The 257,435-nt window shown below is 43.3% G+C and overlaps 4 protein-coding genes and 2 long non-coding RNA genes across 11 annotated transcripts; 3 read left to right on the top strand and 3 right to left on the bottom strand.

The window, feature by feature from the left end:
* Nucleotides 1–403: 403 nt before the first annotated feature.
* Nucleotides 404–137,076, bottom strand: ITPK1 (inositol-tetrakisphosphate 1-kinase). 4 transcript variants are annotated; one of them, XM_084519945.1, is made up of 11 exons: nucleotides 136,972–137,076; nucleotides 136,499–136,662; nucleotides 105,729–105,753; nucleotides 69,697–69,822; nucleotides 58,089–58,206; nucleotides 19,258–19,356; nucleotides 17,329–17,369; nucleotides 12,494–12,659; nucleotides 10,576–10,643; nucleotides 8,939–9,101; nucleotides 404–3,254 (listed from the first exon to the last, which is right to left on the bottom strand). In XM_084519945.1, the coding sequence occupies exons 2-11, from the start codon at nucleotides 136,591–136,593 to the stop codon at nucleotides 2,932–2,934; spliced, it is 1,224 nt and encodes a 407-aa protein (XP_084376071.1). In that variant the 5' UTR covers nucleotides 136,594–136,662; nucleotides 136,972–137,076; the 3' UTR covers nucleotides 404–2,931. The 4 variants fall into 4 exon arrangements, with proteins under 4 accessions (XP_084376071.1, XP_084376073.1, XP_084376074.1 ...); XM_084519947.1 differs by having other exon boundaries at nucleotides 136,957–137,076; XM_084519948.1 differs by lacking the exons at nucleotides 136,499–136,662; nucleotides 136,972–137,076 and adding an exon at nucleotides 128,242–128,587.
* Nucleotides 129,231–134,913, top strand: LOC311437102. The gene is made up of 2 exons (XR_014693294.1): nucleotides 129,231–129,356; nucleotides 130,075–134,913. It is a non-coding gene; the product is annotated as an uncharacterized lncRNA (long non-coding RNA).
* A 16,078-nt stretch (nucleotides 137,077–153,154) lies between the features above and the next one.
* Nucleotides 153,155–157,295, top strand: LYSET (lysosomal enzyme trafficking factor). 2 transcript variants are annotated; one of them, XM_084519959.1, is made up of 3 exons: nucleotides 153,155–153,377; nucleotides 154,610–154,651; nucleotides 155,222–157,295. In XM_084519959.1, the coding sequence occupies exon 3, from the start codon at nucleotides 155,238–155,240 to the stop codon at nucleotides 155,631–155,633; it is 396 nt and encodes a 131-aa protein (XP_084376085.1). In that variant the 5' UTR covers nucleotides 153,155–153,377; nucleotides 154,610–154,651; nucleotides 155,222–155,237; the 3' UTR covers nucleotides 155,634–157,295. The 2 variants fall into 2 exon arrangements, with proteins under 2 accessions (XP_084376085.1, XP_084376084.1); XM_084519958.1 differs by lacking the exon at nucleotides 154,610–154,651 and having other exon boundaries at nucleotides 153,160–153,377.
* Nucleotides 157,296–160,835: 3,540 nt separating this feature from the next.
* Nucleotides 160,836–161,292, bottom strand: LOC311438141. The gene is made up of 2 exons (XR_014693943.1): nucleotides 161,153–161,292; nucleotides 160,836–161,057 (listed from the first exon to the last, which is right to left on the bottom strand). It is a non-coding gene; the product is annotated as an uncharacterized lncRNA (long non-coding RNA).
* Nucleotides 161,293–161,522: 230 nt separating this feature from the next.
* Nucleotides 161,523–172,364, top strand: UBR7 (ubiquitin protein ligase E3 component n-recognin 7). The gene is made up of 11 exons (XM_084522254.1): nucleotides 161,523–161,726; nucleotides 162,263–162,396; nucleotides 162,691–162,751; nucleotides 163,964–164,059; nucleotides 164,857–164,910; nucleotides 166,138–166,243; nucleotides 167,911–168,098; nucleotides 168,600–168,731; nucleotides 169,133–169,295; nucleotides 169,953–170,014; nucleotides 170,809–172,364. Exons 1-11 carry the CDS (start codon nucleotides 161,547–161,549, stop codon nucleotides 170,899–170,901), a joined length of 1,269 nt encoding a protein of 422 aa, XP_084378380.1. The 5' UTR covers nucleotides 161,523–161,546; the 3' UTR covers nucleotides 170,902–172,364.
* Nucleotides 172,365–173,641: 1,277 nt separating this feature from the next.
* On the bottom strand, nucleotides 173,642–229,996 carry BTBD7 (BTB domain containing 7). Of its 2 annotated transcripts, XM_084522255.1 has the most exons (12): nucleotides 229,877–229,996; nucleotides 210,487–210,672; nucleotides 203,624–204,703; nucleotides 191,194–191,402; nucleotides 189,620–189,695; nucleotides 187,865–188,025; nucleotides 187,370–187,513; nucleotides 187,022–187,135; nucleotides 185,369–185,558; nucleotides 182,252–182,430; nucleotides 180,181–180,609; nucleotides 173,642–178,502 (listed from the first exon to the last, which is right to left on the bottom strand). In XM_084522255.1, exons 2-12 carry the CDS (start codon nucleotides 210,566–210,568, stop codon nucleotides 177,687–177,689), a joined length of 3,480 nt encoding a protein of 1,159 aa, XP_084378381.1. In that variant the 5' UTR covers nucleotides 210,569–210,672; nucleotides 229,877–229,996; the 3' UTR covers nucleotides 173,642–177,686. The 2 variants fall into 2 exon arrangements, with proteins under 2 accessions (XP_084378381.1, XP_084378382.1); XM_084522256.1 differs by lacking the exon at nucleotides 187,022–187,135.
* Between the last annotated feature and the right edge of the window lie 27,439 nt (nucleotides 229,997–257,435).

Raw genomic sequence — 257,435 nt, forward strand, 5'->3', positions numbered from 1 at the left:
CGTCTGAACACCTGGTAATTTACAGTTTTGGCTTTTAAAAATTGGTCTCCCTATCTGCCCATGTGATTCAGCAACAATCTAGTATAGTCTTAGCCATAACAATAATTTCTGCAAGGAAATAGAGTAGTACAGCAATCGCATGGTAATTTATGAGACAACTCTATTGTAATGCCACATCACAACAGGTACCTGCATACTTGCACCTGGTAAATTAAAGTGATACCAATACATTTGATAAATAAAAAATAAATTACAGACTATGGGAAAAATGTCACTGATCACACCAATGACCTAAACTTGTTTTCTAATTACAGCCAAGGTCTGGAGTAATATTTAAATATAGCATTTCTGTAAGCCTTCAGAGAATTACAAAATAAACTTTTAACAATCATTTGTAAACAAGTTTAAAATGCACAATTATATTTCAGTAGTTTATTTTGGAGAAATAAAGCAGTGCAAAATAGGCCAACCAAAATTCAGAAGGCAGCCAGGAAAATAAAATTCTTATTTGATGTTCTAACTAGGAAACAGCATACAGACATTTCAATTGGATCCGACGCTCAGATTCATGTAAACATACTTGGTTTGAAAGGTCTTGAGTTACCAACCCAGTTTTAACATCATCGCTTCTTCCCCACCACCCAATTAAAAACACAAACAAAACAAATCAAAACAACAACAAAAAAAAGCCCAACCCCAAGCCATTGTAATAAAGGGAGCAAAAGGCAAGTCTACAAACACTCCACCAGCTGGTTACAAGAAAGTACCATACAAAAATAAGCACTGGCAAGTTCCTTCCTGAGGGTATCTTTTGTTACACGCGCAACATAAAAACACTTTTTATTTCAAACGAACAAAAACAAACCCCAAACTGTCGATGTCAATTTTATTTCAGTCATGGCTTTACGAAAGGTTTGGTCTACCAGGAATACTTGTACAAACCCTTGCCTATGTACATCTACCTGACCCACGCACACCAGCAGACCTGCAAGCTGCAGCCACCGCAGGGTTCGGCAGCCTTGAAGCACACCAGGGCTGTGAGGGGCGCCCGGCTCACAGCTGAGCTGCAGCACCCTGGGATCCGACAGGCACCACGCCGACCAGGTCCTCCCAGTCCTTACAGGAACATCTGAAAGTTCGTAACCCCTCTAGCGGTGGGATAATCTCTTGTGTAGATCACCCACAGATATCCAGTCCCGGTTACAGAAATTCCCCTAGAATGGCACTTGGGGAGCAAACCCAATCTCTCCCAGGGAAAATACGGTTTGCACAAAGTAATTGCTACACAACACTCGCCAAAATGTTATCCCCTCCAGGACTGGTCCCATCAGGTAGGGCGCTGACTTATTCACACAGTTTACTCCTCTCTCTGTGGTCTACCCAGGCTTCAAACTCTAGATCCTTTCCTTCTGAGCAGGCATCTAGTACATGACACTGAACAAAGTGGTATTAAATGCTGCAGTGATGGGTGCTTTTCACATACCTGCTATAGAAAGACGGAGATTACCATATCTGTAAGCTAGGAGCTGAACTAAGGACATTTTCTTAATACCACCCCCTTCAGAAGTATTTTAGGGCTTGTAGAGGGAAGGACAGGCCATTTCAGTCTACCAAAATAGTGTCTACGTTCTCAGCACTGACAGACTTGGATACTTCCAGTTTAGTGTTCAGAATTGGCAAAAGCTGCAGAAATTCTCAGCAGCAGAAGATGCTGCCTTGCTGGAAGGTGCAGCAGGGGGGAACACTGTAGGTTTACTGCACATCTCAAGAGATGCGATGAGGCTGTGCTATAGCTTCCACATCGCACCAAGCACTCCTGCAAATTACCACACAGCATCCCCTGGCAGCCAGCAACACAAGGACGTGGTCCCTCAGCTAGGACTGTCACGTCCTGCCATCTCATACAGGTACACGGTTCTGCTCACGTTTACCTTGCAAGAGGAAAATAAAAGGCAGTGACTGTGTTATCCCTTGGATCCACAGACCAGGGGTGCTGCTCCAAGGAAAGCGCCCGGCTCTGTTCTGCAGCCTGCTGGCAGAGCTGTCCCAGAGCCCTCCCAAGTGCACGAGGGAGAATTAAACGCCCTGCTAAGAGATGAGCTGCTCTTCTAGGATTTCACTGCTAGCAAACGATTGAAAGGATGATATTTGATCAACTAAATCACTCAACCTAACTATCTGCACCCTTTTTTTCAGACTCCGGCCTGCCTGGACACACTTCGCTGTTGGCAAGTGTAGCTGGAAGCTGCTAGTGACTGGAGCCGTGAGGCCTGGGGGGAAAGCTGCGGAGCTGGGACCAGGGCGACCGCATCAGTTGTGCACCCTGAGCACCCAACAGCCCGGCTGCTCGGTTCCACTCCGACTGCCGCGGCCCACGGCAAGCTACCTGGCAACACCCCGAATATGTTTCAGGAGATTTGGTTTAGGGACACTGAAGCTGTCTTAGCTTTCTTTTGCAATGGCCTACCTAGAAAAGGGGAATGGGGAGCATTTTAGGCAAAAATCTCTAGCACTGTTACATTCATACATTCCTTTCAACATTATTATCTTCTTGAAACCATGAGGTCCGATTTTAAAATGCTGGTCACCAGTGATTACAAAGAACAATAGAAACGAAAGAGCAACCCTCCCACAATGAAAGGTCTAGTGTTAAAACCCACGTGTGTGTAAACTCACTACAGATTTGCAACTGGAATCTGATGAAATGGATCTGAATCACTTTCCCACCCTCTCCCTCTCAGTCCATTTCATCAGCAAATCAGGTTAAATCAAATGGAAGTTGTTTGTTTTTTTGAATTATTTTGCCTTTTTTTTTTTTTTGTGTTGCGTTTTGTATTCCTTTTTTCACAATTGTACTGTTACAGCCTGATCTGGTTCTGGGACCACAATTTGTATCCCTGCGGCTTCTCCTCAGTCCATGGAACTGGCGAGTTATTGGGAGGAAGCTTTTGTCGCCAATGTAGCGACACAGTGCTGCTGGAAGCTGGGGGACACTGCCGAGTTGCAGCCTAGTCTCTGGTGTTGCAGTTTTACTGAGCTGTTGGTCTCGCTTTCCACAATCCAGGAGGAGTCTTTTCCCATGACGCTGAGGCAGCCCGTGCCCGCGCAGCATATCCGCTCGTCCATGATCCCACCGGTCTGCTCAGCCAGGAGCTTGCTGCGGTTTAGCTGGGTCACCTCGGGTGCCTGACCCTGCAGGACAGCAGCTATGTGGTTCAGGAGATCTGTGAAAAATTCCGAAACGCCCTCGTAACCTGAAAAGGGAGAAAACAAAGCAGAGAAAAAAAAAGGCAATTAAAGCATTTCCGTAAGTTCTCTGAAAGGCTTCTTCTACTAGTTTATTTCTTGGGCTTTCCTTGCCCTGCAGCTTATCATAAAATGACTTTTTTTCCATGATGTCCCTGTGACTGAAAGCAATCCAAGTCCAGGTTTTTCCCTAACTTACAAGCTCTGCGGTGTAACACTGATCTTCTGCATCCTGTTCCAGCATACACTGCAGAGACTGGCTCTAAAGCATTTTCCCTGAGGGTCTGGACCTTCTCTAAAATTTCCCAACAACATCCCCAGTTAGGGAAACCTCAGAGAACAGCTCAGCATGCTTTACACCCTACAGAAAAGGCAGTGGGAAAGAAGCAGTGTGATGCTTGTCTAATCTAACCTGCCTTGGCACTTAAAACATGTTCCCCACTAGAACAATATCTGAAAAAAAACACTCAGGGGACACTATGCATATGTCGATGATACAGTATTTGGTAGAAACACCAGGATTTGTTTTCAGCACTGAAACCATATTTCTGCATGGTTCTGTTACGAGATTTCAGACAATTTGCACTGCAATTTAACAACTATTTCCTGGTTTAAAAAGTTGGTCAAATACCTGAAGACACTACATTTTTCGTGATAAAAAGGGGGGTGGCAGGTGTACAGAGCTTCTGCTTCCATTTTAAACACTCTGGTATGGGAGCAGTTTTATCATTACATTCATGTTAAAACTGAATGAGACACACACTGTGTCCGTACAGTGTTTTGCAATAGATCATAACTATGACTGCATTAACGGAAATTGGCATCAATCTGATTTAGTATTTAGAGGTGACACGACATGCAGTGTATTTGATGGGCTAGGCTGATTGTTTTAACATGTCTATAGAAGTATTCTGCAAGTGACCCAATATTAGTACAGGGGACTGAAGCAATAAATAACAGTTTAAAAGCTCCATGTGAATAGCACACATTCAAACAGATAAACACATGAGCAGAACCAGAGACCACAAAGTAAATGTATATTTTAAAACACTTTTAGTGACGTGATCGCAGGGCAGAAGAGTCCCTCAGAGCCATAAATAATTCAGCTTTAATCTCCCTTCTCCTGTAAAAGCCAAATTCCTTTGGCAGTAATAAACCAACTTCCTGAAAAACACAAGGTAAGAGGATAATTTAACCTTGAGATAAATGTGGTGGTTTCATGGTGTATTTATATCTCATACATTAACCAATTAACTCTTATTTAGGCTGCTACATTGCTTTGGATTTTACTGCACCCGACTGTAATTCTCCTAGGTACTTTGTAACAGGTCTCATATGGTTTGTGTGACAACAGCTCCCCGTTTTCCTTTCTCAAAGACCCTTCAAGAAATTCCCCAAACAAATCAGCCATTAAAAAACTTCAAGTTTCCCAGTGCCCCCCCCATAACCCATCCATCAGGGACAACCGGGGCTCTCGTGGCCAGCCAGGGGAGCCAGAACAAGATCTCCACCTCTTTGACAGAGGTGCTTGTTACGCTTTCTTGCTTATGTAAAAGCCATGGGATTAGCCTTCAAATCTACTCAGAGTGCTTCCAGCTCCCTGGGAATAAGCCATCTCCATAGTAACAGCTTTAATATTCAGCGAGGAGACCCACAGTACCCTAGAGTGTTTCATGTCTGCTTGGTGAAAACAAGCCAGCCTTGTTTGAGGGCACACGGCAAACTCACAAAGAAGTTACATTAAATATTTACTGGGAATAAGGTGGCTAGTTATCCAGTCCCAAAAGCAGCAGATGCTACAGAGTAAGGACGCATATATACATTTGAGGCAAGCTTCCTCTGTGCTGGCCTGCTGCACACTGGGTGGAAAGACCCAAATAATTCTGCTTGGTCACTGAGAAGAAAGTTCACACCATTAAAAAAATATATACAAGGAAGGGAGGAAGAGAACCAGGGTGTCTCAACTCTTGAGTCACGATATGGGGAAGGCTGCAAATTCTGTCGGTATTGCCTCACTCTCTTCACGGGCTGCTGCTGCAGATCTTTCAAAAAGAAAGATCTTCAGGGCTGAATTTTGCTATGACAAAAAGTCTCCAGAGTCCTCTGGCAGGGCATGGATAGGAAGGAAGTCACCCAGCAAACACAAATGAAAACAGGTACCCTGCACCTCTGAGCTCTGCAGAGTCAAGAAATGCCTGTGGGCACTGTTACGCTAGTGCTGGAGATGCTGCACACCTGACTGGAACAGACCTTCCTTGGCCTGGCACCCACTCTGGTTTTCTGCACCTTGGGCAGAGAGAACTGGAGAGCCCGGGGCCTGCCCTGGCAGCAGCATGCCCACGCACACAGGGAGCACGTCCGGATCTGATGCTTCCAGCTGCCAAATATAAGCACAGAGCCAGAGGGTCACATGTCCTGGTGACAGGCAGCTGCTCGGGCTCAGTGAGATCCCCAAGGGATCCCCAGCCACTGCAACACAGCAGTGGGCCCCACGGAGCCTCTTCTGTCCGTTACCTGAGGTCACAACACAAAATCCATGCACTATGTGCCTAGGCCTGCAGTTCAATGTCTCAGCTGGTAACCACAGCTAAATATAGCCCAGGCGGTTTCCTACAGAACAGCAGACACAATAGGCCTTCTGGGCATTTATCTTTAAAATCTTTCTGAGGCGTAGCTGGTGCTAAATGAAGCAGATAACAAATAACACCCTCCTACGGGTACACCTTGCTGTGTGGCAGGCACCTAAGCACCACAGAGCCACTCGCTCGCTCCCTCCCTCCCCTCCGCAGTGGGATGGGGGAGAGAATCAGAAAAAAGCTAAAATTTGTGGGCAGAGACAAAGACAGTTTAATAGGACAGAAAAGGAAGGGAAAAAATATTAATGACAAACGAATATACAAAGCAAATGACACAATGTGCAACTGGGGTGCAGCAGCACCCCGGTTTTATTGCTCAGCACGTCCTCATGTGGCATGGGGCATCCCTTTGGCCAATTTGGGCCAGCTGTCCTGGCTGGGTCCTCTCCCAGCTCCTTGTGCACCCTCAGCCTGCTCACTGGCAGAGCAGTGTGAGAAGCTGAAAAGTCCTTGGCTTAATGTAAGCATTGCACTGCAACACCTAAAACATCAGTGTGTTATCAGCATTATTCCCATCCTAAGTCCAAAACACAGCACCATACCAGCTACTGGGAAGAAACTTAACTCTACCTCAGCCGAAACCAGGACACATCTGCTCTAAATTCTAACTTTACATAATCTCAAGATGACATCCATGGATTGGCAGGTTCAAATGAGCTTCAAACCTGATAGACACAAAAGACAGAAGAAAGGAAGCCAATCCCCTGGGAGCTGGACATGGCTTTGGTCAGGCCTGCCCCGTGCTGTAGCTTGAGCTCCATGAAAGAGGCTTTGAATGCTCCTGAAAGGGCACCTCTTCCTCTCCCTCCCCAAAATGCCGTGGTGCATTGTAATGTAACAGGTCCCCAGGGGGTCTAACTTGGCTCCAATTTGGCTCTTCTGCAATCCTTGCAGGACAGGATGACCTGAGCAGGAGGAATGAGGGAAAGGCCCTTCCTGAGACTGCAGTGAGCCAGGAACAGTGTGATCCCACTGCTGACACAGCCCATTGGGGACTCTTTTGAGCAGGGCTGCATTTCAGCTGCTCATTTACAAGGTGCTGACTTCATTGATGAAGTCAGTCCTTGAAGCTGCTCATCCTCAAATCAAACAGGCCCCTGGAGTGAAATGCATCTGCCTGGCCTGAATGTGCCTTTGAGCAGCAGGATATTCCATGTTGAGATATAAATTTTCTTCGCTGTTGTATTTTACCCTGTTACTTCTCTTCTGATGTCAGCAGCCCTTAAAAGCACCTCAGCTCTCAGTTCTGCTATCTTCTACAGATTTTAAGACCCCCAGCATTCTCTCTTCCACATGTCTTGTTCCTGCTGCTATCCTCTGGACTTTCTCCAACTGGTCTTTAACACTCTACTCCATGGTGATAAAACCAGTAGATACCTTCACTACCCACGTGTTCACCACCCCAAAACCAAAAAAAAATCCTGTGTGAGACCCAATGTAGAACTGTCCACAAGAACCTATCCTGTGCTTTCAGGTATCTTGAAAGGGCTCTGTTAAGATGACGTCTCTTCAAGGTCCAATTATTGTGCAGACTGAAATGCAGGATTTGGGTTGAGTATCAAAAACTACTGCCTTAGGGTAGAAGCACAGCAGAGCATGAGCATTACAAGGAGACATTACTCCTCTTTAAATAGTTAAGTTTGCCACTAGCTGCCCCCCAGTCTGGGCTTTTCACCATTTCAAGAAAAGGTGAAGTTCAGTCAGTGCAAAGTACCAAATCCAGAACAATACTCGCAAATAAAACATTACCCCATCAACAGACTGCAAAAAATGAATGCAAAATTCAGGATTGCAGGGGGATGTCTTACATTGCTGACTTCAATACCCAGTGTCTGAAATATACACCCATTCATAAAACAGATTTGGCTCCATCTGACACCTAATTTAGGTTGTTTCACTGCTCTTGACAGAAGAGTTTTCATAGATTTGCAGACTGCATCAACACCATATGGTAGAACCAAGCAGCAAAGTGACCTTAGAACAGCAGGGCTGGAGGAAAAAGGAAGCCAGTCACTGTAGAGACAGACAGGCAAGGCACAACAGGGCAGCACTGGGACTGAGGACTTGGACTGGTGGATCAGGGCAGAGTTTCTAGGGTAAAGATACCTCAGCCTCACTGAAAATTCAGTCTTCAGGGACAGCTTAAACTATGTGAGAGTCTGCCTGTATCTCTGGAAACAAACAAGACTATTCAGGTAACAATACAAGATTCTCAAAGAGAAAAAACTCATGCAAAACACCATTAGATGAGATAATCTTTTTTTTTGTGATAGACAAGAATCCAACACAAGTGACAGAGCATTATTGTTTCCTATTATACACACTTATAACTCCTTCTAACAATTCCAGTGGTCAAGGAGCTTGTTTAGCTGTTTCCAAGACATATATTGCACTAACAAAGAGGAGGACAAATTTACCCATTTTCACAAGGTATATTCTATTGTTTTACTCCAGGATTCACCTATGATAATATGCAAGGATATTTAAACCTTTATAGCAGCTTCTGTGAACCTGCAATTTTATCATCTTCCTCAGATTCCTGGTACTGCTTTTGTGCACAAAAAGTGTTTTCATGGGGAATCAATTTGCACAGGAATAAATTTTCTAGGGAACAGTTTGCTGCTTTCACCCCCTCAACACTTTTATTGGCTCAAAGTCTGGAGAAAAATAATCTCAGAGGCTCTCTTAAAATATCATGTATTATTCCTCTCTTCATCTTCAGAATGAGAGACAGGGCTAGAAAGGTCAGGTCCCTGCACACAGTCCATGCTCCAGTTCCTGGGCAACTCCAGGGAAGAACATGGAAGTCAAGTTACAGCCAGTAACTAAACGTTGACTGTATCTCCTAAAAGCTATTATTTCAGTAGCCTGTTCCACGTCTATATTAGGGTTGTGCCCTTGCTAGATTAAACAGTGTCTGATCTCAGGATAATTTTGCCTGCTGCTCTCCCTTTCCCCACCTGGAAAGCACTGATGTGAGACACCAGCAGCAAAACTTCACACTAAGCACACACTGCATGGCTTCGGCAAAGCATGAGTGGAAGGGCCTTTCTCACCTGGGAATGCATTTATATCAATGACTGCATGCTGCCCGGTCTGATTGTTAATGATGATATCAATGCCAAAGAGGGAAACTCCCAGAGCTTGTCGCAGTGCCTTCGAGATTTCCCGGATGACGTCGTCGTTTGGCCGCTCAAATACTCCTTCGATTTTATCCAGCTATAGTGGAAAAAGACACATTACTAAGGGACTCTGAAACAGTCTTCTCAGTGGAAAGATCAAATTTCATTTTTCAGGTGTACATCCACCAAATCTAATTGCAGAGAACTGGTGGCATGAAACAGAAAGAAACAAAGAGAAACTTATTTCGTAATTCGGAATCCTACGTGTACCAGAAGTTCACCATCTCTAGAGCACCTAGCTTGTTATTTCGTATCAGTGCAGTTCCTTGAACGACATGTCAGCGTAGGAATCAATGGAGAATCACTATTTTAAGTACTACATCTTAATCTTAAAAAACAAAACCAGCTGACCAGTTTAACCCTGTGCTGCAAATGCTCTGGATATCAATCTGTTATTTCAACGTAGATTAAGGCCTATGTCGAAGGACTGGTAAGACAGACTCCTACTAGTTTCATTTGAACCATACAGAACAACTCAGCTGGTATCTTCAAGGCAGCAGCTAATTCAGAGAGCAGCTAATTCAGCTAATCTTTCATGTGAGTTTTCATCTCTAAGTTATTCTACAGACATCTATTATTAAGAATAACTCAGGTTACTTATGACTGGAAGATGTCATTTTTTCATGTTTTAAACAAGACTTTATGCAGCAAAAGTATATGTACGCCTACAGAAGCATGTAGGGAATATGTATGTATAGGACCAGAGCGTATATTCTCCCTAAGTTTAAAAGTAGATTAACCTACAGAAGGATTTACGACTAGCACAATTACAGCTTTAAAATTTAACATGCCCATCAGTCATTTACACAACTTAAATTTAATCATTACTACTACCAAAAGTACTCCCAAATAGAGCTTGTGAAACAGAAAGGAATCTGGAAACTCAGAGATTTAAAGGACCCAGTCCTGCAAAGCGACTTTCACAGCAGTTGAGTACCTTAGGCCTTGTTTGGATTCATACATACAAAACTCATTACAAGGACTGGTAATGCAAGCATTAAGGCATAGCACCTGCTTGCACTGTGGGACTCAGAAGACCCCCAGAAATGGTCCTCTGGTTGCAGCTCAGCAAAGCTTGCACTGCAGCCATTTACTGTCTGTCCCTCTGTGGTCGTGCCCAATGCAATTTCTCTGCTTGAATTTTCACCATTTGTCTTTCCTCACAGAACTGAGTCCTAAAAGGCTGATTTATGCTTATGAAGCTCTCTGGACAGGGAAAGGGCAGACATTTATATTCAGAAGCTTCCTCTTCCCTTTGTCTAGATTAGATTTGGGGAGTTTAAGCCTGGTGAGCAGCAGACAGGCCTGTATCAGTGCTTCCTCACCAGAGCTCGGTAAGGAATACCAGAGGGACACACAGTCATGCTGGTTCGTTGTACCAAACAGACCTCAGCCTGCAACACAGAAGCAGACAACTTGTGAAGGAGAGTTGCTAGCTACTGATGCTTTGATAAGAAAGGACTAGATAGTTTTTCAGCCGTGACAGAACAAAAAAGATCCAGTGTACTTACTGCTGTTAAGACAGATGATGATTCTGGCTTTGAGACATTGTGGCTGTTGAAAAATATCGATTCTCTGTCTGGAATTAAAAGAAGGTTGTAAATAACTTTATAGTGGATTTTAGTATCCCAAGAATTAGTGCAAGGAACAGTAGGTGGCACTGCAGCCCAGGGAACCCAGACTTGATCAATACTGGGCAGTCCCCTGCACCATCCACCTGCAAGCCTGCTCATACAACTTGGCTGTGAGCACAGGCAGCAAACCACGGCCCTGGCCAACCATGGTTTCTGGACCTCAGCTTATAGATAAATAGAACTATAAGGAGTTAACACAAACCAGTTTTGATTCCTCCACCAAAGTCAATTCATAATGAAGTTAAATTTCTACTAATTTGATACATTCAATGTGGCACGGGAAGGCATGCAATAGAAAAGAAAAGCTGCTGTCACAGCAGGCATCAGACTGATAGCACCCAGTTTACAGTGAGAGCACTTTTGCTGTGGAGGAAGGCAGGAAATTTTATGGTCTGGACCTGGCCTCCTTTTGGAAGCACCTTAGGAATGCAGGAGACACCCTGAGGTGACCAAAGCCACTAATGTACCGTGGTGGTACCATGAGGAGAATTGCACCAACACCTTCCTTTCCACTCCGTCTGCCCTGGAGGTTTCTAATACCACCATGTGCTCTTCTTGCCTCTCCTCCTGTCTAGAAAGGCCCTATGCTTTCAGACAGTCAGCTCCTGGGAGTGCTTCACAGCCACCAAACCCACCTCATCGTTGGACCTGCTTCATCAGGTGCCTGTAGTGCAGCCCCCTTGGGACTCCCAGTGGTATGGGTAAGCCAGACACTTGTCCTAATCTGCCCACAAAACTTCTTTTTGTGTGGGCTTCCAGACAACTTTAAAGTCTGACACTAACTGATGAGACATTAGCAAAGCCATTTTTAGAAAGAAGCCTTAACATGTTCTCTTCCTGCAAAAGTACAGACCAACTGTCATGGTACTTGATGTGAGCACAGCTCCAGGCCTACTTCATTTGGTTAGGACACTCAGCATGCCTAAAATGCCACACACAGCTACAGACAAGGCCTTTGACCAGGATCCTACTGAACCTCACGTAAACTAAGTATGTGCTCATGTGTGGAACACAATAGTGAGCACACGCTGACACATTAAGATCAGCAGAAACAGAGAAAAGTGACAAGACACTGGCACTTGTTCATTTCCTTCAGCTTGCTACCTTCCCCTCCCTCCACCACCTGCTGGATTTGTACAGGACTCCATCCCCTGGGAGCTCCGAGGGGCACCAAGCACCTTCACAGCCTGCGTATGCTCAGGGACTGCTGTGAAGAGACATACAGGAGGGTCACTGTCCCTACTGACAAGTCCCTTCCTCCTGCCCTCCAACACAGCTGGTATCCACACACCAAAGGAAGCTTCCCATTAGGGTTTACAGCACTGGGCCTCACATGTACAGAGAGGCTCATTTAGGGAAAGCACAAGTGATCTTTAATTTAAACACACATAAATAATCAAGGTAAAAATAGGGAGAGGAAGTTCTGAAGCAATAGAATCCAGGAAATTCTCTCCAAAGCACATTTATAAACAAACTCCGGAACAAATGACATATGAACTTACTGTGAAATTAGAGAATTTCTCTGTCTCCCCCCTTCCACATGACATAAAACACTGTTTCTAACAGGTAAGACTCAGGTTACTGTTACATAAATATTTACTATATGAATGTCATTCATATATATTCCAGAGCCTGTGAGTTATCTCCCTTCCTAGTGAAATACTACAGAAGAGGTAATATGGTATATAACAACCAGATGCATTCATTTCAGCAGCTTTTTCAAAGGGTTTTTTTGGAGATGTTCATTGCCAAGGCTGTAAGAACTGACATTTCATTTCAGATTGGCCTGACGTACCTGAGATTCCAGCAGAGAAGTTTTTCAAAGATGGTCTCTTCACCACCGTGTAGGATTCCCCGACCACAAACACTTTATACAGCACAGCGTTGTGATTGATGAAGCTCTGAATGACACAAGGGGGGCGGACAGCCTTCAGGCCCTCCTGGTTGAAGATGATCGCCATCTGAAAACACACACACACACACAGTTGTGCACAAGCCTTTGAATAAATTCACATATTCCACCAAGCAGTGAAGGGGAACATCTACTGCTGGATATATATTGACCAAGGGTGAATCCCTTCTCAGCAGCTCGTACTATTTCATTACATTTCATGTCACTGACACGTAACTCTCCAGGCACAACTGGCCCTGTAGCTTTCACTTTCAATGACATTTTTTTCTCAGCTCTCTGAGATTTCATTTACCCACTTCTAGTTAGGATGCTACTGCACTTGCAGGTTTTTAGAAGAACAGAAATGGTAAAACATTTGACCTGTACTGCCAACAAAGCCTGCATTAGACACAAGCTTGTATCACCAGAACAACAGAAGTGCAAATGAGCAGGTCTGTATACTAACAATACAAGTTCTTCTCTGCAGCTGTATCCTGTGGTTTGGTGCAGTCCACTTGCAGTGTCCTAAGCAACAAGATTTTACCCACATCATCAGAGAATTTTTTCCAGCACCTAGCAGTTCTTACTAGTAGCAAATGCTGTGCCAATGATTTTCTTGGCTTGGTTTCACCTCATTATTCCAAATGTATAGTCACCATGAAGGGACTGGAAAAAATATGCCAAAAAGGAAGTCATTTATAGGGCCTTAATGATGAACACCAGCTGCCACAAACAACTGAAGTGATGCTGGTAGGTGCAGAGGAGTACAAGCCAGCATATCTTCAGCATGTTACACTGCTCTTTGCATTGATCCTTCCACCAGCATGCTTACATGCACGTTAAATTATCATGAACATGGTGCCCTATCCTTGAGCAAGGATAAACTTAGGTTTGTTCTCAATCCTCCAAACCCTAAAATAGCTATGCTCTAGTTATCTGCACATGGACCTCTCTTCATCATTCCAGTGACACTGGGCCTCATTATCCACAGAGGCAGAAGGGAGTTTTGACAGTCAGGTCAGTGTGAGTAAGGACTATCCAAGGTGAGACAATCTGACGTAACGTTTATCTTCCCTTCTTTTGAGCAAAACCGGCTCCCAGAGGTAGAGATGCTTGGTTAGAGCACCTTCCTCCACCGAGGAGCTGTCAAGACAACAGTTAACCTTCCATTTTTTGTTCCTGCACCAACCTCATTAAGTGCAGGATGCCCAACACTTGCCAGAAATACTCCTAAGCTCTGAAAATGAGTTTTTCATCTGTGTCAGTATTTTCTCACTGGCCTCCTTGAGCCTAGTATTTCATTTGGGATGTGAGACAGTCCAGAGAGGCTAAAAGAACTCCTGTCCCACAGTGACTCCATGGCAAGATACAGAATAAAACTGGAGCTTCCTGCCTCAGCACGGTACAGGTGAGTTATCTTTCCACATGCTTCCTGTCAGTTTTCGTGCCTTCTGAGATCAGCTGCATCTTAGTCAGAGTCACTGGAAGGATTTTACAAAGAAACTCTTCCACTTAGTGCTCTCTCACTCATACTTTATAACATGTAAGATCAGCTGCTCATTTGCTGTACAGCATACTGTCAGACTGAGTTCTTGTTAACACCTTTGCTCCTGTAATAAAAATAGTAAATATAACAGGTTTGTTGTTCAAAAATATAGCCATGGTAAGTGATGTAGTGACTACACATTTATAGTTAAAAGTCTAAGCACATTTTTATCTCTACCTGACTATTTATTATTCTGTTTTCCTCCTTATCTGGCAGACCACTTAGGATCACATAATTGTCTGCAAGCATGCACAATGACTCAGTAGATCAGCATTTTCTGAGTTCAAGTCAGTGTGTGCATTCAATGAGTACGTGCAGCTGATATTCTCACTCTGTCTCTGTTATACCTTGTGCTACCTGGTTGACACACAGACTGAATGTGTGAGTGCTAATAACCTGTGCAAGAAACCCACTCTAACCAGCAGAATTGTCCCACAAGATGATTCACAGCCATAACACTGTAACCCATTTGTTTCTCACTGGTAGCAAGAACCGCTGTGCTTTTCCTCCTTGTGCACAGACTGCTCATTTCATAATATCTACAATGTCACACTGGTATGAACTATATTGGTCCTAACCTTCAAGTACTCTCTGCAAATATTAGTTAATTAATTCCTGCAAGCCACTGCTTTGAAAGACAAGCAGGAACTTATCACCCTTTTTTTGTGGATGTGGAAACCCCAGATATTTATCTGCTCAGTACAGAACCAACCCAGTGGAAAACCACATGAAACCTTTCTTCTGCAGAGCTCTGTGCTGACAGCCCGATGGACTAGCACACAACCCATCCAATCCCCATGGTGCAGTGTTGTGCTGGTTCACTGTGATGTCTCATGACTTTTAGCATGCATGAATACAGCTCCAAGAATCTGCTTGCAGGGTGCACTTGCTCTTTGTCATCTAGCACAGACCTGCTGTCTCTGGCAGTAACATGGGAACAACACTTTATATCATAATTTCCAAATGGCATTCCTCATTTTAGATGCAGAGTTCTTTTGAAGGCAAAACAAAACATTTGGCACCAAGAAATATTACTGACAATGTCCTTAAGGAATTCAGTCTGAAAAAACAGAGTGATTCTCTGCCTTTTCATTCCTCCCTGCTCCACATTTAGAAGAAGAGCCATTCTGGACATGTTTCTTCAGGTTATGGGTCCCAGTGATTTCTCACAGCAGGTTTACCAAAGGGCAGTTGTATTCTGACCTACCAGCAAACGGGCAGGAGAACCTTTAGGAATCATCTTGGTTCAATTCTAACAGAAATGGTGTTGGCGAAGCAGGGCTTAAGCGCTGCTCTGGCTGATGCGACTCAGAGCGCAGAGGCCACGTGGAACTGCGGGACACCACCAGCAGCCCAGCTACCAGCACCTTGGCTTAGCTAGCTTGTGCCTTCACAGCGAGACACGACATCTGCCAGCCAAAGCTGGCACCAAGCCCAAACCGAAGCCTACACCTCCAGCTGTCCCTGGTAGCCAGTCCTGGATCTTTCTAACAGGCATCTTAGGAAGAAAAGCAAGTCTCTGGCCAGGCTGGGTTCTAGCGTCAGTGTCAGCTTTGCAGTGGGAATCTCTCTACAGAAAATTAAGCAATTTACTAGAAGTAAAGGGAGAAGCCATTATTAAAACAGGCAACAATTTCTTGCTCCCAGACCCATGGTCCATCTTTTAGACAGACTCTATTTAAGCAGACTATTTATTCTATGCTCCCCTTGTCATTACTGTCCATAAGACAGCATTTATACAACAGATCCTCTCTGATCATAAATACATTTATGGATCACACCTGAGAACACAGCAACTCCAAAAGTGATGACTACTACTACTAAATATGTAAAGTACCATGCAAGACTTCAGGCTTTTTTTCAGGGGACTCTCGTAAACTCTAGTTATACGTTCCTGTGATAAAGTGCAGCCTGCAACTATATTTTAGCCTACTTTTTGCTCAGAAAATGGAATTCTGGCAGAAGGCTGCGGTATGTCTGCACTGTATAAAGGAACAGCAAGGAAATATTCACCAGGAAAATGGAAGTCCCTGAAAGCTTCACACATTTCAGGGTGCAGACGCAGAGACAGAAAAACATCACAGAAATCTACACAGAAAAATCAGCAGAGAACCCAGGGTTTTAAATTCATTAACGATCCACTCCCAAGTGCTCTCAGCAAAAATTTATAGCAGCTGCTCCAGCAAACTAACAGGGCTGTCTGTCGTGCTTGTAAAATGATCCACGGTTAAGGCCTGAATGAAAAACCTAGCTGCATTTTTAAAAGTAAGTGCTGGTCATTCAAAATTTCAGCTGTAGGCATTCTGTTAATCTAGACTGACGTTTCACTTCAGGGCCTTCAGTTTTCAGAGATGCTGCAGCAGCATACTGCACATTTCAGGAGCAGCTGGGAAACCTGGAACGATCACCACGCTGCTAACGAAGAAAGCCAGGCATTCTTAGAGCCAGCAGGGAGGGCAGGATTCTCAACACCGAGCTGTGGTACGCAGGAAGGCAGGAAGCACAAATGGAAAAGAATTAAATCAGGACTCGGCTCGGCTAAATTTAGAGGAAGCTAAGCTCACGGAGAATGCACTCCTTCCAGGAATACAGAATGATTTTAACTGCAGTTGCCTTACGGGAATAAGGGAAAGCAGATAATTCTAGCAGCTCTGTCCTTCCCACAGCTCCAGCCACGTTATTACGACTGAACATGCCTGGAAACAGCCACTATTTGCTGTTCCCCTCCCCACAAGGAGAGGAACCAGCCTGCCTTCACTCACACCTGTGCTTCATCTGCAGCACAAAACCATTTCTTATCAGTACCACATACACACTGGAAGGAAACATCACAGGGTGAAAACGTGCACCCCTTAGTGTAACCTCCCACCAAAAGCAAGGCTGATGAAGGAGATGCCTTGCAGACAGCTTGATTGGAGACTAAAAGCTGCTAGAAGGAAGAAAACTAGACCATTGAAGCTTGAAACTGCTAGAAAGAACTTTTACGTCAAGAGGTTAAAGTCAGATTTAGCTACATTTCAGATAAATTTGAAAAAAATAATGGTGTTATTAAATCCAAGGGAGGGGCGGGGGAAGGAGAATGGTTTGGGCATAGCCTTCATTCTGCCTGCTACAGGTTCAGAGAGCACCAGACAAACCACCCTGAGGGAAGGGGAAGCAGGGGGAAAACACTGCGATGTTTTTTTTAACTCACCTCATGAGAGTTGGTTCCATGGGCCACTCTGGTTTTACAAACTGGATAAAGATAAAAGAAAAAAAAATACACCACTGAGACAGGGCACACAAAACCTTTACAAATCCATTCCCACCCACTCCTACAAACACTGGATTCACCAGCCCAAGGCACTGACTGTACCAGATAACACTGACAGCCTCTGCCTCAAACAGCATCCTCAGCCACTGCAAAGCTTGGCTTGCTCCAAGCCCTCCTCTCTCAACTCCTCTTGCAACCGACGTGCAAACAGAGGTCATTTGTGGGACTGGACAGATTTGCAAAGCATCAGCTCAGGAGTTAGTACCACTGCTGGTACTGCCATCCTGCCCACTCAGAGGGCTTTCTCACAAGTCTGGGGTTCTGCCTGAGGCTGGAGCTATTTACATGTAGCACAAAAACCCACTGTCTTGGAAACAAGGGAGCTGGGAGACAGTGGAAACCAACTGCTTTTCCTGCTTCCCTGTTCCTGGGGAAGGGTAGGAAAACAAACGGTCTGAACCCAACTAAGATACAATGTGTTTTTCACAGGCAACTATAAAGGGGGACAAAGAAGTAGAAAGAGTCCTGCAGTTCTGCTTTCTCCTGCATATTTCTTATCTGCTCTGCATATTCTGGTTCTCATCTCCTTACTAAAACTGGTAAGGGGGGAAGAGAGGGAAGAAAATCTACGGTCTTGCTGTTATGAAACCAGGAAAAAGCTGAAGGTCCCAGGAGCTGCAGGATGAGTAGGGCTGATGGTATTTATATGTTAAACAGAGGAGATAAAACTTGCATGTGGTAAAGGGGTGGATAAGACAAGACTTCTTTGGGGATTGCTGGAAGAATAAAACTGCCAGGCAAGAGGACAGGCAGCTATGAAAGGCAGATGACCTGCACTGGAGTCCAAAATAAGTCATAACTGGAAATTTTGGAAAGTGGTGCATGATGTCTCACAGACACATGCTCTGGAAAGCGGGAGAGTTTAGGGGGGGAAAGAAAAAAGAAAGAAAACCAACAAGAAGCAGGAAAAAGCACTCCCACATCACTCTTGTTATTTTATAATTTTATCATGACTTAGAGGGATTGATCCAGGCCTTCTGAGTACGTAGGCTATGCTGTTTGATACAACACTGAGAAGACAGTGCACGTGGGGTGAGGAGGGGGTGTCAAAGCCATTCAGGGAGCTCTACAATACTGCTTTGCAATCTAGCTTCAAGAGATCTGTCTGTCTCTTTTTGGAGAGCAATGGCAGCAAGGGCAAAACATGCTTTTTCCACACAACTTTACCTCTGAACCTTACAAATGAGGCAAACACCAAGGGAACAAACACCGACTAACCAATTCAGCTCACTTTATACTGCAAAGAATCAGATAAAGGAATGAATTTAAGCACAAGTTCTACAACAAAACCTGCTAAAAAGCACAAACAGATCACAGCAGCTGTTTGAGACTGTGGGCCTTTGGTGCCTGATAACTACATTTTACATTCTTTCTTCTACCTTCTAATATTGTATTTGCAGCCTGGACCAGGGAAAGGAAGGAGTGGTGAAAAAACGGGCAGCCAGCAAGGGAATGATTGTCACAAGAAAAACAATGAGCACAGCTGGCAGGAGAAACTTCTTGCACAAGTTCAGGGCAAGAGGCTAACTTTGTTAGAACTATTAGCAAATCCCAGGAACACATGTTTACTGTAGAGAGGTGTTTAAAGTAACGAACATCAATAAAAAGCTAAGTAAGAGCTGATAGGGAGGGATTTTGTTCCACATTCCAAGCAGACTGCTTCACAGCCATTTGCTTCAGGAAGGTTTTAACCTGTACACTTTGGCAGTGAACCACACACTTCTACAATGTTGGCCACAACGTTCCTGAGGGAGCATGTGCAATATTAAGAGCCTACCAGAAGCACCAATGAAAAACCCATTTACATACTGAAAGGGAATGCCAGTCCATTCTTCTCTATAAGCTGCATGGTATCTTCTCCACAGGCACTTGTCAGCTCCATGAAGGGTGGTGAACAGATCCTCTCATCTGCAAGACAAAAAGAGTCCACATGAAGATCAGGGGTTTACCTTCTCAGTCACATCATTACAAGCTATCTCCAGACGAACTGCTTCTTGAGAGTCTTGGCTATACTTTTACAGTCAATATTAAAGCATCAGAAAGATTATCAGTCAGTTATGAATTCTCAATTCTGAAAACATTTCAGAAGATGAAATGTCAATTTTCAGACACACTAAAATGGAAATACAAAGTTCACATCTTCACAGGTAGGCAGGCAAAAAACATCACCCACTTAGGAATATGTAGCTGCACAAGACGTAACCAAGAAAGTAAAAAGCAACTGGGATCTTAGTTCTTAATATTATAACTACAAGTTGCATTTCCAAAGGCATTTTACAAAAACCTGTATGGTCAGCAAGTATGGCTGGAGCAGGCAGCCTCCCAAAGCAATCGTTACTGTAGGGCCACTCAGGTGCCAGATTCCTGAGTGGGTTTCTTTCAGCAAAGGTGCCAGACATGCTTTACAACCTACTGTCCATTAAGACATCCCTGTCATGAAAGCAGTACCCATCTGGCCTGATAAAGCCAGAGTCAGAGTACCTCTTTCCACTGAGACACCTTGGCAAAACTGTTCATTGGTCTTTGATCAAAGAGAAAAAAAAAAGCAACAACAAAGGAACCATGGTAAAATTGAATAGAGCAGTTCTGGTCCGGGGTGTTTCTGCTGATGTGTTTCTTGTTCAAATGAGGTTGTGGCATGGCTGCATTCAAAACTCGGCCCTCTTAGTGATTCAGTAGGTTGAAATGCTCTAGGACTCACGTCCTGTTTGCTGTGGGAGAACTTTGATTCCTCTACACATGCAGCAGGAATGTGTGGAAAGCACTGTAGGACTCAAAGTGCTCAGCCATAAATCTCCACCTCTCAAGAGGGCTGGATTGTGATTTCAAGTGCAAAGAGAACTTTGGCTTCAGCCACAGCTCTGGGACAGGTTAGCGAGCCCAAAGACAAAAGCTTTGCACACACTGACAAATTTAAATCAAGGACATCGCCCGAGCAGGAGCAACCATTGAAGTTAACTTGTCAGTGAGCACAGTCTTAAAAATACTGTGTCCACAGGGTTTTAGCTATGGCCAGGTTGACTTTGGAGTGGCAAATTAGTTATAACTCAAGTTAGCTACACAGCATAGAGCCACAATTCAGAAAGGGTCTGCCAAAACTCACTTGTAAGTCTTATTTCAAGGGACGCAGTGTGACACCTTGCTCCAAGAAGCAACCGGAGACAAGCAAAAATGATGGGAACAACTACGCCTAGCAAACTTAAGTAATGGGTTTGTATCAACCAGCAACTTGTCTTGAAAATAAGCAAAACAGGACTTAGTACCATCCATATCTACCCCAGTGAGCACAGAGAATCCAAACAGGTGGAGGCCACGTTGTGCAGATGCTACAGAAAGTGAAAAGCACACGTAAACTGAAAGCCCAGCAAAACTAACTATATACTCTCAGAGTGCTGTGCATCCGGAAACCACTTTATAAGCATTGTTTAAATTAATGTTTGTCACTTCATTTTAAGAATATGCTTATGCATTTCCTCGCATACAGAAGGGGAAATTGCAACACTGAAAACAACAGAGAGGAAAACCTCTGTATTTTGGTATAAATATCTCAGTGCCTGCTTCAATGTTCTGAGAACATACAAGAACTCAGGACACTAGCAATGCTGTTGCTGCAAGAAGTTTTCTGTGAAAAGAGAAGTCTGTTTTCATACATCCTAAACGGAGCAGAAAGATTGATACTTTGAGGTCAACCTCTGAAAAGCTAAACAAAACATCCCAGACTTCAAAGTTTTCACTTCACTGGTATGAAAACAGAAAGCAGCATCCAAAAGTGACAGGTACTGTAATATTTACAAGCCTTTGCCAGAGCTAAAGTTCCTTAGCTGGATGAATTTAAGGAATCAGATTTAGTTTACAGATACTTGGGAACAACTTTGCCTTGGCAGCTCTCCTACCCATATGCTTAGGGCTCACAAATAACTTTGCCTTCAGAGTGGAAATGCAGAGGGATGTACGGTTCCATCTCACTTCCCAAGCAAACAGCAATCGGAGACAGGGAGGTTTCAGCGCTCCTGCCAATTACAGGACACTTGCATGGAGAGATGAAGGAAGGAGCAAACAGTAATCTCTTTGACTTTGTACTTAGAAAAGACCACCTGGATCAACAAAAATGAGTGGAGAAGACTCTTAGCATCTCAAAGTGCTGCTGCTGACTTTGCACAGCAATGGCATTTTCTCCACCAAGAAGGCAATTCTAGCCCACTAAAGCCTCTAAACCAGACTGTTAGTTCATGGCCAGACCCGAGGACAAACAAACCCTCACTCAACCCAAGGTTTCAGTACAGCCTCCAGCTAGGAAGTGCTGCTCTGAGTTTAATTGCACACACCACAATTCTGAAGGTAGCAGACAGTTTAAAAAAAGCCCTCCAGCTGTCAGTAGTGATCCCTTCTTCCTTCTCCAGGTGGCAAACACACTCTGAAGCTCTCTGGTCACCAGAGTCCCACTAACAGTGACTGCAGTTTCAGTACACCTCCTCTGTCTGCCCTGGGGTCCAGGACAGACCTAATTCCATCGCCACCGGCCCCGCCTGCACGCGGCCTCTGGAACCACAGACATCAGAAAGAAAAATCTCTTTGTATGTCAGAGGAGCGCTGTGATGAAAGAGCCTGTATATTTTTATAGGGCACATTTACAGAGTGGTATTTCTTTATTTTTCCAAGTGCATGGTAGTCTGTCAGAGACCTGCCCCTGGAAACAGACAGAGCTGCAGGTGGGCCATGTCAAATGCAGGGCTGGCAATGAGGAAAGGCTACTCAGACCAGAGAGGGTTCAGCTCCCGCTTCAGACAACTACCAAACGTACCTGTACCATTCTTGTTGTGAGGAACAACACATCATCATTAAAGTAAGGTCAAAATGTTGTCACTGTGTCCCCACAGCCATCTTTGTCCCTGTCTTTACTGCATGTCTTGGCACATACTTTGCAGTGTCTGCTTTCTGTATTTTCTTTAAATTCTTCCTTTTCTTCAAGCCTATCTGATCTCACAGGGTGCTTCCTCTCTCCTTTCTTTTTTACTTTCTGCATTTCCTCTAACCCCCACCCCCATTTCTTCTCTATGCTGATCTTTTTTAACCATCATTTCTGTTCTGTTCTTCCCAGATGGGCCTGCTCTGGCCTGAGCTTTGTCAGCGCAGCGCTCCGCTCCAACCGAGCACCCTGAGGGTGAAGGAGGATCACCCGACTGATGAAGGCTGTGTACAGCATGATTAGCACTGCTAAACAACAGGAGAGAGGTGAAAGAGTATTCATAGCTAGGTGTTGGTGCCATGGAGGGGATTATTATGGATGAGGTTTAATGATAGCAACAGAAGCAATGGGATGTGAAGATGTGGAAGATGCAGACTGAGAACTGGTTGCGGAAAAATAGGTTTTCTGGCAGTGCAAACTGGGGGACATCTTAATGCTTGAGACTTGCCCAAAGAAGAGATGTTGAGCAGTGGTCCCCTACCCAGGCCCTGTGCAACACTGGTGGCCAGCAGACGGACTGCAAAATGATTACAAAGTACCCAAACCCCCAAAGGAAGAAGGCACAAGAAACCCAGCACTGAACACACTCCCATGCAGCAGGTAGGCAAAACAGATAAAGGAAAACTAACAGCAATAGACGTCTGTTCCCAGTTTAAGCAAATTTTAAGTGATAATAAACAGAAACCACTGGGACAGTGCTGTACAAGTCTCTGGATGGTTTTCAGTAGGGGTAGTTAGTCCTTGCACTATAAAAAGTTGGGAAGTGCAGAGGACAGCTGTGGATCACTGTGGAAAAAAATAAACCATAAGAACAAATGAACAGAAACATATTTTCCTATTCAGATTTCTGTGCTCTTAACAACTTTGGAGAGATAAACCAACAAATAATAAATTGCAGCTCCAATGCTCTGCATTCATAAATCAAAAAACTGCACTTCTTCAGAAAAGGATTTTAAAAAAACACAGTTCGTGGTCACAGATTTTCTGTGAGGATAGCTTAGAACCTGTGGCTAGGAACAAAGCCACGAGGATGCCATTGCCTATTAAACTTCAGATTTATAGTCTCAACATGTGTCCCTACACAGTAATTCACCATCCTTCACTATCTAACCTAGGGATCAGGGAGCAGAGCAAACACACCGAGGAACAGATATTTATGCTCAGCACCATCAGTTCCTTGCCATGAGACCATGACCACCAAGCATGTCCCATCTCAGAGTTCCCATCTGCAAAGTAGGGAGAAGGCTTCACCTATCCTTGGTGAGGGGGTGCTCTGTGAAGCTAGATTAAGGAGACTTTCAGGGAAAAGACTTTCTGATGCTAGTATCCACCACCTAAACAAACTAACTGTTTGAAGCTTCGGTCTGAATATCAGCAACCAAAATCCTGAGAAAGTTACTGGAAAAACAAAAGGTGTTTACTCAGGATTATTTTGTCTTCTGGCCAGGCTCTGTACTGCCTCTTTAGTGGCAGCATCTTTGTTTAGCCCCAGAAGACATGAGGAGCACCAAATGAGGGGTACATCAATGAGGAAAAGAGACGGGTAAAAGGAGTTCCTCCAGTGAATTTCTGAAACAGGTGGAGGGAGAAAGCAGTTTGTTAAAAGAGCACAAGAGGAGGTCTGGAATCCCCTGGGAATGCAACAGACTTGTCCCAAAGCACCTGGAGGTGTGATCCCCTAATTCTGTGGAAGCACAATAGAGCACAGCTCTGCCTGAGCTGCTCTCTGTGGCTGGAAAGGCGGCCAGGATTACTTCTGAAGAAACAGGATGCATGGGCTCTTCACACAATGCTCCACGCAGAGAAGTGACAAAGCTCCTCCTGAATAGTGCTGGTCTCTGCTGTAAACACCCATTAAGATAAGTAGAAAACCAACCCTGTCAAAATCAGGACTGCCTCAGGTCAGTCACTATCAAACACTCACAGAGCAAATGTTAAGCCTTAAGCTAACTGAAAGATTTATAGCAGACCTTATCAAACTCTAAACTTCCTACTTTAGTGGGAAAAGCCACTCTTTAATAGAATAGTTGGCTCGGTGATTTGAAGACGCTTAAGCCTCTTTAAAAATAAATGGAGATTTTCAGTAAACTGTGCTTCACTGTAGCTGCCACCAGTTTGCACTACTGCACTCTGCTCCTCTGGGGATAGAGAGGATGCATGGCCGGTACAACATCTTTTTCTCCTAATACAATAAGGGGAGGAAATCTGAACTTCCAGCTCACCCTGCCTCCCCTCCTAAATTCATTTTCAACAACAAAAAAAAACCATCAACCAAACACACAGACAAGCTGGCAGGTTCTTTTTTTAGCATGCAGCTGAACTTTATTTTGGAAGTATCTTAATTTAAATCACTACATGATTTTTTCCCTTCAGAATCACTTTAATCTCTGTAAACTTTTCATAGCTTTGGACTTGTTACTTCTGCTATGGTCATGATGGCATGTCAAGGAGTTAGCCAAGCTAAGCCAACCCACCACTTGGAGAGACAGCAGCCTAGTCTTTATCATTTGCAAGAATCCTTTCCCTGCCACTTTCTCTGGTACTTCATTTTCAATCAAAGCTTCATTAAATCCACGGCTTTATAATGTTCTATTAGGCTTATTATTGTATTTCTGAACTGTATTAAAAATACTCTCAAGTTGTTTTCCCTTCAGAAATTTCGGTGTCTGTGGAATACCAGCAGAACAGATCTAGCTCAGATGTATGTTGACTCTTACCAATCAAACCAGATCTGAATATCCACGGGTTTGCATCTTATTTTTAAGTCTGTAGGGGGAAAAATCCAATTCTTATGACAAAGCAGCTGTATTTGGGGTGCATTTAGCAGCGTATTACAAAGACACAAGAGGGCAGAGCAGACTTAGCTTTGTGGGCATGATGCTAATCTTGCCATACCTTTAAATACGAGCAATTGTGTACTGCATATCTATGCTAAATAGTACATCTGCAGAAGCAAGAGTCTTGATGTCTAATAAACCGGTGATTTTGGAGCATCTGGTCAGTCGGTGAGGAAATCTCATAACTGAGTATAAATAAGAAACTACTCAAAAAAATCCCAAGAACATGCCATTTACTTGCAGTTTAGGAGTGCTGAACACAATGTATTCAGCTTATGTTGGGGAGCAATGATAGAAGTTGAAGAAGAAATAAAGAAAGCCAAAGTAAACCCAATCTAATGGAGGTTTCTGCCCCAGCTTCCCTTGCTGAACTCTTCTTCAGCAATAACCATTTCACAAAGCTATGGTCTGCGCAGTGCCCTCCCCTACCTTTTAGAGCCAGATTTTCATCTTATGCCCACTTTCCTCAGAAACAGGATGCTCCTGTCTGATTCCCACAAAAGGAATTCGCCTTTCTTGGGCAGTTAGGTGGAAAGAAGCAGGCTTTGCAAACAGGCGTTCAGCTTACTCACTGTGTTTGAGCCTCACGGGTACCTGGAAGCAGACCAGAGCAACTACAGACATGCCTTAAGTTAAAACAGGCCTGTGGTGAAACACATTCATTGACACGGCTGATAACATGAGCTCACGGAAACGCAACACATTAAAAGGTGAAAGATTATCTCATTCAGGAGACAGATCAGAAGAGAGACCGGGAGATGTGTGTTGATCATCAAATTGCCTAATTTTTCAGTGAGTAAGAGCGGTTGCCACCACCTTGCAAACACAAAGAACAGGAAGCTTTGCAGTTTAATTTAAGCAGACAAAAACAACTCTTCCACCCTTCCCTCCCCCCCCCCCCCCCCCCCACTTTTAAAGTACATGACTTCAGGTGCTTGAAAATGGGGTGTTTTGGCTATGTTTATACTTACTGTGCCCCCAAATTAAAGCCTGTTCTGTTTCCTGTAGTGTCAGAGGATCACCTGAGAGTGGGCTACCTACAGACCTCATCCCCCTCCACTGTTTTACAGGTTTCGTAGGAGCACCACAAGCAGAGGCTCTTTGGGAGGCACTCTGACATGCCTGGCAACAGAGGTGGGGGAAATGGAGCAGCTTTCCAGCAGAAGAATATAAAACTTCTGGCACTTCTTAGGCTCTGTGTAAAGAACTATCTCAGGCAAAACTCTCCAATAAATCATGACAAAGGGTGGAAAAAACTGCTAGAACTGCCTGTGTTGAAACTGTAAGATTTATTCTTTAGAGCAATGAAGCTGTACCAAAACTCAGGGAATCATTTTACAGACTGGATCGTTTCCAGCGTTACAGGAAGAATGAAAGCCATTTTCCTCATCAAGTTAAAAAATGAAAGGGATTACTTGGCAGGCTCAGGGAAGACTTTATCTGCATTTTTACCCCAGTAATGTTCCACTCAGAGCCCTGGCTTTGCAAGTATTAATATCCGTGAAGCCCCAAAGAGTCTTCCAGAAAAGAGAGAATGCAAAATCTGCTCCACAAGTACGCTCTGTGTTAATGCAGAATACCTGAACCCCAATTAAAGGCGGATCAAAGGTCTCTATCTAAACAGTAACCTCTACCGGGTGTGTTTCACATACTTACCTATATACCTGGGTGTAGTAACGATAGCTACAATTGCCATTCTGCAGCCACAAATGTCTCCAAGTTTAGCACTCTCACCAACCCGGCCTGCCTCAGTACACAGAATGAGAAATGAACGACAACTCTCTCCTCTGAAACACAACAGGCATCTAATGGTCCAGTGCTGCTAATTTCATGCTTCCTCTGCCCAAATACTGAGCCAAGAAACTACTTGAGACTGTTACAAAACAATTTCCAAGCTACATTCCCACCTGCAAGCTACACACCTCCAGGTCAGGACTGGTGGGATGCTGGTTTGCCTCCCTCTGGCCTAGAAGGTAGGGTGAGAGCAGCAGACGGTGGCCTGTGCTTCCCTGTACGAACACACACAGCTCAGATGTGGCCAGGGAGCACCAGATTCGGTGCAAAAATGCTGTTACATACTGTGGTGGAACTTGAAGGAAAGGTGTTAGCACCAGGGCCGTCATGTGCTTGAACAGATACGGTAGGATGAAGGAACCTCATAGCCAATTGAGGCACATGAGAGATTCAGATCACAGCACGGCAGCAGTTTGCTCCATGCAGTAGGATGCTAATCACACTGAGGAATCTAAGGTGAGCCTTGAAGGCCCAACACCAAAATCCCCACTGTTTTTGTTTACGTGCAACCCTACTGAGTTAATTGAGTTACTTCCTGTTGGCTACAGAATCTCTATCTCCGTGTCTTACACAAAGTACATTGTCTACCAGAAAAGAAAACCACCGGTGAGTGTATGTCAGGGGGGTGAGGAGATGATACCAGACACAACATAGGCAGCTTTTTCTTGTCCATGACAGAGTTCATTTGCAGACATTAGAGTACCCAGAAGAGCAGAGAGTCAACGGAAGCTCTTTATAGCTCTAATCTAACAGGGCTGATGGCCCTTAACCAGATCAGTTTAATGAGCTTTTGGAGGCTAAATCCTGGGAGAGACTACACGACGCGTGTCCCATGCTTCAGCAAATACCACTTCCAAGCTGTACATGCTGGGTCGGAGGCAAAGCAGCAGCCCCCAAGGACTGTGATACAGCTTCCCCAAGGCAGAGAGGCTTCTGAGGGCTGGCTGTGCAGGAGTGGGCTGACAGCACCAGCCCACAGCCAGACTAAGCCTCTGGAGCAGAGCAGAGCAGAGCAGAGCCAGGCAGAGCACCACTTCTGCAGCAGCTCTGCTCAAGCTTCATGCCGGGCAGGAACAGGGCTCCTGGCCTCTAGTGCAGAGCACACTGCTGGCCACGGGGGAAATGTGAATAACCACTTACCCATCACTGCCCCACCAACTCACGTGTGTGTGAGCATGCCATGAGGTGCGAGAGCTTACACGCAGACCTGTAACGCACAGTGAGATCTTGGGAGAGCACTCCTAGGAGAGGTGTATCGCTGTCACTGTGCCACTGAGCAGGGCTGACAGCAACCGAGCTGAGCATCTCCAGCCTGATATTTCGAGGGTCCAGCTTGAGCCTAGCACAATGCGGGGCCACCTTGGTGCTATGAAGTCAAAAGGACTTTCCAGAGACTTAGTGACTGTTGCTTTTATTTGCATTTCATTATGTAAAGCAGCTTCCCAGAACAAAACTACATGGTAGCAATGGATGTCTCACTGCATCACAACTGAAAACACAAGAACATGGTATTTCAGTAACAGCAGCGGAAATAGCTGTTTAGTCTAAAACAAACATGTCTTTAAACAAGGGTAGATAAACCCAAGCAGAGACTTAAGAATCAACTCAACAACATATGCAAATGACCACGAGCCCTGAGTTTACATCTAACGAAAAAGCAACATCCTGCCCTACTCTGTCTTTCCTCAGATTAGCAAACCTCTCTAGTATATGGGGGACATTTACCACCTACACTTCTCATAGCTTAGATCTTGCACTTTGTGGTGTAGAAGGAACAACCAAATGAACAGTGTGGGTTTTTTTCATTATGAAATGTTTTGTATTTTTAAGTTAATATCTTAAAGAAGATCTGTAGACAACTCTGAAACGCTTAGGAAAAATGTAGTTTTCCTAACAGGAGCACTGGTTCTGGCCTCAGAGGGTTCTGTTCTGCACTTGCCAGTAGCGGACACAACTGGAGCACACATCAGAAGGCTGCTGCCTCTGCGGGCTCTGCTGCAACTTGATGATTTTCCAAAGCAGAGTGGATAGGACCCACTTTGAAACCACCGAGAAAAATAACTTTAGACAAACAAGCTCTGGGCATTTCTATTTAACACCGGAAAGAAAGAAGCAAAGGCCTAGCTACGTGGGAAAGCTTTGTTGGTGTATGCTTTTCTGTTTTAATTACGTTAGTATAACTAGCAGAGGAATGCACACACACCACACTGTTTACATTGGGTTAATTTCTTCCTTTAAAGAGTCTTCAGATGGCCCGCACTTTTTTTTTTCCCAAATAACTGCAAAACAGTCTGGGTAGACATTGCAGCACTCCCACACAGGATCCTAGACAATCAAAACCCTGTGCTACGTATATGCAAAGGTGTCAGGGGGCAAGGACCAGCAGACCTTCCTGGGTACCCCAGAAGCTGTGTTGTTTTACTGAGCTGACACTATTTCCCCTCTGCTGCCAGACTGCAAGGAGGAAATACTGATCGCCAGGACTCTGGCCATCATGAAGAAGGAAAAGCAGTGGCTTGTAAAGTCCATGGTGCATGTGTCTGAGCTCTGTATATCTGCTTGTGTCATCTGCTAAGAGGGCAGCCCTCTATCAATATCCAGAAGAACGTGGTTTCTATTTCACAGGGATAGCACAGCCACATGGTGCTCCTTGGGAAACACCTACTGCCTCGCACCGTGAGGCGGTGGCTTGGGCACCAGCGTTGGTGCCATCAGTGCCTGAGCCACGGGTCTGAGGCTGGATGCATCAAGGAGCCTCCTGCTCCTTGAGGAAATCAGTAGGCAGATGGCTTTCTGACCGTGTCACATACAGAAACCCTTCTGTGGCCTCCTCCTGCAGGAAGTGCAAGCGCTAGCAGAAGTAACTGGAGACCCAGTCTTCACAGTTAGCGCTCAAATTTAGTACCACCTCTCCTGTGTTTGCTGTGCTAGCTGTTTGCATATATTTGCCTTCCAGCCCTAGGGAGCTGAATACAGCCATCTCCCTAGAAAGCAACGAGGTTCAGGACCCCTAGACAGGTTTAGATTTAAGCTGATTTAAGGACTCCATAAATACCCATCTGTTACAATAGGAGTGCCTGCCCGGTCACCCTGCTGTACCCACAATGGGGAGGCAAAGCTGCCCAGGGGCCCTGCAGCAGTGGTGGGGTTGGTTCAAAGATTCCCTCTGAGAAACACGTCTCTTGTGTCCCAAACAGCAGGAATTAAAGCACACTGAGATGGAAGACGTTTTGATTGTAAAATAAAGCCAAACCAATCCTCCCAAACAACTCACATGGAGTGACACACAAAAGCGCCAGAAATTTCACCCCTCTCCATGTGTTAGCATGCGCCAAACCCCATGTGAAAGCTTTCTCCAAACTGTGCGAGTAACTGTACAAAGGGATTCCTCTAGAACCTGATCTCTTTCACCAGCAAATAATCCCCTGGGTTTGCACTCTCTGCATCCATGTACTCTTTCAGACTATCTCCATTGATATGGCACTTTGGGTGACCTGATCTAGTGGAAGATCTCCCTACCCATGATAGTGGAGTCGGACCAGATGATTTTTGAAGGTCCCTTCCAACCCAAAGCACTATGATTCTGTAATACTCTGTGGCCATAGCACAAAAAATCCTACCTTTTACGCTGGAGTCTATTGCTGTGTGGAAGGAAGGATAACTCAGCTGGGACAAAGTCCTGCACCACCTTGCCAGCACTGGTAGCAGCAGCAGGAGCCAGGCGTGCAGTGACCACAACCTCCTGCTGACGGATGGCCATGGTGGAAGGGGACATGAGTCTCACCCACCTCATAAATCATAGAATATCCTGTGCTGGAAGGAACCCACAAGGATCATTGAATCCAACACCTTGTCCATACTAGCTGGCTGTGTACCAATGTAGCCAGAGAAAATGGGCACCCACCTTTGGCCATGCTTTACCTTTTATGCTCAATAGTTTAAGATTAATCACTCACGTATCTCTGCTCAGTGATTGCAGAGGAATGCAGACACCTAGTAGTAAGCACACAAGCAAATTTTAGCTAGATAACGTCAGGTACAATGACCTGCCCTTAGCTGCTCAACAATTACCATCATGTGAACAGTTGCTGTAGTCAGCCAAAAAGAATCTTCCTTGTTTTCCTGAAGTGTGTATTTCTGTCTTGCACTACACAATGCTGACCTGTAGATTCTGAATACACAAAGAAATACATACCTTTGTCTGGCCTGAGTTACTACATGAAGCCAGAATTCATGAACCTGCTACCAGGTCCTGTCAAAGAAGCGTGACAAGAGAGAAGATGTCTGTATGCAAAATGACCCTAAGTAAAGCCCAGGAATGACACAGAGCTTGTGGCTGGTTTGCTCAGTTTACATCTAGCAATGCTAGCCAAGACAAATAGTCTCCTGAACCATATTCTCCATGTTAGCAATGATAAACTCCCAAATAATCTTACTAATTTAAGAGAGAATGAAAATATTACCCTGTTCCATCTGACTGTAAGCATGTCTCTGTGGTTTCACCTTGGGCTCCTCATCACAGGCTTTCTGCTGCTTATTGAATCTTTTGCTTATAACATTAACCCTGGATTACATGTCCTGTTCTTGACTAGCTGGTTGGTATGGACTGAAGCAGTGGGAACAATCTTTTTCCTATGTATCTTTGTATGGCATTAAGCTGGAGGAGTTGTACCGGCTTCAGCAAGTAGTTCCCATCTGCTGATAAAAGGACCAGACGTACTGAGGCATACTTTTTTTTTTTTTTGTATTGGCTTATCCATTTAAGGTTTGATACAGGAGCTATCTCTGTGATGTCTAAAACCCAATTAGTCAGAATTGAAGGTGCACGGGAAGTGCTTTTCCTAAAGATTAAAATACTTTAAAAAACATTGCTGTGCCTTCTACATAAAACGCCTGTGTCTTCGTTATCATCCTTCTATTTTCCCTTGCTGATAGGAATGCTGGTGGGAAAGCATTCACTGTCTTGGCCCTCTCATCCTGGGGGCCCTTTAGTTGAAGGACTGTCCCCAGGCCTTCTCGCACATTGCTGGTGTGTCCCCTCAGGGGACCTTCAGCTCCTTCCCTCTTCCCCACAGCCACCAGCTGTGCTAACTGATGGCTCGGGCCTCTTGCCATTCCTCCCCTTCCCCTACCTGCCTACACTGCCACTTTTTCAAACACTTTCTGAACATAAACTTTTTTCTGTGACAGCTCTAAAACCAGGTCTTTCCTCAAGCCCCCTCTGCCGAAACTCAAGCTTATACAATCACTTTATTTCTCCTTTCCCTGGATTGTCAGATCTCTTTGACATTTCTCCTATTTAATAGCTTGAAAGCTGTACAGAAGTGTCTTAAGTACGTGAGTCTTCTCAGTGAAGTACATATGAAAAAGACCAACAATACCTCAAGAGGAAGAAGCCTCAATTATCAGAAAGGATCCAAAGAAAACTGAGCTACAATGCAGCCACAGGCTGGAGCGCTGAAACATTAAAGGGTGCTGAGTGAGCGTGGGGAGGTGTGTGAGGAAGCTTTTGAAGTCCTGGCTACCTATCTGTAATTCCTAGAAGCACTGCGCCTATACCGAGAAGCACAGGAACACAGCCTCCTGGAAGGTCAGCCTGTCCCATATAAATCCATTAGCTTATTCTTACAAAGAGGGCCGGGAGCCCTAGAAGTTTGTAACAAAACAGCCAAGTTTTCCCCTGTCACACCAGCCACTGCCAGGATCATGCCCGTGATGTACAGATGGGCCTGCAGGATGCCCTGAGCCACACAGGCAGGCCCACTTAGGAACACCACCACACCGCAGCTCAGACTATCTGATCAGCAATGTTCCCCTTCTGTTCAGTGTCAGTTCCAAGATTTCACCTTTTCTACAGGAAAAGAAACATCCTCTGTCTTCAGGAAATGTTTGTCTCTGAGAAAACTTCATTTACACCTGCTGACTGTCCTCCCACCTACACTTTGGTGGGCAGCAGCAAAGGCGTGTTGAAATCCCGTGCTCTGCTTAGGACACGTCCTGCACAAAGGAATTCACAAGTTACTAACATGATAAGTAATATCACAGGCCAAACTCAATTCTTAATTATGTGGAAACAAACGAGCATTAAGGACCATCCAGTCAGGAAAATACCGGATTTATACCACGCCGGTTGTAGAATCTGAGCTCTGCTGTGTAGGTGGATTAGAAGTTATGGAAAGAGCTAAATTCTTGGCTAATTTTCAAGCAGAGAAACATTGCTAAGCTCAACAAGCTAGACAGCTCTCAGCATGACCCATCATGGTTTGTATAAAACATCTTTGATTTCGTAGACATGCTATTTCCTTTTTGTCTGATGTAGTTAATGACCTTTTTCCAGGCTTCGGGAATCTGGGTACTCATTTTCTTTCTGACAGACTGAGAATGCTATAACAAAGTCTGTGCGACAGAAGACATTCAGAGAAACAGCATTGCCAAAAGGAGGAACTTGTCTGTAGCTCCGGGAAAGCTAAATACTCCAGGGCAATTAGTAGATTTCTGAGACATGCAGTCATGTCTTTCATTCAAAACGTTGCTAATCTGATTCCCGTTAAATGAACAGAATTAGCTTGTATTTGCAATGGTTTAAAAATAAAAAATAAAAACAAAGCCACAACCGTAAATACTAAGAATAAACATTTCAATTACCTAAAATGCTCGTGAAAGAATGCTCGCAGAAAACGCAGGCGTCTGTCACTGAGGTACACGTCACTTATGCTCATTTTTTCAAACACACAAAGCTTCACATACATTAAGGATTCTTTCCACGTCCCTGGGCTATCCAATGGGACTTTCATGGTACTCCCAGGGAAGCTGAAGTGGACCTTTAGCAAACTGAGCACAGCTACAGTGGGTGTCAGGAGCAGGGTAAGGACCAGAATATAGCAGCACTGCTGCCGAGCCCTCCCACAGCACTCCTCATCTGGAGATCGTGCCCTTTTACAAAGGCACCCCTCAGCACCACTCCATTTCACAGTCAGTGAAAATAAGAAACAAACCACTAAAAGGCTCTCTGCCCAACAGACAGCCTGCAGAGGGGCAGAAAACCTCATCTTCTGTGTGTGATTTCACCTGAACCGCGAACTTCCCAGCTCCTGGCCCTGAGTCACCAGCCTCAGTGCATCTGCTGAGCAACGCCTGGTGAGGCAGCTAGATGCAGAGAAAGGAAACAGGTACTGGAATTAGAGCAGTGCAGTGGAGATGTTTATAAAACTATGCCCAGCACATGGAGCATAAGCATATTGGATTATTCCAAGAACGCAGAATGTGATCTTAAATAATGTTAAGATTTGCAAAGACACCCAACGAAGACTCACTGCTGCGTGCTTTAGATGAGACTTTTTTCCTGTTTCTGGAAGCTCGAATCCATGCCCGTTTGTTTGGTTTTAACTTTGTATTCTTGTACTGTTGTGATTACTATTGTGGTTTTCTGCCCTTTGTGCCCACGGATGATTTCCCACACTGTAGCTATCCCCAGCATGGTGCAGGTACCCAAGCACGCCCAGTTCTGCGGAGCCCCCTCAAATCCAAGGGTCAGCACTGAGGGCACTCCAGCAGCAAGCCTGACACGTGCTGTGCAAACACATTGCTTCGCTGGGGCAGGGGAGCTTCTCTTCCAGACTCCAGCTCGTATTTGGAGAAGATGAGGTTATGCAAACACAAGACTTCTGAGACCACAGCTTTGCCCCAACATGAACATTTCAGCTTTTCTTCCTCTTCCCTGAGGCCAGCGCTGGCGCCATTCGCTAGCAGAAACCCCTGCACCACGTGGTGAGCAACAAAGCCAAGTACATACAGTTTTCATGGGTAATTTCCATCCCTTCCCATTACCAGAGAAAAGGGCACCAGAAGGCATGAGGCCACTGTTGCTGTAAACCCCAGCACTGCACTAAGCAGCAGCACCAAGGCACTTTCCAACTCGCAGGGAACATCCTTCCAAACCTGACATCACAGCTTCCCTGCAGGATTTAACGTGGGGAATGCTGCTGCTTTTCAGTGCTGCTAAATTCAGCTCTGCACGCGTGGAAAAGCACTGGAAAACGAACCCACGTATTGTAAACAAGGGCACACCAGTACCATACAGGGGCACAAACCCAGGCAATGCCAGCCTGTTCTGCTCCTGTGAGCCTGGCTATTGCTCACATTTACGCACAGAGAGCAGCAGCCAGCGCTGCAGTTGGACACCCGAGAGCTATACAGGCAATTGCAAAACTCATTCATGCCGTGCCAAAAGACAACACGCTGCCAGTTCGAGGGGGATTCTCCCTCTAAGAGCAGGGGGAATATTTTGTTTCCAGGATGTAATAGGAGTCAGAGGCGTTATAAAGCCTGGAAACTGGCAGGAGCGTACGAAGTCTCAGCCCGACACGGAGCTTGTCCTCGGGAAGCCCAGGGCTTTAGCACAACAACAGGAGAAAATGCACCGAGCCCTCCTCGGGGCATCTCTGCGGGAAGAGAAATTGATTGCTGAGAAAGCGGAAAAAAAGCAGTGTGCGGAACGAGAGGATCACAGCAGGTGCCGATATTTCCCAGTCTCCAGGCACGTAACATCAACATTTCAGGCTTCTCCGTCAAGTGTTTATTAATGGTCTCTTTAGGTTTCTGAGGAACTGTCTGCACAGCACACAGGAGAGCACAAAGGCAGGAATCTGTCAGGAGGTTTGGTGTTGTACTAAATGGGGAGCAGAGAATGTGCCAAGGTTTTTACAAACAGATGATGACTGCAGGCTCAGTAGTGCTGCACGGGACACGGCTGCGATCCTGACTGCGTGTTCGCTCTGCTGCTGCTCCTCGAAGTGCCATGGCCAAGGCGGCACTGAGCGAGGGTACGCAGCAGTGACCTGCCTCACTCACGCAGATCTGTCGCTACTGCAACTTTATTTCCTGCATTGATGGCATTTACTTTCACAGACCACTTTCAGAACATTATACAGCGAAGGCAGGGATCCTGCGTACACCATCCATCAGTGAGCATCAGCTCAGGTTCAGGCAGGAACAGGCGGTGACGAACAGAGCCGAGATGAAGTTTAACAGAGCTCCCACCAAGGGAGAAATCAAGGTGGAGCCCTTTAGTTCAGAGCACCTACTGCAGTCATTACTGGACACCTGGGGCAGCACCAACAAAATGCACTCCATATACCCAAACACTTCCATTTCCCTCTGTAATCCTACTTGGGGTACGAGGGCACAGGCTTTGCTCTCCAGCAGATTAAGGGAAGTATTAGCTCTGAGGCTCACCGATGAAGAAACCATCAAAACAGAGAGATCCCTTCGTTACCAACATGCCCTCCTCACTCAGCCACATTTTGATGGAGATGAATGAGGCTGGGAAAGAAGGCAAGCATCTACCAACGCTTCAGGAGAAGACAGGACAGCTGGGATATTCACACGTACTTTAACCATAAATTATCCACGACAGCACAGAAAAAGGCACGTGGAAGTTCTACTGGCACAACCAGCTGGGGAAACTCTGTCACTGGAAGAGGCAGGGACTTGGCCCTCCTGTGACTGACTTACTGCAAAGGGAGCAAACGTATGCTGCTTCCTAGAGGGATCCGAGCTCAGCTTTGCCCTAGAAGGCAAACTAAACGAGATCCTGAGAAGGATGACGCTGTCGCGGCTGCTGCTGGCTAAGGCAAAGATGAAGGCACATCTAAGCCAGACTGATAACAGCCAAGAGCCATGCCCAGGGCATGCAGAGGACAGTTCAGCATCTTCTGAAATCAAAACTCCTCTGCACCATGCGTTTTAGTCAGTTCCCAGTCTTCCCTCCTGAGGCCGAGCTAGATGCTTACTTGAATTTGCATTTAAATCTGCAGGATGACCCTGCTCTGCATGCTATGAAACAGCAATTATATTTCTCTTGGCAATAGGTAAGGCCTGGTATTGAATACCCCATCCTCAATGCCTGTTTCTTAAGCTTGAGTAACAGCATATTCTGTAAGTATTTCCCTGTCAGCCAGCCAACACACTCACATTATTTTCCATAAAATTGGTGCACTTTTATGGCTCTCCCCATACAAATGCTTTGCCAGTCTCTCACAGACAAGAAGAAATTCACTTTCCATGTGAAAGACATAGCGGGATAGATGTTCCTGCAGCAGACTAAAATATAAAGCATCCCAAAGACATCCCTGCCAATGGGCAAATCTCCTTTCTTCAGTTGCAGTAGTTTGAGAGTTCGGTATGAATGAAGCTACTACCCTTTGCTCTCCACTTTCTCTTTGTCCTGCTAAGCAGAAAATCCCAGAGAAGGCTCAGTGCCTACACTTAATAATGCATCTTTCTAAGAAGCAACTTAAGATTTTTAAAGGATTTTCATTTACTGTAGGTCATAATCACATACACAAGGCACCATACTCATTTTACTTCAGCTCCTCTCAAAAAAGACCCCCGGATTTTAATTTCATTTTCTTTTTAACCTCTGCATCCATTTTCAAGACCACTTGCATTCTGCAGCACGAGTCTAGTTGTTATGTTCTGCATTACATAAAGCTGCCAAAATCCAGGGTTAAGCTGCAGTCAGCCAAATTTCAGACCACTTCTTCAGGCAAAACAGCTCAGGATCAGTTCAAAAGCTGCTCCTCAGCTAAAAGTGGGGTCCTGCACACGGAAGCCTGGCAGGCAGCATCCCATCCCATCTCAGCCAGTAGGTACAACCTGGAGGCACCAGCACCTTTAAAAAAACTTTAAGCACATTTCTTTCCAGATACTCAACAGGAAAGACTTGAAACACCTCAGTTGGCTCCTTATTTCAATACCCATTTGATTACAGTATGATTACAGTTTGATTACAGGAGGAACAAAAGGGGGTTGCGACAACACAGCGAAACGTGCCACGGGAAGCAGTTGCGGGCTTCTAGTTTTCCTTATGCCCTCCGGTTTATGCTAGTGCAGGTTTCCAGAGGAAGGAAACTCAGCAGTACAATTTGTGGTGGTGGGGTACGTGTTCACACACTCCCATAGGAACTGTCCCCTAACATTTAATTTCTTTGCATTTTTCTTCGCCTTCAGCTTCCCCACTTCCCCTTCTCCTTGGGCTTTGTCAGGGACGTCTCCAGCATCCCTTGGCCAATTTTTTGCCTTTTTTTTCCCCAGCACCGGGATGATGCCTCATCAGAGTAGGACAAATCAGCAGAGACAAAGGCTAGAGGCAGATGTCTAGGGAAGAGCATAAAAGCACAGAAAGTTTACAATGACATTTTCTAAGTCATACCCCATTGCAGCTGCCATTTAGGGACTTCTTTAGGAAATTGCAGGGTTTATCTGTTCTCAGTGGATTTTTCTGCCATCAGTCTAATTGCTTTTTTGAACCAACACAAATCAGCATTCACAGCATCCTGTGGCACTGAATTTCCTTGTTTAGCTGTGCAGTAAGGGATAATGAAAATGTTTTTTTTACACTTACCACCTACTACTTTCATATTTACCATAAGAAACAACATACTGCTGTTCCCATTCATCATCAGCATGCTGCTCCTGATTCATACAGGCCCCCATTGTGCTCCCCTCTCAGCTGCTTCAAGAAGTTTAGAGTTCTCTGTTTCATTTTGATCAAATCCTTTGCCCAGTGAAGCGACTGTACTGGATGGAAAAGAAAAGCTCTGGCCACTATAGCGAAGCATTTAATTTATGTGGTGCGTGTTGTCTCAGAAAACCTTTGACTTTGCCTGACGAGATTTACGCTAAGTCTTTAGGAGAGACACAGAAACACAGGCAACCAGAATTAACTTGTGATTTTTTTTCCAGTCTTGTGAAATAAATACATTTCTCTAAGCTTGCTTTGGGACCTTAGGCAAGCTACTTCTGTTGTGTTTCAATGTACCAGGCTATTGGGTAGCCCTTGCAAGGCTAGAGCAGCCACTGTCTGAAAGAAAATGACAGATTTGCTTGGAAGTAGTTGTAAAAATGCAAGAGAATACTATGCTTCTTGCTGCAAGTCAGTTTTTGAACAGTCTCCTACACCAAGTCCCTATCTTTAATATGAAAGTATGCTAAAGCGACAAGCCTAGTTACTAAAAACCAAAAATTGCTCTAAAAATATCATGAAATAGTCTAAAGTTAGCACTCTGAGCTAACTGAAATTTCCTTCATTCAGAAAGAAATACATTTCAGCAATTATAATGAAGATGAGAAGCCGTGCTTACCCAGTAACAGCACATTAAACACACCACATTTCTTTCGTGCAATTTAGGAAACTAATCAGAGGCCATCATCACAAAGGTGCTCTGTAATACCTACGCACTTAACTCAGGCTGTAAATCCTCCCACCCTGTTCCAGAAGGAGGGAGAAGATTCATGCTCCACAAAACTGCTGCAGGCCCAGCTCAGTGTGATAGTGCTGGTCAGACTGACTTTCATCCACGACTCTATTTAGACATGAATCCTCAAGGACTTGTATGCAGGTAGGCAGGGAACAGCATTCAAGTGCAGTGCCTGCAGGGAGTCAGTTTGCTTAACCCATCCCACCCCCAAATACCCAGTACACACACACACATCACAAAACAAAACAAAAAAACACTTTCCTCTTGTAAAACAAAAAAAATGCTATCCCATACATATTCTGCTTCTCAATTCCAATTAAGAGTAATCAAAATAACATATAACCAGAAGTAAGATTTGATTTAAGGTTAACTTTAAGTCAAGATTCAGATTTTATATCCGAATTGTTTTGTTGTTTGTTAGCTGTTGGTTTTTGTTTTGTCCTGATTTTCTTCAGTATCTGCTTTGTAGCAGCAGATGTGTTTGGTTTGGGGCTCACTGGGGCTCAGCTCAAAGAGCTCTGACGGCTGCTCAGATGCTGGTTTTGAATCCTAGAGCAGCTCCACACAGTGCTCTTTCTCTCCCTCCCCTCTCAGTGGAGATGCTCTCAGCTGATTACACAGGCATCCCCAGCCCACTGCAGCATGAAACGAACCAGATCTGTCTAATTCACTTCCACAACTTATCTTCCTTCTCTTACCTTGAAAAGGAGCTGTAAATTCAGAGCCTGTAATGATACTGAGCTAACACGTGCCAGGCAATGAGTGTTATCTCATTACCAAGAAAAAGATATAGCCTGGAAGAAAGATACGTTTCTCCTGCAACGTGCAGTGCTCAGGGCTGGATTTAACCACGGCACAGAAGTAACCCTGCAATGTGACACACGGCACGCTCTGCATCCTGCGAACCCAGGGCTGCTGCTGCTTTAGGCTCTGCCGCATCTGAGTGTAATCCTTCAGGAAGGTGGAAGACTGGAAATCAAAGCAAACTGACTTCTCCAACCTCGTTAACATTGCAGGGTGATGCTGACAATGTTGTAGATGGACGTTTTCCCATTATGGAAAGCTTTCAGTAAGAGCATCGTTGTTCTGTACCCGAAAGGCCAGCACTGGCCAAAGACATTTCAGTAAGCCTTATGACAAATGGCAGGTCTGTCCCAATATTATCTTATCCAGCCATCAGCTAGAGAGGTCTCAAGGGGTAAATGCAATAGAAAACTGACAAATAAATCCCATTTTAGAAATAGAGGCTCTCTGGTCAACTCAGTCTACCTAAGTTTAGCTGCAATTCTTCACAGACATGTATTTTAAGCGTAATTAAAATATACATATTTAGTCTGGTTTATTTGGACTACATGTGGTGACACACTGCCAGCCCACAGACTTTTGCTCCCCTACATCAAACTTTGACTGTAACATATGAGTGCTTTATTTTATGCAAACATAGCTTTCCTGTAGGATAAAGATCATTACATTAACTTATCATTAATTTTAATTATCATGCTATCTAAACTTTGGATATCTTTCCCAGCCCTAAAGACATGTTTTGTTTCAAACTACAAAGCATTCTCTCTCTTTCTGGACTGTTTTTTGAAAAAACATTGCTTTTATTTAGCCCTAATGGCAATCATTATGAAGGAGAAAGCTAAATCACACCACTGAAACAGTAAACACCGAGTTCCCAGCAGCGTTAATCTTTCTCCAATCCCTCCCTTCAAGAGGCTGCTCCTTACAATCTGATCAAACTTGAAAGCCAACAAGTACTTGTGGAGATTAGCTGGTGGAGCAGAAGATAAGAGCGAGTCAGGGCGGAGAGCAAGGGTAAGAAAGAGGTTCACTGTGCAAACTTCTGCACACTCAATCCTCGGGGTTCTTTTTATTAGCCGTGTTTAATGTTGCTTGAATGGCAACCTGTGCTGAATTTCCATAACCCTCTGTCAACAGCCCACAAAGCCCAGCTTTGAGAAGAGCTCCTTCCAGCAGTGATGATACCTGTAGCCAAGGATAAACAACACAAACTGCCTCGTTTGCTTAGCATCCTCTTTCAGCATTTCAGTATTTGATGTAGACAGAGAAGTCAGATGAAACACCTTCATTTGTTATCTTTTCCCTTGGTCTGCTCTCCTACAAATCTAACTGCTTACGGTCATGTCCTGACAGACAAACCCTGCTATCTGAATACCTGCCCTCTCACTACATTGTAGTCACTGACACTAAGGCCTGTCGAATAATTTGTTGAACAATTAGGTTTCATACAGCTTCACACACACACAAAAAAAAAACAAGTGCTGGAATTGGAATTACTAGCTTCTTTTACTGTGTCCCTTTCAAAAGGCAATACTACGACTAGCAATCTCTTCTCATTATTAATGCAAACCCCATTACACATCTGAATTTCCTATTCCTCTGATCTGCCTTCTCTCATTCATTTCCCTACTTCCTTTTTGAGGGAAATGGATGAATATCCTTCTGAAATGGAGCATTGCTCAATCTCACTTTCATAGATCATGTACCCAGAACAAAAAAGGAAGGCAGAAAAATGTCATAAGAACAAAAGGTCAGAAAACCGAAATTCTTCTACAACAAAAGGCAACAAACTCTCAGAGCTGACCTACAAATGTTACTTAGGATCAAATCAGCTGGATGAGAATTGCTGAGGGTAAAACAGGATGCCCTGAATAACTCCATTCATCTTTCATTTGCGTTTTGTAAAACAGACAATCTACCTCTGCACCCAGACCGGGGACAGCCCAAAGCAGAGCTCCACACATTACCTTGTAGGTAATGCAGAAGTGAGACCTGGGACCCACAAAGGAAAAATGAACTCTGCAATTCTTCTGCTTCTGAAAATCAGTACCTGTTCCTTCTCATCCCAGTGCTCTAGTGTAATTGGGGCTGCACAGGGGTCCCAGCGAGCAGGCAGGCTGCCCTTTTGGGGAACAGAAGGGGCAAAAAGCACCAAATCCCACCACCATACATGGTAGATGGATCTCACTCCTGCAGAGCTGTACGAGCATTCCAGCCTTAATGTTACATGCACTGTAATTTTCTTCATTGTTGTAGTTTATTTTAAGGTTTGAATTAGGTTCTGTGAAGTTTGGCTGCTGGTATTAGCTCTAACAGACTGCAGAGACAAAATTCACAGCAGTTCCTGGTACAATGATTTTACAAACCCATTTTTCAACTTGAAGATGAATGTGCAGGAATAAACTTGGAAACATGAAGGCAGTAGGCTGGGCTGAGGGACTGGGCACCGATGATATTCATCACTTCCCAGAAGATCCTACAATGAAACTGGCACGCATGAAAGCAGGGATTGCTCATTGCTGAGAATTAAGCCAAACCGTTTGCTTCCTAATTAAATTAACCCTGAGATCCCTGTAAAACCTTTCTAGGATATGCTTGCTACTTGCACAACTTTTGTGTGGATTTATACTGTGAATTTGGTGGGGAGAGGGCACGCGAGAGCCCTTTTACCAGCAGCACTCTGAGCGCTCCGTGATGTCCCTAAAGAAGCTGCAGAGGCACCCGTCCACCCTGCCGGAGCTCAGCTGCGCCGCTCGCTCCCTTGTCCTGCTGCTCTCACTTCAGCTTGCTTAGTAGATGCTAGAACCTACATGGATTTCTGCCGCTGTGCTTTGCTGTATTGATACCCATATGGGATTTCCTATTCTAGCAATTACTGTTCATAATTGCCCCATGTCCAGAGAACATCCCCTCAGCATCACTTTTTTTTTTTTTTTTTAAGCTCAAATGCACTTGGACCTTTCTGTGACCTCAATATCCTTGTTGTTTTGCTTTAGTCAAGATACCTAGATCCAGGAGATTACCTACAGCACAGGTTCTGTCAGCCTAAACAATTCCACCTCATAAACAAACATTGCATCTACACTTTTTCCCCTCCCAGTTAAAAATGACACCTTTTCCCAGTAACTGCACATTAACCATGCCTGTGAAATCCAAACCGTGACGGATTAAAGCTTTCAACTCTACGCTTATGCAAACACAACAATAAAGTTCTTCGCTTAAACCACTTCAAGGCTTGCAACTGTAAAGGTGCACTACCCACCCTTAGCACGTCACAGCCGATTGAAGAATTAAGGAGGATTCTCCATAGCCCTCTCCAAGTGTGTGCGTATACTGGAGGAATGGCAAAATAAACTGAAATGATTGAAATGATGCTATAAAAGAGAGCAGGATATCAAAAATAGGTCTAGGAACTCTCATATTCTAAATCTGTGTTTTTCTACCCAGTTTTGGTTTGCTCTGAGCAAATCCCTTACGAATTGCATGTCAAGACATTTCTATAATGATCTGGAGAACAAGTATTATTTATGGCAAGATTTATATAACTACCTACACATGGGAAGCTCAGCATCGTGTATTTTTAGCATCAGATACTGCAGCCTTCAAAATAACGATGAAACCTCAATGTTTAAAGAAATTAGTCCAGAGCTCAGAATTCAGTTTTCACTAGGTGCTCTTTCAAGGTGCTTCCTCTGTATACAAGTCTAATTGAAAGCCACATGGACGCTGTGGAAGGCTTCCTGATTATTTGTATTGCAGTAGGAAAGCTAACGTTTCAAGCATTGTGCAAAACACATGATAAGAAGTAGCATCTGCCCCTGAGCAGCTTCAAAATAAACAAACAGGACTGAAGGACAGAGGTGTGAAACCAAAAAACAAAGGGCTGGAGAGATGAAAACCTACTCAGGCACTACTGAAAAGGCCTGGAACAGGCTCAAGCTTTCCAAGCCCCAACACAGCCAGGTTCTTCTATGGGTCTGTCCTTAACAACTTCAAATCTCCTTCCATACCTTCCTGCCTGACACGCTGCCCTTGCCCTGGTGGAGCTCATGACGGTGCCATTCCTAAATTCATGCTGTGTGCCCTACAGCCAACAAAAGCATGCATCAACACCTTGCTCTTCACAAGTTGCACTAGATTGTATACACAGTGGAAAAACCTCAGGACAGCAGAGCACAAAAATGATAAGAAAATGTTTTGAAAGTAACAGTTCTTTTTATTTAAGCCGTAAAAGAAGAGAAGAGAAAGTCTACTTACATTTCAGTTTCAGAGAAAACAAACTTCCCTAAGGGCCCAAACAATCAGTGCATGTGCTTTTACCTTTACAAAAGGAAAAATTAGTTTTCCTATAAAGGCTAACCAGGTATGGAAAGGTATTGAAAAGAAATTCTCTTGGACAAAATGAAATGAAAACCAAAGACTGCATGAGAGGGCAAAACCAAAATGGATCAATCCCAGCTGCATATGACTAGATCTGTTCAATTCAGTATAAAATGCAGCTGTTTCACTCTTCAGTTCCAGACAGGCTTTTACCTTCCCTCTAAATAAACAAACACTAAAGAGTTGATGCAATTTTCTAACTTGCATGGTTTAAAAATACACCTAGAAATAGGTATACCTACACTCATGAGATATATTTTGGTTTAGAATTTGTTGATATTCCTAATACAGAAGGAAACAATAAATGTGATTTTAGAATTAGACAGAGATAACCATGAACATTTTTTTTCCTAAAGATAAAATCCTTCTGGTAAATCAAAGGTTAAAAAGTGGAAATAAGGCAAATGCTACCAGATTCAGATGTGTGTGCTTGTCTAGATGTCGTTCTCAGCCAGTAAATGCCTGATAAGCTTTGAATCCCAGCTCTGTCTTTACTAGCTGGTTTTTGTTTGTGCCAAAGTTCAGGGCTCCAACAAAAGGCAAAATGGTCAATGCAGACAGAAATTGGTGCTGTTAAGTGACGGTGGTACTTGTATTTGTGGGCAAAATTGAATCAATTTGGACTTGAAATTAGAAGAGATCCGTAACTATTTTGTTATCCAGCTTGCAACTGAGATAAGGTGGAGAGAAGGGAGGGAAAAAAATCTGACTGTTCTTCCCACCAGCTCACCTTAATGTTTCTAAAATGGATTGCATGCCGAAGTGCCTACAACAGGCAGGACAGGACTTGATAACCCTGGATACTGAACTACCTCAGAACATCCAATTTCCTTGTAGGAAGAACAAAAAAAGGAAGGGCTCGGTGTGTATACTCCGTCTGTCTGTCTTGCTCTTTCTTCTTTGTGTTTTTCAGGGAGGGAAGCAGCCTCCTCAGCACATGTGTGCTACTTGTTTAAGCTCTTCCACTTACTTCCTTATTCTCTTTTCCCTCAGCTCCTCTGGTCTTTTTTCGACTTCTGCCCAGGCTGTGGTTTAACAACACCGTGCAGCTCAGCAGCAACTCTGCTTTTGTGTGCTCTTGTGCCCAATGCCCCCAGAACGCACACTCCTGCCTGCCTGTGTCTGCTGTCAAGCCCTGGCACGCTGCCCCTGAGTTGTACGGGAATAAACACATGCGCTGGACAACGCATCAGAGAACCAGCTCAAAATAAAAATAAAATAATGACTGGGAGATAGGGGCAGGTCTTAAAAAATGGATTAGTTGCCTGATCCAGTCCACGGCTTGGCCCATCAAATGTTTGCGCTGGGTAGTGCAAGCTGGTGGAGCATCACTGAGCAGGGACGTGCACAAATTGGGGGCAGCAAAAACTTTAGGTGGGTACTGCTGCTGCAGCTGCTGCACAAAGCCAGCCCCAAGCACACAAACCTTCACAAACCAACAAGTCCAGGTCCTCCACCCATACCTGCCTGTGAAGAGCAACACATGACTGTTTGGCACAGGCAGCACCATTGTGTCGGCTGCTTGGTTAGATAAACAATTCTAAAAGCTTCACCAAGCACTTACGCTGAAAACATGTAACCAGTGGCATTGTTTCACAAAGGATTTACCTAATTCTCAAGATCATCTCTGAAAATAATCAGCCTAAGAAGGCAAGAGGGAAGAGGCAAAGCACTGCATATCTTGGCTCAGGACAGGCGTGCACTTGCAGAGAGCTGCATCCACGGAGCGGTTGCTGCCAGAGGTGCAATTACCACCTGGAGCAGCTGCCCTGCACCAACACCTGCCCTGATGGAGCTGTACAGGCTGTAAGGGTGCTTCATCCTGGTACAGTTTATCCCTTTTCCCACGCAGGAAGTTGTGTAAGAGCATCCACACTAGAGCTATCATTCACTCGTAGAAAAGAAAAGCAACACACCTGATACTGCCAAGTCCTCAGACCATTTCAGAGGGGACTCTCATATAACTCTAGCCATGTAACTAGATTACAGCTACAGTAAGTCCTTAATGTTTAAGGGTTGGTTTGTTTGTTTGTTTTTCTTCTCAAAATACTGAAGAATAGAAGCAATCATGATCAGCTCTAGTACCTAAAAAAATTACTTTCCCATAGTGTAAGACCTTGAGGAAAAGCAAGTTTACAGCACTGCCTGTATTTCATAAATAGCTCCCAAACAGGAGTGCACTGCAGGAGGTGTTGGAAGACACAACACTCAGAGTAAGTGTAAAACTAGCAAGTGGAGAGATCTGTAGTGCCTAAAATACTTCTACTACATAGATAAACACATTTCAAAATTTTAGCAGTTTAATTAACTGGCAGCCTAACAATTGGTTAGAAAACTCATTGTCAAAATTCATGATCACGACAATAAAACACCGGTGTAGACTTTTTCCCCAAAGCCAAATCTGAGTACTGGTTGCAAAGGCAGCAGAAATCACCTGAACAAAAACCCATCTGCAGCCTGGCATACCTGCAAGACAACCTAGACCAGATCCATGCAATGCCAAGGAATTTATGGTAGGATTTGTTTCCCTGCAGCAAAATACAAGGCAATTTCATTTGAACTGATTAGCTTTCTTATTGCAAGTGCCCCTCCAGAACTGTATCTGCTTCCTGACAAAATTAAGCTGTTGTGTTTTTTGTTGTTGTTGTTTTGGTTTTTAGTTTTTATTTTTTGACATTTTCTTAAATAGGAACTAAAACACTGTCCCAAAGAGCTACAGTGGCATCAGCAAATTACACGGGAGAAGAACTCAGCTATCCAATACACTTCCCTCCTAGAAAACCAACACTAATTGCCCAATATTGAAGTAACTGCAGTTTATCTCCTAGCAAATTCTTGTGAGGATTCCCAAATCAGCAATTAGTATCTGTCCCATTGTGCCGCTCTGCCTAATATCTTATGCAAATTATACAATTTATAGCTCCAGATTTAACGTGCGGTTGCCTCCCCAGTGCCACAGGGCAGGAGGAGCCTGCTGGTTCAGGAATGCATCGCTCAACCGCCTCACCCTTGTGAACCAAGTGACAAACTCATTCCACAGATTTCTCTGCCGGGAAGGAAATATTTGCTCCTGCTGCACCACGTCCACATGAACAGGTGCAGACAGAGCACAGCTCCCCTCTCAGCATCCCAAATCGAGCAGAATGAGGCCAGCTTCAGTCCCCAAGTCCGCCAGCCATGGTAAGGTGGCTGTGCCCCACCAGAAGGTACGGCTGTTCATAAGGGAGCAGGGCCAAATGTACCCATGTCTGGCTGCACCTACCTACGGAGATTTCCCCCAGCATCAGCCCAAGACTGCTCGGGCTGCTTTGTGCTTATGCCCCTACAAGTGAGCATTTGTTACTCGTCTCCTGAGCTGGGCTGGCGCTGGACAAGTATCTGTCACCATTCCAGTGGGACACCATTAATCTCCCCGGCTCAAGCTGCCAGTAGCTGCTGCTTTTCATTCTGAAGCACGACAAACAAAATATCACTCTGGAAAGGACCTCACCAGATTACCTGCCCCAGGCACGCTGCATTCAGGCAAGATGAAATGCTCCTACCACCAACAGTGACAGGTGTTTGCCTAGTCTGTCCCTAAAACCTCCGACAAGGGAGGTTCCTAATGCCTCCATTAGTTTGTCCCGGAGCTACAGCAGCCTTGTGACCACAAACCTTATCATACTTACCTTCTCCTCCCCACCTTCAAGCAGGTGGAGAGGCTTCCCAAGTGCTGACTAACCCTCAGAAAGTTTCCTTGTGAGACAAGGAAGTCTGGCTGGAGTTTTGGAGATCAAGAGACTAAGTAGGGTTGTAGCCAAAGCCCCGAATCTCAACAACAGAGATCACGAATGCCTGGTTCTGGGCCCTTCAGGTCTACTCGTGGTGTTTCTTTGGAGCATCAGGTAGGGCAACTCTACCAGGACTATTCAAACAAGTAAAGTATCTCCACAGATTTGGCAGCAGCGAACCTGCATGCAGTAGCTTACAGTTCCCAAAATCTCTTCTATATTCTGGCAGGCTCAGAAGTTCCCTTAATATGTGCCTTGCCTATGATGCTGCGTGTAGACTGACATGAAGCCAACCGTTCCTGACTAAACACGAATGAGGATTAGCACAGGATGGGGCTTGGTGTCCCAACTACTGGATGGGTGTCTTGTCTATGCACCAGCACCTCAGGAAGCTGGTGTGACAGACTGGGCTCTGCGTGAGGAGAAGCTGAACTTCTTTAGTGAAGTTTGACCTTCACATGGGACCAAGATCTTTGTGGATCTTCGACTGCTAATAAAATACAGATCAGAAAGGAATTCCTGAATGTTAACATCTTCCATTGCCTTCTTAATATGTTTAGCATCCCTCGGTCAAGAGAAGGACTCTCCTCAAAATAAGCACGTGCCCTTCCTCAGAAAAGACAGGCGGTGGGTAGATGTCTGCACTGCTGACACTTGGCATCTCTGCAGGGCAGATTTCACTGCTGGCCGCTCACTGAGACCCAGTCTGAGACAGAGCAAACACCCCCCCAGCATCCTCAAGCTGGTAAAGAAGGAGCTGGAACGTGAGCACTCCCTCATGCAGGAATCCCGATGCCACACCTAAAGTTAACAGGCTCAGTAACAGCTGGGTTCTCACCTGTCTCCTCATCCCACGGGACATGAAAGAAGCTGGCAGCTGCGCTACCGCATGGGGAACAAGCAGCAGCTATTCTGATCCTGGGCCAGGCTCGTTAAGGCAACCAGGAGGGCGAGACCTGTGAAGTACTATTTGTTTGTTCATTTTCATATTTACACGGGAGATGCACTTTGCAGCTTGTCGATTTTCCTCATGATAGTGCCAGGCAGCAAGGGAGGAAATGAAACAAGAACATCTGAAAGTCACTGAAAGGTCCCAGTGTTGTAACGCCCTGTCCCAGACAATGCCCGAGCATGATCTGGAGGAAAGTCTTTGATCCTCTGGTAGAACAAGAGCTAATCATCAAAATCCTTCAAAGGTGTTCAGTAACGCTCAGTCCCTGGCATTATACTTCAAGTATCTGCTCAGCCGTGCCATGGTTCTGTCCCCACCCTGCCTCACCCCACAGAGCTTAGTCTGGGCTCTAACACAGCAAAAGAGAGCTATGGAATTAAAAATGGTCATAAATATATCATCAAGCTGTATCTCTGATAAAATAATAGTTTTAGCTTGTAAGGCTGTAGTTGAATTTCTTACTTAAGATGTAGATTGCTGCTAATAATTAATATAAAATCCCAAGACTTTATTCACAAGATGGCAACAGTGCCAAAATATTACTACTTGTACCAGGTTTAAAATGTATGCCAAACTAAGAAATGCTTTAAATCACCACCGTGGTTTCAGGCATTCCTGCTTCATGGGAGGTGAGAACCAGAAGATGGAAATTATCAAACCAAATGGGACCACAGGTCAGCTGAGACAGTGTGATCTCAACTTCTGTGACTCAGCAGTGGACTTCGGACCAGAGGAACGTGTGTACACATTGTCTCTGAAAATATCTCAAGTTATAGAGTTCAGAGTTCATAAACCAAGTTTCTTCCTAACACCCACCCGTCATTGCCATTCACCTCAAAGCACGACCATTTGTAAACTTTCAAAACCCAGCTGTGAACATTTCCTATCTTTGTCCGTCCAGCTATTCTCTTGGATGGTGTTTTATGGAAATTGCAGATATTCTGAGGAACCCTATTGGAACCCTGCTGTGCCCTGGTAGGAAAAAGGAGAACATTTGTGCTTTCCCATTTATTCATATTTTGTTTGCTCAGATTCTGTTCCATCTCTGACAGCCCCAGCTTTATCTCACTTTCCCCTTGCATGGTTGTCTCCTGGCCCTGACCACGTCTCTTTTCTCCAACACTTCTTTCATTTCTAACACGTTTTTTTTAAATTCAGGAAAGCAGAACTGAAAACAGTCTTCTGGGGAGAGAAAGCACATTATTTCCATAACTGTATGCTCAGTATCTTCTACGCTATTTTTGGCCACCATAATCTTTTTGTTTGGTTCTGTTGGCATGTTCTCTTTTGACTATTGAGGCAGAGGGGGCAGAAGTTTCCAGTGAGCTGTCCACTGTGACGCCGAGGTCTTTCCTGAGCAGTGAGTCAATTTAGAAGTTAACAATGCATGACTGTTCATATTATTTCTTTATGGGCCCAAGAGACTGCAATAAACTTGATCTATCATCATGCTGACTCTTAACTTACTTTGGTTAGACCCACCTGATATTCCTGTCTCCCATAGCTTGGAAAAAAATAAGCAATTTGGATTTATCTGGAAAAAAAATAATAAAAAATTGCCACCTCAAAAGGAGGTTCATTTGCCTTTTCCAGAGTGATTACTAAATGTCCTGGAACACCACTGGTATGGGATGTTTGGCTCACCACATCAAAAGCAGCTTGTTTCTTTCTCTCTCTGTCTTTGGTCTTTGTCTTGTACTTTGTGATGTTTCAGTTTACTTTGTCAGCTCTCAAAGGAGTCACTTTTTTTGGAAAGTTATTTCCATGTGTAGTATCCACCTATCCAAACTTCACTTGACAACTTTGAAGGGCTCTAAAGACCAGAAGGCCTGAAGGCAACCAGAGCAACAAGGCCAGAGAGCGCCATGTGGGACAGGCACAATTCCTACCACTCCAATTATTTTCCCCTGACTTAACAAGGAGTGGTTCACCCCCAGCATACAGAGTTTAACAAGTTGAACGAATTGGATATCTCACTACAAATCCCACTAGTTCTGAAACATGCTCTAAGTACCTCTTGCCCACCAAACAGGTCACAACAGGGTGCAGCATACACCTGTAACACCACCACACCTTCTTCTCAGTGTCCTACCTTTCCATTTTCATCGATCTAAGCTGTATCCTGCAGAATCAGTGGTTTGTTTCCTTTATATAGAAGCAGCACAGTGACCTGAACCATGATCAGGGACATTCCAGAAGAGCTGACAGTCTCCATACAGCCATGCCTGCCTATGGATGCATTTAAATATCTCCATTTCCACCTCATACACAGTGCTTACACATCAGGAGACCAAAAAAAATCAGCACTTTCCAACCATTTCCAACCTTTACTGTAAGAAGAGTATGCCAAAGAGGAATGATAAGAAGAATCCTCGCTCCTCCTTTCCTAATTCTAGAGAAAGCATAACCTTCAAGAATTGGTCGATGTTCTGTTCTTAAAACAGAAACTGAAGGTGTCTTAGAAAAGCCATGTGACAATGGTGTGCAGTGATTTTACCTCATAAAAGCCGATTCAGGCTTTCTTCTGGTTCGTCCAAACTCCAATCACAAATTTCATAAAGGTCTTGCTTAAATTGCTATAAACTTCTCCATGTTTTCAGTTTTATCGAGTACACACATGCTTTGAAATGATGCACATAGATGTAAAGCAAAAGTCACCAACACTAGCATGCAATAAATGGATAAAAGGGCCAGCTTTGTTTCTTTCTAGATGCTGATAAGCAAAGGAGACTGAAAGTGGGAAGCAGAATCCTCATATCTGGCCAGAAAAGGCACACAAGATTTAAAGAGTAAACCTAACGGCACCCAAAAATAACATCTGAACTTCACAGACAGGCTTATCTGGAAAGCTTAGTGACTGACCATCAAAACTACTGGGATAGAAGGCAACTGTTTGTTGGTTCAGGGAGTTCTGACATGCTATGAGCCAACACCATTAAAATGCTTTGTATTTTCTTCTCTGGGTTTTGTGTCTGTGTTGGACTGCAGGATCTCCTTGAACAATGTCAAGCTCATGTATCTTAGCAGGCCAGAAGTATCAAGCCAGGAGAATACCACTCCTGGTTGGAAGAACTGGGACCATGAGCAAGTTTTTTCATTTCCACATCGGCCCCTCCAGCTCTCTGGTTCCCCCCACCTTCTCCGACAGCTCAAAATGGTAAATTCTGGGAAAGGGGAAGAAGGGTATGAGGGGAAAGAAAAGTAATATTCCTATTTTCTGTTTATGAAATGGATACCTTTCAGCATTCTTACCTCACAAATCCTTTTGTAAATTACCTTGACAAGAGCAAGCAACAGTACAAGACAGGAGATTCCAGCTTCCCTTTGTGGCTTCCCTCTTTCTTTTCCTCCTACCTCTCTCAGGATAGGAGTAGTCCTTTGGAAGCAGATGTCTACTTTAAATTTCAAAGCCTGGCCTTTTTTATTGCAATACCAACTTGCTCTTGCCTCTGTAAACCTGATCCTAGGTGAATGAATGAGCTTTTATAAAAAAGATGCCAGGTGACACCTTTTTGGGTCAAAAGCCCCAGATTTTTCCCAGTTTGGCACAGTGGGGCTGAGATGTACAAAGGTGCTGACAGCCAGAGTACACAGCACTACCATGTTCAACACTGCTGTGTGCTGATGCTCTTTGTCAAGGTCCTTCCAGTTGCAGAGAATTTTAATTTCATTCCCATTACTTCCCTCCATGACTGTACACTAGTTTTCAGACAGAAATTAAAATGCAGAGAGGGAAGATGCACCACACTTGGAGCGAGGTAATAAGACATCTGTTTGTATGTGCTCTTGGAGGGAAGAGAACATATAATTAACAAAGAAGATTTCTGCATCCAAAACTTGGCCTGGCTATAGCAGTAACTAACATCCAGCCTTCTAACTCAGCTGTTTTAGTGACACATCCCTACATTGACAAGTGAGCTCAGGTGGATGATTTTAGGGCCTTTAAATTAAAAACAGATTTCTCTTTTCATTTTAATATGAGCTTCATATATAGATAGAGGTGCCTAAAGTTGACCGGTGTGAATATTCTTCTCCCTCTCCTCTGGCCAAACCTGCTAACTAAAGTAGGCCACACACATCAGTGACCACAGCTTCAAAAGGTGAACGTATAGCTATGTATATGAAGCTATTTTCAGGCACTTTAACTGGGTGGCCTCATTTTTGGAAGTTCTGAGTATGCCCCACTCCAGATATGTACATCCTCCATAACTTCCAAAAGACAAAGTCAAACTACTTTCTTTGCTGTTGAATTGTAAGAACCCAGGTTTCTACTCAACAATAGACCTCTGATTTCTGATAAAACACCGCCCACTCACATTGCTCGACATCAGAGGCAGTGTACGTATATTTGGAAAAGAGGTTCCTGCCTGGAAAAACGTGGCATCTATAGGGAAGAGACAGGCAGACAAGTGTCAGGAGAAGAAAGAGATGCACAAGGGTGGCGTGCTGTGCCTGAGGTCATGAAGCAAGTCAAAACCAGCACCAAGCAGAAAACCCAGTCACAAATCAAGTGCCTTACCCATTACATCATGCTGAGCCGCTCTCCCAGGCACAAAAGATACATGCAGTTGTTCAAGAGGTATTTCTAAGACAGAGACTCAGAATCTAATAAAAAGAAATTCAGGGAAAAGCGAACGGTGCAGTGCTCTGTTCCTTAGTATTGCCCAAAATCAGAAAGGAGTGCACACAGCAACAGCATCTCATGTAATAGTAAACAGTCAAACATAAATGAATTCAGTTCCACACTGAGATGAAAATATCACAGCTAAATGGTTTTGTATTGTTTCAACTGTCCTCAGGGAATAATTCCCCTATTTCAAAAAAGATCATTAGGAGAGAGAGGAATTCAGGAACCACAACTAGGTTCATATGAGAACTCTTAAAACCACTTTAAAAAAAACAAAACAAAAAAAAAAAAAAAAAAAAAAAAAAAAAACAGGTGAAAATATTTATAGAAATGAACTCCAGGGTCTGCAATATCTGAGGCTCAACCACTGAAGAAACTTTTAGTCAGAAAGTTTCAGGCGACAAAAAAGGGAGCTGAATTTTATATGTAAGCATTAACTAGACAGAGCACCTAGCGCGTAGCAAGTTGATCAGTTTTGATTTTAATTCCTTCAGTTTAGATTATTACTATTACATTTAAAAGCCTTTAATCTTTAAATAAAAAGGCTATATTCCCAAGCCTACTCACAGTGATTATCTGTAATGATCTTAACCATAATTTAAGAAGTCAGATCTTGAACTCCGAGGTTGTAAGATGACAGCTTTTCAAGACGGTTTCAGAGAATTTAGTTATTTTTCATGAGGCTGAAGCTTCAAAAGGCTGACCCAGCCCCAACCATACAATAATCTGCAAAAATGAATTTTGTTAAATAATGCTCCTAATCTTTCACTAAACATTACAGAAGCTGAACTAGAATACTTTTGTATCACAAGTCATTCTTCACTGATAAGTAAACAAAGCCATACAGCTGCCAAGAGAACTCAACTGCCACGCCAAAAAAAAATCTTTTCAGTGATTTATTTCAAGATAGACCTGCCAGCTATGTAGGACACAAGCAGTGAGTGCAAACTTTATTTTTGAAGTCTTTTTTCAAAAGACTTAGAAGTGAAGGTTTCAGAATGACTAGGTCTTTTCGAGCTTGCACTCAAAATAACAGAGAACAGGAAAAAGAGGAAGTCACAGCCCTGATTGGACTATTTCTGAAAAAAAAAAACATATCCATGAAAATCAATGCTAAAATAGCTTTTCATATACGTATACATATTTTTAGAAGAGAGTCCTACTTCCTTCCAAGGGAGATATCACTATCTGAACTGAAAAAAACAAAGGCACCCACTGTTAGCTATATCCTACCCTGTTACACGGTGGGGTCAAGGTGAATCCTGGAGCAGGTTGCCCGGAGTGGTCATTCAGCCTCCTTCCATGGAGATATAAAAGCCCAGCTGGACATGGTCCTGCTTGGAGCAGTGGGGGGACTAGATGATCGACAGAGACCCCTTCCAGCCTGAAGTTCTGTGAACCCTGTGTTTCCACAGGTGGCAGCGGAAAGAGTGGTTAGTGCCAGTCTAGGACCTGGAAAGTTCAGGTTCAGCTCCATGCTTGGCACTAAACTGCACGTACAACTCTTCCCTGCTTGTAGTTCTCACTGTTCATTTAAGGGCTACAGACTGCAATAGACAAAGCTTGCAAAAAAATAAAAAATAAAATAAATAGACAAAGCTTGCAAAAGGCAAAGCTTGGGCCACAAAACGTCTTTCCAGACCGTTCTTGTGAGGCTGGATCACAATGCTTATTATTAAGATATTTGACTCCATAAAGAGCATGGAAAGGACTTCCAGAAATCCTAACAATGTCCAGGTGCCCAGTTTTAGGCACTTCATATAGTGATTCTGTTTTTCAGGCCATATGGAGAATTCACAGTTGAAAGGCATTAACTTGGATATCTGAAAGATAATTTCATTCAAAGTCAAGCTGTTTGTATAACACTGTGCCCTACTGCTGCAGAACACGGTCACCTCAGCAACATCCGACGTTTCCAATGATGCAGGCAACACGGAGCAGGATTCAGCATTGTGCAAAATGGAGAGAGCAGAACACATGTCCATCCTCCCTTCAGCCCAACTGGCATGAATCTTTAATTATACAGTTCTGTTAAGGTGTACAGGCTTAAATGAAATGCAAACTGAAGATCATAAATGAAGACTACTTTGTTTACAGTTACTTTACAATGTAATTCAATTAGAGGTTAGGATTACCCGAATCCAAAACTGCCCTATAAATCAGATGATGAAATTTAAAGGTTTTCAAAAGCAGAACATTCCTCCTTACACATGTATCGAACCCTCCAGAGCTTATGGCATTCCTTTGGAAGAGGGAATCCCTTGCACTGAGCTTAGTGCACCACGTCACTTTTGTATCCTCTGATAAAATGGGTTCTTTTCCTTGCAGCTACATACTAGGATATTATTCTTGGTAGTGACTTCCTTCTGAAATTCCAGAACAAAAAAGATGCAACTCTTAAGACCTTATGCTATTTACAGATGTATTACTTCTTGTTTGAGCTCTCTAAGTGCTCATTGCCTTGGGATACGACATGACAGCTGCAGAGCAGAAAACACAGTTTAGCAGGTGAAAACAAGGAGGGGAAAAAAACACCACAAAGTCTAGAGGGATGCAGCTTTTTTTGGTCTCCTGAATTTCTCACCACAGATGATTACATGTGGGAATACAGAGGCTGGTCTACTTGGACCAGAGTGAGAAGTTAGCCAATTATTCAGCTTTCTTGAGATTTCCCCTAAGTACAAAGTTGGTTCAAGGTCTCTGCCGTAATATTTCTGATGATGAGAAAAAAATAAGCGGAGACGGAGCAGGGGCACTTGGGGTGGGTGTAGATATGGTCACCTAATATTAAAGCAGCCAGTGAAAATGGGTGATGCCTTTTTCTACTTCATTCCTAAATTTTATTAACAGCTTCTCTTTAACATGTCAGTTTTAACTGACACTTTAACTCTTCCTTAAGGAAGAAAAATTTACTCTTTTTTCTCACCAGTTTGACCAGAGAAGGCCATGATACGTGCAATTCAAAGTCCTTGGAAACACTGGATGCTCTCCTGAGTATAATGTTCCCAGAGATATAACACCACCAACAATATCGATAATAACTTAAGGAAAAACAAACAAACAAACAAACCCATCCTGAATCTCTCTGCTCCTAGAACAAAAACCAATCCCTTCCTCGGAGTACAGGTCTCCCTTAGAACCCTTTTCCTACTCACACACAGCAATAACTACTCCAGAAAAAAAGTCCTTTTAAACTAACTGCACGTTTTCTTGTAAAGAGATTCCAAAGCATATGGGAGAGTGCTGCAATTATCGGTCATACTTTTACATACTTGAGAGGGTCATAAAGTCACTACTTATGAGGCCAGGCAGGTCAGATGCAAACAATACATCTATAAAATCCACAATTATAAAAATACAAATTGATGAACTTCTTAGGTGCCCATGAAATAGTGCTAACACAATTGTAATGGCAATTGCAGTAACACCACATTAGAACATAGTTCAGAAATGCAATTTCCCTAAATTATAGTCATCTAATGTATGAAACAGTTGCTTCAAGAGCTGATCTAAAACTGAACAAAAAAGCCAAGAAATATTTCAAGAAAATGGCAAAAGAAGAAATAGAAAGGCAGTGAAAGACTCACTTAACCTAACAGTTAACATGGTAAGATGATAGCATTATTCAGGTTAAGAGGCATGACCTCCAAATATGGGATGGCAACTCTAATGATACCAATTAAAGGCAACAGTCTGTGTCAGGTAGCCAGCCAGCACCAGAGGAGCATTTATGTTTCTTCCAAGCAATTAACTTGAGCATGCTTCCAGCTTCCAGCCTTTCTCAAATATCTTAGCTCTACTTAGAATTTAATTTCTTTCAGTCTTTTCCAAAATATTTTTTTTTCTTCCATAAATCTCCCCAAAATTCAAGCCTTCTGGTGAAGCCTAAGGATTCTTATGATAAGCTGTTAAGCTTGTCGAGTTATTTCAATTTACTAGCATGCACAGAAAGAATGTTTTCCAGGAGCTTTCTGGGGTTGCTCACTGTAGTAAATACACTGTCCATTAAACCCATATCATGTTCTTAACCGGATGTAAACCTCCTTTGCATACTTTGAAGAAGAAGAGCACTGGAGTCCAGAATGCAATCCTGTGACACTGGAATGCTTCGGTGTTTGTGCTCCCATGGAGCTAAAGAATGTGAGAGGCCCAAAGCCACTATTTGACACCTCACAGCCAACCTCCAGAAGCCAGCTGCTTCCCTACGAGTCACAATAAAAGCCTCCTGGGAGAGCAGGCAATTGGCCTACCTTGCATGTACGCCTCTATTTGCCGAATGAGCTCGTAAGACTTGGATCGGTCCAGAAGCGTTCGAATAGCCGGAAGAGGGTCCAGGATGATGGTTTCTGGATGAGCATCAATATACTCCTGCAAAACAAATACAAAGGAAAAAAAAAGGTATTAGGTTGGCTGAAGACTGTGGAAAATACTGAGATGGAGAAGAGAATAAAGTTAAAAACCCCAGTCAATGTCCAGCTTCTCTGCTAGAGGAGGCAAAAGTAAATTGGCAATGCAGAAAGTGACCAGACAGTCTAGACACTGACATTTGAAACAAACACAAACATGACAGCTAACTCTTTCAGGATGGCAAATTCCTCCTGTAGACTCACCATCAGCAGTGAAACCTGCGCTGCAACCCCATCAACTCAGAAGGGAGCCAGTGGCAAAGTGCCACAATAACAGCTGTGAGCAGGGCAAAGAAGAGCAATTAGGAGAAGAAGGATGACATGCTGCTATCTTGGGGTCAGCCCTGTATTGAGTTACTCCACACGAACATCAAAACTGCCTGAGCTAAGCTCAGAACTACATCTGTGTTCTTTAATGTTGTTATTATTACTGTCCTCTAGCTGTGCTGAATGCTGTATTACAAGATGAATGATAAAGGCTAGATTTTTTTTTGGCTGAGCTGAGAAGATTGCTGTTTTACTGTGTCTTCATTAAGGTCTCAAAGCACCCATCTTGCCATTTTTCTAAGCTCTCTCCTCACCACAAAGCAAAGTAACGTTCCCATGGATGTCCTCCTTGCAAACTCAGCTCCCCATTCCCTGAAGTCATGACTGCTCTGCTGCATCTTGGCCATGAACGTATAGACAGCTGATGGTGCTGCCCTTGCAAACCCACCCATGGCTACAAAACCTTCTTCTGTTTCTCTGAAGAGAAGCCTAGTTCCACTTTTTCATCCTTGCCTGAACTTGACCCCATGAAGTCAATGGATAAACAAGAATCCATTTTATCCCATCCAAAATAGGACAAACATTTCTGAAGTTAGCATCTGGCTTTGTTTAACCCAGCATCTGAAAGCCATCTTTACATTTCCATTTGTTTAAATCTATTCATGTACGCGCATGGTAAATGCCCCTGCGAGTCCCACACTTTCATGAAAACCTACTTCCTTTTTTCAGTTGCTTCAGAGAAAAAAAAACATGCTCCAAAAGACACTAAGGTGTATGATGAGGTGGCCACAGGAGATGCACTTTGCTAGGCACCGAGATGGGAGAGAAAAGACTCATGTCCCTGGCAAATGATGTTCTTCCAGACACTAACTGGGGAAGCAGTTCTCCCCCGGCACCCAGCACTGGCAAACTCTCTTGCTGCTGACTGCACAGTCTGGGCTGATGGCTTGCTAAAAAGGGATTATTCTCTTGAGGCTAAGAGGATCCAGTGCTGTGGTTTAGTGAACCCACTGCATCAGCCACAACATAGAAGTAGTTTTCCTTCACAGGGCCACAAGGCACACTTCAGCTGCACTAGATGTCTGACAGAATAAATAACCCCTGCAGAACAAATAAAGTGAATTATATATTATTATATATCCCTAAAGGTATGCTCAGCTTTGCTGCTACCTGGGAAAGGTGAGGGACAGAGCCTTTCCCAGGGACTGTCACCACAAGCATCAGGCCCAGCTGCTGCCTCACCCTTGCAGCGCCCCTGGACAAAAAGCCCCCTCTGGCTCCCTGGAGCACAAGCTGGGTTTGTTTCAAGTCATCAGCACTGTGAACAGTTTTCATTAGTCTCCTGTCCCCAATACTTTCAGAGTTTCAAGCAAAGCAGTCAGCTTCCACATACAGAAGAAATTTGCTTTTTGGAGAGAGAAACTTGTTATTAATGCCTCTCAGAGCCCCGTGTGTGTCCGTGCGCGCAGGCACTTTCACACAGCCAGAAGACACCTTGTGAGGCTGGGATGATCCCGTGATTAGGGAATTAGTTTAAACTTGCTGATCATGAAACGTTACTTGGAGTATCTCAACACATCTACATGGCTCCTTCAGCCCCTCTATGCCTCATCTGAAGAGTTTGGAAGCTACCACACACTGGGCAGCTTTGTGAGCAGAGGGACAGGGTGGTACATGAAGGACGGCCAACATGGTGCTGGGGGGCCGTGTAAGCACACAGCAAACAGAGTGAGACCTACAGTTCCGCAACCTGATCCCGACACGGATCTAACAGCAAACATCCTGCAGTGTTTCTGACGGGTGTACTAGCTCTTCCTTTTGTACTGCAGTGACTGCCCCTCTGGTCCTGATTCCGCACTGAATTTAAGCTCCACTCTGCCCATCCTGGCCCACTCTGTACACACTAATCCTTCCCTTCACACATATATTTGTCCTCACTTCAGTTTCCATCCCCTTCACTCCCCTCCAAGGACAGAATGACTTTTCCCTCTCTTGGTTCCTTGTGCAGCTTCCCAAATCCTCCTGATGCTCACCTCGGCATTATTGACTATCCTCCCTGCCCTGTCTTCAGGTATATTCCACATTATTTTGGCTCACGTTACTCTATGTATTTCCAGAAGTACAAGTGTTTTTTAATGAGTTCTGTAGGAAACTTCATGGTGCTTTATTTATAACGATAATAGCTCTAAACCATATTATAAGATCATCCAAGCACTAAGCTTGACACAGCATAATGAAGTTTAAAAGCAATGAAGGCATAATCCTGAGGCGCTGCTACACCAGGCAAGGCTTCAACAGCAGCGAGCATCGTAGCTGGCTTTCCAGTGACTGATTTCTCATCCTGCTGCCTTAAGGAGACTCCAAAGAGCTCTGGAAGGCAAACACAAAATAACCAAAGAGCATGAAGGTGGGGGCTGTTTCTCAGAAGCCATTTAGAGCCTGGAGGACTTTAACAAGCCCTGCTCGTGTTGAAAAGAACTTCACAGTGAAAGACAACAGCCCCTTCAAACATACACAGGAGCCTGTACGCAAGCTGGTTTTTTATTAAAAAAATAAAATAAAATAAAATAAAATAAAATAAAATAAAATAAAATAAAATAAAATAAAATAAAATAAAATAAAATAAAATAAAATAAAATAAAATAAAATAAAATAAAATAAAATAAAATAAAATAAAATAAAATTTCTTGGCATCAAACATGTTTCAAAAACTATTCTTCAGATATTCTTCTTTTATAGGCTTAAGTAGTCAGCCACAGGGCACAGGAATGGCAAAGCTCAGAGACTGTCAGCAAAGGGCCATAAAAACCTGCATCAACTGAGTAAAGCAAAGGACTGGGACCAGAAGTGAGTGTCTCCTAGAGCTAATATGGGGGTTGGCTACACAGCTCTCATTTTAGCTAATCCAGAAATGGCCTGCTCTTTGAGGCACAGAAGTCTGTCAGCGCAGAACAAGGCTGATGTATTTGTATAGGGCATCTCTCCTTGGACACAGCTAGTGGTTAACTCCTGAAGAGCTGTTTCAGGGACAGAAGCATTTAAATGCGCTCAGGTCCTTATAACTCTGCATCTGTTCTCATGGCATTGTGTGTTGCTTGGATTTCCATCACAAAGCGTTAACCCTGCATTCAAAAGCAGAAGCATTGAGTTGCAGCAGGATCCCCAAAGCAAATGCCAGGCCTCCCCTTGGGCATGCATGCTGCCAGCACTTTGAGCACATGCAAAAGAAAGAGCTCCAGTATCTACGTGCAGGAAAGCACTTTAAAGGAAAATCAAGTCCAAACCTTAACACTTACATCCCACAACAGGAGAATACAATAGGAAAATTTTGTCAGCTTCACAGGAATAATTACGGTAGCATATATGAGACCTTCTGTACACTTCGATTCTTTACTAGGTACTGCTGCACACTCAGCAACCACATTTTTTTTAATGTATGGCTTTACAGACCAGAAAACTCTCAATTTAGCCTGAGCAGTAGCATTCTTCTCATGGCACAGAATAGCTCCACCACCAGAAATACAGATCTGTCGATGAACATGAAATGGTTGCATCTAAGAATTTTGATAGCAGCTGAGCTACTACAAATGTGAACTTGAAAATGAAGCAGTTGCAGAAAGAAAGAAGAAACACTGAAGCCAAGGGTCTGTATTCAGTAAATCACAACCTTTCAGCTTTTACTGTTCAGCTCTTCTCTGGTCATTCCAACAAAAGAACTGAACTTTATTGTGATGGATTTACCAAAGACTGGTATCCAACTGTAGGCTCCAACAACCCAGACAACAATCTGTTGGATATTTAGGCTTCCCTGCAGTATTTTGAAAGGGCTGTCCCTGGGCTGCAGTTCAGCTTGACCCAGACAATGTCTGTGTTTTCCTCTTCCTAATCTTTGACATAATAAAAGCAAACAAGAAAAAAAAAAAAAAAAAAAAAAAAAGGACTTTTAGCAGATCCTCCTTTGTTTGTACTCCAAGCTTGGCATTCAGTAATCCTCTGAACCAGCCCTGTTACTGGCAGAAGGCCAGCAAAGAAACCTGAAATCAAAAGAGCTTCAAATGAGAGAATCAAATGAGAGACCAAGCATCTGATGTTCCCTATTAAATACCTCTGGATATAGCCCAGAGATTAAAAAATAGCTTTTCTTGAGAAGCATATATATAGATGAGAAGAGAACTGATTGTCATTTTACCCAAAAAAGGTAGTTAATGATTTTTTTTTCCATTTTAATATTTTAACAGAAAGTTTATACAGTATCTACTGCAAATATTAGGTCATTAGATGATAAGAGATACTCACTGACTCATTGACTCGATTTTATTACTAAGTAATAAAACTTCTATAACCTTTTGTTTAATATTAAACAAAAGCTCCATATAAAAATGTTAGCAAATGAAACAGTAACAGTGTTTGGATTTGTGTTTTCCTGTGTACAGAAACACAGAGATGACTGCTTACAACAACAAACTGACGTTTTTCAAGGGAGAAAACATGTATAGACAGAAACAAAATTTATCTAAAGACTTTGCATCAGATTCAGACTTAAATTATAGAAGTTCCTGTTCAGTGTCTTGGGTGGTGATGCTCTCTTTTCATGGGCACTTCTTTCCAGGAGGAAAGGTACAGGTAAGGTGGATCCTGAATAAAAACTAATCTCAAAAATGTTTGTCTCTTTAAACCTAAACAGATTCCTACAGTGGTTGGGAGGGATGAGGGTGGTGGCACAGGGCAGTGGACAGAAACCTCCTCTGTTCCTTTTCTATTAATTTCACATCTGAAAGTAACTTTGAGTACTCAGCTTCCTTGATTTTCCTTCAGGAGTCCACCACAGCTTCATTTTGCAAATAGCTATCCCCAGGAAAGCCATCCTACAACAGTTAGCACTTGGAAGGGAGATTTTTAGTTAATTCTGCCTGCTTACAAGGCTCTTCCAACACCAATATAAGAGAATTATTTTTCAAATGGGAAAAACACAGGCGCTGCCCTGTGAATTCAAGTGTAAATAGACCATTTCAACTCTCTCTCTCTCTCTCTCTCTCTCCCTGGCCCCTCCAGTATGAAAAAAACTTCTAAGCTTTGAAAGTTTCCTTTGATTTTTCACTTCCCTTTTTTCAGCGGAGCACATGAAAAAAGAAAAGAATCACACAAGTATTTTCAGAGTACAAAGGTGGTAAGTAGAATAACAATGGGCTAGTATATTAAAAAGAAAGAAAGAAAGAAAAAAAAAAATGCACTGGCATCATCTCTCTCCACAAGTACATACCCAAATCATCTTTTTGAAGCTGATACTTCTGATGAAAGCAATCAGTGCAGCAAGAACAATGCACTCCCCCATCCAGAACAAGAGTAATGCCTAACTTCTCTCCTTCCAAAATATCTCCCTAATTTCCCTTCATCCCAGCCCTAAACCCTTCTAATAAATCAAGAACAGAAGAGCTCTTCCTGGACAACTTCACAGTAGGAAAGTCAACGGTAGGAAATATGGGGCAGGGCTTGGGGGGATGAATAGAGGGGTAGGAAATGTTTTCAGTTTTCATTAACTGCCAGCAGAGGTCTAGGAATAAAAATCGTTTGTGATCCATCTTTTCAAGAAGGCTAATGCAAAGAGAACCTGTTCAACAAAATGTCAGAAAGACAAATTAATAACCCTATTGATTTTCCATCACTTGGGCCATCAGTGTGAATGGAACAGACAAGTACGAAGCTGCAATGAATAGAGCTACCCAAGCCCCTGTGCAGCTATGACAGGCAGCTGTTCAGGGAGTATTTTGCTGTAATCACAACAAAGTTTCCCTAGTCAGCAGTGGCTTACACCAGCCAAAACAGACTCAGCTTTCAAAGTCATAAACTTTGTCTGGAGGGCAGGAGCTGGAGTTGTTTGATTCTCTTTCTTATCAAGGCGAAGGGAACCAAGCACCAGCAAGTGAAAGGGACCCTTGCGGACTCTTCCCACCTGACTTCTCCCCCACATTCCTCTGGTCAAGAAGGAACCACCAAGGACTTTAATGCTTTTGTTGTTGTTGTTTGCTTTTACTGGCTGGCAAATGATCTATGTTCAATCAGATGAGCCCAGTGTTGCTGTGGGTAGGAGGGGAGACTAATCATCTCTATGTTCTGCAGCGTTAAGGGCCTATGTGTCCTATGGAGCAAACTGGAAGTTTTCTCCACTCTGCACTTCATGAACTTCACCTGGTGCTGCACATGGTCTTCACTGCAGCTTTGGAGGAGATCACCAAGCACTCATCACTAATCTTAGGTGGAGTCTGATTTGCAGCTGCCAATACTCTCCAGAGGAACTGCTGTCCAGACCACACATCCAAGCAGTATGAAGACCTCGGAAAGCTCAATCCCAAAGTCTTCTTCAGCTAAATGCCCTTGGTCTGTAAATTAGGTGTAATTATAGCTACTACGAGTTTGTTTCAGAGCTCCAAATAGACAAAAAAAAAATCCTTATCACAGCCATTGTGAGTTGACATTAGAGAGCTCTTCATATTAATCTCAAAAAGGAGCTAATGCTATTTTATTTCATTTATGACTTGCAGAATAAAAACTTGGGGATGCAAATGGGATTGCCTAGATGACACGATGAAGGCATGAATTGAACCCACATCCCTGAACTCCTTTCTGATTCTTTAGGCATTATGTTCTACTTCATTGCAGGAAGATGGCATCCTCAAGAAATAGATAGATTAGATTATACATTGTTTACTGAACAACCAAGGATTAATGACAGGGAGAAAAGAAAGAATATCAAGTTCTTCTCTAACATACTTTTTTTTTTTTATTATTGTCATTTGCAGTTCAATTTAATATTCCTAAATATGAAGGCCTTGAAGGCACTAGGCAGCTGTACCCAAGCATTTATAAAAAGAATTAAGTTTCTTAGTGCAGCCCTACAGCAGCCGCTCTAGAAGATGCCTGGCCAAAGCCTGCTGTTGCAAGCACAGCAATGCCAAATTCCAATATGGAAAAATGCTCAAAAGAGACTAACCCCACCATTACCAGTGACGTGTAACGAAGATGAAAGATCAGAGGAGTCATTAACGCATGAGCAGAGTTCACCTGCACAGAAGACTGGTATAAGGCAATGCTTTGTACCCATTGGGTGTTTTTCACCCAGTTTTTTTTCCCATACAGTTCAACTGTTAGTTGAACAAATTTGTTTAACAAGATTGGTATTAACCAATCAAGTCGGGAGACAGGGAGCTATTTCTTCTGCATCTGACTTACTCAGACCTTATCCTCAATTCCATCCGTCTCTATTACTTGTGCTCTGGAAAAAATACAGAAAGCAGGTATTATGGTGGAGAGAGATTTTCTAATGATACAATTACTTTTTAATTAACAGATCTCAGAGAATTTAAGGGTGCTCTGACTTAGATGTTCCATATGCTCCAGGTGTGTGAGCAATACTTTGCTTCTTACAACATTTGACATATAATACAAATTTCCAGTATTACCAAAAGGAAAACTTCCAACTTCCCATCAGCATACGAGAAATTTTTACAGGAAAATCACAAAGTCCTTTATTAATAAATAGAGATCAGTTTATGAACAGGGGATGGTAAATTAAGGCATAGAAAGGCAGGTGTATTCTTAATAACAAAATAGTGGAGATGGTAACAGACTATAAAACTGAATTTCAGCCCTATTATCCGGTTCCTGGATTACAATTATTTCTGTTTTACTCTACTGTAACCCAACCCTGTTCCAGGCTAATTTGCTTTCCATTTAGTTCTCTGTTATTCTTAGAAGGCAGCAGACAGGTCTGCAAAAATAGGTAACAAAACAGAATGCTCTCGTGCCTTGCAGATATTTAAATCAATTCATCGCTATGCAAATCCTACAGAATGGATCTGCCTTCCTGTATCAAATACCTCTGCTGGTACTCTCCAGGACTCCCTGGTATACCTGAGACGACTGTTCTCACCGATACAGGAGTTAGCATGCCTCAGGAAGCACATCCCCAGCCCAAATCACTGACCTGGGAGGTCTCCTGTTCCTCTACACTGTGTGATAAGGACCATGCTACCGACAAAAAAAATAGGCACATGGAAACAGGGGCAGTGATGTTAACACAGCTGAAGTTGGCAGTATGGGAGAGAAAAGCCATGCTGTGTATGCCTACACAGGGAGCAGACAGATTTGTTAGCCCCAAATCTTAAGGTGTGGGGGGGTGGGATTGTTAATGGCTTCCTTCAGAGTCCACTGAAAAGAAAGATTTACGATATTCAAGATTAGCAAAGACAGCAAGAGCTGCAGCACAGCCCTAAGGAACAGCAAAGCACAGAAATGCTACTGCCCTGCTTCCTTTAGCATGTGGAACAGAAACGCTATCCACAGCCTGCAAGCCCTGGCCGCGGGAGATGCTGGCAGGTCAGCAGCCCCGGGACGATGAGAAGGGAAGAACTGCAGCTGATATCAGTGGGAGGGTCCCCATCCTGTGTGCCCTGCCACATGGGATTTCAGCACAGCTGCTTCTGATGCGTAACTCTCTAAGCTTCCACTGGGAGTGCGTAAGGAGGCTGTAAGCCTGCTGGGAGCATGCTTGGTTTTCTTCACAGCCTTGGCTGACCCTGCACAACAGTGAGACTCCTTCCCACCTGCCAAGCTCCCCCAGCATCTTGACTTTGATCAAAAAGTCAAGGTAGTGAAACTGATGCCGTCATGCACACCGACAGCAAACAAATTTGATTAGTCTGACAGAAATGTATGATTTCTGCAAGTTCTGCCAAGATTTTATGTATGGTCTCCTATTCCTGCCCCTGCCACGGCATACATTGTAAAGAAGTATGTAGAAATTTGAGATCTCTGCAGTAAGCAATTGCATACTGAAACTAAGTTATATTTTCTCAAAAAAAAAAATAATCAAGCTGCACTATATAAAATACCTTATTCCTGACAAAAGCTTTGAAGACAGAAATAATATTCAAAATATATATCTTATTTTTATGCTCCATTAACCACTATATGCAAATTAGACATTTACCATTTCTGAAAGTTAAAAACAATTTAATTTCTAATAGTCTGTAGTTAAAAATTACTACTATATTTGATATCAGCATCTGAAAAAATCAACTGCCAGAGGATCAGTGATAGACTTTTAACTTATGTGGCTCTGAAGCATTTGGGAATGTTAGAAGAGAATTCAGAAGGGGCAGTTAGGTTTCTGGTCTGTAGGTGCAGTTTTGTTTGTTTGGGTTTTAACATTTTCTGTTGTTTTAGGCCACTGCATCTCTATTCAGGTGATATAATTCTTTCGCAAGCACCATCAAAAACGATACAAAGAACAAGTCCCTAAACTAAAGGATAAATGTGTAAATGTACAAATACACCACTTATCTCTCAGCACTCAGAATCCATCCCACAGACTCATTAGATAAAAGTCACATTTTCACTGAGATTCTAATTTAAATAGGTTTAAAAACAAAGCTTCGATATTTAAGCTATTCAAAAATAATGGATTACGTTCTTTAAATGCTAGCAAAGGTACAGAGAGTAATGTCAAGGTATCATACTGTGATTACTTAAAAAAATTTACTGGGGCAAGGGACTTATCTCTAGCAGGTCACTTTCCCTCTAATAGCATTCCACTGGAGCAGCAGCTGTCACACTGACACAACAGCCCATTAAGTTCTCAGCCAAAGCCAGGGCTCTCCCTGCAAAGTGCTCTGCCCCATTTCATACTGAACTTCACCTTGGCAGTTAAGTGCAGCTTAAGGAAAATATGTCCTCTATACTTAGCACTGCTTCTTCCAGACCTCACCCAGATACTTGCAGAAGTAACAGCCTATGACCTTAGCAATTAAATGCAGTAAGTTGGCTAGCTGAAATTCTTACTAAAAATATTCAATAACCATTGAAGAGTTCTTGCTCAGGAATAAAAGAAATGTGTTTCAGATACTAACTATTGCCACACACTAACTGTTCACTAATGCTTACACAATTTCCCTATCAGCATGTTTTCCAGGGAAAAGTGGAGGTGCCACAGTATTACACAGAGGTGCAAATCTCTGTGCCTCACACTCAGGAATGCAACTGATGTAGGGAAGATTGGGAATCATGAATCTCATGAGTTTTACACAGCTGTGACCAACTCCATGTGTGTGCCCTTTCACATCTTTGGGCATCAGCTTTTACCAACAATACGTGCATTATGAAGCCAAATTAGTTGGCGTTTGAAACGGGCAAAGACTCTGAGCATTAGCAAAAGGTCCCTGAAGTCCATCTTTCCACATGCTGCTTTGGTCATTTGAAATTTCAAGCGCTGTGGGAACTGGGTGCCCATGCTCCTCATCTACTCTTCAGAGAACTGGTGCCAGAGGGCCAAACCCACAAGCCAAACTTTTCATCTCCTGGGTGAATTTGAATAATACACAGGCGGGAGGAAGTGGGGAAGCTTTGTAACTAGAGCAAAGAGAACATTTCCTCCATTAAGTACAATATTTTCTGCATTACTAGGAGTAGAACATTAAGCAGAGCAAACAGAACATGATTTCCCAAGACAGCAAACTTGTCAAAACTGCAGAATTTGTCTGAGCTGGTTTTGCACCTGACATAAGCATATTTCATAGTTTTCTCAAAATACCTTATTTAACTTTGCTTCTCTTTGAAAGAAAAGAATATACCTTTGATCAAAGCTATCCACCAGGAACACCACCTTTTAAAATGATAAACGCATCGTTATTCAGACTACTGAGAGGAATTCTTTGGGAAAACAGTTCTCTGTACCTTGAGGAAAAAAAGTTAATAGAACAGGATTGTATTAGAGGACAAAAATGCTGACACTCGCCTTGACTTATAGAAATCAGCATTCCGGGAAGCAGGACAACTGGACAGGACTGGGCCAAATTAATTCAGTATTTTCTATCATGCAGACAGGTATATGTAAAGGGCCCTACAAGTACCTGCTTTTCCTTGTAGACAACGCTAGCACGTCTGGAACAACATCAGGACAATGTTTTGTGGGAAACCAGTTATTATTAAGCTTACCAATGCAATGTCAAACCTATCCAGAGTCCATTGTTGACTGACAAAATTTCTGGTGGGCTCCCTAGGGCAGTGCAGCAGTGTTCCTGAAAGCTCTTTTCATCAAACATCACCAACTGCACAGAGAACAGGCTGGATGTGCTGCACCAAGATCACCCTCCAGCTTGAAGGGCAGAAGGGCTGTGAAAGAGCCGCTTACCTGGAACCTTTGCACCAACTCCAGAGACTGGCTGTCGTTCTGGTCTGCTTCAAGGATGACATCTGTCAGTTTATGTATGATCACGTCCAAAGGGCCCTGGTCTTCAAGGGGTTTGGTGAGGTCAAGCTGAAGAAACCAGAGAGAAACCTTTTGTTAAAATGTGGAGGATCTGAGGCTCTTGTCCCTCTCCAAGGCATTCCCATCACACAAGTGGCATTTATACACTGCCTTTATTTTGATACATCACCTAAATCCCTGAGAAGTGACATTTCATTGGCTGCCAAAAAACTTTACTCAGAAATTTACTTCTCAGCAGTACACATCTAACTTCATGTAAAAGCAGTGAAATCGTTGCCAAGCATCCTTCATCCAAAGGCCTATCTGTGCTGCTTCTCCACCCTGAGCAAGTATTTCCCACTTCAGCTCTCTTCCCCGTAGTTACACGTACGCACAAAAGGAATGAGCCAACAATAATTAGTGCCACTAATAAGAGGAATGCCTACCATGCCCTTCACCCTTCGGGACTGCGCAGAGCAGCACCCAGGGCAGTAGCACAGGTAACAAATACGCAGCTCAGGATCGCTGCAGGCTCATCTGCTGGAGGGAGAGCACCGAGCTGCAGGGAGGAGCGCTGCACCCAGAGCACAGCAAATATGCTTTGGCAGGGAGCTGGGTAGGGGAATACAGGTTTGGGATGGGCTCGGCAGAAATTCAGCTCCAGACAGCAGGGAAGGGCCCAACAAGGGAGGCGATGTGTCACAGGGCTTGGTCCCAGTACCACGGCAGGGTTCAAGGAGCAGAGTGGCTACATATACTGGAAGAGAGTGGAGGTGGGGATCTCCTGAGGAATCTTAGGCAAGGCTCCTGGACCTGATGGGATGCAGACACAAGCCCTTACAGAACTCTTTAATGTCATTGTGGAACCTCAGACTCATCCCATCAGGCCATATATCCAAAAAGTAAAGATTCCTGCTACACAAGCAAAAAACCCTGCACCACGAGGACCACCCGGCTGCAGCACAGAGACCCACAGAGGCCGGAGGATCTCCACCCTTTGATGTTTTCAGACCTGACTGGACAAGGCCTTAAATAACTTCATCTGAATTTAAAGCTGAATCTGCTTTGATCGAGGTGATGTACTAAAGACCTCCTCAGGTCCCCACCAAACACCCCAATCCCACGAAGCTTATCGGACCGCAACGTTTTCAGCGTAAATAACAGGCAGGCTGACATTCTCGACAACAAGCCGGCTGCCTGCAGCACGAAGGCCACCACAACATCAGCTGCTGCTCCTGTAGGAGCTGTGAGATGCACTGCAGCAGCGGCAACTTACACTTGCAAATAGCCGAGTGAAACATCTTCGAAATGTAGGACAGAGGCATGCTGCGGAAGCTGCAGATGGCATCTGCTCCTACAGGCACGGGCACGCGCCTTCCCACGGCTGCCTCTGCTCCTGGCATTGGCAGGGAGAGGCGGAATGGCCGGGAGATGCCCCATCTTCACCATCTCGTTAGCTTGGGTTTTGTCCTATGTAATTTCCCACCGTGTAGAAATGGCTCTGCTTTGAGTGAAGGAGTGCCTTAATACGCTCCTGCTAATGGCCACAGGTTGAGGCTCTAGTGCTATCTTTGAAGTACTCGTGCAGATCCTAATGAGACTGGAAAACATATTGCACATCTTCTGAGGAGACTCAGAGGCACCATTTACAGGCGGGCAGCAGACCCTCTGCATGGGAGGATGATGTAAAAGACAGACAAGACGGACCTGATGGGGACTGCCTTGCCATACCCCAGGAGGCCTGGCTGTGCTAGCACATTTTGGCTCCCATGAGCAGTGCAAATCTAAGTGTCTGCAGAACCAAGGCAAAATGATGTGACTCAAAGCTTAGCTAAGGACATGGAAGGAGACCATCTACTTTTGTAACCAAATTCCAAAATATTAGTTAATATCCTTAGAAGAAATCTCAGATGATCACACAGCTTCTCCTGACTTTTTTTTTCCTCTGTCTATCATATCTGGAGGGAAACTCCAAAACAAAGGGTCCATTCAACGGAGTCGGAAAGTTCCCAGTTGCCAAAGTATAAAAACGTGAATTAATCCTTTTCAGGGCTTCCACTTTGAAAAACAGTGAGAAGCAAGAAGTATCTGAGATTGGTTACCCCACCATGTTCTTGCTGCAGTTGCAGCTCAATCTGCACAGAAGCACTCAGAAACAAGAACACAGTCCTCCCTTTCAGCCCTGACCCAAGAATAGAAGAAGCCTTCAAGGCACATGCAGGCATTTTCAGCAGAGCGTTTTCCAGAAACGTAAGACATCTGGGCAGGGTAACTTCCTCACAACACTCGTGTCAGCTAAAACCAACAGGCGTATGCCGAGCACGTAAACAGAGTGCACCTACCAGGATTTGCACAGGCAAATCAGCAAGTGTCAAAAAGGGCCCCTGTAACAGTGCTCGGCCTCCTCCCTCGCAAATGAAGCAATCCTGGATGCAGCAGCACGTTCAGGCAGCTGCTCCACGGGCAGCTCAGCTTCAAGTGGCTCAGCGAGGGCAGCAGGTACATTTCGGCCACACAAACCTTCACAATTTGATCCGAGATTTCGTGGATTGGAGGATCAAACCGCTCGCAAGAATAAGCTCTCTGTGTTCCGGGCCACACTGTGGAAAGCAAATATTTCTGAGCCGTGTGGAATTTGGAAGTGTTCCACCTTCCTTTTATATACCAAGGCAAAAAAGTTGGGAGGAAAAAAAAAAAAAGGGTTGAGGGGGAAAAAAGGAGCCTTTTCAAGTGGAGTATCAGACCCAATCATAAGTCACTGAAAGTACAGTGCAAAATTTCTGATGGCCCTCTGCTGAGACAAACACTGATTCATTGTTTGTCATCAGCTGGAATTTGAGCCCTCCTACTTCCCTTCTCTTTCAGCATCTCTCTCTCCAAACGATCTTTGCATTCGACTCGATCACCCCAAGGTTTGTTTTTGAGCAGAACGAACGCCATAGCAACAGAAGGGAGAGAAAAGATTTATCAGCACCAGCTTGAAAAAACAGAAACCATAGCCATGGCATGCTTTCTTCTGCAAAGTAGGCTACAGTCTGTATTTCCTATTCTGCTTTCAGAAAAAGAAAAAAAAAGGCCAGCTGGGTATTGGTTTCATGTCATTGCTGCTTACCGCCAGAACCCAGCAGAGATCAGGTGAATGACGTGGAAGACAGCGTCAAAGCTGTACAAAATCTGTAGAAAACACCAGATACGAGGCATTTGCCTTCCCAAGTTTTACAAATCCATATACAGAAGAAAGCAACCACTAGATAAATGTCCTCATCACTACACTGCTCACCTTCCAGCAGGAAGGCTGGCTGGGAGTTGAAAAGCACTTCATGCTCAGAAACCTCTCAGCCCCTCCAGAGCAAGTTGTGTGTGTGCACGGCTCCATCGCCCTCCTCTTCCCTCCCTTCCTTCTGCTGTCCTCCAAGCACACAGCCAACACTTTATCCAAAATCGTTATACAGGAGGGCAGAAGAAGTTTGTTTCCACTAAGCGTAATTTGTTTAAAGTCTTGGGGTTGTTTTTCTCAGGAACACTGGCCATCCATGGACATTGTGGGGACGGGAGGGGACGGGCGCCTGGCGGCGTGCCACCGCTCCCCCATGGTCCCAGCCGCAGCCCCGCACGCAGGCAGCTCTGGGAGCAGAGTTCAGAAAGCCAGGTCCAAGGGAAGAGGTCTGGAACCATTCACTCAGGGAAAAACAAACAAACAAACAAAAAGCCCTGCAAATACTGGATTTAGAAGAAAATCATTTATCTAAATGACTAAAATTTTTTTTTAATTTTATCAACGTTTCCATCCATGCTATAATCAACTGCATTTCAGAACCCGGCTCAGCAGGATTGCTTTTTTTTCTTTAAAGCTCTTTTGCAGAAATAATTTTTGCATTATCATTCACATGAAATGAAGCCTGAATACCAACCTGTTCTGTTCTCTGAACTGAAGATGAGATCTGCCCCCTGCTACATCCCTGAGGAATGTACAACACATTTCTCCCTTTCCATTTATCCTCATTTTTCTCTTAATTTATTTCCATTAAAAAAAGAAATAAACCTCTTTTTCTTCAACAATTCTGCTCCCATTCTGCAAACAGCTAATGAGCTCCCCTCCCCAGACCGCTGCACCAAAGTTCTGGCTTTGTTTCGGTTTGTATTTGATCTGCTGCTTACAGTAGGAGTTTGTGCACCTCTGCAAGCAGCCCGCCTTGCTGCAGAGGAAATCGTGAAACTTTCACCCAAAAGGGGTGAGTGAAGGTAAGGAGAAACCATCAGAGCCGATACCTTTATTCTGAGCATTCAGACCAACATTATCTCGAGTGCTAGAAAGTTTAATTAAATGCCACACAAGGGGAAGTTCTGTCCAATTTTCCCTCCCTCCTGGTAGAAAGCCATCAATGCTCTGCACTTGCACAACTCAGAGCCCCAAAGTCCCTGTGTGGCAGCTCCAACATTTCCTGGCTCTGAATCCTGCTCCCCAGGAACCGGAGGCGTAGCAGCAGCCTGACCCGACCTCCCTGCCCCCTGACGCCCGGGGCTGAATACAGCATTTTCTACACACATCTACTGCATCCTGCTATTTGGGTATCCATTAAGGCTGCACTGACCCCAAAATGCATGGGGTTTATTGCCATCATAATTTGACTTCTTAACTCCACTGAATGTCAACCTTCGGGTTATAGTCACCACCTTTCTCTGCTGAGGTTATTTTCTACCCTGTATCTCATCACAAATTTGCACCAACCCGCTTGTAAAACAGAGCCCCTTCTTTCCCCAGCCACAGCCCCGGTGTTTAGCTCTGCTGCGCATCAGTGCTGCGCGAGTCACGCTGAAAAACAGGCACAGCTCTGGGGTGGAAAGCCGGGTCTTTGAGAAGCTGCAGACTGACAGCTGATGTATTGGTGTGTGCTGCTTTTTCCCCAGAAAGCTCAGAGATGAAAGGCTCCAAAAATATCTTAAGCATTCTGGAGAGGGAAGGGAAGAAGCAAAAAATCAATAGTGCCAAGTTCACCACTTTGCATTGTAGAAAGTAAAGGAAACAGAAATATGCGGGGAAGTCTGATTACAGAGGGAAAGTGCTTGTGTTTGAAAGGAAGTGGGGCAGAAAGCAGGAAAATGGTTGTGTGTGTCTACTGCTACCCCTGCACGTGAGACCCTCAGACACAGCCTGGAGCAGCAGCCTGGCTCGGAAGCCTGCTTGCTCTTGGGATAAATCCAGGGAAGCTCTCGGGACCAAAGCAGTGCAGCTCACTCCCCACTACCCAGCCAAAGCCTGCAGGAGCTGCCCCATCCTTCCCCTGTCACCAGGGCACCCCCACAGGCCCCAGGGCCAGGTCCACGCAGGTACGGAGCCAACATGCATGAGACTCCACGCCAGAGCCCACAGGAGGTGGCAAAGCTCATCCCCAGACAGTGGGCAGAAAGACACTGCTCTGGGGGATGAAGAGCAGGTAGCGTCACTGATCCACAGCCTTTCCACAGCTCCTCAAATATTTACATATTCAATCTAAATAAGCATTAAAACTTTTAAATATTTAAGGCTCGCTCCCGGTCTCTCCAGCCAAGCAAGCCAACGACCTCAGCTGTCCTCACAGCCGGCTCCGCTCAGCACTGCCGCTGGGGCCGGAGCACGCAGAGCAAACGCAGCCCTCCTTGTGGCAGAAACGCCAGTCCTGCCCCAATGCAGAGGGCAGACGTGACCCCGGTGATCAGAGGCTGCAAAGGAAGAGTAAAGAGTTCACCAGGAGGACCTATTTTCTCTCTCCACTCCTTCCCCAGCCACCCGAACGCTCAGCAATCTGAGCGAGGAAATCCGCTGGGGAGAGGAGACTTCCCCCGGCCCTCCCGCTCGCCCCTCAGCCCAAGGAGCACCACGGCCCCCACAGCCACCGCCAGGGCAGGGAGGAACTGTCCCCCAGGCAGGAAGGAAACGCAGCTTCACAACACCGCACCTTTCTGCTCGTCTTCTCAGAACTGAGGAAATTGAAGGGCTGCCGAGGAGCTCGCCTTCTGCCCCTGCAGGAAGGGAGCTCTGCGGGTTACCTTCTGCAGCCCTGCCCAGCTCGGCTGTCGGAGTGCCACCCAAGGGAAAGGAGAGCAGGTCCCACACTGGGACACGCTGTTCGTATTCCCAGATGCCAGCTACATCCCCAGGAGCCAGGTTTGCCTGAAGGTGAGGAGCAGCACAGCATAAGCTACGAAGCCCTGCTGGGCTCCCATTTTCTCAGATACCGAGATGTTAAGGCAGGAGGAGCAGATTCTGGGCTTAACAGATGGTTTCTTTGCATTTTCTGTCACTGATGGCAGAGCCGATTCCTTTGCATTCTGCTTGGCACCAGCTGCCAGCAGATATGTGGAAATGCTCTGCATGCTTGCAGGAGCTACACACTGCTGCTGCCCCAGGAGAGGCGATCTCCTAAAGGTCTGGGAAGGGAGAATCTGTATTCCAGAAAAATGAGGCAAAAGAAAGCTTAGAGGTTTTGGGTTTTTAATCTTATACAATGTGTACTGACATACACAGCCATCATCTGTGGCTGTTTGCTAACCTCCATGTAAAGAACAGCGCTCACACACCCAAGGCTTGTCCCCAGAGCGACAGTGAGCTCCTGGCTCCTCCTCAGCCTGCGGAGTACGGGGAGAGGTGCTCCCTTCTCCCTCCCCTGACCACTGAGCATCACCCAGCTTCTGCCCCTTCATGCCCTAACAGAGTCCCACATCCAGGTTATGGCTAAAGGTCTTCAACAGTACAGATTTCCTTTCCAGGAAAAAAAAGTGGGGATTTTATTTTCTTTTGTTTTAAATCCAAGAATAAAACCTTGGAACTACATTGTTTTTGTTTTAAAAAACAATAAAAAATCTAGGAAGGAAAATACATCTCTGCTTGGTTTATCTCCTGCTTTTATGTACAATATTTTGGCACTCGCAGCAAGTTCTGTCCAGAACTTGCAGAGATGCAGGAACAGCTGTGCCTGAGCACAAAACTGAACTGTGAGCTCTCGCCCCACTCAGGCTGGGTTGCAGCAAGCAGCCTGTGGTAGGCAAGTGGTTAAGCAGCTCAGCCTCGTTCAGGGACGGTCTGAAAGGCAACTGTTGATTTTCAGCACTGCAGGAAGAATAATCAATGTTACTCAAATCCAAAAAAGCCTCTTGCCAAGGGTTTCTTCTGAGGTCACAAATGCTCTTGTGGATTAGGAAGGGCAGCCGAACAAATCCAGAGATTAGCAGAGGAAAAAAGTTGAACAGAAAATGTGTGACACGGGAGGATTAGCGCTCCAGAGGAGGAAAGCGAGTGATAGAAAAACAAGATCCTGAGCAGAAATCGCAGTAGGCGGAACCTGCTGCTGAGACGGCCTTGCTTTATGTTCTGTACCTGTCAGAAAAATGCTGTTCTCATCTGTCAGATTAAAAGACTCTAAGTAATCCCAGAAAAGGAAGGTATGGGAAAATTACAGAGTGGCACAGAAAATTTCTGGTTCACTTCCCGAACTTAAAGCTTCTGAATTGGCAAGTCAGATCCAGAACGACCAGGAAGAATTTTAATGTTCCCTGGAGTGAACTGGGTCAGCTCCAGCCCAGTTACTGGCCTGACAGCTCTATTAATCAATCATGGGGGAGAGCAGGCACTCGAGGAGGAATGGAAGGGAGAAGCCATCCATGGCAAACGCTCGAAGCAATCCAGAGGCCAGCAATACTGCAGCCCTCCAGGCAGCACAGCCGGAGCAAGCACGGGGACAGGAGGGGGGTGCGCTTCTCTGAAGCTTTCAGAGCTTAATTATAGCACTGCATAAACATGCAGAATGTCAAGCTTGGACATCACTGCAAATATTTATTTATTTTTAGTAACTACTGGATACAGAGATAGTTAAGATGAAGGAAAAGCGTACTTCTGAGTGCTGCTCTTGGACCCACATAAACATGCTCTGTGTAGCTTCCCTCCCGTTGGCAGTGGGATTAGGAAGTAGGACAGCTCCTCCGCACAGAGATGTACACCAGTGAGCCTGGCTGCCACCCTGCATCCTAAGGGCTCAGATCTGGACTCCCAGCACACGGCTCAGGCTCAGCTTCAGGACACTTCGTCACTGGGACCTGCCAAGCAGCAGCAGGAGGTGCTCTGGGTGCAAGACTGCGCTCCCCAGGGAGCTCCAGTGTCCCTGCTGCAACTCTCCTTCCATCAAAGCTTCCAGGTTGAGGGCCAGGCCTCTGTCAGCCTCCCCTGTTCACAGCTGGCACCACAATATATGGATTTCTGGGTTCCTTCTCCGTTCTGAAGAGGCTCTGGATGACACAGAGCTGTGGGCATATGCAGGTAGCATCCAGGGCACATTTGATCCAGTCTGCTCATCGTTTTGCTGAATTTATGTGCTCTTTATATTGTGTTCATATACCTTGAAACACCAAAATACCAAATCCCCTGGAAACAAAAGCATTATAAAGTCCACCTTGTGCTGCAGAGGTCTGACAACCCCACAGCATTAGTTAGACACAGCCAGATATTAATGAGAAACAAAACAAGAGGAGCTGCATCGATAGGGGAGATTTGCTCCTAAGACTCAGGAGAGCAACCACTGGTACCAACGGGATGCTCCAGCTACTCCTGAGCAGGGATCGCTAACACAATCGGTAACAGAACTGCTAGATCGAGCTGAGTTAGCTTCAACTACAGGATAAAATGGTGGATAGCCAAGCTTTTTTTTTTTTTTTTTTTTTATCTCAGGATGATGAACAGATAAATTAAGGGAAATAATTAGCAAGGACAGCTGAGCTGTGAAAAGCTCAAGGATTTGAATGGAAAAGAGGCTTGGCATTTCATACAGATGCATTAAATAGCGAAATGTATTATTGAATTACATTAAAAAAGAAAATATGGGATCTTTGTGCAGCAAGTGAAGTTTAATATTCAAGACAATATAGGAATGGCCCAACGTTTTGCACAGATATTTTGCCTCATTTTTCAGCCTGAATAAGGTTGCTGACTGTGGGAGCAAGACAAGGTGGAAATAAAAAAAATAGTGTAGAGATATCAATAGGTACCAGAGTCAAAACTAGATCTCACAGACTGAGATTGACTTCATTCAATTTTAGAGTCAGTAGCTGCACTGTAAGTACAGGCTTTTCCATGTAGTCAGCAAAGAGGAATACAGAACTACCTTAGTGTTCTAAATTCTTCTAGCCTGCTTTAAATTCCTGTTCTAGGATATGAGGAATTGCACCTGAAGCATGCCTGACCAGAGGGAGCCTGGCTGGGGGGCATCAGGTGGCTCTGAAGAACTTAACGCACTGGAGCCTGGGGAAGCCACCTCTCTCCTTTAACTGGGTACTAATAATTAAAAAAAAAAAAAATCCAATTAACCAAAGCATGGCATGTGAAATCACAGGACGGAGACACAAGGGTTACAAATAACCGCATCCATCATGGAGCACTTCCCAAATATCAAAAAATAGCCATGTTATTTGGAAAAGAGCAGGAGAGGGAAAATTACACTTCTGGACCACTCAGCTGACCTAGTATTGTACAAGCATTTCAACACCTTTGGAGATGGTACAAAAATCAGATCCCCAGATAATAAATAAAAACGTGGTATGGATCTACAAAAGATGGATCAAGACACTCACTGTAGGACAACTGATGCTCTAGACACAGAAAATGCAGAGCTCTCAGACATCAGCAAAGCACGCAGTCAGGTAAAGCAGAGAATGGCAGGGACTAACAGAATAGGAAGGGGAGCTAAATAAAAAAGAAGATGACTATGGCTTGTATGCCAGAAGCAGTACTGGCAAACCAGAGCGTACATGCTAGTGGCGCTCCTCGGGCACTACTCTTGTGACTGTTTTATTTACTATTTCCATTAGTGTCTTAGGACAATAATTAGATTCCTGATAGCCCTTAATTACACAGAAGTGTGACTGACAACCACCACCCAGAGAAAAGTATCATGCAGAAAGGAGAAGCAGAAATGGGATATTGTGACTAAATACAACATGAAGGGCTGCACACAGGTGGCCTAACAATGAAAAAAACCTGCCCTATTCTCAGGGCAAGATGGTAGCTGAAATAGGACTGCGGCACAGATAAGCCGAATTTCAGGATCAGAAATGGGTTTTTACAGGAGGTTTGCAAGAGTCCAGTTAAAACATAAAGCTCTACCAGACTCCAAATGGAACAAATGTGCACAGATTAGGTTATTCATATCTGGAAATATAAACTGAAAATGAAACTAAGTGCTTAAGAATTTAACCAATCTTTGACTATATATATATAATATATATATAGATATATGTGTAGCTACCTCTGGGTCAGGGGAGTGCTCACCTCAAAAGCCTAGAAAATCCCTTTTACACTTTTTCCCCACGGTCATGGTTTTTAAAAACTATGAATAAGAGCACTTGGGCTAATGCAGATTCTTAGAGCGTTACTCACTTTCTGGTAAGAAAAGGCTTACCACAGTCATAAAACCCACTGATGCACTTCAGTGCTGATCTATTTTATGCTATAAATTTGTGTTCTGGGTAATCAGTGCAACAAAGAGATGTGCTACAGGAACCTGAATGGTCCAGGAGCTCCCTAAATACTCTTTTAGGAACAAAAAAAAGGAGGAGGTGCAGCAGTGGAAAAGCCATACATTTCAAATTATTCACTCAGCCTCATATTTTATTCCATTATAAATGGAGTTCTAAATGAGTAGCACATAGGCAATATGGGGGGAAAAAAAGACCATCAGAAACAGCATTCAAGGAGAAGCAGGCGAAGAGGCACTCTGTCATCTAGCTGTTAAAAAGAAGTCTGGCACACTCCATAATTCTGGGCTCTTTCCACACCCACCTGACTGATGAGTCTTCCTCACCAGATGGAGAAGGAAGCTGTGGTTCTTTCTTTGGCACCTCACCAGACTTCTATGAGGATACTGCAGGTATTTTTCCCCATTATGATGGTTGCGCTGACTTAAAGATAAAACTGTGGTGTGAAATTAGGTCAGAATTTGATTTTAATTAGTTAATAATAGTTTCGGGTGCCATCTCCCAGTTCTACGATCTGATTGTTGGGGCTTTAGAATGACATTTCCCATCTCACACTATTAATTTTCTTTTCCCTTTCACTGTTTGAAAGGCTCAAACGAACAGGAAAATGACTTCCTATTCAGGGAAGAGAGTGAATGCAGCAGTAATTAAACAGGCTAGAAAAAGAACAGCTGAAATTGTAGTTCTTTATCTTCATTCAACTGTTTTTACAGGAATCTCGGGAGTTCCTGTCACAGCAACAGGTAAAACATCCTGTTGGATGGAAAACGCGGTCTATAAATTGTTAGTGCACCTTCAGCAGACATCAAATCCAAGCCTCAGCTTTCATACTAATTTTTAACACGCGAAGATAGGAAGAGAAGAAACTAGCCAAAAATGCAATAACAGAGCTAGAGTGTCAAAAGCCTCTCTGCATAGACTTTATATCCTTTTTTCCCCCAGCTCCTGCTTTGCCATGCTACCTACGAAACCTTTGCATAAAAGTCACTTCTAAAACAGCCAAAATACCAGGTTTATGACGATAACCAAGACTGCCTTATGTCATCCCCTCACCTCCCATAACCTACCTGCCACCCCTTGCCTCACAGTAAGTTCTGTGGAGTAGGGATGCTTTTTCCCCTTGACACACATTTGTAAAGTGCCCACCACACTTGACCATCTGTCTGAGACAAAGGCTTTGAAACACTGGGGTTACACACTCAAATTCTCCTGCCATTACCCCAGCAGACTACTTGACTCCTTCTACTGGCTCAGGCACATACAGACAGTCAGGAGACCACGTCCATTAGTCTTGACAGCCCTGAGCTCCAGATGCACCAAGTATTTGTGCCATGCAGGCAACATAACCAAGCCAAGATTCCTCCATACATCTTAACTCCTGGCTAAATTCAAGTCTTGCATGTGCTTTCATGATCACTTCCATCCTTATACTTAGAATAAGGTTAATAAACCCCAGAGAAATACACACTGGTGCAACATCAAACCTAGATTAACAAGGCTATGCAGCTATCAGGTGGTCAGCAAGGACACATCAAACTACTGGCGGCAGAACAAGACTAACAGGGCCAGGTGAGCAGGGTGGCATCCCACCTGAGGTAGATATTTTGTTAGTAAGAAAGTTGTTCATAAAAAGAAGTATAACAGAACACAATACATATTTCTCATATATATATATATATATATATACTTTTTTTTTTTTTTTGTATACTCAAACACGTTTTCTTCTTCCCCTTCACTTTAGAACTAGTTAACCTTCACTTACAAGATGCCAAAGAAGAAATCTCCACACACTGCCACTCTAATCCACCTTCTGAGACTGAGAACTGAAGTCAGGCTTCCATGTATTTCCCCCAGCCTACCCTCACCAGCATAGTACCGAAGTGTCTAGAGGAAGCACCTACGTTTTGGGGAGGAGACGGAGGTTGAAATCATTATGATGCAGCTAATGGACAGAGTTTCATGCTCAGAGGAGCTCTCAGACACCAGCCTGCTGACCCACACCACAAGCACTGCCTCCGGCTTTGCCTGTCCTGTGCCCAAGAGCTGGGCACCTTGCCACAAGCACTCATCTCACGGCTGTCCGAGCTGGAGACACTGCAACCACATACCACTGCTGGCACACCTTTCACACCTAGATGTTTTCATGTACAATTGGAAAAGAGCCTGTTTGATGACAAACCCTTTCCATGTGCTTCCTGACTGGTCTCCACTGTTAGGCCAAGTATCTTCAGACCTTTCTGGCACAAGCACACCTGCAACTTCCAGGGGAAATTTAAATTTCCAAATAAACACTTTCCTTATTAAAATCAAAACACGTGAACAAGCTTTCTGTTTTAATTTATGGCAGGATTCACGTGAAAATATGCTTCATAAAACTTCAGGGAAAACTTATTTAATGAGGATTTTAACGGACAGTGCTGGGGGGGGGGGTGAAGCATACTTCACCCCCTTTGCGCTCCCTGATTTATCGTACCTGTTCAATTCACTAGCAAGGAAAAGCTGACTTAACAACCTCAGATGCCTCACAGAAAGAGTTCCCACAGACAACGTTTACCCTGAGCATCACAGCCGTGGAAAAAAAGCTCGCTGCTTCCCAGCAGGAGCCGGGAAGGCAGTTCGGAGAGGCTGCTTCCCCCGAGCCCCTCCAGCAGCGCAGCACGAGCACGCACGCTCTGTCAGGGATTTTTCCAGGAGGCCGGCTGCACAGAGCTGTCCAGCTCCTGATGCTCCTGTCACCACAGAGGGATTAATTCTGAGTTTCCTGACCACTGCTCCCCTCCCCGCTGCTTTGCATCTCCACAAGCACCCTTTATTTCCCTCCGTGGCAGATGAGGATTACTGCCCGAGCAGCATCTCCCTCCTCTTCCAGTTCACCCAGCAGGTTCCCGTCCCTCTCAGCTGGTTAGGCAGGAAACACCGAGGTGTGCGACCCAGCTGGCCCCTGTCACAGATAATGTTATCACAGCTCCAATTGTTCCTGTCTACATCTGCTGGTGGGAGGAAATAACCTACTTGTCTGAGCTGGAACAGGGGATGTTGGAGAACTATGAATCAGGAATCTGCTTGTGTCAGGAAACTTCAGCCATATGTTGCATTAATAAAGGATTTTTTTCCATGGCTGTGCTAATAAATAGCAAGTTATCATTTCTCTCTATTTCTTCCTCTTTGGATGGTAGCAAAAGGCAGGATGGGGAAGAGGTGGGGTGGAGGAAGGCTGAGCCCTATGTGGATAACCAGAGGTGAGCCTTCCCTGTGCCTCACACAGGCTCCTCGTACATAATTGCAGCCATAAGCTGAGCGCAGCGTGTACAAGGCCTCTGCAGTGACAATAACGCTGCTACAAAACAGGAAGCGCTGCAGGATCCACATGCATGTGCTGAATCGCTGAACCCCACGCCAAGCCCTCAGAAAAGCGCACACAAACAATGGGGGCACTCTCCAGACCGGCTTCCTATCGACCTACAAGAGGACATGCCGTGGCTGCAGGCACCGGGAGAGCCCTTCAGTACCGAGCTTCAGGGAGCTTTGCTCTACACAGCAGCATTTCAAAGGAAAAATATAGGTTTTAATCACTCAAGTTGCAACATTTTACCGAAGCATAATGAAATATGCTCCAAAACATCATACTCACCTTGAAAAGGCTTGTTTTGTGCCCTATTATTACCATCATTACCCCTATTAGTTTTAGCAAGCTGGCTTCCTTTAAGCCGCAGTACCCACATTAGTATGTTCTAGAAGCTCACCATTCGGCAAGCCGTTTAAGTCCTTCCCCATTTTGCCTCACCTTGCAGCTCTACTATTAACCTGTTTTACTTCATGTCCTATGACTGGATCAGGACGTGGGAGACAGGCTTAGGCAGCCCCACCAGCGTGAGCCTGACAAGAACACACAGCTGACACGCTCTGATCGGGCCTCTCCAAGATGTCCGAGGCCCCAGACGCGAGGCTCCCGCAGGTCACAGCAGCAGTAAGCTCAGCACCGCTTCTTTATGCCACTTTCACAGCAGGCCAGGAGCACAGGCTGTGACTGCAGCCCAACTGCACGACGATAACCCAAGCTAAGGCAGCCTCCTGCCCTTGATTAGAAACGCAGCCACCTCTCCACACTAGCTATTTGCCAGCTGCCATACTCAAGCAGCCTACACAGCATCCTCTTTCACTTATCAATAACTGTTTTTCCCCTAAGAGAAGCTAGCCATGGGACTACTAACTTACTCTAGAGGTGTAACTTTCAGGTTTTTTTTTCTTCCAGTCACCACACTGACTGCCTTCATAAGGATGCTGAGGGCATGGAGCTGCTCCCCTATGACAAAGCTCCCCCCAGTTAAGTACAGCTACTTAGGCAAAACAGTGGGAACCAATTTCTGGAAAAGCAGCCTGTTTAGGACTGGTTGGAGTGGGGTTGGCTGGGAGGTAGATAATTTTCTTCACAGCAGCCCACATGGCGCTGTTTTAGATGGGTGACCAAAGCTGTGTGGGTAACACCAATGTCTCAGCTGCTGCTGAGCCATGCACGTGCAGTGTTGAGGCCTTCTGACTGCCGCTGCCCCACAGTGAGCAGGTCTGGAGGGGACATGGTGGGGACAGCTGACTCGAACTGAGCAAAGGGATGGTCCATGCCATATAACGCCATGCTCAGCAATATAACTGTGGGAGCTTTTCCAAAAAAGTCACTGCTCAGGCACTGGCTGGGCCTTGGCCTACTGGTGGTACACAAGTGGTTTTGCATCCCCCCCCCTCCGCCCCCCACTCATTAAACTGTCTTTATCTCAACCAGTCTTAAGTTATCTTTTACCTCAGCTTTTTTCCTCACTTTTGCCCTTTTGATTCCTTCCCCTTTCCCACTGGTAGGAAGCAAGCAAGAAGCTGGGTAGGGGCTTAGGAGCTGGCTGTGGTCAACCCACCACAGGGGTGTACAGAGTATCTGCCAAATTTGAGCTCAAACCACTGCTAAAACACAGATTTAAGAACTGCTACAGGGTTAAAAATAAAAGAGAAAAACATGTTTTAAAACACGTGGCTAGTAGAGGCCAGTTATTCCTATTGTTTGGGTAACATCAAAGCTCTTTTTGAAAGCCCCCTTCCCATCTCTACACAGCCACAAGCAGACACTCTTCTGAGCTGGAAAGACATGGCAACTGCAAACTTACAGCCACGTTTTGCATATTTATGGCAATGTGACATTTTCAGTTGCGTGATTTAAACAGGAAACTCATTTCAATATCGATGTATCAAGTATTCACATTCCATTTTCTCCCTATTACATCTTTTTCTCCAGTTATTTCAGCTGTTCAAAGGTTTTCACATCCTTCCAGTAATATTTAAATACACTGACCGCAAGTACCCTCTCAAATACGGGCACAAAACCAATTTCCCTAATTTATGGCTATGAAGATGGCCAAGAGGCATTCCCATTTTCCTATGAAAATGAGCTGGCCATCTGATAACCATCCCTTAGCTAGGCCATGGCGTAACATATATACCATTTACTGTTGATCGGGGCCTGGCTGAAGAACACACAGGGGCACATGTGCCCGAAGTGCGACCCACTTGTGCAAACCCTTCACCCACACAGCTCTCACCACCACAGGCCCTTCAAGGAAGGAGGTGACAAGTGTGTGCATGGCACAGCATGCCTTCAGCAGGCAGGGCAGCCCTGTGAAGTCAGTCACTGTTCAGACCAGTGGCAGTGACCACAGCTAACATCTCATTTGCATCTTCAGTGGAATTAAACTCTGCAGACATGGGTTAAAAGGTGAACAGAAACAACAGAAGCAATTTGATTTTAATCATGTGTGTGTGCTCTGAAACAAACATCGAAAGATGAATATAATAGTCTGGCTGAGACTCTTTACTCTCGCTCTCCTAATTCTAAGTGAAATTTGTGTGCAACTATTTGCTCAAGGTCTGTAAAATTTCTCTCCCAATATTCATAGTTTAGCTAAAGACAAAAATCGTCTCAGAAATTTGTATGAAAGCCTAGGCATTCTTTTCATAATTATTGTGAAACCTCAAACACCGGGAAGGAAAAATAGCCCTATGTATATCGTTTTCAGGTTACTGCCCAGTACATTGGGCTGTCTCTCTTTAATAAGCCCACTTCTCCAATAACTGATCAATAGAGGGGAGGCAGGAGATTGGGAAGGCTCAGAATAGAAGTGTTATTCAAACACCACTAGATCCAAAATAAAGCACAACAATACTGACCAAGCACAGATACAGAAGACCTGGCAGGGCTCCAGAACACAATAACTGTTTGTCTTCTTTGCCAGAGGCAAGCAGCAGCTGGGGATGCCATTCTGGGGGGTAAAATAGCACTACAGCTGGAGGATTACTCCCAGGAGTAACGCAATACATAAGAATAAAAGATGACAAGTTTGATGAATGCCCTCTGAGAACCTTTTCAGAAAGGACCAAGTGTTCTTTACGAGAAGCAGGGAAATTACGGATGCAAACACTACCAGCAGAGTTTCCCTAAATCCACTCAAAACTGAAAATGAATCTACAAGCAAAAGGCTTCATCTGAATCAGCCCAAAGTCCTACAGGGAAACCCTGTAGGGCAGATCCCCAAACAAGGGAGATGCCCAAATGGCAGTTTATACAGAGTGTTTTCCTAAGATCGAATGGGCACCCTTTGAAACACTCCTCAGAGTTTGCAGGATGATTTCACACACACCAGTGAAAAATTTTGAAGTGACAAAAAATGTTCATTTAACAACATATCGGGAAAAAAAGAAAAACACAGTAAGTGTTTTTATTATTTTGTTCTACTACCTGATCTAAAATTAATTTTATTGTAACACCCGTAAAACTGCTCTGCAGCTAGATCAACCCTTTGGGGAAATGTATTGCAGCATGAGACTGGATCCAAATAGAGAACCCCTCTCAACACTGACGTTGCAAGACACCAATGCTCCATAAAGCCACAAGAGTTGCATTTTCTACCACTGTTCACTCATCAGGTGACTATTTCAGTAAGAATATACTCAGTGAAAGCAGAAGTGTATGTGCCTTAAAAATACACTTGCGGTAACGTAATCAAACTTGCAAGAAGGACCAGCAGTACAGGAAGCTTTCTGCTGTGGAGCATGGTAGCTGAACTGGAAAAGACTTCACAAAGTGCAACCAGGAGGAAAAAGATGAAAGGGAGAAGAACTTCTATCATGACATCAAGCTTATATAAAGTAAATTATAGCTCTTTAAGCACCACTAAGTCAATACATGATATCCCTGCTAACGACATGGAATGGAAACTATTTGTCTTCTGCACCTTTCAGTGCTGCCAGGAAAAAGATCACAACAATGCTGAAAGGCACATGGTGACCAGCAACAAAAAACAGGCTCAATTTCCATAAAAAAAGCTGAACCTAGCCTAGATACCCAAGGACATGCACAGATTCAAGTTCCCAGGTCACAACTAAGTTTTCTTAGGTACGTAGCTCTCCTGGACAGTTAGTTTGTTAGCTTACAACCATACCATCAAATTACTGTAAGATAAAGCCTGTGGATTTACAGCTCATGAACCGTATTGAAGCCAGCCAGCTGTGCAATAACCCTACATCACCCGTGGACAGCTTGCGGTATGGCAACATAGAGTCAAAAAGGTGCCTTGCCCTCCACAGACAAAATGCCCAAGATGAGAAGCATACAAGAGGGGTTAACTAGGACTTATATGATGAAGAGAAGAGAGGAAACGTATGGCCTGATTAGCAGGAAGACTTCCTGGCAGCAAAACATATTAGACCATGGAGTACTCTCCCATAGGAGCTGGGGAAAGCCCGATCTTTGGAACTTTTTTTTTTTAAATGCACACTGAACAATAGAACAGAATGCAGGAAGGACTCCCACACTTCGGGGAAACAGTGGTGGCTTTTCCACATCTGCAGAGCTCCCCTCCTCACTTCAACCAGCTAGAAAAGTTCTGTGCAGGTCTTTTCCCAACCAGGTCCCCTCCTGCATTTGCAAATAACTTACTCCGCTCCGCAGAGATTGCCATGTCCTCAAGGAGGCAGGCATGCAGGGTTAGTGTTCTGGGATATTAAGATATTGCTTACTACAGACGTGTCACTCAAGCTGCAGCTAGAGCATTCCCAGTAAATCTGCTCTGGGGTTTAAGCAGTGCTTACAGGGCTCAGCTCCATGCACGCAGAAGGCAGCGGCACATCTGAATGCAGTAATAATATGGGCAGACCTTCTGCAGCTGGAGTTCAGCCCATTTACTACCCCGTAGCAACGCACGGCTGAGTAACCACCACACTATTAGCTGTGACCTACAGCTATTTACGAAGGGACATACCAAAGGAAACAGTTGGGTGAAGGGCTGTGTGTCATAACGCACGCGGTGGTTCCAGGAGCTTCCTTGCACCCACTGCCACCAACGCCCAGGATTTTTAAGAGTTTGTTTCATGGAAGGGCAAGAGCTTCTCCCTTCAGCCCAGAAACGTAAAGAAGTGACTGTTTTAGTACCTGGCAAGTTCATAGTCCCTACAGCATGTGCACTTTGACACCAAACAGGCTGCCAGTGCAGCAGGGAACGCCCTGTGCAAACAGGACCCGTTTTGCTTGCAGCCTGATACGCGGGCACAGGGAGACCTGGCTGAGCAGCCGCGAGGCAGCAGAGGCTGAGGAAGCTGTGCTTGCACGGCACGTCCTGCCAGGGCGTCTCAACACCAGGGGCATCTGCCTCATAAAGATGCTGCAAGAGATGACGGGAGGTCGTGAAATGGATGCCCTGTCCTGTTTAACACCCCAATGAGTAACTGACAATTGCACCTCGAGGCACGTCAGCCTCTCTCACCGAAACCTGTAACCTTTCTCCCCCTTCCTTCCTCTATGCATCCCACAACCCAGGATGACCCCAGAAATTGCAGGCACCAGACCAGTCATCTCCAGACCTCACTGGTAACGTGTAGTGTGCCACAGGCAGGATCACCTTTGGCTTTCCTGCCAGCAGTGGCTATTACAGATGTATTATTGCCTGGAGACATAAGCAAAAAGTTGAGGAGGAGCTGAAATGTGCTGAGTATTGCTAAATTTATCAAGGCAATACACACTGCAAATTCTTTCTATGGTTAAACCCAATAAAACACATGTACGTGTGTAAGATACCTCAGTACCTATTCTACTTTAACGCAGCTGATCCCATAACATAGGAGGAAACAGGAACACAGGATTATTGATAAAATTTCAGAGTTACCTGTGCTTCTTTTGGACTCAGCTAATTCACACACACCACAGTTGGTGACACAGCAATCTACTTACAGGCAAGCAGAAAGGCAGAGCTACTTCAGAGCAAAACGCAGTCACTGCCCGCAGCACCCTCAGCAGCTCCTGTTCTGCTGGCGTGAACACCAACAGGGTGCACATGTGAGAAAATGCCCCAAGCAGCTGCAACTGCAAGAGCACGTTCTTAAATCACACTGATTTTGTGTGAAATCTCACAGAGCTAGTGCTGCAAAACTAACAGAGCTAAAGGAAAGAAAGGCAAAAAGCAGCTGCTGAACCACCCGGCCCTAATGTAAGGGACAATCAGAAAGGGCTGCCTGTGCTGGCAACAGCGGAGTCGAAGCACTGCAGCCCCATTGTACTGGATCATCCCAGTGAGCCTGCTGAGCCCAGAACAATTCTGGTCGTGGGCCAAAGTAAGGCCCAGAAAAATTACACGACTGATCCAAAAAGTCTCCCACATGGGAATGAAAACAGGTATTTTAACCGCTCGGAACACCCACCACAAACTGGCTCATAACATCTGTGGCTTGGTTTTTGTTTTGCTGCCATTAGCCAACTGAGTCCCCAGACAACACGAAGACCTGCAGATGAGCCAGCCAGCCAGATCCCTCCTGAAGAGTTTTGCATCTCTCCTCCGTGCCACAGGACCAGCTTTCCCAGACATTTGTTCCCTCTAGCAGCTTTTCACTTCTGTTCCAGCGGGATGCAAGTCGCTGCATGGGGCGACTCCACTCCAAATCGTTCATTTGCAGGCTGATAAATTAAAGGTTATAAAAGGCAGCTTGCCAAATCCATGACCTAACATCCTCCTGCTTGATTTGAACCATGATCACAGTGATATGTTTGAGATTGATGGGTAAGAAGTATAGAAAAGGAGGCTGCAGTACATTTTGCCTCCTCTTTCTGGTAAAGTTTGCAAGTCCCTGCTCTCCACAAGAAATACAGATGGAGCCTGTCAAGGTGCAAAAAATGGAGATTCACCCAGCAGACATTACAAACATGTACAGGAGAACTCAGTTGTTTTCTTCTCTGCCTAAAATAAACGTCTCAAATTAGCGCTTCAAGTAACTTTCAAGTATTAAAAATAGTTTATGAAAGATGGGTGCCTTTCAAGCTATCTCCTTCTAGGGAAACGTTCCCAGCCAGCATGATGGGAAACAACGGAGACCCTGCAGCTATTAACTCCCAACCCATCCAATAAATTGCATCTTATCATTTTGATTTACATCTCACACTGACATAAGACAGACACAAGCGAACAGCCCACTACACAAAGGTGACATCAGCACAGTAGCAATTTATTGGACTTATTCTGGGCTCTTTGATTTGCTTGGATTTTACTTCAGAAACCAACAGCAAGGGAATTATTTTTACCAGGGAATATAAAAGTTTCTCTTCTTCATCCCATGCCTGCAGGAGGGGTGACCTCGGTTTTCCTGGTAATAAAACTTTTCTTTCCCAGTCTTTCTTTATGTTAGACATACCAAGCTTGTGACCTTAGTCTGCTATTTCAGAAAGTTCTCAGAGTTTTGGAGAGTATGGGTGGTATCCTCAAAAGCACGGCTGGGACTGCTCCGTCTACAAGACATGGTGTTTTACAAGCAGTGGGAGATGAAGCTGTGGCACGGTCACACACATTAGCCTTAATCTTCCCAGGAAAACGAGCAGCAGCAAGAAGGACACGGTGCCATTGACGTAGGTCCAGATTATGAGCATAACTACATGTATATATCTCCAGATCAACCGGTCCACGTGCAAATGACACTGCTAACACCCACAGTAGCTAACGCTGAGACCCCACATCCCAGCCACCCCACAGCGGTGCTGCCCTAGCGGTGCAGGTGCCTGTCCCAGCTGCAGAGCTCCCCAGGCTACACACCGACCAGCACAGACCTTGGCGGTTCCAAGCCAGCCCTGTCTACGCTGGCAAAACCAAACTAGGCAACAGCCCACGTCAGCCCCGGGTAAGCTAAAAATGTTAAAACTCGACTTCGTAACGAGAACTGCCTTCAGATCCTCCCTATTAATTTTCTTAAGCCTTGGTGCAGGCTCACAAAACAAACATCCTGCTGAAACCCTGCTTGCAGAGACTGCTGATGCAAGAAGCACCTCTACACGATCAGAAAGAGCGAGCTCTCGCCCCCTCATCCCTTCTAAAACACAAAAGAAAAATAGCATGTTAAAGGGCTCTTTTACAGCGCGAGCTGCAATAAGCTGTCAGCCTGCTATTTTCTTTATACGGGCAGGCCTTCTGCAAGTCACTACGCTGCTTGGTTTCTATATTTGCATCTGCTAAATTTAACTAGTTCCCACAGAACTGAAGTCCCCCACTGAATATTTAGAGTATCTCAACTTGTAGATTTATTGAAATTTTTAAAAAGTTTTCAGCTGTATTTGTGTTACTTGCCTCCTCTTCTCCACCACATAGCTAGCATGCATATGCAGCACACATGTTCCTTGTGCATATGGTATCTCAGCAACTGCCAAGAAAAAAGGTGTTCAGTCCCTGAAGCATGAACAAAAAATCCTTGTTTTGTGACGGTACTAGGAAATAAATACAACTTCAGTAGGTAAAGTCTTTAATTTTTGCTTTCTTATGCTCTGCTGACATTAACAGTAGATTTACAAATGTAATATTTTCTATAGAGCCACGAGAAACACAAATACTAAAAATGCAGATTTTGTAAAGTATAATCAGATGATAATCTCATTGAGACTGCACTTCTGCTGATGACACACAGGCTGTTGCATGTGGGATTTAGGATATTTTGGTCTGAAGTTAAACAAGGAAAAGTCTCCCAGAAGTGGCAAAAAAAATAACACTGCAACTTCTCCAAATGTTCATACAGGGAAAGACACCAATGGATTGGCTTAAGCACAGAGCTCTCAGGGGTGATGTTTTCCTGTGCCCCAGAACTAGAAGTCTCCCATGCCTGTTTACATCATTAAATGATAAAAGACTAGAGCAACCCAAAGAGAAGCAGCGCAACTGCAAAGATGGTCAAAAAACCTGCAGGCATTTGGAGTTCATTCATTCACGATTTTCCAGCTACTAATTGGGTGGAGGGAATGACATGAATGATAGGACTGACTTACACAAGAAGACTGTGCAGAATGGGCACGTGCATTTCATATTTATGCCCAGAAGGAAGAGCAAGGGCCTTTGGCATTTTGCATGGACCTTAATAGCAGCTGCCTGCACCTTTGAAAAGCAGGCTCATTACTTTGCAATTTACCCCCCAGACCTTCGGATTAAAAAAAGGTCCAGTACCATCATCTGACGTGTCCTATGGCACAAGCCACAGAACTTCCCGTCACCAAGACCTCTGTTGTAACTGGTGGCCTGCCAAAACACTTAGCTTCTTGAAAATAATAAAATTCTGATTTTCAAAGAGCTTCAACTAAGTGGGGAGCTAATTTGAGGTCTAGTGGTATCTTCAAATGATTACTTCCCCCCTGATTAGGGCACCTCATTTCCATTGTAGTGTTTGCAAATTTTAAGTCCCCACCATCCTCACGACACGTAGGGCTGGCAGCACATTACACTATCATAGGATGCGGTAGCAAATGAGGTGCACGGCTCTCTTCTGCCTGCCTCAGCCAAGAAACGGTGCTGGAAAACACACCGGCACCAGCTGGAGCCCAGCTTGTAAGGAACAGGAGAGGACAGTCCCATCAGACAGACATCGTGCTGTAGGAGACTTCATGGTTCAAGTGTTTTCTCTACATGAAGTCATCCAAACACTACGCCCACAGGAATTAGCAGGTTCGGGGTAGGTGTGTGGTGACATGCAGGCACTGACACGTCCCGTGCAGCCAGCGCAGCTGTAAGCTGGCCCTCCCAGGGATGCTGCATGGCCTCACCGATGTGGCACGCAGCTCAGGAGACTAGCAAGTCCCACCGCGAAACAAAGCCTGTCCCCTGCCACGCCAGCACAGTTTTGCAACCTCAGAATGAAGGGCTGGCTTGCCTCCAGCCAGCTTCAAGAACAAGCACAGGACAGGCCCCAAAGACACGTCCTTCAGTACAGCCTGTTCTGAACACCCCAGCAGAGACGTTTGTGAAGGGGAACAAAGACGAACATGCAGCCAGTGCGAAGCCTGGTTTGAAGTTCGAAATCTGCTCTTCTGAAGCTCTGTCCTTCAGGCTTATCCTGCTCGTGTGAACTGCAGACACATTCAGCTCAAAAGGAAGTCCCACACGCAAAACTTAAACGAGCCCATAAAACCCTATAAAGACGACATGCAAACAACAAGGAAAAAAATAAAAATGGGAAGTTACATGCATTCTTGACATAAATGAGTGCTTTTCAGCATGGAGATTGAGGGGCTTGAACATTTTGGTGGACATGACATTGCTCAGTTTTGAGCATCTTATTCCCGAAGTACAACCCACAGAAAAGTGCCATCCAATGTTTTCAGCTCTAGCATTAGCAAAACACATACACAAATACTATTTTAATTGTCTTTAGTTTTAAAATTAGCTAGTACAGGGTCTATCCTTTTACCCATTTATTCTTGGTCAAGTACTCAGCGTTTGAAATATGTGAAAGGACAAACGCATGAGGCAACGGATGCTGAATAGACAGGTGTTCACTGTTTCACACAGAAGTCAGAGAGGAAAGTCTGCTACAGAGTTCCAAAAACCAGACTGAAATCATAGGAAACACAGCAAAAGTGCACTGAGGGCCCTTAATTTAGAGCTTTAATGCAACCAATTAATTCACGGCTTCTTGTTCCCATCACATGTAGGTTCTTCATACCATTTGCCACTGTAAGCATCAGCAGAAAGGACAGCACAACCTTAGATAATCCCTTTCTGCATTGCACAGAACGAGACAACCAAGACAGGTTTGTTTTGACCTCCCCTGCTAGGTTAAGTAAACTATGCGATAACCCTGCCCCAAACAGACTGCATGTGTAAAGGCATAACCTGCCCTAGCTCCTTATAGCTGGTTTATCTTAGATAAACCCATGACCTTGACAGAACTGTGAAGTACAATTTTCGACATCTGTAGTGCTATGAACAAAGCAAGTGTGCAGCCTTACAGCCTTCAAGTCAGTGAAGGGTGCTACGCACAGAGATTTCGGACCCCAAGTCTTAAAACACATTACAGACACAGCTTTGGTTTTGCAAACTGACAGAATTCGGACTGTTCTCTTGCTGAACTGATCCAAGGTTTATCTTATGCCAGGGTAAGATGGCAATTGGTGAAAGACAATTCCCTTCAGCAAGTCTACCTCCCTGTTTCGGCTTGAGAGTGTGCTGGGTTTGAACAGGGATGCTATCTTCACATCTTCCTTACTACCAGTCTGTATTTTATGATTTTTTTCCCAAGCAAAACAACAATATGCCCTGTTTTCTCTTCATTGAAAGAGGAGGAATTTTAAGGTCCCAGGAAGAATTTGGAAGTGACTGCAGGGATACAAGGATCAACAAACTGAATTCCACCCCAAATCCACTTTTCCATTACAACCTACATTCACACCCAAACTCGTTGAACTCAGGTAACACTAGACCTAAATGCAAATATTGCAGTCAGATTTCTTCTTTAAAAGGTCAAGAAATAGTAGAATTTCTTCAGCCCACATCCCCAAATGAGGAAGAATAGTTTATATATACATGTACACACACACAAACAAGAATGTCTTTGAACGCTCAGTGTTTTCCCCCCACCTACTCTGAGTCACTCAAACCAACAAGATCCATAAACACAATGTCAGCTATGTTCCTGTCAAGTTACTGTTGCCTGCCAAACACAGATGTGGGGCATTTGCTTTGTATTGTGTCCACATCTCAGACACCAGGGACAATCTCTAAAAAAGAGAATGTTTGCTGATTGCATTCAGCTTTCACCTCCAGTGCAAACTAGGTCATTGAAGTCAGGCAAGTTACTGGTATTAATATACAACAATAAATGGCCTGAAATATGTAATAAATGGCCTGAAGTACGCAGAAATTAAGATCTGAATTTACAATCCTTCTGGAGCCCAAAAAAAGAGCAAAACAACAAAAAAATACAAACAAGATAAAAATACCACTCTTGGGAAAAGGAATGCTGATTATTAGAAACAGCATAAGCACAGAGCTCTGAAGTTGAGATACCAGGTTATTCCCCAGACTCCTCTGGGGAACTTTTATTCCTTAGCTATTGCTTGGTGAAGGACTAATTAAGAAGATTTAGGAGATTAAAGTGCAGGTTGCTTTAATATCAAAGAGTTGCTTCTATTTTAAACGCTGAGGAGATGTTCCATTACACCAGCTGCAGACCTCACATGAGCATCTCTAGAAGCAGAGGCTATCGTGGCATCAGGACGACAGTCGTGTAAATAAAGACTGGAAAGCAAAGAATTTTACAAACAGTGCCCCATGGAAATACAAAGCTCTTCAGTGCCTGAACTGCTCTGTCTGGCTGTAAATTTGTATTTACTTGCTGTTTCTGGGTGTTTCCTTGCTGCTCTACGGTTCATCGTGCTAGCTTCAGCATGTCGCAGGCAACCTCACTGTGCCATAGGCTGTTGCTAAGTGATCCTCTGCAAACACACAGAGTTCTTCAGGCAATATCGTAAACAACCCTAACAGATTCAATAAATAAAGTTGCAGCACATCAATCTCAAGAAAATTTAGAAGAAATTCCAATTTGCAGTCACCACCAACTATACTTGGTATGCCTATCTATTGAAGCTCAAGTAAACTCTATTAGCTCTTCTTTTAAACATCAACTTGATGGTATTACTGAACCACAACTTGGCTTCAGACAGACATATCTGGGCAGGAACGAAGAATACCTTCAAGACAGCCTGTCCGTGGACAGGCTATTTCTCATACATGATTATGCAGTATTGACAATGCAGTTCCTTGCACAAAGCAAAAAAGGACATCATAGTATTATGACTTGCAACTTCTATATGCTGTAAACAGAGTTAAGCTGTACTCACTCCCTAGGAGTCTCTGACTACAGTTACAGAAAGCAAGCCTCAAAAACAGGGAATATTCTGCCCTACAGAAGAGGCAAAAGCAGTCCTTGATTTGAAAAGGACATGTCAAAAGATCCACAGAACAGAGAGCTACAAAAATACACGGCTGACCCTCTTCAGCTACCACAGCTCACACAACATGACCATGGCTTAGGTACTGCACAAGAGCAGCTCCCACATCCCAGGCGGCTCAAGGGCTGCAGGCTGGCCCCAGCTGCCTTCAGGGAGCATCCTCAGGGTGAGCTCAGCTCCTCTGCTGTGACCTGCGGTGCTTCCAGCAGGCTCCTGGGGCTTGGCCAGGCGCTCCCTCCTCTGTCCCCGTCTGGAGAGGCCCTCCCCACACACAGGAGCAACGGCGCAGGTCGGCTGGCAGAGCGGGGACTTGGTGACCGATGCCAGGAGCAGGATGAAAGCAGACCTGCCGAATCTTCAGACCTCACGGAATCATGAACAACTACGTCAGCACTTTGCCATCGGAAAATAAAAAAAAAAAAGTAAAAGAATAGGAAACAGACACGTCGGAAGTTGAAGAGCTAGGAAAATGTTTACTCTCCTCTCTAACTTTCCACAGCACAAACCCACTGACCACGGGATGTCTTGCTATCCATCCCTGTTCCTCCTCTGCACCTTTTACTGAAGTCAGACCAAATTTACAACAACACAGAAGGAAATACAAGCCCTTGAGCTGCTGCACAAAGGGCTGAGTGCCCCAAGTTAGTACATTACACTACACCAACCAGCCCTTAAAAGGCTTTGTAAGGCCTGGACCATACTGGACATCCCTGGAATGGGGATGGGGGGGAGGGAGGATCTGTCACCTGCAAGGAGCAAATTCTCTCTCTGCCCCCGTTTGCAGTCACTTAGCTCACTGACAAGCAGCCACTGAGGGCTTGAATGCCACACAACTTGTCGCAGCAGGCCTATGAACATCCAATCTGCTCTGGCTTCTTGTCAAACTGCTCTGTGCTTACAGTTTAAAAGCAGAAATTCTGCTTTCCCCCTCTATAGCTGCTGTTCTTTTTTCAGCCACTTAAGGATGTTACCATAAAGGAAAGGATATTACAAGATAAGCTCCTCTCGGTCACAAGAACAAACATTTTCCAAGCTAGCCTGAAGTACAAACGATCTCTCCGCCATCAACATAAATTCTCTATAGACAGCAATTAGCTTGTCCTCTAATCTTTTCTATCTGTTAGCCAATGGACAATTTTAACTCGGTAACTGTGCTGTTAAGGTTACAGGACAGCAGAGTTGTGCAATGAAGATCCTTGCACAAGAAAACATTTTCAGATGCACTTAGACCTCTGAGTAAAGGAAGCTCTTGGCTCCAATCAACAATTTACTACAAAAACAAAGCAAGCTAAAAAGCTTTTTTCTGTTTGCAAAGTCAGCCAGAAATTCCTCTGCAGCAGTTGTTTCCCTTACGTTTCAGTCTCTTGCTCAGTCTCAGAGTATTAGCTCAGTCCCAACGGCATCTTTTCCATCCCATCTTCAGATGACTGTCAAAACACTGTAAATAACTTGTTTGCGCTTTGGCAAGGTGCCGGGAAGACTTAGTTTAAGTCTTCAGTAACTACTGAGGTGAACACCCACCTTAGAACAAGCACTCAAACAGGGACACAACATACATGCAAGTTGACAGGTATAGCAACCTTAAATTGGGTATGAAACCCCTTTGATTTAGGGAATACCAGTTGGGAAACTAAATGAGGCAACGATAACTTACTGAAGCAACCTTAGGTTGAAAAAGTTGTGACAGTGAGATGCAGTGAGACACTGCATTACCCTGGACCCTAAAATAACAGCCAAAGAACAGTAGTACAAGGCAAATCCATTGTTTTATAATGACAGAAGCAGTCTATGGTTTGTATATAGGTCTGTGGTTTCTGCTTTCCTGCTTGTAACGACTGTTATACCATTTTTCAAAGACAAAGGAGCAACATCCACAACTTATTTTTTAATCATGACTGAAGTGCCTGATACATTAGTGACTGGTTATTTTGCAGCATTGCCTTAGGATCCTACAGGTCAACACCCAAACTTACAACAACTACAGAGGTCAAGTTCTCTTTATATGCTTTTATTCATTTGTAATAAGTGCAACAATTAATTCTTTTGTCTCCTTTACAAGAATAACATAAATATAAGAAAAGAACAATTAAAACATACTGAGGCATCACTCTTTCAGTGATGAATCTATGCTATAGACTGAATACGGGCTTGGACGTGTCTTGTTCTTAAAGCCCAGCAGGATCATGGTGAAAGCACCCAGAAACCAAGCCCCTGAGGGACAAAACCACGCAGCTTCATGACAGAGTCAGCGGGAGGGAAAGAAGTGGGGTGCAGTCTAAAACTACCGTAACACTGTGCTGTACTGCTACATGGACAAAGCTCATCAGCAGCTTTTGCAGTTCCTCTGTCTTTGGGATTTATACAGATCCAATATTTTGTTGGTAGCCACCATCTACAAGTACACTAACAGTTATGTCCCCAGCACAAATCTGAGCAAGAGAAATTCATGTGAACCTGCTGGAGGAGGCTTCTACCTCCAAGCTCCCTCCACGGTCTGTGCAAGGAAAGCAAACTCCTGCCCTGAATCTTCTCTTCCAAAAGAAGTGACCCTGTTTCCACCATTTACAAAGGGACCACTTTGGACAGATCATATCCATCTACTGGCTGTTTCAATCCATTCATTAACAATGGTTGGACCCTCCTTGGCATGGCCAACAGAGCACCACATTCATCTCATCTAGGAGGCTGCAGTAGCTGTCTCTTTTGACAAGTCATGCGAGAGAAGAAGGATGAAAACAAACAAACTAACAAACAAACCACAGCTCTCAACTTTTCCATAAATGTGACCTCACGTTAAGAAGAAACACATTTTGGATGCCCCACTGCTATCTCATTTTAGAGGAACTATGTTTACGATCATCTGAATTTTTCCTGGCTCCCTCCTTTCATCCTCAGATGACATCGAACAATTCCCACCCTAAGCTAAGTGCTTTTGGTCAGCAGTGCAAAGATACCTCTCAAAAAATAAGAAGACTGTAATTAAACTATTAAAAAGCCCATGAGTGTTTTCCATCAATGCTAACTCTTAGAAGATGAAAGATATTGCAAAATAACCAAAGTCATAGAAAACATCCACAGCATGTGCAGAAACCTTATATTTGTCTGATCTGCATACCCTTAGATATGCAGCAAAGAGAGGTCCACACTGGTGTCAAGAAAATAAGAGGGGAAAAAAGAACTTCAGTTGTTCTGACTGGAGGATTATGTTAAAGCCACTCTTCTGCCTCATCCTGCTACAATTGCATGAAGGCAGCTGAGTTCAGTAAACACTTCCAGGTCTCGCTGTGTTTGAAAGTGTCCTGTTTTAAACAGGGGCAACCTCTGTTTGGCTTTAAGAAATTCTCAGCACACGTTGGCCAAAGACCAAACACAGGAAGTTTAGAAACTTTATGGCTTAATGTCTGTGAGTACCATTACTGGCACATCATTCAATCCCGTGACACCAGTACGTTTACCTCATTTAACTGTAAAGCACCAGAGGAGCAAACAAACATACAATACAATAGGTTTCCAGCTGCAAGTATCTCAGGTCACAGCTAAGATCAAAGAAGTAATTTCTGCAGAAGCCGGAGAAAGGAAGTCAACAATGTATAGCAAAAGCCTTTCCCAAACACCAGGGGTCTTCCGGAGTCCACTGGAAGCTCAAAGCTACCAGCACCCTCACTGAAGGTGGGCATGCAGATAGCCTCCTTCACTGGTCTGATGATACCCTCTCTATAAAGCTTTTGCTTGAAGCAAGCAAGTCTTAGCTATGCTAGAAACCACAATCATCTCTCCCAAGGGAACATCATCACTGTTGCTCCAGAACAAAACCCCAGGACTGAGAGCAAAGTTTAAGCTACCATCACAGCATGAAGTCTGTAGCTCTACGAGTGCAGAAGAACCAAATGATTTCACCCCACAACTGACAAAGGATTGTCACTGAGCTGTGAGAGGACATCTCGGCATTAGGACCCTTGGACCTGTATCTAATCAATTCCTCATCCTTCCCACTCCAAGAAAAAAAGACGTCTGAAGAAAAAGATTAAAGAGCTACACACACATTTGTACTTCAACATACACTTTGCAGTTGCAGCGAGCCGCAAATGAGGCAGATTGGTTTTAAAATAGGCATTTCCTGAGTTACACACTCCACCTGCCCTGGTTTGATACTATATCATAACACCTGCATCCAGTGAGACAAATAATCCTATTGTTTAAAGCAGCCTAAAATTAAACCTTATTCCTAGCTGGCCCATGGGCACCACTGTGGTAACCCTGATTAACAAAAGCAATATCTAACTGCCCTTCTGTGCCAGGACTGGCCTGCATGCTGCAAGGTATTTGTAGTCAAAAGGAGGCAAATACAGGATTTCATTTAATACAGCATTTCCTTCAGGGTCTTATTTTTATCCTGTTACTTGAGAATGGATTTATGAATCTTTACAGTTCACTGAAGTATCTGGGAATACACCTTGTGATGGCTGAGAACGTGCTATGCACCGCAATCTTCAGAAATCAGTGTCCATTAATTCTCCAGTTCTCCTTTACACACCCACCTTATTCTATGTCTTTCCCTCTAAGATATCTGAAAGCAACTTAAATGGCATCCCAGTACATGGCATTCCATCTTCATTAGAAAAGGGAGGCAGAGTTTCTAAGGGAGTTGCCCGAAGTGCCTGCAGTAAGTGACAACACGAGGCACCTCCCCACTGCAATCTTAGCCCCTTTATACTCAGCAAAACCTTTGGCAGAGCTCCCAAAGTGACTGGATTTCCACCCAAGACATCCCAACCCCCAGCCTTTAGCTTTGTTAGGCATCACTACCTCATCATGACATACTGAGGAGACAGGAGAAGACAAAAGGGCTGGGCAGAGCTGGCTCCATGGGCCAAAGCAGTACAAGCTCAAACCTGAAAGGCATTCATTGCGGATTTCTAAATCTTAGTAATGTTTTCACTCACCAAGAAATTGCTGCAAGTGACTTCAGAGCCCACACCTCGCTCAGAGCCAGTGGGATGCAGAGTCAAAAGCAAGCAATCAAACCAGTCAGTAAGAGGCTGCACACCTCTGAGCCACAAAAATTTCCTCACAGATCTGTCATTCACTCCCCGGGAATAAAATCAAGCTCTAACTGCATTTTGATGGATTGGCTTACTTGGTCTAATTTTTAAGAATAAGCGCTCATTTATTTAATCTGCTTAATCCGCATGCTGGAAGCATTCTGCTGTTTTCTCTTCCATCCCTGCCCCAGCAGATGTGTATTTATTCTTCCCCACTGGACCAGAAAGGAGCATGCTGTACCTCACTGACCAGCCTGCTGATGCAATGCGGAGCGGTGTGCCAAAAACATCCCTCCCTGCACTGGAACCCGCGTTTTGCTCCTGCTGGGCAGGGCTGCTCCTTCAGTGCCAGGAGGGTCTCCTGTAGAAGACCCTACTGCAGAAGATCCCTACTGGGAAGGATCAGAGACGGGATTCAGCTGGAGATGTGGCTTTCCACGGTCCTGCTGTTTCCAAGGGATGAAGCTGAAATTTTTGTTCATCACTACATTTTTGGAAGACCCTATTCTGAGACATCCAAATGCACGCCGTAGCACAGAAGCTAAGCAGCATCACTCTCTTCTCAAGACCTTGACCAGCAGTCCCCTGCCTACAAGCCAAAGTGCCTACACTATCTAGATTGGGGAGGGCTGGAGGGCTCTTGTAGCATCACTTCCAAAACTGCATTTAAGGCAAAGCTGACTGCCATATTGAGAACAAGCACTGGAGTAATGGCCTGGCATGCATGTAAAAACAAACTTTCTTCTGCCTGTACCAACTCTCCAACATCAAGAAACATGCTTGCTTTGGAAGCTCTCCAGTCACATCTTTCTGTCCGTGCTGTTGGATATATGTTTTATAAGCTCCCTTCTCCCAGCTAGAACGCCGCTGTTCCAGGCTTATTCCATTAATACTGCGTATGAAAATAAACCTCCCGCATTTCTAGAAAACAACCGTTCCCTGGCAACAATTAGTGGAAACTGTTGTCTTTGGTATTCCACTTTGACTGAAGATTTAAGAAAGGGGGAAAGGACCCTTAATTCTCCTTCGCTGTCTTCAGTAAAACCCAGAGCTCAAGGGACAGTTTTCTTCTTAGAAGTAAAAGGTTTCAAATATCTCAATTCCCAGAGACCTGAGGGGAAAAAAAAAAGGAAACCAAAAAAGCAGCCTAGACCATTGTAACTACTACAATCAGCTGTTCCACACTGAAAAACATGTTGTCCTCCATATCCCATTGCTATTAAAAAATGTGCAGCTTGAAATACAATGACTAATCCCACTTTTATAGCCAACTGACTAGAAAGAACATCTCTCTAAGATAAAAGAGAGCATTAGTGCTCGTTAGAACCAAAAATATCCATGGAAAATAGGAAATCTTAACTATTTTAATATTAAAAAAGAAGTGTGCTAGAGCTCTAGGAAAATTTGGGTGTGGAAATGCCTGAAAGGCCTTTGAAGTCGCGAGAAGTACGAAGGCTCCAAACTTTGTCACACAAAGACTGAACTGGCAATTTGTCAGAAGCCAAAGGGCTGCAGCTAATTATCCTGGATTTGCATAGCTTGTGAAACAAAAATAAATGCATGTCCCCATCAGAGGTACTTGTGATGATTTCCACTTCACTGCACATGTTTTCAATCTTAACCTCTCTAGACTAAGCCAAACAGATTTTTTTTTTCCTGAAAAACAAGGTATATGGAGATGTTCTTTCTTTTCCTCACCAGTGGACAAAGTCATAAGAAACAGGACGCTTTACTGGCTGAAGAAGAACTGACAATTTGCAATTCTGAATTTGCCCCCACGTTAATTTGGAGGGCTGAAACTGAACAAAACCAAGCTTTTTTAACAAGAGTTCAAAACCAGCTTTATGGTTTAGAAATGATGCAAATCCTATCTTTGCTAAATTCTGTCAATAGAAAATAGAATTTATTTATTTCTCTTAATGCCTCATTAGACAATCACTGCATAACTTTAGAAGTAGCCTCTCCCTTGAAATGGTGAGGGTAGAAACTATGAAGAAATGTTTCTGTTGAAGCACTTACTGACCCACTGCCTGTGCGGTGGCCACAGCAGATGTGCTTGGGGCACAAGTCACTGTGCAGCACATCCCCACCCTGGGCCACCAGCTCAAGTCACTCCAGCTGAGCAGGCGGCTGCAAGGGGCTGGAGGAGTCAGCAAGAAAACCGAGGGGATGACAGGGAACATCTGAGGTTCTGAGAGCCCCCACACCTCCCCAGGGAGCTGTGGCTGTTCCCTGTGCTGTGCAGCTGTGCCAGCACGGTGCCCAGAACACTACTGGGGCTGGTACGGCAACAGCTCTGCTGCAGAGCCTGGACGCATCCCAGTACATCGTGCTACCTGGAAGCCAGTAACTTAACCTTAGTTCTCAACTCACTACTTCTAACTGGAAAGCATGCCTGCAGCCAGAAAAAAAAAGTTGAATTTATGTGAAGAGGAAAACAGAAAAACAGTCTGTGTACTTCTGTTTTGAGTTGCTTGTCTTTTGCTGGGCATAAGAGCTGGCTTCCCTCAAGACAGCTCACAACAGAGTAAGTTCCTTAAAGGAGAAGGGGAAACAAATGAAAAACTCTACTGCTCAACACAGGTAAACAACTTTCCCTCTATTAAGTAAACTTTGTCCAGCAGATTGACACCAAGACATCCCCAATCAGAAGCAGGGCTAGCGGAATGGATGCACGAGGTGACACAAGCAAAGCTTTCTAGTAACGCTGGATGGGAAAAGAGCACACTTCTGAGACATCCCTCGCTCACTACAAGTACGCGCATCAGGACATATTAAGCAACGCATGTGCTGGGCAAGTCATGATTGCACGTGGCCATTCACCCTGTTCCAGCAGAGCAGCAGGCATCAGTGTTCCAGGTGTGCCTCTGGGGCACAAATTCCCAGTACAGGTTAGTCTGGCATCTCAGCTATGCTGGGAAATTTGAAACCATGAAGCATTTCTACACAAGTCCTGTCTAGTTCTGTCCACGTGTTTTGCAAAACGCTCTTCCAATAAAGAAATAACTAGCCACTAAGCTACACAAACATCAGCAAAAAAAAGCATTCGTGCATCCTACATACATTGATATAGCGAAGACTAACTGAAGCAACATGTTGAAGGACTGCAACTTCAGCCCAATAGATAAAATGGAATTTGTTCTCTGCTCAGCTAATCAGAGTATCATTGAATTCATCTCATACAGCCACCTTGCTGCTTATGTGTATGCAGCAGGCACTAGGCACGTAAAACAAATGCAGATAGTGGATTGGAAAGCACTGGACTACTATCAAAGTAATAGTGTGTCACAGAATGACAGAAATATAGGCTACCTTCCTCCCCATGCTGCTTGTGAAGCTGTGCTTTACACATGCTGGTTGTATTTATCAGCCTGGGGAGGCTGTATCAGAACTGATAAAAGAAGCTGCTCCTTAGCTCTGAGCAATAGGAGGTACAAGTAAGGAAGATGATGCTGTAGCAGCAAAAGGCTGCTGGAAATATGGTTAAATCCAGCCAGTAAAGTATGTGCCTTCCTTCCTTGTAATACCACGCAGCTCTCAAATGACCACACACCGAGTAAGCACCAGGAAGAGTGAAATCTATGATATGCTGCTCTTCTAAAGCAGACAAAATAGGCCAGAAGGAAAGAGCATTTCTCCCCCTTTGATCTTCCAGGGCTACAGTTCTCTGAGGTATTATTCACAGCAACACAGCTGTCAAGGTAACATAACTCCTTTTACAAGTTGGCATCATCACTTAAGTGCCATCTCATGTGAATACAGCCATTCAGAACTGGGAAACACAAAACAGCCAACACCTGAACTTCACAGTAGATGGGCTAAAGCCCCACAGCAGTCCAGTGCCACTTCTCTGTGCCCTGGGTTGCAAGAACTTGCCTTCTGCCACTGTTTTTTTTTCAAAGAACAGCTCCTACTCCTGACAGGCCTGACCATCCTCAAGAGCAGTAAGCACAGACTAACATCACCTCATCAACCACCACATCTTACTCATGAACAAACGTGGGAAAAAACAACTTCATCTCCGCTTTGGATACCTGTTTGCTTACGACTAGCTAAGATCAACACATGCCACAAAAGGGGATCCACTGTTTCCAAAAACAGTATTTATAGCAGAGAAGTGAATGGAAAAATAACCGAATATAGTTTTTACTCACCTGTACTACTTCTACTCCTCTTTTCCTGAAAAAGAAAAGAAAAAAAGGAATGGTTATTATTGGAAACATGAGAAATATGTAAAACAAACACTAATGGAAAAGCATTACTTCACACTAGAAAACAAACAATAAAAATCTGCACGTTGGTACCCAATTCAGATTCAGGCAAGCACTTCCCTGGTTCCGTTCCCTGCCTAGGAAGCACCTCGGCAGCTTCTGAGCCGTGGCCTTGGAGAGATGCAGGAGACATGCTAAGCTGCTGCCCTGCTGGGAACGCTGCAGCTGCCCTGAGAGCAGAGGTGGGCACACCTCGATTTTGGTCATACATCGAAACGCTGAGGGCTGCAATTGGTAGAGCCAGCCCAGGCAGATCTGTAGATGTGGCTCATCTCTCTGCCAGCATAAGAACTGAGATTCAGGTGCACGCAGCACAACAGTGCTCAGTCACTGCATTTGACACGTTATCAAGGAAAACAAGCCACTTCTGCTTCAGTCTGAAGAGTAGAACTGAATCCCTGGCACAGAGCCCAGCCGTTCCTACACCAGACCACTTTCTCACTATATGCAGGCTATTTAAATATATTATAACCTTCTTCTCACTTTGAAGATGTAGGGAATTTAATTTAAGAATGAAAAGCCTCAGCGAGGACATGACTGGAATCTCTTCCTCGTTCCCACTAATCCCATATGTGAAAGTCAAAGACCCTTTTGGGGCAGGCCACAGAGCAGTGCTGCCCGCCTCTGTCTGCAGCACCCGTCTATCTAAGGGCGCCTGTGTTGTCGTCCCCAGTCACAAGTGCTGCACACTGCTGAATACACAATGGTTCCTCCAGTTTTCTGTCCAATACAGTAAGTCTTTCTTTTGGAAAGCCATTACAAAGCTGCCCAAAGGGACAGGCAATCCATCAGCATCCACGACACAAACTGCTCCCTTCTTACACTTCACAAGCCTGGAGTTTCTCTGGCCGAGATGCAGCATGCGTGCACTGCACAACCACAACAGAGCTCATCCTTCCTCAGCAAGGAAATTAAAAAGAAAATGAAACCAAGCACCTCTTACAGAGTATTTCAAAGCCCTCTTACAGATAATGGCAGCCCACAAACGGTGGCCGATTGATACGTTGCCATTACAGCGTGGGAAGCGCTGCTGCAGAACGTCACCTGAGGCTAGCCAGATGCATTCCAACTGTGCTTTGGGAAGAAAAAAAGACGACTCTTGCAGAGAAAGAGTTAATAGCCAAATTGTTGAAACAATGACTTTCACACAGCTAAGCAAGATAAACAAGAAATATGAGGTAGGAAGTGCTTTTTTGTAGATCAGTGCAACAGCCCACTCAGAAGCATTCCAAGTAGTAGAAGCTAAGAGTTAAAATAACAAAACGAGCTACATTTTTGCTGTGTCTGCCCTGGAGTAAACAGAATAACTCCAAACTCCCATTAAAATACAGAAGACTTCAGAAAGGGCTGCTCCAGAGCTCCTTGAAGGATAGAGGTTGATGGGAAAGGCTGCATTTTTTGCCATGCATGCATACACACTGAGTAAGCTTTATCCTACTTTGAAGAAAAATACTTGCAAGCTGGCTGCCAGAGCCACTTCAGAAAGAATTGGTCTAAAGGTTTTCAACAATGCCCTCAAAATGGACTTCAAAAATTTACTGGGATTTACTGGAGAGGCACTGGGTGCTGGGTATGCCAACACACACACTTAAACAGGTACGGGAAGGAGACGGCGATTAGCGAGGTTGGCTCACAGCGGCGGGTCTTCCTCTTTCTCACGAGTGGGATTTCCCCTTTGATTATCTGAAACATTAGAACTTTTAATACTTAAACCCAGGAGACAAGAAACCATAGAAGCATACATATTTTGAGGATTAGTTAATTTGGGAAAAGTCCTCTACCAAAATAGCGTTTGTTTTTTTTTTTTTTTGTATTACACAACACGTGCTGAGCACACAGCACCACATAACTGCACCAACTGCCCCACATCCCAGGCAAAAAGGATTGGGGCCTGGCACGGAAAGCAAGCTGGTCCAGCACACACACTCCAGGACCCCCTAAAATTAACAGGCAGAAGGAAGCAGGCTGCAGGCCACAGGTGACAGACAGGCCTATGAGGGGCCATCCATGAGGGACATGCGGTGGTGGTGCTGAGGAGACTGCCGAGCTAACTGCTGGGGGAGGCTGCAGCGAGGGGCGCAGGAATGTGCCCAAGGCAGGAACAAGGCCTGACCCAAAGGTGCTGTCCCCTGGCACCATGACCACTGCTAGTCCCTGCTCTGTCCATGAGCCTTCCTTCCCTCCCTCCACGTAGCCTGACACCCAGGTGGTGGCAACCCACAGCAGGCCCGTTTTTCTGAGGGGCTTCAGAAAGACAGATCCTTGCTTGCCATATTTCCCTCCTCCCTCCAAAGAGGCAGCAAAACTGTGTCAAAGTGAGACCGTCTGCCTGCGTTCCTTGAGCAGATGTTTGAAAACTGGTCAGTTCTCCACAAGGCTCCCAGAGGTCACTGTTTTGAAGAGGCACTGCATTGCAAAGAACATCTAGACAGGAATCCTACACTGCAGTCATCAGCCCAAGGAGAAGAAAAATATTTAAGCAAATGTCAGAGAACCTCTGGGGAAAAAGAGAAGGGAAAAAGTGGTTGAAAGTGGTAAAACCAAACACTTAATTTACAGCAAAACTTTGATGCCTTCAACTGGCACAGTAAGTACACCTAAGCCTATGGAGACCTACCCAGGGCAGCACAAATTTCTGACTAGTGCTTCCAGCATACACTTAACTTCAGGGCAAAGCTCTCATTTAATCATACACTACAGCATTTAAAGATAAAACAGACATATAAGTTGCCTACAACACTGAATAAAACCCAGAAGCTTGTTACGATTGATTAGTTGTATACCTGAAGCCAATGCACAGCTCTATGGGATAACGCGAGCCTCACCACATACAACAATGATTAAAATCAATACCACACCAGTTGAAATCACGTTTAAGCTCAGATGACCTATGGATTTAGGAAAGTGTTCGATATCAAGTTACTATGAGCCAATGAACTGTGTTTTATCACAGTCTCAAACTATGCAGAATAGCTTTGGATGTTAAAGCAAGCAAACAACCAAAGTAAACAGCTTGCACTAATTCCCCGTGGCATGCAGGACCTGAACGTTATAGAGAATGACAGTTACAAAGGGAAAACGATGCTCAGGTCATACATTACAGCCGTGGTTCAATTAAGTAGCATATTTTTGCTGTCTGGTCTGAGTGATGGATTGAAAAATACCAAACAATTTACAATTTGAAAAGTAAAAAGCAATCATGATATCTGTTTTAATAGCCTAAGAAGTTATTAATGCATGCAGAGAAGTTCATTTTCTCATATGTGAGAATGTTTCACCTCCAGATGCACACATTTAAAAAAAATAGCAAATAATAATAATATATTACTCTGACATAAAACATAAAAAGCATTTTTCCAGAAAAGCCATATATTGGCTTCTAAGGGAGCTGCATAAATATTAATGAATCAGAGAAAAAACCTGCAGCCGCCACGGCTTTCCACCACACTGAAATTATCAGACACGGGAAGACACAATGCAAACAATACCAAAGTAAAGTGTGAAAACCAGCAAACGCTGACCATCCACAGCCTCACAGACATCCTGTTCCTCTTCCAGGCACAAAGGCGAGCTCAGATAATCTGCACCAGGTTCTCCACCAGCAGAGTACCCTGCACTTCCCTCAGGGGACATCTGCCAGGATCCTTGCTTTTATCATTTCTCAGAACTGCCCATGAGAGATGCAAGCAACCAGCAGCCCCAGCTCACACTGTTAACTGAAGTTAACTGAAGGCACCTGAAATACTAGTAGACACAGCTGTAACAGGGGCAATTTTTATTTATTTTTTGTTCTCAATCTATTAAGCAGGGAATTAATCAGAGGTAGTTTTGCCAACTTAAATCCAACTATTTGTACCTTTCAGTAAGCATTTTCTCTTCTTTGGTCAGTATTTTTGAAAGATTTATGACTGAAATGGGTGAGAAGCTGGCATTTGGAGTGGGATGTGTGTGTGTGGGGGGAAATCCTCAGCTTTCTCCCTCTCTCTGTAAAGCATCACAGATCCAAAGGAGAAGGCAGTAAAGTACAGTCAGGTAGCAACAGACAATGCAGTATAGGAGAGAAGAGGTATCACTTAGAGCTTTAAGTGCTCTTTAAATGGGCTGAAGAAATTAGACTTCTGGCTGTCACAGAGGACCTTTTAAGCACAAAAATCACAGGGGGTAGCCACATTTGTGTATTTCATTTCATCCTTGTTTTTATAAATAGGGAACAGTTCTTGCAATAGAAGCCCCTGTAGATCAGAGACTACGGCACTGTAAGTGATTTTTACACTGCCATCCCCTTCACACATGACATTTGGTAGAACCATCTGATCTTCTCTACATCTTGAGAGCATTATATTATCCCATTTACAGCTACAAAAGTGCTCCTTTGAGAGCTGCAACAGAACACAGGGCCAGCAAATGGACCAGAAAATCAAAGAGCGTTTTGGTAGGGCAGGCAGCAGCATCACTCTCATGTTTACTTGAGGCACCACAATGCTTCCACACACCTCAGCTTCCCACCACGACACAGGCAGACATTCAGCGGCACCTCAGAGCAAAGAGCCAGCTAGAAGCCCACTAACCCGTTATGCTGCCAGACCAAAGACAAACCGAAGCATCCAACATCAAGACTTCAGAGGTTTAAGCTGCAGGGAGGAGGAAGCCACAAAAGAAACCAGACACTTCAAACGGTAAGCAGAGGAAATAGTATTCAGTGACTATGGGCAATTTAAGACTAAGCTTCAGTAACGGGTTAAGGAAACAGAACAGGGTTACTACTTTCAGCATTAAAGAACAGGCATTGCAGAAATAAAATCTCTAAGTACCAAAGTCATAAAAGCCATCAAGTCATTAACTACAAACTTGAAAGGTTCTGTTTTCTTCTGTTTAAACTGGACATTCGAGACACATCAGTGGTGCTGACCTCTGCAGGACATTCTTCCTGAAACTAGTGACCCCAAGGTCTGGGAGCCCATGCACACTGTTTTCCCAGCAGGGACACAAAACCACTGTCTTTTAAGAAAAAAATTGAGGAGCCATCGTGGGAAGAAGGAATGATTAACAGCTGCACAGAAAATGATTAAAGACAACGAGCTATTCATCCTAGCAGACATTCAAAGACATATTTAGTACCTGATGGCAATTATGAGCAATTATGCAGGGGTTAGCCTTCAACCACAGGCACACAACACCAGGGGGACCTTCAGACGTTAGCAGACCCAGTTTCCAGCTATGGCAGCCAGCCACACCACGTGCTGTCTTTATAAACTTCTTAAAAATCATCTTCAAACCAAGCTGCCTTGGCACTGCATCTTCCATTACAGGACATAATTCCTAAGGGTCAGAGTCCTTCAGATTTGCATGCTAAATTGTTCCAGCCCCATCCTTTGGCTTCGATAAACCGCTTGCCTCTTTAGCCTCTTTAAGCACTGCAGAGAGCATACACGTCCTCCCTCTGCCAAGCTCCCTTTGTCTCCCCGTGACCCCAATCACCCTACTGTTAATATGACCCTGTGCAAAAAGCAAACACATGACCCATCCCTTTCAAAAGCCTTCCTAAGGTCACAAGGCACAGGTGATGGCTGAAAGACACCTGAGAAGGGGCAGCACACTCACAAGGCAGAAGAGTGTTGCTGCTGGGGACAGATACAGTTCATCTTTCACATATTTTTAACTTTTACTTTAGAAGCTATCACAGGCTTCTAGAAACATACAGACACATCGCACTTTTCATTTGTAAAATGTAAATAACCTCACACAAAAGGGTTTATAATATGAAAAACATTGCACAATTGAACATATTGTGGCACTGGAGAGCAAATAAATGTTACACTGAGGCAGAAGTTTTCTGCATGCATTGATAAAACTTGGTACTATAACCATAAAAGTATTAAAGAGTAGATTTTATTCTCTGAATCCAAACTTCTAAAAATTTACATTCTGTATTGTTCTTAGCAAACCTCCTCTGAACTTAGTTTAAGCCAGCAGTCACAAATTACTAGGTTCTTGTTCTCTTGTATCACAGAGTAAGTCATTAGCTATCAAGAAGATCCTAAAAAGTTCATTCTCCATTGTCACTGGAGCCCTGCAAATCAAGTATGCAGGTGTTCTTCGTCAAGGGAATCGTCACACAATTTGGGAAAGAAGGGCAGTCTTCTCGTTGATGAGGTGCATTAGTTAGCCGATGGGTAATTTGTTTACCTCTGGATTTCCAGATGTTGCCGAAATACAGGAAAACCTATTTCCAATTTCTTAACAGCTATTATACTGAAATGGGAAGGCAAACATTACTGTCTCTTTGTTCTGCTAGTACTGAGTTGGAATGCAAGGAAACTGAAGCCATACTGAAAGGTTTGCCACGAAAGGGCTCCCAGACTGAAGCTGAACAGAAAACTCACGTTGACTTGAAGTTTTCACCAGCATTGTGGCTGGTAATGGCAGAACTGCTCGAGGCTGAAAGCTAGCGGTAAGGGGTCCTGCCACTTCTTGCCTGTACCAGCTGAGTTTTAATAAGCAGATGAGTTTTCAGTTTTCCAGATGACAACTTAAGTGGAATCCTAAGAGGAAATCATCTTCAGCAGTTAATTTCACGAGCCCATGCCAGCACTCAAAGCAATGGCCCTCCATCCCAAACAGCACAGAGCATTAAACTGCGCTCTCACTGGCTGCTCGGAGAAGCCCGTTTCATCACCTTGTTCATTGCAAGTAAAAGCGCACACGACGTGCTCAGAAAGCACAACGTAACGGGAAGCCGCTGTGCAAAGCGGGATTGAAAAGGATTGACAGAACAATGCTGTTCCAAAAAGTGAACAAGTTGGGATGGTCACACACTGTATGGACACGAACTGTAACATGGAACAAAGAGCAGTAAATTTAAAGAAACACTCAGCAACCCTGCTGGCAGCTAATTGGAGACGTTTGCTCTTAGGAAATATCCTGAAGCTCCTGTGCCTACAGCTAACACGTTTCTCATGCTGAAGCTCCCAAAAGCCAGTCATAACTTTATGCTCAGACATCTCTCAAGCAAAACTAGCAAAAAGCATTAGTGAAACGCCTGCTCTGTGGCTGAGATACCATCAAATCTGAAGTCAGCTGAAGCACAACTCCTCCAAACTCCACCATAATTATGTTGGCCCCGCATTGCTTCCAAGCAGTACCACTCTTGAGCAAAACAGCTTTACCAGTAAACCCTTGATCAGCAGAGGAGCTGATCGAGCCTTCTGCCTGCCTCCTTTCACAGGCCACATCTTTTGCAACAGGAACTAAGAATTGACTAGAGCTGGTGCAACGTGCAGGGAGTTGAACCAAGGCCCTCCAGCCTACCTAGCTATAAAACTGTCCAGAGACCAGAGCCTCGCCTGCCTTTAAACACCACAGCTGAGGTGCTAGGAGCCGGCTTTCTGCAGCAGCACGCAGCTCAGTGCGGACTGCAGCTCTCGCCTGAGGATGCGGCCAGCTTCTGCCTCCTGCAGCCCGCACTGCTGCTCACTGCCAAAGCCTCCCGAGCTGGCCAGTTAGAGGCTGCCTCAGGGGGATCTTGTACTAGAGAAAAAAACTAGACTGAGGTGTAGGTCCGTTCCGACTGGCAAAGAAAAACAGGATGAGAAGGGCAGAGAAGAACACGTTTTTATCCCAGCAGAGTAAGGCTGTCAAAGTGAGGGGGGATAAAGCCCCACCCCACCTTTGTGGAAGCCCTTTTTCTAGGCTACCAAAATCATGGTGCTCATACAGACTTCTATCTAGACAGAGCGCAGCTCTCAGAAATAAAACATGTAGGGCAGATGCAAGCAAGTCTTCATTTATTCTGGAGCTTCCTTTAGGCTCCTGCCTCTCCGTTCACTATGGCCCAACATAAAATTACTTACTTTTCAATATAGTTTTTAATTTTTAACTCGTGTACACCATGGCTTGTAAAACCTGCATGCATATTTCATAAGCAGCTTTCTCTCAGAACTGTAACAACTGCCAGCGTCTCCTTATTAAAGCAGCTGCCGCTCGTGTCTGGGCTAACAAATACACTCAGGGCCTCTGGGGCTCTTACAAGGTGAGAGGAGGTTTACAGAGACAGCACGCATTTCTCCTTTCATGGGGACAACACAGAATCATGACATGTATTAGGACAGCCAGAAAGTTGTTTCGTTAGTGCATTTAAACTTCAGAGCATGGATATCTGCATTTACCTGTAAACCTAACTGTCCGTATATCTCACCATTTTGAGAGAGAGAGCCTTTCAGATTAAATATTGACGTCATGCCCTACATATAAACCTTCCCAATGCCTCCCTGTTCTGTTTGAACAGGGAATTCACGCTGAAGAAATGCAACACATCTGGTAAGCTAACCTAAAATGGGCATAGCTCTGCGGACGGCAGCTGTCTTTTTTTGGAAGGGGAAAGAGAACAGAAGAGAAAGGCAGGCAAAAGGTGAGCTGGGCTGCTCTCTCAAGGTCACACAACAATTCTGATTGCCCCATCTGTCTTAGCCTACAGTAAGCAGACTTTCTGAAAGCATTTGGCAATTGCCCCCTAAGAACCTGTCCCTTTCAGGGCTTTTCTCAGCTTTAGGCACCTGTGGCAGTCATCTTTAACAATCTTCTTGCTGGAGCCTGCACACAGCTACCCGCAAAAGCACCCAGGAAAGCAAACTATTAGGAGCACTCATTTACGAGAGCTGTTATCCACATTTTGTCCTTCCTAGACCAGAATCCCTCTGAGCAGTGCATCTGTAAAGCACCCACCAAGCCTTCATTTGGAAGTGGCTTTTATTCCACCACCCTGAAACCAAATGCTCACCTTCCTCTGCAGCTTCCCAAGCCGCTGGCAAGCGGCCTTGAACAAACCTCTTAGGAGTTTTACATAGGCCAGACACCCACTGAGACGTTCATGAGAAATGTGTAATACACTTTTTTTTTCCTACTTCTTGGATCTCTGGAAGAGACTGGGCATTTTTTGGCAGAAATCAGACACTTCTTTATGCTCAGCACCTTGCCGTGCAAAAAGGAGTTTATTCATTTCCAGCCAGGCTTCAAGTAAGATATATGTGTGTCTGGGGCTTTTTCCTCCATGCAAAGCTTCGTTATACAAACAAGAGAAACTTAAGACAGTGAACATGTCTGCTCGCTACAGAAACTCGATTGCTTCTTTTTTTTTTTTTTTTTTTTTGCATAAAGGATGGCCCTAGCGTTTCAGCACAGAGCAAGTCAGACACCAAGTCTCCCTCAAGCGTCATCAGCTCTGAGAGAATTTGTGATTTCTTGTCTCCGGCGCTCACCAAGTGACCACTGTTTGCATACACACGAACAGATTTCCCTCTTCATGCATGGAACCAGAGTAAGTAATTTACTCAGACGTAACCAACAACAAGAGCCCGTGCGGACAGCTCACTGTGGGCAGCTACACGCAGCCCCAGGGCTACCAGTCTGGTGTTTCATCAGGTTAAAAGGACACCCACGGAAAGGGTTTGCAGGAAACAATTAATGCAGGAGAGGTTCCTAGAAATCTTTCCTCTCCAAACTCTGCACCAGCTCAGGCTCACATAGCTCATCCAGCCAGTTCCTGTTTTGTTTGCTCCCTTTGAGCAGCATTTCATGCTTCAGCCTTTACTTTGGGGCCTTTCTGAATGCAGCCACTATTTTAAAGAGGGCTGTTTCTTTAGGCCGAAATTAATGGCTGGCTATAAAGCATTTCCATCAGCCCAGTTTCATCTGAAAGTGGGTTTCATGCTTATTTCACTATTCATCATCCCACCCTGTCCTATCCCCCCCAAACTCTGTATGAACCACATCAGCAGCAGACAGAAAAGCAACTGCATGTGAGAAGTGCCACTCTGCTGCCTCATCTCCTCTTTGAGGAGAAAAAGGCATCCATCAGGAAATTTGTGGTACAAATTCAAAGTGAATTGGATTGTTTCTCTGCGTTTGAACTGATTCAGATGACAGTTACAATAACGGGAAATTCCTTCCCCTGCAACCTACTCCTCTGCTTGAGTTTACACCAACACAGATCAAAAAATGATTTTACTTTATTTGGAAGCCTCATTAGAGAGGCTTGCAATAAAATGAAGGCTTGGCTTCCAACAAGCCATGACCGTACTGTTTCAAAACATCCTGCTTGTTGACATGCAGCCAACTTCCCCGAGAAGAACCAGGACAGCATTTGACAGAGCCACAGTGAATCATCTGGTGATCTACATGAATTACACATGATCCTGGAAATCAAATAAAACGCGAGCTACATGAACTTAGCATTGAGAAAGGATCTAAACTGAGAGGCAACAAGTTAAGGGATTATTTTTATTATATGGCATGCAGAATAATACTAATAGCTGATGTGACCATTAGAGGGAGGAAAGAAAAAGCCTTACCAAAAAGTTCAGATAAGAGAATAGAGCTTTCTGCCAGTCTCACTAGACAGGGCTGCAGTTTGAGGAGTTGGAAATGCAGCACATGTACAACATACTGCTGCCAACCCTGTAATATCAAGTCAGTGTAGGTCAAGAGGATTCATAGGAACACACCAGAAGCTTTTGGCAGTGAGGGATGTAGGATCCCTATCTGTAGGATCAGCCAAAAGAGAGCTGGAGCAGAGATGAGGCAGCAAAACAAAGCCTCCATCACTCAGGATAGTTTCTGTACCTGTTAAGGGCAGAACAGCATCTCCAAGAAATCTCTACCCTGGCTGGAGAAAATTCCTTGCCTGGGTTGTTATCTGTAAATTCATGCCTGTTGTGCCCACTTCATAAGCCACAGGGCACAGCTACTACCTGGTTTTGATCCAAGCTGTTACTCAAACACACATCCCTCCGTAACACAAAAACAAGTGACAGAGCCAGGAAGTTCTTCAACACAAACCCTGATGGCTTACAGGAAGTTTAGAGCATCCCATCTTGTTGAACCAAGCAATTTTTCCCAGTCAGCTTCAACCTTCTGCCAGCACCACTTTGCCCAACCTTCAGTGCCCTTCCTCGGGCTCAGACACCCAGCACGTGCCACACTGTCCCCACACCTCTGACCTCCCACAGCACTTCTTGCTGCTAATCTCTCTCAGGCAGACACACCCGCACAGTGCCCTAATTAATCCTGCCCTTGCTTTTTCGTAACTTATCCTAGACAGCAGCTGTCACACCCATCGTTTCCACCAGTGACCGAGCTGAGGTGTTCTAAGACTGCAGCTTTCCCAGATTCGGCATGGGGCACACGGGAGCTGCTGCACAACCCCAGAACACCATCACCTTTCCTAGCCAGGACTCATCACAGCCCAGATTTGGCTCTGCTGGGAGCTCTGCCACACTGCATAGCCAGGAACGAGGCAATGTCACGGGCCTCTCTAGATCTTCCAGAAGCTGCCTGGACAAGCAGAACCATGCAGGAGCTCTGTTACTCATACTCTCATTCTCCCTCTCAGAGAAAGAGCCCGAGGCCAGCACCTCACCTGCATCTTCCACACATTTCCCTTTATGGAGCTCCCTGGTACCTGCCTCTCCCCATTGCAACACCAGTGCCATCAGCACACCGATGAGTTCAAGATAAAAAAAACTATTTTTTTGGCTTGAAGAGTTTTTGTTTTGTTTTGTTTTGTTTTTTTTTTTAACAATTCTATTTCTATTCTAGCCCACTAAATTACCGCTGTCCTTACCACTGCTAAGGAGGCGGACACCATCAGCTGATGCAGCCTTTGGGCAGGAGCTGCAGAGGCAGACACAAAGGCGCAGCGAGAGCTCACTGCTTTCCTCTGGTTATTTTTGTCCAGCTCCGCCCCAAAACTCACTCTTCAATCCCAATAATTGGCAGCAACTAATTAGAAGGAAAAATGCAAGTCACTGATTAAGTGTTTGATTAAGTGTTGATTACATGTTTGATTAAACAGGATCACAGAACAAGTTTCCCTTGGACAAGCGTACTCATTCCCCGTTGCTCACTTCTTTTGTTTGCAGACACCAGAGATAAGAGACTCCAGAGATGCTATGCCACACACTGGGATTTTAAGCTTATAGGTGACCGCATAGCGCAGGGCAAGGAGAAAGCGACGATTCCTCCACTGTTGCAGATTGTTTCATCATTGGGTGCATGTGGTTAACTGCCCGTGTTCTCTTTTTTGGGCTTGGACATTTGACTGGGGTGTCATACGCAGGATCCAGCTCAGATATTGCCAGAATTATTTCACGGGTTAACTGGAGATACAATCAGCATAAAATAAAGTGGCTTGTAGGAAGGTTACAGCTTTCAAATTGCTGCAATTCCAAAATACATACAAGGACTTGAAGAATTATACATGGGGGGAAAGTCCACATTACGGATTACCTTCAACAGCTGTTGAAAACTCTGGATGTCTTAGATTGGTCCTCAAAAAACAACAACCACTGAGGAAAGCGATTTTCATTCATCCCCTTTGCTGTCGCTTAGACAAAATCTATCAAGTAGCAGTTAATGAGAATGACCGAACCACATCATAAGATTAGGATTTTCTACACAGAAAAATGCATGCATGTACCTCTTAGTACATAAATACACTATTTGCTCAGGTTTGCAGGAATTATTGTTCATGAAGGCAAAAGAAAATACTTGCTTGAGCATCTGCTTTTACACCCCACCAGCACGTACATCTACCCACAGCAGCAGGATTTCTTACTGCAAGAAGCCACCTTCCCAGGCAGATCATTTGCACAGCTCTTTGCATGTCAGATCCTTGCAGCCAGCCATGTTTTGTGAAGAAGAACGAAGCTGCTCCACACCCAGCATGATGTAAGGACCTTGCACACAGCCGCACACCCTGCTGACTGCACCCGGGCTCTGGGCAGATGTTATCTGCTCTGCACTTGGACCTGCAGGGTTTCCTGCTTGGTCAGCACGCGGCCAAGATGTCACAGTAAGCTGCAAAACGCACAGGCATCACCTGAAGCGCAGAAACTATTCCATTTTAACAAAAGCGTTCCTCTTCTAAACATTCCCAACCCTCAGAAATGGAAAAAAGTTGCGGCTGGTAAAAGAAGATAATCAAAACCTTGGGAAAGTTGCACTCGCTCAAAGAGGCCATAAGCAGGCGTTATCTTATGTGGAATGCACCTCTAATTATCTAGAAACTAATTAGAGAAAGTAAGAGTTCAAAAAAATTTGACAGTATAAAAGTATGGTGTGGGTTTTTTCCCCCAAGAATAATTTGACTACCTACATTTTCTTTCCCACTGAATTCTAGCATCATCGCCCACCACGTGTAAGGGAAGTCTTCCTCCCCCCGGCCTCCACGCTCCTCCAGATGTGGATCCTTGCCCCAAGGGGGGCACCAGAGGAGCCCAGCACCACTGTGGACATCCAAGCATCCCACAGCCCCCAAGGCACAGCTCACTGGCAGTGTCAGCCTGACAGCACCAAGGCTGAGCCTCAATTTTGCAGCAGAACCCCCTTTGGAAGCCTGACACGGACCCAACAAAATCTTTGCTCATGTGCTGAAGGTCTGAAGCCTGAAGCCAAGTTTGAAAGCACTGGCCAGTGTTTTGGTCAGGCACAACGCCTACCACTCGGGTTACCAATTTCAAGGTGGAGTTCACACCAGCAGCTTCATGCCCCAGAGCACTTTTAAACCACAGACCCTGCTTGTAGAGATGCAGTACAGCTTTGTTTATATCCCCTTCTTACTTGTGGGTGTTCAGTCAGGAGCAGTGCTGGAAAGATAACACAGACCATTTCTTTAGGATTTTCTTCCGCTGTTTTCACACTGTGGTGTTCTTCAAAAAATGCTAGCAAGGTCGTGACTAGAATTTTTCAGGAAGGCTTTTTCCGGTGAAGAATAACTTCTCTACTCACATCTCAAAGAAAAAAGTCTACAGACAAACAATTAGGAAATGAAAGAAAAATCTAAAACTGCATTTTTGGCCATTTAAGGCTATGAACTGAGAAAGAATGAACAAGCCCTTACGTCAAAAAACAAAACAAAGTTTTAATATTGTTAAAAGCAGAAAGTTTTCTTTCTTTCAAGCATTTGTCTGTAAAATATTTCACTGTAACTAACTCCTTAAGCCAGTCTTGCATCCTACCCCAACAACAAACTAATTGCAGATGCTTCTAAGGACAACCTGCACGCTGAACTTGCCATTAAGCTCTGCCTCCCACAAGAGAGGGAGAACTACACGGACAATACAATAAAGATCAAACTTCTTCCCACTTTTTTCTACTTCCCCGATACTAGAATATCTCAAAATGCATTGGCTAATGTCTTTATCCCCCTACAGCAATACATTTCTTGCACTGTCACTTAGCGGCACCCAGCCAAGCATCAGGGCTCTTGCACGTCTCTAGTAGTGTCAGTAGGTACAGCAGGCTTCTGCTGCCAACTATCAGGCACCTCCACTGATGATGGACGTGCCAGGACTGTATGGGCAGCAGAAGCATTGGGTGATGCCTGCCATTGCAGACACTTCACGCAGAGCTACCATTTCTCACCTTTCCTCTGGGTTTTGCAGAGGAGCTGTGAGCTCTTCCTTAAGGTGCTGCCCACAGAGATGTAAGGCCGAGAGCTGCTGCTGTACCAGGCAGCTTTAGGATCAACACAGCAGGTTTCTATCCTGAATAAGATCCCCCTGGAAGCAAACAACTTTCACTCAAACCACTCCCACAAGGCAGAACTAAATGCTCAGTCCTCTGATTTTTGCCACCTCTCACAACAGGGCCTTATCAAAGCGGCCTTTCAAGGCGCTACAGGCCATGCTGCTTCAGTGGGGATAACAGCATTGGTGATTGATTTAATGTGGGTTAACTCCATTGTTGATTCCATGACACTAAAAGCAAGATCACTGTAAATCACTGGACACCAGTACTGAGGGATTAACCGGATTTGTCTGGAAGTGAGCCTACTGGGAAAGCGCTCCTCCCACACGCACACCTCAGGATCGCAGTAGTGGTGGTATTACAGCTACCAACTCCTCCACTTGCCACATACCGTTTTACACAAGCATGCAACAGATGACATCTACTTCTCAGTAATTATGCCACACAGAAGTTTTCTAAGATGTTTTTGAATAAGTAGCTTAACAGATTTCCCAAGCACTGACTCCGTTCCTCGCAATGCCTGAATGCTGCTCTGAATCCCCTCTTGCAAGGCTTCTCTCCACGCTACAGCTGACAGCCAAAAGGAAAAGACCACATTGAAGTCTCTTCCCATTGCATGCACACACACAGAACAAAACAAACACACCTCGGAGAGAGGAGACAGAAAGGACAAAGGCAACGTCTACCACGTCAAGAACATTTATTCCTGAGGGAAACTGCGCGACACCGTCAGTCCTAGCCTGTTTGAAAAGCAACCTGGAGAGGAGGTACAGGGCCTTGCAGCACAGTCCTAAAAAGCCGTCAGTCTCTCTGGGGCTCTTCTCTCCTATGACTGAGGCCACTTCTTTAAACTTTCAGTAACACAGGGAGGTCACCTGAACGCACCGTGTTCTGCAACAGTCCTGTAGATGAGACAGTCCACATAAGCAGAACCCCCTTTAAAAATACTAAGCTTCACTTACAGCAAATTCACAGCCTTCCTCATTTTCACTTGAGATTTTAGATGAGACTCCTCCACCATCCACCCAGTGCAGATTATTGCCTCACCTGCAGGAAGCCCTGAGCACTGCTCATTCCAGGAGGTGCCACCACACTGCTCAAGCATCACTTTAGAAGATGCACCAAATAATCCTATTTCTCAGAAAAGATACAGTCTTAAAATCTCCTAGGAGATTCTGGGCCTCATTTAGAGGGGAAAAAATAGTTTCTTGGTACAATGGTGAGCAGTAGCTTCCTTTAGAATAAAGGCTGCCGAGTACCTGATCTTTTCATTTTTAAATAAGCGTGACAAAGCCCGGCTGCTACCCACGTCTGATACGAGCCTCAGCCACCAATCAGTCAAGTCTTTCAGATGTTTATTACAAGTAAAATTGTGTATAATAAACACAAAGGAGTAAAGACTTCCTGAAGAGCCAGTCACAGTAAACAACTCTGAAGATGTGAAGGAAAATGAATTGCTTCTGAAAAGCATTTTTTTTTTTTTTTTTTTTTTTTTTTTAAGTCACAGCTAAATGAGTAAGTTACACAGCACCTTTTAGATAAGGTGCTATTAAAAACCCATGTATTATGAGAGGTTTTTTTCCTCGCAAAGTTCCTGTGTTTGGTAAACTGTTGTATCATGAAAAATAACTCACATTAGCCGTAGCAGGCTTAGGGTCGGGCTCACATTTATTTGCAGCTTTCCAAGTTTCCACGTTTCCTGTGTTCCGTCAGGTTCTGGGCGTACTTGGAGAAGAGCAGCCACAGCTGTGTCTGCAGGGCTGTGGGGCCTTCTCTGAACTCAGGTACCCCCAGAAGAAGCAGAGAGAAACGTGATCAAGAAAGCAACCCTCAGCACTGCCTGTGGTGGAGGGGATTGCTACACAGCCTCCTGGCTCCTTCCCTCTTTGCTCTTTGAAGCAAAGCTCCACCGTCAGCATGTATTGAAGTGACTGGGTTAAGAAAGTCAATGCAGGAAGATGAGATCTTAGCTTGGCAAAAGCCGAGTGGTCACTTAATCTGTATACGATGAACTGAAAACGTTTACCAGTTAAATAGACAATTGTCTGAGACAATCAAGAGGGCTAAAACTTTTTAAAACAGGTTGCAGTCCCCAACAACTGTGTTGAAGGTTACTTCAGAGAACTATTCTGGTTGGAAAAGACCCCTAAGGTCACCTAGCCCAGCCTTGAACTGTCAAGTCCACCACTAAACCATCCATGAGGAACTGTGGAATTTCAATGCCTTGAATTTTTAATTTTGAAATGTGCCTCAGAACAGATGTGAATGAAGAGCTGCTGATAATATCAAGATAAAGTAACAAACACTCTGTCTCCTTTGAAATCCAATAGTCCCTTAACGATTTGCTACCAGCTCAGCCATACGACAGCACTGTGATGTGTTTTTATTACTCCTGCATTTGACAGGTGGAAGAAGTAAGATACTGGGAAATTCACTGACTTGCTTAAGTTACAATAAAGCCTACGACAGAGCCCAAACCCTATTGTGATTGCCAGGCCAATGCTCAATTCAAGAGGCTTTTCTCTATTCTCCCTCGGATCAGAGAACATTCCTCGATTCAAAAACTTCCTTAACGCCCCCCCACGCCCCAATTGTAGGTACTGATGAATACGTGGAAGAGATCAAGTATTTAAACACATTTCAATTGTTTGCAGCTCATCTGTGTATACTTAGGGCTTTATTCATATTTCAAAGCTGTCTGGGCAGCGTGTTTAAAAATACCCTGACAGTCAAACCACACGTTTATAGCAGAGCAGAAAAGAGCCACCTCGCAGGTTTTGGGGATTTGCCTCGCAGGAATGTCTCCGAGTTCCCAAGCCAATGTGGGCGTCCAACACCGACATCAGACATTTTGAATAAACAATTTAATTTCCTGACGTTGTTAGAGGGGAGGAAAAAAGCCAGGGAAAGAATTTTCACATTCAGACAAAGACGTATAGAAGATGGGGGGAGTTAACTCTTTAATAGAGTTTGTTTCATCAAAAGGAGATCGAGCCTTACCAAAAGGGAGCCCTCATCCCTGCTGTTAGAGAAGGCTCCGATAATTATCTCTTTGAAGCCAAACTGGCTGCTGAAAACAGCCCAACGCAGACATTACTGCTTCAAAGATGGAACAATATTTACCAAAACCACTCTGCAGCACAAGCCTTCCTTCACTGTAAGGTTCATAGCACCACCAGTCTGCTCCATCTTGCCTGTATCAGCCCCCCGAAATTGGGGATCTTCTTTGATTTAAAGGGGGATGAGATGGAACAGGGAGATTTGACGTGGACTACGTGCATTTTCCACAAATAAACATTTTGTATTTCAACTTTTACTACCAGCAGCAGCAAGCGTGTTGAAATCTATTCTTGTTGGGAGTTTTCACACCCACAGCGCAGTTAACACAAGGCAAGGTGGCAGCAGCACTAACAAGGAACAGGAAGCTCAGCTACTCTACTTGGTGCTACAGAGGCATTTCAGATCACCCTAACAGATACTTCCCTGGGTCAAGCAGGCATTCAATGCCATCACTGTAGCATGCTTTAATTACTACCTACCACACTTCTGATTCTTGGTCATCAGTCGTTGCTACCCAGCCACTCATCACACCCTTTGAGTGCCCACTCTCGTTATTTCTGGTGCGACAAGGGAAGAGCACACAGCAGCAGAGGTCCATGTGTCGTTGCCCACAGGTGTACCATTGAATTCGTGCCACTGTGAGCAAATTCAATTTCAGTCCCTGACTCTCCAATTTTCCATTATAAAAATAAAAATGAATGAGGTCTACCTAGTTCCCAAGGAATTCAACTAATTTCCAACAGCCTCAGAGGGAGCTGGATCAGGCCCAGGTCTGCAGTGTCCTCAGCTCTCAGTGGGATCAGGGGAACTCAGCACCTCCACAAGCAGCAGCTTTTGAATATATTGGCCTAATTCACATGTGAGGATTCCTATTTTAGGAATAAGCACTAGGACCAAGAGTTTGACTGCTGTCCAACTGAACTACAGAACAACAGGTATAGAGATGCTGATCACATCTCTATAGATGTTGATCACATCAGGAAACAGCTTTGCCCAAGACGAAATCTGTGGTAGAGCTGCCTGAGAATAACTAACTTTGTTTCCAAATTCTTTGCTGAGCTACGAACCAGGCATTTTAATTAAGGTCTGTTAACTGCAGTTAGTGTAATTTGGGGTAGGGGGCAGGGAGGAAGTACACTTTTCCACAGTCCACTGGTACCAAAGCTGACAGACAAAGAAAGGAAAATCGTTTTAAAAGTACATGTTAGATAGAGTAAGTGTTCTACACGTGATTTGTGGTTTCAGAAGCAATTTTTTTTTGTTAGAAGAAAGCTGTGCTGTCTGGTTCTATGACCTTTTTCACAGAAACTCTAGGAACAAGGGAGAGTCAGGGAAGCTCCCTATCAGAGCAGCCACAGCAAGTCTGACAGCACAACACACCCTGCCTACAGTGTGGCCACAGCTTCTCTGTTTTATAGCCAAAAACACAGAAGAAACAACCCTGAACATTGTTTTTCGTCAGTGATCTCTTGCAACTAGAGCTATGCTGTTTTATTATCTCTGTAACAACAGTGGAGGAAAACCTGCCAAAAAGGAGTAGGATTAAGCATTACATTTTAACAGATTACTCGAGACAAAGGAGAGATCAAATCACAGCACAAATACATTGTGCCAACCCTCTCAAAACAATACCTATTGTGAGCTAAGATGCTGTACTATGCTGATCAGGAAGCTCTTTGACACAGTAGCACAACAGCACAAAAATGAGAAAAAAAGGGTTTCACTATGGTCTGCGCCGTCCCCATGGAAGCGACAGCCTGCTGCACCCATGGGTCTGTACGATGCCCCCACAGTTATTTTAGTCAGGGAGAAAGGACAAAACGCCCCGAGAGGCCCTAGGTCTTTCTTATTCAAGGACTTCTGGCTCCTTCCAGCATCACCAAAAGGCAGACTCCAATTTGGCTCACATCCATCCCACCAGTGTCTGAGGAACTTTTACAATTAAAACACAGCAGCTGACAAGCATCAGTCACGTAAAGCCCTCTCCACTCTCCAGAGCCTGCTCAGGAAGGGCTGAGCTTATACATTAGAGATCCATTTGGTCCGATTAAAATACCCAGAAACAGAGAGAGCCTGGCTTTACTTTAAGGAAAAGATAGACAAAAGAATCTTTAAATTACATTTAGGCCAGACAATAGTAAGACTGAGTGTTATTAATGAAAAAAAAAAAGTCCTAATCCTCAAGAATATTCTACCTTGAGGTGAATTGCTACTTGCAAACAAGCAATCCTTCACTAGCAAGCAACAAAGTGATGAAGATCAGAAGATCAAGGCCTTACAGCATACCCTAAGAACAAAGCTATGATCATGGTGCATTAGGGAAGGAATCAGGTGAACTAGCTAGACAGTTCTTGAAACAAAGTTATTGCCATGCAAAAGCAATTTAAACTTGGTAATAAGTCGCCGGCCAAAGATTTTCACTCTACTCATTTGTGAGTGAAACAAAATTCAAAGCACAAGTTCTTTTGTGAGAACTGAGAGCCTAAAATAGCATCAGAAAAAGAAAGAAAAAGAAAGAGGAGCGTCCACACCCTGTCTAGCAACAAGCCTGTACTTCTATCCCTCAAAGCATGCTAAAATTTCAGTTCTATAAAGGATAAGAAAAACATCAAGAAAACGCACCCTCTTCAAAATTCACTCCAACATAGACTTTGATCTCTTCCTTGGGACAGAAGGAGATGTAACTCCAAAATGACAAGCCCTAAAGTCAAACCTGCAAGCAAGCCTCTTCTCCTCCTGTAGGCCCAGCTCCTACCTGGGGTCAGTGCAGCTGGGCAGAGCTAAAGGCACAGCACAGAACACATTATCTCCATGGATTAAACCACCGTTGAGAGGCAGCAAAGTTTGGAAGAAAACATCTCCCAGGTGACAAAGGCCACTCGCTGCTCTGCTCGATTGCCACGTGCTCTTTGCGCAGCACGTGCTGCTCTGGCCCAGAGCGCTGGCAATAACAGCGCTCCCCGTCTGTGCCTTCCCCTCTCCTGCCAGGTCCAGGGTGCAGGTCAGCAACTGCAAGTGCTATTTTTTATTTGCCCATCAGCCTTCCATCAGAACAGAAGGCTTTCTTAGTTTCTGTTTTGCTCCCCTCCATTCAAGTCTGTTTTTAAAGCAAACTTATTTTAGACAACTGCGTGAAAGAATGCTGAGCTGAAACAACTCTTAAAATACATACCTGAAGCTACAGAAAGGCAGCATTAACTGAAAACCAACAGGAAAAACAGAAAAAAAAATACATGCTTTCAATATTGGACAGAAAACAGTTTTTATTTGCAAATTAATTCTACATGTGGCATAAAGGCTAGAGAGACGGCGCTCGTGTCACTTCTCAGCCCTAATATTGCACTTCACTTTCAGAGAGTGCCCCTCTGCTACATGACCACGTAAGCTGGTCAGGCACTTTTCTCTCTGCATGCAAAGGGGTTTTAGGTTCCCCAAAACTCTCCACTGTTAGCTGTGAGTCACAGATAGTGAGCACTGGATGAAGTCAGAAGGTAGCCCCTAAGCTGGACCCGGCTGCTAGTTCCTCCTCTCCCTCTTTTGCAAGTTTTCGTATTTTTAGCCGGGAAGTCCCTCCTCTTTGGGGAAGAACTTCTGAATGTCTTATGTCTTTCTGACTGAAATGATTTTTTTTATTGATCAAGAGTCAGGGTGTGTTAGGAAAATAAACACAGATAGTAGCTATTACTTATTTTAAGCCTCCTTTACAGGTTAAAAAAAAAAAAAAAAACAGAAGCAACTTTGTATTTGCTCATGTTTGAGTCACAACAAAACTACAGAGTAGCCAACATACACTGATACCTTCTCTGCAGTCCTGTGATATCAGAAATGAAAGCAAGTTCAGAGAACACATTGGTAGGTTTCTGCAGAGCAGGGCCATCTGTGGCTATTGAACACAGCATCACAGGTACAGCTGCTGCCAGCAGAGCCTCCAGCCACCAGCGGCTGATAGAAGGCAGGAGGCTCTGCCAGGGGGAAGGTGAGATGTTTGTGCTGTGCCTCGTTCCTTCTCCAAGCACCTCCAGCTCTGGCTGGCTGGCCTGGACGCCAGGCCACCCCACAGCAGAGCTGTGATCCCCTAGGACCATAGGACCCCCTGTGATCCCCCACCACCCTGTCTCCCCTCAGAGGCCAGTGGGGAGAGTGCCCATGCTGGCTGCTCTACCACCAGGCACCGTGCCAGACCCTCTCCACTGATACGGGCCTCCTGCAGCAGCAGGGAACGGCTCCAACGAAGCACCAACAGGCAGCTGTACGAGGAGCATAGCTGGCTGGGTTCGGGTGGCCATTACCAGGCTCATTAGAGCTCGGTGTATTGCTACGTGAGGCGAGTGTTCACAACCCAGCTGTACAAGTGATGACACTTTCCGCCCTGGTAACGAAACCAGGCTGAGGAGATAGAGAACAAGCAGAGTCATCACGGCAGCTCGTGGAACCACCGAAGCAATTCAGGAGGGCCAGGGAGCAAGGAGGGCCGCGCTCTGCCAGCGCAGATGGCGAAGGAGTGGCACAAGTGGACCTGTGTGATATCGTTTCCTTCCAGCGCCATTAATCACCCCAGACATCGTTTGTTCTATCAACTGCTAAGCAGTTACCCCAGCACGCAGATAACTTTATCACGGCCGGGCAGTGACAGGCATTGCCAAGCACCACACCAGGCAGGACACCTCGCGGCCACTGAGCCCTCTGGGCTATCTCCTGCTGCGAGGAGAGGCGCTACACCAGCACCGTCCCACCCAACAGCAGGGGGAAGTAGAAAAAAGTCACCAGCACTTTAAAACACAGGATTTCAAAAGAGGACAGCGATGTTGCTTACAGCCACAACGCCCAGGCCAGGTCTCTGGAGGCAGCAGGGTTTCAGTCTGTTCATGTCCTGCAAGGAGCAGAAGCTCCCTCAAAGCGCAGGCATGTCTGTAGTATGGTCTGACAGGGCTAACACGGGGCTTCAGAAACACTGCCAGCAGCAGCCCAGCTTCAAAGTTCAAGATTTATCACTTTGTCTTTTGCTACAGACACATCTCAAGTATTTTCTCCTTCAGGAAGAATCCTGTTTCACAAGGCAACGCCTGGGGACCCAGACCAAATACACAGACCTGACGCTTACAGAGGGAAAGGGCAGAAGACGGCTTGTTGACAGGCAGAAAGAAAAGCCTGCGAGGAGTGTGATGAAGAGAAAAAACAATCTGTTTTTTTGAGGAGGAAGGACAGACCTCAAATTCTTCCAAGCAAGCATGACTCAGCAGTGTGTGACAAGACATAAAATGAGATGCGCTTATAAGCCTTCACCAACTGGTATCCGAGGGGACAGGATTAAACAGCTCGACGTGAACTGAACTTGTTTCCAAGTCCCCAGCCTGGCTCTGCCAGCTGCTTTCCTAAAAGCGCAGTTAGACCTAGAAATATGAATTCCTCCACTGCACACAGCAGGTCCCCAGGAGCCCCACAAGACCTCAACACACTCACAGCCACCCCACTGCTCACACAGCAGCCCGAGACAGGCTTCCATTTTGCCTCCCAAGCCACAGGAATCCTTCTGCCATCAGCAGCGATCACAAGACAACCCAAACACTGCAGTTAGGAGGAAGGAGAATGAAAACTACAAAAGTTTTAAGCCCTCTACCCCCAAAATGAAACTCAGTCATTTTGAAAGCCATTGGTTGAGTACACGGTTGTCCTCCAGCGGCGATTTCTCTCTGCAGAGGGACAGAACACTAGCTGGTATTTGTGCCTTGTTTGGACAGTGGGGAAACATCAGCAGCTTCCTCCCTGATCACATAGAGGGCATGACTCCTTCCGAAGGGAGCTGAATTCCATCAGTACAAAACAAAGCACTGTTTCAAGGACTGAACGCTGAACTCAAAAATGAGAAAAAGATAACATACAGAAGAGTGTTTGTTTCACAGCCCTACAGCGTGGATGAACCCAGCACAGGTGCTTATTTTATCTATTACCATGCTTATTTTAGTCTTTTACAATGCTTTGCTTCCCTGTTTCCTTGGAACATGTTCAAGAATGTCACCTCACCAAAAGGTGTCAAATTCGAGATAAATAGCACATAATCTGACCAACATCATGAGATATGCTGTCAATCAATGCTTTGCAAGTGCAATACATTAAAACAGAGCAAACACTTTCAGCAGGCAGCTCTGAAACCCCTCTCAGGTTGAGCCTATATACTTTAAGAAGCTGAAAGCATTTAGACCTCACCTCTAGGTTTCCCAAGTCATGACTGCTGAAGTAGTAAAGGGATTTCAGACTACTTAAGGTACACAAAGAACTGTTTCTTGGATACCTTCAGACACTTGGACACCTATTACAGATCGGACAAAGCCGTGACATCAGGAGAGGTCAGCATCTCTGCCCTGAAACAGGACCACAGGCTTGTGTCATCCCCAGCATGTCTGTCCAAACCTTTCTTAGAAGTTCTGAGCAACAAACTTCGCTGCCTACCTAGACAGCCGCAGTACTTTTTCCAAATCCTAGCATCCCTCCTTCTTGGTGCAGTTGAAGCTCACTATTTTTTTGCTTTACCCACAGTGGAATGAGGGAGTACACCATGTTTTTTTTTTCCCTACAACAGCTTTTTAAAATGTCCAAAGATAGTTCTTCATGCTGAATACCACAGTACAATTCACTGTATTTCCAACAGCTCCAATCCTTCTCTGTGCTCTCCCGTGGATGCTTAGAGCTGACCTGCCTTCTCCCTGAAATGCAGAGCCCCACACCAAAGGCAGGGTAAGTAGCAGCCTTATCAGCGCCATGCAGGGTGGACACGCCATGTGCCTGGCAGGCCATGTCCCAGCTCACGCACCCCATTAAGACATTTGCTTTTTGGCAACACTGTCAATTCATATTCAGCTTGTGATCTGCAGAAGAATCCAGATCTTTCTCTGCCACCTGACGAGGTTATTGTTGTTCCTTGCTGCGTATCACCTCACACAGGCTGTGGTAAGGGGATGTACCGCAGGGAGGACACAGACTTCCTGAATCCAAGGTAAATGATTGCTAGATCATGACACCGAGTCGCCATGAAAGCTGTGATTGTTACAGCCACCTCTGTTGCCACGCAGCTGGGTGCTGTGTTCCCATGAAACAGCTCTGCAGGCCTAACACAGAAAGCTTTTTGCGAGAGGGATGCCTGTCAGTCAGGGCTCTCTGAGGGAGAAAATGCACATATACCCAGTTATTCTGGGATGCCACGTTTCCTCCTCTGCAGGCTAATGGAAGAAGGAACAGGAACCCAAAAACACACTGACCTTTTCCTCTAAGAAACATGCATTTTTTACTACTACCCTCAACATGTTTTCGTGGCTTATTATAAATTTTATCATTTAGCTAGTTGGAAGGTTTTGTTAGAGCTGATGTCAAAAACCAAACAAAACAAAAAAATATACCCACCCATCCTGCCTCTGGCTGCTTCTCATGATATCCATTGGGGGTTGGAGCTAGATGGTCTTTAAGGTCCCTCCCAACCCGAGCCATTCTATGACAGTATTTCAGCCTAACACAAGCAACAATGGGAGCTATTGATCAATGCACATACATTTTATTTTATGGCCTTTAAGAATGTAAAAGTTAACTGATGCAAGCCATGAATTTTTAAAAACCTGTATTTAGGGCTTTACAGTGAATTGGGGTTAAAGAACATGCCTTCCCCCACCAAGTTCTTCTTGGAAATATATATATGCAATATACCTCACAGCCTGCAATATAAAGAAACGGATTAATTTAATGCCCTCAGACCAGCACTATTCTTAAGTCTATCTCAAAGCTCATATTTAGGTTCTTATGCACAGGTTGTGCTTCAAAAAGGGCCACGTATAAAGTCTAGAAAAGAAAAAGAGCTGTACAAACCTATAGCACTGACAGCAGTGTTTATGCTTTTTAGCATTGATTTACTAAACAGAATAGCTTCTGATACATGCTAAAAAGACAGCTTAACTATTTACCAAAGATACAAAATGGGAAGAAGCAGGCTGAAGAACCAACTTAGCTTGAAGAGAGAGGAAAAAAAAAAAGGCATGAGAAAGAGTAAGATCAAGTCAGACAAAAAAATTTAAATAAGACATACTACTATTTTGCCAGATAAAAAAAAAATCATTGGATGCTGTGTTCAGCAGATTGATCTAGTAGCAGCATCAGAATAGCTTCAACATAACAACAAACTGAATTAAAAGCAAAAAAAAAAAGTGATCTGTCATACTATCAAATGGTCTTCAGTACGAAAAGCTCTAACCAGAATTGCACACCAAAAGAAAAGTGCATCCCCTTGCAAAAAAACAAAACCAAGAAGCACTGAACTGATGCAGGTAGTTATCCAAGAATACAGGCTGAAGTCTCAGAACATCCCTCAGCAGCAGGTAGCACCTAGGAATCCAAAGCAGATCAAGAAGCCTTGCTTTCACGTGTCAACGAATGCAGTCAGTTTGTCATGGATGATTTCTCAAGGTGGGCTGGCAATTCAGCTTGCTCTCTATAGATCAAGGTGACAAGGCTTTACCAGAAGGTATTCTTTATTAGTTCACTTACATTTTCTTCCTTTATGGTCAGAATTCAATTTTCTCAGAATTTCTAGAATTTCTTGAGAAATCGTTCCTTCCAGGCCCTAACTCTTTGGTGAAAAAACACTGCACAATAAAATCTGACCATAAATAATCTGGACATTAAGATGAACAAGCACAGCCCTGCTGTCTGTCAAACTGCAGGATTTATCATGACACAAATTACATCTTCAGGCAACTCTTCAACTCCTTTGCTATTCATTTTCTACACACTATAAAGAGGATAAACTGACTCAGTACCTACACAGTTACACAGGAAAGCTACCACACTACTATGGGAACTTAAGAGTTGCACATGTGAATGCTTTTTCCCCAAATAACTGACAAGTAGCTTCTCATTCCTAATGGGGTGACTTTAAATTATCTCCTCTTGGGTATGTCACTTCCCCTTATAGCACTATAACTTACTCACATAGCCATAACCTTACTGCCTCACATCTTCGTGGCCCCAAAGAGGCGATATTAACTGATGACACACAGAACAGCCACCAAGGAAGTGAAGGCTTTTATAGAGGCAACAGCCCCTTGTAAACGGCCACACCTCACTAATCTGAACTGGTGCCAAACATGTACAACTCATTTTTCAAACAGATAGGCACATTTTTCTGTACTACTACTGCTGCCCCTCCTCATATGACATGAATGCACGAGTCTATTTACTCACAACATGCAAGGAGGCCTGGCAGTACATCTGTGCATATTTTACAGATGTAAAACAGTGGTGTACGAGAGCCTTTACCACAAACTGCAGCTCACCCCGCAGTCCTGTCACCTCGGTAATGGAGCAGGGCATCTCCATTTCCCTGAGCTTGCCCTAGTGCTCACGCACCTGCAGGGAGACCATAATTTCAACGTCAACAGGAGGAGCAGGGAACAGGCTGGACTGAAAGTTTTTGCCAACTGCATAACCACTAAAACCAGCTTGAGACAGTGGATGAGGCCAAACAGCTGGAAGAAGGGGGAACTGTTCCTTTCAGCAGCAGGACACATGACAACACCAGAACTACATTTTCACACCACACGCTCCTAACTTCTCACTTAGGAGCCCCTTAGAAACCTCGCCTGACTTTTTAGTGGGCCACAGATACTCTGCATTTTACCACGAGCCAGCTACCTAAAGCTTTGAAACGGTGCCATGCCTTGGTGGAGCTGAATGCCGCACCAAGGAAAGCAGGCGGGAGACGCAGAGGCCAGGGATCTCCACACCACAGCCGCGGGGGGCCTGGCCGCGCAGGTGCGGCACATATGGCAGCACGCAGGGGGTACCCAACTCGACACAAAGCACGGCGACCTAGCAGCTTTCACTCAAAAGCAGGGGCCAGCTTGGCAGCAGTAGCTTCTTTGATCGCCTCCTGACTAACAAATCGAGCGAGGCAGCAAGAGGCCTCAGCCCCGCATCACAGCTCGCACAGCTCGCAGGGGAGCGTCATGGTACCGGCGAGGGCACGCCGAGGAACGCAGAAGCCTCGCTGTGTGGACAGCTTAGGCAGAAAGCAGTCGCTGGGCGGAACTGAAAACTGGTGTGGGAAGCAGAGGCCAGACACAAGCAGGGTGACTGTCCCGTGGTGTGGTGGCAGGTCCAGACGGAGGACGGGAGAGAGCCCGGCCCCTGCCCCAGGTTCAGCCTCCCTCAGGAGTTAATGGCTGCAGGCTCAAACCCAGCTTCCCCAGGCAAGCTCTCTGTCCTCCAGGTCAGCAGCTCTCCAAGCACAGCCCCGGGGCTGTGGAAGCATTAAGGGTTGCACTGGGACACAACTCAAATTGGGAACCACTGCCTGGGCTATAAACGCAGATGTAGGTACCACCACGGCCACTGCTTTTATCTCCTCAGGCTATGTCTGGGAGGCACAGACAAGGCTGTATGCTCCAAGAAGAATAAAGCCCTGGCAGGACATCGCTGGTGTGCCGCAGTGAGGACCACAAGCACAGGTGAGCTTGACGGCCCTTAATACAAGGCCTGTTACCTTGTGAATACAAAGTTTAGGCAAACGTCCCAGACACTGCGGTCAGGCAGGACAGGGCTGTTCCAGACCTACGCACCTGAGGAGATTTGTATCACGAAGCAAAAATTAAAAACAAACAAACAAAACAGAAAGCAGGCGCCTACAATTTTTCCTTTTTTTTTTTTTTTTTCTCTTCACAAAACCACTTGGAAGGATTCAGATGCCAAAATTTAACAGGGAACCTAACCAAACCCCAGCCTAGGTTGGGCATCAAAGCTGGATGCAAACACCAGGACAACATTAAGGGACCTGCCCCGTCTCTGCAGAGCATGGACCTGAAGACAGGGCTGCCTGTGCCCCAGAGCAGCACCTTCACTGCTGGTGCACTCCCGCTGCTCACTCACATTTTGTTTCAGCTAGCGTCTTTCACAATGTTTCAGTTCTGGAGTGCTGCTGGAGACAAAACCTGAAACCACTCCTAGGAAAGCTGTTCAGTACTTAGACCGTCTCCCAGAGGATGGCTCAAGCTGGTTTTGAAGTGTCTGTCCCTAATCCCTCTGTGGCACTGGTGCCTCACGCTAGAGCTGGCTGCGCTGGCAGACTGCAAAAAAATTGAAGACTTTTCTTATCCCAACAATACTCCGGGTCTAAAAACAGCACACTTGAGGAGTTCATTAGGCGTCTTCTGTTACTTTCCTGGGTTATATAACTGCTTCATTGCAAACTCGTACAAACAAAACTGAACTTTGTAGTCATCCAGAAAGTATATCCCTAGGCAACAGGCAAATAAAATCCCAGTAACAGTCACCATAAAATACATAGAGTAGACAGACAGACACATAGTCCACTCTAATGCATGAATCACTGTACAGGAATGAGTACACTTGCCTTGTTTCCTACTATGCACAATATTTCTGGTAAGATGTATGTTGAGCTTGGCACTACTTTTTCTGCCGCAATAAAAGCATATAAATACGCAAGTAATCAAGTAGATATTACTCATAAAATACACAAAATCTTTGCCTAAATGAATGGGGCCTCCCACTGGTATCATTGGATGTTACCAGGATAGGCAACAGAGCAACTTGCTCCAACAACTGCATTGATCTTTAAACCCAACACTTAACTCCACTTCTACAAACAGACTAATACTAAATGCCTTTTAAAAGAAAATAATTGAAGCATGATTAAATGGACATATCTATCCAACATCTGCAAATGGTATTCAAAGCAACCTCAGCTTGTACAGAGTGCGGTAGCCTAATTTGCATCACAAAATTGGGAAAGTGTAGCAAGAGAGACACTTTGGGGTCAATTTTCATAGCACTGCCAGGACTTAAAACTATTAATAAATTTGTACAATACACAAAGAAATTGTGTATCTGTTATGAAACATAAGCATAAAGAATTTCTGAAGTAGAGAAAGTAAAGCAAAGCACATAGTCAAAGAGAGAAACAAGAACAGCGGAGGGCAGAAAGTCACCTTAGGAGATTCCTAAACATAAAGTACTGCGTATGGTAACAGGAATAAAAAGCGATTAACTATGAGAAACCAGTTATGTACTTTCTAAGATTCCCCTTAGTTTCTGCTTATGAAACCCAACCCATACCAAACATTAAGGCCATAACAACAGCATTTCTCTAACACTTATTAGAGGTTAATGCGTATTTTCAAGCATCACAAAAAAAGAAAAAAAAATCGCTTAGGCAGGCTCAAAACTTGGCATCACTCTTTCGGAAGTATTTTGTTTGGAGAACCACATGAAACTTAAAAAGACATTAAACCAGAACTTGCGGTCCTTTCTATATTTTAAGAAAATCTGGTAAGTTTTGCTGAGGTTTGACAGAGCAGAGACCAAATGCCAAGAACACAAGCTGATGCAAAAGCTTCTGCTGCTTTCTCAAAATAGTTTCCTGCTTCTTGTGCCTCCTTCATCTTTGCAGAGAAGAACCAGTGCTGCCAGCAGGAATTCAGAATGCGGGCGCTGCTGGTTTTAGCATGACATGCTTTAATAAAGCCTACCTGAAGTCTTAGAAAATGTGTTCTACAAAGTCCGAGCAGACTTTGCAGAAATTATGAAAATGGTGACTTAGGACATTTTCAATGACCAAAGTTTATGTTGTACCCTTGATATAAATTTAGTAATGGAATTAAATAAGAAAAAAAAGCTGTTCTTCAGAGGCTATAATGCAAGTGTCACGAGACCTTGGACCCATATGAAGTTCACGCTTCCACTCCAGCAATAAAATCGGTTGTGCAACGCACCGTGCGTGCGATCCTCGCAGCTCCCCTGGCAAAGCCCCGCTGCAGCTCCCCAAAGCCCCTCGCAGCCCGGGGACCCCGCTGCAGCCGCCCCCTCCCCGTCCCAGCTCCAGCCGGGCTCCCGAGGGGCCGGGACACAGGGCACGAAGTTGCCCCCGCCGCTCGGGCTCGCCCCGGGGCCGGCCGGGCTGCGGGAGCCGCCGAGCCCCGAGCGGGGCCGGGCAGGGCTCCGGGGCGGCCCCGAAGCGCCCCGCAGCCGGCCAGGAGGGCGCAGGCCCCGTCCCCGGCGCCGTGCCGCCCGCTTACCGGCAGAGCTCGGCGAAGGCCTGGAAATTGAGCTTCCTGATCTTCTTCTCGCTCAGCCAGTAGCCCACCCGCTTCCCCTTCAGGAAGGTCTGCATGGTGCCGGGCGCCCCGGCTGCTGCTGCTGCCGCTGCTACTGCTCGCACTCGGCGTCCGCGGAGCGACGGCTTTAAATTTAAAATAAAAAATAAAAGAGAGAGAGAAAGGGAGAGCGATCAGACGGCTCTGCCGAGGGAGGACCCGGCGCCGCGCCGCCGCAGCGAGCCGGCCGCGGCAGGCCCTGCCCCGCACGGCGGGCAGCGAGCCCGGCCCGGACACGGCGAGACCCTGCCGCCAGCACAGCACAGCCCAGCCCAGCACAGCACAGCACGGTAAAGCCCAGCACAGCCGGCACGAAGCCGCTGTCCCCCAGCCGAGCCGTGCTGAGCCGTGCCGAGCCCGGGCCGCCCCCCTGCACAGACCCCGCCTGCACGGACCCCGCTGCCGGCTCGGCTCGGCTCCGCTGCTGCTGCTGGTGCTGCTGCTGCGCGGTGCTGCTGCAGCCGCTCAGCTCCCCATTTGCCCGCTATTCGCAGCCGCCTCCACTTCCTCCTCCTCCTCCTCCTCCTCGTCCCTCCTTCCCTCCGCCCCGGCCCCGGCGCCGGCCCCGCCCCGTGCAGCCCGGCCGGGCCCGCCCCGCAGCCCCCGGTGCGGTGCCGGGGCCGGGGCCGAGGTGCCAGCTGCTGCCGCGGGGCTGCGTCCTTCACGGCAAAAATAACGAAAATGAGTAAAGATGTGAGTTCTTGCCGCGCAGCCCAGGGCCTGCCTTCTGCCAGCACTTGGCAAGCGTCTGGAAGGGCTTACACACAACTTTCAATAACAGCTACTTGTCCTTTAACTTCATTTTTTTCAGGAGGCGAGGGTCGAGCGCCAGCATGAGCTGGCATTCACCCCTCCTCCTTTTTTTTTTTTTTCTTTTTTTTTTTTTTTTTTGAGAAGTGCATTCCTAAATGCCCTGGCAGCTGCTCTCCTCTGATTCCAGATGAAGAATACCTCAGTCTGAGTTACTGTGGCACCTCACAGCCCCAGCATTATTTCCCCACCCTTCTTTCTCCCCTCAATCCAACACGAATATCACCCACCCCAAATGCTCATGGGCTGACTCGTGTTTTGGTTTTGGTCCTCTCTTTTCGGGGGGTAGAAGAATGATTCCTTCTCAGGGGCTTGGCAGCACCTGAGACGTGGACGATGCTCTTGGGCTGTGCAGCTGTGGCTGTGCTGACTCACAGTGCGGCCTCGCAGCCTCAGCAGGGCATCGGAAACTGGTGGGAGCACCCGTCCGAGGGAAGGAAGGGGTAAAGCCAGGGAAGACTTAAGAAATATGAAAGGGGTCGTTGGCCTAGGGAGTAGGTAGAGACCGTTTTACATTCCTTTCGTTATTTACATTAACAGTGAAGTCATCCTGAGCCAGGGGTATATTGGAAAGTATGCGGGGAGTGGAGTCGCCTACAAACAGCTCACGCTGAAGTTGTTGGAAAACCTATAAAGTAGTACTCCTTGTCCACTTGCAGGGGCTTTGTATAATAAATGTTTATTTTTCTACTCCAGCTAATCAAATTATTTGCCGCTAATACAGCATAACCTTTATTTTTTGGAGCACGCAATCTGAATAACATTCACATATTTTTGCACAGTTCACAAATGCAATTGGAACCAGTAGATGGATGTCGGTAGCACAGTTTCTGCTGCAAAACGTTTCACTGACGTTTATACACTTCAAGAAAGCATGGTAACTTCAGGAAAATGTGTAACTCAAAACAAGGCTTAATCAGACATCATCAAAATAAAGATTCCTGAAACAGTCTGTTTTCTCTTTTCAAATCAATGCTTTATTTCAGCTATCACTTCACTGGCTTTATTTTTAGATTTCATTATGATTTGTGTTAGCATATTAAGCTCAAGATTCATATTTATATCATAATGGAATAGGGATGCATTGAAACATGACATAATTGAAGCCATCTTCCTAAATGATTTCTTTCTGAATGTTTTTTCTTTAAGAAATGTCAGTTTCAGACCAATTTAAAGCACAGTCTGCAGACAGAAAGATTTATGAACTTCTTTCCAGCTATGGGAGAGCAGGTTTTCAGAGGTGTTAAGCATTCCTGGCTCTTACAGAAATGAAACAGGAGCTACAAAGTAGGAATTTGTTTTGCTCCAGTTTAGGCAAAATTGAATGACATATATCAGAGATGAGATTCAATCCTAGGAAAGAGAGAGCAGTAAATCCCTTTCAAACTGTTTTTTTTTTTTTTTTTTTTTAATTTTCTTTTTTTTTTTTTTTTAATCTTAACCTTTGAACAATTTCAGATGTGAGAAATGTATTTCAAATGGTGAGCCACTGCACTGTGCTTTGCTGCATAATGTTGCTAACTGCTCCTCTGTTTACATTGCAGAGCCAGTTCAGGCAATGCCAAACCTGTGACCACACGAAGCCCCAGGGTAATGTTTACCCAATTCCTGATCAGGAGCAGGCTGATTATTCCCGCGATTTTCTACGGCCTGATGCTGTAAGCTGCAACTCATGAGCTGCTTCATGCTAATTAAAGGGGTGAGGGCTGATTAAGATCTCGAGCCCTCCAGCAGTCAGCACTATCTTCCTCTTCATCTTAGCTTCAGCTGCAGGTCAAAGCAGGTTTCCTTGCTTTAGGTGGAACCTCTCACACCTTATCTTCTACCCCTTTCAACACATGCAGGGGCTCAGATGAGGTTGGACACTTGCCACGTGGTACAAGTCAGTGAAATTCCATGGGAGTTCACTTTGGAATAAGATGAGGCATCTCCATTCATTTCGCTCGTTATTGAAGTATATTTTCTCAATGAATGATTAAGAACAATTGTCTCATCACCTGGCGAAAGTCACGGCTGGATGTTTCGCAGTGAGTGGAAAAAAGAAGGTGATGTTATTTTCACTGCCTGGAGTTTAGCTTTTTCTATTTTATTTTAATGCCCTTTCTGTCTGCAGGGCAGATGTTACTCTGCAGCAGATAGTCAGGAGGAAGGGCTGAGCCTTCCATGCCAGGAGAGGCCTTTGCTTTCTCCAGCCAGTCCCACCACTGTGTTGGGTGACGTGCTGACATGGTACTGCTGGAACGTGGCTCTAGGCTGGAGGGAGCACAACAAAACCCTGCGTACACCGCACTGCAGCTTCTCCTTGGCTTTGACAAGCATGAAGGAGAGCCCTGGTGTTGCACAGCACTGGGGCTGGTCCTCACCAGTGAGGCAGCTGGAGAGACGTGAACGAGAAGCACGGTGGGCTACCATTTGCTCAACTCTCTGCCACATCCATGACAGATTTGTTACTGCAAGACTGGTAAAAAGGCCAGATGTGACCTATTTTGCAGCGGTTAGTAGAGGACATGTGAGGGAAGCTGAGCTTTTCCAGTTTATGGTTGGTTTGTGCCCAAATTCTGGCAAAACTCTGCTGTTGTTTGGAAATGCCCAAATGCACTCCAGACCAGCAGCTTTTAAAATACAAGCCAGTGAAAGTCAGCACTCAGGGATGAAAGCTCGTTGCAGATTTTTGTATTAAAAATCACCGTGCCTAGTTCTAGTAGAGACACAAACTTCAGCCAGCCCCTGCAGCGCTCCTGTACAGCTGGTCACGGGAGGGAGGCCCCTCTAGTGGCTGATTCAGCCCAGCTCCATCTCCCTGAATGGCCTATTGTCCGTGCAGACAGCACAGGGGTTTTAGCCTTGCTAGCTGGAAATCAAATTGTCATTTTACAGTCAACTAAGCCAGGCGTTACTGTTGAGAGCAGCAGTCTCTCCAGAAACAGCCACTTGTTCTAGCTTCCTGCCATGTCCCCTTCATGGGAAACAGGAGCAGGGAGCTGGAAACTGTTTAGGCTAAAACAAACTCAAGGGAGACAAAAATATTTTAGTCTTAATCAAAAGCAAATCAATTCCCCATCTGCATCACCATACCTGTTTGTAGTGGCACAAGGACAGTCATAGTGGCAGAAGGCAGTGAAGGGGCTGGAAGAAGGAGGCTGGGAAGGGAAAGCACAGAGCTGCCTTGCTTGGTGGCAATCCCATTTTAACAGCAGCAGAAGAGGATGGTGAAAGCATGGTACTCAGCTATATGACTACTCTCTTAGTCCCCAAGCAACCTATGCAGCTCTGTACAACAACAGTCTATGCTGCAAAAACCGCAGCATTTTGATTTCATAAAGCAAAGAAGAATTGGTGAGCATTGGTTGAGACCCAGCAGTATTTCTGGGATCTTGCAGAAAGAGCAGAAGAGGGAATTCAGCTCAAAGGGCTCAAAAACATTCCAAAAGAGCATACTAATAAGCCTGGAAGATGACAGCATCTGTGTGGGCCAATGCAGTGCCATTCAGGAATCCCTGAGCTAACTCTCACCAGCCCCAGCAGAGCGCTGCTCACTTGGATTGCTGGCTTACACCAGCAAGCTCTTATGCACCAGTACTGGAAATAGAGTAAATATGGTGGGTTTTTTTGTTGTTTGTTTTTGTTTTTGAAACTGCAATGAAACCACCATTATAAGCAGTATCTCTTACTGTATGTGCATCACAGGAGTTTGGCTATTTTGGGCTCTGGTGAATGTACAAGCTGTGGGAAACTAAGAAAGGGTCCAGCTGCCAAGTTTGGTCACTTTGCTTGTAGCTCTTTGCGTGCAGGCTTCGTTTTGACCTCATAAGCTAAGGAAAGCATATCATCAGTAAACAAAGAATCAGAAACCACAAAAAACAAACAAACAAACATACAGACAAGATGCAAAAGATGACGAAAGCCTGTAACAGAACAATTATGCCAGTTTGAGTAGATTTTTTGAACTGAATTATGTTTGTTAGTCAAATCCCAAGTGTGGCTCCAGACTGCACTGATGTACATTGCTGTAGCTCTTTTGCCTTCTGATATGGGCATAAGTTACACAGAAATGATGTTTATGTGAGCTCTTTCATGCTGGTACAATTAGAGATACATGGGGAGATTTACTCAACTGATCAAATCATTGAAATATTTCAAACCACATGAGTAAGTGAGTCCACAGACTGTTCTCTGAAGAATCTGGGTAACCTGACAGTGCATCAGATTCAGATTGAGGCTTTGATAAGGATTAGGCTGGACTGAAGCTTTCTCTACCTACAGTTTTCATATTAACAGAGCTACTTGAGTTATATGTCTTCTTATATTTTTAACCAGGTAGCTTTAAGTCCATATGACCATTCCAGGGAGCATGCTTGTAGCAAAATGAGCCATTTTTCCATCAAAAAAAACAAACCAAACCAAAACAAAACAAACGAATTGTGTGTTGCTAGAATGTTTTACTCTTTAAAACAATACAACAAGTTTTAAAATGATGCATGTAAAAAAGACTGGAATGGATACAGAACTTATATGTATAAAGGGACCTGGACATACATGTATCTTTCCATTACTATCCTGTATGCATTTGTCTTTGTCTCTTGGTTTAAGTCCACGTTGTTCCAGAGGATCTACAGCACATATCATCACTCCAGTGGTCCTCTACTACCATGAGCTGTTTGTGGCTACAGCTGGATATTTCAAACTGCTAAAATGGAGAAAACAGGAAAGATAAAATCTGATTTGGCCTGCACTGCCACACCACCACTTGCACTTTCTTTTCATGCTTAGGCCTTCAAAGATTCAGGACCCTCTTCCTGTTTTTTTTTTTTTGTTTGTTTGTTTGTTTTTTAAATGCTTCCTTACAGTTCACTAAAAGTTCACACGCCACAGGTCTCACAAAACCATTGTTTTCTGATTCAGCATGCTCACATTAGGAAACATGGGCTTTTCAGCTGTCTAGAAGAGTGGCAATTTTCATGTTCTCAGAAGCTACCAGAATGCGTAGGCTTACAAATGTAAAAAGAATAGATAAAGAAAAAACAATTCCAAAGCTCATGCCAATGTCAGTCCAAAGTCAATTACCTGAAGTATATTAAAAAAAAAAAAAAAAAAATCAATCCATTTGATGGTATCTCCAGCATACAAATATATTGTGGAAGGACAGGCCTCATTTTTGCCTGCAAAGCCCTCACAGAGCAAACTCAGCCTTTGTCAGCAAGATACAGAAATGCTTTTGGAAACAACACCAATCTTAACCAAAAGTGGCTTCCTCTAGACACTCACGAGTTCTTTAGGTCATACCACAGCTATCCTGCAGTTAACTAAAGATGCTACAAGCAGATAATCTGCAGACGCAGCTGGGGAAGCCCTGCTGTGAATTAGGTGCTGTTCATTTTTGCACTTACAGGCATCTCATCCTTAGGAATCAGCAGCACGCAGACTCCCTTTCTACTTACTCCTGCACTGGAGGCAGGAGCTTAATGCCTGTCTTGTTCTGCCAGTTATCCCCTTCTTTGGCTTTTTCTTCACAAGGAGCGTATTCTGAAATGTTCTTCCATGTCAATACTCAATGACCAAAAGAAGCTTTTTTTAATCCTTCTCCCTAAAATACCAACCTCATATCCAAAGATTAAACTGTGTATGTACATCTCTTCGCTACATTATCAACATTCTCTGTCCTGTATCATATTGTTTCAAACTCCTCCTACATGCAGCCCTTCTGAAGGAAGAGGAAGGTCGTATAGAGAAGACGTGGAAATTCAGGAGACAAGCAAGTTACAGAAAGCAGGAGATGAGCAGCTGTACCACAAAAAGAAAACAAACAAAACCAAAACAAAATGCAGGAATAGTCAATTGAGACTGCAATTTGGTTATAGCTGTGAGCTTCTACTAAATATCCAGGCTTGTTAACTGAGACATACGGCTTATTTCAGATAAACTTCCAGATATTTTAAATTGCCTAGACCCTGTAAGACACGGTTGCATGGATGATCAATTCTGTTGATATTTACTTGTCGCAACACCATACTGTTAACCTTATCACACATCCTCAGTGCCGATCAGCTTGTAAGTAAAACATAGGTAAAGAGAGCACCCGAATGTGGGATGTTATAACCCCATACTGTCATTAGGGGACTGCCCAGACAGGCAGAGCTTCCCAACTACTCCTCCAATAGCACAAGGGTCACATCCCCAGCCAGAGTCATGGCAAAAGCTCTGAGTGGTTCGGTGCCTCTCTGTGCCTCATACAAGAGCAGCCTTGAACAGCCTTGAATTATGAAGCTGCCCTTTGGTATCTTCCCTTCCCTCAGAGCTTGCTTGCCCTGTGCATCAGTTTTCTGGTGTGACTTCTGAAGTAAGCTTTTTGCATGGATGCAGAGTTTGTTATAACCCGGGCCTATAAAGGTTCACACTATTTAATAAGGGGTGAGCTCATGTTGCACCTTTTCTCTCCATGGAGATGCAATCTCCCCAACATATATATACAAGTTCAATGTCTCAGAGGTCTATCCTCTGAACTATATTTTTTTAATGGTTCAACAAATCCAGGTGTACCTGGATAAATAACACACATTATTTATTTATGTATCCCTTTATTTATTTGGAAAAACTCTCTGAAGAAATCAGATGAGGGGGTTAGAAGAATGTCCTTCCCTAACCCTAAGCACTCTGTGTAAGGGTTCTTCCTGTGCAGAGCCTGTGAAGTGGATACTTACTCAAAGTGGCAACCTGACAGGAGAAAACAGAGAGGGAGAAAAACATGCTAAAGCAGTGGAAATAAGTCATGCCACCATTTAGAGAGAGGAGGACTCAGGACATGTCAAGGAGCTGTCATGAAGTGTTTCAACCACTAGGCTAAAAGGCCTTTTGGCAAAAGGCACCAGACATGGTGCCGAGGCAGACAAATTCTCTAAAGAACACAGCTGCTTTGTGCTCACATGCAATGCTCCAGCTAAAGCCTGCCTTGTACTGTCTTTCAGCACTGTCACATCAATAATGGTTTTGTATTCCTTGACAGATGTACTTTTGAAGAGAAATTCAGTTGGGCACAATTCTCCCTAATAGCATAATAATCATAATAATGTAAATTCATAAATGCATATGCCTTTTATGTCATGGGGCTTATTTAAATTACCATTATTCACTGAGTAACATAGCTCCCTGCACCACAAACCTGCTCTGCAACCCTGGATCCCTGGTGAACAGGAAATTTTAGCAGAGGCAGGCATCGTGTTCTGTTGAAAAAGTCCAAATTACTTAAAAGTCTTTCCTGTTCATTCCTCAGCCTTCACTAAAATGCTTTTCCATATTTTCACCTACATAATTCAAAGTACAGCAACATTTCTAATGCACAGTATAGCTTCCTCATAAACCTCCATCCTTTTTCTGATACTTCCACCATTTTCTAATCTCACAAACACATATGCTGGAGTTATTTTATAGCGACTTGAACTGAAGAGTTCTCTCTAGAAAGTGCTTTCATAAGCCAGAGAAACAGAAGTTAGACCAAATCGCTTCAAGGTAAAATTGATAGTGGTTTTGGGTGAACATTTGGCTACTCTGCAATAAAGTTTATGAAGCTGCCAGGCAAATTGATCATGATTTGTATAACCATGACCTCTTCTGTAATGATGAAGTCTGCATTAGGGTGGAGTAGGGGGATAATGAAATATAATAGGCATGTGGATCCTGTCAAAAGATCCCACATGCTCCGTTTTACAAGAATTCAAAGCTGGACTCTTTAAATAATCTCTACTTCAATGACAATAGTCTCAAAGGATTATTTTATGATCACTCCACACAGCTGGAGAATGGAGAGCTGCCAAGTATCAGACTTTTCTACAGTGATAAAGCTTTTATATTTTTGGCTAATGTTGGTGCTTTGGGGTCACATTTTTGCAGATTTCCAGAGAAGCGGCAGCTACACCTTACCTTCTGCTCTCCTTTCTGTCCCTGGTTAGCGTGGTTATTCTCACCCATTAGCCTAGTGCTTGCTGATTAAGTTTCTAAGCATTTTTACTGTGCAAAGCCACCCAAATATCAGCTTGCTTGATTTTACTCTCATCCTCCCCCTCTGTGTGGCATCATGGTGGTTATCAGACTAAAGACTTTCTGCTGTTTGTGAGTCTGTTTTGTGAGAGCTGTTATCAGGAGCACTCTGAAAATGTGTATGAAAGCAAAACAGCCCGAAAATAATACTGACTGGCTAGTGAAAAAGAGACAAGGGAAAGAACTGAAAGTGAAAAAACTCCAGATTGTAACTTCCCTGCTTCTATACCAAAATTAGGATAGGTTTTAGGTTGTATCACAATCCACTGAAACAGTATCAGTGCTGCTCGGCATTGCATTACTGCAGTTTGCTGGTGAAACACCTCGGCTGGTGACAGTTACCCAGCACAGTGTGAGCATAATGCAAATGAGCTCTGCACAATGTTGAGGCACCGTTTGCAAGGAAGGTACTGTACATCCTATTACACAAACCAGTGCAGAAACACACACTCAGCAAGACATTGAGGCTAAACACGTTTTTGTGGGGAGCAAGCGTTGCTTTGGATGCACTTGAATTTGTTATCTCCTACAAGCATATTTCTTTACCTTGTAAATACCCCCATATTGTCATGGTTATGTTTACATTCTGTTGGTATAAGGCAAACAGAACACAGATATGTGTGGAAAAGCAGATACATCACCTCTGTGTCGACAAATGCAGCAATATGTGTGCTAAGATGGAGACATTTAAATACTCACCTGGAGCTTTATGATAACGATAGAGCTGATGTAGACATCACAGCCTGAAATTTCATTTCATATAAGAGTAGCAGCTTACAAACTCTGCACAGTAAGGAAAAAACAAAACAAAACAACAACAAAACCAACCACAATACCTTTTGTTTGAAAAATTTGCTTAATGTGTTTTTGTTAAATGAAATGCAAATGTTCACTAACTAATAAATGAACAAAATTCTCCCTTTGAGAGTAACCACCAGCTGTTACTAACATCTCCATTCAAATGGCTCCATTCTGGGTCTGACCCTGTGACAATTTCTGGTACAGGCCTCTAGCACGCGCTTCAGAAAAAGACAAATTCAGTTAAACAACGAGGTGAAGGTGTCTTACATAATAAACCACCTCTCAACTACAGTGAACTGAGCTTGCTTTTATCTTCCACTAAAGTCCATAACAACAGGAGCCCTTCAGTTACTCCCAGATGATGAAATTTATATGAAAGCCATTCTGGATGCTGGCAGTTGGCCTGGCCTTTCACTTGAGCTGACAGCTCTGAGTGCCCTTGAAAGCATAACAAGGTGCTCTCCAGGTCTAAGGCTAGGAACCGCCATCAGGTACTTTTGTCATTCAGCCTGACTCTGACACTGAGGCTTTCTGTTGCCTTGGACAAGTCTGTTACTCATCCAGGTTTAGATTTTCTTTCTGTGAGGACCATGAAGGAATACTGAAGAGACCGAGTCACCAGGGATCTGGAAGAGACACCCACTGTATCAGGCAGGCAGCTCCACAAGCAACTAGAACATGGAACCTATTACCGGAAGAGTAAGAGCTGTCAGTTTCGGTTAGACTAAATAAAGAGAATTAATAAACAGGACTCAGACTTTTTGAGGCACCAGTTACCCTCAAGTGCCCAACACAACCCTTTCCATTACTTATACCCCCCAAAAAAAAACTAAACTGTGGGTTTAAAGTATAAAGTATAAACAAAGAATATAGGTAGAACAGTTTTGAAAATAAACCACAAATAGTACTGTTGAGAGACAAAACAGTGAGCCGAATCTTCTGTTAATAAAACATTATGAAGTGGCTAAATACTAGGTGATTTGATTATCCTAGAAAATGAGAAATAATAAAGCTTTTAAGAACCAAATAAAATGAGGTTGGAAAAAAAAAAAAAAAAAAGGAAGATATTGATACTTCTGCAGGGAAGTGGGAGTTCTGTTTTTTTTTTTTTTTTTTTTTTTTTTTTTTTTTTTATATTGTATGCAAACATTTCTGTGACTAAGAAGGTATCAACCCTCAGATCATGTGGATGGATGTCTTATATGTATGTCTCTTGCAGTGCATTTTAGGAGTTGATAAATATGTGCTAATTCCTAAGCTGTAACAGGACACAGAGAAGAAGTTCCTAAGAGAAGACAGACAAACACGTAAAACACATTTTTATTTTTTTCTAAACACAGTTTTTTTCTAGAATGAAAGCTTAGATTCATCGAATCTCAAAGAATATTCTACCTACCACCCCCCCACCCCAACTTCTATTCTGATCTATGCAAAAAAGCTGGGATCCTTGTGAACAAAATTTGAATGTGGGAAAAAGACTGATCTGAACTGTGCTCTTTCACTGTTTGTCTAGTAACAGAAAGTTATGCTTTAGGAGAATCTAAATATAGATACTCCCTGCTGCACATAGTTCTCAGTCTAAGAAAGACAGGCACAGCCTGGGAACAGGGCGGCTTGGGAGAGACAATAACTATATCTCTTCAAACTCATTCTATGGTATTATTGACATCCTGCACAAAAGCATCACAGAAGAAAAGATTATTACTGGGAATTTGAAAAAAAAAAAAAAAAGTAACAGAGAAGACAAAAAAAACACACAGAAACACAAAAAAACAAAGCAAACCACCAAGGGTATCATCCCAACCTCTTCTAATGAGGACAGAGCTGTCACCCCGTCAGGTGGTCAGATGTTTCTCTTGGAATGTGTATACAGAAGGAAGAAAGAAGGACAGTGCATACGCTTTAAAGAGTGACCTTCACAGAAAAAGATTTTTGTTTTTTACTTTTCTTTTTCCCCTGTTGGTAGTTGAGAAGTAACTCTTTTAGGCCAAATGGCAGAGGCCGGCATTTAGGTCTGCCAGACCCCTGGTTTCAAATCTGTTTTTCTTCCTAACATGGGTGACTTTTCAGTTAACTTGTTTATATGAACAAACCTGTTGGCAGCAGCAAACTCAGCATGGAAATTCAATAACTGTTCTTTTCTGGCAGCACGAGTAGACCTTAGCTGAAATCCCAGAAGAGTAGATTCTGATTTCTCAGCAGTTTAATGGCAGTCTTGGAAGTAAATTTTTGTTGAATATTATTTGTGTAGATTTAATTAACATCAATAAACTGTAATGAATAATGGTTTTGCTGAAATGCAGTTTCTAGCTGAAAACTGTTCTGGCAGAAATTCTGCAGGCTTGCTCTCTTTCTTTCTAGATCAGTACAAGGTTGGGTCATACTGATGGAGTTGTGAAACCAATACCTGCATTGCTTCTGCATAAATTATATTTGTCCTCTGCTTAAATACTCAGTCACCAACTATCTCTGATGGTATTCTTTAGGTATGTTTTGTCAGTTCTTGTTAAACTTTTGAGACACTTTGAAATTGGCTGAAAACATAAGGAAAAAGCAAACAGTTCATCTCTTTCTTGCTGCAATTATTTTTACCACAGAAGATGGAAAGGTAAAGCTTATATTCAGTGGTAACTAATGAGCAAGGAGTATCACTGTAATGAAACCTAAAAGTTCAATCTAAAAGGCAACGGCCAAAAGGCCAAGGCCCCTCTTCATAAAAGACTCAGTTCTTTAAAGACACTCTGACAAAGAGTAGCATTCTGTAATTCTACCTTTGGCTGATGGTTGTTGTGGATGTTTAGGAGAATGACATAGGTATTTTACTTGTAAGTATCAAAAAGGCAGAGTTTGTTGGAAAGATGGTAAATACTTCTGGAATAATTTTAGACAAACAGAACAAAGTATGTCTGGTATTCCAGAGAACCTGGATAATAGGATTGCCACAAGCTTTACTTAGATGTGTCTGCTGTAAAGAAACAAATGCTAGAGCAGAATTTCAGGATGAGACAATCAAGGTAACAGAAGGTCCCCGCATTTCAATGCATAAAAAGCAAGTCAAAGCAGGAAAAGATCGCCATGGATTATACACAGTTCACTGAGGATCTCTGCTTCGTGTGATCAACATAGCCAAAACAAGCAAACATAATATTTGAATTCAGAATGAGAAGAAATAAAATATAAAAATGCCAGTTTATTTAAAAGGGCCTTACATGCTTCCAAAATACTGATGTAGTACCCCCATAAGAAAATAGATGCTTCCAACAGAGAAATTCAAAGAAAGATAACAGTAAAGACGAAACAACCACTCAAGGAAAAAAAGGAATCAAAAGACTGTCTGACTTTCAGAAGAAACAAAAGATATAAAATACAAAATAAGGGTTCATAAAATGTGAAATATAGTGTATGAAACTGAGAGAAAACGATGTTTCTGTCTCCCAACAGATGATAGTATAAGTAGCCGATCAAAACAAGTTACTGCACCACAACAGGATACTCTAAAATTCAAAGCAACTACATGTAATAGACAACAAAAACTCCACGAGCTGCAAAAACACTGGGCTTTCATTCACTCGCTGATAAAAATTCACATGACCAGTATAAATATTGTTCTGGGAAAAAAAAAAAAAAAAAAGAAAAGAAAAAAAAAAAGAAAAAAGAAAAACTAGAACCATTCTCCTTTTATAAACATGCACCCTTAGTTTTTTGTGTGTTACACAAGCTTCACGGAAAAACCTTTTTATTCTGTATTTCTTTATGAACACAGTACTAATGTGTTCTTGAGAAAAATGCCTTCTGTATGTTTCTGTAATTAGTTTCTCACTTCTTAGTTACCTGTCAATAATGTAAACCCTACCTACAACTATGTCAAATCTTTATCCACACAAATTATGCAGGGTGCATTTTTCCTTTCAGTTTCTACCTGCCATTTGGAAGCCCAACTACTTTTGGTTTGGGAATGATCTCTTCTACATTTGCTCTTCTACTTTGGCCCAAATCTAAGCCTGGTTAAAACCTTAATTTAACACTGTGCATGAAAACTTTGTTTTGATGCAAAGATTACAACCAACTCTTTTGTTTTCCTTCTGTCAGCCCTCACTTGTCCTAAGTACTTTGGCAGGGTCCCAAGTACACTAACAGGCCTTAATAAGCCCAAAAGCCTCACCTGCCCCCTGCCTGTGGGCTCAGGAGCCCCATTTAAGCCGAGCCCTGGGCCTTCAGACTGTATTAGAGCTATAAGAGCCTCTAGCTTAGTGCTGGCTATGCTTAACCATAGGTCATGTTCATCTGGATCTTTGCCTTCAGATCAACTTCCTAGCTTGCCTTCAGTGTTTTCTTATCAGTATGGACCTACTTGGTAGTCAGTAGCTTATGCCTGTTGCTAGTACAATTTTCTCCTCTTGTTTGCAGCCTGAGTATTAATCATTTGAGTCTCACTCTATAAATGTTGATATTTCAATATGGAACGAATGAGTTGTTCTCCCTTCATTGTTACTAGCCCTGGTGACTTTAAACCCCTCTGAAGCTGAGAACAGACTCTACTTGTTCCATTAGTTCTGATTTCCTCCCCCCCTCCCCCCAACAGCAGTCTGGGGAAAAACAAAACAATCAAAAAATATCAGCAGCTATTTGCTGTGTCCCTTCTCATACTGTGTTAAGGGTTAAGCATAATGCTGAGTTCACACAAATTGAAGTCTAGCCCAAAGATAGTACAAATCACTCTCTCTGATGCTACACCTCTACTTTCAAAAGCAGCTTGCTTTTGCTGTGGCAGATTCCCAAATTCTTTAAATCTTTCTCTTCAAAGCCATAATTTCAGGCCTATGATTAATACAGAAGAAAAGACCAATAAATGAAGCACATTAAATCCTAAGTCATCTTCCCTTTCCAATTCTAACCATTCAGAAGACAGACTTTTTAAGTATGAATAAACCATAGATTTCAATCCTTTTTCATCAGAATCTTAAGTGCAACTGTGGGCTTTATGCTCAGCATTGCCAAGCCAATCACACAGTCACATATTTGTTCTCACTGAAACCTTCCTTTTTAACAACTAGGTCAGCATTTTTAAGGAAATGGGCTCTATGCAGCAGCTATTCAATTTCCCATCACTACCCATCACTCTAACACCAATATAAGATGATGCAAGAAAGCCGTGCTTGATTAGAAGGCCAGTCAGGTATAAAGCAACCAGCAGGAAAACTCTATTTACTTCTGGATCACCTGAGATTTTCGTACCTGCAGGCAGGTAAGAAAGAAATAAATACAAGTAAGAAGGGCATTTAATGTTGAACAACATCCCAACTCTGTGTGGTTACTCGTATCTAAAACACCATTCATTAGAACTACACTAACAGTTCATTTAAACTTCACGAAAGATAATTCAACTGAGGTTAAGCACAAAATCTTTCCTGAATCGGGAGTCGGGCTGGTGACTCCTGGCCAGTGCAAGGTTGGCTTTGTCTTTGGTATTGAGCACCATCTAGTGGTCCTCAAAGTGACCGAGGAGATGGACTTTGAGCCTTTAGTTGTGGGTACTTCTCCACAGCGTCATTTTTTTCCAATGACAACTGCAGCACCATACACTTAGTCCTCAGATATCTGGGATATAATCCAAAACACTACTTTCTAACATATTTTTCATTGGAACATCGAGCATAATAGCACAAGCCATCCTAAAACTGATTTTGCAGAAGCTTTATATACTGTCTTAAAAAAAAAACAAAAAACAAAAAAAAAACAAAACCTACTACATCCCCCAAGAAAAATGGCAGAAAATACTAGGTATATATATTTACCCCCTCTCCCCCCCCCATAAGTCATTGCTTTAATATCTTGCATTCGATGCCCCTTTTAAAATTTTCTGTTATTCTTCTTTTTAATTATAGCTGGGTGTGTGTGAATTGTGGCCATGCTGTTTCTCTATAACATCACTTTTATCTTCTCATCTTTCCATATTTCCTTTTTAATGATTTGGATCACCAACTAGAGAGCAGAATTTGATGCTGATTGCCAACGAGCCAGACACTTCCAACACAAACTGAGCATTAGTCAAGGCGCTGACAAACGAAATGGATTTGAAACTATTTCACTCACAGTAAATTCAATGTATGGAGCAGTTCAGAAAGAAGAGTAAGTTGCATAAAAAGAAGCATAAGTAGTATTAGGAAGCATTCAGAAAGGAGCATAAGTAGAATTAGGAAACAGCAGTTTATTTATGACTCTGGTATGCTAACAATTTAAGAAAAAAGCTTACATTTTACATGCAATGCCATGCAATTCCTGAATTGTTCTAACTAGCACAGGAAACCTGTTAACCAGGACTGAATTCAGACAGATGTTGAAACACATCCTGCACACTTTCTAAGCAAGACTGGGATGCAAATTGGTGAACCACATGGAGGTGACAACACACATTTTTTGGTCAATTTAATCACGGAATCACAGAATTGTAGGGGTTGGAAGGGACCTCGAGGGATCACCGGGTCCAACCCCCCTGCCAAAGCAGGTTCCTTAGAGCAGGCTGTCCAGGTAGGCGTCCAGGTGGGCCTTTAATATCTCCAGAGAAGGTATTTATAAGCCTTTCTGGCTTATGTTTTTTTTTTTTTTCCTGTGGATTTTTTTTTCCCTAATGATTTCATTCAGTAGCAACGTGCAAGCAGTAGGCATTTATGTATAAACACCTGCTGCTGCACACTACGTTGTCACCGGAGGGGCTGTTCCACAACACAGTGCCCCCCACCACCATTTTCCGCTACTTTCTGCCGCTGGGGCTCTCCCCCCGCCGAGCGGCCCCCTCCCGGCGCGGTACCGGCGGCCCGGCCGCCATTTTGGGCGAGGCCCCCACCGGCGCGGCGGGGCGCGGGCCCGAGCGAAGATGGCGGCCGGCCAACGCGCCGCCCGGCCAGCGCCCGCCCCGCCGCGCCGCGCCGCGCCTCTCCTCGCCTCGCCCCGCCTCGGATGCGGCCGGGCGCGCCCCGGCAGTGGTTGTCCCGATGCCGGAAGCGGCGGGGTTCCGGGCCGGCCGGGCGGCGATGGCAGCGGGCCGGCAGCGGCGGCGCGGCTGGGCGGGAGCCTCCGCCCCCCGGTGCGGCGGCGCGGGCTGAGGGGAGCGGGCCGCCCGCCGCCGCCCTCCCGCTCCCTGCTTCTCCGCTGGAGGAAGGTGAGGGCACGGGGGGAGCCCCCCGGGGGGCTCGGGGAGCTGAAGTAGGAGCCGGCCCCGGAGGGAGGTGGGGAGCGGGCAGAGCGGGCCCGTCCCGCGCGGGGTGCCCCGGGGCCAGCGCTGCCCCCCCGGTACCGGCAGGAATCCCCTCACGTTCCGCTGCTTCACTTTGTTGCGATTTTAACGGTGTGTGGGCTTTGACTCGGTGCAATCCCTGGGAAGCTTTTTTTTTTTTTTTTTTTTTTTTTTTTTTTCCTTTTAGTGTGAAGTGCTGGCAGCCTTCTCAAATACGTCTAACTTCTGGGAAAAAACGCCTCATGGCTTAGCTGTGGGGTAAATGTGGACTCTGGAGCTTAAGAGTCCGCTGGGGAAAAACTTACCCAAACAGCTATGTCATCTAACTAAACGTATAAACTCAGCGTATTACAAAGCTGACATACTGTTAACTTATATAGAAGTACAAGCTAAACAAATATGCCTCAAAGCTAACAGATTTCTGTGGCGTTTCCCTGCACGTTTGACTGTGTCAGCCACCTGAAGCATGGCAGCGCGAGGGCCGGAGCAGCTTCCCCAGTGCTGCCTGGTCAGATCCTGCCGGGTCAGGGCTGAGAACGTCCTTCAGATGTGGAAAGTCAGAAAGTCTTTGGGGAATGGTGCCCAGAAAGATTAATTTGGCCTTGGGAAGGGGGATCCAAAAAGATGCAATGGCTTTGGTGTCAGTGGCGCTAAACTCTAGCGTAATTCTGTTAATAGTTACAGTTCTGTGTGCACACTGTCTAGTGTATTTAGAACTACTAACTAGCTCGTGATATATTTTGTTTAGAACAGTTCTCCAAAAATTGACTTTAATCCTCTCCAAAATTCTTAGGAAAGGCTCTGATGGTCTATGGCTGCATAACTGTGCCTGGTAGAGCTCTGAGCAGCTGCAGTGGAGCGGTGGCTCGCTCTGCCCTGCCCAGGGATCATCTTGAGGGAAAGCAACAATTTTGCAATTAGTGAAGGTGCTTTGGCTAGTGTGTTTGTGGCTTGTTTCAAGAAGGCTTCAAGTCACTTAGACCCATACAGCCAGCGATCTTAAAGCAGCTAAAGGTTGAGCGCAGCGGTGTGTGTGTGTAGCTTCAATTACTGTGCTTTTGTGTGTGTGTGTGTGGGGGGGGTGTCAGTTGATGGGTGTCTGGTTTGTTCTGCAAGGAGTCTGTTACTAATACCCAGGTTCTCCTCCTTTCCTCCAGAAGGCGTAGTGCAACTGTTTCCACAGGTAGAGCAGAAATACATTAAGTTACATGTAACATCCTGTAGCGCATATCCTCATGTGTGCAAATGGGTACAAGTACACAGCTTTAGTATGTATCTTCTCATGTGTAAATTTAAAACATCTTTTTTTATAGGGTTCCTTGATGGGCACTCAGCTAAAGTTTAATTAAACTGGATGCTGGTGCACTGCAAACGAGTAATGACACTCGTGTTACTAACTGGCTGGCAGCATGTTTGTTTTGGACACAAAAGAGCTGTACAGAAATTCTGAATTTATGGAAAGTCTCGTATAGTCTCACTCAGTGTCTAGAATCACTGGTAGCAGGTTGGATGAATAACTTAGCCGATTCACAACTTCTGTTCTGTTAACTCAGTACTTGACTTTAGCCTGGCAGAACTTATTACCTAGCAGGCGCTAAACTCAGCTATTTAGAAATGTGTGCACATTTTTTTTGTTGTTGTTGTTTTTTTTTTTTTTTTTTCCACTGGTGTGTTGGGAAAGTTATAAAAGTTACCGTATGAAAATCAAGCATCACCTATGTCCCCCTTCTCCACACTGTACTGAAAATGTACTTCTCGTTTTGCTACAGGTGCAGAGCATGGAGAATGATGAACTTCCGCCAGAGGATGGGATGGATTGGTGTGGGGTTGTACTTGCTAGCAAGTGCTGCAGCTTTTTATTATGTCTTTGAAATCAATGAGACTTACAACAAACTAGCACTGGAGCACATTCAGCAACATCCCAAGGAACCACAGGAAGGAACCACATGGACGCACTCCTTAAAAGTACGACTGCTATCCTTGCCTTTTTGGCTGTGGACTATAATCTTTTTAATACCATATTTACAGATGTTCTTGTTCCTCTATTCCTGTACGAGAGCTGACCCCAAAACTGTTGGCTATTGCATCATTCCTATCTGCTTGGCTGTTATTTGCAATCGTCATCAAACATTTGTGAAGGCCTCTAATCAGATCAGTAGATTACAGCTGATTGACACTTAATTTCTAGTTTCCGTAGCCGTTTTGAAGCAATTGCATACGCCTGATCTAATCACGAGACTGAAGTTCTGAGTGAAGGCTGCAAAGAGCCTTTTCTTTCAAACTGTTAAGCAATGAACAGTGACTGTTTTCTATTTAAAAAAATAATTACACAAGTTTTTTAAAGTATGGGTATATCCAAGTGACTTGAGTGGGAGAGCCCTGTGTGACACTTGATGGAAATATTCCTCATTTTGCCTTAATGATGCAAAATTGCTACACTCCATCTGAAATGTTCTGTGGGGAAATAAGTTTCTGGTCCATAACTTTACTCCTGTGCAAAAAAAAAAAATAATGACTTCTTTTGTTTTCCCTTGGAGTAAAATCAATGAACAGATGCTTCTTTTGTGATAAATGTAAAAGGACAAAAAATCAAACTTGATTATAAAAGTTGCACTTAGCACAATTCTTTGCTTTTTCTTTTAAGTAATCCATATCTACATCAGTGCTGGTTTTTAAGGAATTTTTAAAAAATGAATTTAGGAAATACAGGAAGCAAAGAATAAAGTATGTGCAAATCTTTAAAGAGAAAAGGGTACTTTTTGTCTGTGGCATCATACTTTTTTTTTTTTTTTTTTCCCCCAGTGACCAGAATACCATGCTGTAGCAGGCAGGCAGTGAGGAGTGGCACAGGCCTGGAGGCTGGTGCTTTACGCTTTTTCCCTATGATGTCAAAAGCAGCTTGTGCTGGCATTGGGCTGTAGCATGCACAAAATGTGGTTCTTAAGCGTTGCCTTCTCCTACCTATAGGAATCTGCTTTGATAAAAAGCGATTGGAGTTTACTGTCATTCAAATTTCCACTCCAGACATGTAAAAACATGCTCTGTGAGTGCTGATGAATTAACAAAACTTAGTGCTGATGAATTAACAAAACTTCAAATTTGGAAAAGTGAACTGGTAATGGGTTGGGGGATGCTCTAAGCCTGTTGTAAGACAGATACCATGTTTCTTCCAGAAATTTGAGTAAGATACATTCTCCTTCCTGCAGTGAATACAGTTTTTCCTCAGTCATTCTGAAATTCCGCTGACATTTCTTATCCTGGTTTCAGCCCGTTTTCCAGTGCTATTTTGGTATATCATTTAATCCTAACTACCGGATCATGTATTTTGAATAATGTCAAATTTGTTCTTTCTTTTCTCCTTTTTTGTTTCATAGTATAACTAAGTTTTTGAGCCAATGTGGGAGTAACCTGAATGTGAAAATAGTGCAAAATGCGGACTTGGAAAGTAGCAGGCCCTAAACATTATGAGCTAAACTTCTCAGTTACCGTTTTGATTGTACGTGATTGTCAGTACCGAATCATCCGCTTCTGACTACTGTAAGGGAATCCTGGAGCCTATCGGCTTTCTCCAGCTGTGGAAAGAACACTATTTTCAGTGTTGTTACGTTCAAGCATGGTAGTTACAACACCTTAAACTTTCTGTTTGCATTTGGAGATATTTCCAGGCTGTGGTTTCAAATGCCAGCATTGGTGCTAGGACCCGAAAACACAATGTAGCCTTTACAAGAAGGTTTTAAGTTCTAAGTGCAATATGAAAAGGAGGAAGCTGCCATCCTAATATGCTGGAGTAAGAATAAAGTATAAACTCTGACTTCTAGTATCTTTTGGAGTCAGAGCTTTTAAGTTGTGTTGTTTCTTAACTCTAAAAATCATCATCTTATTTATCTATAAAATAAAAACTTTTCAATGTTTATAAACAGAAGTCTGTCAATGCAGATATATATGAACGGCATTTTCTTGTGTACGTTTGCTGTTAGAAAGCAGTGCTGGCAGTCAGCTGCCATAGCTTATTGTTCTCCTGTCCTTCCCTCCGTGCGTGTTTGATCACTTTCGTTGTCTTTTTATTCTCCACGTCCCAATTGCTTGGCTGTAGCCTGAATTTTTGTGGATAGATAGATGAAACTGAATCCCTTCACCATTTCTCTACCTCAGTGTAACAGGGAGATGCCTGTCTAGACTTTTTTTTTTTTAACTTGCTGTAGTTTTTTAACTGAGAAGTTGCTATGATGTGTCTATTAAAAGAAGAACATCGTAAGAGGAAGCACTGAAAATAGAAAGCGATAGGGAGAACTGTCTGAGCTAGTGTTGTGCAACCATATGGCGTTTAGCAAATTCATCAGCACATCTGATGCGATGAGCCAAGGCGGGATGTGGAGCACGTGCTGGGCGCAGCGGTGGCTTGCGGAACGGTGGCTCATGTTTGCAGACTTCTCCATCAGAAACCTGGCTTTAGATTAAAGCTGTCTAAAAGCGTGAGCTTTACACCTAACTACAGAGAGATGCACGAACTAGTTCAGGCCAATGCTGTGTGTGTAAGGATTTGAGCCTGAGGTGGGAAGCAGCAATGGAAAGAAATAAACTATTTAAGCAGCATGTGGGAATACTGCACGACAGGACTAGAAGAGAAAAGCATTTTTGCCAGCATTTTTGGCACCAGTGGAACATAATAAACAGGTGAAGCATCACCAAGAGAGTAAACAAAGAAAAAATAACTATTGCTTTTTACTTGTACAACAGGTAGTGAAATTACTTTGATTACTGTGAAGATTTTTAGGTAGTGTCAAAGCTAATTCTCAGTTGTGGATCATTGCTTGCAACACAAGTTGACGTAATGTAAAAGCTTTTGGGCTAATTGAGCTCAGTTTTACAACCTTTTTTAGAAGACTGCAGTACTTTTCAATTAGTTCTTGATTGCAAATGACAATAACATCCATTTCTACAGCGATGGAATTACTGAAAGATGTGAGACGAGCTCACACCAGAACTTGCTCATACCAATCTTTTCTCCAAGTAGACAGAGAAGATGAATTGCTACAACTGCCGCTTAGAGGTGGAAAAGCTATTTTTACTCATACTCTTTTAACTTAAAATGATTTACCTCAGACTGAAACAGCTTTCTAAAGCAGAAGCTGTCAAAATAGAGGCAGTGATGAAGTTCTGAGAAAAAGAATTAACCTTTACTAGCTTAGCAGTCATTTGGAGCTTTTTCTTTTTTCCCTGCCAAGAAAGTGAGTAGCTGTAACAAGGTTTATTAACATTTATCTCTGTGTCGCTTACCCTGTGGCTTTTTTTTTTTTTTTTTTTGGCTGTGTCACAAGATCAAGCTTTGTCAGGCTGCTGGAGTGTTACTTTTGGGCAGTCTGGAGCATCAGTTTCATTAACTGCTGTACCTTCGCCTGGTGGTACCTGCCCACCTCAGGAGAATCTCTGCCACGTTTTGTAAGTACTGCCGAGCCAGTTCTTCCCTTCCTGTGGGAGAGCAGGTCCAATGAAGAGCCGAAGTGAAGGCTGCAGCCCTTCGAATTTGGCCATCAGTAAGCTGCAATAAAATGTGATTCTTATGAAGCATGTTTCTTCTGGCAGCAAAGTACAGCTGCAAGCTTTTTGGTTTAGCTAAAAATATGAGGATTAAGTTACCCTTGGAACCAAACTCCAGCTTGTGCAGCGTATGTGCTATTAACTGCCCTTTAATTTTCTCTTGCCTTGTCCATTGTTGTCTTAAAAGAATGCTCTCTGGTGGTTTAGTGGTTCAGCTTGTTTATTATTCTAGTAGTTAAAAAAATATATTTTATGTACCAGTCCTGGATGATAAGCTTGTTTGAACACGACTTAATGAACGAAAGCAGTCCAGTAACCATCAGTTAATTTGTAAGAGCCAACTCATCTCTGGCTCTCCTTCAAGCTAGCCCTGCAGTATCGGCCTGTTCTGGAAAGAAAGAGCATGCTGCAGCCACAGAAAGGCTCTTTATTGCTCGGCTCTTCATGCTGCTAGCACAGTTAGCACACATCAAGATGCACGATCAGTGTGTGCTCACCACCGGATCACTCTGTTTCAGAAAGAATCTGATTTCTGGAGCAGCGTGCGTGTAAGGTAACTTTTAAGGCAGAAGGAGTGGGAATTACCTGGGATGCGCTGGGGGATAACGTTCCGTTCGAGTCCTTGTACTGAAAGCAACGGGAGGGAATGTCTGCTGGGAACTGGGGAAGCCTTGCACCTGGCATGGTTGCCAGGCATGATGGCACTACTTCCAGTCGGTGCCTAGTAAGTATCACACTTAAAGGTTTTAAGCTTTTTTTTTTTTTTTTTGTAAAAACACGGTACTTGTTCTGTAGGCTGAACTGAGGTTAACATCAAGCCTCAGTTGTTTGAACCAGCAAATTCAGTTTTCCAAAGCTGTAACAGACTGTCATACACTGAGATCCTGGTCTGTGTGCAGTAGGCTTGCTTTTGACAAGTAAAATGTCCCACCTAAGCTCTCCATGCTGTTACCTTGTTACCTTGGAGCAGCTCAGAAAAGTCAGTTCCCTGCTCCAGGTTTATGGCACTTACCAGAGGTAAGCCTCTAGCTTAGAATTACCTAAATTCCAGCAAAGCTTCAGTACCCCTTTTGTTCTTTAAGAGTTTTGTGGCCACAATAAGGACTAGAAATGATTTTTTGAAGGCTATTCTTGACCCAGTGCTCATCAATCTCTTCTGGAGCCCAGGTGCAGCATTTTATTACCTGTTCATGCTGGTGGCTAAAAACAGTTACCTTGTTACTGGTGCGTCAGCTACATTTGTTTCTACCCTAGGAGAGTTAGGGTTTGCTGCTTCACACCAGGGGTTTTCAACCCATGATTTGCCAGTGGACTATTCATACAGAGAGTACCAGTTTAAGTCTGACGTGTTGCTTTACAGTGACTCCACAGCCCTCACCGCTGGTGGAGCAGTTTGGACTGTGGCCTGGAGGAGAAGCGCTGCTCTCGGTTCTGTAACAGGCTTCACAGCTGCAGCAGCTTCACGATGCCACGAGCACTGCTCACACGAAGCAGCCCTTCTGACACGTTTATCAGTCCGGCTGTTCGTACAGAGCCGTTTGATAAAGCACTTCCTTCGGTGCTAGTATGTTTGCTGGGCTTCTTTATCAACTTCTTGCACTGCTTCAGATAAATGCAGGCAAGCTTGTGCTTGTAGAAAGAATCACTTACTTTCAAAGAGCCATCAGGGCCGGTTGAGCCCTCCGAGACCGCCCGGTCCGGCTGCCCCCAGCCCCCCGTGTCCCGGCCGGGCGGGGCGGGGTGAGGTGAGGCAGGACCGGGGGGGCTGCCTGTGGGACGCGCCCCCCCGGGACCCAGCCGCAGCCCGCTGCCCCGCCGGGCTTTCACAAAGCACCTCACAAACCCTTTTTTTTTTTTTAAATTTTTCTCCTTTTATTGTCATTTCGAGGCGCCGCCGAGCTCCGCAGGGGCGGAGCCCCCACCGGCCGCCTCACTCAACTCAGGGCCGCTGCACCCTCGTCCTCTTCGGCGGGGGGTCCTCGGGCACGCCGCTCCCCTCCGCGCCGTCCTGCTGCTGCTCTTCATCCTCCTCCTCCTCCTCCTCCTCCTCGTCCTCCTCGGCGCCGCCTGCCGGGAGCCGCGCACAGGCCGCGTGAGGGCCCTGCGGGTGCCGGTGCCGCCGCTCCCCCCCCCCCTTCCCCCTCCCCCCCCCCGCGCCTCACCGCCGGTTCCCGCCTCCGGGCGCTCGAGCGGCGCCAGCAGCTGCGCGAGGCGCTCCTGCAGCTCGCCCAGCCCCAGGCGCAGCGCGCGCAGCCGCCCGCCCGGCCCCTCCTCCGCCGCCGGGCACCGCACGCGCACGGAGCGCGCCTCCCCGCCGCGCCGCAGCTCGGCCACCAGCTCCATCGCGCCGCCGAGCCGCCGACGGGCGGCCCCGCCGGCCAATCCGCGCCGCCGCCGCGCCCCGAGCCCCGCCCGCCCGCGCCGCCCGCGCTCGCCGCCGCTTTCCCGCCGCTCCGCCCTGCCGCGCGCGGGTCACGTGGTCCCGCGCCCCGCCCCGCCCCGCCTCGCCCCGCCCCTCCGCGCGCGCGCTTCCCGCCTCGGGCTCGCGGCCCCGCGATGGCGGCGGCGGCGGAGGGCGCGGGGAGCGGGGCGGGCGGCGGGGCCGGGGCCGGGGCGGCGGCGGCGGAGGAGCCCGTGGTGTCCCTGGCGGAGGTGCTGGCCGAGAACGAGGAGCTGGAGAAGGAGGCGCGGGCCGTGCTGGGCGGCAGCGACCACGAGCGGTGCAGCTACGCCCAGGTGGGGCCGGCCCCGCGCACCCCATGGCACCCCCATAACGGCACCCCCATAACGGCACCCCCATAACGCCCCCTCATAGCGTCCCCTCATGGCACCCCGACCCCTCACAACGCCCCAAACCCCCCATAACGCCCCATCCTCCCTAACACCCAGACCCAGCCATAGCACCCCGTAACACCACACCCACCGGCAGTACCCCCAACACCTCCGTAACCCCCTAACAAGCACCCGACCCCCCCCATAACCCCCTAGCAACCCCCCATAACGCCCCGACCCCCCTCCGCATCACCTCAGCGCCCCCCGTGACGCCCCCCGTGAAGCTGCGTGTGCCCCGTCCATCCCCGAGCTGTGCAGGACCGGGCTGGAGGGGGCCCTGAGCAGCCCGACCCGGTGGGAGGTGTCCCTGCCCCTGGCGGGGGCTCAGAACTGGGTGCTCTGTGAGGTCCCTGCAAATTCTGTGATTCATAACACCCCGTAACGCCCCGAGCCCACGCCCCATAGCCCCCAGCCCCTCCAACCCCGGTCTCTCCCCGCAGGGCGCGGTGAAGCGACAAGCTCTGTACGCCTGCAGCACCTGCACGCCACCCGGGGCAGAGCCGGCCGGCATCTGCCTGGCGTGCAGCTACGAGTGCCATGGCTCGCACCGCCTCTTCGAGCTCTACACCAAGAGGTACGGGGCAGGGGGGCCCCTGACGCCCCTCAGCACCTGGCCCCAGGGAATGGGTGCTCAGGGGTGGCCCAGGGAGGAGGAGGAGGTGAGGGGCTTGTCTTGGCCGGCCTGGCCTTTGGGTGTGCTGCTGGGGGGGTGGCGAGGCTGTGCAGATATTCAGCTGGCCCTGCTGCCTGGGCGGGCTGCAAGAGTGCTCTTATGGCTGCTAAACAGCTGCTGGGGGTTGTTGTGTGCACAAAAGATAAGGTGTTGTCGCCGAATCCGACCTCTGAAATGCTCTGTTCTCCTTCCCAGGAACTTCCGCTGTGACTGTGGAAACAGCAAGTTCAAGAATTTGCAGTGCAAGTTGCTCCCGGTGAGTCGAGGCCTTGGCTTCCTGCATGCAGAATTAAAGTAACTCGGAAGAGTCTCAGGAGGCTGGTGGCTTGCTGCAGCAAGTGCCAGCTCACGTGGTGCTGCTGTTTTTCCCAGCGAGTTAAATGAGGTGGGAATATTGCGGCAAGAGGTGAAACAGTTGAGGGACCAAAGGGCTGAACCCTGCTGTGTGAGCAGAGGAGTGGGGCTGTTGGGGCCTCATCGTCCGTGACTGTAGCAGCTCGTTGTCCGTGGCCAGTGTAGTGCCAGAAGCGTGTGGTGCCGGTGGTAATGAGTCCCAACAGCTTTAAGCTGGCTTCAAAGGACTTTCAGGGTGCAGTTTTTGCAGTTGTTTTATGGAATCTTAACACCGTGCTGCCATCAAAAGGATGGTTCCTTTCCCTTCAGCTTCTTTGTAGCATAAATTCTATGGGTTGTCACCCAACGGGCAGTTTTTTCACTCGGTTAGGCCCTTGTGCTCTCATCCTGGCTGGGCAGTTTGTGCTCATTAAGCAGCTGATGGTCTGTTTGCAAAGCAGCGAGAGAAAGATGCATACCCTTCTGCACGTGGCCTCAGGCTGCAACTACGGACAGTTCTGAAGTCCCCTGGCTGCAGCTGTGTTAGCTGCTTTTAGGAAGGGGATTACCTGCAGTTGGGGTTCAGTTGCTTGTTTTGTAATTTGGATCGTCCTTTGGCATAGAGGGAGGCTTGTGTGACAAGAAATCAGTGTAAACTCAGTGGTAGGATTAAACAAAGTTGGGTTTGGATTATAGTGTGGATATTAAAAAAAAAACTTGGAGGGGAAAGGTGCATGGGAAATCTACAGATACTGCTGCAGTGGCAGCAGGCACACACGATTGGTGATCAAAACTCTTAAAATAACAGTTTTAGATGAGTAGTAGCACAAGAACACCACAGATTTTAACACATTTGTTACAAATACGGAATGTGTGTTCTTCCTCTTCCCTTTGGAACTTCAGTATTCCTTCTGTGCCCTACTGGTTACTGTATGGCATAGGTGTCTGGGTAATATCGTTGTGTTTAGATTTCTGGGCTGATGTGCATAATGATTGCTTTGGGGAAGTAAAGCAGAACAGGATTTCTTTATTTTTCTTTTTTTTTTTTTTTTTCTTTTTTCCAGATTTCCATTTTTTCTGTCTTTTGTTTTTTCACTGCATTGTATATTGAAACAATTTTTTCCTTTCCTCCTAGGAAAAAGGCAAGGTGAATTCAGGAAATAAGTACAATGACAACTTTTATGGCTTGTACTGTACTTGCAAAAGACCTTATCCTGATCCTGATGATGAGGTAAGAAATGCAAAATCTAGTTGTAACAATATGTGGATGGTATTTTTGCAGAACATGCAAAGGGTGGTCCTTGAGCTGCATTTCGGGAAGATCTCACTTTAAGAACCTTCTGTTCCATGTCAATTTTCAATGTGCTGTGCTGTTTAGAATAATTAATTTCTCATGTTTGTAAATAGTAGCACTTTTTTATGCCTTAAAGACAGACAAGACAAACCATCGCTAGGACAAAATGCTGCCACAGTCATCTCTGTTCTTTGTCAAATTACACAATTGCCTTAGAAGATGTGTTTCTCGTTATCTTGAGAAGTGTTATGAGTGGCTATAAATGCTGTAACTGATTTGTAACAAATCAGTTTTTACTGTACTGTCTTACAAACAGTTCAGGCAGGCTTCTGGCGTGCCCTATATAAACCCGGTGATGTTGTGCATTTCACTATCTTTCTTTTGCTTAGCTGTTTTGCATTTCTGTTCACAGGAAAAAAGATACCGATACTGTGGTAACTTCTGTTAGCTCTTTGGTGTGAGAATGTCTTGCTCTACTGGGAAAACTAGTTCTGTAATAATAACTGGGAATTTCCATAGTCTTGATAGCATGACGAATTACATGTGCTGTTGAACTTGAGGGAAGCAAACAGACTTCAGGAAAGCAGTAACTGCTTATTATTGGCAGCTCACTGTGGGTGGGCAAGGAGGGAAATGCAGTTCACTTGAGCAGGCTTCGCATAACACTATAGTTTGAGGCTTGTGAAGGATTCTGAAGGTTGATACCAATGCTAATAACGTGACCATTCATCTAGATTCCAGATGAAATGATCCAGTGCATAGTTTGTGAAGACTGGTTCCATGGAAGGGTAAGGAAACTATAAGTAGCAGAATTGCCATTTGCATAGAAATAAAATAGCATCAGGTAAGTTTGTATGGTAATCTTTACTTGGGGAGTTGTGCTGTAGTTCTCAAAAGATGATAATGTATGTTCTGGGGTATTTTTTTTCATTTAATGCAGGGGAGTATTAAATCTTTAATCTTGAACTGCTGCTCACTCCAGTCAAAAAAAAAAAATAATAATTAGGAAGAGTTCCACCTATTTCAAGGCTCCTTCTGTAGAACAAGGAGACTCTTGTTAGAGAAGTTATTATTTTAATTGGAAAATTCTAATCATTCAAATCAGTGAGAAAAAGATTCTTGCTGAGACACATCATTATCCACTGTCTGAATAGTTCTTCATTCAGAAGAATGCTTTTTAAACTGTAGCTACTTTAAATAGCAAGGAACAAACTACGCTGTTGGTTCCTGATTACAAACTTCAGGGAAATCTTTTAAAAGCAGCTAAAGTACTTTGGTGAGTGTCCTACTTAATGCACGAGCACTAAGGGTTCAGCCTCTTGTGCCTTCAAGGGCATGAGTGAAATTCCATTGTGAATTGTTAGAAAGTGAAGTGTTTGAAGTTGCAGGATCAAAGAAGGAAAAAGGATGATTGGCTTCAATTATAGGTTCTGTAGATACACTACGGGATTCTTTTTTATAAATGTATATGTTAAGAATATTATGCTGCGTACTGTGAACTTTGTAAGAAAGTTTTCTCAAAATAAAGTAGGTAAGTGCTTTTAATTGCCTAAATGTTTCTCACTGGTTTGTAGAGAGGTTTGGGACCCAATTCTTCTCGATCCCAGTATGTGAATGATATGAAGGCTTACGATCTTTTACATATGAGGAAGTTATTTAGGTGTCTAAAGTGTGTGGTAGTATCTTAATAGGCTACGTTTAGGACCATGTTTAGAAGAGTAATGTTTCAGAATGAGATAAAGATAGAACTGGGGTTTCTGGATGTATACAAGGAATAAAAGTCTTAAACAAAGGTGTGTAAGTGAAGACAGATTTTTTTTGTTGTTGTTTCCCGTGGCATTTGGTCAACTCTTTCTGGTCTGTTACGCTGATATTTGTTGCAGAAAGGTAGCAGGACTACATGCTTGCGTTGAAAATACGGTGGCCGATGATGTTTTACTTCGTCTAAAGCTGGAATTGAATCTGTTAATTTGCAGTGAACGTTCAACTGCTGCATCCTTGTTTCCTTTTGACAGCATCTTGGTGCAATTCCCCCTGAGAGTGGAGACTTCCATGAAATGGTATGCCAGGCCTGCATGAATCACTGCCATTTCCTATGGGCCTATGCTCCGCAATTAGCAGGTAAGAAAATTAACTCAGCAGAGACCCTGTTTCATTAGTTTGTTTCTCATAGTTGGTTGATTAACAACATTATACTCTTTAAGTGGTTGGAGAAATGCTGCTCGTTATATTGGGCAATCACCTACAGCAGTGGAACAGGCAGGGCTGCAGTAACTGTTCTGTTTTAAAAAAAAAAAAAAAATGGCATTTCTGATTCCTAAATCTTAATTCCCTAGTGCATACTGATTTATTTAATCAAAGATGTGCTAGCACCTAGACTGATAAGGATTTAATACTTGTCTCAAGGAACTTAATCTCTAAGTTGAATCAAAGACCTGAAGAGGTATCTTAAAGGAAACAGTAAGGAAAACAGCTGAGTCTAAGAGGCTCTGAGCAGTAAAGAGCAAGTGATAAAGTGCCCTGAAAGGGATGTGTGAAACCTTGGTCTGTGTGGGGCTAGGGCTCTGCTCGGGATGTGTGCTGTTTGCGGTCACACCAGGTGTCTCTGGTGTGTGCTCTTTGCGGGATCAGACAGGCAGATGACTTGATTCCAGTGCAAAAAGCTGGCTTCGTATGATCTTGTTTTCCTCAAGGTTGCTTGTAGCAACTGGTCATCTCTCACGTGACAGGAATTTCAATGGAAATTTTAAAGACTGCAAGCTGGCTTACCTGGGTTTCTGTTTGTTCTGAGAGAAATACAGTGGAGAGTGTTGGTTTGTTGTTGTTTTCTGGCATGTTTGTTGTGTTTTCCTTCTTTGTAACTAGCTATGTCACAGCAAACACATGTGACTTGACATTACAACATAGACTTGTTTTACGTAAGGAAGTGGTTAGTATAGTTCTGTCACCGAGTTGGTTTTACTGAGATGCGTCACTTGCCTGTTGAGTCACCCTAGGCTACTGGGAGATAAAAACACTTGTGTGTGCCTAGGACTAATAGACGTGACTACTGCTAGTTTTACTTGGTAGGATTTATTTCATATTTAAGTTATTTTGACTAAAATGAGTATCATCAGCAAAAAGATTTTGTGGGTAAAAGCAGTGCTGCTGAAGAAGGATTCAGCTGAAATTACATAATTGTAAATTCTGCTTATTAAGAGCATATGCAGCAGAGGGTCTGAACACTTCAGAAAGTGATGTGCTTGGTACGCTGCATTGTTACTAATGCACAGTTCTTTAGATAAAGAGCTTTTTTTTTCTCGTGCAAAACCATATATAAAGCTTGAAGATGTCTGTAAATATTTAGAAAAGTGGAGCTTCTTTGTTTCGCTCTTTTTTTTTTTAAACTTGTGTCTGGAGAAAAGGAAGGACTCCGACACAGTCAGCAAAAAGTGCATGCCAGCTACTGAACCTATTAGATGGGGAACAAGGAGTGTCAAGAGGGATAAGCTTATTAGTACAGAACTATCTGAAATTGTGATGCCGTTTTCCCTCTCCTAGGCTTTAGATTTTGTGAAGCAAGAGTGGTTTAGAATGAGTATGAGAGGCGAAGAAGAGTGTGGTGAAAAAGGAAGTGGTTCTTTTCATACATAGGTCTGTGTGTTTGGACAGCTGTAGAATATATCCAGGATCCTGCAGTGTGTGAGGTAATCCAGGTGTTCTTAATGCTGTAATGTACAGCACAAGGAATGTTTGTGGTACCCTGTACTTTCTGGCACGGTATTTTCACTTGTGTGTGCATCTTCTAGTTCCTGCGTTGACCAAAGCGACCTCTCTTGAAGATGAAGGGATTGTCCTGAATGTTGAGGAAAGTGAAGAACAGAAGAAAGAAATAAAAAAAGAAAGTGGAGCAGAACACCAAGAAGTAAAGGAGGAGGAAAAGCAAACGGAACAGTTCAACGAACCATCCACTAGCTCTGGGTCTGCTTGTCCGGAGGTAAAATCCTGCCTTTTCTGTCCTGTACATCTTTGTACTAGTGGCAAAACCCACCTCCAGAGGTTCAGTGAGGAGGTAAATGCTTTCTGTCTGTGTTCCTCCTCAGCTGTGGACACTTGAAACGTGGTCTCAGTGGAGCACAGCCCAGGCTATGGGACGTGCCTGGAGCAGTAGGTGGGACAAGGGTGCAATGGCTGCTTGCAGCTGGGGTACCTGCACCCCGTCCTACCAGCCGCTGGGCCTTTACACAGAGGTGACAGTTTGTTCTAATACTGTGGTGTTAGGCACTGTAACTGCGTTTCTAAAGGAATAGTTTATTATACATCCAGTGGAAACTGCTAAACCACATCAGAATCCTTCTGTGAATGGAACAGTAATACAGGTTGCTTAATGAAATTGTATCTGAGACAAAAAAAAAATCTTGTGTAAGGACGTGACGTGCTGGAAAGGAGTGTGGCTATTTGAAGCTGTAGAGCACTGAACACTCTCCTTTTAATTCAGATAGTTACCAAGAGTGAAGAACCAGCCTGCAAGCTGAAAGAACTCCAGAGCAAGCAATTTTTAAAAAAAGATACTGCCACCTTTTGGCCATCAAACTGGAGAAGCAAATTATGCACTTGTGCAGATTGTTTGGTATGTATTTTCTCTTCATTGTAAACACTGAAACGGGGGAGGCAGGGAGGAGCTCCCAAAGAACCTTGGAAGAAAAGCCTGTAGATAAAAAATATGTGAAAATGTTCTTACTTTGCACATAAACACCTAAAAAAATCCCTCCACCTGACATAAAGAAACACACTGGATTGTTTGGAATTAATGCAGCGTGAAGGAGCTTCTAAACATTCAAATTTTCTTTGCTGTTTAAAGCCAGTCTTGTTTTGGAAGACATCATGGGGGAATGGCTGAAATGCTTGAGACAAAACTTAATTATTTTTATTGTTGTTATTTGTGATACTGAATGCAAAGAAGGAATGGGAGAGAGCATCTGTATCTGAGAAGTTTTGTAATTTAAAAGTAAATTTTGCATTGTTTTCTAGAAAATGTATTCAGAGCTTGAAGTCCCGTTCCTGACAGATGAATATGACACTGTCTTGGCTTATGAAAACAAAGGTACCAGTGACCAAGAAACAGACAGGAGAGATCCTTTAATGGACACCCTGAACAGCATGAACAGAGTTCAGCAAGTAGAGCTCATCTGTGGTAAATATAAAAAATACTGATTTTCAGGATCTGCCTTAGTGTTTTAAGTGAACAGCTAACGAGGTCTTGCAGTTTACTTCAAAAATAGTTTGAAATCAGTGTGTAAAAGACTGACAGGTTGCAAACCTCAGTCAGTATTACTACAGAGAAGTTTGTCCTCTCTGGACTTTACCTAGATGGTGCTGGAACTTTTCTCCTGTTTAACATTGTAGGTATGGTATTAATGGTAATTTCTTCTGACTTAAATATTTAAAGATTAACTTAAGCTGTCTTAAATTTCATACCTTTTCCTGTTGCTGTGGCCGTCTCCTGTTTTCTGGGGGAGTGCTGGTCGATGTGAAGCTGGGGGTGAAGGCTGTTTCTTGACACCTGTCCCGCAGAGCACGCTGAACTTCAGTATGTTTCTCTGAAGGTTAGCTGGACAAATGCTCAGACCACACAGGCTGGTCTGATAAATTACTAGGCATCTCTTGTTTACCCAAACTTCTTTTGCTTTTTGCTTTATTTTTTTTATAATCCAGTTCAAATCTAGATTTCTCTGAAGTAAATCTAAATAATGACAAGAGGAAGTGCAGCAGGTTGTCTTCTTGAGCCAATGTTAAACTAAAGCTCTGTATTTTTTTCTGTGCTTACCCTTGCCTTTGCTTCCCCATTCAGAATACAACGACTTAAAGACAGAACTGACCGACTATCTCAGGAGATTTGCAGATGAGGGAACGGTAAGCAGAAACTTGCAGAATTTGTACAACTTGCCAGAAAGTGTTCTAAAATACTGTTGAGGGGTATTGGGTATTACAATACTGTTGTATTTTTTCTGTCTCTTGGAATTGTTGTAGAAATGAGACATTCCTGATTCAATGGGAATTTAAAAATTGTATTTCTTTAATGGCAGTGCTGAGAAAAAACAGGAACCTTACAGAAATCTGTCTGTAAAGTGCTGGGAGCTGTTTTCAAATTTCAATGAAACTTTTGTTGTTCTAGGAAAAGCATTTGGGGAAAAAGCTCTTAATCTTTGTTCTTAGATTAAATTCAGGCTTTAAAGACTGACGGAATATTGGCAGTGTTGTATTTTGTTTTCCTTGAGGAGTTGCTTGCTATTATTAATCAACACAAGCATTTTATTTGCTCAGTATTAAGCCCCAGCTTTACTGAACAGCCATTCTAAGTTGCATGTGTTGTGTCTGAAGCGAGTGTCAAATCTTGCTTTGTGTTAATTGTTCTGATCATAAAAGCAAGTAGCTAGACCTATTAAAAACACAAGGAGCTTTGCTCTCTGTGCTTAGCATTGGGTAGCTTGTTTCATTCTCTGTATTTTCCTATAATGGAATTTGGGCATTAATCATTTCCTTTGGGTAAGGCAGGAAAGCTGGTTTGCTAGCCGTATCACACAGACTTCAGAATACTTTTAAATGCTTGGTGCATTACATATGGAACGCATTTAAGAAAAAAAAAAAAAAAAGCTGCTTAATTGGGTTATTGTACCACAACTTGAGTTTCCCATTGTTTGCAATAGGTTGTTAAAAGAGAAGACATTCAGCACTTCTTTGAAGAATTTCAGTCACGGAAAAGACGACGGACTAACAGGATGCAGTACTACTGTAGTTAGAGGGAGAAGTTCTGAGGCTGAAAGGACAACTGGGGACACAATATTCATTGACAAACAGAAGAGGCATTTTTAGTACTTGGCTTCTCAAAATCCAACTATTCAAGAAACCGCCTCCACCTTCTTCATTTTGTCTCATTTCCTTTATTTGTAGCGCATAGAATGTGTTCTGAACAGGTACATTGCTTTTATATGGATTTCAGTAGCGGTTTTTGCTTGTATTTCTTTGAAAGTTGGCCTCACCTCAAGGGGGAGGAGGACTGCTTGTTGACAGACCTTTGTGCCACTGTTTGTTCCCTTTCTCCTTTGACCTGTTTTACTTTTAGTGCCTATAGCTCTCCTCTGTCCTAAAGCACAGGTGTGGGGCACACTCTGCATTCTGCAGGGCCGGAGCGTGTTGCTTTCCTGCTCTGAAGGGCTGTGTCATCGTTTCTGGTTGGGGTGACCGGCAGTTGCTCCCTGCACAAAGTAAGTTTGTTTATTTCTGCAGGGAGGCATGGGTCCTTAAAATGTAAAGCAGGCATGAGGTAATGATGATGGCTGTTGGTTGTAATCATGGTGGGTGAAACTGCATTCTAGAAGTCAGTTGGTATCATGTGAACTCAATAGCATGATCGAAGTTCTGCACAGCAGCTCTGCTGGGAAGTACATCCTGAGCAGGTGGAAAGTGAGAAATCAGATGTTGGACTTAATGCAAAATGTTGTATCCATTTTTATAACTTCAAAAACTTTGTTTCTAATTGTGTACAGTGATGTTTTACATGCAAAAAATTGTCACATGAACTTTATCTGCTGGTTAGAATGCAAACAGTATCTAGGAAGAGGTACTAAATTACAAATTAAGCAGCAGGGGGGTTTATAAGAGGACTTACAATGTGCTTTTATTTTAAAAACTAGCCTACTTCAAATTGTTCTACTTCATAAATGTTCCTGCAAACACTGCAGCAGCCTGGTGTTTTGTACAGTACAAAATGGATGATCTTTTTATAATCACTGTGATAATCAAGGAACAGGAGGTTTCACTGACTTTTAAGAAGCTACAGTTAACTGCAATTAAATCTTGATTTTCCGTAAGTTATTTTGAGCCTAATGTATTTTTTTTGTTTTGTTTTTACTTACAAACCCCAAACCCTGCTTTAAGAAAGCTATAATTTTTAACTCTTGCTTTCTGTAACTGGAGGACATGTTTGCCATGGGGTACTATTTTGCTTATTCATTAACTATTTATGTTAATGAGACTTTTTAGAAGAAAATCACACATTTAGTATTCCCCCTTTTGTTTTTAGTTACTTCATTTACAGAAGCTTTTTCTAGCATAAAGGCTCAGCTAATTGGTTTGTTCCATGCAAAATGACTAGTTGCTTTTAAATTTAACTCTGGGTATTGTATGTGCTTTTTTGTAGCAGTTGTTACAGGACTTGTAACTGCATATCTAACTGAAAAATAAAGAACTGTTCAGTCGTTCACTCTGCATGGTCTGGTCTCTGAAATGCTGCTTTGCCATTCTATTTTTATCCACAATCCAGCCCAGCAGAACTAGGGCGATGACTACACGGTCGCCATCTGGCCGAGATACCTGTGGGAGGCTGAGACAGGGGCTGGGCCAACCCAAACCCGCTATTCTGAGAGCTTTGCTTCCAGCTCTCCCCCACTTCGTTGTGCAGGGCTGGCATCTTGTGTGCGGGTACACATTTGAGCAGGAGAAAAAGCAGAAGGTATTGGGGCTCCTGGGTGGCAGCTCTTGACATTTAATTCATTAAACTGGTGGGGGCAGAAGGTAGCCAGAGGCTTCACTTCCAGCTCTACGCTCAAATCACCCTGAACTGAAGCCCTGGGTTTTCACTGTTTTGCTGTTCTCTCCCTAGCATATATGAGAACACCACCACACACAGAACAGCTACCAGTGTAGCACAACTACCTACAGCAACACCCACTTACACCATAGTCACTGTACCCAAGGAATTAAAGCAGTGGTGCATAGAGGGAGTAAAAAAGCCCCCAGCAACAGCATTCTAGTTTAGGAAGCTGCTCTTAAACCCCATCTTCCTGGCCCTGCAGGGATGCCCATTAGCATTTATGCTCATACAGCACTCCTGCTTCTTACCTTCCTCCCCTTTCTGCCAGGACATCACCCAAAAGATTTTGCTGTTGCACATCAAAGTGAGAGCGTAGCCAAAATCTGCTGCTGCTGGATGACACTTCTAAACTTCTGTCATCTCTCTGCAGTAGTGAAACAGTTGTTCCTGTGAAACAGAGTTAATGAAGATTCAGCTGACACAGGATACCTGCAAGTCAAGGAGAGGATGCTGAGTATTTAATTATTAATTAGTCTTTGGCTCTGAGGAAAACAAGCATTTTCTACAGCACAGCTAATGCTTGCTGCCTTGTCTATGAACGCTGTTACAGACTAGTTATAGCCAGTTAGGCTCTAGCCAGAACTCACTGAGTTATTTTAGTGAAGCGCTTTACTTTTTAATGATTCTTTTTTTCCAGAATCACAGAATTATCTAGGTTGGAAGAGACCTCCAAGATCACCCAGTCCAACCTCTGAGAAGGAATGACAAAACTTCCATTTTTTCCTAAGAGCCTGTGTTGTTACAGAGCACCTGACAGGCCGTGTCTCATCACTCCTTCCCCCCAGCCCGGCAGAAGTTACCACCACCACCACCACGCACCTTTCTGCTGCTCAGGCACAGCGCTGGCAGGCTGCCGGGAGCAGGTAACTGAAGCAGCCACAGGCGGGTTCTATACAAGCCATTTATTTGAAATGCCAACTATACGTAGGATAAAGTCAGTGTTACATGCTTCTCAGCAACAGTAGAAAAATAGAACCAGTGAAAACCTTTGTACAACTGTAATGGTACTCAAAAGAGAAATGTATTGTTTTACAATGTATCACACAAGACTAGAATTCAAGTTTGGAGGTACCTAAATAAAAATACTATTTTTTTAAAAACACTATGTACAATTGAAGCGTAAACAAGTTTTACAAAGTACTGGTTATGCAGGTCGTAGAAAAAACACTTGCATAGGACATGAAGTCAGTTTAAGAAAGTTTTTCTGAGCCTTTAGCATTGAAGGCACTTGACTTTATACCAGTAACAACACAAGGACAAGAAACAAAACCGTGACATTGCAGAAGGCAGAGCTACCTTCTGGAAGTACAGATAATTACAGAAACCCCAAATATGGTTTTACAGTTTTATCTCTCAACCGTTCCCTGTATTGAGCAGAGCTCAGCACCACCTCTACCATAAGCATACAATTACTAGAAGAACTAACATTGCCTCAAACAGCATGTGTATTCTCTCAAAAAAACCCAAACCAAGGAAATCTATGAAGACAAACATTTGGGACGTTCAAAGACCAAAACCCAAGGCTTACAAGTAAGGGTGGCCACAGCCTTAGCTTTCAGAAATGAAAAGCATGACAAGAAACTGCCAAACAACACAGCAGTTATTAACACACAACTACAGTAACTCCGTGGAACAGTAAAACACTTCAAAGGAAGAATCTGTTTCAGGAATTCAGTTATTCAACGATATATTAAGGAAAAGAGGAAGGGCTCAGGGAAAGGGGAGTAAGAAGTTTTTGCATGTTGCTCACTAAATGAAAATCTGAGCTCTTAAACAGAAGAAGGAGCATAACTCTTCCTCAGCCAAGAAAACGTGATGTCCACACCTCTATCCTAAAGAAAAATACAGTCACTGATCCATTGTCTCCATCAAATTTGTAGGAGGAAAGGATGTTAATTTCCAGCCTAATTGGAAAGTGCTTCATGTAAACAAGGAGTTTTTGCACCAGTTTCAGTAGAAAGAGAACAAAAAGCAGCAGGTAGCACAGGTACGTGCGTGCTGCACAAGAAGCATATGAACACTGGCTTCTGATTAATGCTTCCATGAAGAAGAATAAAGATGGTCTCGCTCCACTCCCTCCCTGTCCAACTAGGTAGGAAATCCTACTCTGGACTACAAAAATACGATTCCAGTAATTTGACAAATCCTTTTCCGCTCAAAGTCAGCTGCCATTAGCTGCTATCATCTTCCTAACTCAAAATATACAAGTGAAAACAGATTGTCTGAATGGCCTGATTGTCTGCGTGGCCTCAAAAGGACTTGCCTTTTAGTTTGAACCTACTTTTAAACACTTTATTCTTTTTAATACTGTTCTGCTTCTGAGACTTCAGAAGCAATTTTGTATCCTAAAAATGCAGGCATGTCCCCCCCAACCCCAGAAAGACATTTCTCACCAGCTTATTCCAAAGACAAACCATTTCATCATTTCCCTCAAGCCGTAACCTCAAAACTTTTCAGCCACGTCCCCACAAATTTTAAGCTTAAATCTGTAGACTTCAGCCCCATCTCAGTCCAGGCACACAGTGCCGCATCAAACTATGAGTAAAAATAGTTTCCTTTGAAAGTACATTTATAAATTCCAGGTAAAAATAAGTTACTCAGAACAGTAAGTCTTCTGAGGACAGCTACGACTTCTTAGCAGCTAACCTACCAATATATATATATGATGCAAATGCAGTGAGTTTTTTTTCTTTCTTTTGTGTGTGATGCTAACTAATGCTTCTAGTGCTCACGGGCAAGAGACCAAAGTGTCTGGTTAGAGCTACACAGTAAGACAGCACTGTGCTCGGATCTTCAGAATAAATCCATTGAACCTCAGTCCCTGACCCACAGGAACCTGCTCCCCTCCCCACACCTTCCTGCATTTAACACTATTTTACACTGCAGTCCCACACCAGTTACACTCAGTGGTGATGAGACCAGGGCTCATTCTGACCACGGTCAAAAAGCAGTTTAAAAGAGGGTAATGGAGGAAAACACACATCTCCCCTCACCCACAAAACACTTACATGACCTGTGCAGCTTAGTTGTGTTTCTCCTCCAATCCTACACCGTGCCTTTTTGGCTGCACCTCGAGAGGAGTGCCTGCAGAGCTTTCCTAGAAGCGGGAGGCGTATGTATGTAAGCATGTAGGAGACATCATGATTTATTGGTCCACAAACCCACATCTTCATTTATCTACAAGCTATTTGGTAGTTCTGAAATGCAGTATTCAGTATAGTTCAGTAAAATGGTATTGTTGTCAGGCCTTGCATGCTTTAATGGAACAAGGTGGGTAAGAAAAACTGCCATCAGCTACACGTAAACTTGCAGAAGATTTCTCTTAAAGTAGTATTTAGGCATTCTGAACTGCAGGGAACAACCTAACTTCGATATAGTTCTTAGGTCACACTTAGGATTAGTTTTCAACTACAGGGAAATCCTTTGTTATAGAAACTGCATTAAAAAACCACAAACAAACGTGTGTTCACCAGTAATCACTACACTGCAGTGGCATCGGATCCCTATCCTAAATGCAACGAAGCTGCTGTAAGAACTGCACACTGGGTATTAAGAAGGATGCATTTAACTACAACCGTCACAGTCGTGTTGTTTCATCTCAACCCAGCAGTAGGGAGCCAGCCCCAAATCTTCACATTCCCTCTGCATATCATGTTAATAGATGAATCTCATTCCTGTGCTTTAAAAAAAAGCAAGATCAGGGAAGAGAAGCATAATTTAAGAGTGCTAAAGCTTCACACATTTGACAGTGCTAGAGCAGTTACTCTTCATTTGGATTTTGTTCACAGAACAGTGGCAACTACGAAGTCAGAAACACTTCAGATCAGATAAGGAACACTGAACGACATCGCTAAGAGTGAAGCCCTTTTTAAATCATAGGCAGGAGAAAGCAAGGCAATGAGCAGTCACCTCAGCACCTCGGTCGGAGAGGGAACCTCTCAGCTGGAGAGCTATCAGCCAGGCAACAGCCTAGGATACTATGCCTTGTCTTCCTGACACGCCAGGATTTAGCATGAATCCTCAGCTCTAGTCTTCACTTACCCCCATGCAGGGGTAGCTGGAAGAACAAGTTATTACTACCCTTTTTACAGTATTTCTAGATTTACCTCTGCATGGTCAAATGAACAACTCAAGTCTGGCTAACTAACAAGTGCTCTTGGGTGATCATGAAATTCTCCATGGTCACAGGCGAACCACAAAGCAAACAGAATCAGAAAGTCAGATCCTGGTGAATTTCACTGGAATTTGGACTCCTAAATATCCCCTGGACACTTAAAATCCCAAGTGTAATTCTTGGAATGGGCTTGCTATATAAGGGTAAGACCAGCTGCCAGAACTTCTCAAACAGAACAGACTGGATTCTTGCCATAGTCATAAAAATCAGGAAGATTTCAGATCTAAACAAAAAAAATTTAAACTAAAAATGTAGTATTTTGATGTGCTGTTCTTTGGAATTCCTATAATTAAAAAATAAACACATTGTTACTATCTCGTAAGAAAATACATTTCATTATGTGCAACCCAATGCACATAGGGAATTGGCAGGTGAAGGGGAAAATGCAAAAAGTATGAAAATACAGTCCTTTAAATGTGACAATAAAGTTCAACAGATTAGTACAAAACTAATACACTAAAATAGATGTACAGGTGCAAAATGCTACCAGGTTGTAGAAAAAAGGTACCAGCTTTTTTTTTTTTTAAAGGCTTAATTAAATCTGATCGAAAAAAGTTTCCCACAAAATAAAACCAGAAGCAGCATTAAAAAACCGATAGCATGCCGTCTCTAACAAAGCAATGTATGTATGTACAAAAGAAGTGAATGAAGCTGAATTTATCTGCTGGCATGAATGAATTTGTCTGACAGAAGTCAGGCCAGAAGTTGCAAAGAATGGGATACAACTCTTAGGCACAGAGAAATAGTGGAGGTTGCTTTCATAGAGCAGATTTTTTATACAGGAAGTCTGGTTTGTTTGGAGACCTCCTTCCTCTGCTTGCTGCATCTTCCCTTTCCAAATCTGCATTTCTCTGTGTGCCATGTTCCAATGGCTCATCATCTGCCAGTCTCCTGCTGGGTCTCTCTTCTTGAGCTTCAGAGGTGTACGCAGAGAGCGAAGGTCTGTTGGAGGTTAGCCCGTAGGTTAAATCAGTTTCCATTTTTGTTCTTCCCCTGATGTGAACTGGGCCGTTACCAGCATTCTCCTGGGTAGCCAACGCCAAGTCCAGCCGCTGGGGAGGTTGTTCTAAGACATCGAGGTGTATTGGCTCATTCTTTTGTCTGTGTTGATGCCCGTCTTGGGAGAGCAGGTATTCCCTCCTAGAATCCTCTTGCTTTTTAGGAGATATCTGGGAAGGTAGATAAGCTGACTTTAAGCCACTTGGTGATGCCTTATTGTGGCTGTACAAATCTGGGCCAAAGTAAATGCCTTGCGAAGGCGAAGGGCTGTGCCTGTTTGGTGCTGGAGTGGAAGGTCTGCAAGCAGCATTAGAGAAATCATAGAAGTCAGGATATTCCTGCTGATTTTCTCGAGCATCTATTTTTTGCTCTATTGCATGTTTCTTTCGAGAAGTAGGCATGTGTCTGCTCTGAATACATGAAATGTGCTGGGGTGGACCGGGCCCTACCTCTGTAACCGTCTGGCTTAGTTCTGTGTCGACAGTGAGCTCGGGTAACCTTCTGTCTTTTAAAGACATTGCTGACACACCCATTGCAATATCTGGCATCAGTTCGTTCAGCAAGGGCTGAGTACACTGGAAAAGAAAAGAAATAGGTCCATGGGGAAAAAAGCAAAAGCTAAACACAAACTGTATTTAGCACAGTTCCTGCAATTCACGACATTTTCTTAACCTACCTTCACCTAGATTGACCTTAGCCAGCAAGTTTTCTATACTGTTTAAAGAACACGTGTTTCCCAACCTCCACCCTCCTGCTAGCTTAAGACCTTTTCTTCATGAAGAAGTGGCTGTGCTACAACAGGAGTACCTTCTTAGACATGTTATATTGTGTTATATTTAGTAAGAGCTCAGTGCAGGACCTAACACAAATGGTTTGCTATGGCAGAGAGTTTCAGTGCAGGGAAGACAATGAAACATTTCTTTCCTTACTATAGCTATAATCCCTCAGCTTGCATTTTAAAACAAGTTAATCAGATGTATGTGTATGCGCACTAGCCTCAGGGCTGGGGAGCACCAGTTACAAGGCTGACAAGATCCATGAAGTGCATGGATCTCGTAGCATGTACATGTACTTCTTCCCTATGCCTGCAATGGGACAAGCAGATTCAGTCTTCCAGATAGAAAAGTTAACTTCCACTTGTATTTAATGTTTCTAAAGAAAGCAATTTTAGTAAGCATTAACTACTAGTAACTCACTAACTGCAGAAAAATTAAGGAACAAAACTATTATCTATACTACATTTATTTCTCCTTCTATTTTTAATATATTTCAGGTGAAATATTCCCACTGTGAAGCAGGGAGCTGTGCCCTCCTGCCCAAGCTATAGATGAACAAGCTCAAATTTATATCAACTATCACAGAAACATCTCCATAACATTACCTTTCTGAAGTCTGCACTGACGAAGAAAGAGAGACACTTCTACTACAAATTAAATCCTTCAACTCAGACTTATTTTTTTCCATTGTTTGCTCAAGTTAAATATTTTAACCTGAAATGCAGTAGTGCAATATATTTAGGGCAACTGCTAAAGGAAAAAAATAAATCATGTTTCCATTCAGAACTCCAGATCAAGTCTGCACCTAGACAGCAGGCTTTCAGTATGACAGAACAGTACGCTGAAAGTTTTCTCACTGAATAAATGATTACCAAGTTCTTTATTTAGCTTTTCCTGTACTTCAGAGCTATCACTTGGTTCATCATCTGTTACAGTTCACTGTTCACAGTTCATTGCATCATACTGTAGTTCAGTAACTAAGATGTTTTTCTTTAAATGCCGTAACAAATTATCATATCTGCAATTACCAATTTCTGCTTGCCTATCCATTTTAAAATCTTTTTCACGGATGTGAAGCCTTTCCATTCTCCACAGGCTCCCTTCACACACAACTGATTAGTTCAGGGCTACTTACCTGCAAATAGCCAAGATATCATAAATATTTCTACTGTTATAGCATACAGTCCACTACTGAAGTTTACTTGTGCTTTGTTTTAATGTGGAACAAACTATGCTATTTCAGAAGCTTTGCAAGACCTATTTGCCCCTTCAAAACTACTCCTGCCCCTGGAGCATTCGTCTCCCAGGGATGAGACCCTGCCTTTCAGATGCAGAAGGCTGATGACTGGTTTTAACGGAAGAATCTCCTGTCCAGCACGCTGTTTCAACTAAGCTGTTACCTCATCACAAGAATTCTCTCCAGCTCCTCTCAAGCTACTACAACCTGCCAGAGGTGGGGAGAAGTCGCAATACTTACTACTTGCTTCTCAGCTGCCATCACTGCCGCTGCTGCAGCCACCGTTTGCCTCCCCAGACCTGTAGTGTTAGTGCAATCCGGAGGTGCTGCTTTCACGCTGGGCAAGTAGACGGGTGGCGCAGCCTTGGGAGCTGTTCGGGAGTGGAACAGTGAGTGATTACAAGGGTAAGAAAAAGAACGCGAGGGATGTTGACTTGGCACCCTTTGTTTCCAGCCCACTTTGAACTGGTTGTGAATAGGAGTTGCTGGTGGGTGGTATGGAGGTGGAGGAGGGGGCAATGGAGGATGAAAGGCCACAAAAGAGTCCAGTTCTGTAAACATGGTTTCTGCAGTGGGAGTGCTGTTAACGCGGCATCGTCCAGACTGCCTCATTGTCAGGAGCGGGCTTTCATCCCCAAATCGCTCATCAGGAAAGAATTTGTGAGGATTCTGCAAAGGAAAAAAAAAAAAACCAAAGTAAGAAAAAGTAGGAAGTCATCCAAAAAGTCTCCTAAACTGACACTTCGGAACTTTAAATCTGCTAGCTCTGTAACAAGCTAGTTGTGCCACTGAACACCTAACCAAAGCTCAAAGCCATTACAGCTACCATGGAGTGATTTTATTTTTTAAACACAAGAAGCATCAGGCTCACTATGTAAAAAAGCTGCCCAACAAATGCAATTTGCTGCACAGCAACATAAAAACAGAAGAGGTTATTCCAGTTTCCCAGAACTGATACCTCCTATGCAGATCTACTGAGTCACAGGAGAAAAAGGTCTATGTGATTCAAGAATAAGTAATCTAGTTTCCTAGTTATGCCTTGACTGTTTTATGAACTACCTCCTTAACAAGAAATATAAGCTGTTCATGTTCACGTTCACTCCCACATTGAGTACTGTGTTCAGCTCTGCTCTGGAGCCCCCAGCACAAGAAGGACATCTGTATATTAGAATTAGTACAGAAGAAGGCCACAAAGATGATCAGAGGCTGGAGCACCTCTCCTGTGAGAACAAGTTGAGGGAGGTGGGATTGTGTAGCCTGGAGAAGAGAAGGCTCCGGGGAGACCTTACAGTGTCCTTCCAGTACCTAAAGGGGGCTACAGCAGAGCTGGGAAGGGACTCGTCAGGGTGTGTAGTGATAGGACAAGGGGGAATGGCTTTAAACTAAAAGAGGGGAGACTTAGATTAGATATAAGGAAGGAATTTACTCAAAGGGTGGTGAGGAACAGGAGCAGGCTGTCCAGAGCAGCTGTGGCTGCCCCAGCCCTGGAGGTGTTCAAGGCCAGACTGGATGGCCAAAAGGTTGGAGGTGTCTCTGCCAGTGGCAGGGAGTTGGAACCTAGGGGATCTTTATGGTGCCTTCCAACCCGAACCATTCTGTGGTTCTGCTGTGCACTCCAATTGCACACCATTTACAGTCAGTTAAATCACACCATTCTTTTTACAGACTTATTTCTTTATATCTTAATGATTCAAGCGTTAAGAAAAAAAATCAAAAGAGAGGTAACATTTGGAATTCGCATCTGAATGCCCTCATTTGTATGCTACAGATATTGTACAAAAACTATTTGCCAAATATTCGACTAAATCAGAGTAACCATGATTTTGTAATGTTTCAAAACCTAGTTTCAACAGGGGGAAAGACTGACATTCTGTCTCCTAGAAAAACAGCTTTTAACGGCCTTCAGTTAAAAACAAATCTACTACTTCTGGTGCTTCCTTGAAGGATCAGACAGCATATTTTAAAAACTGTTCTATCCTACTTAAAAAACAACCCTTTAATCTCAATCTACTTTAAATCCAAGATTCAACCTTCTTCCCAAATATCTGTGGCAGTCAGAACACCATTCATGGCAACAACTTCTGAGAAAAGTATTTATACATTGCACCTACACGTTTATAAAATCACATCAATCAAATGCAGCAGTCTCACTGGACAGTTCTGAAGTTTGAAGGCATTTCAAAGCATCAGTGTTTGTTCCACACCCGTGTGCATGAAGCAGCTCTTTTACTGCAGATCACACATCCAAGTCAGTTCACAATCAGAACCTGAATCAAAGCATTTGTGACCTTACTACAGCAACTTGTCCTACCTGCAGAAGTTCAGCAGCAGCATCAGAAAGTCCAAATTCCCGCAGCACACGAATCTGAATCTCGTAGCTGACTGTGGCACCTTCTCCACAATTGAGAGCATACGCTCTTTGCACCTGCTCAGTGTGACGAAGCTCCTGCAGCCTTTTGATCATCTCTTTTACGACAAGGAGGTTGGGAACTGGAGGGACAGCAGAGCACGGAATTGAGGACAACAGATTACTTTTCAAGCTATGAGACACCAAGTCCAAATGCAATAGTTACATTTAATTCTGAAGGAACATCTAACATCAGGCTGACTAAGCTTTTTCTTTTTCTTTTCTTTTTTTTTTTTTTTTAAAAAAAGGAACATTCTTCCAAGAAGTTTGACTTGCACATGTTCCTTGGAGCATCGTTATGGGGTAAGACACATGGGATAAGGCACACATCATACTAATGGTAGAGACACACACCATTTTTCCAGCTTCTGCTAGAGTAAACCACAAATACAGCCTTCTTTTCAAACCCCTTATAATGCAGGAATTTTATGATTTGAGATAGGGGTAGGATATCTTAAATAACAACTGACTGCTCCCTCATGAATACTACAGGCCAAGAATTCATTGATTTTTCTTGGCATCCACTTCATACTTTTAGTGGAATTCTGTAATCACAAAACCATAATACCAGTATGTAAATTCTAAAAAAAAATTATACAAACTAAGCCAAACTAAACCTGCTAAATTATGTTGTTTTATGCAGCCATGTTGAAATCATTAAACAAAGCCTTTCCAAAAGGAAATAATATATAATTTGGGGGTATTTATGCTATTGCAAAACTTTCTGATGCCACTCTTTGCTGCTGTTTGATGATGAATAATATTTCTCTGTGGTCTTTCTGTCCTCAGGAACATATACATATCAAGAGAGAAGACAAACCCAAATCTCTGAATACGTAAGTCCTGGCATCTGATCCATTACCAGCTTTACAAGGGTTATATATTACCATGACCAGATGTCCATAATGAAAGCTCATAAAAATTAAGTGGATCAGACAGCAAGAACAGTGTGAAAAGACATTTGCATTACACAGAAGGAGAAAACCCAACACTGTACAACTACAACTGTTCCCAATTTCCCAAAGTTTACATTGGTACAAGAAATGTATCTAAGTAACAGAAGATATATATATATTTCCAAATTGAGTTCCTGTACTAGGAAAAACTACAGATCAATTCTACCCTGTCTTCAAGGCTTGGAAACAAGTCTTCTACCTTATGTTCCATACACTTCAATTGTTCTTAGAAATCCCAGTTTAGCAATCACATGTTTTGCTATACCCAGCATTTTCCTAACACTGAAAAAAAAAAAAAAAAAAAAAAAAAGATTTGAGAAGTTTAAGTCAGTTCTCCAAATTATTGGTTATAAAAGTTATTTAAATTTAATCATGAAAACGTGCTATCTTCTCAAACCCTTTTTTGTTTTTACACACTATTGTTCATGTGAAGCATACAGAAGAGTTGTTATTTTTTATATATATATATATAAAATGAAAAATACAATTAATTTGTAGGATTTCCAATTCAAACTGGAACTGGAAAGCACCAAAGGAAACCCAATTACTTGCAGAACCTAGCCTCAAAGCAGAGTACAGACTTCAGTAGAGGTTTAACTCATCTCAGAGTAGCGTTGCAACAGTAGCATCAGGACAAGCTGCCAACAGCCTTCACGCAAATCAAGTCTATGGGCAGTGAGTACAAGGAAGATGCAAGCGACAGATGGAGAGTACCTAAGCTGCAGAGAACCTCCTGTTCCAAGAGCCCAGCCCAAGGGGCAAGGAGATGGTGTTGCCTGACTTTACCTTCAACAGCTCCTGTGAACCATCTGTGCTTCAAGGATGGATTTCTGTGCAAGTTAAGGGTTTTGTACATGACTTCATCTCCTCAAATTAATTGGTTCCCATCTACCCTTCTTGCCTCAAGCAATTGACAAAATAATCAGTTCTTTTGCATAATTACAGAATGAAGCAAAGCAGGCAGTTACCAGACAATACCTGTGCTCCAGCTACTGTCCAGGCTCACAGCTACTGGCAATAATTCCTACATACTACATTGTGCAGCAGAGTTTCAAATTGGTCAAGATGCCTCACTGCCCCCAGAGACAGTTTTTTTTCTGACTATGAGAACTTCTGTAAAATATTAGAGACCTTTGAGAACTTACTTCCTTTATCAGCTTCTCCAGAAAATAAGATCTGGTAAAATGTTATCAAAGTCACATGTAATGATGAAATATTTCAGATTCAATTGGTGGTGAGTGTTCAGTATGTTTATGCTTTTCTGTAGAGGGAGGAAAACCATCTGAATACTTCAATGCCACAGTTACAGGTCTCTGAAAGGCCACAGTTAGAGGTCTCTGCACATTTTTATTTATTTTTTTAAATCAAGCTACAGAATTCTTTTGACATTTCCTTTAGGCTTTATCAAGTCACTTCCTCAATCACAAAAAACAATCAAGTAGAACAAAACCATTCCAGGAATCTTTCTAGAAAATTTACTGCAGTGCTTAACCAAACAGCTTCCTAATACTTCAACTTAAATACTCTTGTTGTAATTTAAGCCTACTATTTTGCCCTGCCTCTAGCCAACCATAAGAATAGTTCATCTACTTCCTTCCACATAGCTGACTGCAGGGAGACACCACAGATATACAAAGAGCTTATGAACTGGTGAGTGGGGAAGTGCATGGCAGGGAGATGAAGCAGACCATTTTTCTGATGGCATGTCATGTTTTCTGCTTTTCTACAAACTCCTAAACTGATCCACGTCTACTTAGGCGTGATGCTCTGATCTAAAAATGGACGCCTTGCAAATCACTCGGCAAAGCAGGTTAAAGTAAAAGCCCTTCCAGGCGCTTACTTTTTACCTATTAATTATATACGGATGGCATGATAAATATCTTCAGAATAAAACAAAGCAAAAAGAACTACTGCAGGGTACAAAGAAGCACAATCTATGAAGCATCCCTTTCTGAGGAGGCTGATCATAGTTTTCAATCATTCACATCCACTCCCCCATCCCAGAGCCCCCAACCACTCACTCCCATGAGAGCGAGCACCATTACTAATGACCCAGCAGCCTCACCTGGGATTTCGTTGGCTATGACTGAAGGAGGACTGGACTGGTTAGCAGTAACTTGCTGGTGGGTGATCATATGACAGCACTGCGGCACCGCGTTGTTTACCATGTAGAGGGTGTCTGGCACGTTGGACATTCGGACCATCCGCAAGCGAACGAGGTCTGTCTGTTCCACCATCATTTCATCCAGGACCGACTGCAACGACAGCCATCGGAGCCCTCATGAAGGCACTGCGCACTCACACCCACCAGGAGCTGCCTCAAACACAGCCCCAAGGCCACAAGCCTAACACCGGTCTAAACTGGGTCCCACATTGTATTTGGCTTTTCCACGGCATTTTCTATTCCATTTTCCAATCACTACTAGAGTTGGCTTTCAGAGCTAAAAGCAGTCAGGGGAATAAAAGTCGGAAAGACTGCTTTGTATGTTTTGTACCTTCTCAAGGCAAGACCCTCTGGACTCTCAGACAATTATTACCTATAATTGTCAATTCTGTGACAGTGAGTAGAAGACACTGCCTTCAAAATGAAGTGTGTTTCCCTCAGATGTCTTCATAGAAAGAATTACGCTATGCACATCTTCAGTTAAGGTTCTAATTTAGCATTTTTTTTTTCAAAAATAATGAGAGGCTAACAGAGAGTAATAACTTACAAGTCACTTATGTGCAATTTTTTCATTTTCCTATAAACAAACTGAATAGGAGTAGTCACCAGTCAGATAATGAGAATAATTCCTCTAAGGTAAACTGCTAATGATACTTCTTAAAAAAAAAAAATTAACAGCAAAATAAAACAAGATTCCTAGAGGAAAAAAAAAGTGTAGAATGCACTTATTTTTAAGATGCTAAAGCATTCCAATACTATATACCTGAAAACTAAGAGTCAGTGTTTTTATTACATGTTCTTTAACACATTGTTAGTTTTAATAACCCAAGGTACAAAGATACATTTTTAACTGTCTAGCCTTCCTTCGCTGCTTTAGTGCCACCTGGCACTCTTATCTGTGCCCAAAGTAAAAAATAGCTTTCCTTTTCCCCTCCCCTCAATGAGTTATGTCAACAACAACTCACGCTTAGAAAGTGTTTTCTTCCTTAAGCAGAGGCCAAAAGCTCTGACTTCAAGACCGCAGTGTTCAGTGTTTGCAGGTGGTGTGGATGCACAGAGCTCCACCTAATCACCTTGTCCTGCCATCACCTGCACTGCTGGGACTCAAGCTCCTGACATAAGTCAGAGCTGCCTTGGGGTGGGGGGGGGTGGGGGGTGACAATGGCTAACCATTTATAAGGGTCCCGTTCTGTCAAATACAATATGGCATGTTTCTGTTCTGCACAAAAGCCCTGTCACCGAACGTCACCGTCATCAGAGGTGATGAGTGACCTTCATTTCACAGTCCTCATGCAAGATATTTAATAAGAAAACTACTGTATGAATGGGACACGAGGGGCTTCAGTCAAGTTGGACACTGAATATTTATTCCACTTTGCATAGGATCGAAAGAATTTTTCTTCTGCTCTAATTCAAAGAAAAAAGTGAAGTATCAGAGTCCTCTGCCCAGTGGAACAGAAATTCTCCACCCAGCTCTAGAGGGAGCTGGGGAGCCTGAAAGACCTGGCACCGAGGTTGCTGACTAGCTGCAGACTGGGACTCTCAGGCTCTCACCTTGCCATCCGCCTGCCAGGTGGGCTGCCGAGGAGCTGGGCCGGCAAACTGGCTGGAAACCAGGGAGGTTTCCCTCAGAACGCTGCTTTGTTTCCGGTGGAATTTCATCAAGATCTGTCTCGCAAACATTTCAATTTCGACAAAAAAAAATTTTGTTGAAATTTTTCTGACCAGTTCTAGAGACTTGAGCCTGATGATCAAACTTGTAAGTCTTGTTAAATTGAAAATGTTAGTATTTTAGGGCAGTACATGCAAAGAGAGACAAAACATACCGACATTTTTCCCTGTTTACAGAACCCCCTGATGACACGAGTTTAACAACAGCCAGATACCATTAATTATTATTACCTTAGCCTCCTCCACATATGGTGAGAACAGTCTTGGCCGCACATATATCCCAGCATTTTTTTGTCGCAGCCAGGCATTTGACTTTCCACCTTCTGACGTTGGTAGCATGTCTGAAGGAGGAGTACTAATCAGGCCTCTCTTCATCTTTAAGAATGAAGAAAAAGTTTCACGTTTTACTAAATAAAAAGTGTATGGGGAAAAACTTACAAGAAATGCACTTCATACACTGAATCTGTACACCACTGTGGGGTTTAGCTTTTCTTTAAAAAGTTTCCTGATAGATTTAAAATATAAAAAACTTTAACCTGAGTAGTTACTTATATCTCACTTTCAGTAATAACATTTTAGTAATCCTTAAAAAAAAACACCACCCCCCTCACCCCTCCTCCTCAAAAAAGGACTTTTCCTCCACAGAAAGTCACACAACCTAAACACACGTAGAATCTGAAATGCAAAGAACCCACAGAGAGTACTTGTATGAGACAACTGACTTACTGCATCACTCAGTACTTCACTACTCATGGGTAAGATGTGCTCAATGCGGACAAAAGGTAAGAGTGGAGACAGGATCTCTCTCAGCTCCTCGATGTCAAGATCTCTTCTCTTTACACCTCTCTTGTTTACACTGTGAGCAGTACCACTCAATAAGTTAGGCTCTGTGAGAAAGAACAAGAAATAGTAATTTTACACCAAAGTTTAAATAAGAAAGCAGAAGCTACATGGCTTACAGGAAATTACAGAAGAGGAAAGAAGAGTCTAAATTAGACTCAACAGCGCTTATCAGCACTGTTCCACAAAACTAGTGTATGCTCTAAAATCTGATATGAAACATCGGAGGAGTCAGATTCAGCTTCTATGAGCATGGGTGATTTGTACAGCTGTCACTTTCAAAGCTTAAGACAGGAAGAAAACACTGAAGTAGTGTCTGAGATAAATGACCATAAAACTCAGGTAGAGTTGCTGTATGAAAACACTTGTGTTTTCCCCAGTGACTCCCTCCTGCAGCTCCTCTTTTCTTCTCCAGCACTTTTCAGAAACTTAATTATTTTCTACAAACTAAGGGCTGAAAATGCCACTGGGACGAGTTATTCTAGCCTCACAGGATAAATCACCCTAGTAACAGCTATATCACAACCTTGCTTTCATGCTCACACACTATTTATTTATGCCAGCAGTGGGTATGTACCTGAAGACTGCTAGATGACACTAGATGACATTCCAAAGGCATTCTCTCTCAGAGGTAACTACCTTCACCTGTATTTTAAGTATTGTGCCCAACCTGAATGTGACTAACTTCACTCCTTGAGGACACCTGCCAATTATCCTCCATTCAGGACAGGCCAACCAAGTTCTGGCGTAGCTCTTATTTCTGCTTTTGTACACCACATTATCCAATGATCCCAGGAAACAGAATGAGCCATTTACTTAATGAACGCTACTGATCACAAAGCTGCACAATTACTCTAAACGGGCAGCTTCTCTACCAGTCCAGATCTGTGACAATTTAACCAGCTCCATTATGTTGCTAAAATCAAACATGTAAGATCTAGTTCTGAAGACAAAAAGCTAGTATTTACCCAGATCACTAAAAAGCACATCTTTTAATTGAGATTTTGTTGCATCTCATCCAACATATCCATGAAAAACTGTTATATCACAAGTAATAACAATGGATTTCAAAAACACGGCAAGCCACAGCCATCCTACTCCTCACAGCTCCCCAAGCAGGGTAGAGCAGATTGCCCCCAGCCATATCCAGTCAGGTTTTGACCATCTCCATGGATGGTGACTTGATAACTTCCCTGGGCAGCCTGTTACATTGTCTAACCACCCTAACAGTAAAAAAAAAAAAAAAAAAAAAAAAAAAAAAAAAAAAAAAAGTTGTGTTTAAATTGCATTTCAATTAATGCCTCATTGCCTCTCATCCTGTCACTGGGTGCCAAGAGAAGAATGTGGCTATGTTTTCTTTACTTACTGCCATAAAGTATTTATAAACATTGTTAAAATCCCCCTTAAGCATTTCCTCCTCAATACTAAATAATCCCAGCTCCTTCAGAATGACTATTTTCATTTTTTCTAGAGAAAGAGTGTTTTTCTTTTTTCCTCTTCAAAATATTCTAGTGCTTCTGCTTAGTTTTGACCACACAGAAGTAGATTAAGTTTTCTTAAATTACAGATTACCAGCAAGAAAGGGCCTTCCATACATTCTGGTTTATTGATTTGGTGGTATGTGGTTAAAAGGATCCTCACCTCGGTCTGCTATTCTCTTCATCAACTGGTGTTCACCCCATTTAATTAGATATTTTAGAATATCTTGTTCACTTGCCTGGTAGAAAGAGAAAGTCAACAATTTGTATATGATTAGTTTAAGTCACAGACACCTCTTTCACAGCTAAGAAGAAACAACTGTACCAAAATACTTGCTCAAAATATTATACAGTAGTATTACTGCTGTATTGCCACCAAGATTCCTAGATTTGTCCCTTATTAAATCCCCAGGAATTAAAACAAAAATTATTTCCATGGAAAGAAAACTTGAGGCCAGTATGCAAACTTACATGACTTAAATCTGAATTAGAGTTAATTGAAAGGACAGTTCCAACACTGACTGTTGTTTGAATCTTTTCTATATTTAACAATACATTATTTGCATAGACTCATAAATTATAGTAACAACCATGATAATCTCAGTGAAGAGACATACTTACACTATGAACAAAGCACACTTGCTTGGTTTATACCTACATATACACTAACCAAACATTTTTAGAGGAAAAAATCAGACTGAAAAGTTTTTACTTTCGTAACAGCTACATTTAAATAATCTCTAACACTTTGTAGTTCACAAAGCAAGACTGGGACAGATATAATTTTAAAAATCCTGTCTTTACACTATATGGCTGGTCATCATTAAAGGTATCTTTCTTGAACAGATATAGCAGCAAAAAAAAAAAAACCACACACAAAAAAACCACAAGTTTTCTATTATTCAGTGTGGTGTCCTCTCCCTAAAACCACCGAAGTAAAGACAACAAAAAAAATCTGCAATACTTGTCAGAAAAGTTATTTTTATGTCTCCCCAAAATAAAATAAATTAAGCCTTCTGAGCGATTAATTTATTAGCTCACTGCCCCCAACCAAGATACACATTGTTACAGCGTTAAGTATTACCACATCATTTTTTATAAAGCACTTCAACATGCAAAGCAAATGTTAAGTTCAGAAATGCTTAATTTAAAATAATTTCCAGCTGTTTCTGAGCTATTGTTAGGCTTCTAAGTAACAGCATATACCACCAGCTTGTGTTGTGTTATAAGCCAAGAACAAAACAGTTTTCAATAACTACTTCAATTTCATTTTTTACATATTAAAAGTAAGTGCTTAGCATGCATACAAAGCTGTGGGAAAGGAATTTGCAGGTGGCTTTGTGCTGTTTCACACGTCCCTGAATTAAAGATAATAAGGAAACAAAAGGTAGAAAGAAAAACTTGAGCAAGGTTGAGATAAAGTAACTTGGCTATAGTGTTAAGGATGAGGTTTGGGCAGTGGCCAGTTTCTGGCTCTCTCGAAGTGCGTGTCTGAGGGTCTCTAACCAAGTGTATGACAGATTTGGGTGTGTGGACAGCACGTAGGCCAAGGGGAAAGTATACGTAGTAGTGAAAAAAGGCAATAAACATCTGTTCAAGAGCCATCAGGAGTCTTGCATCCCTTCACAAAGCCACCTCCTGACTACAATTTAAGATGGGCTACTCACAAATGCTTCTAGTAATGGTATCACCTATCCTGCTCCAAGCAGGCTAGCTGTATTCTGAACAGCAGATTACCTGTAAATAGTCAGACTGAATCGCTGTTAGCAGGTGGTCCTTGCTTAGTTCATAGAAGACATCTGAAGTCATGACCTGGGTAAACTCCTCACAGAGGAAATGCAGCGCCTGACGATGCACCCACTTGGAACCGTATGGCTGAGAACTCCACTTCAGAATGGCAATTAAGGTGTCTAGTGAAATGCTCTCAGCAATAATATCTTCACAGCCTAGGAAACAAAAGCAACAAAAAAAATAAATCAATAAAGTTGTTACAAAGGCACTTTGATCCTGAAGAAATAACACAAGAGTCAAAAATACGTAACAAAGGATTATATGATTCCCATCAGAGCTACAGTGAGAGTAAAACCAGAAGTGCTCTACAGGTCAAGATTTGCAAACAGGGTTAAATTCTAATGTATTTTTAATTGTGGTCTAGGGATTCCAACTACAGTCATTTACCCTCTAAAGCCACATGAAACTCTTTCTGCTGGTACACCAAGATGAATGACTGGAAAGCTAGTTCAGCTGTATCAGCCCTTTGATTAACACATTACCTGGGTGTTTAACTCACTTTAAAGTCACAAGTCTGAATTTGAGTCATTAAAGCAGATTTAAAGGCATATATAAACTGCAACACCGGTGAGATTTTTGCCAGTATCACTTTGCATTTGGACCCTCCTGAGACAGACCATGCAGTGGATCAGAAACAAGAGCTGTGATATGTTGTTGATACTCCGCTGTTCAGCACAGCACGAGGGCAGCAAAGCATAATTTTCTGACTAGCAGCAAAGGCAGAAAGCAGAGAGCAGTTGCTCTAGGCCACCACACCAAACACATAACAGAGGGGTGCCAGGGCAGAGAGCACCTCTTTAGATAGGGAGCCACAGAGCAAAGTCTGCAAGAGGCAGGGGCTCTGACTTGTGCTGAGTCTGCTACACCTTCTCTGCACCCACTGCTGTGTTAGGATTTACTCCTTCACAGAGTACGTGTCTTCCAAATACCAGACAGAGGATATCTTCCCATCCTGAAAGGAGATGGAGCAGACATGGAAGAAATCAGGCGAGACACACTGCAGGAGGGCTGAAAAACACTGTTAGTCAGGCTTACTGCACTAAGACAGACTGCGCCACAAGGCGAATATTCTGAGTCCCCAGCAGCACTGTGCTGATTTCACTTGTACATCTGGCTTAGATATTCACAGAATATGATTTCTATTTGCACTACAAAGATAGTAATTTGAAGAAAAAAATCCTGTGCTAGAATTATACATTCCAGTCTCACTCCACTATCCATTACAGCCACAAAATTATAGCTGTACTCATGCCTGTTAGAGGTTCCTGGATGGCTGCGAGCAGCATGCTTACAGTGCAGTTCTTTTACTTCTTACACATTACCATTTATACTCTGTTTCAGCAACATGAAAAAATTAAGATCTTTGACTGTTGTTTGGAGAAACGAATCTCCTTACTGCACTCTTGGGTGAAGGAAGTGTTTAGCTTGGTAATCCTAACATTTGTCAAGACAAAAAACAAAAAGACACATGGTGCTATGTACTTCAAACTGATTGCATACATGCAAAACCAAAACAACCCACCAGAAAATAGTAGAACAAAGAAAATCTTACTTTTCTATATAGGCCAGCATATAGTAAGCATTGACTCATTCACACTATTAATTGCAACAGAAATGAAGAAGTCATTATGGAATAACAAGTAAACGTGCTATTGCAAAGACGTAGAACACTATCTGCTAAAGTACTATTTAGGAGCAAAATCACTGAAATGGGAAACTTAAGCAGTAGAGAAGGTACTAGGAAGCAAAAGGTTAAACAAAACACAAAGGAGGCCACAAATTTGCCTGTCCTATCACATATGTGCATTTCTACTTAATAGTATAAAAACAGCATGTTAAATTATGAGAATAATATTCCAACATTTATTTTTTTATGAACTTATAAGTACAAAAAAAAAATACAGCGAATGATATTTACAGTCAGTGCTCAGCAAGAACATTTGCAGCAAATTCCAGGAATGTGTCTGAATGTATATGTAGTTTTTGAAGCAGTTTTTATTTATCTTCCAAGGTAATTTAGGAGAATAATGTCTGCATCCCCCAGTATTAATATAAATTAGCCAAGCTTATAATTGAAATAAACTTTCTTCAACAAGCACTTGGGATAATTTGTATTTCTACATTTCTACCTGATTTGCTTCAGAAAAGACCACATCAGTGGAGCCACTGCCAAAATGTTTAACAAATGCATATACATTTCTGGAAGACGTATTAAAGGTCACATTCTGCTATTTATCCCATGTTACTCCCCACTTGTTTTTGTCAAGGCAAACGCATGAGTCATGTTCCACTGCACCTGTTTAATCCTTGACCATTACTGAAGTAATACGGCACTTCTCAAACTACCTCTGACCATTACATTACACATCGTTACTACTAAAAATAAGGACAGATGACTTACTACAGATGTTGACCTCTAAACTGCAGAGTAAGAACCAGCCTAAGTGAGCAGTGAACATGCAGCACAGCTTGTTGATAGGAAATCGAAGCATCTGCTGTCATTTGTACCAGTGATGATCAGGCAGAGGATCAGAACCACTCTCTGAAATTCTCTACTTGGCTTTTGGTAAGTGATAGAGGAACTGCCCTCCTGCGATGTGGGAACTCCCCAAGAAGGCCAGCAGATAAACCTTATTGTGTATTCTTCTAAAATTCCATTCACGAATCCAAAAACCAGTGTTTAGGAAAAAGCTACTTTAAAAAAATTTAAAAAAAAAAGATCAAAATACTTCATCATACATCAGAAGTGTGAGTAAACGAAGTCTGGAAGCTTTCCACTTCACAGTCCATTTCTACTTACAATTCTACTTACATTTTTACTTGTGTTGTTAATGGCTGACAGAGCATTGAACTGTCTCTATCTCCCAAACTTGCCCTCCCTTACCATTTTATCTTTCCTTTTGGGTCTCAAAAAGAAAACCCTAAGTTAGCAACAAACTTGGCAACGCCAACAAAAGCTAACCAGTCCCTGGAATGACTAGGTACAGTACACCTAAAAGAGGAGCGAGCTTCCCTAAATACGGAACATGCTGTTTGAAACAATTCTTAAAGGCCACCTGTTGTGTTGCACCAAGTCTCACCCTGCTAAATCCTATCACATTTTTTTTGCACATTTTATTCAATTTGCATGCAAGCTGATTTCAGCAGATGATTACATCCCCTCAAGTCTAAAGAATACACGCAGGGAGCATTCTATTTCAAAGGCCGTTCGTAGGCCCATTCACCGAAATCAGCCACGACAAGACTCAAGCTGTAAGCACGACGAGACTTAACCCACAGTGAATGCCTCTCACAGCATTTCCCCATCCAGCATTTATTTTTGAAACAATAGAAATGCTGTCCCTGTTGCAAAGATGGAAGACTACGCATCCACAAGAAATGCAGTTCTGAAGCTCCGAGCACCACTGATTTACAAAAGCAGAGCATCAGCTCAGCCTCGTTTCTGGGAAGCCTTTTTGCACAGCTACCAGCAGTATGACAGGAGATGAAAGGCTCATTTAGGATGCCTAAATGATGAAACAGTCCTTTTCCCAAGTACTTTTATCAATGTGTCAGAACAGTGGGCATATTAAAAGTACTTCTTCTGAAGCAAGCATGAGGTAATAATTAAAGTGTTTTCTGAACATCTAAATAAATTAGGGCAACCCAATTCTAGCTATGGAAGGAATCCAATCCTTTTCCTTGGCAGAAGGTTTTCTTGCTTTAACAATCAGCCACTTGGCAAAAAAAGCCATCATCTAATAGCCACAATATTGTTCTGCACAGTGGAACAGAGCATTTTTTTCCTATGAGTGCTGTTTTATAATATTCAGGCAGCAACAGCCTTTCCAAGATCTATTTGCAATGTCCCCGAGTGCTCTACCCCAATCTTCTGCGACCATTAGCATCTTCCAAAGATCTTTCACTTCTTCAGACTCCAAGATGAATGACTTCATCCATTCTGGAAAACTGGGGCTTTCATGCTCTCTTTGTACTGGATGCCAATAGCCATAGGTCCTGCCTACAGACAAGTCCTTTCTGCTTCCCCAGTTCTCTCTCAAACACAATTCCACAGCCCTTCCAAGCAGAACAGCTTGAGCCCATGCTCAGCATACTAACAGCCTGGAATCTTATCAAGACAGTTGACAGATCTACCAAAAACAAATTACATGCCCTCAACAGTTAGCAGGAATGGGATTATGTCAGGTTTTTTCCTACAAAGTCATTAGCTTTATTTAACTCATTTTGTGGTGGAGATCTCTCCCCTTAAACTTATGCATGCCAGAGGAGTCAGGAAAACCAGAAGTAAAAAGAATTCATCTTGACAACAAAATGGCATCTAGAGGCCATTAAATGGTTTCTAAAGTTTGTCACATTAGAAGAGACCATGCTGGTAACTGGGACACACACTTTTGAATCTGCTGGCACACAGAAAATAGCTCAAAGGCATGAGTTACAGATAGTGTGGACTACAATATATCTGGAAGCTCCAGAGACACGTCATCCATGAGCATTCTTGCTGTTCTAACCATTTTTGATTGGAAGAAAAAAAAGGAGGAAGACATTTACTCAGTCTCCCTCCCATGTCTTACAAAGGATGCAAACGCATCCTGTACTTGTTAAAAGTTCGTTAGAAGGCAGCCCACACGCACAGGCTGGTCAAGCAGTCACAAAAGCAAACCTCCCTGTACACTGGAATTCATAGAATCATAGAATATCCTGAGTTGGAAGGGACCCTTAAGGATCATCAAGTCCAACTCTTTGACACCGCACAGGTCTACCCAAAAGTTCAGACCATGTGCCTAAGTTCACAGTCCAATCTCTTCTTAAATTCAGACAGGCCTCCCCCTTACACTCCACACCTCTCTTGCGTCTCAGTGGGACTTGTGTGGCCATGCAGTGCACCAGTCAGCTCACTTCTGTCAGATATGCTTCCACATCAGATCCCTGGCTGCACAAACCACGTGGGAGGCAGGGCAGCAGTACCACTTCTGGCAGCCAAAACAATCTGTGTCAGGTTCAAGTGACCTCATAGAACTCAAGACAATTCATAGCAATATGAATTTAGGTTATCCACAGCAGTAGGCAAAACATCACCTATGAAAACAGTAAGAGCGAGTAAGAAGAGTTAGATGGGCTATTAGTTTTTGTCTGTACTGTTATCTCATAAGCAGCAATACAACAACCCATACTTTCCCATAACTGCATTTGGCAAAGGGGATCTTCTCTTCAGCATCTATTTCTGTCATATTTTGGCTAACCCAATAATTACAAAACAAGATAATTTTAATAGCTTGACTTTGCCAGTTGATTAATTATTAGCTTCATCTCATTTAAATTTTTTTTTAAACCATTTGAAAAAAATAGAAAACAGCTAAAACTTCAAGCTGCTAGAAACCTCTAGCATTCCTTTAGGACAGAGAATATGGCACTGCAGGGAAGAAACATAAACTGATGCCAAGCCAGCAACTTGCAGGTGCATTTCCCCCACACACATACTTTAGGATTCTGAGGCAAACAAGTTTTAGTTACTTAAAGGTAAAAAAAAAAAAAAAACAAAACAAAAAACGACATGAGTGTTGTGCAGGAGAGAAAACAGGACCTAAGCAGCACTGAAGATCAAGGAGCCTATGGACCTTGGCAGTCAAACACTTCTGAAATCCATTGTGAAGTTCAGTACCTCTTTCGAGCTACTTTTAATCCCTCCATTGATTTTTCTCAACACAAAAGAATTAAGAACATTCATGTACTCTTATCCTTGATAAACTGAATTCAAAGCAACACCTGCTATGGACCTGGTAATGCATATGGTAGTATTTCCTAATTCAAATACTGAGCTAGCTTGACTTTATAGCACTTCAGACTGTTAAAACAAATACAAAACACAAACTGAAGGTTAGGACAGGCATTTTGTGTTATGCTAACCAACTTTCCACTGTGAAAACTCAATAAATTACATCGACTCCAACACAGCGTATCATCCAGCCATTTGATATACTAAATTATGGAGTAGATGAAAACCATGCAACTTGTGCAATTTAAAAATACTTGGATGTTGCTGTCAAACTGTAAGGCTGTTAAGCCTTCTAAGATTTTTGTAGTTATAAGTTTAGCCAGAAATTTAAGAATTTTTACATGTTTAAGGCATTCACATTTGTGGCAAGACACTTTTTAAAATTTTCTCTGCCAAATAAAGAAAACAAACTCACTCTCCTGCTCCTACCCTAAGCACAGGGCATGAATTTAGGAAGCCTGAAATCTGCTTTTGCATCTTTGGCTTCTTGCAGTCATCAGTTGGTAACAGCCCTCAACTGGGCTGCAACATTCCTTAAAAAGCATATTCAGCAGCAGGCAGCTTAGCTGATCCAGCTTACACAGAAAACAATCACATGTCAGAAACAAAAGGCTGGCAACTCAACCATAACAAAACAGAGGGAAGAACTTAACACAGGAACAATGAAGGGCTGAGGGAGGCTGAGCTGATGTTCCAAGGGACTACTGACCAGTGATGGCTCGTAGCATTACTAGCAGTACGCTTCCTAGAAAACAGGTGACAAAGCCTGAAAGCAGTGTCCAAATCTGTTTCTCTGCAAAAATTTGTTTGCATCATCACAATTGCACGTGCAATTGGGCATGTAATTGGCCAAGTCTGCGAAATTCTTTATCCTTACATACAGCCCTAACAGTACTGTACGAAAGATTTTCTGCTTTCTGAACTTTCCCCTTTCATCTCCTTAATGTAAAACATCAGTAATAATTCCAGGCTTGGGTACAAGTGAGTCATGTTAAGGAGATAAAAGGTCAGATTTATGGTAACATTTACTTCTTCATATTCCATTTATTTTGTAGTTATATGAGCTAGACTAGCTCCTTTGAGCACTTATACTACACTAATATAACTAACATACTTGCTCTAATCTTCCCACAATACATTTGTGTGTATTTAATGCAGCTACTGTGGGCTTCCTGGTGCTTCACGACTTCAGTACTGCTGAGATCAAGGGTACTTTTGATGTCAGATGATATCTGCCTCCAGATCAAAGGATGTGCTCCTGAATATGACTATTAAAATAAAGTTTCTTCTTATTCTTGTCAAATGTAAAGTCAACACCTAAAAATAAAAGGAAAGAAATGCATAGATAAAAGTCTCAAATTATTTTTCAACCTAGAAAGCTTTTTGGAGTCTTTTTTCTACCTCTTGATTCCCAGGCAAGACCACTACATAGGGTCCCCATAGGGTCCCAGCACCTGAGAACCTGCAACAAAGATGTGTTGTGCCACCACCTCAACGGGACTGCTTGTGGTAGTCACCACTAGGGCCACGATGCACGTATTCAACGCAGATAACTTACAACTAAGATACTCAGGTCAAACTTCCCTGAAAGAGCAGTGCATGTGGCAGCGTGGTAAAGCTGGAAAGGGGATTGTTCTAACCATGCACAGGGAATAGGATTAGGGAAGTGAACTGGTTTTAATAATGGTGCTATCGAGGAGGACGGGCTAAGTGATTTTACACCCAGTTTTGTGAGCCAGTGTGCTAAAACAATCACCAGTGGAGTTGTTGGAGAGCAGCAAGACGACAAAAGCAGGAACAGGAGTACAACAGGCAGAACACAGCCACATTCCCCTGAGGGCTCTGCTTGAGCATCGCAGAGAAGGCTCTAATCCACACAGCCTCTGCAAAAGCAGTTAAGAGCTTCACTTCCTCATAGTTACCAAATACTGCAGCATGCCTAATAACAGTTTCTGGGTTATTAGGTACAAATGGGTTTTGGTATGATGAGACCTATAGATGAAATGATTGCTGATTAGTTCATTTATTCATATTACTTCACTGAAAGACCCAATTCAATTTCTTTTGGAATATAAATGATTTACACTGATCATTAAGTCAAGCTGAAGCCAAGTAAATTCTAAGTGGGCTTGCTTTACTTGGAGAGTAAAGATTCTTAGCACGTACCCAAACCATCACTGACTTCATCACAGGGAAGCAATCTATTAAATACAGTTAGAAAAGGGAGCACGGCTGCGTTAGGAACAGGCCAATTTCCATAGAAAGAGTCAAAGCTGAATCATTGCTGAAACTGATGAAAAACGACATCTGGATACTTAGAAAGGACCCCAAAGACAAATCAGGCTAAAATCAGCTGGAAACAAAAAAAAAAAAAAAAAGATCAGAAGCTTTAAAATCCATCAATTTCACTCAACACTCAGCTACAAACATCCAGCCAGAATTGGGTAAAGTGAGCAAAATGAGTTGGAAAGAGGATCCAGACCTGCACATAATGAACCCAAAATATTTTGCAGGAAACCAGGGAGACAAGCTTTAGCATATTTGGAATTGGCCAGAATGAGCGAGCCAAATCAAGAACTTGAGCTGGGGTGTGTGTGTGGAAGCTGAGAGAAGAAACTTGAGACATCAGCTACCGCAAACGCCAGGCGATGAGATGGGACAGAGAACCTGGGTGAAACTGCTGCCCAGCGGAGGAGAAGAGCACTGTCAGAGGACCGAGCTAGGAGGTTTCACAAGAACTGCCAGCGCAGCGGGCTCCAACCACTACACACAGTGCTGCCTCTTCCAGCACCGCTCTGCACAACGCCTGCAAGTCAGATGTCCGAGTGACAGCTCCCAGCACAGAAGTGTGCGAGCAGTGACTCAGGGAACAGGAGGGACACCACTCACCTGGAGACTCAGCTCTCTCACGTGAAGTATTGCACCTGCTAGGGGAGGACAAGGTACTGTGGTACGTACTGAAGTAAGGTGCAATTGCTACTAAAGCACATATTTTAAGTGATCTGCTAGTCAAGTGCAGGCGTTTGGTTTTTTCCTGATCTAATAAGCTTCCTTTTAATTTTGATTATAGGATTAAACCACAGCAATTCTTTAGTGCCAGCACAGTATAGTTTGACCTAAGCACGAACTCAGCATGCTAATTCAGTATGAAACTGCTGGATACTGATTTCACTGGCATGTGCAGATTTTCTACAAACTGCTTACTGCTTTCTCCTGCATCTAGGTAGCACAGCATCCAGCCATAAAATCATAATTAAGTTATCAACTGGAATTTAAAAGTCTGAAGGGGTGGCTGGGGGGGGGGAGAACATCCAGAATTTGTTTGCTACTGTTGCATAATAGAGCAAATTTCAATCCTTCCCTGATTTTATTGCATTTCTCCCCTAAGGACAGCAGCCTCCTACCCCGACACTACCTCACCGTTACACAGCTCACCGTTTTCGTTGTCAGGCAAAGATTTACCAGACAAAGAAGAGACCTGATGGCCAGTGCATCCCTACACCTATTGTCAGTCACCATCCCCAAAAAGCCCACAGCTGGGGCCAGGCTCAGACGGTTCCAGCCACCACTGGGTGGTGCTGCTGCAGCTGCGGGAGCTTCTCCTTGCCCTCCCTCAGGGTGGGCAAAAACCCCCGCAATTAAGAACATTTAAGACCTCTTCCCACTGACTCATACAACATATTTTAAGGCAAGTACTGACCCACAGCACGTTACTGAAGAGCGCTGATTTACAACACACTGATCTGATTTTGAGAGAAGTTACGCTGCTCCTTCAGAGCACCTTCAAATTCCTCAGTTGTTCCAGTTTGGATTTCCAATCTGAGGGAAAGAATCACACCCTGTTCATTTATGAAACAGTGACTAATTATTCAGTGTCTTAGTGAGGGTTTCATTCACAGTTTAATTCCCTCATTAGCATTCCCTGCGCACGCTAAATCCTTTTAGCACTTGTATAAGTGCATGCACCAAAATAATCAGACACTGAGAAACTGTGCACTTGCAGCACCTTCCTCATTTCAACTAATTTTCCTTTCCTGCTTTCAGCTGATCTATGAATTATCCTGCTTTCAAGTAGTATGAGCTTGGATATATTGTATAGGAATGAATCCAACACTGCTTCAACCATAGTAAAACTTTATGCCTCTTCTGCATTCTGTTTAATGTTCAGTTTCAAGGTGTACTTAGAGGGGAACAACAACACAATCAAGTCCAAGGACACCTCATTCTCATTCTGTGAGATATCTCAGAAAAGAACTCTCCCCCGTTTCCTGGCAGTTTATTTCAGCAGAATTATTTCAGCTTCTAGCATCATCTGAAAATCAGTTTCCTAATAGCAGCTTCTAGGGAAGATTCAATAGTTACTGATTAGTTCCCCATATCTTTTGTTGAAGTTAGATGCAGCTCCTTGAAGGACCTATTGATGGTTTGAAGAAACTGGGTATGATCTCCTCATGTAGTGCTTATAGCTGCTCTTATCTGTCAGTCCTCAAGTCCTTAAGTTTCCTAATTCTAAGAAGGTCGGTTTGATAGTTTGTAATACAAAGATTTCAATCTTGATGAGTATAATTTGACAGCTAGAAGTTACAGATGTACAGATCTACTGTAGAAAGTTATTTTCTTTGAATTAAACTAGCTTAAGTAAATCACATCACTGATCTCAGGGAACTCCATTCTCAGTTTCTCACCTCAAAAGTAAAACTATCACCATCACATCACTACCACATCAGCAACTGCAGTATCTCATTATGTACGGCATAGCCACTGAACCCCAACAGGTAAAACAGCAAGCCAGGCTCAGGCCACCACAGGAGATATCAGTTCAGCCATCATGCTCTGCAATCTCAGCCTCCAACAACCCTGGCCAGCCCTCATGTGCAGGAAGAAAGCTATCCAGAGTTGCGTGATCTTCAAGAACAATGGACAGAAGTGAAACCTTTTAGGGCTGAAAACACTAACTGCCCCCAATTCAGTTCTGCTTATTAACACATAAATACTGAAGTCCTGCAGCACTTGCGCAATTAAACCTTTTGTGTTTATGTTCAAACAGCATGATTGTAAGCTTGGTGTGCCTGCTTTGACATAAGCCACAGAAATAATTTATTGCTAATATATAAGATTACTTCATAGTAACGCTAGCTATTTCCTTCTCTCAACAAGAATCCCTTGTATCCTCCACCCCATACCTCATTTAGGCCCAAAAAAGGGATTGTAAATGAAAGTAGATAAAGATCAGAAATAAAGACCTGTTACACATATTTGAAATAAACAGCATGCTTCAATAATGATGCTCATTGCGGCTAAAAGCCCTCATATGGCATTTCTTCTCTCCCTAGAAAACACAGATGCATTATCCCCAACTTACAGATAGGAAATAAATTCTTTTTCTTCAAGTACATTGCCAGCCACTGATAGAAAGACTCATTATGCATACGCACACTGTAAAAGAGAATGCAGACAAACTAATGGTTTTCAAAAAGAAAGCTGGCAATTCTAGACTTCATACCATGAATGCAGTAAAGGGCCTTATTTTCAGAAAGGAATACGCACTCTACAAAAGAGGAATAAAAACTGCAGTTGAAGTAGTTAGCACTTTTCAAAACCTCAGCTTGAACTGAGAAGACTTGAACATAGCAGCTTCTCAGTTCTTCACACAGACAGACATCCCGACTTACAGCTTCTGCTGACCAGGGTACAGGGCGAGCTGCCCTAGGAATAGTGTTTGAACAGTTCCGTGAGAACAGACACTGCTAGTTCTGCTCATTCAGATGCTCAAAGAAATCCAACTTTCACCACCCCCAGCAACAGCACCCTTTCCACACACAATACAGGTGGCTGATATGTAGGATTCCAGCACCAAAGTGACAAATTAACAGATGTGCATTCACACTCAGGTCAAAAAAAAAAAAAAAAAAAGATCCCACAGACTGCTCCTATTTATACTTCCTTATTTAAATGTAAGTGTACAATAGCTGTAGTCTTCTTCAATTAACATTTTGAAAAAAGATGCACTTGAAATATGAGTGAATAGAACTCCCAATTTTTTTGCAGAAGGCTATTTTAATCGGACTATGAGCACAGTGCAGAAACTCGAGCAAGTGTTCCTTACTCTTCCCCTTCTGAAAGCAGAAGGCATGCAAGCATAATACCCACGGCACACTCTGCTCCTACTGCAGAGGGAGGATGAGAATTACTGAAAGGCACCATGAAGAGAAAGCAACAGCTGGACAGGAGACAAAGCTTCACTGACAGTTTACTGGCTTCTCCACAGGTAAGACTGTGAAGAAAGTTGATTTCCTCAAATGGAACAAAGTGAAGAAACCTCTTCCCCTCCTTTCTTTTTAAGGAACTGTTTGGACTACTGCAGAAATGTGCATTTTTCTTTTCCTACTGACATTTAGCATTAATGTTTTCTTAAGCAAGTCTGACATTTAAGCTATTCACAATTAACTAGTCTTGTGGAAGGTGTCCCTGCCCATGGCAGGGGGGTTAGAACTACATGATCTTGAAGGCACTTTCCAACGCAAACAATTCTCATTCTCAAGATAAAAAAAATAAATGTTCAAATAAGGTCATTTATTCTGTAGAGAGGACAGGATTACATACCTTGTGCAAGCATGTTAAACTCCAAGAACAGTGCTATGTGGTAAAGCTCCATAGCTTCTTCAGCCCTAGTCATGTTCAGTTTTCCTGCTACAAGAGCCTGAACTTCACTTAAACTGCCCACTGAAGGGCTGGAGTGCAAAACTGAGAGGTCCACCACATCTGTATACATACAGTTCAAGATGACCTTAGCGTACTTTTTTGGTATGATAGATTCATCCAATATAATTCTAGTTGGAGTTCGTAGAGTTCGGTCTGTGATTTCTTCACCGGTTCGTATCCTCCTCTGCAGCAAGTGGCGAAAAAACGGAGATCGTGACGAAATAATAGCTTTGTGAGCTCTGAGCTCTTCATCTAGACAGTTCTGACTTCCACCAAAAGTTTCAACTAAATCAGAGTTGGATGAAAAGCTCAGAACCACATCATAATAGCACATATAATCAAACAGTGCACGCATGTCAACATCTAAGGAATTTGGTGTTCCAAATTCTTCACTAAGCTGCACGAGGATATCAACATTTTGGAACCTTGAATCCTCCATTCCAAACTCTCCCGTATAAAGGTAGTGTAACAAAGCAGAAAACATAGGCATATCAATGCCAGCTGTGTTGATGTCCATTATTATTTCTGCCCCATACTCTGGTGAGGAAGAAAGCAGCGTCTTAAAAAATGGACATCTTGCCGCTAGTATCGCACGATGCACAGGGAAACAAGTTTCTTGAAATATTAAGTCTACATCAGTACAATATTTGTACTGATAAAGTTCAGCCATGTCTTTTTGTAGCGTCCTGGCTTCTGGTCTTGCTAAATTAGCTTGTAGATAAAGTTCTTTTAAGGCTGACGTCCCTTCATATTCTTCTACTAATGCGTTAACATCTCTGACATCCCAGCCTGAGAGAAGTTCTCGCATCTGCTTGGCATGATCAGCAGATCGGCTAGATTTCCGACGCTTAATGAATTTCTTTTTGAGGGTGGCAAGGCCAGAGGTTTTCTTTTTCTTGTCTTGAGGTTTCTCATGGCCATGGTCAAGGCTATACAGCTTTGATTCACAGCCATAACCTTGATGAGAGTAGGATGATGTCCCTGAAGGCAAAACAAAAGGAAGAAAATTAAACACATTTATTCTTTAAGAGAAAGGTCTGCAATATTCAAACAGTCCATCAGTGTCTCTAAGTTAACTGTTTTTCCTTCTCCACACATTAGATAATTCAACAAGTTGAAAACCTGACTGAATCCTTTTCTGGCTATTAAGAACAAAAAGCCTTTTTCTTCATCTAATAAGCTTGTATTTATTATGAAGTCTATACTTTAATAATAAGTTATTGAATTATTAAAATTTATAGCTTCATTTTCTCAATTCTAAGAGCCAGGCAGTGCCAGTTGATATAGCTGTTGCACATGGCACACTTATCAAAGCAGGGAGAGAGAACTGTGGTCATAACATTACAGGCTTCATTGCACTAGCTCTAAGAGATGCAAAAACAGCCTTTTTAAAAAAAAACTTGTAGGAACTTAATGAAACAGTAGTCTCACAGTAGCTGTGAGCTCCCCTCATCTTCCAAAGTAATTTTCAAATTCTGTTCTTGTAGCACTAAGTGTTGTTTCAACAAGAAAAGCATATTCTACATCAGACACCTAACAGAGTCACAAGGAAAAAGGGTGAAAAAACAAAAATAAAAATACAGTACCAAAACCGTCAAGAAAATTAAAGACAATGAATCTAATTTCAATGCAAATTTCAACAAGAAAATAGAAATCTTGCTTGTGATAATTAAGTAATGCTGAAAATCAAACACAAAATGGGATCCGTTCCACAAAGCAGATGCCAATTTGTATGTACACCCCATTAAAAACAATACGGAATATGCAAACTTTACTATATTAAAGATTCCCTTTGAAAGTAGCATTATGCAACTAAAGAATGCATGTTATTTTTCAAAGATCATTTACATGTAAATTACATTGTGATTTGAGCCTGCCATGAAATATAGATTTTCCCCCAACGTTATTTGCATTGCATTCCTGACCTGTTCTCCTAAATGAGTATTTGCTGATGGCCATTTTGATGTTAGCTACATATACAATAACACAGATAGTAAGAAAAGAAATTAGGATTCACATTTTTAGAAGCAATGGAAAATTGAATTAAAGTTTTAATAAAAAAATAAAGCTATAGTTTAAACAGAACTATGACTCACTGGGTAAAGGGCTATTTTCTAACTTAATTTACAGAGTTTTCATTCTGAGACAGATGGTGGAAAATGCAGACTTGACAGGAAAAAAAGTACACCAAACCAACCTCTTCCAGACAATATATGAAAATAAGATGCTTCCAAATGGCATAAAGATTGATAACAATAACAGGCTTTGTTAACCTGAAATATATTTGTAAATACTTAGATTGGGAACATTTCATAATTTTCTATTACTACACTTGTGTAACTTCACTACCTGTTGTGGATTTTTAGGTTCAAAGCACGTCGAACCACCACACAGTTTGTGTGGCCTTCTGTAACTTGTTTCAGTCACCTGTCTGTCTCTGTTCGATTTGTTCCAGGCAGATTTGATGTGATGCTATTTTGACGTTATGGGCCAGTCTGTCCAAGTACAGTTTTAGTTACCACATTATTTCAGATAGGTATTTTTTGAAGTTTGAAAAAGACAGGAGCAATTCAAAGTTGTATCTGAGAACATGGCAAATCTAGCAATTTAATATAACCATAAATTGTTTCGTTATTTAAGCCTCACTAACTTTAAGTAACCCTATACACTGGCTTTTATGCCAAGCTAATAAAAACTTCCCAAATCATGCAGTGTAATGGTTTTATAATTCACCTACTAGTGAAAGTTTTGTGAAGGAACTTTACTTTCTTTGAGGAAAGACTATTTTAGCCATGCTACATTAAATTTTGCTCAATCAGGCAACATATTGTAAGTTATATTGAAATTTCACGACATTAAAGTCAATTTAAATGAAAATACTAGTAACTCACAACTACTTCAAAGAGATCACGCTGTAAAATCTGCCATATTCCTTCTACATGATATAATAGATATTACAACAGAAAAGTGGAGATTTAGCCTCCTGCTGATAGAGATGAGCCTACAATTTCACTATACTTTCAAAAAGAGTATAGATTACATTTCACAATAAAAGTAACTGCACTTTGGACATTCTGTAACGATGCTGCTCTGAGGGAACAAGCCAGCTCATTATTATTTCAAGTATCTTGGATTCTAATGGCAAATTTGAGTACATTCAATATTCCCTTATATTCTGCTAAACAAAAACTAGGACACCAGAAGTCTCAATTTCTCTCTTCCCTGAAGGCTGCCATCAGGTATTACTTGCACATGAATCACCACAAGACACTAAAATACCATTCAAACCTATGCACATCCTGCGCTACACAGAGGATTTAATTTCAGAAGCACTGCTAACAGCACTAGTAAGTCTTACAATTAGATAAAGCACCGCTATTAATAGAGCTGTGGCAACTGCTTTTCTCCAGACGCAGAAGAAGAGGTGCACTAGCACAGCCTCTCTGGATTCCCAATAGCTGGTGGCTCAGCATCCCTGAAAGTTTTGACAAGCCTCTTTTGGGTCCACCTATATTCCTTCAGCAGGCAGAGGCATTAGAAGTCAGAAATAAGAATTTACTCCCGTCTTCTACAATAAAAGGTGGAAGTCTAGTACTGCTGAAAGGGACCTGGGGGTGCTCACTGACAGCCAGCATGAACATGAGCCAGCAGTGTGCTCAGGTGGCCAAGAAGGCCAGCAGCATTCTGCTTGTATCAGGAATAGCGTTGCCAGCAGGACCAGGGAAATGATCGTCCCCCTGTACTCAGCTCTGGTGAGGTCACACCTCGAGTGCTGCATTCAGTTTTGGGTCCCTTACTACAAGAAGGACATCAAGGGGCTGGAGTGTTCAGAGCAAGGCTACGAAGCTGGTGAAGGGTCTGGGACACAAGTGCTACTTGTATGAGGAGTGGCTGTGGGAGCTGGGTTTGTTTAATCTGGAGAAGAGAAGGCTCAGGGGAGACCTTACCGCTCTCTGCAACTAACTTAAGTGAGGTTGTAGCAAGGTGGGGAGTCAGTCTCTTCTCCCAAGCACCAAGAAATAGAACAAGAGGAAATGGCCTCAAGTTGCACCAGGGGAGGTTCAGGTTGGATATTAGGAGACATTTCTTCACTGAGAGGGTTGTGAGGCGTTGGAACAGGCTGCCCAGAGAAGTGGCTGAGTCACCACCCCTGGAGGTATTCAGAAGACGAGGTGCTTGGGGAGAGGGTTTAGTGGTAGACTTGGCAGTGCTAGGTTAGTGGCTGACTTGATGATCTTGGAGGTCTTCTCCAACCTAAATGATTCTATGATTAAACGTTGTTAAAAAGCAATAGCTACTTCATGCCCCTAGACCATGTCTAGGTTTGAACAGATAAATATTTATAACAAACAGATGACTGCCAAGAGAAACTACCAGGGCACTTGACAATGAATAATGGGATTTGTCAAGTCCTCTGCATGCCTACACATGTTAAAAACTAATTATAGAGCTGTATTTAAAAAACAAACATCTTGAACAGATGTACCACCCTAGAAAATGGTGTGAAATCCTCCTTCTGAATGCTGTAGACAAAACAGCAAGAGAATGACTAGTTAAGCCTTGGCTAAAACAAGTATTTTTACAGTGAGCACTTCATTTTTATTGATTTAGCTCCTCTTTGAAATCTGCAAGCAAATTTAGCATTGATTTCACTAACACGGGAAGTCACACTATGAAAATGCTGTGCTCTGTTAGATCAATTCTCTGCTTTCAGTGTTCATCCTACACTTAAACTGTAGCATGGTGCAACTTTAATGGCAAAGCAGCATGTCTAAACAAACCCACAGGTCTGAATCCAATTTCCAGAAAGAAGGCAATTAATACGCATCATGCTCTTACACCACCAGTCTTCATGCTGCCCAAAAGCATAACTGCAAATATGTACACCTCATGTCTTCTACACAATGGAACTGTAAAAGTTCATGTATAACAAAAACATGATTACTCTGACAAGTGATTAAAATCTCATCTTTCAATTTTAGGACTTCTATTTTCTACTGAGACAGCTACAAAAGCCATCCATCCAACCAGAGTCAAGAAACAGCCAACCAACACAAGGCAGAAAGGAGGAATATATGCCAGTGTCACAGGTAGCACAGTTACACTACTCGTGTACATGCCAACATAATATCAGAAGATTTCAGTCTTTTTATTTTTTTTTAAATATAAGAACACTCATTTTCTTTGCTCAAGATGATACAATGACATGCTTATAGACCTTCCTCAAAAAAAGCCTCAACTCCAATTTTCAGTAGATAATGGGGATCCAAAAGTTCACAGCTCACTAAATAACAGGTTTTTATTTGGGTTTTAATATCAAAGAGCATCATGAAAACCTTCCACACACAAAGGACAAAGTTCCCAGGGAATCTGATGAAGCCTTCGGAACCTTCTCTGCCTCTTATGAGCTCTCCAAGTGCTGTTTGGGCACGCAGATCTGCTAGGATTTCTCTTCATTCAATATAAAGGCCAATTAAAAACCCACCAAGATGTGCACCGAAAAAGTTTTAGCAGTGATTTTAGGAAGTACATAGATATAAATTAAGATATCTTTTACTACTCTTAATGTATTTTCAGTGTATCATAACTAAGCCTTTAGGAGGACTTTACAGCATGGGTATAAAAGACGTTAGTACTAAAGTTATCTTGACTTGCTACTAGCATACCCAATTTTAATCCAGAGAAGAAACTTTCACATATAAGAACTTGTGTGCTGTCCTCTCCTCAGATCTCCATAAGTTAGGAATGTCACAAAAGCTGAGATAAAGAATAATTATAAAGCAAGCCTATTTTTCCTCTAAGAATTCCACTGCGCTTTCAGTGGTGATTAAAAATAGAAGTAACACTGCATATCATTAGCTACTTATTCACTGTTGCAAGCCAAGGCATAAAGAAGAAATGTGTTTATAAAGTATTTATGTTATTTACTGCTAAGATCATTCTTCAGGCTGTCAGGGTGTTGTTTTTTCTAAACTAGATTATCTTCTGAAGTAGTGTCTTCTTTTAGATTCATCACATAATTATTATTTATAGTGTGACAGTACTTAGATCTCCACTGAGGTCTTTTTCTGCTAGACTGAAAAGAATGTAAAGTTGCTACCTGCCCCAGTTATGGCTGGGATGAGAAGGTAGTTTAAGAGCACATCTACTCAAGTTTCTACTTAAACGAGGTACTTTATTGTCCTAACAGTATTCTAAACCAGAAGTAACTCCCCTCTCCTCACCCCAATTTGCAGAAACAGGAAAACGGCATAAGGAGAAGTTATCTTCCAGACTGCTTGTTACTTGAACAGGTTTATTAGTAGAGATAACCTTTCTGGCAATGAGGAAGTAATTCACTCTCCTACAGACACAGTGCCAATACTACAAGGAGTACTGATGATCAGGAGTGTTCTGCGCTCTAACACTGTTTCACTGAAAACCCGAGGAAGATTGCAAAATGGTAAATACTATTTTCAGATAGCAGCTGCTCCTCAAACAGTGAGAGCTAGTGTATATGGCTGAATTATCAAAAAACACTTTTTATTTTCATAAATAACCTGGCATCTGTTTACTAGCAACTGGCAGATCAACTCATTGCATATGTATGCCAAGCAGATATTGGACAGTACCAAATTTTATGCACTATTGAGCTTGAACAGACTCAAACTGATGACCTAGAAAATAGAAACTAGGCATAATATTACTGCAAAGAATTCAAATCCAGCGTATATACAATCCAGCGAGCCATCTACATAAGCAACAAGATAACCGAAGAGACTTACCTATGAACGTCTGTTGTGCCTGTGAATTTCCCCCTACCCTTGGGGAACATGAGTGAGGGTAGTTAGATGCATTAGCACCCATTTTCTTCAGTCACTCAGGCATTCCGCCTGCTGGCTCTTCAATGTATAATCCCATAATCCTTTATAAATCTTCAATCCCAGACCCAGCATTCTGTTCCTCCATTTCTGGAAAGCAAGAACACCAGTAAGTTACTTTAACATTTGTTTTTCATATGTATTACATGATTTAGAACAAACTCAATCTCCAGCACGCGGTGCTTCTAGAACATGTTTGAGGTCTTCTTTTTAAAAGGCAACTTTCTGCTTGAAGGATTAAACCAAGATCAAAAAACATTGTTCCTGAAATCTGTAACGTCCAAGGCATGCACAATTCAGTATGATAAACTGCAACAAGGAACAGGATGGTTAGCAAGCTCAGAAGTCTTCAAGCAGGGATGGTCTAGACTAGGCTAGATCTGCTCCTTTAGGTATGCCAAGAAAGACTTTACATGCACACTGATGCATTCACACATTGTTATAAACATCCCTAATTCAATTACAATGACTGGGAAAGCAGAATAAGCCAATTTGTGGAAGGTTGTACCATCATAACTGCTTTCAGCTGCATTCTGATTTCACACCAGCTGTGTACTGCTCATTCAGTTCTACTTTTCAAGTTGAGGCTAGTGCTTAGAAGTAGGTCTTTAATAGTCAAAATAAGGCATATATTCATTACCTAAATGAACATTTATAACAAACCCAAAATTTAATCTACTCTTTATTAGGCATTTGAAAACATTTTAGAAGTCAGTTCTGAAGAAACCTGATCAAGGACCTTCATCATACATACATCCATACAAACAAGCATTTTCTAATTTATTTTTATTTTAACAGTGTTAAAATATTAATCCTGCATAGTGTGCATAGTGAGAGTTAACACAGTAAAAGCTCCTTTTTAGTCAACTGAGCATGTGCACCCCCATCAAGAACACAAACAGATGGACAGGTCAGAAAGAACATCACAAAAGTAAAGTCTATCCTCAGAATTTTTTAGACTCAATTCGGTTCAGATTTAATATTGTGAACATGTAACTAAATTCCACCAGGCTGGTCCAGGTGTAATTACACTTACTGTATTCTACCAACCTTATCCCCTTTCTCAGGGCAACTCTGGCATGCCAGATCGAACAACTGAGTACCACACAAGAGTATGTGTTTCAAGGAAGTTGCAGCACCTGGTCTCTTTTCCCTGCTTTAATAATCTGTATTTCTGGCATGAGTTTAGAAGTGTGAGTTATCATGATGCTGCAGAGGCGAGATATGATCCTAGCTAGACACACACACACCTGGCTTCTTAGTCACAAACTCAGCATGCAAAACGGATCCATCTCGGGGAGCAGAAAGTGAGAGGCTGCAGATTACTGTAGGCATAGGGATGGGGGGGGGGGGGGACACACACACAAAAACAAAAAACAAGTGTCGCAACATACAAGGGCTGCTTACACGAGGAAGAAGAGCAGAGCCAGGTTTGGAAACCTGGCTTAGAGATGTAGCAACGTGAAGAGGTGAGACACTGGCACGGCACTGAAGCATTACGAAGAGGGTGTGTGCTTTTCAGCTGTCTGATGCCACAGAACAAGGTCCCTCAAAGCAGGCCATCTGGTATTTCTGTGCCCATTGGGTGCTTGCAGAAAGGAACCACAACACCTCGCAGTAGACATTTCATACGGGCAGAATCCCTACCATGAAGGGCTTACAGCCCAGGTCTGCCTCACAAAACTGCAGGCTGTTATACCTAGCCAACTTCTGCAAAGGCAGAAGACCACCACAACAACACAGCAGCTTTACTGGCATTGCGTATGCCAAGTGCAGCCCGTCTGCAGGCACAAGGACACAGAAAGGGGGAGCTGCCGTGCCTGCCCTCTCCAGCTAGGTGCCAGTCTCCTTGAGTGCTTGTAAGCTGGTGCTTTTCTCAACCTTGTCTCTATGCAGATTCACCACAGGTCAGGAAATGGAAAAATAAAAAAATTTTGCTTGCGTGGTGAGATAAGCCTGCTCAGTATGAAACACGAACCAGAGTGTGCACAGAACGGGCAGCATCACACCTGCTAACGCCAGCAAATCTCCGCAAACACAAGCTGTTGGATTAGTTCAGTCTTATGCAATGTTCTCCCCCCCCACCACCCATACATAAAAATAAGCTAGTTATTCTAGGATAACCATACCCATATAGATGCAGACCTCTTCTTCATACAAGAAAATCTCCACGGACTTAAGGAAAACCACAGTAAAAAAAACTTTCATCAGAAGTGACGCTTCTATTGATCTGTGTACCTACAGGCTGTGGTGCATAGATTTTACATCCTTTTCTATACGGAATTAGTTGCATTTAGTACAAGCAATAAGAATCGGAATTCAAACTGAAAGGCAACTGTATCACAAATAATAGCCAGCATCCTGGGTAGATATCCCAACAACTTCCCTTTTCTCTGGGAAAATTGGACTTAGTTCATTTGGACTGAGTCCTGGAAAAACGTCATTGCTATTCTACTTTCTGCTTCTGTGTTCAGTTGCAATGCGTTAACTCATCCATTAGATGCCAACTAATACTTCACAATTCTTCCTGGCATGGGAAAAAGAGTAGCCTGAGACTCAGGTTTGAAGTTAATACCTCACATCTTCTTCTGTTTGGCAAGAACTGTGCCCCAGAAGATGGGTAAGGAACATGATCAAGGAGTCTATGCAATAATCCAATGCATTAGATATTCACTGTCTGAATTTACAAAACACAAAAGATTGTGAAAATTTTAAAAAGCTCATGAAATGTCTGATATATAATTTAATTAAAAGGCACAAAAGCATTGTTACACATTAAACCCAAGTGAATACCGTGCAGAATGAATTCACTCACTAAACATAAAATACGTAACAAGTAATTTTGCAAAACATAGGCCAATGTAAAAAAAAAAAAAAAAAAAGTGTCATTAAAGCTATATATATATATATATATAAATAAATGTATATAAACTATATGCCATTTCAGTGAAGTTCAATGCATTTAAGCAGAACAGGCTCTATGGTCAGCCACTCTGTCCATTCACGTATGTCACAATTTGTGTGTCCTTTCTAATTTAACCATGCACCGAGTGGTCAAGTGGATGGTAACAGACATTCTGAGGGTATTTTGCATCTCAAATTCAAACATTCCAGTTAGTTACAGGGTACATTGTGCCCCATGGCTCAAACCTGATCATAGTTGATACCACTACTCTCCTTAATGTTGTGTATCACTTGAAAATGTAGTCTTTGAACTTGTATTACATTTCTAGATGTTACAAGGTAACACTGTATAACCCACAACCCAAACAACTTAAGCCGGCAACAATGAGGACTGTCCTGGAGGAAGCCCTGCCTTCTGGCCTTCATCCTCAAATCCACTTTCTCTCCCTTATTTGTTCTGGCTCAGATATTCAGTGAGCAAGAAAACTGATCCATGCATTAAAAGCAACCTTGACAAAAAGTTCTGTTTTTAAACAGTCTCAGTTACCAGTTGGCTCCTTATGGCATCACACAAGCACCTGCACCAGGACAGGTAGAAAAAGAAAGAGCTTCAGGGAACTCAGTGACTAGAGCCAGGGCTGCACCTTTTCTGCCAGCAAGGCATACTTCTTGTACCACTTGTGCGTACAGGAGAGTTTCTTTCCCTCCCCCGGCACGCACTTCAGCCTCCACACTAAACCCGGCCTACCTGCATAGAAATCACTCTCGCATGTACCTGCTGAGCCCCGTGTGAACATACAGATTGCATGCTGAGCTATGTGCCAAATCAAGAATGCTTCTTCCCCATAGTTAAAGAGCACTGCAGAAGAAAATTAATGAAAAACAAAGACACAATGCCAAATAATTAGATACTTAGCTGCCAAAGGAAAGATTTCATCTTTCCTTGCAGATGTTATCTTGAATACCAAAAGCTTCCTATTTCAGCTTAACCAAACAATTAAATCTAATTTTAGTCTCAGAATACAGTCCTGATTTATTTTTTAAGAACTACTTTCGTGTGAACTTCTTGCGTGGTCCAGTTCACATCCATGTGAACGCACACATTACCAAGGCTAAACTCAAGATCTGCTGACCTACTGAAACAGGATCTCTTGTTGAGAACAGTGACACACAAACAGATGTGCATTGTTTTTCTGTATACGTGTACACAGAAAAAAGTTAAACTATGTTGAAGTTCTCGTTCAAAAAAAAAACAAAACAAAAAAAACACAGCCTGCAATGCAGTAAATAGTAGATGAACTGTGTTATATGAAGCCAGAAAGCTTTAGGAGCCAGAATTACTTCAAATGCTACTGAAAACACAGATGTGACTTCCAGATTAAACCGATACTTAGAGAAAAACAAAAAAAAACCAAACAACACACACACACACAAACAAACAAACCATAAATCTAATTAAGTCTTAGTACCTGAATTAAGTTCTTCACTCTTCACAAAACTTGCAAACTGAACTTAAGATTTTAAGAACCTAAAAGGATTTGCATCTGAGGTACCTGGGCTGACAGCCAAAAATTCCTGGATTGGGAATTTTGGTTTAACAAAAATCTACGTACAAAATGGACTTTGGCTAACAGTGACACGTTGCTTATAGTTATCACTCAATACAAAGCTTTCATAAATGTTTCTGTATATTAATTAGATCCCATTGGACTAAAGGGCAAGGTGGGGAGCATTACAACACATTCTACACCCAAAATATCCTCCCACACCACCAAAAAAAACCTTAAAGACCTTTTTGTATTTCTTCTGCAGTTGTTGCCACAGGATTGTGAAACAGCGTAATACTAGGGAAAAAATTAAGAAATCGTATCAAGCATACGTACATACTTGTACCATCATTATTTTTCAGGTTTTATACTGTGCTTCACACATTTGAGATTTACTGTCAGTAATGGACAATACAAACATACCTTATTCATATTTATTTACATCTTCATTTAGCCAAAGACTGCTTTGCTCTTTTGCCCCAACAGTTCCCTTCTAGCAGCAAGGAAGCAGAAAGGACATTAGAGGAGATGACAACATCCAGCAGCAAACAGGTTTGTTTTTGCACAAAATGCAACTAACCAACCCAAGCACACACCAACTAAAATGGCAAATCCCATTAAGAACGAACTTCAATTAAATTTTAGCAATAATAAACTTTTAGTTACTTATTTAATGTTATAAAAATAAGCAGAAACACCTGTGGGGACAGTGGCAAGGGCCTGCGTTCACCAGCGTGCCTGAACCTGCCTCCAGACGCAGCACAGCAGGCTGGCAATGGGCACTGAGCACCGAGTCACGCTCAGGAGCACCACGACAACCCCATATCCAGCAGCACGGTTCTACTGCTCCCATCCACCTGGGGAGGCTCCAAACACAGCCTTGGCCACAACGGTTATTACATTGCATCACTACTGGAATTACCAGCCAGCAACTGGGACCAGCACTTCAGCATGAAGAAGAAGTTGCTTGTTTCTGTTTGGAGTTGTAGCTAATACATCTGGAAGTTTCTAGTTTGGATTAGGACTGTACAAAAGTGAGGAATTAATAATGTTCTACATGATTTCAATCTAAAAAAAAAAAAAAGCTTATTTCATTATTTACTGCATGGGAAAAAAAAAAAAAAAAAAAAAACACAACAAAACACAACTATAAGCAAAACACCAGACCTTAAGCCCTGTCAGCAGTTCCAAGCACAAAAGGGCAAGATACAACGAGACCATGAAAGTGACTGCATTGGTTGGTTCTTTGCTTCAGATCACGTGTTCCAGCTACCACAAAGAACCCTTTTCTGAAGTTAAGCGTGAATTTCAAAACATTCTCTTTTTCATAAAGTACTATACTTGCCCATTAAAAAAGATATTTTAAAGTGAAGGAGGCAAAAAACCCACAGTAATCCTGGCCTTTTATTTCTAGGCCTATTGAGACCCACAGGGCTCAGCATTGGAAAAAATAATATAACCTGTACTACTTTTCAACACATCCTCTGGGGAATCAAAGTGAAAGTTAAAAGAACTATATTCAAATCAGGTATGGAGGCATGTAGCCTTGAACATATGCATACCTTAGAAAAAAATGAAAACACTGAGAAGTATTCAGGCAGTTGAAAAGATAGAAAGTACAGAAAACGCCATCTCTTCAGTACTGTCTTGCAAACAATGTTCAAAGTAGGCTTGTTATGATCAGCAAAGCAATTCAGAGCAGTGTGAACGTGTCACATCCCAGAAGCAACTAAGTAATGTCACCTGTGGGTAGTGACTGGCTGAACCACTAACCGTGATGAAGAGGTGCCGGACTTAAACATCTTTATATTCCCCTAAATATACCTATCTTTATATACCACTTAGAGATAAAATGCAGTAATTGAATTACAACAGTACAATGCCACAAGGAACAAGAAATTCCTCCCAAGCAACTTAAATATTTTTATGTACTGAAATATGAACCTTGATCTCTACGTATCACTGATCCTTCCAGCTGGGTGCAAGCACCTACTAGTTTACCACAAGTCTGATTGATGATACTCACATGACAGACGTAACTAATGCTCCCAAAGTTTAATTCAAAAGACCACTTTTAGCAAAATCAGCAAGAAGTTGCTTACTGCCTCTTGATATGAAGTAACTGTTTGTATTCTTCAATGATTTTCCACTTTTAGAAGTTCACTTGAAATGAACATGAATGTGATTCAGACACAAAGCATCATTAGAACTACCTTGCAAGAATATCAGAGAAATCCTATCCACTAAATCTTTATCAATATCACTGAACAGAATAATTAGGTATGAACATGCCTATTTACAGGGAAAAAATGAGAGTAACTCATTTTAGCCCATCTAGAATAACTGCATGTTACATTGACATAATATTGCATTTTATTTTGAGGAGTGCAAACGTTTTTCAGAAGATTTATTCTAAGGAAATAGAAACGTTTGCTTTTTGTTGTTTTTGTTTTAAAAGAAAAGGAAGTCCTGTTTGGTGTAATAAACATGTTGTGAACACATTCAGTAGTTTAAGACAGAAAGAGGAACCTCCAAATTACTTGCAAAGTATCTCAAAGAATGGATCAGACATTTTAAATAAAAAAAATATATAGCAAGCTTTAATTGTATTGAAGTTCTGGACAAGATTCAGTTACCTTGCCAGGCAGCAACTTAACTTTCAGCTAAATCCAGCTTCAGAGACTGGGACTGAACCTGCCTTGGAAGACCGCTTCCCACTCCCTGTGGGCCTGCCTGTCCTGTAGTGCAGCAGTACACATGAAAGGTGCCCTCAGTCATGCGCTCAGGCAGCGTCTTTTCTTCCTCTAAAGAAAGAGTAGCAGTGGAGCAAAAGTAAGAACCTTTATGCAGTGCATTTCAAAGTCTTTTTATTCAAGTAGCCTGTCTGTCAACAGGGTTGGTATTTTTGTGAGGAATGGAAGCCTGTGTGGTTTCCACAATTCACATGGTTCTATTCTATGTTTTGAGACATCCCCGTAAAGATCCTTGTTTCATCCAGAGAGGGAACTCCTCCTCTTGCTCGAGCTGTGACCCAGCTACAACACAAGATGCTGTTTTAAATTAGCAAGTCTACTAAGACAGGGAAATCTTGGCTCAAACCCCAACCATATGGAAGATTTGTCTCTGGATTTTAGCACCGCTGCTTTCTCACATCAGGTACCATCTCAGTGGGATATACCCTACGGTCTCCTCATTCCAGAGATGTTTTCCCTTTTCTCCAGGCCCAATTATTTCACAGAGAGCCATTTACTCTGAATTAGGATCTCAGAGCTTCCTGTACACAATAGTGCTTTTAAATCCAGCACAGAGTTTACATTCACTACATTTCCTCTAAGAACATACTTCCTCTGAGAGTACATTAAAAGTTAGTAGTAAGGCAATCTGAAATACCATGCTCTGCACCTACCTGCTTTGATATAACAAGAAGCATCATCCATCATCTCTTAAAATTTGTCATTTTCATTTCACCTTCAAGAACAGCATCATTTTGATGCTCAGCTTCCTTATTAACTACCACAGTCTTAACAGGAAAGGTAGAAGTCTGGTGATGACACTACTTGGGGTTTTTCCAAACACTAACCCCAGCATCACAGTGTTGAAGCACACTAAAAATCTTGGACCACATACTGATTGGCCTTCCTACATGGATGTACTCTGTTCACTGATCTCTACAGTCTCCGGCTGCAATTGACACATCATCCTGCCAGTCAGCCACTGCATCAGGAACAACTTCATCTTGCGGTATTTCTGTTGCTCATAGCCATTACCAACATCATTCCTCATTACCTCAGTGTCTCTGCATAATCCTCCTCCTTTCTGCACATGGCCCTATGAGATGCTTGGTGACAGGACAACATGGAACTCAATTACTTCCACTGAAAACCTCCTCCTGTGGCCAGAAAAGCCATTACCAGTATTGCCATATATTCAAAACATTTTTCTCTACATCCTTCTTAATACACCACCATTCATTCAGTTCTGAAAAGCATCCTCCCCGTGCATCCTTTTCTCCTCACACAACAACATACTTGACCTGTGCAGCCTCTGCTCTTTGATACAAGAAAAGTTTGAAGTACCACTTGCTAGCATAATCTTATGCCTTCAGGGCAAATGGATCTACCTATTTACAATACAAAAGCTGGAACACAGAAAAAAAACGGTAAAGAACTCAAAAGGTAATCTAGTCCAGTCCACTTCATGAGACACAGCAGGTATTTTATATAAAAAAAATCCTTTCCTGAACAAGTGAAAACAACAAAAATTGAAAAAAAAAAAAAATCAAATCAAACTGACATTGAAGCTACAGTTTACAATGAATTTCTACAATAATAGTCACAACCTACGATGAGTCTTAGATGCAACCAAAATAGTTCCAATCTTGATTCAAAACATACAATTTGGTATATGTAAAAAACCAAAAAGCTGTCTCACTGGCACTGTGGTTCCACATGTTTCCTCATTGGCGCTCACCTCAGCTCCTATTGCCCTCTTCATGAAGCTCCTCCATTTTGTCACCAACGAAGCCAGGGAAACCTCTTCTGCAGGAGCTCTCTCCGCTGCAGCTGGTTCCCCCACCAGTTTGGTGACCAACCAAGGGAATGTCAGAGGGGGAAGAACAGCAAGAAGTAGCCAAAAGGCTGCTCACTCCCCACAGCCAAACATGACGTATGGTTTGACTAACAGTCAGTTGGCCTGGCCTTCACAAATAAACATTCCCAGTCCCATGCACTCATTCCTACGGCAGAGCTGCCCCCCTTACACTGCAGCAAACACTCGTGAAGCCCCAGAACAACCCCATTATCAGGGACCGACAGGACCTTGTGTGTTTTTACCTGATCCTCTGGTGCGGCTGCAAGCAGCTCTGCCTTTAAAGGGTAGCACTGCCTTGTCCCCATTCAGTCATCTGTCACTGAATTTAAACATCTTAACGAGAGTGGTTACAAAAACCCTCTTACGATGCAGTAGTTTTTCTATAGAGCTCGTAAGAAATTAGAAGTAGGAAAAAGATTCCCTGCAAGTTGTCCTCAAACAAAGGGCAGTCCTAGCAGAAACAGGCGATGTATGTAGTGCCAGCTACCACAAGGACTTCACTTGTGAGCTGTCACAATACCCAGTGAGCTGACCCACAGCTTCTCTTTCGGCCTGTACTACTTTTGTTCTGTGCTTGTACAGTTTGCTCCTCGCCTCAGCTAGGCCTTTGTTAGCAGCCCCTCAGACAGCAGGCACTGCGAGTGAAGATGTTCACACTGAGGGGTACAGGGGTTGCTTTTTGAAGGCCTGGAAGATTTTAAGTTTGTTGTCACAGAATACACACACCTCAGTATTAGTCATGTGGAGAAAGAGAAAAAAAGACAAGCCTGTGTGTTCTCCTCCAACCGGCAAGCTGCTGACAGGGAGAAGCTAGCTGTATAGGCAAGGCTCCCCGCCCGTCGGCTCTTGACAGATACATCTGGACAATCCAACACCACCGCTGAAGTCAAACTAACAAGGAGCTGTACCGTCCCCTCACTCCTCTGCTCCAGCCAAGTGGTTTCCCCACTTCCCTCACCCAGAGATGAGGTGATCACCCCACAGCTCGTTTCAGATGGCTGATCCGCCACACAACGGCTGGAGGGGGCGGCAGGCAACGGAGGAAAAAGGGAGTTGGGCCGGTTGGGCCGACAGTCCGCTGCCACTGGAAGGGGAACACGTAGCTGTGGATGTGGAGAGCAGACGTGCTATTGCCCTGCCTCACAGCTTCACAGAACTAGATCCTCGCAGTCACCAATTTAATTCCCTCTCACCTCGGGCTCAGCCTCAACTAGTCTCTCTAGCCTGGCCCCACCACACAAATGAATCCTCCCTCCTTGGGCAATTCTGAAGCTCAGGTTTTGCTGCTAGTATATCCCCTACTCCTTCACAGCCCACCTCAGATTCTTTCAGTTCTAGGCTACACATTGAAGCAGGCAGCAATACAAAACTGAACTGGAGGTCAGTGTACACAGTATTTATATAATTGGCTCATTTGAGAGCTTGTCAACTGGTTATGGACCATCACTGCCCAGAGGGAGTCTGATATGATTCTGTGATATTCCAGGTCAAACACACAAGATACCCCCTCCCCCCCCAAGTATTTTTTTTTAATTACTTTTAATTTTGAAGTATAAAAACACCGCTTGTGGTGATCTTATGTATGTTTTCCACATCAGTTATTGCTGTACATAAGATTTTAAATACTTATTTAGAAGATTTCTCCTTTGGTTGGGGTTTTCTGTGAGAGGAAAGCTTTAAAAGCCACACTGGCTTCAACAGCTAGCATTTATATCATAACGTCTGATGCCAAGAAATCTTCCTATGCAGCACACTTCAAAGATTTCAGCTGTTTGTAGACAGACATTTTAAGAGCATGCACAGTAACAAAAGACAGTATTGCAGTGCCTCTCCTCACAAGCAATTTCATAGTCTTCCACAAACTACCAAATTCCTCAGAATTTACACCAAACCTTTTAGTGCCTACACTTAGATTCCATGACAGCCACCATAGCCAGAACTAAATGCCCACAGAATTTGATGTGTTTTTCCCCCAAAATATAGAAACCTATTTCAAATGGAACAGTAAATACTTTCTCTACGATAAAAGCAATCAATTAAAGGAAAGGCTTAGTCAGAAAACCAGTCTAGTAGTTAGCCTGCAATTAAGCCGGATCTTTGTTTACATTTTCCCCTTGGCAAGAAGAGGAAGTTATGTCTTCCAGATTTCCTATGAGCTCTCTGCATTTCTAAAGCATTAATTTTTTGTCCTGTAACGTGAACATGCAGGTTTTACAGAAGAGTCAAAGGAGCCACACATGCGTTGATGTAAGTTCCTAAAAATGGATCCACCAATCATTCACACATTTAATAAGTTGAGCAATATCCACACACACCTCATATATACAGACATCAAGATAGCAGTTTTGAGACCTTGCTGGGTGTTTTCTGTTTAACTATTTGCTAAAGCAAATCTGCCCTTTGAGCAGACTGCTGATAAGCCTTAACTCTTCTCTCTCCTTTCACAAGGCTTTAAAAATTTTTCAGCTGATCAAGAACATCTGAAAACATTTTCATAAGAAATCAAAGAAATGTTTTAGAATGAAGGCAAAATTTTTAGATTGTATTAAATATTGTACTTTTAGATTGTATCTCCTAGAGTAGAGGAGGCTTTTCATTAAAACAACCTGTTAATCTCATTTTATACCCAAGTTTGCTCATCTACCCCTATCCACAACTTTCCTTCACATTCCAAGTGAAAAATACAGGAAGAGGAGCCTTTGCCAGTGCATGCTACACTTACCAAACCTCCTTCCATTCTTCCAATATTTGAGGATTTCATCAGTATATGAAAAAAAGTCAATATTGCCAGAAAAAAAAGCACTCTCACTTCCCTCTGTACCCAGATGACCATTCTCATCAACTGTCTACTTCCCCCTTGCACACTCACATTCAGTGAGCTGATTTCACCCAGCTCAGTTTCAAACCTAACAAAAATAAAAGGTTAATTCTAATTTGAATGAAAGAAGTTAATCATGCATACAGAAAAAAAGCAAGTTCTGTTTCCTTCCAAATTTAAAACCAGGATGAAACTCAAATTCACAAGATGCTTAAATAAGCACTAGAGACTGCTGAGAACCACCAAGGGCTTAATACAGTTCAGCCTTGATGAAGGTAAGACCAAGACACTAAAGGTGCCATTTTCTAAAATAGTTCTCCAGAAAAATAAGCTGGTAGCTAAAGATCAGCATGAGGGGAACAGGGAAAAAGAGAAAGGGAAATTCCTAAGGTTCCATTTCCAAGGGGACCAATGGGGAAATATCTAGATCAGCATAAGCCAGTTACACCAAACTGGCAAATTTTGAGCCAATAACAAAATGAGTAACTACACAATAATGGAATTATATTATATATTCTCAAGGAAACTCAAGGGCCTTGAGAAACATACGACAAGGCAAAGCTAACTGTATTTTCCGTAAAATGGAAAAGCCCCAAGTGGCATGGGAAGATCCTTTAGGAAGTTTCATTTAGGACTGTATTTCTTAGCATCACTATTCTCAGAAGTCTTGTAGTTTAAGCCCTAAAAATGACTTAAAATAGTAAGAGTCCAGGTTACAGCAAAGAACTTGTTTAAATTCAATTACTTAAAGAAACAGGTGCAGAAATACATGAGTCACTTTACTAAGAGTCACCAAGTCTTCAATTTTATGTCTAGAATGACAAAGCACTAATACAGAGGGGATAATCTTATATTGTATGACAGCTTTACAATGCTAAAAAGGTATTTTGGTATTTCAAGTCCAAATGCATGTTTCCAGCAGTGTTTAATAGAGGACTAAAACCTACAGAGATTTTAATGATCAAGTAAGAAACAGTAGGTACTTTCTGATCCAAATCATGTTTCTTTTTAAAAAAAGAATGAGAATTGTTCCCTTAAGTTTTATTTAAAAAAACAGTCGGCCAAGTTTGGAATTAGATAATCTAAGGCAGTAAACACATTCTTAACCAATACTTAGATAAATTAAATCCCCAAGTCATTCATGAAAATAAGTTACAAAGAGATAGAGAGACCTAGTACACTGGGGGCAGACTTACAAAGACATTGACCAGCAGCTCCTCATCCTCTTATATCCTATACATTCCTTTGTAGACACTACGGTGCTTACCTATATCCAGTTCACCATTAACGAGTGTAGCCTCACAGGATGTGAGGAGTACTGACATGGCTTAGAGATTCTTCCTTCTTCAGCATCAAGGCCATCACTACGCTGAATAACAAAAACTTCCTGTCTTGAGTGTGCATTTTGTCAACTTAGCAATTTTCTGCCATGCTAGTGTCTGAAGTACAATAAACAACCCATCTCAAAAACATCCTACAAGTACCTCATTACAAGCTGACAGAAGTAGCTTCGACTTAAAATGCAAGCATAAGCAATTTGGTTGTATTTCTCTCAGTCACATTCATTACTAGAATGACTTTAAAGAAATCGATGAGCCTATTAGCTTGATGATCACCTCCGCCCACATTCTAGAGGTTTTACAGTTATTGCATTTCTCTTCTTCAGAAAACTGAAGCTGAGATGCCCATTACAGGATAGACTGAGGTGTAAGGCATCAACCTTTAATGCATTCCCATACTTGATTAGGTGGTTGTTTTTTTTAATACAAGAATAGAAATTTTCACTATGTATATGTCTATACCTCCCTCTTCTCTAAGGGAGATGCTATGGTCATTCAGTTAAAATGAATGAACAGCTTTAGAAGTAGTTAGCCTTCCATGTATATTAAGAAAGCAAACCTCTGGGTAGATGCATTGAATCCCCTAAATGCCTCCAGTTGTATGAAGGACTTCAGCACAGCCCACCACTAAACACCACAGAATCTACACAGATGAGCACTACGATCACAGCAGCAGAAAGTCAAGGATCATGAAATGCACAGCAACCCCAGTTCCTCCTTTCCAGCAATCAAGGGACAACTTTTTTCTCTTCTTCACATCAAGAGCCATCATGAGAACAAAATAATGTAGGAGAGAGTCAAAGAAGTATAAAGAAAAAGGCAGCACAAGCCCAGAAAATATCATCTCATTAGTTTCTGATTAGATTTGTTATTTTAAAGGGCTTTTTCTTCAGCTCTCAAGTAGCATTTCCAATTTTGGGGTCAAGAAAAAGGTATGAAAAGGAACTTCAGTCATTTATACCAATTATTTATAAAGCAATTAGAATAAGCTACCCATCACTGAAGTGTTTTACATACTTCAGTGCAGCACTGATGCTTTGGGTAGCAGATGATAAGCAAAGCAGCATTCCATTTTCATACTAATGCAAAGTGGTCTACCCAGTCACTCAAAAAAACTTTTATTTGCATATAAATGAGCGTAACTTCATTAGGATATGCTTTCATATAAGACATTAGGATTCTTGCTTCCTGTATTCCAAACTTTGACTCGAGACTCAGCACTGGACAGAGAGAAAGCTGTCTTCTTTGATCCAAACTAAATTCTAAAGATAGATGTTAGAAACGCAACAAGCACCACCAAAAAGACAACACCGGTGCACATCAACATTTTGCAGCTCCACTGATCACAGAGCGTCTGCAAGTACAGTGTCACAAAATAAAATGCATAACTAAGAGATAAGCAACAGTTACTTATTAAATCGCTGGTTCAAGCAAATCCTTTGAGTCTACCCATTGTTACTATCAGTAGAAGTGTAAATTGGCTTTAGAATTATCCTGTAACAGTTTTAACAGATCTTGGACAGGGCTTCCAAACCAGAGAGATCTCATGTGCCATTAACTAGCTTGATCTAGCTCTTCCCAGTGGAAAACACTGATCATTTCAAGTGATGCAGAGTGGCAGGAAGAGGATATGTCTTAAAAGCCCCAAGTTAGTACACTGAAATAATCCCATATCAAAGAGGTCAGCAGAAATAGAAAGGTTCTTTAAGAAGATAGGGAGTGGCACTAATAGCAGCACTAGGAAAAGATTCTTGAAGGGAGATTTAAAAAGAATAATTATGTTCTACCCTTTATATTGCAGTGAACTGGCAACAGGCTATGATAGGTAAGAAAAGTAAAGAATAAAAAAAAAATAAAAATCAATCTTTCAAATACAGGAACAACTTCACTGGAACAGCAAAGTTCCAGTGTCACAAAGAACACACGGTGAGAATTCAGACAAGATTTGAGCACAAAGATCACACAGGACTTACGAAACAATCAGACAGAAGAGCCAGTGTTAGAATGTCATGTTTGAAAAATAAAGCAAGACCTGCAGACTTAGAAACTGATTGAGGAAGGTGTTACCCTCAAACGTTACCCACTCCACCTCCCCCTCACACATGCCTTCCTGAGAATTGTTTCTGAATCAGTTTTGACCGCTGTTAAAAGATTTTGGGGTTTTTAACGCTCTGGTAAAACATGGTAATTCCTATTTTCCATTTACAGAAATAACTTAAACCCACAGACAAACCTCAGAAAATCCCCAACAAGCTGAAGTCGCCGGAAGCCCCACAAGTTCTTTAAGTTGTTAAAGTCCACAACCAGTCGTTTGATACAGCTTCATGCAACACTTGCACTCAATGGAGTAATCAAAACAGATTTAAATTTAACTAAGTATATAGTTACATGTGTACCTCAACACACTGTAGGCAACACAGTCCCACCCCCGGATCCCTTTCACCTACCTGGCCTTGCCTCTATTCCATGCCGGCAAGCAAGCTTTCCATAGTAATGCAATGACCCAGATCTCAGACCTTATCTGAAGCCTTTTTGTGTTTCAGCGGTTTATTTTTCAGACAGATCACTTTCTTGCAATGGTTAGAATGAAGCAATATAAACAACTTTACCAACACAGCTGAGGAGACTCCGTGGGAAGCAGGAAAAAGCAGCTGTGGACAACAAGCTTTTGAGCTAATTCTGCCAATAAACACCTGTCCAGAACCTCACAAACATCCTGATAGAGCACAAAGGTGTTCCACCCTAGTCCCTAGGGCAGGTAGATGAGAGAATTCAGATCCCCTTAGCTCCTGTAAACTCTTTGCATCAACACTACAAACAAAAACAACAACAACAAAAAAAAGACAGCAAATAACATGATGAAAACAAGGTGCTAAAGCTGTACGGAATTTCAGGCAGCAAGGCACAAAAAAAAGCGTGGTATGCACCACCACTGCTACTCAACTCCTTCCCACCATTTCTTGCCCATTTTGATTCTCCCCAACACAAAGTTCTGCCATTCTCTACATAAAGCACACAAAGATTTCAGGTCTCCTCCTAGCAGCCATTCATTATGCTGAAGGCATCATTACAACTGGCATCCTGCTTAGGAGATGTGCAGGACAGACTGGATAGGCACAAAAAGCAAGACCAGCATCAAACTTTGCATCTACAGTCCCTTCATATAATAGCTCAGGCATAGAGGTAAGCCAACAAAGGAAATAATATTCTAAAAATCCATAGTAAATTCTACCCAAAGATTTAAAGATACACTGACAAGCCTCATTCTTGAAAGAAGCTAGGTAATGAAACTGAGATATGGCAATTATATGACTCACGGGAAGCTCATCTAACACTCAGATCTCAGCTAGGATTCCCACTCTCCACCACACGCACTAAAAAAGTTTGTATATCTGGTTTTCCAGACCTGTTATTTCAGAAGGTGGTACAAACCATTGATCTTGTAACAGATACTAAAATTCATGCAAATGCGTTCAGAAATACAAAAAAAACCTGAAACTAGAAACTTTCAGTTGAGATTTGCCACAAGAGGAGTCAGATTCTTAGTAACAGTATTAAGAGCACTTTTATTTCTTATTAAGCAGAATTTCTCATTTTATCTTTATACAGCTTTCATTAGATTAATGTGAACTACACGGAGTCCATGCAGAGTGTCTATAGGATGTTTTGATGCATCTAACTTTTTGACTCTGGAGGGCAGCCAGAACCCCCTCAGCCATCACTGTGTGGCCAAGGCATCAGAAGACGGTCCCCTTTCCTGGCACACAGTCCGGTACATCGAGACCAGACCAATGTGGCAGGAGGACTAGGCCTGGTGTTACATGTCCTCCTACAATCACATGTAGGACCACAAGCTACCACAGCACCAAAGCAGCCTGCAAAGCAGGACAGAGGAAGATGTTGTCCAAGCCTCTAGGTTAATTACCAGTGACAGGTGTAAACCTGACATCGCGTATGCAGCAACTTGAAAAACCTCTTTCAAAACAAAGACTCAATATTTTGTTAGTCTACTCATCAAGCTCTGACAGCCCCACTGAATTACATTCCAACAGCTGGCTGCAAAGACAGCATTTTATACTGTATTTTAAGAATGAGCAACATGCCTTCACAATACAAAGTCTTGAACTTGTCTGAGAAGCTCAAAAAAAAAACAGAAGAAAAATCACAATGACAAGTCCATGCAAGTCTTCCAGGAGCGCTTATAAAAATAATTCTGTTCTTTCATGTATGACTCTCTGCAAATCAGTCAATGCCAGCTATAAGCATTACAACACTACTGTATCTATGACTCAGCAAGGAAATCTGGAAATACGAAGAAAGCTCATGTTATTAGGAGACAAGGATTTTAAGAAGCCAGCAATTATGATAATGCCACAAAACAATGATCCAAGATGACTCGTGTTGGTGCTCCTTCTATGTTTAAACATACAAAATTAGATTAGAGAGTCAAACCCATTTATATACTGGCTAAAGTTTGAAAGCAAGTAAAACAATGCTTCAAAACACGAAGGATTTGGTACCTCCAACACCCCTCCCCCCCCTACCCCCCGCAATTCCGATGAACAGGAACAAACACTGACTGTACATTGTGTGAAATATTTACCTCTATTTCTCAGACTACCTGTATGTGGTTCAGCTATACAAGTCTCACTAATCTGAATAAAGACAGACAGCAATTGGCAGCTTAACGTCAGGACTGAACACACAAGCCTTGTTCATTAAGACCATCACCAGACATTTACATATAAGCACGAGCTGGTGCCGATGTTCATACAACATTATTTGGTGCAGCACAGTAGCAAGTTCTTAAATGGATTAGCTACACTGTTGTCCATCAACTGAGAGGAGTAAGAATTAAATTACTCCATGAATGGGGAGAACAGCACAAGCCATAGCTTCACCACACATTATCTTCACTCAATAATTTTACCGAACACACGCTCTGACCTTGCCTTGTAAATCACGCAGTCCACAGAGTCTGTGCACTGCTAAATAAAAGACACTTGTTCCACATACTCAAAAATAAATCCCTACAGAATTAATTTCGATATGTTGGCACTGGACTCTTAGTCAACAAGGGGTGGAGGGGAGAACGGAGAAGATTTATATTGCTTTCTTAATCACAAGGTTGAAATAGAAAGTAATATAGAGGCGCTGGATCTGAAAAGGAATTCCCTTCCCCGCACAAAGCACACTAACGCAGAGACAGCGGTCCAAGGGTTACGTTTGAAACATGAGGAGAATCTCAGAAGAATAATCCTCTTCCCTAATATCTTTCAGACAAAAACACTAAAGCTTTAAGTCATCAGGCTTCGCAGTGCCTCAGAAAAGTTATGAGCACTACGAGTTTGATATCCAAGTTTCTATTTTTATTTTCTCCCTTCTAAATGAAAGCAGAGCACGCGATATGTCGTAAAACCTGAGGTGACCGCATCTCGCGGCATATCTGCCAAGCACTCCAGCTTCGCGTGTTACCTTACTCTGGTCTGGAGCAAAACCCCAAGCGATGCTGTGTCCCCTGGGCTAAGTTCTCACACAGATAAAGCGGGCGCTCGTCTCACGCTCACCGAGCATTTTATCGCCTTACTGTCGCGTTTCATGCTGGCGGCTCACTCGCGTGCCATCCTCTCCCCACGGCCTCAGCGGAGGCGGCAGGGGCGAGCGAGCGGAGCCGCGACAGCGCCCCGGGGGCAGCGGGAACCTTCCAGAGGCTCCCCACGGGCACCCCCCGAGGACACCCGGGAGCACCTCGGGGACAGCCGCCGGGCCGGGGGCGAGCCCGCACCCCGCACCCCGAGCTGCGGCCGGCTCCGGGGGCCAGCAGCGGGCACGGGCTCGCTGCGAGGTGCCCGGGGCGAAGCCGGCGGGGGCCGGGAGGTTCCGGCCGGAGCCTGCGGGCCGGGGCCGGCCGCGGGCAGCCCCACACCGGAGGCTCCGCGGGGCGCCCCCCGCCCCGGGGCACCGCCAGCGCCCGGTCCCCGCAGCCCCACCGCGGGGGCGGCAGCAGCGGCGGCGTCGCCCCCTCCCGTTTCCCACCGCGTATCGCGCTCGGCCTGCCCCCTCCGCTCCCGGCCCGGCTCCCCGCGGCGCCTCACCTCCGGCAGCCGCCCGCCGCCGCCGCCAGGCCCGCCGCCGCCATGCCGCCCGCTCAGCGCCGCCCGCTCCCTCCCGGCCCCGCTCCGGCCGCCGCCATTTTGCGCCGGAGCCCCAGCCTGGGCCGGGCAGGGGCAGCGGGCACGGCGCATGCGCGGCGGCGATGCGGAGCCTAGGCCACGTGGTGCGCGGGGAGGGGGCGGACAGCGCCTGAGGGGCGCCCGGCATGGTGGCGGGCGGCGGGGCCGGGCAGGGGGAGGTGGTCGGTGTCCTCCCCATCACGGCCGGGGCTGGGGAGGGCCGTGGTGCTTCGTGGCACTCGTTGCCGACGGGGAGATCACATTTAAGGGGTAGAGGCCCACGGAAGCCCCTCAGAAGGCGTTTTTCTGGGATTTGTTGCGGGTTCCAGTCAGCCCGGGTTGGGGGGGCTCGTCCTCCTGTCAGCAAAATGGAGGGTGGGCAGCGCGGCCCGGCACTGCTGGGGGTCCCCCCCCCCCCGGCAGCTCGTCCCCTCCTGAGCCTCAAATGTTGCTTGTTTCGTGCGACAGGGCTCGTTCACTCGTTGTACCAGGTGCACAAGTGTCTGCCATGGGGGTGGTCTGTCAGCACACGCTCTTTGTCCTCGAGACTTCCTTAAGCTGCTTATAGCAAGAATAAGCTTAGCTCCTTGTTTTTCCAACCCCCTTTGAGCTTGTTACAGGCAGGCAACAATCAGATTCCAGCTTTATTTTTCAAAATAAAATGTACAATGTTCACCTGGAAATAAACCCGCAGCACCTTCCCCCTTCCATTTACCTCTGTGTTTGTTAATTAATATTTCACACATCAGGGTGAAAGTAGGTGTCAGTAGTAAAAAGGTTTGTAGCTTTTTCCATTACTGCTGGTACCATTCCTGCTATATTTTCTTTGAAGAAAGGTGTGTCTAGAAAAAAATGTATTGAGGATTAAAAAAATAATCAGCCACTATACCTGTAAAATCACTGTTTTCTAAATCAGAGAAAGTGACCAAAATGTCTCTAAGATTTCTGAGAACAATAAACTATTTAAGTAATCAAAATTACTTGTGCTCTCTAAAAGCACCAAGCACCATACATCTATATATGAGAAGGTCTGAGAGAACAGCTTCATACACAGGCAAAAAATCTGATTAATTATCATGGCAGAAAATATTCAGTGGGCTGAAAGCCACATCCGCGATCATTCTTGGTTGATAAGGGCGAGCTCTGACCAATTATGTGCCCTCCTGGCTCTGCTGACACTCCATTTCTGGAGGGAAACCTTCCTCCCGCTTGGCATCACCCTGTCCTCCAACCATCTCTGTAATTAGCTTTCCCAAATGCTGCAGACCTCCCTAACTACCACTTGGCATAACATTCCAGACTGCTGAGCAACTTACCAAGAAGCTAAGAAAAAAACTTCTGATACATTTGGCCATGCTGCAGACTGTTCTTTAACTGGTTTCAGCCTAAAAACTGGTGGAGAAACAGTTGGGCCGATGAACCATATCTTATTCTCCTTGGTTGTTTAACCATCTCAGTTACTTATATGGTCTCCAATATTGTAGTATCTGAGAGAATCAAAGCTTTTGACTTCCATATCCTCACAGTACCAGAGGGAGATAAGGGAGTTTTTATAATCTCAGTTTGATAGTGTTCACACTCTCAAGGTTATGCTTGTATCTGTTCAAAGGAGACTGTATTCTGTAAATATTATGTCTGTGTGAGCTGCTGTCGTTTTCCAGAGAGCTAATCTAACTGAGTAGCAGGCATAGCTCAGTCTCTTCAACTGTTGTCTGATAGAGCCTTCTCATCTTCTATTTCTGACTCTTCTCGAGCCTGCCCTAAACCACTTTCCCGTTCCCTGCCACTATATACCACATTCATTGAATTTCACGTAAATTAGTGTTTAGCTTAGTTCGATTTTGCACTGCTTTTCTATAGAAATGTGGCACGTGATCATATTGCTTGTCTGTGCACATATGGTTTTAGGTCTATTAGCCCTGCACTGAAATTTTCTGTACTCATTGATCTGTTTCTCATTTCTCCTTATAAATGCTGCAAGTATTGAAAAGGCTTCATTTGTTTTAGCCATCAAAGTCAAACAACCAAGACACAGACACCTACAGAAAACTAAACTGCAAATAGCTTGAGTGCTCATGGAATTGCTAACTTAAATATATCTGTTAGGAGAAATGGTCGCAGCCAAGGTACTTAAATATCAGCCATGTGTGATAACACATGCTTCTGTATATCATCCACAAGTTATTATATCATTGTTACAATTTTCAGTGCTTCACTGAGATCAGCATAGAAGTAAGAATTAGTTGAAGTTAAGTAAGATGCAGGTCACAGAGCTTTAGGACTGAGGGGAAGTAGCATGCCAGCTTGGTTTCCAGGTGACGTGAACTAGTTAGGGATTTGTTGCCCAAGTTCTGCAGACAGATAAAAAATCCATTCTTCCCCTAGCAAGTCTGGCTTGTAATCTTACAAGCAGTAAAAATGTGAAGAAATGAAGGAAAAGAAGTCTTGCAGGCTGAATGTTTGCTTTGTTAGCATTTTTTAATATTCTAATATCATAAAACAGAGTGCAGTGAAAATGGCGGGTTAGATTAAAGTGCCAAGATCTTCTTCTGCAATAATCACCCTTCTGGTAGCTAAACTAAACCTTCTCGCTCATGTCTCGGAGACAAATGGTGTGTTGGTTGACAAGTTGGGGAGACATCTGTCAGGCTGGAAGTGAGGGAGGCCACCGTGTGATTTTGCTTCAGACGTTTCAAAGCACAGCGGTCACCCCTTGCCTGCACTGCAGTCTTGTTGTCTTAGGACTGTGTGGTCTTATGTAGTAGGCAATTATGAAGCCAGCCAAGAGTAAGCTGACCAGCTCGCTCTGACACATCAAATCTTGGTGCAGGAGACAGGCTGTAAAACACTGAGATACAAACCTTGCTGCGGGGGAGTGGGAAATGGAAGCTAATTGGGTTCATGTGCAGGTAAATGTGGTTTCTGAGATGGGAGGTAAGAGTTTCACACCATCTGACAAACACCCTCAGAGCATGTGCATATTGCACACACGTCACCTCCTTGATCACATAATTATAATTTTCACACAGAGCTCTCAGATATAAATTGATCTTCAATTTTCAGTGTGATTTAGATATGTTCAGATTGATTGATTTAATATAATTGATCTCCTAATGAGCAAAATCTCACATGCCTTAAATATTGTAAAAGGACATCTTCTCTTTAAACAAAGCCCAGACTTAGATACTGTCTGAGCCATGCAACAGTTCTCAGTACTTCTGCTCATACAGAATGATGTAGTGCTTTATTCATTTTTTTTTGCAGAGACTTCTTTGAAATACTTACTGATGATAATCTCTGTACATTTCATTTTATCTCCAAAATCAGGAGTGCTAGTAGGAAAAATTGATTATGTGTCACCACTTATTAAAAATAAAACCAACCCAAATGTCTATTGCGGTTCATTTACCCTTCATTTGCACTGGGAAGCTCAAATTTTGAAATACCCTCTGGATATTAAGCCAAGTATATTGAAGATGAAACATGGGAAGAAAAAAGTTCACTTGCATTGATTCATTTTTTGTCCACGGTTCATTTCTTAGACTTTTGGATGTTCCATTCTCTTTTTATTCCAAATGTGTGTGTCTACTGATTATCATTATTAATGAGGTATTTGTGTTGCTGTGTTATGTGGAGGCCCTAACTAAACCTGGGGTCCCATGGTGCTGGATGGTAGGCCAAACTCAGATTACAGTACATGCTCTAGAGAATTCACAAATGAACTGGAAGGTATGGTCATACAAGGTACAGAGAGCCTCCTGCAAACCACCAAGACATCTGGATATGTGTAATTTTCAGTGAGAGCTGGATAACACCACATGTTGCAGAAGTTAGCCCTGAGTGCCTAATACAGAAATATTGTCAGCTGAGTTACTCAGAGAATGCAATTGTCTCTTCCTGTTCGCAACACCTTGATATTCATGGCCATTTGAAGTGTGACTTCCTAGCATTACACATCGAGTCCTTAAAGTCCAATTTATCATGACTTTTCACAGTGTGTGTATTTCTGTTTCAATTTTATGGCACTTAGGGCAGTAAATCGAAGCTAAAGAAAAGCTTAGAATACTTTTAAGTATTATCTGTTTATTGGTAGCTAATTCACAATGAGTACATCCTCAGGGGCTGAAAAAGTAGATTGAAGATTGATGCGTATGCTAAGAAAGCTTCATTTTTATCAGTGATGAATAGTAAGATTCTGCAAATATATAGATACAGACTATTACTAGCCCTTTAATGTTATTCCTTGTTTTCTTTCTTACTATGTGAGCTTTTATTGCTGCCTCCTTCAAAATTTCCCAGAATGGTCTTCACCATACCTATATGCATATTGCTTGTCGTACATCATCCTATTGCCCCTCCCAGAGCAGACTGGAGTTGATGTGCAGTGCACAATAATTGGATTTCTACAGCCAGGGATGGCAGGGCAAGAGCAGTGCTTCCTTGTGTGAAATGGATGGCATGGGAGCAGAGCAATGACAGCAATATGCTCTTTCTGCTTGTCCTTGAGTCTCCAGGTCTTCCCCATCAGCTGTAGGTGAGAAAAGCTAGGGGGCATGGACACACCCTTTCTGAGAAGCCTGGCAAGTTTGATGAGGTGAAATAGTTGTATCCAAACGATTACTTTGGCAGAGGTGTTAAATATGCCCTCCCTGGGGCAGGTGGCAGAAAATACACGTACAGCATGGGCCTTTGAAGAGACATGAGGAAAAGACCTGGCATTAGACTCCTGTGTTAGCAAGGGGAGGCCTGGGGACAGAGGTGTGTCTGTGGGACAGCCTGGCACCTCGGGAAGTGAAGACAAGGTTGGTGGCAATCTCTGCCAGGAGGCTGAACGTTACGAAACTGCCGGCCCATGAAGCCAGTGGGATGACAATGCTGGGCAGCCCGTGGCCATTACATTTAGGGGAAGATAAACTGACATTGGGAGATACAATGAAGATCTCAAATTGAAGCACACAAAATGAACCATTTCACCTGTGTGACCTTTATGCAGCTAACTTGTGCCCACACACAGGGAAAATTTGACCTCTGATCACCAAGGCAAGTCCTAAAAGGAACATTATCTCCTTGTAAAGCAAATGTCATCTGGATTAACCTTTAGTTGGGTCCTTAAAATGGTTTTAATTTGTGTTCAGTTCGTTGTTACTGATGGTAGTGTCACCGATGCTCTTGGTGAGGGTATAATCAGCTGCCCTGTGGCTGCATTCCCTGGTAAATGCTCTCTGCAATTTGTCAGTGTGGAGAAAGATGCCAAAACCAAACCACTGCTGATGAATGCAATTGCTTGCTTTGGCTGCAGATGTCTGCACTGCTGGTCTTCTCCTGCCACTTAGTACTTTATCAAATGATCACATTTTTTTTCCACAGCACCCATTTCTGTGAGCAGTGTGCACAACATGAGATGAGCACTGAATGAACAGTTACTCAATATATTGATCTCTCCCCACAGTTCAGTGAGTGGCACTGTGCCTACTTCACTGCACGGTCTTCAACCCCTGTTTTAAATGCAGTTACTAACTTCCTAATGCCCGTTCTGTGCATCTAAATGCTACACAAACACTAATGAATTTTTGAAGAGCAATTAAGTCCACCCTGTAGATTACAATGCGAGGCACAGAATTATTCAGGAGGGGAACCTGCAAATTGTGGGGTCCCACTGGGGATACACAGGCTTTCGTGGGTACTTACCAGTACTGTAGCACTTGCTACCTTTGGTGCATATTTCCCATTCAGTTCAGTTGCAGCTCTGAGTCTGCCCTTTTGCAAATTTGGCACCAAGATTTCACGTCAAGCACTCAGAACATGAGGAGCAAACAGCTAACCACAACTTATGAAAAGTTTAAATGATCAGCTCATTATTTCATTATAATTTTTGGCAAAGGCAAGGTTGGATTCCCAGGACAGCACTTAGCTATGAGATGGTGCCTTTCTATTCCTGGAATTTCTTGCCTCATGCCATTTGCACTTTCCAAGTTCTGCAACATGCTGAGCAAAGGTCAACATGTGGACAACATTTTTTTAATATGTATGTCCCAGAACAGGTCCCTCCCATAAGCTATCTATCAGGGTAGACCTTGCTACAACCCAGTTGGATCTGTATGACATAAAGTGCAGTTGCTGATGTTAAAAATAGTTATCCCTGGGAACCTAGATACAGCTTTTGAAGTTATATAGCATCGGCTGAATTTGTAGCACTTAGTGGAATTTGTCTGTGCTTAACATATGGATACACTGAGTAGAAAGTTCATGCAAGAAAGACGGCAGTAGATGAGCAGTGGGAGAATGCATGATACAATAAGCAAGAAATGATGACATGTATGTAAAGCTTGTTATTTGGATTCAAGTTGCTGAACTGGTAGCCCTCTTGAGATGTTGCTTGATCAATGATGGACCAATGTTGCTAAGTTAATATTGCTACTTCCTCTATTGCCTTAGCAAAAAAACTTAGGTGCTGAAGCTGGTCAAGCTGACTGGACAAGACTGAGTGAGTCTGGTTTCTGAAACAGGGAAGGTTAGAACCAAATCAAAGCAATCTGTCATTGTCAGTGAAAGAGCAGTGCTAACAACACCTTCGGATGCTTGAAGTCTTTGGAGTGCCAAGTGAGAGTAGCAGGCAGGGTAGCTAGTGTGCAGGAGAGGCAACCTCAAAAAAAGAAATCAACATGATGATCTCCTACTCTTCCTAGAGAGCTGAGCACTGTAAAGAATTGCTCACAATCAGCAAAATTTCTTGTTACATGCATCTCCTGGTCTTTCTCCACTGTGGGTTACCTTTCAGCTGTGCCATTCATACTATTTCTCTAAGGAAGCACCAATTTTCTGAGATTCCTTTTCCCCCTTAGGCATACATGTAGTTTCCATAGGATCTCTGAGTTTGTTGAACTTCAAGAAAGCAGGGTTAATTACCTTTATTTTTTTACTTTTTTTTTTTTTTTTTTTTTTTTTTTTTTACTGTTCTTCGCTTCCTTCATGAAATCCAGGAACACTTATTTCCCCTTAAAGTCACCTTTCCCCTCTACATTCTTCACTGTTCCTCTCTGTTGCTTGGAATCAAATGGAGAACGAGCTCCCTTCTAGCTGTATTCTTAATAAAGACATCACCAACACATTCCAAGAGTTAGCTGGACAATCTGTTCTCTATCTTTTTCACCTATAATATGTGCAGAAGGCTAAGTCTCTGTTATTTCAAAACGTGGAGCAAAACGTGGATTCTGTTAGCTGCTCTCAAAAAGCCTTGTCTGCATGGTCTTGCCTTCTTAGTGTCCTTGTGAATTCAATGCTCTTATGCATTTCTTTCTTTATCGTTACCTGTATGTTAACATTCTGGTGACATGGTATGGTAACTCTTGGTTTTGCTAATTGAGTTGTAACTCAGTTATTGCATTTAAGATTCCTACAATTTCTAATTTATTTCCTGTGTTTTTTGCATTGATATGTGAACATCTAGGACGTTCAGGGAATTTGCTCACTGTCGTTCCCGTCCTCCTGACGACACCTTGACCAAAGCAAAGATAGTGTCCCTGCTTCTGTACAAGGTGTTCTGTACTCTGACTTGGAAAGCAGCTGGCTTCTTAGAAGGGCAGCTAGTGCACACCCAGCTGATGGTGCTTCTGTGGAATACTGCAGCTGGCCAGCTTTCCTCCTCTGTATGAGAAGGAGAATTTGAGAAGGAAAATAAATTCATCAGAAGTTCATGTCCTGAGGTACTCCAAGGCTGTGCAAGGACAGAGGAATTTATGAAGCACTGACTGAGGATTTTTTGCCTTAGAGGGCCTCTGGCTGACAGGAGCTTGAGAGACCAGAGTTGCCTGTACCACAGCAGGGACTGACCCATGTTTTGTTTAGTGACAGTGGTGGTGCTGATGTTGCCAGGGAGATCAGTAATTCCACACCGAGCCACAAGGCATTTCAAGGATAAATGAAATGTTATCGACAGGTTGTGGCTAATAATCAAGAGTTAAGGACAACCGATGACTCCTACTGTGAGATCCAAGGCAATATCAAGAGTGTGAGCAGAGTTTCTTCTTAGGAGAGAAAAGGAGGAAAAGTGGATAGAATACCACACAAATGTTCATGCTCGGACTCTGATGAGGCTTTTAAATATGAAGATGAGACCTGAGAAGGTCATGTATGAACTTCTGTACACGGTAGTGGGGTCCTACTGTCTTCATGGGCTAATTCTGGGGGATGAGGGACTGTATCCCCCAGTCATGACAACCATGGATTAGAATTAGCTGCACTGGCATGCTGTATATACATATATATATATATAAAATATATAGCATGCATATATCCTATGCAAAGCGTTCAAGCAAGCAGGAGGAGTTACAGCAATTACTTAAATGAGGTGGTTGCCTTGGGAGCCCCTTTTAAATAGTTTTAGGTTGTGTCAGATGTACTTCTATGCTGAGTGACGATTCAAGAGCCTTTGGATACCGAGTATAGGTACAGATCTAACCGATAAAGTCAACCCTAAATGCAGCAAACTGAAGTGGATGGAACATCGCAGTGGTTTCAGTTAATAATCTGTTGAAAGTCTGGTTCTGCTTATGTTTCAAGCCTTTGGCTCCGCCCTTGCTGTTTGCCTTTGAAGTTAGCATTCATTGCACACTGATCTTTGTTTTCTCTCAAGCACTTTCATCCTCTGCCCCAGGCCATCCCATGTACATGGGAGGAGATCTGTGCAAAAGGCTTTTTTCAAATCCCTCCTTAAAATTAACGTCTGCTATGAATCTTACGAGCAGTGGTACTCTGTTACCGCTCGCTGTGCTGCATATGGCAGTTGCCTTGTTACTCCTTGCTTTTCCCACCACATGTACATTTATTTTTGGCTCGGGCTCTGCCTTTTAAACAGAAAGGATCCTGATGTGCCAAAAGCTACCTTGGTAAGACCAGCTTTGCTTGAAGCCAGTCTTTTTCTCAAACTTGCCTTTGAAAAAGGTGTTTCAGAGTGGAGAGAGCCTCTCAGGTTTTGTTGGGACAGTGACTGCACAATTCCTGTTACAATATTGGAGAACAGAAAGGAACTGATTTCAATTCCTGATAATTTTTCCACTTGGTGTCTGATTTTCTCTGTACTTCACTTTCTACAGAGTTCCAGAGCCAACATCATCTCTACTGGCTCTGAAATCTCTGCATTTCTTTGCTGCACAACAGAGGCATGCCCCTGTGTTCCTATGGGCAGAATTCACCTTCAGTCAGTAATTCCTTGCAGCCAAGTTTGGACATTAAAATGAGCATTGCAGGCAGAAGACAAAAATGTCAAAGATCACTGAGAGAAACTAATGACCTGGCTCTGGACAGGGCCTCAGAATTACACCATTTTCCAGAGCTGAACATGACAATGACTTAGTGATGCCTGTCTGCAGCAGAAGAACAAGCCAAAAAGGTATGTGTTGTGGGGAAGCTGATGGGAAAAAGGACAGTAAGTGAAGTGATTTTACAAGTAGGGGCAGTGCATTTTTCCAAATTGGACAACTCATGGTACTAAGACTTGCTTGCTTTTGCAATATCTAAATAATGACTACCAGTCACTGGGATCTGTTTTGTGTCTTGTCCAAAATGCAGTTTATTGAACAATCATACCATAGGCCATCTCCTCCCTCCGTCTGGGTTGGCCCAGTGCCACTGTCTTCAGTTGTACAATGCCAACTCATACCAGCTGGGACTCTAGACTATCATTTGCTTATTCATCAGATTCCAAGGGAAAAATATAAATAGTACTTAGCTCTCTTACAGCTCCCCACAGAAAAATGAAGGAGTCTCATCTCCATTTAAACAGAAGATAAAAGCTAAATACACTAAGCGTAAAGACTTGAAATTTTCTTGTCTCAAGTGAAGTGATGAAAAGCTGGTTTTGTCTCACTAAAACTGATCAGAACATTGTTACTGATCAGTGGATGCAGGATGACTCCCCATATTGGAATCAAAGCCCTTTATGAAAGTAGAATATTTTCAGAGTAATTCAGCATTTTATTGCTTCTAGCAATTTAACAATATGTTGATTATCTTTGTGATAGTAAATAAAGATAGGAGCCAGTTTGAGTCCTTACTGTATACTGAAATATCTGTTGAAAGAACTTGCAGAACCCTCTGCCTTTCTCAAATGTAGTTGCTTGTTACTGAAACAGCTACAGCCAGAAACAGAAAGCAGCATCCTCTATAATTACCTCTGCGCTGCCCCAGGAGCCACATTCACTGCCCTGCCTGTTAGATGGCCTGCCAGCTCCCCAGCACATCCAAGAGCAGCCTGACAGCACTGGGCCATTCAGAGGATCAGACTTTGAACAGGGACTTTATCATAGAATTATAGAATATTCTGAGTTGGAAGGGACCCATAAGGATCATCGAGGCCAACTCCTGGCACCACACAGGTCTACCCAAAAATTCAGACCATGTGACTAAGTGCACAGTCCAAACACTTCTTAAACTCCAACAGGCTTGGTGCAGTGACTAATTCCCTGGGGAGCCTGCTCCAGTGTGCGACAACCCTCTCATTTGGGTGTGCAAAGGTAGTGGGAGGAATCCTAGCCTAGAGATACATGAAGTAATCTCTGTATTCCAGCTTTTCCACCAGTGGACTGTATGGTTTGAGCTCCTAGAACAAAAATGTATATTGTATGCATCAGTCAAAGGTATAGCAGAGAATATTTTTGTCCCTGGCTGCAAACAAGTTTTAAGTTGTTTTTCATACTTACTAAGATGGATAAAAATCTTATCCTTAGGAGAACAGAGCAAAGTCACTGTGTACCCAAACAGACCTAAGTAAATATGAATCTGCTTTGTATTGCGCAATGATTTAGTGCCATCTACAGTAGGAAACGGGTCTTGAAGACCAAAAACTGTCAGGTTTAAATTACAAGTGAAGCGAAACAGCTTAAGCAAAAAATTACCTGAGTATTTTTAAACAAATAAAGACATGATAAAAAGCCAGAAACAACGGTCAGGCTGCCCAGGGAAGAGGTGGAGTTCCCACCCCTGGAGGTATTCAAGAGACATGTGGACATACATGTAGCACTAAGGGACATGGTTTAGTGATCAGACTTGGTAGGTCAGGTGGATGGTTGGGCTTGATGATCTTGAAGGTCATTTCCAATCCAGATGATTCTGATTCTATGAAGTTAAATTAGTAGGTAAAGCAAAAGCTGTGTGTGCAAGTAAAATAACACAAGGAATTCAATCACTGCTTCCTGTCAGCAGGCAGTTGTTCAGCCATTTCCAGGAAATCAGGGCTCAGCACACAGAACGGTTTATTGGGAAGACAAACACTCTGCCTCTAAGTGTGCTTCCCTTCTCCTTCTTTCCCTCGGCTTTTACTGCAGAGCATCACATCCTATGGTATGGGATATCCCTGTGGTCAGCTGGGGCACTGTCCTGGCTGCATCCCCTCCCAGCTTCCTGCCCACCCCCAGCCTCCTTGATGGTGGAGCAGTGTGAGAAACATAGACCAGTCTCTGTGTAAGCAGTGCTCAGCAACAAGTGAAATATTGGTATGTCGTCAACGGGGTTTTTATCACCAATCCAGAACATAGCACCACAGCAGTTACTACTGCTACAAAAAAAATGAAGTCTATCTCAGCCCAAACCAGTACACCCTACTCATAAGGTTTAGGTAAGAGCATACCAAGGTTTCTCTGGTCCTCTGGTATCATCAGTAAGACTTACCTAGACTCCAGGAGACAACCAGGCCTTGTTATGTAAATCCCACTTGGTGGAATTTTCCTTGTCAGTGCATTCATTCAAAACTTGGAAGTACGTCACCCATTTTAAAATGCTCTGCTCTTGACCAAAGCATATGACATTTTATTGTCCTTATCTTATCCACCAGGAAGGTTCTCTTGTGCCTGACTTCCCCTCTGTTACCTTTTCTCTTCTGTGCTCTGTCCAGGCAGTAAATCAAAAGGTATTTATTCTCCACATGATGCTAAGCTGAATCATTCACTTCTTTCTCCCTTTGTACAGTCACACAGTGAGAGGGCTGATCCCAGTTGCTTCTCAGCTTTTGTAAACCATGAATACGCTTTGGGATATAGAATGGGTTTCTGACAGTTGGATGTGAACTCACCCATACGCTTATAAATTGGCAGTCAGGCTCTGAATCATTGAAAGGGCAGCTTTGCAATTTCTGCAGTACCTGAATACCCAAGCTAAACCTCTAACAGTGATCTGTGAGCCACTGATAAAGAATGACTTTACGCCATTAATGATATTTCTAAAATTAAACAGATTTAAGAATAAGAACTGAAGCAGTGGGCACTGATCTCAAGATCTCTTATTACCTTCCTCACTGCTCTCCTCTCCCTCCCTCCTTCTCTTTTCCTTGTATTCCTCCTTCATATTTACAAGTCTTTGCAACTAGATCCATTGTTTCCTTATGTCAGTGGTATTATTTGTATTGTTCTCATGGTAATACAGTGACAAAATCAAGAACATATTTTCTCCCTGTGTGAATATATATACACACAATGCAGAACAGGCTTGTTAAACGTTGAAGGAATGGTCACATTAAAAAATGCATCAGCCCTTCTTTCTGGTAAATTCAAAAATATCTAGAAATACGAGTTTTTGTGTATTAGTAGAGATATTGTTACGTCACTTCAGAAAGCCCACATCAATCGTGAAAGCCTCATTGATTTTCTGAGCCTGGCAGCAGTCAGGCATAGGTTCATCCCATTAAATAACAATATTTAACCAAGGTATCTTAGGAACACAGTCACTTAAAGTCAGTAGAGGAAGAAAGGCACCTGCACAGTAGATTCAGATGTTTTGTGCACACTGATAGGAAGGGAAGACCTATACAAGGAAGAAATCAGAAAGCAGTAGAAGTAATGTATGGAGATCATGCTCCTAACATCGATACCTCAGTAAAGTCTGGGTGATAAATCCAAAGGGGGCTGGAGTTGAAAAAAGAACACTTATTTATTATTATTTATATACATTATTATTATTTATATATGATAGTAATATATAATTATATATTAAAATAATGTATAATTATATATATATATCATTTATATATTTGTTGAATAAAAGCTGTTTTGTTTTGTTTTTAAAGGAACTTGTTAAAGAAGTACCTACCTTCAGTTTTTCTTCTGAACAGAAACAACCTGTAGAATATCAAAGACTGGTTAAATATTCGAGGCAAAAGAATATCTATAATTAGCTTATTATTATTACTATTATTCAAAATGTTATGTTGACTTGAGTGCTATTAAGACTGCTTTGGTAATGCTCTTGAGCAAGGTGTCTTCTAGATTATGCAGCATTTGATTCCAGCATCTGGTTCTTTCTCTCATGCTTCTGTAATTCAGGAGCAACTTCACCAAATTTAATGAGCTCATCTAGTTTAAAACTGGAATGAGCCTCAGCTGTACAGTCCCCAGGTGGCAGTGTTTGCACTGCAAAGACACAAAAAAGCCCAGGTCGTGGCTTGAAGAGACCCAGGTAATCCTGTGTATGGTGGTGCTATGCTCGTGTTTAGTTATGCTGGAAGTCAGCTTGGCCAAGTCCCATTGCTGCATTCGTGAAAGAAACACTTCCAACATTTTTTCCCCAGAGTCCTTGTGGCTTAAACAAGAGTTGCACTATCATTCAGAATGAAAAGATAACAAACCTATGCTAAAACGCATCTAGACTGAATCTTGTCTAGACATAGACTTTAGAATAATTCCTATTTGCAAATTTGAGCATGTGTTACTCTGTATTTGAAGAAGTGGCTAAGAGGAAAATCACCACCAACTCCTCTATATTCCACTATATTCATTATTTATATGCAATTTCTGGGAAAAAATATATTACTGATATCAGGCACATTTATAAATATCAAATATATTTAATTTTATTGAAGACATATTTTATGTGTCCAAGCAGTAGGAATAGAATTGATTTTCTTCCAAATATAAAACCTGTGTCAAAGTTGCAGCATTAGGAATAGTCCCTGCTGTATTTTTTCTCATTAAAGAAAATGAGGCCAAGGATGAGAGGCGGTCTGGAAGGCGTTCAGCTCAGGATATTCCCTTTTCCAGCTCTTTTATGGGGTTCACCTGCAAGCTTGAAGAATCTAGTTGATCTTTCTGTGTCATAATTTCCTGGCTGTAAGCAATAATAAATCCTTCATTCTCTTTAAAATAAGGAGTCTAAAGAGCAATAGGTAGCAGTCTAAAGAGCAAATACTAGTAAAAACTGGGCTCTGAAAGAGCAAGGAATTATCCTGTGGGATCAGAAATATTGGGAAAAATACAGAATGTGTTTTTAAGGTAGCAGAGAAGAAGGATAATTATTATTATCCTGGATAATCTGAGCCAGCCAGAAGTACTCAGGAGAGCTTTGAAATCCTCCTGCCACCCTGAAGGGAGCAATAACAAATGTAGGAATAGCAAAAAGCTTTCCAAAGCTAAAAGTAATGTGGGAAAATTAGTGTTCAGAAGCTGCGTGTAAGTGGCATATGGGATGCTGGCAATGCAAGAAAGATTATAGGTGATTATAGGTGCTGAAGCAGGCTGGGCATCCCCAAGCACTATGCAAGGGATGAGACATAGCCCAAGCAAGAAACAAAAGGGCCAGTAATGAGCCAAGAACAGATGAGCCTTTTTTTTTTTTTTTTGGGGGGGGGGGGGAAGGGGGGAAGGGGGAGAGGGTGGGGAAGGAAAGAGTCTGAAAAATGCTGTTCATTGCTATGTGAAAATTCATAGGCTGGTTATGAAAGCCAGGGTGCAGCACTATGGTGAGCAGAGGTCTATGGTAATGGGTCAGAAGATTGGGTTGGAATTTACAGCTGAGCAGTTTGAAGGTTAGCTAGAAAAATAAGATTGTGTCTCATTTTCCAGCAAGCCTGCAGAAAGCTGGAAAACAATTGCCAAACCTGTTAAGATTAATGAAAGCCACTGTTGCTGTTGTAGAACAGTGATTTCATTTTAATGCAGAAAGTAATTCTGTGAGGTCTGTGCCGGTAGACAGCTGGAAGATGAAAGCAGAAACTCCATTTAATTTTATATTGTTTCTAATCCTCAGTGCTGTAGAGAAAAATAAAGTCTGCAGAAGGCATGAACTCCTAAAGCTAAATAGCTGAAAACAAGTAGAAGAACCTGAAAAGTGCTATTTTGAAACAGTCAGGATCGTATATGTAGCACAACCGCTTGGTGTTAGAGAGTATGGCTCAGGAATTGTGGTTACTCAGGGTTTTGTATTGCATATTTAGCTGGTATTGCCACAGCTGATGAATGCAAATCAGTCTTTTGCTCCCTAATTACTTTATGCATGCCTCTCAGATATTTATTTATGGACAAATTCTGTGCTTGTTACGCCTGGGTAGGACTTTTAGTGAAAGGGGAGGATTTACAGGAAAAAAAAAAAAAAGCTGTTACCTTTTCCTCCATAAAATTGAGCAAGCAAATTTACTGCGATATCAAAACCACAGAGCTGGTAAAATCCATGCCAGACATGTCTGTTTAATCACTGATCCAGTACTGTTTGTTTGTGTAGACTGCTAACTCTTTGCTCTTCACACCTTGCTAACATATTCTGCACGTTGTCAAAAAACTCAAGCTGAGGCTCTCACCACCACCACCGCGTTGCTGGCTCTCTTGGAAGTGAGCTTGGGGGATATATTCTGATGAAAAGCCTAAAGAAGGATCCCATGGTTGTCTGCTTCAGGCTTGGGTAATTGAAGGCAAGAGAGAGCACAGAAGAAATTAATAAAATGTATTAAGACAGAAATGAATAGGGAACCTAACACATTTCATGTTTAATGAAACTGAATGAAAATCTTCATGTCTGCGTGTAACAAACATATCATCTATTAAGAATACTTGGAAGGAAACGGCACACTACAGTGGAGCAGAGGGCCACTTACTTTCCTGCCTCTTAAGCTCTGGCTGCGTTATTAGTACACTTTACACAGATGTGCTTAGACTGTCAGACACCCGGCTGCTGCTGGTGAAAGCTGACCAGTTACAAGCCAGCTCCAGCTGCAAGCTGAGTTGCCAGGTTAGCATGGTGCAGCTCCTCTGCTTGGGCTCGGAGCCACAGCACCCAAGCCCAGCACCCAGCCAGCTCTGGGCACGCAGCAGGGACTGGTCGTTTGTTGGTCGGGTCAGTTTGTGGATGAGGGTGCCAAGTGAGCTGCAGGTGTGGGCACGTGGGAAATTCAGAGTGTACAAGTTGGGGTGCAAATAATTTGTGTGGAGAGCCACGTGCTTGTGAATATAGGCAAATTGTAAGGCTGTAGGAGGTATGAGGACAGAGACTTCTCTCCATTTTGTGTCGCAGCACCAGCAGTAGGCAGACTCCTCCCAGCCAGGGGCTCAGCACATCACCTCGGAGCCCGTGGGAGGTGGCTACAGCGATCCCGAGGAGCTTTCCCACCCTGCAGGCACATGCACACACTCCTGCTCTTGCTGACCCCAGGACAGCATCTACCAGGCATAGTCTGGTTTAGTGCTGGTGCTTCGTGCATCCAGCTTAAAAATAAAGGGACCTGACAAGCAGAAGGACTCCTTGTTTTCACTGGGAAATACTCAGCATCCTACAGGTGAGCAGTAGGCAGCAGGAAAGGAGGGTGAAGCTTGTCACAGCAGCTGTTGGTGTCTGGTCAGCATCCCCCAGCTGTGCTCTCCCCCAGGGACACAGAGATGGGCCCGACAGCACGCCACGGATCTCGACTCCTCCGCCTTGGCTCTGCCTGCTGGAGCGGCCGCGGCATCCACAGCTCTCCTCCGGAGGAAAAAGTGGGACTGGTGGTGAGTTCTACCTTTGTGTCCTCACTTCTTTCCTCATCCACAGCTTGGGCTAAGGCCCAGTCTTCTCAGAAGAGCTTCCCCTTGCTCTTCTTTTCCATACAGGTTTGCTTAGATATTAGGTTTGCTTCAGTCCTGTTCCCCACCCCTACTAGAAACCCAGAAACTTCCCAGGAACTGTCCTCCACACCTCACAGAAGGTCTCCTGTTCCCACCTCCTAGAAAACAAGTTTGATCGTGGGAGAGGGAATGCTCTCACAGCATCCCATAGAGGGATGTGTAACAAAATCCCATTTTTTTAGAGTGCTCTTCTATGAGCCTTGATTATACTCCCCAGCATAACTATGCTAATTTGAGATTATGGAAGACATATAACTCCTAACTAAATCTTCAGCAGCAGCTCTCTGTCTTACTGCATCACCTCCCAGGGTAATAGATGCCCGGAGTTCTCATGTACGATTGGTGGTGAGCTGCACTACTGGAACTATCAAGCAATTAGTACTGTTTCAATAAAGGTTATATACAGAAAAACTCAATAATTAGACACAAAATGTGCTAACTCTATAGGAAAATGAGAGAATTGTTACCTCTCCTGGATGCTTCCAAATGTGTCTTTATGTGTGTTTGTGCATGGCATGGACTAAACCATTTTTTTCCAGCTGACATGGATTACTAGTGCTTATAGTTCAAACATGTAAAGTAATCCTCTGTGGATTATTTTTCCTTTAGAATTGGTCATGTCTCTGGCATTATTGCTGCAGAAGTTGAATAATATCACATAATCTGGTTGGCAATAGGCTGCTTACCCTGGAAGCATTCCAGTTTGTTTAGTGTTATTTAACCGTATTTCCTTTAATTTAGGAGACAATCATTGGATTCTCAGCATTTTCTCTGGCAGTTCTTGGACCGGCTGGATGGTTCCTGTACCACCTTCCAAGCTATAAAGAGAAATAGAAAACATCCCTTCAAAATTAAGATCTGGAGGCTGCGATAAGCCATAATACCCCTGACTTGGAATCTCTTGAAAGGGAGCACACAGGCAACTGAGGGACAGTTTAAAATGAAATGACTGAAAAATGAGTTCAAGTTTTATGTATGCCACATTGCTTCTGTATGAAAAAAGTCCAGATAGGGAACACAACTGACTACAGCTCCAGTTCTGCAGAACTCAGTGTTCACACACTGGGATTAGTCCTGAGGGACCGCTCACAGGTAGAAAGCTGTACTCCTTTGCAGATATTGTAGAACTGGACCCTGATATAAAATGGCATGGTGATACAAAATAGGGATAGGGTTACTCTTCTGCCTTCTGCTAAACAAATTGGAGAAAACATCATGAAATCATTTATATATATATATATATACAATTTACATAGTTTTTATAGTTATATATTAGTACTTTCATTTACATTCATCTCAGATGAAAGCTCCAAGAGTTAAAGATTTTTTCCTTGAAAGTTTTGTTTTTGACCTTTAGATGTGTTCTTTTGGTGGCCTCCCACCTGATGTGCTACCAGAACAGATGTTTTTCTGCTGGCCACGATTGTCAGATGCTTGAATCTATTTTCAGTCTTCAGATCTAAATTTGTGATATTTGAAAGATTTTGCTGTTTCACTGTTTAAAATAAATGCTATGATAAATACCTTGAAATCTACACTATGTAATAAAATAAATAGTATTTGTCACGCCATGTTATAGGTGTTATAAAGGAATAATTGTTTCATGTCTGCTTTGCAAACAATGTACAATATTGACCTTTTGTGATATCTAAAGATTAGTAGTATATGAAAAGTGGTATTTATTTTTTTCCCAGAAAATTATAACTTTGTTAGTGAATCCAACAGTCTGATCTGAGGCCCAGTTATGTTTTTTGGAAAGTTTCCTATGGATTTTAATGAGTTTTGGATACAGGCCTAAATTCTTGGTAACCAGAGAAAAATCCATGCCAGTAAGTGAAATATAGCCTTGTGACTGCTCTGTGAAACACTGCTCTTGCATGCCATGAGTATATCCACTGAAATCAATTAGGCTGTTCTGCAGAATCTTTTGTAAAAAAGTGTTTTGAACATTTCAGCATGCCTGTTTGTCCTGCATCTAATTTTGTCATCCATATCCCACCTAGTAACAACTAAATAAATCAGTAAGACATGACATCTTTCCATCGTTGTAGCTGTCTCTCTAAATTATGGCGCTGAATAATAAGGTTGCCTGGTTATAATGAGCACTTAGAGTGTGTGAGTGAGGCACGGAGAATTGCACTAGATGAAATGTGATAAAAAGGTTGTTCAGTGTTTAACATCTGGCTCTGTGAGTACATAGAGATGTTTATATTCAAGCAGAAGTGATTTTCAGATTTTTTTTTTTTTTTTTTACCTAAAGGACTGTTTGAAACATAAGTATTCTTCATAAATATATATTTTTTCAAATTTTCTGTCCACTTCAAGCATTCTCCCTAAAAGTAATGTGGTTTACATTTTACAGGTATTTTAAAATAGTGCTCTTTTCACGTAGCCCTCTTCACTGATGGATTTCAAACGCTGATGGATTTCAAACCACAGTGCTGGGGCTCCCTGCTAGTCCAGGGCTCTGCCAGCGGTGCTGCACTTGGTGTGCGGGCATCAGCGGTGAGCTCTGCAAAGAGAGGCAAGAACCACCCTCCTCTAATGACACACAAATGGGGAGTACCAAGAATAAAGTGCTTGCTTGAGATCAGGCAGCAGGCTAGGAGTAGGTGGAAACAGACTGCTGGAGGAAGAGCCCCTGCTGTGTTTCTCATTGTGTATCTACAGCAAGGGTTTGCATTTCTTGCAGATGGCTTTAATCTGGCTACAGGCAGTAGCGCAGGTAACACGTATGCCTGAGAGTCAGTACCTGAAGTCTGTCCTTCCATAGGAACAACAGTTGTTCCTACCAAGGCAAGTGGTCTTGTGTGGAATTAAACTTTGGAATATAGTGATTATAGTTATGTGCTGCAGTACTTATTTTGCTAAAATACTCATTATAGTTCTGAGTAAGTAGAAGTGGCCCTGGTGCCTCTCAGTCACTATTTTGCCTCTTCTATGAATGGATGCTCCAGGAGAACTCACTCTACTAATTTAAGAGACTCAGTAATATTCAGGTTATGCTCCATGTACTCACTGGGTCTGCAAAAAGTATCTGGGGAAAACTATCCAACTCTTAGCAGGCTTAAATTTGGTTTATAAATCAGGCAATATGGCCACTTGAATATTTTAAGGTTCTGCACATTAGAAAAATATGGATGCTTCTGCATAAAGTGCAGCAACTTTCCTACAGGCTGCTTTAAAGGCGCCCCTATTTTGTCAGTGTAGTTCAGTTTTGTTCTGTTCATTGTATGTAGCTCCTGGACTCCTATCTGGAGCAAGCCAATTTGGTGTCATCATTTGGAGGAGACACTCACCTAGTGGACTTGACATTGGCTAGGAAACTAGCCTTGGTGGAGCAATGCCCTTACATGAGCAAGGTGAGCCAATGCAGGTTGTTCAGGGCCAAGACCTGCACCCTGGCATGGGTCACAAACATGGAACTGAGGGGCCCCCACACAGAAAAATGCCGAGGATCTTACACGTGTTCAATGTTGTGTACATTTTCTTCGTCTTCCTGGAAAATCCCATGCCTTTTTTTGCTGTCTGTCACTGGTTTTGCCCAGTAGAGCCCTTTCCCAAACATTTTAACCTAAGTGCAGAAATACTAAAGCAAAATGAAAACTGTGCTCTGGTTTCTTGTCATCCCTGTCAGTGTCTTATCCTTTGGGCCATGATGCCTTAATAGGTTTAAGAAAGTGATTTTTTCTCACTTGTCATAATTCCTAATACTGCAATACTTTTACTTTGGCCATGCACGTAGTTGGTACAGACAATTCTGCACTAGTGTGAGATTATAGGTAATAAAAAAAAAAAACAAAAAACACACAAGTTATTGGAGGGAAATTTAATTCATGAGTGATGCCAACTTTCACCCACATGGCATGGCAGCTATCACAAATACCATGCTTCTTAGAGCTAGTAAAGCCAATCTCTGATTTTTAATAGTCCTAGTACATGCTCATCAGGTTTGTTCTGGTTCTCTATGCAGGTCACTGATTTCTCTAAACTCCACTGCTATGGCAACAAATTAAGTATTTTGTTCATTTAGAGCCTAATGAGATTACTCTAGAAGAGTAATTGAAGACATTTATTAGATTTTTTTTTACAGTGACAGATACAGACAAACAAATCTAACATCCACAGAGTTAATTGAAGTAATTCTCAGAATAAGAAGAAAATTGGAGACTTTTTAAAACAACCAAATAACAACTGTATTTCCTAATGATGCTTTTTTTTTTTTCTTTTTGCCTTTTTTTTTTTTTTTTTTTTTTTTTTTTTCAAAGTCCTTATTCTATATTTGGGAGAGAAAGAACAAATATTAACACACAAGCTGGCTACCCTGTTGGGATCACAGCAGAAGTAATGAGGCCCAGAGCTCTTTACTACTCAGCCTCTCACTTTAAATCAACCCAAGTCAGTGATGTCTGAAATGTATTTGTCACATGCCAGATGGCATAACTGATACGTGTTGGTGGCTTCAGCCAAGCCTCTGAACACATCACGATCACTTCTACCATGACTGCCAACATCTATTATCCTATCCTATCCTGTCCTATCCTATCCTATCCTGCCCTGTCCTGTCCTATCCTACATCTTCCTCCTCAGAACTGCTGCATTCCTGTTTTCCCAGGACAGGAGGTCTGGTTGATTTTCTTCTGTGTCAGTAGCACTGCCATCAGGATAGGAAGTTTTCTTTGTATGTTTGAGTCTCAGCACAGAGGCTGAGCCTGAATATTCTTCTCTTAGGAAGAAACTAATTCTTAGCGGAGTAGCAGTGCAAAACTATATGATTTGTCAGTAAGATTGAGTTCTGAAATGATGCACAAAGATTGTGTTGCCTTTGTGCATAGACATGATTTTCTGTGAGGAGGAAGAGTGTTCTCTGTATCCTGGCTGATGCCAGTTAGCCCAGGTGTCGGAGCCTTGGGCAACAGCTTCCAGAAATCATCCTGTGTCAACCAGGATACATGCTGTAGCATATCTGAGCTGAGCCTAATGGCTCACTTTAATCCCGGATAGACTTTTTCCTCAAGCGATGATCTATTTTACCATCATTCATGAGGATTAATGTTTACAGAGAGCAAAGATTTAGGGACAAATTAAATTTAATGTGGTCTAACTCTTGCTGTCAGATGTGCACGTCTGAGCCTGAGGGCCTCCATCTGCTGTTCCCATCTGACGGGGGAGGTCAGTCCCTACGCAGGCCCTGCTCAGGGGCTCCAGTCCTGTTCCAAGCAGCTGGCCTCTGGGTTGGGTCAGCCTGGGGACAGTGTTAGATACCCAGGGAGCACCATGTGGGTTGAAAAGCCCTGAGGCCAGAGAAGCTTGTCCTCTCCTGGCTCTGCTCCAGTGGACTTGTTATGTTTCACCTCTCTTGTTGGGATTACTGCTGCCTCACCAGTCTGACTCTGCTCTTCCTTGCCTCCTCCATGGCATGGTGGAGCCTTGCATTCAGAAATCTGCAGTGACTAAAACAAACCTCTGAGACACCCTCTGTGCTCTCCCACCTCTGTTGTGGGGTTTAGTGATCCTATCACAATGCAGTTAATGATAACCTCATGACAGAAATTGTGAGCAAGTCTCAAAAAATTGAGACAGTGGGTTACAAGTTAAATTAAAAGCTGGCTGTCTTTATTTGTTTTGTGTTGTTTGATAAACTTATGAGGCATTTAGACCCTTCCCTCACATTTAGGCATTTAAATGCTCATTTGTTTCAAACAGTGTTCATATTGCATTTGAGTATCTAAATGTGCCAGGCAAGAACTAATTTTTATTTAAAATTCAGATAGAGATTCATATAATTCCCTGACCAAAGCTGAACCTTTAAGGAAAACACCATGAGAATATGTGAAGAGGTGGTAAACAGTGAGCATATTTATACAGAAATACTTACAAATATACTTATAATCAGATACACAGGTAAACGTGTTATTCATACATATATACATTTACCTTAATTTATTAATTGCAATTCACACTGTTACAGCAGGCAAAATTAAGTTACAGAAACAGCAAAAACCACAGAGGCAATGTGATCCCCATCCCTTCCAAACCTTATCTGCCTTACCCTGCAAAAGACACAGTGGAAGGAAATATGAGAACTAAGTCTCCTAGTGGAACAGAAAATGTGGATTATAACTAATTCCTCTGTAAGAGGTAGATAAATTTTGTAGCTTTCTTGAATATACTTTGTCACCTTACTATCCAGACATCCAGCTGGCTGATTTTCAGGAATCACCTCCTTCAAACTCAAAAATGGTTCCTCTCAACATGAAGTCAAACACAGGTCACAGGAGGGCTGTATGGATGAAAGAGGTGTTCCTGACAGAACCCAAATACAAAAAGGAAGTGTACAAGAGGTGAGAGCAGGGGTAGGTGACCTACAAGGAATAGAGAAACAGTGCAGGAATGTCTGAGTGTGCGGGGATGGGATTAGGAAAAGCAAAGTGCACCAGGAGTTGAATCTAGGATGAAGTGCAATGAGAAGGGCTTCTGTGGGAAAATCAATGGCAAAAGGAAGGCCAGGGAAAATGGGATGGAAGACCCAGTGATGAAGGACATGAAAAAGGCCAAAGTATTCAATGTCTTCTTCACTTTGGTCTTTTCTGGTAGGGCCTGCCTTCAGGAATCATAGGCCCCCTGAGGTCAGCATGAAATTCTGGAACAAAGAAGACTTACCCTTGAGTAGGGGAGAATCAGGTCAGGGAAATTTTAAACAAACCAGACATACACAAGGCCATGAGAACTAATGGGATACACACACAAGTGCTGAGGCAGCTGGCCAATGTCATTGTGAGACTGCTTTTGATCATCTTTAAAAGCTCAAGGCAACTGGGAGAGAGTCCTGAGAAGTGGAAGAAAGCAAATGTCACTTCTATTTTCAAGGACAAACAGGAGGATCCAGGACACTGAAGGCCAGTTAGCCTTACCTTGATCCTTAGGAATTTAATGGGAAAATAATATTGGAAACCAATTCCAAACACACTAAGAACAAGACAGTGATTGGGAGTAGTCAGTCTGGATTTACAAAAGGAAATTATTGCCTGACCAACCTGATAGCTGTCTATGACAAAATGACCAGCTTGGTGGACAAGGGGAGAGCAGAGAATGTTTATTTTGATTTTAGCAAGACTTTGGTCACTGTCTCCCATAATGCTGGCATGGACAAACTGTTAACAGATGGGCTAGATAAGTTGAAAATGATGCAAACTGAAAAGTGGACAAACTGCTGGGCTGAAAGGGATATGTTCAGTGGCACAAAATCCAGATACAAACCAATTGCTAGTGCTATTCTGCAGGGTACCAGAGCCAGTACCATTTCACATCTTCATCAGTGACCTGGATGATGGGATGATGCAAGTATGCAGAAGATACAAAATTGGAATGAGTAGTTGATACCCAAGATGGTTGTGCTGCCGTTCAGATGGAGCTTGAGAGGCTGCCATTGGCCAGCAGGAGTCTCATGATGTTCAACAGATGAAAATTCAAGTCTTACACCTTGGGAGAAATAACCCAAGCACTGGTACAGGCCAGGGGCTGATCAGCTGGAAAGTGGCTTTGCAATAGTGGATCTGGGTGTCCTGATGGGCACTAAGTCAACAAGGAGCTTTTGTAACAAGAAGTTCAAGAGCATCCTGGGCTGCATTAGATAGAGCGTGGCCAGCTGGTGAAGAAAGGAGATTATTTTCCTTTGCCCAGCACTGGTAAGACCAGATCTGGAGTGCTGAGTCCAGTTCTGGGTTCTCCAGTACAAAAAAGACATGGACATAGAGGAGTGAGTCAAGGGAAGACCTACAAAGATGATGAATGAACTGGAGTATCTGTCACACAATTTGAAGTTGAGAGAGATGTGATTGTTTAACCTCAACAATAAAGGTCTCAAGTCAATGTGTATAAATGCCTGATGGGAATGTGTAGGAAAATGGAGCTAGACTTTTCTAAGTGGTGCTCAGTGACAGGACCAGAGGCAATGGGCACAAATTGAAATACAGGAAATTCCACTTAACTGTAAGAAATGCATTTTTGCTGTGAGGATGGTCAAGCCTTGGAACAGATTGCTCAGGGAGGTTGTAGGGTATTCTTCCTTGCAGATATTTGAAATGTGACTGGACATGGCCCCATGCAATATCCTCTAGTTGAGCTTGCTTTAAGCAGGAAACTTGGAGTAGACAATCTCCAGACATTCCTTCCAATCTCAACAATTCTGCGACTCTATGAAATTTCCACTCATGAAATCAGAAAAACTGTTCTTTTTGGTTTTCTTCAATTGATACCAAAGGTTAAGTTCCCCATTCATTTACTGCTAAAAATATTTCTTGTAGTAATGACTTATGGGCTTTCCGATGCCTGCAGCTTTTGTCTTCTCTTAACTGAGTACATGCAGAGTTAAAAAGAATATGGACTTAAACCTTAGCTGCTTAAAAATGTTTCCAGGAGAGCACTGTACACCTTTTATTAGACAAAGCCATAAGGATCTTGCTGAGAAATGGTGAATTCTGTTCTGTACAGAGACTTTAGAAATTACTTCCTAGAGTGCCATATTCCTGTACTTGCTCCTTTATGACATTTGTTCACAATTTAAAGCATGAGTGTCCTAGTTACATTAACAAACTAGGGAAATCTATCACATTGTTTGACCAAATAACATTTGACTTTTATCAGGATTTATCTGGGGCTTAGGATTGTTTATGCATGCATAAGGACTCATAAGCAATAAATCACTTTCCATATACTTAAATTACATGCTGAACTGTATAGGACCTTAGTCAGTAAATGCAGGCATAGCTGCAATTTTCAGGCTCTTAAACCAAAGATGAAAATTTACATGAGAAATGGAATTCATATTTTCTCAGCGTACTCCTGCTTTATCAAGCTGAGTGTTTTCAGAAGGCTCAGCACTGTGGTATGTGAATGCTTGGTATATTATAAAGGATACCTATGGGAGCTCAGTTCCTCTCAGTGCACAGAGTTCCCTATTGTTCTGCAATGAGCAATATTACCATGATCTGTTGCTTCAACAGATGGAAATTCAAGATAAAGACGTAACCTGCCTTCAAGAGCCTATTTCAATAGGCTAAAAGTGGGCTGAAAACCTATACTCTGAAAGATTCTGTTTTTATCACTTGTGAGGCCTAGACTTGGGGGAAGAGGGGCTGGAAGCACCATGCAACCTCCCTGGGCACTTCATTAAAATAAATAAATAGAAAATCTCTCATCAGCTTCAGTAGGATCTGACACCATGTCAGTTTCTAATAAAAGAGTGAACTGAAGTGTCAGCAGTCTCTGTCTCACCTCTACTATTCCGGTGGGAATCTACAGGAGGATCTTGGAGTGAGCTAAACAGGAAGGAGAAGCCCAGAGCTCCTTGTTTTTGTGAAGTACTACTCATGGAAATGGAGGTAACTCCTTTCCCAGCTAACTCATGTCTTTCAGTTACTGCTCAGTCCCACTACTGTCTTTGCAGCTGGTTCACACAAGCCACTGGTAGTGCTTTAAGCTGCCTCCTCTCTCTTTGGGGCTCTCAACAGGAGGGAGTGTGGGAAGAGCTCTGTGAAGGCTGTGATGGCCTCAAGGAAAAGCATTAAGAGCTCTGTTTTGGAACTAAGTGGTGTTGGAAAAACATTGCACATTCAGTATTTTTAGATCATTTTGAGAAAAAAAAGCCAACCTGTAAAATATCAGTGAACAGCACCTGCCCCTTCACAACGGTTCCTGTCACAGAATGTGCATCATCCTCAAATCTGGGCCGCAGTAATTTGGATACACTGCCTTGCATGATGAACAGGAAAATGTACCCAAGTTTCTCCTCCTCCATAGCACTGTTCTCTTTGGCTGCTGCAGGCCTCCTCATCTCAGGCAGCTCAGCCTTTTGGGGAGAGAATACTGCAAATGGCCTTTTATCAATATTTATTAACTCTGCCATACCTTGGGCGATGAAATAATACTGCTTCTATATACCTTTCTCAGAGGTGTGAGGATCTGAAAAACTATTTCTGAGAATTTCAGAGAAGAAAATTATAGCTAACCATTCATACCTAAGACCTGGCAAAGTCAGAAAGCAGGGGAAACCGAAAAGACACACACTGCTGAAATTATTTCTCTTGGAGCAGGCAAAGGAATAGTGACAAAAATTATGTTGTTATTACTGCATTTTGACCCGTTTGAATGCTTCCAGGCAATAGTATTTCAGATAAAGCTATTTTATTTGAAAATGTCAAATACCGAGAAATAAAATTTCCATATGCCACAGAAAATATTTATATTGGTTTTCACTGAAGAAGTTAACTAAATTAAAACCAATACAAGGTGGCCTTCCATTTTTTTAGTATTTAAATGTCTCTTTCCCTTATAGATATATATGGGCGACGAAGCTGGTGAGGGGCCTGGAGAACAAGTCCTACGAGGAGCGGCTGAGGGAGCTGGGCTTGTTCAGCCTGGAGAAGAGGAGGCTCAGGGGCGACCTTATCACTCTCTATAGGTACCTCAAGGGAGGCTGTAGCGAGGTGGGGGTTGGCCTGTTCTCCCACGTGCCTGGTGACAGGACGAGGGGGAATGGGCTTAAGTTGAGCCAGGGGAGTTTTAGGTTAGATGTTAGGAAGAACTTCTTCACTGAAAGGGTTGTGAGGCACTGGAACAGGCTGCCC

This window comes from Aythya ferina (assembly GCF_964211825.1).
Source record: "Aythya ferina genome assembly, chromosome: 5".
Taxonomy (NCBI): domain Eukaryota; kingdom Metazoa; phylum Chordata; class Aves; order Anseriformes; family Anatidae; genus Aythya; species Aythya ferina.

Excerpts from the sequence above, each read along its gene's own strand:
- ITPK1 (XM_084519945.1), bottom strand. The coding sequence starts at position 136,593 with ATGCAGACCTTCCTGAAGGGGAAGCGGGTGGGCTACTGGCTGAGCGAG. Across the intron at positions 17,370-19,257 it reads TGGACTGGCATTCCCTTTCA|TTTGTAAAACCAGAGTGGCC; the intron begins GTATGTAAATGG and ends ATCTTTATCCAG. Across the intron at positions 3,255-8,938 it reads TGATATAAATGCATTCCCAG|GTTACGAGGGCGTTTCGGAA; the intron begins GTGAGAAAGGCC and ends CTCCCTTTTCAG.
- LYSET (XM_084519959.1), top strand. The coding sequence starts at position 155,238 with ATGATGAACTTCCGCCAGAGGATGGGATGGATTGGTGTGGGGTTGTAC.
- UBR7 (XM_084522254.1), top strand. The coding sequence starts at position 161,547 with ATGGCGGCGGCGGCGGAGGGCGCGGGGAGCGGGGCGGGCGGCGGGGCC. Across the intron at positions 162,752-163,963 it reads TGCAGTGCAAGTTGCTCCCG|GAAAAAGGCAAGGTGAATTC; the intron begins GTGAGTCGAGGC and ends CTTTCCTCCTAG. Across the intron at positions 168,732-169,132 it reads GCACTTGTGCAGATTGTTTG|AAAATGTATTCAGAGCTTGA; the intron begins GTATGTATTTTC and ends ATTGTTTTCTAG.
- BTBD7 (XM_084522255.1), bottom strand. The coding sequence starts at position 210,568 with ATGGGTGCTAATGCATCTAACTACCCTCACTCATGTTCCCCAAGGGTA. Across the intron at positions 191,403-203,623 it reads GTTTAACATGCTTGCACAAG|GCTGTGAAGATATTATTGCT; the intron begins GTATGTAATCCT and ends TTTGTTTCCTAG. Across the intron at positions 178,503-180,180 it reads TGGCAGCTGAGAAGCAAGTA|TGTACTCAGCCCTTGCTGAA; the intron begins GTAAGTATTGCG and ends TTTCTTTTCCAG.